General features: G+C 38.9%; 3 protein-coding genes across 4 annotated transcripts; 2 read left to right on the plus strand and 1 right to left on the minus strand.

Moving 5' to 3' along the window:
• Positions 1-3,820: 3,820 nt before the first annotated feature.
• Positions 3,821-143,360, minus strand: LOC104259212 (guanine nucleotide-binding protein G(q) subunit alpha). The gene is made up of 7 exons (XM_059834140.1): positions 143,215-143,360; positions 94,312-94,496; positions 43,461-43,615; positions 31,098-31,226; positions 29,992-30,121; positions 12,610-12,763; positions 3,821-9,237 (listed from the first exon to the last, which is right to left on the minus strand). The coding sequence occupies exons 1-7, from the start codon at positions 143,348-143,350 to the stop codon at positions 9,047-9,049; spliced, it is 1,080 nt and encodes a 359-aa protein (XP_059690123.1). The 5' UTR covers positions 143,351-143,360; the 3' UTR covers positions 3,821-9,046.
• Positions 143,361-176,719: 33,359 nt separating this feature from the next.
• On the plus strand, positions 176,720-205,253 carry CEP78 (centrosomal protein 78). Its single transcript, XM_059833317.1, has 17 exons — positions 176,720-176,782; positions 179,081-179,357; positions 179,579-179,754; positions 180,388-180,460; positions 180,998-181,101; positions 181,891-182,065; positions 183,990-184,103; positions 184,360-184,424; positions 188,868-188,976; positions 189,573-189,590; positions 190,664-190,799; positions 191,749-191,794; positions 192,999-193,142; positions 199,170-199,247; positions 201,020-201,186; positions 202,704-202,857; positions 204,413-205,253. The coding sequence occupies exons 2-17, from the start codon at positions 179,105-179,107 to the stop codon at positions 204,935-204,937; spliced, it is 2,337 nt and encodes a 778-aa protein (XP_059689300.1). The 5' UTR covers positions 176,720-176,782; positions 179,081-179,104; the 3' UTR covers positions 204,938-205,253.
• Positions 205,254-211,144: 5,891 nt separating this feature from the next.
• Positions 211,145-227,747, plus strand: PSAT1 (phosphoserine aminotransferase 1). 2 transcript variants are annotated; one of them, XM_059833641.1, is made up of 9 exons: positions 211,145-211,230; positions 213,542-213,602; positions 214,762-214,831; positions 215,900-216,105; positions 217,695-217,867; positions 218,930-219,099; positions 222,603-222,731; positions 225,283-225,420; positions 226,041-227,747. In XM_059833641.1, exons 1-9 carry the CDS (start codon positions 211,171-211,173, stop codon positions 226,144-226,146), a joined length of 1,113 nt encoding a protein of 370 aa, XP_059689624.1. In that variant the 5' UTR covers positions 211,145-211,170; the 3' UTR covers positions 226,147-227,747. The 2 variants fall into 2 exon arrangements, with proteins under 2 accessions (XP_059689624.1, XP_059689625.1); XM_059833642.1 differs by lacking the exon at positions 225,283-225,420.
• The last annotated feature ends 60,611 nt before the right edge of the window (positions 227,748-288,358 follow it).

Below are 288,358 nucleotides of genomic sequence, written 5' to 3' on the forward strand. Positions count from 1 at the left end.
GAGGCAGACAAGCAAATCAGTTTTCCTTCTACTAAAATGTATTGGGCATAGAATTATTGAAAGCAAAGACTAAAGTAGTATGAGTAGTTTGCAGAAAATGAAGTCTGCAGCAGCTAAACTTGTCTGCATTTATTTCTGGTGGCAGAGACCCGTTCTTTTGCTTGCTGTGCAACAGAAGACTAGATAAAGGTCATACTCATGGCTCTCTAACACAGCAAATCAGGACATTAAGTGCTGGAGAGTTGGGGAAAGGAATTCACCTTCTGTTTTTGTAGCCTAGTGTAAAACAACCGTTTTTTCACATTACCATTAGAATGACTGAAGAGTGAAGAATTAAAAGGATCATCCGCTAGGCTACTGAAGTCACAATAACGTTTTCCAACGCTAAGACATACCAAATAATTGAATTATGCATATTTTGCACCTCAACTTGCGAAATCAGTTTCACTTGCTTGATTGGGGATGCAAGTTTAGCCTTCCATGCCTTGCAGCATTACACTATTCCCCTCTGCTGCATTTTGGAGGTGTCATTCATATTGAGTGCTCCACAATAGTATGTATTATTCAACTGTTTAACTCCAGTGTAAGGAACTCTTAACCTGCATTACTTTGTAATTTTTGTGACAAATGTTTAAAGAAGTCTCTTAGAGATACGCTAAAAAAGTCTCTCATACCCAGTTTTTATTTTCCTATTAATCTTGAACAAGTGAACACTCACCTAAATGATTCAAGAAAGGTTCCTTAGTTTACTTAAGCCTTTCTCTGCTTATGAAATTTGTTGTGCTCATTTACACTCTAACACCATCATCTAGGATGAGTCCTATATAGTTTTCTGATTTTAAATTGAGAATTCCATTTTGCTATCTTCAGTGGAGTTGCTTTTGTTTCATATTAGCAGAAATGAAATCAGCATGTATGTATGTGAATATGTATCGAAAGAGAATTGTTTAATCCATAACCACAGAAATCTTCCACTTGTGCCATCATTTCTATACTTTTCTACAAGAGATGCAAACTATTTCTAGACCATATTAAATAATACTGAAAATCAATTAAGCTGTTTTTACAAACATTAGTTGTAACATCATTTGAACACTTCTGACATCTGGTAAAGAATCTTAATAATATGATTATGTGTGTAAGATGTATGAGCAAAACTGATTTCTTTTGTCTTAGTACCACAATAGCCTGTTGCAATTCAAGAGGAATAGCTCCATCAGCTAAATTATCGTGGTATTATTGATTTACACGTTATAAGATTATTACACAAGGGAAGTATCCAATTTGATTACGTTTATATCTGGCCTTTTGCCTCTCAATTACACTCAGGTTGCTTAACTTAGGTAAAGTCAGATAAAACAGTGAAGTTCTAAAGTACTTGAAGAAAAACCTTAATCATGGATTTTACATTGCAGTCAGTTTCTTGAGCTAAAATAAATCAGGTCCTATCAGCAACTGTGAAGGTTCTCCTGTAAGACATGCTGAGAAAAGTAGCAATCAAGATATTGATACAAAATGTTGTTCTGCCTTTCCAAAATCAGCATTTAGAATAAACCAAACATTGTACAGCATAAGATAAAAAAGTAACCTCTAGTATACAATAACTGTACTTGTGTACACAGTTAACTGACAGTCGTTAAGAGACTCCAGATACTTCATCTTGAGATAAACGGAATTTTATTTTTAGGGAGAGAGTGATGCCTTTTTATAATAAATGTATAAAAGTGCAATATCTTAAATACTTACTACATGCAAGTCATCTTTTTTTGTTAGCATCATATAAAGTAATCTTATGTAATAAGTTATCTCTGCAAGAATACATTTGAACTTATTGTTGAATTAATGTATCTCTTCAGCTGAGTGCCAATCTGATCATTGCATTAACTACCTCATACAGGACTGTAGAAGAAAAAGCAGATTTTCGGTAACATCTTGGCAAACACAGTTCTCTATTGACAATGCCAAATGACATATTAAAATGGGTATTTTGGCCCAATCTGGCCCATGTTAGCCTACTATATCCTTCAGTTGACTGTATTACTGCTATAGTGTTACAAGTTTTGTTTTCTGAAATGCCTGTCCACAAGGCTAACTGGATTTGCCCCCGATTACAGGAACTTTCTGAAGCTATTCTTACTCATAATTTGTCTTTAATTTAGCCAGTATAATCAATTCTGTAATTAGTACCAGAACTGAATCTGATATGTCAAGCAACCTTCTCTTTATGGCAAACAGGATAAAGGAAAGATACAGAAAAATAATCGGAACAAGATGGCAGGAGGAACATGAAATATTAAGCAAAAAGTGCGTTCTTCTTCAGCTGTATTACACTTCATTGATTGTTCAATTTTAGCAGACCAATTTACATATAATTCACAAGGATCAGAATGTATTCCAGAATGTACATACATAAAGCAGTACTGTAAAAACATTTTCTTTAGATGGCAGGAAGCAATTAATCAGTGTGACAGATGAGTGTGAAAGGAGAAGGAAGGAGTGCATTGGACAAGGACACAGTAAACCTTGAATGTCATGCAGAGTGACAAGGCATTTTAAATACCTCAAGATGGAAAACATTTTTATTTTTTTAAGATCTTACTGGAAATGAACAACTTTTTTTTCTTTTTTTTTTGGTGAGACAAATGAAAGCCCAATTCTTGTATTTCTCCAACCCTAACACCAAGTGTGACTTGTTGGCTTCAGTTTGACTACAGTTGGGCTTAGTCCATATATACACGAACTTGTTCTTCTTAAAGGGGAGAAGAAGAGTTTTCCTTGTCCTATCATTTCTTTTTTTTCCAGGATAAAAATGCAATCAAGACCTTTCAAAGTGAGAAGAGCAATCCTTCCAAGCCAGAACAGCTAATAGTCCATGAAGTGCATAAAATGAAGGTTTTAGATATTACACATTGTTCAGGAGTAGGTTTTAAAGGGAGGGGAGTGTTACTCCCTTTTTTCCTAACTTCTAAGCCTTTTGGCCACACAATTCTACCTCTTCCATTTAGTCAGCTTAGTGCTTGTCTGAACCATTGATTAGCCAAATCGGCTGAAACCCCTGAAAATTACACTACTAAACCAGCCAAGTAAGAAGAGCAAAAATGAGTAGGGTTTTTCACCCAGTTTATTGGCTGGCCAAGTGGCAGGGCTGACATAAGGGAGAAGGAAAACTCCACGCAGCTGAGAGCTGGGAACTGAGGAGGTCTTGGAAGGTAGTTCCTTTTGGTAGCAATGAGCTATGAGCGTCAGCTGCCTTGATACCAGATATTGATACCAGATGCGTTCCTGAGGAGCTAGCAACTGTGTATTTTGTGGTGTCTACAAATACTCTGGAACTTCTAGGTGTTCAGGACAGTATCCTACAAAGCGGTTGGCAATCAGGTGATACGATCATAGTATGTGATGTAAGGTGTTACCACAACTATGCACAATTTATCACAGTTTCTACATCTATTTCATGTATCTAAATATCACCACTTACACTGTATTTTTGTTGACGTTATCTTCACCGAGACATAAAATAAATCCTTCCCCACTGATCCCTCTCTCTCACGTCCTGCAATAGGAAGGAAAAATGAGGAACCATTCACTCAAGTCCTTGCTTAGGCAAACTGTTTGGACTCCGAGAATCTTACTTAAACTGCTGTGATCACATAATAGAGAACAAATTAATTTTTGAAACTGGCCTGAAATTCTATTTCTTCAGTAATGAAGATTTGAGATCCACTGATTGTTGATCAGATATGAGCCGGACTCCTGAAAAGCAACACGTAGGCATCTTTCCATTATTCCTATCATCACAAAGGCGAACAGAAAGATCAAACAAACAGTCTGCTCTTGCAGTACTACTGCAATCAGCCAAAATGCTTAAGAAATTCACCTCGCCGTCTACAAATTCTGCAAGCTTTCTGTTAGTGAGACATAGACTATTATTTCTTTCCCCCCATACTTCTGAGTTTCCATTGTACACAAGCGAAAAAAAAAAACCCTTTAGTAATACTGTCAAATGACTGTCTCCACTGTAACAAACCTTAAATGTTTTGAACATTCTGGCTGTAATAAAGATATTCTGGAAATTTTAATATTTAGACAATGAGGACAGAGCACGTATAATTAAAAATTAATAATGGAATACTAATCTATCCAACATTTATCATAGTAAGAAGCATTCTGGGAGAACAATAAGCCCAAATAATATTTCAGAAAAGCTAAATTTCAAGGAATGAAGATACTATAGTACGAAATTATGGCCAAAAATATTGTATTTTTAACCAGCAACATTTTTGAGGGGCAGTAACTGTACAATGTTATTTTTTTTCCAAAAAACCTATTTCTGTCCCTCAAACAACACACAAGACATGCATTTAAATGACACTTTAAGAACAGCAAATATGAACTTTATTTTTAAATACTGCAAATTTAAAAATGCATCTGACCCCTCCCTCCCCTTGGGGGAAAAAAAAAAAGAAGAAAATTGGTCAAATAAGGATTTCCTGCAGCATGGTAAATGAGGAATCCAGCAACAGACTTCAGCTTAGACTGTATTTTGAGAGCAAAGACCCCCAAACCAACAGATTTACAGTAAGACTGATCTGGCTGACTTTGTATTTTTCACACTATCTTCAAAATCTCCTTCTACTCCTTTCTTTCCTGCAGCATGGCTACTGTGAAAAAGCTTGAGTTAAATCCCCTTAACTAGCTAAACAGTGACCCTCAATGTATTGTTGACTATGTAGAAATGTTTCTGGTTTGATTGATAAAACTCAAAATGTTATGGGTAACCAAAAGCCAAAAAAGAGGAAATATCAGTAGCTCCTCTTCTCAAACTAAACGTATGGTTTTGCAAGATCTACACTAAACTAACAAACTGGACAGGGACAGGTGGCTTTAGTTGTTTAATGCATACTAAATTTTAGAATTTATGGTTTATGTCAGAAGAGGGACCGTATTTACAAAGTGAATTTCTAAAATACTGTAGTTAATTACCTACACTAGGACATTTTAATTTCCTAACTTAGGATGGTGTCTCCAAAACATATTTACTTTACTGGTCTCTTAGCTAGAGGTAGGTCATTTGTAGGCCTTGTTAATATGCTATGCATATTAACATATTAGCATTAGTTCACTAATGTAATAGCCTGCAGGATAACCATGCACAGAGCTCCAAGAATAGCAGCACATATAATAAAGTAATTGGGTAAATTTTATTTTTTCATGTGGGTTAACATGTCTTTGTTTTCTCCCTAGTATTTCATTCTTTTGTGAAGAATGTGTAACAAGGAAAGGGTCATGAGGTTGAGTTATCACAAAGTCTTCTGCACCTTAAAACAAAAGGCTGGGAGTCTAGCAGTGTCTTTATATGCAGCCCTTTTCTCCCCATTTAGAGTTTTTGCAAATCATGCAGTCAATTCTGACTGATATCCAGCATAAAAAGTCTCTTCTCCACTTTCAAACTTAAAGAAGTGATTCACAATCATGTGGCAGTATGATTAAAAATTACAGTCCATACACCTTGACAATCAAAAGAGTCTGAATTATAAAAAGTAAACTGCCCTTATAGCTGCATCATCCTATATATGTAAGGACAGTGCCAGTTGATTTGTGAAAAAGGCAAGTTTCAGGTTTCTGTAAAACACGTATTACAGCTTTCTTGTGCTAGTGAACATCTAAAATACACAGGTTCCCAAGACGTTTTCCTTCCCTCCTCCCCCATTTATGACATTCAAAGAAATCACATAATTTTGGCAAAGTTAAAAGGGTATCTGTCTTGATGTTTTTTGCCTTCAGCTTCATGTTAGAGGCACAAACTTCTGGACTCAAGCACTATAAGGCATAGTAGAAACCACCAATTAAAACAACAGCAACAACACCACCATCACCACAACGTAATATACTGCAAGTGGGAACAGCTGTGTCATTTAAAAAGGAAATGTTTTTGTAAACTGTCACACTGCAATGCTGTGTTAGGTGATTCATGTAAAGCTTGCCTTGGCATGCCAAATTTTCTTTTTTTTTTTTTTTTTCCAGAACATGCTCAAATGATCTAAACATTGCCACAGGTTCAACTTACCTAAAATATACCAGAAGCAGCCCAGTGGCATACACTCTTGAAAACTTTTGCAATCACAATATAACTATAAAACATGAGTAAACTTCTGATTTGTTTTTATACAAAACTCAGAACCACATTTCCTTTTCCCCCACCCAATATCCCATAATAAAACAACAAATTAAAAAAACCCAAACCAACCCAAACCTTTGTTAGACACCACTGTCTTTTTTTTCTTCTCTTTTTTTGGCTACAGTTCCATTTATAGCACTGAATCCAGTGTGGGCAATATATTCCCAGGTTAAAAGAAGGGATATTATCAACAGTGGAACTGTGAAAACAGCAGCTTTGTTGCATTTATAGCAAGATCAGGACCAATTTTGTAATGCTGTATGTAAGAGTCACTGCTCTGATCCCCTATTCAGAACGTCAGTGTCACTTTTTGTAACCTACATCTACCTGCTTTAGCTTTATTAAATAAAATGCTTTACCTGCTTAAAATTGTTAACAATAGTGACTTTTTGGTTGTTGTTGTTACATCTAAGGTTTCTGCAGTTTCTGAAAGACTGTTTGATTGATCTGATGTTCCGTAGTTTTTCATGGTATTTTTAGGGCAACAGCATATACCCATTAGTACTTACGTACTCTAAGTTTACTTTTCTAATAAAACTTATTAGAAAAGTGAAAGTAACCTAATGTGAATCTGCCAAATATAAATTAAATTTATATTATTCCAATCCTAGATATAATGGTGTAAATTCTAGTAAGATTGGTTTCTACACCGGTATAAAACCCTGACAAGATTTAAGCATCATTTTGAATGTGAATGGCCTCTGTCTGGGTGTCTCCAATTTACTTCTACTCAGGAATGTGCAAATGATTTTATACAGCACGATGCTAGTACCGCTCTGTACTATAGTAATTTTTTTGTTTTGTAAATAAAAAACAACAACAAATCCCTAGTCAGAAATAAACTGACAAAATTTACATTCTTCTCTCTTAAAAAAGTAAATAAAATAACATTATTTAAAATGTGAATTAGCTATAAGACATACAATACAATTACATAGATACATATCAATACAGCACATTCAATTTGCCAAAAATTAATGATTACAAAGCCAATATGGATGCTGCCATATATATATATAGATGTATGTACAATGATTATAGCATTCATAATTGCACTATACCTACAACCAGTTTTAAATTACAAGGTGTTTTAAGAGGGAGCAAAAAATAGCAACTGTTCTTATTATTGTTGTTTTGGAGTTGGGAGTGTTATGGATGAAAAACATCTCGTTAGTATTTATGGTTAACTTTGGTAATCAACTAATAAGCCATTTTTTTTTCCACCTCCCATCCACTGCTATGAGGCATCAATTTCTGTGTTAAGTGCACTCTAGTGCTACTTGGCATTGCAGATAATCAATCCAATTACATGTCTGAACTCCCAAGTTTTCTGTAGCTTGCTAGCAATCATGCACCTGGTCAAAAAACACCTTTCAACCTAAGCTGCAGAATAAAGGCTCCTCAATGTGTGCTGCATTTTTGTTGTTAAAAAATTGCACATTTAAATTTCAAGAATTATTTTCTGTTTCATTTACATTAATAAATCTTTTCTAAAGAACACTGAGAGAGGCTATTTTGCATGAAAGCCTATCAAATGTCTGTGAATCAGTTAGTTAACAAGCAACCTTATCAAGAAAGGCTCCTGAATGTGATCTCTCATCAATAGTTTGTTATACAACTAAAGGCGCCTTGATATTATTACAGAAAACAATCTCATGCCATATCTGACATGAGGAGAGATTTAAACTGTCTTTAAATTAGTAGACCACATGTGTGTGCATGGTGCACCGTGTAGCATATTCACTCACACTGTTGGTTTTGGCATTAGAAAATGGAACACTTTCTAAAAAAGGGAACATATGAGCTGAAACTGTTTGTTTATCATTTGGCAGTTGACTCAATCAGGTCAGTTCCCAACCCATCAGTTTGGCATTTCAATCAGTATCTTATGTTTCAAGAGCATTGGTTTTATAAAAAGCCAGATTTGGCAACGTTAATTTTATACAATAAAAATATTTTTTCTACTGTGGAAAAAGAACACTTAAAAAAGCTCTAACTTAAGAAAAAAACCCCACACAACTGAAAAAAACCCCACTGTTTCAGGCTGTAGCCACTGGGGAAAATGTAGTGTCTATGACATTTCTATTTGGCATTTGTGAATAAAAGAAGAGAGAAAAAAATGGCACATGGCAATTAAAAAGAGATTCTAACACATTCCATGTACATCCCAGGCCGTGTCTTAAATTATTTCATTACTGTCTTCTGTGCACCTTTCTGAACTGTGAAAATATGGTTAAATTTAATATCCGTAGACAACTGTAATTCTATTTTGCAATCCCAATGTTCTAGTCCCAAAAGTGAAGACAGAATGAAGACACCCGTGTCAAGAATTTAAAAATCACAGTATCAATACTTTTGATCCTTCAGAGAAAGTACATACTGTATAATTAGAATGACTGATGACTTAAATTCTGGTGATAGTATTTTCTTGACCAAATCACTCAACAACAAATACTTCACCCAGGAATGCAACTGGGGAAAAAAGGCCATTGTACCTTGTAAAAGAAGATAACGGGGGAGGGGAAGGAGAGAGAACGGGTTGGGGAAAGAGGAAACCAGCTTGATTTTGCTTCAATAGCAAAAAACTGCTATCTTTTGTAAATGTACGACTGAGAATTTAAAACACGTTGAGTCACAAGGTTTTGCCTAAAAAATGAGGAAATGTGCTGTGAATGTACTTCAGCATCTTTTGATTTTCCTCCATATAGTTTAAATAAAATCATAATATTAACTACAAACTCTGTGGACATTCACAGAGTCCAGGCCGGCAATAAATTAGTATTATGCAAATTGTTTTCACAGATAATACAGTCCCTCTTGTATATCTTTAATCACGCAAAGTTGGTTTTGGAGGCCTCCTAGGCACAGTTAGACCAGGTTGTACTCCTTCAGGTTTAACTGTAGGATCGTGTCCTTGACAGCAGCAAAGACGAAGCGGATATTCTCTGTGTCTGTAGCGCATGTGAAGTGGGAGTAGATAATTTTGTCACTGTCTGGATTCAGGTCTACGAACATCTTCAGGATGAACTCTCGTGCCGCTTGTGCATCCCGCTGAGGTCCTGATAATTAAGAAGAGAAAGTCAGTTTTCTTAATTCAACATCTGAACTTTAACAGAAAACAAGAAGGGGTCAGTCTGTGGTCCTCACATAAAAGAAGACAGGGAACTTTTTACTGATCAATAGTGGCTACTTTCTTCTTGGTAGGAACTATGAAAAATAAAGATGAAAAGAAATTTCAGGAGTTCATTGAGTCAGAGCTGTCATGTCAAAGCTGCTCCTGTCCTCCTGACTATCCTCTTTCTTTGGTAAGATAATGTTTAAAACAGGTGATTTATAATTGCACAGAATGAAAAATGAAAAATCAGCTATACTAATAAAGCCTTAAAAATGTTGATAGAATTGGTGAATGTTCAGTCTACACCTACTATATTTAAATTACACTTAATTTCTTTTAGCACTGCAACATTTACTAGTTTTATGAGGATTTTAATAGGTAGCGTTAACAAAGTTATATCCTGAACTGGTCTGACACTCACCAACAGAACTTAATTTACTTTAAGTGATAATAAAATACACATGCTCTCCAGCTGAAGCTGTTTGATTGCAAAAGGCTCACGTTCTAACAAATAACTTGTTTTCTAAATTATGTATTATAATGATCCTATCAGATCTAAATTAAGGTTGTAATTCTCAGAAGGATGCAGAGTCTACGTAACCAAACCGTGTGTTCAGCTTTACAGAAGACAGAAGGTAAAGTAATGACTTCCAGCCTGCAGCAGTGAGGATTCATTCATGTTCACAGCCAAAAGAGCAGTGCAGAAGCAAGAACATTAGCCACAAGCTGTTGAACTCTGTTCCATTATTCCAGTGCCGCTTCCGAAGGCCATTATTCCCTTGCTCTTCTGTTTCTGGAACATGTGTTACTACAGAACAAGCATGTTTTTGGTGCTGTCTCTTCCTCCTCCTATTCTCTTCATTAGTCCTGGTCTTGGTACATGGCAATATAAATACCAGCGCTTAGCTGTTACGTGTAGCTCTGTCCTCAGCAGTTATGTAATGTGTACTTCGGGAGTTAGCCCATGACCGCATATTTTTCAACAACTGGATAATAAACCTTATTTTTAATACTTCAAGCTTACAATTGCTAACACTTCCAATTTGGGTAACTCCATAAAAGAGCAGCAACAATGTCTCACACTACCACAAATAAATTTGCAATATTTGTGAAGACAACTCTTAGACTTTCAAAGACAATGATTTCTTAAAAATAAACCACTTACTGTTTTAAAAAACTTCCTAGAATTTTGTTAGACAGTTTCATAGTAGGTAGACACAGCACTCTTTCAAAATCTACTGCACTATTCAAAGCCTGTATCTAAATTTTCTTACCTAATCTCACCTCTACGGAGTATCAAATTTTCATTTGACTGAAGTTCAAGTATGGAAAATTGAGGTTAGAAAGAATTTTTATGACCTCGGGAATTTAGAAAAAAATTCAAGGAGTCAATGTTAAATTTAGACTGCAAATTGGTTGTGAACTAAATAATATGGAGACTTGGAAAAGAACTGCCATATAAATCAGTCAGTTTCTTGCCCACTGCTCCCTAATCAGCAGTTTTTGAAGACTGTCTCTACATGATACATTCAAGATCTATGCAAGAACTACTACATCAATATTTTTCTACTCTTTTCCTCCCAACTATGGCCCCTTTTTGTCTGTGTCCTCTCTCCCTCTCCCAGCTCTTCATTCCAGTCTGTGAGTCAGCCTTCTAGTACTAGCCATGCACAGATATCTTCATGCAATACACTGACCCCTGAGCATGTCTCAGTCCCCCTTCCAATGCTGTTACAATACACTGTATAGCAGAACTGCTTTGCTTATTTTAATCAGTCCAGTTTGCCACCCTGGCTAGCAGGTCTCATCCCTATGCTACTTTTTCCCTTGTGCAGTAAAACGGATGGGAGAAGAGATCCAGCTGAAAAATACCTAATTCTGATCCCTTCCTCAAATCTTCCCACCTCCCACATCCCCAGTGTGCTGGGACAGAACAGGGGACCACATGGTGATGTCTGCAAGCCATAGACCCCACCCTACCACCAGAAGAAATAAAATCAAACCACAACCTTGTCTATGGAGTTAAGTCCAGCAAGATCTGCAGAATTAAGAGACAAAGATTCGTAAAGACTTCCAGGTCTTGACTCCACAGCCCTACCAGTTCATAATCTTTTGTTCCCTCACCAATGGTAAAGGACAGAAGAAACAGAGTTTCACTGAGCTGAGTGGTTGAGTTTTGTCTTTTTTTTCTGGACAAGCATTTAACACAGGCTTTATCATCACTTGCATGGTGCTAACAGAGCAGACTGTAGAGTCTTCTCACCTTCAGGATGTCATCTAGGGAAATTGTCATACGAAGTAAACTTGAAAGAATGAGCATATTCCTGTTCAACTGCCAGTTCTCTTCTGCATAGCACTATGAAACTAAACTTACACTGACTCATAAATAATATGGTCTGATACTGCAGGCTGTTCACTGTTTCCTTCCCCTTAAACAGGAAACAAAATGTAAATTTTTCCTATTACTATGCTCCATATTTGAACATGAGAGATTTAATCTTTTATTCAGCTTTCAGATCTGCTATTCACTCCCTGGTGGGACAAAACAGATTTTCTTTTTTTAAAAATAGGAGCATTTAGTTCTTTAGATCTCTTATTATATGAGTTTGATTTTTCTCTGTTACCAAGGCCTCTACTCAGTTACCTCAAAATACTTAGCTTTTTACTTCAGGAGAACTTTCTCAAAGTACAGTTTTAGTAGAAACAGCTGTACAATCTACTTTTTTTTTGTTATGGACAAGCACATTAAGCGTCACATAAATAATGTAAAATTAAAATAAAGGGAAAAAAGAGGTACAATAAAAGGGTGGAAGGAGTGGTACTGGTTTCTCTGAGTGCCACAGAGAGCTCATGACACTTCCCCTCAGATATTCAGCCTTACACAAAACCAAACCTCAAAAGAAAAAGAGTATGGGAGACCATATGTAAAAATGAGGAATGCATTTTTATTTCTTTTTCGCTTTAATATTTCAGTTTAAACCCTCACACTAACTTATGAAAAAGGACAGAATACGGTTCACAGCTAGTATGACAATACTCATCTAAAAGTCAACAATTTCCAGTGAAAGGTTCTGCCATCCTAGCCACAATTAATTACAGTATAAAATGTAATCCTAGCAGTCTAAAAAAATCCCTCAAGAGTTCAATCATATTTTAAAAATTTAGATGATTAAAAATTGCAAAGCACCTTTCTTCTCTTTTTTTAAAGAGCAAAATATATCAAAGGATCTATCTGTCTAGCATTTGGACAAGGCCATTAGAACTTGTCATTACTGCAGTGCAAATAGAGCATGAGTGTTCATGTCATTATACTTACCATCATACTCCGGAAAATAATCAACTAGATGGGAGTACATAATTTTTTCCTCTAAGAGATCTTTTTTATTTAAGAACAGAATGACTGAAGAGTTCTGGAACCAAGGATATGTGATAATTGTCCTAAAGAGTGCTTTGCTTTCTTCCATTCGATTCTGGAATAAAAAAGAAAGAGGAATTTTGGTGGCCATGAAAATAATTTTAAAAATTTTTTGGAAATAAATTCATGCAATTTCACTTTATTTGGTAAAAAGATCCATTTAATGTTTTGCACCTTCCTACCAGTATGTAAGGTTCAGGTAATTAAATTACAATTAATAAGCGGTTAATTAAATACGCAGATATTTTCCTTTTGCAAATTCAACTGCTCAAGCATAAGTATTCTTTCAAACACAGGTCATGAATGTGAAAGCTGTAACAGACACATTTGTAAAGTCTGAGTATGCACAGTTATGACCAGCCAACAAACTGGTGGTTATTGAAATGCCTGTGATTCGTGATAAATACAAGTGTATCACAACAAGGCATAATAACCAGTTCAAGGTTTAAGAACATTATTTATTTAATAGGCCTTTCCCAAACTTTAAAAGCAGAGTTAGATAATTCTTCGAAACAGAACAGCTTAAAAACAGTTGCAAGTACATTTGGAACCTGAGAAAATTTCGTCAACACCAAAGGCTTATGACATAAAACCTTAAAAATCTGTAAGCTGCTAACTTTGTTTATAACATCATTGGGTTAGCCTTTAATTGCCTAACTGCTCCTGAAATGTAACTGAAGCCTACAATTCTATTTGTAACACTTTTCTCTCACTGTAAAATTATGTTATTATTTGACACAGTTCTGAAGAACTGTTAGGCTGACATGATATGGTTAATACAGAGACAGAAAAAATTGAGTTCAAAACAAAGGAATTAACTTACTATTTTTATTATTATTATTGAAAGCTGCAGCCCCCTGAAAAAAACTGTTTCATCACCAAACAGGGCTCCAGAGACCAACAACAAGGAGGTAAATCCTGCAGATTCTGCTGTTGCTGAGCCATACAACAATCTGTCACATACCTCAGACAATTTTGCAGTAAATCTATCTTTACTTGCATTAATTTGCATTTTAAAGAGACCAACATAAGCCTGAAAAATAGGAACTTAAAAAACTCACAATCAACAAGTAACAACAAAACCAAAAAACAAAGCCTAAAAAAAAATCAATTTTGTAGAAGTTGATGGTTTGGTTTCTTATGTCACCGTAAGAATCTTCAAGCAATTCATAAAACTTCACATGCTGGTGGGTGAAAGTTAATACCTGAATTTATAGGTTGGGAAACTAATGCAGAGGAGTAAAACCTTTGCTTTCTTGCAGTCAGTTCTTATGACTCACATTGATTTCAATGGTGCCAGGATTTCATTCAGAAAGGAGAAAAACTGAAATGTCAGCAGAGCTGAGCATAAACCTGAATCCTTAGACTAATTATTAATCAGACCATGTTTTTTTCTCAACATTCTGTATAGACTTCTTCTCAAAACAAGGCCTACAGAAAGGCAATGGGAACGACACAGGATAGTTTTCACTTCTGCAGTTGACGAAAAAGAGAAGGCAATGTAAACTTACAAACGACTATTTAAATTATAAATATCTACCTTAACTCATTAACACTTGGTATCTCCTAATGTGACACTCAGAAGGTGAAACAGCATCATGACTCAATTAGGAGTGTTCTTTCACAGTAAATTTATAAGCTACTGAAAACTTCTCAGTAAGTAAAGTGCACAGAAAACACAAAGAAATTAATTACTCTAGAGTAAGTGTTCCTGCTTTTCACAAAAATCCTTCAAGAGGGCTACAATATTTTCATCTATAATGCTGCTTTTTTTCCATATACGAAACACAGAACCACAAAGACAAAATAAATAAAACAGTTTGGATAAATTCATGACCCTTCCTCCAAGAAAGCTCAAGAAAACTGTGTTTTGCAAACATTGTTATTAGATCCAGAACACATTTTTGTTTTCTGTTTGAAAGGGATGCCAAACAAGGTGAAGCAGAAAAGGCATGCAGACTAAAGCTAAATTGATATCATGCCTAGAACAATTTCTGGCATCCTAGCAGCTAACACACTAACTCTGGTAAGTGCTACATATCATAAAAATACCAGGAGACATACACAATAAAGAACAAAATAGTGTGTCTTCAATGTTCTTCCTATCATAAATTTATAAATGTCTCTCAAGTCCTTGAGACTTGATTTGAGGCATCTGATTTAAACCTCTCCTTGACAAGATATCTACTAAGGATTCTACTTGACAGACAGATCGGAGATGAAGCAGGTTTCCATGACTTCAAAGATGTTCAATCAATTCAAAACCAATCCGGGATGCCAAAAAAAGATACTACTAAGAAGGCAGTGTAAAAGAGCTGCTTCAGAAAAAAAGTATCTTTTATCAAAGGAAGTAATTACAGCCTTGAGATGTTTACAGAGGTGGTCAATATGTGCAGTCTAACACAAGTGAAAGAAATGCTCAACTTCGTTAGAAAAAATACATAGTTCAGGATGCCAGTCACTGAAGTCAATACAATACTACCAGATTATCCCAGCTTCATTCACTTCACTGTATTCTTCAGTACAGTCAAAGCTTCGTTTCATACAGAAGCCACTTGCCTCCTAAAGTCATCCAGTTTGTATTGTAACTGTATTTCCAGGAAGAGCCAGGCTAAATCTGAATCTATTCCTGATTCTGGCAGAATAGGATTTAAGGAGGCAACAGCAGTAGACTTGTTGCCCTTGCTAATTTTGTACTGAAGTGTCCAGTCTTAAACAAAATTAACCGGAAGTCAGAGACTTGTGGGAAATCATAAAAAATGTACATTACATTGCTGGAGTCCACTGAAGTAGAATTACTTCTTACGGTACCAGGATCTTGCCCTGTATGGTCGCACCAGCTGAGGATACTGGGAAGGCAAGATAGTAAAGTCTTGCGCACCAAATGGTAGGTCTGAGGAACAGTAACTATCCAAGTATACGGATTATTTCAGAGTGTATATCACTACAGAACAGCCCTTACTCTGCACCTCCATCTGCAGAATGAAGCAAACAGCAGGGATTAAGACATCAGGAAGGCTGCAGACACGTTTTCTAAGGAGTTGGCAAAGGATGATAAGCTGTCCAAATCAGTTAAGAAAAAGGTCACTCTCCTGAAGATCCATAATTGACACGCATATGCATTTCTGTGATCCTTCTCAAGGAAAAGACTGTATGCTATGTTCTGCCCTTACAACAGAAGCATGGAAAAAAGGATATCACTGGTTATCTTCTCTGAACGTGTGTCACATTGCAGTGCTCCACAGACAAATATGCCTTAGCAAAATACATATGTAATAAGATGGTACTGCTAGAACTTTAAAAGGACACATCAGTCAATTCCAGGGATTCAATGCAGATTTCATAAAATTCATATATTTAGCAAGTGTCTTGCAAAGCCTCGTAAAGATACTAATTAAGAAAATTCCTTTTCAGTTCATTGCATGACATAGATAACACTACGTATATACGACTAAATGACTGCTATGGTCAATGCTTTTTCACTGGAAGAAAACCTTAATCTTAGATGCAACGATGTCATGAAGGAATTGTCCATGAGCTTGTCTGTTTTCTCTGATTGTATCAGATGGTCTAATAAAATTATTGCCTCTTCCTACAGATCTTGCTTATTTTAGCATTTGTGTTGTCCACAGGGATCCTCTGAATGAAAAATTATAGGTCTGTTATTGCAGTCATATGTCACATTAACATCATAGTTTTGACATGTAAAGAACAAACCAAGGAAATCCAAAATCCGTAACTGAATGTTAACTCGGTGTTTTTTCCCCAATTATTTTATAACCTTATTATGGACAGATGTAATATCATAGTTGAAAACTAAGGGGACTCAAAGGAGAGAAAAAAACCTAGTAAATAGACAACCTAATTTCACACTCAGGTTGGGTTTTTTTACTATTTTTTTCTGCCTCTTCTTAGCACCATGAACTGCACTTATAGTATGGACAATACTATCAAAGTGTAAAAAAAAAAGAAGAGTACTTAACATGCTCTAAAGAGAAGACAGATACTCGCTGTATATTGACCATAGGTGTATCTTCTCTTGGAGTGTAGTTGTAACATAATAAAACCTAAAGAGTTTATTTCTTCTGTTCCCTCCCTTTAACTCCCACTTTCAGGTGAGTGGTTTTTCCATAACTGAGCCCTTCCTTGGCAAGTAAATTAAAATACTTAGCAGTTGCCTGAGTTATGGGAAATCTCACTGGCTTTTTCCCTTTCCCTATCCTTAAAAGGAAGGTAGACAGGGTCTCATTAAATACATACTAAACTCTCAGCATTTTTTAAAAACTGTCCCAAAAACCAGCACTGTAAACTTGAAATTAGTGTGTATCATTATGAAAAATAAGTAGCCTCTGGCTTCTTGTTTTGAAACTATACCACATATTGAATCAAACCATTTGCTTTTCATAATTTCTGTTTTAACAGAGGAGAGTCAGAAAGTTTAAAAGAAGGCAAAGGCACAACAAAAGGAGCACAGAGATGAAATGTTACAGCTTCAGTACTAACGGAAAGTGATAGACTTCCTTGGAAAACATTGCAATCTGTACTTTGAATTTAAGGACTGTTTTTGTTAAACCTGTCATTGAAGAACTCAGCATAGTTATAATGAAGAGCAAGTGCAGTCAATGTATGTGGGGGTAGCTGATAAACATCCAACACAAGCTCTGAAGATGAACATTAAGAGAAGAGTTCATTTCTTATATTATTAACATGTAAAAAAGCTGGATTTAGCAATTCTAACTACAAATATGCATGTACTTCTGCAGAGCTACTCCTTTGCTTACCGTTAGTCTAAAGTCAAGATCTTGTTGGCAGATGCTCTGTTAGGAAAGGAGTAGCAAAGTATCATCATATGCTCTACCATTTCTAAGTAGCTCTTCCAAAGAGGCAACCTTCTACGTTCTCTGCACTAAGACATTGGGACACATATTTGGAGAAGAATTTGGCATTATTTCACCAGAAACTACTCATTATAAAATTAGAAACACTAATTTACAGTTTACTTCCAAAATCAGACTCTTCATATAACAATAATACTGCTCCTGCCTGATACACGTTCAGGGTCTGGCTACCTGGATGGCTTCCAAGTAAGGACTAGGTCTACCAGTGGTAAAAACACTACAATTAGATGACAGCAGTTACTGTTATAACCTAAGAGAACATAGAGAGCATGATTATGTACGTACACATCAGCAGGGATGCTGCTGCAGTGCTGATACCATTAAGCACCATACAACATGAATGAGTAACAACCCCACATTTAATTTGTTTAAATGTAAACAGCTGTAAGTGTTGACTGTCACACATCTTCCACTGAAACACCACTGAAATGGCAGAGTATTGACTCTGAAATGTTGGCTGGAAGGCATTGCTAGAGTTCATCTAGTTTAGTCTTTCATTCAAGTAGGACTACTGACAACATGGGAGCAGGTCAGTCATGGCTTTGTCTTGGCAAGTCTTGAAAGCCTCTACAGACAGAGATTTCAATACCTCTCTGGTTTCCCTGTCCCACTGCTAAACTAACATCCAAGGGAAAAATGTTTCATAATACACAGCCTGAACTTCCCAAGCAACAATTTGTTACATTGTCTACCTAGAAAAGTTTGGCTCCATGGCACACTTGCAACTCTTCAAGTATTTGTTGGCAAGTATTAGTGTCCTCTTCACTAGACTAAACAAGCTCAGGTCCCTCACCCTGACTTCACAGGATATGGCCTCTGGGCCCTTCGTGCTTTTCCCAACAGTTTATGTGATCATGAAATTCTGTTTATAAACCCTTTGCAATTACTTCAGAGGGAAATGGAAGGGAATTGTATTGAGGATGGTGAACAGACATTTTTATATTTTATCACTCAGATGTGCACTCTGTAGATGTTTTGCAGGAATTGAAAGATGGTCTAGAGATTTTTAAGTAGATTTTATCTGCTTGACCAGATAAAGCAATATAGGTCCTAAGTTTACCATAACAGATTAAACATTCTAACATGGCTTCACTATTTTGTTTTACAATGATTTAAGGATTAATCAAAAAATATGAAGCAATTAATTTTTTGACTAATCAATCTGTGCTTAACTTTCTGCTGTCTTTCATCTCTCTTCATCCAATGGCTAAGAGCAAATCGGCTTTTATGGATGTCATGGCAGACAAAACTATTTTTGTTCCAGAGGTAATTTCTCCAACAACACTGCTTATTATTCTCTAAAATTTCTCTTAAACAGGTTTTCTGTTGCTAATGATAGCTTGTACCATTGCACGCTCACCATTTTCCTTTATTAAACATATATGCAACATTACTGCCATATTATTAGTCAGTTTAATTAAAGAATGTTTAACAAGACAAAGTTGTTGCATTACTCACTGTTATGAAAAACATTTGTCATTAACAGAATGCACTTTTTCTACAGTACTTTTACTGGAAATAGGGATAGCATTACAAGAAGTATAGAAAAAGGCCAGCACTGGGGATCTGACCTTCTGTCAGACGCAATGTGAATGAAGCCTTGCCAAACCAAGCAAGACAGTGTGGCTCTTTGAAAGGAGGACAAAACAGTGGGGAGCAGGCAGTATTTAACAGTTTGTTCAAGCACTAAATGCAATTTTATGAGCCAGCTCTACCTCACCAAACTGCTTCCAGAAAAATCGTATTTCAACTTCAATGGAAAAGGCTGCAGAAAGAAACTTGTCAATAACTACTGTAGAGAAATGTGCACCTGGAGCTGGGTCAAGGCTTTCTCAGTAGCTGACAGCCATTCTCAGCAGTGGGGCCAACCTTCACAGCAACCCCGCTCCGACAGCAGCAACAGCTCCTTGGGCCTCCCTGGCTTTGCAGGGAGTTGGCACAAGGAAAATGAGCAGCGGGCTCCCTGTTTGCACCATCCCTCAAGATCTGCTGGCCTGGGCAACTTCCCTGCTCTGCTTATGTCTGCAGTCAGTCCCAAATTGCATAAAGACACATTGATATCACCAGCCATTACTCCATTTTCTTCATTAAGATATACAGATGCCAGCATAAAATTCTCCCATCCTCCACACAACCTGACAGTCACCAGTCCAATGTAAAAATACCATCATGAAACACAGAATAAAAAATACAGCAGACAAACTCCGCAAGTGAACAGAAATTTGTTAACTATAAACAGATCATATAATCTTGGACAAGATTATTCCAATTTCTTATTAAACACCAAGAAAACACACTGTACTTATTCACGAATTATGGAACTGTCCAGTTTTATGACTAGCAACATGTTTTTACGAAACGTAAAAATAAAACTAAATGTCTTTCTACCATGTACCTCTTACTATATAAAAGATTTTATGCTGGTAAGTTTTTGTATGATGGTTAAACATTAACACAAATATAACTAGACATACAAACCATGTTTTCTCACATTTTTATCCAAACACCAACTCTTACTCTTCCTCATTTTTTAACAGATTAAAAAAGAGTATACTTCCACTTTTTTTTTAATCCTATACTTTCAGTTTTCATGTTAAAATGATGGATTTCTAGTTTGGATTTACGTGTTGAAATTCTCTTTGCTATCTGTTCCTCTGGAAAAATATGCAATCACCCCTGCAATTACAGAAATAATAGAATTGGCATAATTTATAAGCATTTGACTCTAAGAAGTCAAATCAGCTGGTACCCAGTGAAGGGAAAGCAGCACTTCCCAGATAACAAACACAGTGCTTTGACAGAAAAGACCAAGTACAGTATTAATCTGAAACAGTACAGAAGCAGTAGCAGAGTTTCACCCATTACTGTCTTTATGGTTGTCTAGAGTGGCATCTAGCGGGCATACTGTAACTTACATATTGGAAGAAGAATGTAGTAATTAATTTTTGTCTTAAAAATTGTTAGTAATTTAAATATTGTCTGTTAACAAAACTAGGATTTCACAAATTTTGAGGGACTGAATTTTGTTGAAATGATGAGAGAAAAGGTGGTGAGGAGGTAAACAAGATGCATTTTTCAGTCAACAACTTGCACTATGTATGTAACTATGTTTATGCTGGTAACATTTATTTGAGTGAGAGAGCATTCAGAGACGATAATTGTAGAAGAGGAGGTACTGACGCAAGACAGCTTCAGAAAAAAAAGCAGGGGTTAATATTCCAGAAGTTGTTTAGTATCACAGTAATGGACTCTACTATTTTACCTGACAAAATCTTGTGCATGTGAATGTTTTTTGTGAGAAAGTCTCTATTAATTAGGAATACCTCCATTCTCCAAATAAGACTTCCAGCAATTATTTAAGCAGAAGCACTGTCTGGCTGCACAGAAAGATCTACAGTGTATTCCTTGGCTAGAAATTTAATAGAGCTGCTACATGAAAGTTGGGAAATAACAGAGGAAATCAGAAAGTCGGATGTAAGTGCAGAGTCCTCCACTATGTAAAAAAGTAAATACAGTATCAAAACTGGAAGAGCTTCAGATTTTTGCCACCAGTATGAAGTATAATCTTGTAGCTATACTGCTGTAACTAGCCATCTAAGAAAACACTGCAATGGTTGTACAACTATTTTGATGAGTAACTAAACTGCAGTAAGAGACAACTTCAAACACAGACCTCAGGAATAATTCCTTCATTTTCTTCACTGGTCTTGAATCTTTCTGCAAACTAGCCTGACAAAAAAGGCTGCTGGTAGAGGACTGGGAAGACATCTCTGTAGATGAGAACTGTATTTTTAAATCACCTGGGAGAAGAACTCTCACCTCTCCAATGACTTAAATTCGCAACACTGCACTCGCAAATATATGGCAATTTTATGTACCCAGCAGAAGGACAGATTAACCAAACGACAGCTGAAATCCATCAAATCAACATGTTCAACAACCATCAAAGCACAAAAATACTGTCCAAAAAAAAGTGGTTCAGTAAGTGGTCAAAAAACACAGCCCAAACGTTGTTGTCAAGTATTTTTTAAATAAAAAAAGGCTGTTAAATTAATTTTGATGAAATAACATGAATGCCAGAATAATTAGTTTTTCATGAGTACCTACATATTTTTCAGAAAATATTTTAAAATTAAATTGTCATTGAAAAAGGCCCTTTTCTGGACATTTTTGACACTGGTTATTGAAAAAAACTAAGTGGCAGTCATCCTTGCCAGCGATTGCTGCCAATAGCAACATTTACCAGCAGCATTTCTGGCACTGTCTGCAAGCGAGTTCGCAATCATTCAACCTCGCATTTCCACCCACTTCAACAAAAGAGAGAGAGGCTCTGGCTTTTCCGTATGCAAATGGTTCCCTGTACTGATACTTTACATTCAAAAGGCTCTTTATCCACAAACCAAGAAGAAAATACATATGCAGCATATGTGTGAACAGGTATGAACAGATACAATATATACAGCAACAAGGTTTGGCACAGGTGGTTAATGTGTTATTTTCTCTAGTTTCCAAATAAACAATGAGTTCTGGAGATTTTATTTCCCATGGAAATAACATTGTTAAATAATTATGAAGACCATTTGAGGATTTTAATTCTATCTGGGAGTTCATATTATCCCTCTGTCCTATGCTCAATTGTTCCGGATTGCTGCACGTTGATGAAAAAAACCAGACTACTAAAGTATTATGTTTATTCACGACACAGAAGAAGAGAAGTGCTCTGATCGCAACATTGTTTTCTTTCAGCCTTCATGCTAAGCCATGTAGGACCAGCCTGTGAATAAGGAACACACAGTGCTGGAAGAGAAGTGGAAGCACGCCCAGATGTGAACAGCAAGATAGTTCTGATGAAAAAAATGAAATATGTGCTTCAGATAATTGCCTCCATAAAGAGTGAAAGTATTCTGAACTCTGTGGCCTCATGCCATTTCTTATTGTTGTCCCACATCAAAAGCAAGTGCAACTGGAACACTGTACCAATTTGTCACCCATTAACAGATCGCACTGATGAACACTATGTAAGTCCCCTCTAGGCTTTGGTTACTTATCTGTTTTGGAGATGTATTTTGTCCAGATTCAAAACATGACCATGTATGCCTGCATCTACATACCTGTATACACACACACACATGACTTCACACTAAAAATACCTATCTTCAGTTTCATGTAATTATTTTCACGTAATTTTAATACATCAGACTTTAAGTGGAGTATTTTTTAACAAACCAAGCAACGTTGATCCTTTCTGCTTGGGACAACCTAAGAATAATAAAATTTTCTATCCATCAAAAGAACTGACATCCTTGCACATTGACTTTGCTTAGTACTTGAAGCACAGAAACACTGCAGAAAACCACCCTACAAAGTGCCTTCAGTTTCAATGCCCTAATTTTCTACATATCCTGCTTTGCCTTCACACAAGTGTAACTTCTGATAAAATTGCAGGACAGTTCTTCAGTGTAAATTAAGTACTGTGAAGGTAACGACATTAATTCAGATATCCACCATCAAGTAAAGTAGGGTTCCTCAGGGTTTTAAAGAAGCTATGGCAAAACCTTACAGCATGACCACAAAGATGCTCCCCAAAGAAACAAACCAAAAAAAATCTCCTTTCACTTGTGAAACTATGATTTTTCTACTTAGAATCACAGAAGAATTTATGTTGGAAAGGACCTGTGGAAGTCATCTGGTCCAACTCCTTGCTCCCAGCAGGACTAACTTTGTCATTACATAAGGTTGTTCATGGCTGTGTCCAGTCAAGCTCTGAACATCTCTCTCCAGGATGGAGATCCTACCCCTCTAAGCAACCTATTCTACTTCACTTACTTATATGTAGCTATCATCTTTCAGCCCTCGTGATCTATGAACACCAAGCTAAAGACAGTTTTACTGAAGGCCACTGTATTTACAGACTATTAAGTCACTAGGCAGTTTTAATGATCCCCTGGTGGTAACGTTCTGGACAAAGCATTTTTAAGAACAACTTCCTTCCTGGATTATTTAGCTCCACACTGCTTCCAAAAGGGACTCCACCAGTCACACATCCCTTCCTCCTTCCACCGCTCCTGTTCCACTTGCCTGAGTACCCTCTTGAATTCCTGCAAGGTTTGTGCAATGGCTTTTGGAAACGTTGCTTGAGTCACTTCCAGATCTACTGGTTCTGTTCACATCTCAAAATAAAAATGCTATGCTTTCCTACTGCTTAGTGCCACGCAAACATCTGCTACTGGTAAATGAACCTGCTATTCTACATTTCAGAAACCTAAAAGACTTGATGGGGGATCACAGCTGCACTTTGCTCTTCAGTAAGAGCCACTGCTTTAAAAGTTTATAAACTCAGGATATCTGTCAAACAACAGGCTGCTGAACACAGAATAAGAGAGCATCAAGTTAAAGCAGCAGAATTCTCAACAGTGCAAGCAGCAGTCTTCACACAACTCTGGCTGCTACACCACTGTGCATTACACAGCAGCAATGGAGCAGGTTTAGGCAGGTTTCTGGGGAACTCTTTTGTTCAGAATGGAGGAGAATGGTAATACATGCAAAAGTATTTGTTGGAAAATGTTAAAAATGACTGATCAAGACTGGCACAAAAAAGATTCAATCTGGTTATCGTATCAGGTTAGATGATGCAGATTCTTAAAGCAGACAAACCACTTGGTTCCATGTGGTAAGGAAGTGAAAGCCAGGGGACGGATGAACACAAGGCAAAAGCAAGAAACTGGGAAAATTATGGCATCATTTTTGTGGATGTCCATTGAGCAATATCGCACTTGTCAAGATCACAGAAAAGACAGATCCTAGATAACAGTTTAACATGTGTGAAAGGAGGACACACAGGAAGTAATGGCAATATTAAACACAGCTTGAAGGCATGTGACTAGGATTTCTTAAGCCAAGGAATCAATATTTCTATTATTTTCAAACTCAGAATTCTTAAGCCATTCCAGCCTGCTTCATACATTACAAACATTTTCAGCAATAACTGCAATCTGGGATCAAACCTGTAAATACGTGAATTATAAGGAGGTGCTACTTTCTATAAAACTTCAATGCTAATCGGATGAAAACTCTGATGATTAAAGGGAAGGAAAGGAAATACTGGTTTAAGAGAAATTCAGTTACACATTATTATGTTAAAACTAACAATTTTGGATGCAACTAAATCAAATAATTTATTAAGATACAGTACAAGCTTTTAAAAAAAGCTTTAAAAAAAACCAAACAAAAGCTTACAAAAAAGCTTTAACACAAGAGCGGTACTCTACAGGACAGAAATCTCCCCTTTTCTGTTTAAAAAGAACCAATAATGGTTCTTAATAAACCTCTTAAAAGAGTTGCAAATTACCTGTCTGGATAGCATATGTAAATGAATTAAACCTTAACAGTCAAATTGGTTCTATTTGCTTTGTTATTCAAGGTCAGTGAAAACCCAGCAAATAAACCACCAATGAAATACAAGTTTTTAAAGTTATATTAAGGTTACTATTTTAACAATAGAAGAGACACTTCAATGATTCTTTTATCTGTGGTTTCATTCATCAATGAAAAGAAATTGCTTAACAAGTAAAATAATGAAAAAAACATTATTTTCCTAAGGCACAAGGATACATATATAAGATATTTGTACATATGTAGCCTACATAGTCTGTATTTATAATGCTGGGCATTAGTGCAATTCTTTACTCAAAAGTCAAAGCGGAAGGAATATTAGTTGTAAATATTTGCAACATCTCTCTCCAATCCTGTTAAAACGTCACATTTACAATTGTATTTCTATTTTTTTTAAAACCAAAATGTATCAGCTCTGACCAAAATAATCTAAACTGGCATTTCCCCCCCAATTTATTTTGTGCAATGGATGTTCAGAATACTCATATTGATTTAATTCTAAAAATTATCTTTTATCAATGAATAATTTATGTTGTCCAATGCCTCTGTAGCTTTGCAGCCTCTGATGATACCTCAGGAAAGACAGTATTTGCTTTTTGATAGTTTAGAAAATTTCAAAATTTCACTCAGTCTATTAATCCATTAATTTAGCTGAACCAAGGAAATTGTATCCTATCTTTTGTGTTTTTCCTCTGGGAACACAGAAAAAGAAAGATCTCTACCTATAAAAAGCCCACATTTTCATAACTGCCATAGACCTATACAAGCTATATGAAACCATATATGCCTTAAGACTTTTAGTGTGTTATTGCAGAAGAAAAATATGTACAAGCATCAATAAATACCACCCTTTATTTTGCCATTTCCAAGTACTTAACAAGCTCTGCAAAGATAATGAAAATCTGTTTTTTATGAAACCAGATTTTACAGGTACACTGTGATGTCTCTAGTCCTTCCTTAACTGCAAGTGGTTACTGGTTCTCTTAGAAAGCTGGAACTCGTTTTTGCATTTATTGCACCAAGAACATGAGATTTTATATGTTTAGAAGAGCTACCTGTGATGTATATTTAAATGTAGCATAACCTGGAATATGGATTAATATACTTTATCTAGAAAAAATCCTTTATTTAAGAAAACAAGTTGATTTAAAAATGGAAAAAGTTCTAAGCTATGCTTTTTGATAAAACTGCAAATTTCTCCACATCTGCTGGTATAATTCAGAGCAAAAGCCTGACCTAGAGGACACAATACATCATAAATTAATTTACTAGAGAGATGACTCCTTCATTTTTTATCTGACCTCTAATTCTGTCAGACTTTTCTGAAAAAGTGAAAAGGTCAAACATCTGATAATTTCACTTATATCATGTTCTCCTTCGTCACGTCATATCAGAATGAGGGACGATTTACTTAATTTACAGTACTATTAATGTATTTAGTATATTATGTCCTCGGGATCAAATGTTGTCCTCATTTCCACCAATGAATCTAGACAGACTTACTGTTTTATTAAGGGCAGAATTTGGAACAATTAGCTCTCTCCTTTAACATGTATTTAAGAAGAGAAAGGCATTTCAAAACTGTACCTCATCTGAAATTTTTGAAAGATATGTTTAAATATATTGTCCTTACCAATTCTTCTCCTCTTGTATTTGTGCACCAAAATCAGATGCTTAGTTATGTATAATCTAGACACATAATTAAGAAAGGAGAGATGACATTGTTTCTGAGTATTGCCTATTAGAGGAATCATAGTTAAAATACAGTTGGGCAGCCATGCGTTCTTTTCTTCAGGATTAAAGCCCCCAACTCTTTAGCTGCAGATCTTTGTCATGGAAGTACAATTTCATGGATGGATCATTTAAGAGTCTTCCTACACAGGACTCTGAATAAACAGGCAGTCTGAACTCGTCTTTATTTTCTTTGTATGATGTCCCCTTACAGCGTAGCTATAATATATTCCTCAGAACTTTCAATACTTAACTCCTCCAAGGGCATGAAGACAGAAACAGTTCCCAGCTCAATTCCACATATACCCAGTAAGTAAAATCCCTTGAGAGACACTAGCAAAGCCTCTCAACTCAGTATAGCCTCATCTGATTTATAATCCAAATGTATTTCTCTTGAATAAGCTAAACAAGGGAAAAAATGGATTCACAACTGAGAGTCTATCAGGCACTACACTTTGAAATAAAAATCTAGAGTCTTAAGGGCTCTAAACCAGTTTCATAATGATGAAGGGTCATATAAACACACATGCACCGAATGGCAAATAATAATTCTTACAGATTTATGTTTACTTATGAAAAAATGTATTAACTAAAAAGAATCCCACAGATGATTAAAAAGTATGGGGTTTTTTTGTAAAAATACACTACGGGGAAAAACACTTCAGGCAATAACATGCAGTGGACTAATTAGAAAAAGAAAGTAGGCCATCTTACAAAAATCATACTGTTTAATCAGGCCATGAAAGCAATGCAAAGGGAGTAGCAGAACACTACAAGTTGTTGAGTCAGATCTTTTAATTTCATAAGAGGCACACAGATCAAAGAAGGATTAGATTCTATCATAGTATCACACTGATGGCATACATACGAAGAAAGTAGGGCATTTACACACACTCTCTCACTTTGGTGGTAAAATTTCAATACTGTTTCACAATTTAAAGTTAAGTGCAAGAAAGCATCTCTTGGCTGACTACCGAAGTCTCCAAGTTAAATTACTGTCTTCCCTACAGAGCCTGTGACACCCCCAATGAAGAACAAAAATTATTTTTGGGGGTAAATTTCTTAATTCAAGCTGTGAACTAACACATTTAAAACTTTTTCCCACATTTCTGCCACACCCACATTCAGACAAACCATGCTTTGCTTTATGCAGAATAAATGAACCCATTCTTCTCCCAAGCGTTCTGGGACTGCAATGTTTAGAGAGAGAGGGGAGGGAAAAGCAAAGGAAAAAAGCAGTGCTCTGGTATATCAACAAAATCTAGACAGACAAGCTACAGCTTGTTGAAAGCCAAAATTAAGCTGCCCAGATGGGTGCTTAGCTCTAAGACAATCTGGATCCATCCCAGAGCTAGAGTAACACAGGCCTAAGGCTGCTGGAAAGCACTACTAGGGTATGTATATTTGACTCGAAAACAAAAACTGGTTTGAATTAAAGTTATGAACATATTTTAAACTGAAAGACAAAAAGGTTCAGAAGTTTTCCAGTGCTGTTAATAAGAAACAGAAATAGTTTAGCAGCAAGGTGGAAGAACCATCATGAGACTATGAGGAGTTTTAAGCTTTTGCCTCCACAAAATGTTTCAAAAGTGAAAACTTGAAAAATCGAAACAGCTTTATGAGTAAAGTGATCTTTTTCACAATAGTTGAAAAGTAGTTATAGAAAAGGTATCACAACTTTAGGCATCAGTTCAGTCATTGAAGAGCCCAAAATATAAAGAAAATCTTCAGTCAGACATTCTATTCAGCTCACAACACATGAACCCTTTTAGCTTACGAGAACACAGAGCAAGATTATACTCCAAATGATACAGCCTACGAAGGTGTTGATCTGTCTTCTATAGTAGGGATGATCTAAGTCATGATCTGCACACTGAAGTTATCTGACAAACCACAGCAAGGGTCTGAGCAAGCCACCTAACTAGAACAGGATACACTTAATAGGGAACCAGAATCTGGAAAACCTCTTCCTGTTCCTATGAGACAGTTCCTACGAGAACTTCTCCCTATGAGAAAGACAGTATGAAAACACAGTGATAAATAGCTAACATCAGGAAGTTTGGAATTCGATTATTTTGGAAAGTTAGAATACCATGTGCAAATTATCATAACTGATTTTTTCTTTATGTGATTTCCAATAAATTTTGTTTTAAATTGTATAATTAAAACACTTAATATTTCTGTGTTGACTTTGTGGCTACAAAAAAATAATACAAACAGAAAAAGACAGAACCAGACATTTCTGGCTTAGGTTGAAATAAACCAAGTCTGACTGAGTTCTCTTTTTATCTACATGTCTAGCTCCCAAAATTACAAGAGATTAAGTTGGTGCAGATTACAACATCATTTTTGTAAATTCAGCTTGGAATGATATAGTTGATTATATAACTAACATAACAATATTTTTATTTTACAGAAAGACTATAAATGTAAAAGCTTTCAGAGCTCCCAGACTTTATTAAAAAATGAATCCTGAAGAAAGTTCAGCATACAAACATGAATGTCCAGGCACACCTGTTTTACCTTGTTATGTCAGCCACTCTCTTAAACAATTAACTCAACATGTATGCAGCCATGAAGAACAATCAAATATTTTCTTTTTTTCACCTAACTTTTGTAAGTATGTGTTAAAAGACTTGCATAGGACATTTCCAATGTGTAACTCATAAATGTTTGATGAATAACTTGAAACAGTCCCCAGGAAAGACAAAAAAATCTAAACATTAAATAATCTCTCTACTCTGTAAAACTGCATTCAGAATACTGGATACTATGTATCCATAGTACTCCACAAAGTAGAGCTTGGCCCCCTCAGCTCTACTTTCTTATTTCTGTTATTTTTTGAAATAAAATTACAATGTACATCCTATGCTTTAAGTCAATGGAATGAAGTTTAGTACTTTAGGGTCTGTTCTAGCAAATAACCTATAAATTTTTTCTTCATTTCCACAGCTTACTTTTGTGGCTCTGCTACAGAATGCTAACTGCACAGATAGCTACACTAAGAATATTTCTCTATGTTCAACTGTATTACCCTTCAACACAAAATAGGTAGGTTTCTTTGTATCCTCCATGGAGCGAATCAGCTTTGCCACATTTGAAGACTGATCCCCTCCTCCCCTTTTGATCCCTGTAGTGCTTCTCACTGCACTGAGTGCAGTTGTGCCTGACTGCTCGTAGATGCATTTGGAACACACCTGCAACTGGACAAGTGAAGTTACATTTTTTTTAAAACTGGTGCTTTTTACTGATGCATGCTTACCTCATTGTCTGACTCCACAAGCACTTGATCATATTCACTAAGAGCTACTAGAAACATGATAGATGTGACATTTTCAAAGCAATGTATCCATTTTCTTCTTTCTGATCGTTGGCCTCCTACATCCACCATTCTGCAAAATTAACATCCACATCAACTCCATTAATACCTTAACAGATAAACACACAAGGACACACACAATGACAAAATTCAATAATTTAGTTGGAAACACAGTTTGGTTTGTTTTTCTTAATGATTTTTCCCATTGATACTTAATGGAATCTGTTGTTAAGTAGACAGTTAATCATATTTGCTTTCAACTCTGATGTATTTTCTGTATTTAAACTATTGTCAGTATCAAAACCCTCAGATTTCTGAGATACGAAGGTCTTCTGAACCATGATTCGGCAATGTATGCCCTGTGTATTCAACAGAAACAGACGTCAACGTAATAGACTTGGTGGTCTGCCTTTTTCCCCCCAAATTACCAGAGTCAAAATTCCCAGCTTGTTAAAGCTGCCCCATTTTAAGAGGACAAAAAGAATACAGTAAGTAGCTACTAAAATTTTTAATAGACAAAATTAAAACTCAAATCTGCTCGCAGTGTATTCCCACTTCAAGCTGTGTCTCAGTGTAACTAAACACAGGTGTCTAACTTGCAATTGCGTGGTTATTTTTTAAACAACTGTGCTTGCACTCAAGTAGGGTGATTTCTCTCTAAAGGAGAGTAATTTCTCTCCCAAAATTAACTACACAAGTGATACTACTTTGTATCCCATAATTTACATGAATTACGAGGACACATGATTGTATTTTCAGATTATTATTCATAGTGAAACTTTGATATACTATTGAAAAGATTCATTGCAGGTTTTCTATCAGTAATAACTACCTTCAGAAGAAGACAAACCTAATTGTCTTTCATCCTCTAACATCAGCTCCTTATTATATGTGGACAATTACATGAAAATATGATAAGCAAGCTCAGATTTTAAAAAAAAGGAATAATTGCTTTTTATGGTCTTTTAACCAATATCCTATACATGGTATTACTAATGTAAAAGGAAACAAAAGAAACAAAGCAAGTGGGTGTTAAAACTTTTTTCTACCTGAAAATGACGCTTTGTAAGTCGAATGGATATTCAATGATCCCTGTTGTTGGGACTCGAACTCTGAGCACATCTTGCTGAGTTGGCAGATAGGTGGAATCTGCTATGCGGTCCAAGTCGTTAAGATAGCTACAGACAGGGAGAAACAACAGGAATGCAAGACAGTGACACCATCATCCCACTGAGGAAAAGAGAAAGGAAGACTTGGGAATGGAAATGGCCTGTGGGATAGGAAGAAGTACAACAGAAAAAAAGCATTATCGGCATAAAAGAGGGGACAAAGTATAAAAATGTGTTCCATCCTCCCTTCCTGTACACTTTCATAACGTCATGTAAATTCTACAGAAGGCTAGAATAATTATTCTGGGTTTTTTTCATACAAGTTGCTTGGCTTTCATATGTAAACTTAATAAAAATTCAAAATTTTCAATTACATTAATTCTAGGCAATTTAGAGACAATATTATAAAATGTGTGAGAAATATAAAATTGCACAGTTTTATTTGAATATATAATGTATTTCTTGATATTCATTCTGCAGTGTCTACACAGATATATGGATAGACAAACATGAATCTCCCAAGGAACAGTGAACTTCTATAGAATAGATCATTATCACTTATAAAATGATAGGAGGATAAATGGTACTGTTTGCAGATTAAATAAAAAAAAAATTAAAAAAAAAGGAAAAACCCATCCACTGACAAAAAACTCTCTGGACCTTGTTATCAGAAGGCAGCACTGATTATTTAGTGGGATCTCTGGCACCTGAAAGTCCTGCATTCACACTGAAACTTCAGATTAAGTTAATAAGCCCGCAGTACGTGAAATGCAGCCCAGTATGTTAGCAAATAACCTGAAATCACTATAAAATTACTTGTAAAGGTTCATTAACTACAACACAAAACTCTTCTGCTATTGCTTAATGGTGGGTTTCAACCGTAAAGCATCAATGTACTGGAGGTTTTAATTGATTCTCATAAAACAGATGCTTCAAAAAAGAAGTGTACCAATGTGTGTGTGATAGTCTGTTTGGGTCCAGGAGCTGGACATCTCATGAAATAGGTGCACCAGGCAACTTGGGCTCTCCCCATAGCAGATGTATGGGAGAAAGACTGCTGCAGAAAATGAAGTTCTTGGGCTTTTGGTTACTTCCCAGCACAGGAATGACCTAGAGTTAACCACCGAGACAATAAATTAACCTACAGAGGCTCTCCTTCATTCTAAGGGAGGAGAGCAATGGTCTTGTAATTTATCAAATTATGATGAAGTATCACTACGCTCTGAACATGTTCTTTTCCTTGTAGTTATCAGTGAAGGTCCTCATTTTAAATAAAATGACACAAGAAATAATTAGACGACTTCTAGATGCTCTACATGATTTCTTAATGAAATAGTGAGAGCCAGGTATTGTGAACAATGACAGAAACAAAGCAGTTTGATTACTACCTTACAGCAAAAATACAGAAGAATTAATTTGTTAAGTCTGGGAGGGAGCCAAAAACATTATCAAATCCTCCTCACTATGATTTTATTCCTAAAAGATTAATCCGAGAGTAAACATTGAATGTGAGAAATTTACTCATAGTTAGAAAGATGTATTGAACCATGTGTCTCAGATAATGCAGAAGCTACTACTCTGAAAACATTTTCTGAGAACACTGATTAGTTTCTGCCAATAAGAAAAAGGCTTGAGAGTCTGAGCACTTCATCTGCCCTCAGATGTTTTACACAAAAAGCAGAATGGACAAGCACATCATGAATTTGTTAGTGAAAATAAAAAGTGTAAGTGAACGCAATCCATAACCACCACAATAAGAAACTGACAGAGACCCTGAACTAGCTTCTTTGTCCCTCCCACCCCCAGGTTTGTGACTGTATTTTGAAAGGGTACAAAGAAGCATTGTGGGTCATTACATGCTACAGTGGTATTCATGAGAGCCAAATTTTAACTGAATAAATTGGTAGGTGGCCCATTTACACAACTGTCTTGCTGCATTCCTTTGGCAAGCTTCAGCTGTGGTCTCCAACATAACCCTGGTTACTGCTCCTCTGCACCATCAGCACGGTGGATGTTTTATTAAGATACGCTGTAATGCACATGTGGCTGGTTTTAGAAAGGCAATAATGCAAAGGGATATTATTAAATAGTTAAATCTCATTTGTGTTAATGGAAACCATTAAACAGTCAAATAAATATTTTTTTGTCCTAACACAAATCACTGATGTCATTAAGTTCCAGAAGCATTAATTTATCCTTAAACAATACTTATCTTTTCCTCATTCTCATTCAGTTCTGTGCAAGTTCTGCTCATTCAATTACTAAACAGCAACCTTATAACTTATTTCACCCGTAGCACCTTACAGAGCCTATACAGTCCATAGAAGAGTCCTTATGCATCCGTATGGCGTCCTATTTCTTTCCCTAGATTTCTTCACTTAACAGATCGAAGGATGTTGGGCTTTCTAAGAAGTGTCCTAAATTATACATTCAAAACCAGCAAGAGTACCTCACAGAAAAAAAAAAAAATCAGATAGCATGCACAAAATCCTTTAAAAAGAAATTCTTTGTGATACTGACAAATCATAACCAGAATCTACAGTCCAACAAAAGCATTTTAGAATACATCCTGCATTTTTTGTTTTAGAATAATGACATTTAGCCCCTAACACTTTTCCTTCTAAATTAGAAGTTAATAAACAAACATATTACTGTATCCATTTATTTAAATTAAAAAGTCCCAGTTCTTTGTTGCACAACCTTACTTTTAAATCTTTTATTACTGCTATTTTCATGCTGTGAGCATGCAGCAAATAGTCAGTTAAATTCTTTTTAAGTAGAAAAAAATCTTTTTAAGTTTTGATTTGTTGTTGATTTTTTTTTTAACAGAGACATCTCTGCTGAAGAATTACTTGTGCTGGAATTCAGATTTTAATGAAGTTTGTGCCTTGTTGCTCTGAAGCAAAGGAGTAGATATTTTCTGCTACTGACTGTAACAGTTCTGCAGATCAATTACATGTATATATGTAACATCACATTCTGCTATCAACTTCAAGGGGATTAAACATGTTTCTGAAAATCAGACTGAAAGCTTTGCCTGCAGCAGCAACGCAAAGTTCTCTTCAAGATACTCTAAAATCACTAAAAAATCCTTAAGTCTCCCTTAAAATTCATGTAACCTCTAAAACAAAGTAACACAATAATTAAAAAATTTATTATCTTTGGGTGAGAATGTGTATCACTGGGATTGACATGAGGGTCTTTCTTTTCCATTGTACCCACTGATTTATATCACATCTGAACATTTTTTATATATTGCAGAAATGAATCGTCTCTCTTTGGTTGGGTGCAATTTTCCTAAAATGCCAGTGGGAGCAAATCAACACATGCTCAATACATTATCATGACTTTTGTATTAATTGCATAACATTACACTTCTATGTCCATAGTACTACACAGACAAAACCCAAGACATTTTCTCTTGTCAATGCACAGCAATAGATTTTTGCATTGCATTAGGAGGGGTGGGGTGACAGTCTGATTTTTCTGAATTACTAATTTGTTGGGTTGCCTCACTATTTCAAAATGCTGAGAGGGAATATGTAAATGAATACAGATTACTATTTACAGAAAAAGAAAAGACAACTGGAATACCACTAATATTTAAAGACATATTACCAGCATACACAAATTACTATAGCTGTTCCTGTAACGTTGAAAATTTAGAATTTCATTTATTTGGTTTATTGTAGTTTAATTCACTGCCACAATAATTATATTTTCAAATCTTCCTTGTATCAAAAGGATTAGAAATTTAATTTTTTTTTCCCCACATGAAAGCTGGGGTTTAAAGAAATTCTCTGATCAACAGGGCAATGCAGCATTGTGTGCATAGGCTTTAAGCATCCTATAGCTTATTAAACTAACAATTTATTTATTTTTAAACTAATTTAGCAAGCAGCAACTTTATAAAAACATCAAAATGTGCTAGCTAATGCCAATTCTTTTCCACCTTCAACTATGCTGGCTCAAGCCTCACTCCAGCTGCACCTCTGCCCATCCCCAACTGCCAGCTCTTTTGCTTGTGCAATGGCTTGATAACACATTTCTGTCAAAATGGTTTGGAATAGTTAAGAAACACTATTGAAATTGTTCAAATTAAGCTAGTGTATTTGATGGATACAGCCTGGGGTGTGGGTAGTCCATAAGCTCCAGCAGGAAAGCAGGGTGGAGTTACTTCCTCCCCTGGCTTATCTGCAACCAGAAGAGGACTTAAGAAGCCAGGGCTGTGTGAAATGTCTCAACTCTCTGAATTCAGATGGGCTAGGAGTAAAAGAAAATGAAGAATTTCATTGATTTTTTTGTATAACTGCTTATTAAAAAACTGATTCACCATGGCTTTAAAGCACTTACCTAATGCAGCCCTAAACAAAGTACTGACAAATACATCACTCACCTGGGCAAACAAATCCTGCGCACATACAAAAAATTTAAGCACGTAAGAGATATGCACAGGGTATTTTAGGATAAGTGCCTACACACAAATACTGCGATCAGCCTTTGCAATGCAACTAACTTTTCAACGTATACTAGAAATCGCTACACATGCACTCTTGCAAACAAACCACAGGACGTCATAAACATGAACTTCCACAAAAAGAGTGTTGCTAACAGCTGTGCAAACCAGATGTTTCTTCCATTTACTAATTTCAAATTTTAAAATCATAATAACAATATGGATATTGGAAATAATCTGGCAGCTGTCCTGAGGACTAGTCCAAAAGCGGGTAACCACCAGCATTACCATGAGGAATTCAGTTGTATGGGTAGCAGCAACTGCGCAAGCCATTTAGGTCTCAACTACACGGCACTCTGAGTTTATTTTTACCACCTGCTAAGAGATGTCTTACTTTGATGAGACACAGTGTCGCTATATGGCCTCTCACCCAAACAGTACCTACTCAGCTAGGCATTATACAATGGAACAAAAAAGGGAAAATTGCATAAAAATTACTTTAAAAAAAAAGCCAAACCACATATGTCTGAGTAAATTTATAGTACAGACCAAGTTTAAAAAGCTAATTATACCTGTAATTAGTTTTGTAAAAATGAATTTCAGTGGCTGCTGAGGTAATTTTCCAGGGAGTTGCTATAGCAACAGGCAGAAGGTGCATTACCAAGGCGATGCATGTGTAATGAGCTGCTGGCAGTGGCCCTCCCTTGAGGTCAGAAGAAACTGCCACCGTCTCTCAGCACGCTTGTCATCTGCATGCTGACCAGAAGTGGAGGAAGCATTTGTTTCCCAGTCAGCACCGAGAAACAAGTACTTACTTTTAATGCACTTTACAACCCCTATGACAAGGTCCAAGCCTGCAGCCAGCTTCAGGGAAACTGCCAGGCTATGGAGGTGCTAACTATGCTCTTGAAAGAAAGCACGTTTCAAAGGTACTGTTTATCCACATTTCAAAATAAACAGCAGGAGTGGGATCATGCGAGTTGACTGACTGGCTCTGTACTTTCCTACATGCCTTTGCCATACAGAAATCAGGAAAAGAAGTGAGACTCCTAACCTTAATAAACAGACCAGAGTTGTTTTAATGAATAACCTTCTTCAAGAAGTTAAATATAACCCCCATCACCATAAACAGGTAGGTCAACATTAAGCCTTAATTCATGTCCCAGAGGTACATCACCTAATAAAGACAGTCCATCAGAATTTATTTGAATTCACTTTCAGTGAATGACATCTTGAAGCACCTTCAACATGAAGAAACACAGCGCAGGCACTTCAAACAAACACCCACCTCCAGCCATGAGCTACTATTTTCCAGCATCTTTGAGGTCAGATTTTTGTTGCAACTGATCAGGTGATAAAGTAGCATTTTCTCAGGAATAATTCCTTAAGATCAATTTCTGTAACTTTAAACTAAGTTTAGTGTCTAGCCTAACTAATCAAGAGAAGGCATTAAAGAATGGGCAAAGGCAGAAAAGCTACAGCCTTCATCTATCTATAACACTCATTTCCCTTTCTGAGATTAAAAATGAGATTGCTGTATTCATCAGTACTGCCTAATAACTCTTCCCAAACTCAGCAGGCAAAACTGATGTAGCAAGATCCTGAATTAATATTCAGTAGCACACTAATAAACCCTGTGCTTAGGAGTCTGCCTGCGAGACCTTGTGAGCACAGGAGAAGTCCCTGGGGAGCAGAGTGCCCCTGAAATGCACTCCTGAGGAGAAGGGATCTCCCTGGCACCACATCAGCAACACTCCAAGAGAAATCTCTAAAACAAAACCAAACATGTTGAGATAGAGGTAATTATTGGCACTGATAAAAGGTCAGTCTAAAACCAGTGAAGATGACTTGTTACCACTCAGCCAACAAACAACGTGACTGTTTGCTAATCTATATGGGGAGAGTAAGAGCAGAGGGGAAGAGGGAAGGAACAAACCCCAAGAAACTCTATGAAATTTGTTGTTTAACAGAAAGTTTGTTTCAGTGTAACCACAGCTACGAAAGCAAGGCTTACCAGCAACATTTCATATGCAAATGCTTTCACTCTGTTCAACCACATGTAAGACAGATACTGCATGGCTGACTTTTTCCATGTATGATGGTAAGCATAAACACTGACATCTTTTCAACCCTAAAGCTCTCAGGTTTAACACAAAAGAAAAAAGTATTTTCCTTGAAGTTAGTTCATAGGTATGACCCTCTACAAAATGCTCTCTCATACACATACAGTGGCAGTGCAAGTGAAAATAAAACCCTAACCAAAGTCTATAACTAAGGCTAATTAGGCAAACTTCTAATAAGACTTGATATGTATCTCTGTCCTTTGGAGCCTGGCTATTCTGGAATAGGGTGGGGCTACCCTCCATACTATTATTGGGGTTTGGTGTGGTTTTTTGGGGTTGGAGTTTTTTTGTTTGTTTTGCAAAACTCTGAACTGGCTGATGAGACTACCCCAAACTAGCACTAATTTTGACCATGTGCTGGAAAACAAGCTTTGAAAGGGAAAAGCCTTTTTCTGCATTTTTGAAAACGCATGCAACTTGCTTGTATTTCAACTCCACATATGCAAAATGTTGAAGTTGCTTTAGCAGAATTTTTCCTACCTCACAAGAACTGCCAGAATAAGTAACACAAGTGTTGCTGACATGCAGCAGGCACAGTAAATGGAATCAATTTGCAGTGTACAAACACGAGCTGTGAACAAAGCTAAGTGTAAACAAGTACTGGCCACGTTTTCAGAATTTCTGTAGAGGTTTGCATTTCTGAGCCTCTACACCACTGGTGAAAAGTTGAGGCACGTTTACCAGTTCCAACAACTATCTAATCTTCATCTGAAGTAAACACAGTGAACCTAAGATCTTTGCAGTGAGGTAGGAAGAAGTCTGCACTGTGTACTTTTTATGCTTATCCCACCCAAATCCTATCTAGCTCTCTCAATTTCCTACATGGCTAAAAGCCAACCTTAGCAAAGGCTAAAAAAAGCAAGTCATGAAATAAAAAAAAGCTTTTGCAAACTTTTCTTAATAGGAAATGTGGTTTAAAAATTATACAGATATTAAAAACATGTTCAGTAGTGCATGAAAAAAAGGATTCTGAAAGAAATACATGCTATATACTGCTTTATATAACCCCACTACCCTTCCTGAATTTCCCTAGTTTAGTTGCATAACCTTCCGTTTTTCCATAGGATGCACTGCTTTGGTAAGCAGCAGATTTCATGTCCCATCTTTCTTCAGACCTTCCTTTTATATTTGGGGACTATATCTAAGGTGTAAGATAGGGTTAGCATGGTTCTGCTGCAAGTACTTGATCTTAATCTTCAGACTTTCAATTTTATTTGCTGTTTTTATCTTACTGCAAACCTTACACAAGTAAGGCTGTGTAAACTGTGAATACATAAAAGCACAATCTACCATTCTGCAACACAAATTGCCCCCAAATATAGCTTTAGAACCTTCAAATGCTTTTTTACAAATGAAGGGAAGAAAGAGTCAATGAACAGTATTAAAATACTTATTAAATAATGATGTGCTTATGTATCTTACAAATTATGAGTATATGGTTTTCTCACCCCCAACAAATGACTGTTACACAGATACCACATAGATAGCTCTTTGTAATTTGCTATACCAGTGTCAGCCACATAGCAGGTCTCAATTCGAGACAATATTAGATCTTCTGAAAGGCTCACACAGACCCATGATGCCCTAAGAATGCCCTACAGCTTTATGAAACAAAAGAATGCATGTTCTGATTGCTAGAGGCAATACCAGCAAATGGAGTAAACTGCTGTAGTAAAAACTTAAGATTCATACACAGATCTTTCCCCTTGTGTGCCCCTAAGCACATCCTATTTAGCACACAGTAATTCCACTGAAATGCACCTGTTTCTGCAGTGGAACATGGAAGCAAAATGTTATTTTTAATGGACAGGTATGAAGGAATTAGTTGTTCAGCTGAAGTTATGAAAAACTTCAAACTGAGATGGAATACTGTCATACAAAAATTACTAGATGACTAAAGCACTACAATTCATGCAATGGTTTCACAAAAGGTGAAACATGAACTTTAACGAGCAGCCATCATTAGGATTCATCTCTCTCTTCCCTGTTAACAATCAGTGATATTCTGAAGATGTCCTCAGGGTCACGCTCTGGAGCTCTTACTACATGGTGAAATACTGGAATCTGCATTTCTGTACTAACTGTCCAGCTAACTCAACTGACATGATCCCAGGTGTATGCGTGGCTATATAGCTGTAGGAACTAAGTTGTTAAAGGTGATACGAAATGCAGAAACAAAAGCCTGAAGGACTCTAATGTATGAATAAGAATACCGTGGTATGTATGACTAATAAAGCGATGCATTAAATTGTAACAAAGTGGGGTATTAAATGCCCACTGGCATAGCTAACACAGCGGGGTAGGAACCTGAAGGAAAACTGTATTTAATTATCTGATGTGTTAGATAATACAGCCATGGAAGGGACACTAAACAGGTATCCTCAGTGTTTGTGTGGCAACTAGAAAGTCCTTGGTTGGAGGCACACAATGACGTAATACTTCCATTTCATGGGGCCAGAGAAAGATGAAGTGTTTCAGCAAGGTTCTAGGACACTTTCCAGTTCTAAACACTTCCTACTTCTTCTTCATGAAGTGAAAGCCCTTAGTGTCATATTGGGGAAAAATGGTGATGAATCTCCACAAATTCTAGTTGCAACCCAAATTCTGCAAGTTGTCACATAAATGTGAAATGTTACTTATGACAACTGTCTCTCTTACTGACAACAATAAGACTGTTGCCTTTCCTTTCTTCAGGCTTTCAAAAGCCATGATGTAATCAGACTGTTGACTGGTAACCTGTTTACATCTGGGTTAAGGTCTTGACACCCTCTACAGTACATACTGAATGATCTCATCTCACACAGCTATTACTTAAGGCAATCCACAGTGTGGTGTTGGTTTACATCTGTCTCACACTGTGAACAGTATCTTAAAGGGAAGTGGTTTAGTGGTAAGTAAGTGGCTAAGTCACCCTGTAATGTATATGGGAAGTGAATAATCTCAGCTAACCTGATGTACTCTTGACTTTACCACAGAGAAGTCTAGAAATTGATTTTAATAACAACATCAACACCCAACCTTTGGAGCATCCAGTGGCACGGGAAGAAAATTCAGTGTATTTGCTGAGCCTCCAAGAGGTTCAAATCAACTCCCACGATGCAGGAAATTTTCTTTCTTAGACCCTACCCTCACCTCTTTTGGTAAACACACTTCTGATGTATTCTTCCAGGGTAGTCGCAGTGGGTATAAAAACATCAGAAGTGTAGCTAACAATGACAGAACAGGACAAAAGATGACAGAAAGTGAAAGTATAGAAATATACAGGATGTATTAGAAACGAGAAACAGAATTTCGAATAAAAGGAACAGAAAATACAGAGGAAGAGATGTAGAAAGACAATGTATAATAACATTAACAAGCAAAAAAAAGCAATGCAAGGAACAGACTGAAAATACTACTACTATGAAAACACAGGGGAAAACTATTGAGAAGATGAGAGGCTCATGCAAGGGATGCAAGAAGATATTGACATATTGACACATATGCTTACAAGAGATCTGGTGGACAACAAACGATTTTGGTTGATACATCAAGTCAGAAGAAATTACTAAGACTCATGAAGTCAATAGGCACTGGGTGCTTATTTCTGTCTTACTGCCTTGTGAATCCCAGCAGTAAGTTTTAAGCATTTTGTCTTCTTGCTTTGTGACAGGGATTTAAAGCTAACAAATTCTCTTTGGGTGCTTTATTGCTAAACATACACACTGTATTTTTGAAACACTATTTCTTTGGTTTCTGCTAATTACTTTTACTGGACTTACATACCTGAAAAAACTCCAATTGCAAGCATAAATATAAAAGAGGCTCTTCCAAAGACTCATATACAGTGATTCACAATTCTAATTTAAAACAGATTTTGTAGAAATCCATAGTATGAACTACAATAAAGTCACCAAATCTGCAAAAATGGATGTTAAATTGCTAAGCATGTTGAGCTTGAAAAAGAACCAGCCAACTAGTACATTTACCTTTTGCAAGGCAAGGTACTAGCAATTTGCTTCTATAGCTACTTAACGAATTATTCCTTACTATTTTTAATGCTATGCAAAAGATCCACTATGGTGACAATTTCATTAGAACTAAGTCAAAACTATGGTGTTCAGCACAATCTGATCTGAAGTAGCATCAGATGATTATTTCCTACTTTGGAGAGTAAGTAATTCTATTTTTATCCTCTAAGGCAAGCACATGAAATACATACATTTATTTAAACTTTAAAAACAGTAACACATCTGTTGTGGAAACAAAGTTAGGACCTACAAATACAAGAAATTCAAAGTATAAGAAAAGCTCTGCTTCACCTTCTACTTATGCTTACTGCTCATTTCAGTATGGAAACAATATGAAAGTATATTGTCAGTAACTTGTCTCTGCAATTTTCTTTGGACTATTTATGCACCCTAAAGTTTTTCACTTTATGTAATATTCTATCTGTTTTCTTACCACTAAAACCAAAACACAGTATGGCATCTTTGGGGACAGTGAGAGTCCAAACAATACAAGAGATACCACTGTGCTTTGCACCACTCTGCACCAGAATATGCATACACAAATGATAAAAGTGACAGATTGGGAAGGTAACCAGCTCCACAGGACAGCAAAATGCATAGGGCAACAGGAACCCTATGTATGAGGCAAATATAGCAGAATAAAATGGTGTGGTGATAGCATCAGAGCAAATCTGAGGAGACCTATGTCATGCATCTGCAGCTCTTCAGCTGCCTAAATAGCATGAGCAAGATAATAATAAGTTTGTCTTGACTAAATCACATAAAAAGTGTTGTGCTAGATAAGAATCCTCAGACTACTGTGCAGATAAATGCCAACCCAGACCTCTCATGTCTATAGCCCTGTTCCAATGAGTTTAATGGGAGCTTCATGGTGCCTTTCTGTTCCTCTGTGCTTTCCTCAGTGAGAGGCTTCCATTCACGTACACCTGACAAATGGAGACTGGAATGATACCATCAGAATAATTTTTATAGCTAACACAAAAATTCATGTGGAGACCACAGAGGTTTTTGCCACAGCTATAATAACTAACTATGCTGTATTTTTTAATGTTGGTCAACAACAAAAGGTCATCATCCCTTACCGTCATCCATTTCTTTGACAACAGATGAGAAATTTTATCTGCTCTATACGCTACCTTACTCAAAAGTAACTGAATTTCATGGTGTCAATCTTCAGGCAGTCCTCAGATTCCAATATTAAATTCCACAGTGCTATTTTATCAGATTCCTGCCCCAAGAAACTAAAGGCATAACATTTCAGACATAGTTTAGTCACATATGCATTTTTATTATTGTTGATCTATAACAAACAGCGTTTAATTTAAAGTGCTTTTCCTGTTGCCTTCCTGGCAGCGATGTTCTTTAAAGTTTAGGCTTTGTGTCCAGCTTGCATTGGTGAGTGTATGTCAGAGACGAGTAAGGGCTTGAACAGGTATAACAAAAGAAAACAAAAACATCAGCGATTAACTATCCCTAGTTAGAATCTTACTTTAAGACTTCAAATGGTCACAGACTGTCATTCTGTGAAACAAACAGAGATATAATCCTAAACTAGATGTACTCCACACCTTAAAGTATCCTCAGGTATGTTTGCGCTGCATATGCACACAAACATGTTCACACACATACAGTATAAGAAGCTAAAAAGTAAACAATTACTTTGTTAGAAACAGAAACTTATGTATCTGGTTGTTTGTAGCCACCATGTACTTACTATTTAGTTGAATCTGATAATTGATACTCCCGTCGTCTATCATAACACTCCTGAATTCCAGGGTCATTCCATAAGCTTCTTATTGCATCTACATATGGGTTCTCAAAAGTTGACACCTTCTCTACGTCGACTTCTCGAACTAACTGTGCATGAGCCTAATTCAAGACAAACAAAACAGTAGAATTTACTTCATTTTCTATGTTTGCAGATAGCTTATACACAGTGAACATGATTAACAGGAATAATTTTTCATATTGGCCGTATCACCAACATGTATATGCAATTTGAAAAATCAAGTACCACGAGGAAGGTTGTGAAGACGGAAAAAAGAGATAGCCATTATAGGGAGAGTTCCAGAAATGAGGAATAACAGAAAAAAACTTCACTTTTTTAATGGAAAGTATATAGATCTCAACATAGATCAGCATATTATTTACCTTTCATGCTAAAAGACACTGTTAAACAGAATCCCTACCATGCATTTTACCAACTGAACCACTGATTAGCAACTGAACCTGGGACACTTGGACAACATAAAGACAGAAAAGACAGTAAAATCCCAAAATATTCAAAGATGGGTATTTAACCAAAATCTGTATTCACATCAACAAACTTAGTGATGGTGTAGGAAGGAAACAGTAATGTTGATTTACTGGGGAAGGCGTTAAAATAAACGGTGAATGAGTAAGAATCAATAAAAGTACTAAGTAAAGTATGAATGAGTGATGATATGGTGTGTTCAAGCAAAGACAAATAGTGCTAAATATGATATTATGACAGAAAGTTAATTAATAAATGTACATATGGGCCCTTATTTCAGACTATACTTACTCCAATCCAGTATTATTTAGATGAAATGGATGAAGCATTCACATGAAAATTTGTATTTAATTAAGTTAATTTTAAAGAAAGCTTTCATTTTTAATTTTTCAGGTACAATCTTATAGTACATAAAACATGCTTTTTAAATGATGACTAGTTAACCACCAAAGATTTAGACTCTGATGGTAGGTGAGAGAATGGAAAGGAGGGAGGGAATTTGTCTTTCAGAGAGATTCGTAAAACAAGTTCTTAAATGCTACCACAAACGTAACAGAAGTTACTACTAAAAAAGAAAAGCAAGATTATTAGAAATTGTCTCTAGTTTCAATTTGTACTATACATGGAGATTCTTAAGAAGTAATGTCTAAAATTTGAAGATGCTAATAGGAAATAATCCCTAAATAAATCCATCACCCTCCTAAATACTTAAAATATGGTTAAAGCCTATGGAGTCAGAACTACCAAAGAAGTACAACAGAACAATTTCTGATTTGTCCTGGAAGTATTATGTACACATTTCAGTAACAAATACATGAATGTATGTATCTGTGTAGAGTTATATACACATGCAAACTTCCACACACACAGACATAGGGAAGACAACAGATGAAAACTTGGTCAAGCAAAAAACCTGAGGGATTCAACTCTCATATCTAGTCTGCATTTGAGGTGAGGACACAAACCTATTTCCATTTTAAATTAGGTGAAGGTATACTGAAAGGAGTGTTCTTGCTATTTTTTAATAAATTTATCCTCTGTTTACACAGATACAATCACCACCCCCCTTTTTAGACAGTCCAGGAGAATGATGCTACTGCTCATTACTTAACAAAATATTATACCTGCAACTGTTGTTTACTCAAGAGGAAATCAAAACCTCCAAGTTCGATGTGAAAAATGTGTGTCTTAGAGATAAGGAGAACATATGTTCTCTGTTATCAGAACCCAAATCTCCAAAGTTCTAACAAAGGATATTTTGTTCTGGATTATGTCCACGCATCCCCAAAATGTCTGAACAAATCATGAAGGGTCCCTACCTCCTCACAGCAAATAACAAGAAATGGTACTTTACCAAACACAAACCAACGTTCTTGTGAAACAGGGTTGTTTTGGTCTTTTTAAAATTATCTTATATCTTATCAAGCTCAGTTCTGTATTCTATTGCCCTTGTGTGCTTCCAACAGAATGATGCCCCGAATATTTTCCCACAGCTTGTGACAAACTGATAAAAGAATATATTCAGATAGTGATATTTTTTTTCTTTTGTAGTTGAGCTCTGAAATTATGGCCAACTGATATCAAAATGCTAACAGAGCTAAAAGACTAACTTACTATTCAAAAGCTTTCATCTAAAATCCGTCGTAACTGAAGTATTTCTCCAACAGTTCCCTAAACATTCTCTAACAGGTGCTCAAGTATTCTACATTGGTAGACAAATTCTGAAAAGGTAATGACTTTTTTCAGCTACCTATCTAGACTCATTACTACAAAGTTGTCCAAGATCTTGCATTGTTTTATTTATCAGTTTTGTATGTTCTGTCATACAATTAATATGACTTTGCGTTATGTGACAAAACTTACAAAATAAACTATGATATAGGCCAAAAAGTTGGCATCCATCAAAAAATTGATTCAACTTTTTAAAAAGAAACAGCATTTCCTCAGTGAACACTGCTTCTGCTTCCCTGGGGTTTGCTTGGGCAGACACATGACAGCGGGTACCCTATTGATATACAGCTCTTCATATCAGTGCTGCTTCTCTTAAAAAAGTAATGCCCCTTCACATAGATTTCAAATCTTTATTAATTCTCAGCTGTGCCTTCTTGTTCCCAGAGGTACTACACTTCCCTGTAGACAACAATTTTTCTTTCTTTGAGAGTCTTTGTCAGGCAACATCTTTCACTGGCTTCTAATTTCTAGTGGCAGAGACAGAGATGAAAATACAGGATCTCATCTATTGGCTTAATTTTTCTCTCAATTGCCCTGGTACAAATCAAAAATAATTCTAGTGAAACCCTGTGAGATGGAGAAGCATAAATTTAATGCAGAAGAATAAATCATGCATGATGTGTGGTGTCACTACTGCCAATTACTGGCTTTAGTTTCCTTCCATGAATATAAATAGCAAATTCGGAACATACGTAACTTTTGATGTTAGCATTCAAACATGAAAAAAATCTAAGGACTTGTCATTAATCCAGCTTATGCAACCATAAATGTTATTGAATACTTCGTAGTCTTTACTAATCCTTTCACTTTACCCAAAAATCAACATTATCAGGGGGTACAAAAAGAAAAAAGTCAAGCTTGTTGCCCCTGAGAAAACTGTACTTTCTTAGACTTCTGTCTTTTGGGACACCAGTAATTGTTATCAAAGCATTAAAACAAACAAACAAACAAAAAAATCCCAAAACAACAGATAAAACTGAAGGATTCTGTAAGTACCACCAAATTCAAACTGGTCATTAAGATGTAACTACTAGTTCAGCTGTAATGTTCCACAAACAAAATCTAGATGGTATAGATAACTGTTCAGTCCAATACACTTTTGACATCAGCAGTCAACATTTTCCATGGCCACCCGGGAATATAAGAATACTTGCAACAACTTCCACATTATTTGCCAGAATCTTATAAACACTCATTCAACTCTTCTAAGCAAATCACATCTCTCCTAAATTCAAGAGCTGCTTCACTGATTTCTACAAGCATTTTAAAAATGATCCCAGAATAAGAAAACTGGCATTTTTGAAAACAGTATTGGATTCTGAAAGCAGGAAATCTGAGCCTGAGGAGACAACAAAATAGCTGTCATTTCTCCTTCTTCATTCCCCTCAGAACTACGGACAGTGTGAAAAACTAATTCTGAGCTTGAATAGTGTTACAGTTTTATGCTGGCCTTTCTGGCAATACTTTTTTGGCCAAAACCCATTAATAATAAGTATATTTTTTTATTACAATGACTTGTAATCTACAAGTGTGGTTCATACAAATAGCTTGCCTTATAGGGCTGTATAGCAAGATATGCTGCTTTGGAGACTCCTGGAAACCTGCAGATATTTGCAGCAGGTATAACATTCAAGGAGAGTAATACTAGTCTATTTCACTGTCTTGAAAACTAGACATCTGGGGAATGTGTTCCGTAACATGGCAGAAAGCAGCAACTTCTGACTGATAATCAGTCCAAGGTAGGAAAGTGTTTTTACATAGCAGCCCACAAAAAATAGTTTGTAAGACAACTGTAAAGAGGATATTGCTTCCCTTGAGCAACTTTAGAGCATAGAATGGACTAGGGTAAGCAGGAACGAGGTTTCGTGGTGCGCTATACCAAAGACCTGTATTTAAATTAATAAAGTGTGCTATGAATTGCTGAAACAAGGCTTGGTGCAATGCTAATCATCCTTCAGGTGCTGACAAAGGCTAGTAGGGCATCAGATTACCTAAATCAGAATTTGTCACGCTTTCCTGTTTTACATTCTTTGGAAAGAAAAAAATAGCATAAGCTTTTTGAAAAAGAATTGCACAGACATGTAACAGAATCTAAAAAAATGAGTTTGCGTGAAGAAAATTTTGTTACCGGTCATTGTCTGTAAAAAGCCTAGGATAATGGACCCTAATCCATGGCTTATGGGCAGTACAGTGAAATGATAAGGACTTAAACACATTATCTTGTGACTTAGGTTGGAAACTTAATCCATTTAAAATGCATGATTAAATGCTAGCTGTAGTACTTTTGTATATCTAAACAGTGGAATAATGAATGTCTACACATGTGAGATTTGGTTTTTTGGGTTTTTTTTAGCAGGGCTCAAAGAAAGCTTAGGAAGTAGCTGCATAAATAAGAACTTTATTTGTCCACTGCAGTCAGAGCCCTGAATTTTCTTCCTGTCTTATTTACTTTGAAGCTGCACCAGACAACGGAAGACATATACTAAGTCACCACTATAGGGCTGCATCAAGAACTTTCAAGTAAGCTTTTATCGAGGATTATATAAAAACTTCTATACAGATAACAGAAAAGGCTTCTGAGAACTTACATTTTAAAGGTCATATTATTGCTATAGTCCTTCTAGAAAAAAAACTGTTTTAATAAAACAGGAAGAGAAACACGATGAAACAACTTCTTGTCACCCTAGCAGATTCTCTTTCCAGTGTTAGAGACACGTTAGTCATGCCAAAGGAGAAGACAAGGGAGGTTAGGTGTACAATTTAAATACATAATCCATCTCTTCATATATGTACTTTGTTACAGTTATCCTACTATTCTGTCCTGAAGTTTCCGATCCTCTTTTTATAAACACAAGGTTTTGCTAGCAACAAAATAAGATTTTTCTGATATCAGGCAAAAGAGTAAAAAGTTATCTTCCTCTCTGATAACTAATTCACCCAGTGTGAATAACTGTTAGAAAGTTAGCTGAGTTAGAAAATAAAGTATACAAAAATACAGGGTCCCTTCATGAAACGCGAGATGCCCTCCTATGAGACAGAACATATGCATTGTTTATTTAGGGAAAAGAAAGCTATGGGATGGTGCACTTAAGCAGCATGGTGTAGATACTGTTTAGAAGTAAATAGATGTAAAGAGCCCAAAGCTAACACAGACTCGTTCTGCTATGGCAAATCATAGTATGGGGCAACAAAAGGGTGTGACCATTTTTCTACTTACGGCCCAGCTTTCCTATTTTCCATATATAAACTTTAGCTTGCCTGGCTATCACCGTTAAGCTGTTGCCTAACAATTGAAAGCAACATAAATATATAAACATTAACATTACTGTTACTTTGATAGAATATCCAATTCCATGTAAAGGCCAGAATTACCACTTTATTACTGTTCACCCACTCCCTCTCAAAACCCCATACCTATTGTAATACTTCCATCAACTGAAACAACTTCTTCAGCAAACACTTGTGGCAATTAACCTCTACAGAACAAAGTAAATTTTCAAAACAAAGGAGAAAATAGAAAAACATAGCGAAAAAGAGAAATGAAGCATCCATAAGCCATTCCCTCTCTACCAAAAGGACAAAGAGGCAGATGAAGTAAAATGAATCAGTCTTGCAGTGATCTTAAGGCAAGGGTTTGGATATTCATCCTAATTTTGTTCATAGTAATTCTAAGCAGAGTAATTTACAAGAAAACTCTGGTAGAAGAATTGGTAACTCCACATTTAGTAAGAGAAAAATCTTCCTGAATTCATATCTCTAAAAACAGGTATTGAGTTTTAGATTTTTGTATTATACAACATAGTATTTTAACCTAAAGATCTCAAACCACTTCACAAAGCTCCTAAGTACCACTAAGTGCAGTTGCATAAAATTGTCACAACACACAGGTCAATAATTTCCAATGGTGAAAGTGTAATCATATTAGTGTTCAATTAACAACAATTATTGCTAGATTATTATTACATTTGAGACTAAGATTCAGTCCTGTAGGAGAAAGTAATCAGTACCTTCAAATGGCAACAACTCTTCTATAAGTATTTCTAATGAGGTTACTGACAAAGTAGAAAACCTGATATGTCTACATCACAAGCCACAGGTGTGTTAAATGGCATACCATACTATGTTACCCAGGCGCCCATACACAAACACACAGTCACATGTCTTTATGTGTCCTGGAGTGAAAAAATACACTTTGTCTAAACTATCACTTCAATTTAGTGAAATGCCTCTGTGATGATTAGAAGAAAATTTTCCCTCAAGGAACAGGTTTCATACATTTAGTATAGCTTTCTACAGCCAAATAATTCAGGCCCAGTTTCCTAATGTACAAATTGTCCCTAAGAGGGTTTGGAGGAAAAATAAAAATTTATTTTGTTGCAAAACCCAGGAACCTTCTCCTATTGAACCAAAGACACTGCCTTTTCTCTTGCTAGTAAGTATTTATTCTTCCCTATTGTTTGTTTTTCAGTTTTGGTTCTTCTCTGCTCCAAGGAGGTTTTTAATTTTGCTATAATGTGCTATTTAACTGTACCATTTAATTTTAAGAGAATTGTTTTAGAATAATACATCTCCAGAACGGGTAAGAGTGTAATTCTGAGGCAGATTTATGTATTCTTATCACTCCCTTTAACCAAAACACAGTAGAATTAATACATCTTCCATCAGATAAGCTGAAGACAAGATGTTCACTGCACCTAAACACATCATATATGAAAAGTGTGGATTGCCAAGTGTTTTTAAAATCTACCCTGGTCACACAAGAATACCAAATGAAGCCACAGGACTTTCACATCCTGATATTGCCGGGGGAGGAAGGAATGGATTTAAGACTTAAGGAAAAGTATTTATTCAATTTATTTTTGCAGTAATAGGAAAATGATGGCATTCCCAAAGGTACTTGGAGATACCTAATCCTACACAATCTACTTAAAGAGGGAAACATAACTGCTGAAAAAGTGCTTGTAATTCAGCACTATTATTAAGAAAAAGGTTCACACTTTCAGGACTTCGCTCTCTGGCGCCATAGGACTGTATTAATGGTGGTTAGGATTTGCACAAGACTTCTTTCCGTCAGCGAACGGACGTTACACTACTACAAAGTACTTGCTTTCTTTAGCTATTCCTGTACATTTAAATTAAGCTGGGTTTTACTAATTTACTCAAAGTAATATTTTACTGAATTACCACAGTGGTTAAGTATGGGAACAACAGCAGTTAGCCAGATAAACTCAGGAAAAAAGCCACTTGATGCCAAATACCCATTTCATCTTTCCAGTTATAGGAGGAACTAAATCAGTCATCTTTTTTCTGTAAAGCAGTGTCTGTCTTCAGAATGAAGCATTAGCCAGATCTCTGAGGAAAAGCTTCATCAACCAAAAAGGTATGAAATAGTAACGCTGCTTTCTCTCTTCTGTAGCCTTTGCATGGAACAAGAGTGCCCACAGAGTATCCCAAAATCTTGGAAGTCAGAAGACTGGTCTGTCATCTTTTCCTATATAATTCATGACCCCACAGAAAACAGAAGGATAAAACAGCCAAAAAGCACAGCATGTTTTTCAACTGCCTGATCTATGATAAACATGCAGGGTCAGGGAAGGCACTCCGAACTGCAGATACATAAGGATGTTACAGGAAAAGACACAGAGCTTCTTTTCTCATTGTTTTGTTAGCTTATTTATTTACACGTCCCTCTCCTGTGAAAAGCAGGTACCACCTAGAGAATGGAGTAGAGGGGATAAACACCCCAAACCTCTCATGTTGCCACGGGCTACTGTTGTCCCGTTACTGAACTGAATTACAAGTCAGAAACTGCTATCAAGTCTGAAATTTCTCTCAGAAAAACTCTGCAACAGGATTTCAGACCTAGCTGACAAGTCAGATAATGAAAAACTGGATAAAACAGCAGAAACTTTAAGAAATAAGTCATCTGCTTGCTGCCAAATGCCTGTCAATGGTGGCTCTTTTGTGAAGCCCCCAAAAGACTGAACTCATTTTAATGGACTGATGGACAATGAAGGCAAAGTACAGCGAAGAACTACCTTATTGTTCTGTTATACTGTTTATTCTTATTGCTAAAAAACACTCACTGCCTAGCTTTGTTTAGGATTAGGTCACAAGACAGTGAGAAAAAGAGAACCTTATCAACACACTTAGAATAGAAAAGATACTAAAATAAATCCAATAATATCACTTTCTTTAAGCAATGTCTTTAGCTTCAGGATCATACCATATAATATAAAAAATATGACTGAAAGCTGTATTTTCAATCTCATGCATAGAGCAAGTTCAATTCTTCTGTGGCAGTTATTTTTAAAAAGATGGGACCTACCTGGACAGCATATTTAGTAAGTTAATTTCCAAGAATTACATGTGCAAACTTCCAAAATTGTAACATCCAAAAAATTATGGAAAATCTCAGAACAGAGATTTGAAATGGCTCTTGATCCAAAACGTTTATAATTTAGCTGATAGCTAAACGGCTCCCTCCCATTCTACCATGCATTTTTCTTGTATTTATATTATTATATTAAAATGCAGATGCAACTGTAAGTGTTCATAAACACAAGCCTTATATGTTCCTCCCTAAAAATCATGCCACAATTTACATTAAACATCTCTAACTTAGACTGTTTTACATTTTGTTAAAATATACTAAGACATATTTATTTCACCTACGTATTCCAAAGTCTCAACTATAGAAGGACAATGCCACCACAACTTTCAATAATCCCAATGGTTTCTGGTAGGTCGAACTTAAATTAATAAACTGAAGATGCGTATTGTAACACTTAAAGAGTGAAACTTCTACGGCTAGAAGTCAGTATGTGCTATAGTCATTTACACATAAGGCTGCCAGAGCCTCACAAAACCTGTTAGAGCAGCAGTTTCCTCACCATGGCTCCACTTGCAACACGAAGATATACACAGCTATGCAGGCACAAAGGGAGAAATAAGGGTGTATAATGGCTTCTTCATTCTTTCACAGTGAAAGGGTGAAACCTCAGTTGAGTGAACTGATAGAATGAAAGGAAATGGCCTCAAGTTGTGCCAGGGGAGGTTTAGACTGGATATTAGGAAAAATTTCTTTACTGAGAGAGTGGTCAAGCATTGGAACAGGCTGCCCAGGGAGGTGGTGGAGTCACCATCACTGGAGGTATTCAAAAAACGTGTAGACGTGGCACTTTGGGACATGGTTTAGTGGCCATGGTGGTGTTGGGTTGATGGCTGGACTTGATGATCTTAAAGGTCTTTTCCAACCTTAACGATTCTGTGATTCTGTGAAATCCATTAGAATTTCAGACTAATTTAGAGCCATTTCATCGCAAATAAGCATGCACACAGAGTTCTAATCCATAATATCACATTCGTATCATCAATATAGCAGCAATATACTATGTTGTGTACCATCCGTAAGTTTTACTATACTCCTGACATAATACATTCCAACAATTTCGGCCTCTGTCTGTCCAAATGGGATAACTTGTGAAGTGGACTCTGTAATCACCTCAGTAATGCTCTCACTGGGCTGATCAAATGTTTGCAACACAACACAAACCCTCAAATGAAAACAGTGCATACATGTTACACACCATGATTATATTACACAACTGACTTCTCATCACTAAACCATCCTTAAATGATTCGTAACAGATCTGTTACAAAGCAATACATCACCAAAAAGTAAGTACGGAATATGCAAAGGGTAGCTCTGCAAGCAAACTTTTCAACGAAGATGGGAAACTGTATGCAACTTCTGAGGAACTGATATAAAAAAATCTTACAGCTCCAGGTTGCCTAGAAGGGATGCATAATTGTAGTATGCTAGAGCATTTGTTCTCTGTCATGGAAGCCTTACTTACCAAAGTATCTCCAATGCTTTGCCCAAATCTGCTATACCAGGCAATTTATCAGGCACAGAGTGCCATTTCAGATATAGTGGCATTTCAGTATCTTCTGAATTGCACTATGTTCTCTCTGACAACAGAAGTTGAAAGAGAGGACGAAAGAGAGAAACAGAAGTTTCAACTTCACATTTTAGTTATTCATTTTCCCCTTATCTTTTTCTCTAGATCTAGTTGCTTCATTTTTAGATATAAAATAAAATATGCTCTATATAGTATCAGATCTGTTAAACAAAAATTATAGGCTCTTTTATCCTCCCTTTTAAAAGTTTAATATGCCTAACTCTTCAGGCAGACCCTCAAGATTTCCAGGGGACTTCTGGCTACTTTCTTTCTTAAGTAACATTTTTATGAGGTCAGATCATTTTAAGCATTACAACTTTGCTTCTTAATGACTGCACAGGCTGTTACACTCTTCAAATATTGCCATGGCTAGGAAAGCTGAGCTGGAAGATGACATCAATGTCCCAAAACTGAACAGTGGGTTGCAAAGACCTGTTCCAAAAAACATCATACTTAATACTTACTCCTGAGTGTGTGGCATGTTACATTTGCAACGGATTATAAGTTTGGCACTTTCACATCTCCTGCTGGTAATAAATGTAGCACCCTAGCTGAAAGTTTTACACACTGGTCCTGAAATAGGGTAGCTAGTGAATACTTTCCTGACACGTGCTGTAAAAATATGTCATGTTTGCTGTTGAGGATCCTGGAAACAGAAGCCACTTTACTCTCTAGACAACACTTTTGTTCTGCGGAGTTGGGCAAATTCTACTGCTGACTTTCAGAAACCTCTTTATGGATCAGCCAGCTGCCATGTCCTTTCCAACCGCTTTAGCAATTCACCTCCAAATAATTGATTTTGTCTTGTTGGGAGGCTAGATATTCTGGCCTGAAATTGCTTAAGATAATCTGCCTAAACATCCTACTTGATTACACTCACTTCTGCTAAAATACATTTTTTAAAATGTACATGCAATTATAATCTAATTGTGAATAATAGCTTCCACTTCTTTAATTACAGAATTCTTTATACACATTTAACTGCTTGATTAGGACTGTATTACATTAATTCAGCGTGTTCAGTTTGTTTTCCAGGCTTTGCCTAATTTTGCTTTGAAGAAAACAGAGCAATAAATAAAAGTAAAGAGAGATCCAGAGCACTGGATTGCGAAGTTACTTTACTAATAGGTTTAAAAATGAAATAGTCCAAAATGTCATGTTTTAACTTGTTTTCCAAATGTTACTTTTACTGCCAAATTTTCAAAGGTTTTCAGCACATGTCAAAATTCTGGGATTCACGTCTTGGTTCAGATAAATCCTTAAGATTCCCAACGAAGTAGTGGAAAATTATCTACTGAAGTTTTGAAATAGCTCAAAATGAATTGTAGCATTTGAGTTCTAACATCGCTAATCTGAATATAAACTAAATCCCAACTTTTTCTCTTGGACATAGCCACTAGCAACAATTTACATCCTCATGAAGTTCTCACAATTAATAACTGACAAGCCCAAGTGGGTAATATATTTTTCTAGTGATAAAACCTATTTTCAAATTTAACTCAAATCTGCAATGACAGAAACTAACAAAAACATTTCAGATTTGAACCAGTGTAAGCAAGAATTGGCAACAAGATCTTCTCTCACAACAGTTTTTGTAGCTAACATAAATTATCCAAATTACTGCTCTATCTACATAAAGATAGTATTATCAACAAATGTTTTCAAAAACACATTCAAACATGTATATACAATCACGTCTTCAGAAAAATGTCCATGTCCTAGGCTTTTTTTTTTTTTTTTTTTATCCTGAGGGCCACTTTTAATTTGAGATCTTCGAACAAATATTGTGCAGCAATCCTACAAATAGTTATTTTACACACACATAAGAAAATATACCATTGTTTCTTGAGCTAGCTAAACCAGTTCATACACACACAGCTAAAATGCAAACTACTGGATTGCTTCTTAACTCCAGTTAAAACTCCAGGTAAGTGTCACCAAAACTACTGCATCAAGCTTACATGCAGTAAATACAGAGGCGGGAGGGGTGTACTTGCATCTGAGAAACTCAAAGAACTCACTCTCGGTGTTCAGGTGATATAAACCGGGGCAGACTTAGAACTGTTTTTAACAGCAGTGAGCAGAGAACAATGCCAACCTCAGAGTCAGGGACCTATTTTCAATTTCACCATGGTTCCTCATCATGCATATGGTTCAATAGCAAGTGCCTGACAAGCTTGTAATCACGAAACAGTTGTCCAAGTATTGGACCACATGGTAACAAACCAAAAATGCTCCCTCACAATCTTTCCTGAATAGCATCTTCCACCTGCTTTGCCCGCAGAAAAATAATTTTTAAAAAAAGGATCTGGAAACCAGAAAGGGTTCAAAGAAAAAAAAAAAAAAAGAAAATTCAACTGTCAGTGTCTCTACAGTGACTTCCCAAGACGCTAGAATAAATCACTGTAATTTTTAACTAGTCCTTCTGCTACTTTACATGCATCACAGGCTTTAAGAGCTTTATAGCAGACTTCATGTCCCAGCACCTGTTTTTGAAGAATGGTGCTCAGTGACAGTACTGCAAATAATGGCAAATTTTTCCACAATAATATTTTTGCATAGTGGTATAGCTGAATTTATGGAAGAGAATGTTATGCAAACATGGACATGCTGAAATTTTCATTCCATCTTCAAGCAAAATAACTGGCTGTACTTCACAATCCTGCAACAATCCACTACTTCAGTCAACCATGACAATACAATACCAAGTGTGTCAGAAAAAAATAAATGAAAGGACAATGTTTCAGTATGTGAATTCTCACTTAAGAAGCATACAGATGCACCGAACTCCTGCTGAGCCTCACTCCTGTACAAAGCCTGAATAAGTCTTGCACTACAGATGTTTTTAAGGATCAGAGCAGTAACAGCTTTGCTTGGCTTCATGGCTTTAAATACCTAGAACTGAAAAGAATGTACGCCTCTTCACAGAGTAGAGGTTATGGCCAGTTGATTCAGGCAGTTCAGAAATACAGCCACCCCATCCACTTGCCTACACAAAGGAACTGCAGAAGTTTCACTGCATTTACGAACTAGAAAAGAACCTGTGGTGAACACAGGATGGGCACAGGGAAACAAACAGCAGGTTCTTTTTGAGCAAATCATGTCATCACATCTCTGTTTCAATTCAGAAGAGGAAGTATTACATGAAAAATAATCCTGTACAGAATTCTATTATATCAAATTTCACAATTATAATACATAAGTTTAAAAAAAAAACCACTGCAAAGAAAAGCATTTCGCCTCTATTTTTAAGCCGTACCTTCTCCTATTTTTAAGGGAGGAGAGTGCCCTCTGCTGACTAACATGTAACAGTAAAGGCAGTTACTTCAAACTGGTATTTCTAGAACTATCAGAGGACAGGGATGGTCCCTTTCAAAATAATGAATGATTCCAGCAGGAATTTTCCTCTGCAAAAATTGCAACTATCTTAAATGGTTGCATTTGTGTGCTGTCGAACCAAGAAAATTGCCTTCTAAACAATTACCTCATTTCTTGGAAGTAAACTCTGAAAACGAGCTTCAGGCTTACCCTAGGCATTGCAAAGCTACATGATACCCTATCACCTACTTCTTTCGGATGCTTTTGTTTATGTCTAGAGGAACGAATTGGCAGGACTGAAGTAAGGGGGCAAAACGTAATCTCAGATGAAAAGCTGTTATTTAGAACAGGATCACTCAAGAATGAATTTAGCCCCAAGATGTTAAAGATAGCAACCCAACATTATTTTCTTTAGAGAAACCACAGACGTATTATACCACGGTGATGAGTAACTATTTGAAACACGCCTTGAGGGAGAATTAAAAAAAGTTTTGTGCCATGTGTGACCTAAAAAAGCGATAGCTTCTTTATAACTTAGGTACAATCTTCTCGTTCCTAGAAATACACCATATTTCTGCTGGCTGAAATCAGATGCCAAGAAGAGCTTATTTAAAGAAGGACGGCAAAGCACTGCTGACTCCTCTTCCAAGGCTTCAGGCAAAATACCAGCCTCCTGAAACATGCTGCCAACTTCTATCATTAGGAAGGAAGAAGAAAAACTAATAAAACACAACATCTTTCCTATGAAGAAATCATAGAATCTAGTTTTATACAAATAAGACCTTGAAAATCTTCTTCCTTTGCTACCTGGTGTGTGCAAAATTGATTCATAGTCTGACAACCTAATTAATATGTATTTTAAATGATTAATTTTGCTTACTAACTAATCAGTATTTACAGGGAGAGGTCACAGTAGGCTTTTTAACAACCATTTGCGAAGGCTTATTTATCTGCCAAAGCACAAATGCATTATCCTCCCAAGACATTAGCCAAAATAAGACATGGTCCTTATAAATGTACCATTAGTCATCAAATGAGGGGAAACAGGTTTTTGGAGGGTTTTGTTTGTTTGCTTACTTGTAGTAGGTTTTCAGTAATGTAAATGGTTTATAAAAGCCCATGTTTTCAATAGGAGTTAAATCTATATTAAGGAAAGGAAAACTGAAGGGTTTTTTGAATTAACTTTGATTAAATTGTATGTGGAAGAAGCTTCTGGGAACTGAGTAAGACACGTAGAAAAGTGACAACACAGTCTACTGAGAAAAACTGTGTATACTCATTATTAGCATAGCAAGGTTTCCATGCTCAGTCATCTAATCCTGTGTGAGATTCTCCCGGACACAGCAAGGAGACGAAGATCGAGGGACAAAGTCAACAGCTGCATACTGACCTATCACATCCAGTCTCCTGGAGTCAACAGGTACTACTTAGCCACAAATCTCTAAATCTACCCCCTTAATATTTTTTTTTTCAGAAATGCCCAAGGCAGTTTCCCAGAAAATCTTGAAGACAAATTCATCAAGTTTATTTAGGGAAGCTGTTGGTGTAGAAAAGACAGGCTGTTTGTGTTACATTCTGCTATTCAGAAAAAACACTTATTAATAGGCCTTATCTACCATGTTCACAAGTACTATCAGAGACAGGAGACAACTTAGGACATCAGCATGCAGCTACCACACAAACATTTTGAATTGGAATTACAGTATTATCGCAAATGCTGGTATTAAGACTGAACTAGATGGTTACCAAAAATAGTCATTTTGAATTGGAATTACAGTATTATTGCAAATGCTGGTATTAAGACTGAACTAGATGGTTACCAAAAATAGTCTGTAATTAGTCTTTAAAACAGAAGGTATCATTAATTCACCTGAAGAAATGAGAAAGTATTTTGTTGAAAAAGCCAGCAAAGCACTATTGCCCTGACCAGTTACCAACTGATGTTATCATAAAGATTTCTGTTTTTTCAGTAGGCTTTAAAACTCCCTCTAATATGAAAATGACCCTAATTCCTTTCCGAACAGGGTAGGTAAGTATCTTAATTTAGACTTCTGGCCTAAAATGAACCACAAATTGGATTAAACGTGAATACTATTTAGCTTCACTGGATAATTATAGTACTTTGATTTCATGTAATCACCCCACATACAGAACACATCTCAGACCAGGAACACTTTCGTATGTTTGTAGGTAGGCCAGAACATTATTACAGAATCACAGAATCATTAAGGATGGAAAAGACCTGTAAGATCATCAAGTCCAACCATCAACCCAACACCACCTTGCCCACTAAACCATGTTATTAATCAAATTAAAGAGAACACAGCTGGAGGGGAAGAATTAGAAGAAGCTTTACACTGGTTTTTCAGCCACCCAACACTTACTTTGGAAGTGCTGATCACTAAGTCTTCTGCAAAAGCACTGCAGCCCCACAGTCACTCTAATGTGCGATGATGGTTAGTGACCTGACAGCCCATGCCACAGTCAGCAGCTGGCATTCTGTGTATTTAGGTATGCAACCACTGCTGTCATTAAACGACCTCTGCAGTCTAATATACAAAGCAGTAGGACACTTGTGTGGGATGAGACACTCTTCCTTAATCAGCATGATCACAAATCCTATTAGGAAATGTTATCAGAAGAGCGTAACATTTTAAAAGGCAGGAAAGTTGAAGAACACATGGCAAGGACGTGGCTCTGCCACCTCCTTTTTATGTTGGTGCACTTTCCTTAACACTATTATTTCGAGGCTGTAATAAGTATGTATTTTCAAACAACTGATTTAAACAACAGATTTAGTTAAGAAGGTCAACACTGAGCACATACAGGGGATCCTTAACGATGCATGCTAACCTTATAGTTATGGGATGTAGCATGGAATATCCCTTGTAATAAAGTCTGAATTTTATGATCAAAATACAATCATATATTGGTTCAGACATCAACATAATGATGTTGGAGCACCTCCTATGCTACAGAAGTACTCTCAGTTGTAATCTCTGTCATGCCATCAAAATTGTTTTTAACCAAAATCCACTGGCTGTGGGTTATAACGGATTTACAGTAGCTGAGTAATTCACTGCACTGGCGTCACACTGGTGAATTATTTTTAACTGTATAATAAAGTATTAAAAATCACTTAATGGCAAGCCTTCCTCATTATTTTTCAAAATTCAGCTTTTCACAATACAGGAAAATCTTCCTTAGTTAGGGGCTCTATGATGGAGAAAGCTATCAGTACATCCAGAGCCTCCAGTAATTCACCACCAGGAAAAGTATTTAGATTATCTAAAGGCGAATTTGGATTAGCAATCACATTTACCTTTCACAAACAGCAATAAAATCATTCCATTCTATAAGGGAAAAAAGTAAGATACCAGTTTGAGGTCAGCAAGTCTTTTGCTCTTTGTAGGTCACCCTCTTTTCAATTTAAGCAGCAAAAAGCCAGAAATGTTTGCAGTGTTTCCTCCTGAGAGTCAGCACATGACTCAAGTATAATGGAGGGAAAAAAACATAAAAGAATAAATCAGTTTGGATAAGAACAGGAGTGCACACTTCTGTGGCTGCTGCTCTGCAGAAGCCATCTCAGCCTCCCGCACCACAGTGTTATAGGTACTGCATAGTGCTGAGAGGGTGAGAAATACTGCTTACACTCTGACAAGCAGGCTATGTGCATGCCATTTGGAAAACATGTTAGTGAGGAAAAAAGTTAACTAAGTTTGTTAAAATGCAGGCTCTTGAGTAGGAAACAGAAGTTTAATTAGAAATCATATTCTGATCCCATAAAGACCAAAGGTTTGACAAGCATCATCATCAAATTAAAGCAAGCAGACATTTGTGGTTGGTGTCTCAATGCTTTCAGAGATGTCACTGTTTGTTCTTCTCCCATATAATTTATCATTTTAATGGGAATCCACAAATTCTGTCTGTAAGTCATGATATATCATACATACCGTACCACCCTGCAACTTCACTGCTGTAATTGTAAGCAAAGCCTTTGATCAAGAAAAAAAAAAAAAAAAAAAAAAAGTCATTGATTGCTATCAACCTCAAAAATGTACCCAACTGTCTTCACCTCTACGACTGACAGGATCAATGCCAATGTCTTTGGTCTGGTACTAATAGTTCCATGTTAAGAAAGAAATGAGGGGGGGGTGGGGGGGGGAAGAGAGGGAATATACAAGAAAAGAATTATCTAACTTTTAAACTGTTTAGGAGCCTCATCTCTCTGCTGAAATCTAAAGGAGAATAACTCCTGTAGTCTGTATGGAATGAGCACTGCAGAAGTCCCTATCCCTACATGAACCAGATAAATTAGGTAAACTCCATCAGGGTCTTACAAAGTTCTGGAAGTTGTGTTGTTCTCCTTGCTGGTATCAGACAATACTGGAAATCTAACCACCATATATACTTCATGAATGATGGTAAGTGGTTCGAATGGTTCTGTTGCCTAACTACAGGTTTTGTATGTTAAAAATGCTCTGCAATCCTTCTGTGAGGATTACTGTGAATTCAGTAGCCTTAATATACAACAAATCTACTTTTGTTAATACAAAGTAGAGCTACTGAGTGCATTTTCCTGTTGCACGTGCCACCAAAAAAAGAAAAAAAAGTGATGGCAACAAGAAGGAAGAGATCAGAAAGGCAATGACATCTTTAAAGATGATATCCTGTGGGCAGTGCCATCTCCTACTGTCCTAGGATTACAATTATAAAAGGAAGGCTGTATACCCTGAAACCAAGGGAAGTATTAAAAACATTCCTAGAACAGTATTTTAGAAGCATATTTAAACTGATCCTGCTATACTGGTCTCTCCACTTTTATCCAGAGATTCAGTGGCTGAGGTAAAGAATTTATTATTTAATATAAAAAGAACTGAGAAACACAGCTCTAACCATAGGGCTATAGATTTTTTATTATTATTTTTCGTGGTGAAGGCACGACCATATTGACTGTTTTCATGTACAACCCTCTCAGCACCACATTACAGATAAGTCCAGTTTCCGTATTAAATGTTCAAGTGATGTACCAACAGTACGCACACCAACACAGAAAATTGACGGCTGAACCTTGAAGACTGCTAGGGTTTCATACCCCTGAAAAAACTGAAGTCAGATGGCGTAAGTAGCCCTTTTCTCTTCATCAAGAAGCCTTGTCCAGATTAATGCTGGTCTTTCCTTCATCATGAGTAAATAAAGATGTTGGAACAAGCAACAAGCAGAACAAGTACTCTGGAAGAAACCAAATTACTCATCCAAGTGTCACAGTGGCAGCTTGCCATGAGCTTGTGAGCCATACACAAATGGCATCAAACAAAGCAGAAGACAGCTGCCCCTCATAACCTGCATAACAATGCTTAACGGTTTCTAGACAAGAGAAGAAGCTGGGCATGCCTATACATTCTACACTTTCATAATTAAATTGTGAATTGCTTTTGCAGAATACTGGGGATTGAATTTGACTGTGGACTATATTTGGTAGTCCCTGAAGTATGCTGTCTGAGTCAGTCTGCAAAAGGAAAGCTGAAACTGAAGAACCTGGTGAGGTTAATAACCACAAAAAAGAAACCAGGAAGCAGGCTGATAGATGAAAAGATAATTTATGAATGAGATGAAATCTTCCTTTTCCCAATCCTGCTTTCACTGCCTTTAGATCGCCTTTCTAAGAAGGCTGAAATCAACCCTAAAACAAAAGCAACATCACCATTACAGTTCCCGTCTTAACACTTACTTAAAACTTTGACAAAACTGCACATATTAAATCTTTACTTTTTATACTAAACAAACAGGTTTACTTAGTACTAAATAAAAACCACAAAGCTGCTTGCCAAAGAGAGGACAAATATTCCATTCAGCTGATCCTCCAGACAAAAGCATCATCAGTTTGGTTACACAGTCACATGCTAACGTCACACACAGACATACGACTACGTGAGAAACAAGTAACTCAGTATGACCTAAAAGTAATTTCAGAAACATTTTAAATAAAATTACTGTAGGAATATATTTTAATGAAAGGTAATTCAGATCTACACCAATTCTAATGAGTCACTGTGTTAATGTATACTACAGGCAACAAAGTAGGTTTTACCCCCCTGCCCAAGCTACGATATTGTGGACTGTTCTGCAAACTCAAAACAGGCTGATCTTTCTGCGTTTGTATAAGTCTTAATTTTTCATTTTCAGAAGTGACACATCATGGAAATCACTTGGTCTGAACACCATTTATCTGAATGAGGCTTGCTAGGTTTTTTGGTACAATCTGTATCATCAGCAAAGTCAGTACTGCATCAGTGACTCTGGAAGAGAAAACAAGGCTTCAGGAAGTACCGAACATAGAAGAGGAGAACGGACATAAGGAAAAGCAGAAGAGCAAGACTTAACATGGAGAATAAATGCCAGATACAGTGTATGTGCTTCACTACTTTAAAATGGTGTAGCTGGAAACACTTCAAAACTCTTAGGGCAAATGAAAACACAAAGCTACATTAGAAAACAGCAAACAGAGGAAATGGTGTGGAAGAGGACCTGAAATACATCACGGATATGAAAATACATCACGTCTCAGTATGTGCGCCAGAGTATCTCCAAAAAGCCAAAAGGAAGAGAGAAAGAAGCTCCAGTGACTTAGAGTAGGACCTTAAAGTGAACTGTATTGATTTATCAGAAATAGGCTCATCTATAGTCTAAAGAGGATTATTAGAAAAAAATAATGAAAAGGGAAAAAAGAGCCAAGCAAAAATCTTTGAGATAAAAATTGCTTTCCTTGATATCATGTAAAATGGGTGAAAGGGCATTCTCCATCTTGTAACTAGAATCTATGATTTCACTATTTCTATATAGAAAAAATCATGTCTTTAATTAAAATCTGAAATTAGTGATCACACATTTAGAATAGATCATGTTGCCTGTATCACAGTTACCCTGGAGATTAATGTCTAAGCTATCATTCATACTACTCAGCTGGTGAAAAGAAGACTTAGCTATGAAAAATTACCAAGAAAACATATGTAATTGTGTTAATGCAATGGTAGGCTGCTGGAGGAAGACAGCCTTCTGGCTATTTTAGAGCCAGACAGAAATCTTCTGAAATCAGAACTATTAAACAGGCAAACCAACAAAATTGAAAGCTGTAAAGAAAAAACCACATGAACTCATTATTCATGCACCTTTTACAACTAAATCCTTATCAATATTGTTCATATTATTCACCCACACCATGTTCCTGTTATTTTTTTCCTCAGGACAACCTTCTACTAGCCATTACTTCTTTCTTTATTTTTGTAACACATTAAACACTTAAAACTTATCCAGATATACATGAATAATTGTATATGGACAGGTCTGACTCACACTCCGTAATTTTTAACTTTTTTTTGCTGAAGGCTGTGTGGATAGGTTCATAAATTTGCCCCCCCACCCCCACCCCCCCCACCCCTTTCAGGGGAAAAAAAAAAACCAAACCCCAAACAAAAAAACAACAAAACCAAAACCAAAAAAAGAACAACTTCTCTTGTTACTGCACTGCAAAATCTACATTCTTTCACCTTCTGTTGGAACACAGTTTAAGAGCCAGACATTTAAGACTTTATTTCCTTTCAAGATGTTAAACTGTTCTGGGTGCTTTCCGAAAGCCTGGAAGCCAGCTAGCTTTTATGGTCCTGAAGACAGGTTTATCATATTAAAAAGAGAAAAGGAAAAAAAAAAGAGACTTATATGGGAATAGCCACTTTCTTTTCTCGGCATAAGAAACGGAGATTTAAATTGAGCTCATTCTTTGGCAGTATGAGAGCTTTTACTGACTCACAAGCTTTGCTGGATTCCAAAGCCACATGCATTTATCATGCAGTTCTTGAGGAACTGGGTTTGAAATAATTGCTTTGAGTTTCCCTCTGATACATTATACAGGCTGTTTTACATCACAGCTATAGCTCCAGTTAAGTGCTATGCTTGTTGCAGTTATACTCACTGATTAATTTTTATATGAATTTAGGCTATGGCTTATACAAGATATTTTACTTTTCTTTTTTTTTTTTATTTCTATGCATGCTTTTGTGAACAGTGAGAAATACAGTACTAGACCATAATTTTTAATAAATCTATTTTAAGAATAAACTAAGTGGTTCCCATATTTTTCTTCCACTTCAAAAAATCTCTTTCAGTATTACAGCACATTTTAGGTGCCACCCACTACCAAAACCAATGGCTTCTCCGTAAGTAAACACAAACACCCATGAGAATGAACTGAAGTGTAGACATAGTCATTCGGTGAATAGTCCTTTATTCAGATAAGCCTAATTCACTTTGGAAACTAGGTCTGTTCTTAAAAGTTACAGAAAAAAAAGGAAAAAGGGAGTTAAAAAAAAAAGGCTGTATTAGAATGGCGACTTGGCTTGTATCTGAACTTCCCGCCCCCAAGCTCATCTGTGAGCTCTGCCCTAGTTTGAACCCTGACTGTGGGGCATGTGAGATGTTCACAAATGACATGTGTTAATGGAGATTCTTAGTTATCATTTTCTCAATTACTTGGCCCAGGAATGAGAGATTGGAAAAGCCTTCTGGGTGATTTTTGGCCTATTGAGAACAAGGTGGACTACTGCAATTTTCAAGGTGCTAGATTTATTTCTCTAGAGAATCACATTACAATAAATGTTCATGAGTTTGTAGCTAAATTAGGTCATTTAGATTTATCACTCATGGGACTATATATACTCCTGAGTTAGATTCTCTGCAAGGAGAATCAACCAGACAGGAGGCCACAGGTAGGTGGTTTGCAAGTAGAGGGGGCCAACAGCGCAAAGCACCCCAGATTCTGTTTCACTGTCAAAAATTATGGGACGAGTGGGTAACAAGGAATATTTGGTGTACTGCGAGCCCTTGCGGCCACCTGCACTGCAGCAATCCTTGCCCACCCAACAACAATGGAGGAAGAAAGCTGCAGAAATTACTGTGTGGAACATTAATGAGCCAAACACTACGCAACATCTGTGGTGTCTGTGTCCTTCATTTGGTTTTGCTCATGAGATACCTGCTAGAAATACTGCCTTCAAATGGCATTAAAAAAACCCCACAGATTTCTTCTAGACATGTAATTGGGCTGCTTACATTGTAAAATATTTTACAGTATTTTAGTACAGACTGAAATATATTCAAAATGCGCAATCCTTAGCTGAATTCCATGGGTATTCTGATTTCCAACGTCTAAACTACAATAACATCTGAATGAAGAGATCTACCACACATCCTTTTTTGTATGCATAATATAAACTCTCTTTTTAAAGCCGATTGAGGCTAAAGACCTACTGTATAAATCAATGTCAGTTATCGTGCTTGCAAATTTTTGAGATCCATTGTTATGCCAATATTGCTCCTACTTCACTAAACAAAGAACAGTTATGTATTTATTCTACTTCTAAAATCTGAATATTTATTTTTGAAAAACTGAAATATTTAAGGAGATTTACTGTGTTTGTTGTATTAGAAGATTACAGCGTAAGTTATAGTTCAATAAAATGATTTTGGTTAGAAGCAAAATACACTTATTTAAGACAAACTTCTTGCTTTTTTTTTAATCAATATGAGTCTTAAGAATTCCAAATCTCTCTTCCAGACATTATTTATTGAAGGAAATGAAGTAGAGGTGTTCATAGTAGTTACTGGGATCTCTTAAAAAATCTGCAACTGAAACAGATCCTGCCTCTACATATGCCATGAACACCTTTTATGGTACATTATACAATAAAGAAAGAGGGAGATTAAGCGATTTGTGGCTTTCTGTAACCATTCAGCAGTATTTAAATTTGACCATATATGTGTATCTTACTAGAATACAGCTGAAAATCTAGAAAATGTAGACACTGCTGGATGAGTCGAGGATTCTCCCCACCCTTGTCTCATTTTTCTGACACTGTTTCTTTCCTTATCAGATAGCCCGACTTCGTGAGTTCCAAACATACTAAAAAATATTTTCAAGACAGGGCGTAGTAGCCCCATAATAAAACTGCAAAATGGAAGTAAAATTAACTCTGGAACTACCCTCCTAGAAAGCAAGTCTTCGGTGGCAACAGTGACTTCTTTCATCGCATGACCAGTTACATGAGACACCTAAGTCACTGTTGCCTGGTTTGGCTGGAAGAAATAGTGCTATACTGTCCATATGCAACATCTGTTACATAGGAAACATCATTAGTGTGACATATATTCTGACAATGAAAGTAAAATGCTAAGTAGAAAAATACATTTTAAAAGGGAAAGGTTTCTTTTAATTGAGAAGTTGCAATTCTATTTAAATTTCTTTGGGCAATTAAAGAAAAATACTCTTAACTTGTGCTGCAGTATTTTAGAAAATAAAAATACATTCTTTCCAAAGCTTGCTAAAGTACTAAGTTATCTTATGAACCTGTAATTGTTGAATGCAGAATCCAACTGATATGAGTCAGTGTAGACTCACTGAAATCACTGCGGATTTGTCAGGATTTTCCAACCTTCACCAGCCTCTTACTCAAAACCTTGCTTTACATCATCAAACAAGCACCGCCTTTTGATGAATATTACTCTAGGCCAGTAAATGGCAGACATATGAATGGTACAAATTCAGAATCTCTTCCGTCAAATGGATTTCAAGTGTTCACAGTCACTCTGGAGGTAAGAAATATCTACCGTGTATCTGAAGCTAAAAGTTAAAGAGAGGTCACTATATACCAAGTAAATCTTTCCATTAAAGGGGATCTACTCTGGTATTGATCTACCTAAATTCTGCTGGGTAGGAAATACAAGCCAATTAAGAGGTTGGTCTTCAACACAGTTAATATTTATGCTTGATTTCATATTAGGTCATCAAAAGGTATCACAAAAATGGATTCTGGATAACTTCATGAAATAATTAAATCAGGGTGAGATGTAAAGTTATAGTGGAAAACAAATTTTTAGCCTCATCTTGGATGGAATAGTAAGAAAACCAGTAAGAAAATACAAAAAGGGTGTATTCTTTCAACATGACTTCAGCAGAATATTGCATCACAGAAACAAAACGTTTTAAAGATGTAAAAAGGATTTTTTTCTAGGGAAAACATGAGATATGTAGAAATATGTAGAGTAAAATATATGAAACTAATTCCCTGTTAAAACAGTTGTATTAACTTCTTAAAGAGTAAGAAAAGTGTTAAGTACAATTTAAATAGTAATCAGATAAAAATATACCTGTTTTGCTATAAAATGCGGTATTTATTTTTAGAGCTAGAAGAGAATAAGCACACTGTAGTGTGGGTTTTGCTTCTCAGCACATATCTAAAGCAAGAGAAAGTAAAAAATGTTGACAACAGAAATCATCCCTACTGTTGGATCCATAAATTAAAAGGACAACAGCCACTAGACTCAGAAATAGCAAATCAACAGAGAGAAAATGTTATATGCAAATAAGGAGAAAATAATATGGTTAAAAAAACCCACTGAGAATTGAACATGCTATGTCTGCATATGCTGACTGTAATGCGCTTAGCACAGCTATGAGGACCAGATGTAAATTTAGCCTCCAGCTTATTGGAACTGTAAATGCTGAACACTAGTTCAAAACAAAATAAATTCATTCAAATTACACATCAGTTATATTTAGCAGGGCTGCAATACAGTAGTAAGAATTTAAAACCACTAAAAAAAATTATGGCTTCATGGATGGCATCGTCTTAAGAGAATACTGAACTCAAAGTTTTTCATGTATTTCAAGGTCTCCTATAGCCAATTTTTTTAAACATTATTCATCTGCAAGTTTGTCGACAAGTTATTTCTACAACCTCACATCTTTACTCATGCAGTTTAAAATCATTGGCAGAGGACATATACAGTGCTCTGAGCTAATTACATCTAAGCTTCAGTTTTCACTTGAATTTAAATTAAAATAATGAATTAAATGATCTATTCCTTTTACTACATATTTTAAGTTATTTCACTAAGAGAACAATAGGAAACAGCATGCATAGGGAGTTTTCTTTATTCTGGTCTGTTTCAGTTACGTTTTTTCCCTCAAAAAAAGGCAGACGTCCAAAGGCTAACAACACCCAGAGCTACACATCATTTTCTGTTTTAATGGTAACCAAAAATGAAACAACTTGGAATTATTGTACAGTCACTAGTATAGTAAGGCTTTACAATACTGCTTATCCAATGCATTTGGAGAAATATTAAATATAGGTAGAAAAAAGGAAAGGGGAAGGTGCTTCACTACTTCAGAAGACAAAACTGCCAGTGGATCAAGAAAAATTTACAGAACCGAGTTTTCAAACAGCCACAACTTCTTCATACATAGTAAGCAAGGACACATATTCTCAGGGGGAAGCTGAAGGAAATAACATCAATTTGGACTTCCTTACATAAGTCCTTGCATACTTCTCAGTTTATTCTACCAGTAGTTCTGTGCTCTTGCATGACTCATCTACTCACTTTGAAGAACTCTTTTACATAGGAGATGCAATTAAAGTAAGAAATGTAAACAAAGAAAAGCAGTTTTGCTATCCTAGACTATATACAACATTATGGAGAAGATCAATTAAAAAGTTCCATTGAAGGAGCTAAACTCTTCCCTACTTCCCTGCAACGCAGTAAGAAAAGTGCTCCCAATGAACTGTTTTCTCATTCCAAGGTAGATAATCAACAAGACTATCAGAAGAGAAAAATCAATTTTCAGAGAACAAGTTGTATTTCATCTTCTGATTTTGGACATTCTTGCATGCATGTCAAGCCTGGACTTTACACCAATAACACCTTAAAGTGAGGATACAACAAGTTTGACAGAAGGTTTATATTTTAAGGAAACAGAAAGCAAGGCGGGAAAAAAGGCAGAAAAGAGATGGCTTGAAAAGATCTGCTTGAGAATTTCAAGCACAAAAAGGTGCCAGTTCAGGCTAGCATTATATATAACCAGGTGTATTTCTATTTGAATTCCTTTTAGATTAATCTGTGATTGACAAGGTCTTCCCCCCATCCACCCTCCAAAATTATTTGCAAATAACACAAAATAAATTTATTAGCCTGGACAAGGGCAGAAAAAACCTCAAACCACAAAACCCAACCAAAATGACCAGGAAAGGTGCAGAATGGAATTAAATAAAGAACCAAAGACAGTAATTTCATTATAACTAAGGCTGAAACAAACTTTCCACTATCTTCACCAAAACATATGAATAGTTGCACAAATTTCCTTTTAATTTTTTTTTTCAACTGTAATCTGACAGGTGGTTGTTTGGGAGATACTGAAGGTTTCAGAAGAAATTATCTAATTATATCAACATTTCTTGTAAACATTCAGTAAACCGTTGATACAACTTAATAACATGTCTTTTGTTGTCCTTTGTGAAAATCGTACACAGCTAGTTTATGTAACCAGAATACAAAGCTTCTTGTGAAAAACAGGAAAAGAAATAACTAAAATTTCCTAGGATTCCCATGGGTTGCCTTCTTGCTTCTGCTCACTGAAAAAACCAAATCCATTTCAAGTCCTCCAGTCCCTCCTGTCTAAAAGAGTTAGGACAATCTATTCAGGAATGCACACCCCAAGAACTCTCAGGCATAAAACCCAAATGCATTAGGTAAGATTGGGAAGGGAAGACTTCTTGTACTGAAATAGTTTCCACTTAAATTATGATTCCCATAGAGTTCTCAGCATGGTAGGGGTCCTACGGCTGACATTATATTGCCTGAACAGCCCCATAGAGGACCTTCTGAATTCCACCCAGGCCCAGCGGGAAGGCTCTGATGGACAAATTGCAATCACATGTGAACGAAAAAAAAGGGAAAGCCAAAAAAAGCGAACTACAACTGTGAAGCATTAGAGACCTTCAGGAAGGAAGGCAACAGGAAGACATTTGGGGTTGGGGGGGTAAATGGGGCTGTTCTGAGAATTACCAGATGACGGTCTCAAATTGGTCTCATGATCCATGAGGGTTGTTAAAGAAAATTTCTTAATAAATTAGGGGAGAGGGGCTTTGCAGCATGGAAAGGCATGGAGCTTTTTTAAAATCTGAGTTTTTTCCAATATCTGCAAATTATCTAAAGGAAGAAATACATAGGATATAACTGATTTTTCCTGAACAATAGCAAACTTGGGAATTCAAATCTATCTTCTATTTGTTAAAAGCATACATCTTAAAAGAAGCATTAAATATACTCTCCAGAAATAGAGTGATAATGAAATACAATACAATGGTACCACTGCCCCAAGTAAAGGCAGCAAACAGAAAGCTATCTTTACTCCCTCAAGATTCTGAAATTAAACAAATGATCTGAGCAAAATTAAGTTTGTTAATGGTCTCTAACACAGTAACATTACATCAAAGTAATCTGATCCTACAACAAATCACTCCAAACAGACCATCCAACCAGGAAAAAGAAGGGTATTTAAATGTTTTCACCAAGCAGTTATGAAAACAGCCAACAGACCCATCCCCAAAACGATGAAGTTGCAGAAGTATTGTTCATCCACTGCGAATCTTCAAAACCAGAAGTAACTAGAACTAATAGTACTCAAGAATGTGTACAGCACAATTATAAAAACATGTTCAGCACAATGTTGCCATTTTCAAAGCACTGCTGCAGGTGCTGCCACAGAATTAGCTCACTTGCAGGAAAAAAAGTGTAAATTTTAAACTGCTAGTGATGTTAACTTCTTCAAATCGAAGGGAAAAAAAGGTCCATCATGTAATATCCTGGCCAATAGTTCTGTTTAATGAGAAAATAACAACAAAACCAGCATGCAGTTTCTGTATTTACAGCTTTTCCTGTAAGTACTTAAAATTTAACTAAAGCTCAGCAAAAAGACATGCGTGTGCATACGTACGAAAGTCACATAGAATCATAGAATTGTTTAGGTTGGAAAAGACCTTTAAGATCATCAAGTTCAACATGAATGGGACAGGATTCACTGGCACAAATATTATTGGTTTCCTACATTACATTTCTTGGCTGAACATGCTCTGCTGTTGAAACTGGAAGTGGTTGTTGTTTCTTTACAATTGAATTTATATTCCCCAGAAGAGATAAAAATTTTTTTTTCTTCTCCATTTAAAGCAATGTTTTATTTAAAAACATCTTAATTCTATTTCATTCAAATACTTCACTATTTTCCGATTCATGATGAAAATTGCAGGGTTTTGCACTTGGAAATACGTAGCCATTACAATGAAGTAACTGAAATTAAATTTAAATTTAAAATAAATGAAAAAACAGAGGATGCATAACAGAGTATCACTCCTTTAGTGTTTGTTGTATTGTACTGCAATTTCAGAAACTGGAAAAAAATGCTATGCATCTTAGTGCTTATTACAGTTGCTAAATGTCAATAACAAATATATTAGTGTTTTTGTACAGTATTTAGGCAAATCTCTTGACTGGATAAATAAACTATGAAGCAATTTTTTTACAGATCCAGTTGTTATTTGTTAATCCTACTGAAGGCAGACATTAAACCTGCACAGCTAAACATAACAGTAGAAAGATAAGCTTATTTAGCATATTAGGTATGATCTAAGCAACTTCTGAACATTAAAAACCTGCAACAGTTTTACAGTCCTAAGCTAAATTTTCTGAAATTATGTGGGTTTTCTTCCTGAGACTTAATGTTCTGAAACATCAATGGAAGAATAAAAACAGGTATAAATTCCTCATTACTATGAAATCCCTCAGGGAAGGGCAGAAGGGCTAGACTGAATTCATGGTTTTAACGGGGAGAAAGGAAAAAAACAAACAAACAACAAAATAAAAAAAAACCAGCCAAACCTAAAGCAATTCCTACTTGACTTTTGGTAATTGAGCAGATGAAATGACACAGAGGAACCTGTTAGAACAACCCAGTTTGGAATCAACTAACTCTGGAAGACGGTGCAGAATTGTTTTCTTAACAGAATCCTTCCTTACTGTGGAAGGATATCTTCTGGCAGCATAAGAAAAATGAGAGAGGTCTCCTGATTCCTAAACTATGTACAGGCTAACTGTTCTTGCTTTAAAGTCTCTGGAGACACATGAAGAAGTCTGCTGTCAACAAAAAAGAAACAAACAATAGCAACACATTGACAGGTGGAAAGCAGATCATTAAAGGTCTTGCAGAAGAACTAGGAGACCCTGAATGCTGAAACAAAAAAAAAAAATGTGAAGGAAAGCTGAAAAATATATCTTGTGTCTGATAAAATTTCATTTATTATTATCCTTTTCAGAACACTACTAGGAATAAATGGCTACTGTACTCTACAACTGACATAAAGAACTCCACATAAATATTGATGACGTTAGCGCTATCACCTTTTAGATCTATTTACAAAAAGAAATATTTTTAACACAAAAGTCTTTTTATATCAGTGCAGAGAAAAAACTAAGTAGCATTATATACTGGATCACATGCTGCTATAACACAAATTGCAATTATCATATTTTTACAACCTCTACTTTTCCCCTCTATTCTTCCTTTCCATTGTTTCACATATTTTCCATTGTTCCAAGTATTTCTTTTTGCATTCTCACACTCTGCCCCTGTAGCCTTCGAAGTTGTTGCAAGGTGGTGCCCAAACTTCAACAGTTTTGTGTTAGTTCCCATACTACCTATAAACACTCCAGCTTCCAAAAGTGCATGCAGCTTAGGAATAGGGAAAATAAAATACTAAATGTATGTCTAACTGATACGAGCCTGCTGTGATACACTATTACAGGATAAAAACTTACTCTTTATTTAGCACCAAACTTGAAAGAGAAAATTAGGGAGCATAAGAAATTTATCTATGTCTGTGTTGAAGATTGTTGTTTGTAATACGTTTTCCAGCTCTTCATACATTTGAACCTTAGAAATGAGGGGCTTCCAGCACTTCCCTGGGAGATTACAATCTCCCTGAACACAGCCTAATAACACAAAAAAAAAAATCCTGCACTTCCAAATTACCTTTCAAAGAAACGAAAAAAAAAAATCATTATGATCTTCACATATATTCTAACCCATCTATAGCCCAATTTTATCTAAAATTTGAGCATACACTCTACCAGAAAAAGCCTACGAACTTGGAACTATGTCTTTTTGTTTCAGGAGGTTTATTAAGATAGTTTATATATTCAGTAAGATCCTGTTCAGGCAGGCTGACTGTAACTGTGAGGGTTTATGCGTATATTATAAATCTAAGTTATCTGAGAGTAATTCTGAATATATTGGAAATTAATGAAACATAGCTCAACACATCTATGTTTTAAATCTACTAAGTGCTTATTCATGTTTTGTACCATGGTAAAGCCGAGGTACAGGAACAAGAAACTTGCTTTCCTTTCAGAGCAGCAGATCATCCACAGAAGCTTCAAATCTTGGCAGACTACAAGATGCCAACAGAGCCCCTGGCTCCAGAGGGGACATTTCCGAGGGGGACAGAGCACTGGATGTGTTTGTTGTTTTTGATTTTAAAAAAAGATTTAGCGAACCAATGCAAGGACAACACCTGCTGCATTTTTCCAGGAGTTCTTCCCCAGACTACTTCCCATGCGTAACAACTAGGAAGCATACTTGCATATGATTAAACACCCCAAGACCAACGATAAAGTCAAATGGAAATGTTGTAAGTGTTGTGAAGCTGTACATTTTCTTTGACCTGTATACATAGTTTGGATCAGTCTGCAACATGTTATTGGAATGAAACTGAAGGCTATGTGTACAAAAAACTTCTTTTTTTCCCTTGTTTTCTCACCCCTCTACTCCTTTTATTTTTGGCATTATGGAGAATCACAGATAAACTTCATTTTTGCTTTGTTAAATATAGACTCTGCTATTTGGCTGCAAATCATTGTGAGGATAAGATTAGTCCTATTACCCATGTGCATACTGAATAACAATCTAACAATCAGCAAGAGGACACAATGAATAGATTACTGTGCGTATTTCTACTCAGTACAGGGGTGGGGGAAGAGATGGGGAGATGGGACAGGGGGGAGACACGAAACGGGGATGACTTCTAGTGATACGACTGCACAAAGTTACAATATTGTACAGTACAAGCCCTCAAATTCCTGTGAGACTTCTAATTATACTCTTCAGCCTCTTTTTTTCTCTTTTTAGTTAGCATTTCAAAACATACAATAATACACACTACGCTTATTTTCATGACGCTCTGAACAGAAGGAGTGAGTTTAGTGCATGTGGTTGCTGAATTGTGTAAAAGTTTATAAATTTTGAAATCTTCTCCTGATTTTTATGCCTTACTTCCTGAACATTTACCCATAAATTCCCTAAGCACTACTACAAATCATGCATGCTGTAATATATGAAGATTTCAGTATGTAATTTTCCTGTGTAGCCCAACATACAGTTTTTTACATCAACCAGAATTTGGTCCTAACTTCATTTTCATTATTGTCTTTCTCATACAGCATACAGTGCTGAAAGCTTTCTCTATGCTTTTAACTGATATCATTCAAGATGTTGATTTTTTTTATTATAATAGTGACACATTTAGGAACAAGTTAACATAAAATTATTTTAGCACACACAATTTAGGATTGTCATGGTTTTATCCAGTCTGTTCCAAAATTACTTTAACCACAAATATTTAAAGCAGTGTGGAAAAAAAAAATATTCCCACAGAAACGTGTCTCTGAAGATACACAATCATTGACACATATTTTTAAAACAGCTTTTCAAAAGAGCTTGTAACTTTTTGTGAAAGAACTGCAAACACTGCAGTACCACATTCTCTTTTAAAAATGCACATGAATGTCTATACTAATAAAGCCAGACAATTTATAAAACTTCCCAAGACCACTATTAATCAGTGTTAGCAAAACAGGATAATCATGGAACAATATAGACTTCCAGACAAGCTAAGAAGTAAAAAATTACAGATTGCTGAAGTGAATCCCTTCAGTGCTGTGTCACACCTCACGCTCCCACAGCTCACTGCCTTCTCCTCCACATTACTGTCTCTCACATCAGCATCACAACTACCAGAGCCCAGATTCAAAACATCCTGCTTCTGATTTCTATAGGGCTCCTCGCTGCCCACTGAAATGAGGAGAGCCTGGCGTCTAGAGGCTTATTTGAATCTAAAACACAGAGCAAGCAGAGCTTATAGAAAGGCAGATGGAGTTTGTGAACTAAGGAGGTAATTGGTGAAGCATCCTTCTTGATGAAGCATCTTCTGCCTACTGCATTCGCAGTGAGTGGGAAGTGGTCAACAAAGAGAAGCAGTTTCATTGATACTAGCAATATGTTAGGCAGAGACAGTTGCACTGACTTGTTCTGTTGTAAAAGCAATTGAATCAGAGGAACAATGAAAAGGTCCCCTGCCCTCAACCCCTGCATGACTGTATCTCACCTTTTACATAACAGTGCCCATGTATTACGGTGAAAACCTGCTTGGCTTGTAACAAGGATCAGCCACTTCCATAACTCCCTTGAGCTGCTTGTTTTGGTTCTGTTTTCAAGGCTATGTCATGAATAACTTCAGCTCTAAGTGAAGTACTATTACTTTGCTTGCCTCCTCCTTTTGTATTTACAGAGATAACAAACATGACTCACATGCACATTAAAACAGTGCTGTCTTCCTGAGTTAATGGCCAGAAAGCTGAGTGGTGTCAAACACCAACAGAAGGAATTAACAAGTTTACGATCAGCCTCACCATTATTTTTTTCAGCAGTAGTCATGCAATTAATATACTATACTAATTGTATTCTGCTGCTAATGCTTAAGGGAAGTTATGAAATGCAGAACTGCTGTTTTTCTAGACTTGAGTTCTTAAGGAGGAGGAAAACCTAAAACACAGCCTGAGACAGCCATCAAGAGACACATAAACACAGAGGCTTTCAGAAATAAAGGCTCCTTCTTCTCTTCCTGCATTAAGCAGGACTGAAGAGGCCATCACCTTATAATCAGAGCTTAATATAAAGGTCAGTCCCAGAAATTCCAGCCTAGCACCTCTAGGATGTATAACAAATGACTAAGAGAATACCACCTTTCCTTCCCCAGCAGCTATTCACTGGGTGTTGCCAAGACTTTAAAAAGAAAAGTATCGCCCATTGTAGATTTGTGTTTGTGGGTTTTTTTCTCTTATAATTATTATTTTATTTAATTCTGGCTCATTAGGTTTAGTCTTCCTGCTAAGTGGAATAGGTGTGAAGAGTCTCCAAAGGCAAGAGTCAAAATGAACTGGTAGGTGAATGACTGTGACATGGAAATTACATCAACTGCCAGAAAGTGCATGACTTTGCCAGGTAACCAGCAAATCCCTCGCACTTACTTCAGCTACTGGCCGCACAGATTCACCATTTACTTTGAGCCTCAGGAGCAACAACAGAAACAACAAAAAAAGATATCAATGTACTGAAATTATACCATTTACTTATCATTATAAGATTTAATTCAATCAAGGTCTACAACAAGTTTTCATTTCACAGTTAGGAGATGGAAAAGTAATGAATGAAACAGATAAAAGAAGAACACAATTAACTAGACAGTGACTCATCAACAACACAACTATGCATTAAAGAACATTAGTTATTCCTAGTTTGCTTGCCATCAAGTATCCAAAGCTAAACCAAGGATACGAGTGTTGTTCCTGACGCAATGTGTTTCTGGGGAAGGATCCCCATAAAGACTTGCAGGCTATATAGACTTTAAAAAAAAAAAAATCCTGTTAGTAAACATCTACCTTTTTTTTTTTTTACCACTTAATTAAAAGGGAAACAATATTTGAGCAGTTACATCCTTGGAAGAGGACTAAAATTAATCATTTCAGGCAACATGATTTGAGATGCTGATTTTTTTTCCCCTCACAGGTAGTAGAAACTAGGGAAGAGAGGGGGTAAGGTAGCACAAGCATAATAACCATTCCATGGATTTATATGGTTAAGCAAAAAACGGATTAAATACAATAAGGTAAACGAAAGCCACAGCACTGTCAAAAACAACACTAATGGAGTTTCAGTTACTTACGATTGGCAATCTTTCTCTGGATATTTGTTTCCCCCTTATTTTTCGTTTTAGTGAGTAAGATACTCAGTAATATTAACAGTTCTTGTTCCTCACAGGCTTAACAAAGAAAAGCCTCAGAAATCAGGCAAACTGTGTCTTACAAAAACTGTGTTCATGCAGCTCACCAAATGACGTACTGAAGCACAGCCTGAAGCCTAATTTTAATTGGCTCCTGTATAATAAATGCAGACTATCGAAATAAACAAATCCACAAGTTTCTTGAACAGAGATTTGATTACTGACAGCACTCTGCATATCACCGACTGAGACTCAGCCTTAACACCAAGCACAAAAAAGACACATTAGTCCTCGAAAGAGGGCTTTAAGGAGTCCCATACTTTGGGAGAGGAAGACAATCAGCTAGAGACCCGCCTTTTAAACATTTCAAATATACTGAGCCCAGTTATGCAACCTTTGTTCATGCTTGTGAATTCTCACATGAATAATCTGGTGTTGGTTTGAGCAAGTGCTCATGAACATGATTAAGAGGACAACCACTGAACTCATCATAATTAATGGTGAGTCATAAATGCCCTTGGGGAAGAATTAGAAAAATAATTATGGGCCAGATCTAGTTCAATTTATACTACAAAGTTTAAAGATTTCTTTGAATACTTTTTCAATGTAGTTTTTAAAAACGTTTTTACAGGAGGACTTCCACTAGACTCCTAAAGCGTGCTTGGAAGCATGCTTGATGTCAACAGGGAGATGCCTGTGGAGTACGTAAATGGAAAGAGCACTTAAATTTTGGTTACAATTTCAACTACATCTTTCATCTTTACTGCTTTGCTGAGGAAAATGAGTAGGAAAGCCCTTTACCATCTCTGCCTAATCTGAAAGGCAGGTACTGTGGCTCCTGGATGAGTGATTCAATGTTACTTAACTGCCAGGAGTAACTCCTACAGCAGATAATCTGTATAAAATAAGAGGCAAAGGGGTTTCCATGAGAGAACGAGCTCTGGGGTAAACTACCCATTCCTGTTAACTGCATGCAAATCACATGGCAGCTGAACCCACAGGCTGCTGGTCTGGGGTGGTAGCAGGGTGTTGGTTAACAAGACCCATAAATTACGAGTAGGTAACTGCAAATTCAAGACATAAAAAATGGGTGCTTCTTGAGCCAAGGCTTTTTTACTACCAGAAGCTTAGCCTGCTTGCCTTGTGCACCCCACTCTGTCAGCACATCAAACTTAGCTAACCTATGGACTACAGTGATGTTTGTGCAAGTGTACTATCTGAAGTCACATGTCCTATCAATACATACTGCGTACCAACACTGACAAGACAGGGGGGTGGAGGAAAACACTGGTTAGCTGAGTCAGACTCTTTCTGGAGTGAAGCTGGCGGTGCAATTAAAAAGAAGTATCTTCTCAGAAGTCTCATTGCGCTTTCACTGTCCATCTACCAGGCACAAATCCCCTTCTGTTAACAGCATTCAATTAGAAGACCTGGAAGATGAGGCAAATAAGCTTTGCCTTCCTAATTGTTATCTCCGACTTGTATTCAGTTGCAAAAACCTATCCTTCTGTTTTCAAATAATTGAAACAGTGATAGTGGAAGGTTAAAAAGCGAGTAAGTGCATTAAAAAGAGAAGAGGTGGTAATGCAGGGAAAAAAATATGATGATGATGTAAAGCACTAGCATTTATTTATTACAAATTGACTATGCACAGTCCTGCAGTTTCCAAAATTAGGATTCATTTGTTACGATTTCTCACAGAAGACAGATTTGCTAACCCTAAAAAAAAGAAAGAGAGTCAGTGAAAGCAGAATAGCAGCTCAGTAATGTGTCCTCTTGTTGAATCCAGATTTAGGAACAAAAAACATTGACATCAAAAGCCCTTCCCTGTGTCTAGAAACTGCTAGTACAATTAGCAACCTATTAAAAAAAGCTTTAAAATACTGTCAGACATACTTTAGCAAAAAGTGGAGATTTTCTTTTTAGATATTTAAAAGAGCAGATGACAGAAGAGGCAGCATTAATTTCATCAGATTAAAGGAAATTTACTGCAGCTTGTCTTTTGATTCTTCAGAGAAAAACAGCGTTTGTTGAAGCTACCATCTCTTTTCCTGCTTTTTATATAGCCAATATTAAAAGTGTTTTTGAAGAAAAGTTCTTTATAAATTGCCTTACTTACAAGTTGAATTGTAGTTAAACCACTGCTGTTTCATATCCAGAATACAGAATTTCACTTCTTAAAAGTAACTTTGCCACCATGAAAAAACATCAACAACAAAAAAACCCCCCTGATAATGTGTGAAATTCCTGTTTAGAGACTAGTGAACAGAGAAAATTTCTGGACAGGCAACATTTTATACCTTCAATCTCAAAACAAAGATGAAAATATACATAATTTTTTTACCAGGAAAAAAAAGGATGTTTCTATCCTGGTTTTGGTGATAAATGATAAATATCAACCTCCATAAATAAAAAAGAAAAGAAGTCTTCAACAAACAAAACAGGTCTGAAAGAAATGAGACCTGGTAGCAAAACTTCAGTTGCTTACTTTAGCTTCAGATAGACCACTTTCTGATTTAGCTTAGGGAAATAGTTTGTTCCTTGTTTTAACCAGGGGAAGGCATATTTAATTGCCTGCAGTATCTGAGAAGCCAGTGAATAAATGTACATTAAAAATCAGCCCCCAACAGGGTCTGGTGTTGACTTACTGACATTTTCTAGAATGTTTTATTGTCGTATGTGAGGTCTGAGGTCAAAGCCAGAAAGCTAGCCAAGCAATGTATGCTCAACACACTTAATAAAGCCAGGGGAAGGGGGGGGTGGGGGTGGGGGTGGAGGGGAGAGGAAGGAAAGAAAGAGTTAAGCATAAGGTAGTGATATATCATCTTTATGTCCTCCTGACTGTTGAAGCTTTTAGCTTCAGGCACTACTCCAAGTTAAGCTAGAACATCCTCTGGGCTGACCTAACTTTTATCAGCTGCTAATGGATCTGCTGGATACTGCTCTGCTTTCCCTACTTCATCAAAGCCCACGGCAGTCTAATCACATCTCTGTACACTCACAACACAAATACTGCATGGGACTAAAAGTAAGTGTGGAGACCCTGAGGTTGGGGATGGGTAGCATATATCCAAAAACCCCACAGACAATTATCTGAACCAGCTCCCATATATGCAGCGCATGTATTTCCGTATGCCTGCACAGAGGCACAAGGCACTGAGCCACAAACACATGATCGCACTATTCACTTCTGCAGTCATACAGGTTTTGAAGCAACCCCAAACTAGTATGATTAACACTTTGGTACAATGATGTTATAAAGGGAGGAAACAGTTTTGTTTCATACAGAGGTCAAAAAGATGGAAAAAAAAGAGACAATTGCTGTGCTAAAATTCATTTGCTTCAAGTTTTCTATCTTTAAAGTAAATAACATTAATGTTAATGTAAATGCTGTGGGATCCTATCCAAGATCCATATTTAAGTTCTCAGATACGCTGTTCCAATTTACTTATTGGCAGCTATGCTAGCTATTAAAATGAAGTAAATTAAGCAAGTAAAACAAATTGAGGCATTACTATAGGATATTTAGATCAAATTACCCAGATTTAGCAAGCATATTCAACACTTCTGGGAAAACTGACTTCCTCGTGGCTCCATGAGCTAGTGAAAGCAAGAGGGATCGAAGACAGGATCCCTATAGCCTACCGCAGCTCACCCACACAGGCATGAGAACCTAGCTCAAAGAGACTGTAGCTCATGGTGATCCACAGCAGCGCATGCTGCCGCAGCTCTCCATTCATGACTCCGTGCTGTAAATCGGATGGGGGGGCATCCTGGGACAGCTCATGACAAGAGTGCTACTGCAAGCGGGGCAAGGGGTGCAGCATGCTGGAAAGGAGGGGGGAAAAGCTCTACCATTGAACAGTCTCCCAACAACAGCTTTGAGCACTCTTCCAGCACTGTTTTTCACTTTAAGGTCTAGTTACTAATACTTCAGACCTACCCATTGGTCTCTTAACAGCACAGGTCTCTGCATAGCAAGGTGCTGTAAGAAGATGAAAGACAGCACAGACTAACGCTCGGAATGGCAAGATTCCCTTGAAACACAAGAAACATTTTAAAGTGCGCAAACCTTTCCCTTATTCTATAATTGGTTGTGCTGAGAAAAAAAAATTCTATGAAGTGTAGAGGAAAATGCTTTGCTCAGTTACTGATTTTATTTATAAACGGTTACAGTGCTGGCACCCATAACATATCATAACAGTGAAGATTTATCCTCGTTACTTTCATTACATTCATCTGCTGATGCAGTGAGGCATAATTACGAAATGGAGATGAATACAGATGTCTGAATTTTGGGTGTGGTAGGGTTCTGGTTAAGCACATTTTTATTCAGCCTTTCAAAGTATCTATGAACTCCAGTTTCTAAGACAAAATTACTTCATAGTAAAAGCATGCATTACGTTTTTGCTCATCATAAGGAAGAGATAGTTACTGTCCCTTCTTTTCCTGTAGCTTACAGAAGGGATGTTTTGTATTTTGTGCCATACCGCCAGTTGCAGACCCAAAATGATGGCATTATTTTCTGTTCAGTTCCTCAGCCGCTTGGAAATACTTAGTTTTAAAAAGCACTGTAGTAAAATTCCCTGGAAGTCTGCAGCTGGCATAACGCTGTCTCTGCAAAGTGAGTGCTGGAATATGCAACTAAATCAGGAAGTCTGTACTCCAAAGCCATGTTAACCACATTTTGTCCAGCCGTATGAAGCTACGTCAAATAATGATCCCATCTGATTAATTCCGTGATCCATGCTGTTGGAGAAAACTAAGACTCTCCTGAAAAACTCACCAAATTTCGAAAAGTCTAGAAGTTCAAAAGGAACATGGGAACTGGGTAAAAAACCCAGAAGTATAACAGTTCTTGTTCATTATCGTCCTCTTACACTCTTCAGCAGAATACAATTGCACAAGATCTGATAGGGAGAATACCCAAGGTGAAAGAAAAAAAAAAAAAAAAAAGAAACAACAAACCTTAACTTGAAGAAAGAGATCTAATTGCCAAATCTAGAATGGCCAAAAAAATGGTGTTTAGAGAAAAAGCTTACTGGTACCCTATTGAGAAATAACTATGTCATGTTCAAAGAATAATGACTTAATGAGACCATCTGAACACCAGAGAAGCATTACTAAACAAAACTATCTTCAGGTTTTAACCCTTACTTTAAAAGCAGGTTCTTGACAACTCAGGCTGCATACCAACTATATCAGTCCCTTCACACACGTTTCTACCAAACCCCCTCCACGGCATATTTATTTAAATTTCCTCTCATTTTGGGAGCTTCATATGAGAAATCTAATTTTCATTCCTTTCCCAAGAGGAAAGAATTTGTAAAATCTAATTCTCCTGTAGTTTGGACCAGTAATGCAGGACACAATGAAAAATTGCATTAAAATGTTGAACAGCCAGAATTTGATTGCATTTTATGTTGGCAAGGTTTCTGTAGATGGTGTCTGTTTCAATACACCCAGACGGTTATAACATCTGCTTGGGATGCATTCATCAAAGGTTGTTTTCTACTGCATATCCTAGTCAGTAGATGATAAATCGAAAAAAGACCTACCAGATCACAGAAATGCATCACAATGCGAATTAAGAAAGTAACTATCTGAGTAGTACTGACTTCAATGAAGAAGAATTAAAAATATTGTTGTTGCAGTTTTCTTATTTGTCAGATGGGCAAAACACCACCCACATTGCTGATTCATATGGTATCACCAGAAAGCAGTACACAGGAAGCTCTACAGGAAGACCACAAAAGATGACGAGTGTCCAAAAAGGGACAGATAGGCAGAAACATAGCAGTAAGAGCATACACACACCACTGGAATCAGGAAACAATGGAGCTAGCGAGTGAGCTGCAGCTTCTCTCAATCATTAATATTAGATTGTCAAAAATCTACTTATATAAAATGTACATTTCTTTTCTGAAACAGAGATGAGGAAAAGTTATGTAATTTTTCACAGGAGGGAGTTGCTGTTTAAAACATTTGCAATGCAGTGAATGAGTACTCTGCTACAGCAGCTACAGTGCAAGTCATTCCTTATCACACAAGAAGGACATGAGCTACAAGGCTATGCTGCCATGCGCTTCTCTGATTAGGATAGCTTTATTTATAAATATTACCCTGCAGAAGAACTTTTTATTTGAAATGAGGCCTTTCACAATGAGTCTAATAATGGAGTCGCACAATTTGTTTTCCTGGTCAATGGCACTATAACTACCCACAGGTGAAACTAAAAAGATTCCAAGACTCAGCCGACAGGTGTTTAGATTCCTCTCCAAGAGTGGGAAGACTTGGGTTGCAAGCAGTAAATGAACTACAGGCAACACAGTATCATTGCACAAATTCTAAAGAACATGCTTCTAAAAACTAACAAGCCTACACAAATAGACATACCCCCTTTAAATCACAAAAGGGTCCTTAGAAACTTCTTGACCATACTTTAGAAACCACCTACATGGCCTATGCTCTCCCTTGCAGAAATACATCACTTATTCTCAGTGTGCAGGCTCCTCTGCAACCTCCAAGATCTGTCCATTCATGCATTCCTCAATTTCTTCATACATCACCTTAAACACCCTCCCTTATGAGCAAGTTTGAACCAGACACGTAACTCCAACTTTCTTTGCTAAAAATCCGCTTTATACCACATACACCACAGTACATACACACACTAGTCAAACTTTCTTTATGTCTTTTCGTGATGTCTCAGTCCAATACCAATGGCTCCTCCATCATCAAAGAACCACTTAACTTCTTTTACTGCAGAAGTTTTCAAAAGCTGCTTACAACATGGCAAGTGGTTGAAAAAACTCCAGCTTTTTCAAAACAGACAGTAAGTACTGAAGTTAATTTCTTCCCCAAATTGTTACTGCACACCTAAATTAAAAAATCCATAAAATATTTTTGAAAAATGTCACCACATTTCATTCTGTCCCATGCCCTTCTTTTTATTTGCAAACTACTGGCTGCAAGAGAATTTACAATATCTGGTATGTTTTTTCACTGTTTTGAGTAGCTTTATTTTCAATCCTTCATTTCTAGTCTTTCAACTTTTCAAAGGTCAAGGCAGTATCTAAAAGTTCAAGTGACAGAGAAAATAAAAGAAAGAAAAGGAGGAAAAAATAACTAAAGGAAACCCATAAAGTTCTAGGCTTATGAGAAAGAGTAATTAACGCTTTACTGCAAAATATTTCAGCTTTCAAGAAGTCCTTTTTCAATCCAGAGTTTGAATGAAAGCACCTTTAAAAAAATGCACAGGGTCAAAGGAATAATATAAAAATGTGTATTAAAAGTTTCTCAAAAATATTCTGTCCCAGAAATCACAGTTCTATCTGACTGTGAGGGTAAAAAAAAAAAAAAAGAAAAAAAAAGAAAAAAAAAAAAGAAAAGCCTACCTTCTAAGAGCTTGAAATTGCACAAGATTCTTCCTATTTGATTGTGATGGGTGCTCTTAAGAAGTGCGTTTAGCTTTATGAGGCTGGTACTATGAATTAATCTGGCCTTAGTTTTATTCTTAAACGGTATTTGTACATATGCTGTTATGGCTTAAGACACAGAAATGTACTTTTCCATGGAGTATCATCTTGATTGATACCCTTAGTAAAAATAAATAATCAGTTAAAAACAAAAGCAACAAAAAACCCCTCTTCCAATCAAAACTATATATTCTTTTCTGTTACTAAAAAAGTGGACTGGTAACTGATACCACCTTTGCATCTACACTCAGTTCAGAAGCAGTATTTTAGTAAACCACAGAAAAGTACTATTATAGCAGAAGAATCTCTTAAAGTTCTTACATGGGGTGCAAATCCTGTTTCTGCACAATGTAGTCAGTGTAGTCTGAGAGAATACGTGGTGAATCCTGTGGATGTAAAAACTACTGAATGTCTGTTTCATACTCAGCACATTTCTGCTTTAAATGATCCTTGAAGGAGCCTTGAGTAATGGGTGATACTGTTTCTCCAATTTCAAGCAGCGAGTTAAGCAGAAGCAGCAGTAAAGAAGAAACTATTGGGCTACCTCAAAAATAATCATAATTGACTAAACAGGCACTAATACAAGGGCATACATAAAAATCTGATTTATACTTTGTTCTAAAAGTCTTCACAAATCCACTATGACATAGGGTGGCCCTACAAATGGTACAATTAGGAAAACAAGTCTGTAGTCAGACCTTCCGAAGTCAACATGATGCTTTTCTTCTACAACATACAGAGTAAAATCTCTGTAGATTACAAATAGATACCAACTAGATAATGACACAACATTAGATACCAAACGCCGTGATAGGATTTATGAGGCTTACATAACAACTATGTAAATAGCTCTTCCTCTGTGGCACATCCCTACTATTCCTCCAGCCAGCATATTGCTGTGCTGGAGTCCAGGAGGGAGGCAGGTGTGCCCAAGGCTTCTTTATGCTCCAGTGACAGGCAGTTACCTTTTCATGCATCCTGTACAATTGGCAGCGTTTTGTTTATAGTTGAAAAAAATAGCTGGATAAAGACTGGTGACCACGTGCAAAGAATGTCTTCACACATCAAGAACACTCATCTAGCTGCTTGTACAGCCAACAATACGTACGGAGAGCTTAAGTTCTCAAACCAGCAGTCACAGTTTACCAAACAAAAAATACCTAAAAATAGAGAGCATCTCCAAACACAAACAACTCAGGACACAGTATGCATTTTGGGAATTTTCAAGTAACACCCCAAACTAGCAAAACATGTACATGCAACCTATTACTACACTGTATCTACAAATTGGCTTAGAAGGTTAACAACTAACCAGTAAGCCAAATTTTAACTCTGGCTAATAGGTCACATTACGAAAAATAGAAAGTCATCATCATGAAACAACCTTAACAAGAAAAAACCTTAATTGTACCAGCTTTTCCACAGTATCACTTGCCCTAGCTAAGTGCCCACAAACTCTCATATATGATAGGGACTAAGGAAATGGAGGGACACTTAAGAGTTAGAGAAATATTAGGAGGATTAAAAGCAACTCTTGGTAGTTAACTACCCCTCCAATACACTATTAAGCCCTCTTTTGTTATGCTTGAGACTGTTCACAGAAGTGACTTGCTCATAATAAGTAATTTTCCTACCTACCCAGTATCTTAGGTCCACCACAACATTAAACAATCTACACTCAAGATCTGTATAGTTTTTAGCCAAAGCTGAAGCACACAACCACAGCGTTGTGTTTGATTGTTACAAAAGCTATTAGAAAAAAACCTGAAACATAACACAACTAATGTCATTCTTAGATTTTCCTTTGCCCATCTTCTCTTCCAGAAGCAAAACACTGGACTCTTGCCTCATGCCTCAGCTCTATGCAATCAGCCAAAGTGAATATAAAGTCTAAGAGTGGAGCTACATGGGTCCATAGTCTGAAAACACATAGGCAGGTATTAGACTGATGAAGTGTGAATATGTAATCAACTCTTCCTGCACAGACTTTATACCTACTTTAACCAGGGAGAAAAAAAGAGCAAAATAATCTTTCAGAAAAAGTAGAGAATCAAAGGAATGATGCGAATACCTCTATCAGGCAATACATCCTACAACACAAAACCAATTATACTTGAGGAAAAAAAAAGGGTGGGGGAGTGTGTTTTGTTTTGTTTTGTTTTTTAAAACAACCCTCTTGCTTAACATTAGCCTATTTTTCTAAGCCAAAGCTGAATTTTATTATAAGACAAAGCTTTCTTGCATCTCACTTTTACCACATAGGAAGTACAAACTGAACAAGAGACAGACAAAGTCTGCAGAAGAATATGGTCCATTTTAGCTGAAGATTTCTTAACCTACTGCAGTAAACCTTATTTCAAGCAACTTTTGTGTGTTACTAGAAATGAACAATGAAGACATGAGATTTCAAGAATTTTTAGTCATTCTACATAACATAACTGGAACATAACTGGATCTGAGTTCCCCAGAAAAGTTTACTGCTGGAAGAAAGTATTTTCATAAAGTTTCAGAGGAAAATATGACAAAAATATTTCAGTCTGAAATGACTTCAGAAATAAATGCTGGATAACCTTAGCATGTCTTCTGTAGAAGTGAATGAAATAATTAGGAGGCTATTACTGTAAAACACTTTCCTCTAGGAAATACTTATATATGGTTGTGTTCATATATTTTCTGTATAGTTACATTGTATAAATACCTATACTTACATAACTGTTATTAATTATGGAGAAAATCAGAACAATTCCAAGAATACGAAATCTTGTTACCTTAAAAATAAAAAAATAAATGCCGAACTCCTGTTACAGAAGTTGCCCTGAGTATATTTCACATGCATTGTCAGACAGCATGCTCATGTGAGTATTTCCTTTCAGATACACAATATGATCTGCAAGCAAAATAACTAAGCAACAAACATATCTGAAGCAAAACATTCAGAAAGGAAACAAACAAAAAAAAATGCTAGAAGCCTGTTTTCCTATATTTGTGGTCCTTTATGCAGTGTATGAGTGATCACAAAATCTGAAAGAATCTTCCAGCATTATTACCACCCATTCATTCTCCACACTAGCAGAAACAGTAAAATGGTGGAACCGTAAAGATAAAACACGGACATCACACCCCACATGAGTGTTTTTGTATATGACTTATCACTTCCCGTTAGCAAAGGGCAGTTAATCACTTAAAATGTCGTATTTAAAAAAAACGAAGAGCTTCACTGAAAACAAAATATAAAAGGAGGAAGGAAGAAATCTTACTGCTCTGCAAAAAGAGTAGCTAAAATTTAGTTTTCAAATTTATGTTGAACTGCAGGCTAAGACAGTTTCCTCATTTCATATCAATGAAATTACCTATTATTTTACTGGGGAAAGGAAGAGTATTCATTTATCTGTATGTTTATTTTAAACAAAGATATTCTCAGCTCTTCACGGGAACATTCAACCCTGCTTATCTAGCTTACTTCTGATACACAGTCATTTTTTTCCCTACACTTGGAAAAATATCTAAAATCCACACTTCTATTGAGGTAAGGTATGATACAGTTAAGGAGAATATAATAGAGGAAAAAAACAAAATGCAAGAGACCTCTGCTCTAAACAGAGAGCAAACAAATGAGTGAACTGGTAGAGAGAGGACAGGATGTAAATTACTACATGTATGGGGTTTTGGGTTTTTTTTTTAAATTTTATTCAAATATAAAGGAGGAGAAAGAAAACAGCACAGAGTAGGACAAAATGGTAAGGCCACAGGTAAGTAGATAAAGACCTGCTGAGGTCAAATGTACGTAAGACTGGAGAAGTGCCAGAGAGAAAGGCAGGGCATGACAGGAGTAAATGACTGACAGAAGGAGACTGATAAAAAGATGAGAAAGACAGCTGGGGAGAGGCTGGGATCTAGTTAGGATTGTCAAAGTCCTCACGAAGGACTCTCTATGAAGCTTTCAGGAGGAAATTGTTCACAGCTTTACTAGAGCCCCTAAAGCTCACTGATAAACATCCTCACAGGAGGAAAGACGGCTATCAGGGAGACAGGTTTTATCCTACATTATGGCTCCTGACAAAAGAGCTATCTTCAGTTCCTGTATCTGAATACATGTTGCTAAAGGACCATGATACTTTAAATCTAACTATACTCTCTTCTATGTTGGCCGGCTCTGCAGCAATCTTTTTCTTGCCACAACAATGCATCTGGAGCTTCATGGTATTAGAAGCATTTAACTCTTCTGTAAGGCTCCTATTTATGGGGTCACCTTTCTTTGGTTTTGAGTGCCTGGAGAAGAACATCTGAGAGTACTTAAATACTAACCCAGCACTACAATACGTTAAATACTAATTATCAGTATAAATCTCTTTTTCTTGTAACCTGCTTTAAGCCCTGTGCTCCAGGTTTGAGATGCTACAGAATACTGTTTGTGCAGATGGCACTGTTTGGGTTTGTCCATCTGCTGGAAGAGCCACTTGATCTTCCCTGTTCCAAACCAATAAGCATTTCAATTCACCATCCCAAGAACATCATTCTTGCTTTTAAAAAAAAACCAAAACAACAAAACCCAAAACCATACTCACCCAGGCGGCCAGAAATCCCACACATTCTGCATCACCTAACAGTCAATAACCCTCCCAGTGTTTGCACACTCCTGCTCTGAATTCAGTCCTTCACACTCTTTGCATATCAGGTGAGGTGTCTGCAGAAGGCCCTTTCCTCCAACCTAGGTTTGTTCAGAATGAAATTTCACCACAGAGATCAAACACCCCCAACTGTTTACCGAAGATACAAATCTATGCAATCTGACTCCATACCCACTCATGTTGTCCTGCTTCTGTCTGTATTTTTATTTGTTTGCCCCAGTGGATTTGTCTGACTTAGAAGAAACAAGCTAACAAGGTAAACATGGACTTGAAGATAATGCCAGTAAGATTTTGGACTTTGAAAGCATTTCCTGTAGCTGCTTATTTTTACTGCAAAACATTCCCCAAAGGGAACAGGCATAAACACAGAAACAAGTTCAGCAGCAAACACTCTTAGAAACTTAACAGCTATGTCTAGGTCTACAATAAAACTTACTTTTATGATTTCAGCCTCTTTAAAAACTTACTTGTAGCCTGTTCTGTTACCGTTACTCACATTAGTTACCTTGTTATGAATATTTAAGAAGTCTCACAGGAAATTATGGGCATGGGATTCAAGTAAGATTTCCTGCCTGTTAACCACCACGGAGTGACACCTTCCTGATACTGTCTGCTAGAGCCGAGAGGCAACTGCGTCTTTTGGAAGTTACACTGAAAGGAAATAGTACAGGCAAACAGTGGTAGTTGGTGTTTAGCACAGTAACAGATTTACTTGTTTAGTATAGTAATAGATTTGGTAGAACTTCTTAATGACAACAGAGAAAAAAAAGCCACTGATGTATACTACCCACCTTCCTTCAGCAATATTAGACATGTAAAAAAAAAAAAAGTATAGAAAAGGGGAAATGGACACTACATTTTCTGAAGGAAATGCTTCTAAGCCACTGAAGTGAAGAACACTGGGAACATGAGAATTTAGAGGATTAAAATGAATGGTATTCTTATTTTAGTATTTGAAAGGAATGACAGAAGCATGGATACACAATTCAGCTTTCTAAAAAGACTAATTGTAAAAAACATAAACCTGTATTTTAGTTTTAAAAAAATGTGCATCTGAATATCTGTGGCTGCACATAAGTTAGTACTGTACACTCACACAATTCTGCAAAGACAGGCAATTTTGAGAATTGCTTATGCACATATCTATAAAAAAACTAAGGCTTCCCTGTATTTCATAAAATACTTCTTACTCTAAATTTCAAGAGCCGTATGAAAACTTCGCAACTTCTAGTTAAAAAATAAGTAACGGAAGTACAATAACATTTACCCAAAAGGAAACTAAAAACCAGTCCATAAGCCACTATTTCCTATGACAGACAAATTCCTAAGAGAAGAGATCACCCTCACCCATTATCTTAAACCTCAGTAGAGCTCATATTCTGAAGTTTAACACGAAAAAGAAATGTCTTTCATGTTATAATGCTCTACCATCAGTTCTGAGATATTACATTCTAAACACTAATAGTTACATTTCTCAATTAACTTTCACTACTCTGATAATGGATCTTTCAAAACAGCCTAGATTATTATAATACAGGACAATACATTTCAGTCTCTGCCTCTTTAGTTTTATTTGTGACTATGAAGCCAACACAACTCCACAAGAACTAACTTGCTAAATTTAAAACTTGCCCCTTGCTACATTGGTTATATTAAATAATCCAACCTAAATATTGTTGTGGTATTGTACACCACACAAAGATTGCAACTGCCTACTTAACTTTTTGATACGAGAACACTTCAAATTCCAGCAGCATTCAGAGATTTGAAACACTCCAATTTTAATAATTCCCAGTTAAAGGTAAGAAAATAGATACAGTAAGAGAAAAGCATTTCTACTGTAGCCCAAAGTCTATCACAGAACATGAAGAATTTGACCAAAAAAGGGTCACTTTTCTTTAGGGCCAACCACATCAATACCGGCTTGAGCTGCAGTTTTCTAAACTGTTGTGCAAAACAACTACTGTGCTAAAAATACGTTGTTACTCAAACTTTGAGATATTCTCTCCAGAGATAGGACTTCCTGATAGGAGATTAAAATATTAGGAAGTACCCTTCCTGTGTTTTCTAGACTGCTAGGCTAATAAGTTTGTTTTCAACCGCGTTTAAAAAAAAAGGAGCAGATGAACCAATTGATTGGTGTTCACTGCTTTAAAGTGAAGTGACCTTGTATACAAAGCGTGAGTGTAGTAGACCGCAATCTCCTCTACTCTGGCACGATGCTGTAGCAAGTTTGGTTTCCCCTGTATTTTCGAAGGAATTCACACAGGAATTGCCTTGAGACCCTGTCAGTTGGTGACTTCTATTAGAAACTGATGGGAATGCTTGCAAAGGAGATGAGCACAAAGATAGACTCCCACTTTCAGGGAAGTTCTTTTTCTATAGAGAAAGTGAACAGCTGTGGCCATGTGTATACAGCTATGCCATACCTAACCAATTGACTCCAGCTATATAAAAACACTATATAAATTCAGCACTCTTAACTTAAACGGTAACTACAGAACATACTCCATAGTATAACACAATGAAAAAAAATTCCTGATTTGCAGTCCAGATACTAAGGCAAAGTGACAATCAATACCAATTTTGAAGAAAAAATTATTGCGCTTTACAATCAACTAACTTTTCAGGTCAGTATGTTGTATGCTTTGTGCACAGCAAAAACATGGAGCCAAAAGGCTGACATACACATACAAACACAGTTTTAATACTAATTACACATTTGATTTTGATTTCTGCGGAATGAGGGGAAACTAGACAGCTCCAGCTCACAGTCAGACTAGAAGTTCAACAATCTCTTTTACCAATTAGGACAAGTTTTTAAAACTTTTTTATGCGCACAAAAAAACCCACCCACCATTAAAGAAGCTCAACAATATGGATATTGACAGACAGGATCCTTCTGACTTCCCACTGCATAAACGCAGGCTCCTGCAAGACTCTGGTTATTGCAACAGTACATCACCAACATGGTGATGACCATCTACAATGACTCTAGCAGATGCAAATGGAGAAACAAAGCTTCTTTAATCTGGTAATAAGTTTTATCTTTCCTACTTCTAAATTAGATGCCTTAAAACATATACAGCAGTTCAATTCTAATAAATAAACTTCATATACGTAGCCACAAAAGATTTTCATCTAAACACAAGTTTATTTCATCCTGTCTTCCCCAGTTAATGGAAGCTTACTTCTTTATTGTAAATGTCCCTGCTCTTTGATAGTTTCTGATATTTAAAAAAATATTAGAATAAAAGAACTTTTGAGTAATTCATCACAGAAAGTATTATTTTCATCCTGGATTACTAAATTATCATTAAATACTCTTTCACAAGATTGAAAGAAAGGTGAGCCCTCCACTTATGCGAGATCTTAAACTCTCTGCCTGACAAAGTTGCTGATAAAGGCTCAACAGTAAAAATCAGGGTAAGTTCTCAGGAACTGTTATCAAGCAAAGTCATACCGCTCCTGTGACAAGAAGTGTGAGATACAGCCATGTAATCCTGTGCCTTACCATGTATTCAAGTAAATATTAAGCATTTCACTCTCCTTCATGGAATGCTGAAATTTTTTTACTTATCTTTCTTTTAAAATGTAAATCTTAAAAAAAAAATTGCGAAGAAGTTAGGCTACTCAGAGATTAACCTTCCAAATATTTCAAACGTATTTTGTCCTTTTAAATTTCAGTAACAGCACCACTCTCAAAGGAATCTAACTGTTTTAAGGTCTTGCATCGAAAATTTTATTTCACAGTATGTTCATACACAAACAGGTATCCTCACCTATTTTTCTAAGAATTTTAATTTTTTCTGCATGTAAAGTTAATGGCAAACCTTAAGCAGTAAGGTTCTGCTAATGATCAGAAGAATGGCTTAACTGTGCTCTGGCCAGAGCATGGCCTGGGAAGAAAAGACAAGGGGTAACTAAAGTCACAGCCAAACAGCAGCCTGCCATTAAACCTGTGCCCTGTGACAAAGCCCCCAGACATCTTGATAAGCTCTCTTGTTAAAACCAGCACCTTTGTGTTGTCAAAGCAGCAAAAAGGGCAGAGAACTAAAGGCAGGACTGAAAGATGCCCTTTTCTTCTGAACTTGGAGCATAATTTGCGTGACGTTATTTTTTGAGACCTTCAGTGTATTTCCTAAAATAAAAAGAGGAAAAGCTACAGCTACAGAAATAAACAAAAATCTCACCTTGTTATGTTCGTACTTGTATGGAATTTTGAGGGTATCCATGGCTCTGATCATGGCCTGCATTGCTGTAAATATATTCTGGTACACCAGTTTTGTAAAGCCCCTTTTGTCTTCATCAGAGTAACCTGATCCATGAATGATTCTCATCTGCTTGATAAATGTGCTTTTGCCACTCTCTCCTGTGCCTGCAAGACAAATAAGAAGGATATGCTTTAGCCACTGGACACAAACATGACTTCTTTTGCACAATGCTGACAGCTTGTTTAATGCAGAGCTGAACAGTGTCAAGTGGTGCTTGCAACGTAACTACAAGGACCAGTTCAGTGTCAAACAGCAGCATCAGTAGCAACTGAAGTACCACTGAAATAAAACTTCCCTTTTGATCTAACAACTAAACTAATGAGTAAAACAAAACTCCAAAATACATGTACAATATATGACTGCATAGTTAAAAACCTTCCATTCTTGGAGATATAATTGTCCAAAACATCTAACTCCAGGCAATTACTATGAGACATTTTATCACAAAAATTCAGGAAGGAAGAAAAAAACCTACCTTCTTGGCCAACTTTCAGAACATTATGGTAGGCAGCATACAACCAATAGACATGTTTGTGTTTTGGTTTGGTTTTTTGTTTTAAAAAAAGCAAGTAGTGTAACAATTACAGCCCTGCAAACTTTAACCTCAGAAACATGTGATACCAGTGTTAATTAAAATTTGGCTCATATTCATTAATGGACAGTCATTCCTTCCTTCCTTTAAATTTCTTTGCGACTTTGTACTAAAAGTAGTTTGTTAATGAACATTTCTGACTATTTGTCAATTTAAACTTAAAATCTGCTTGTTGGAAGTTTCACACAGGATACATCACACAACATTTTTACTTTGCTCCAATTCAGTGAGCTCATCCTCTGTGACTAGAAGAGCTTATCTATATTACTCCTGTGTTTGCTTAAAAGGAGGAGTGGAAATTTAGAATGCACAGTTGCACAGGCACATAAACCCTGCATTCACTCAGCTACTCAGCTCTGCAGGAAACAAAACGCATGCACCAGGGTGCATTGCTCAGCACTGTGCTTTTCAGCCGTTCAGCCTGGGTTTTATTTTTATCATTTCTGCAAAGCTTTCATGCCTCATACCATAATACTCATGTCCCAGGACAAAGGCAGCGTTATGCCCCTTCGATAATGTTTTAGGTGTCTTGTCAGAGAAGTGTCTTTCTCAGCAGTGTAGTGCAAGGTTAAAGAAGCAACACTTAAGCATTTTTGAGATAGCACATCCTGCAAAAATCTAAGCTGGAAGCCTGTAAAATCTTCTCCCTTTACCATGAGCATCATTTTGAAACCTTCAGTCCCATTTCCCACACGCACAAAACAAACTTCTAACACAAGTCTTCCTTACATATACATTCCCAGAAAATCAAGTACAATGTTACATACTGACCAATTTTACTTTCTCTGGAGAGAAAGTGGTTATTATTGTAATGAAGAAGAACGTACTCTGAAGCCAAAAGCTGAGCCCAAGCCTGCTTCCACCCTCAGCCTTCATGGGGGTCCTCAGCCTGCACTGTGGTCAGGAGTGCAGCACTACGTGCGCGGGCCACCTCTGCAGGGCACTGCCTAGCCACCAGGCAGGACCTGCCCCACGCAACAGGACAAATTCATGCTAACCAGGCACGGGTCTTTGTGGAAAGGGTGAAGTAGTGCAGGCCATCCTGGGTCAATGATATCTGCCTGTCTTGCAGTTCATCAGAATCAGAGGTGCGATCTTTACACTTCTGCAATCTACCAATGGGGAGAAAACATTACTTTTCTTAAGACTGTATAAAATTACAAACCTAGTCAACTAGAACTACTGCATAGCAAAAAATACTTCAAGGTACCCTTAAGACCACCACAGTTTTTCTCTTTTTCTGAAACCTATGAAAGAGAGTCATGTATAAAGGGAAATAAAGTTCCATACCACACATTTTTTAGTAATTCTGTAATACTGTCCAGCTTTTCTGCAAGGTATGTCACACATTTAGTACAAAAATCTGTTCAACATGAACCTATAAAGCACAGAATGGTTATAAGATGCCTTTTTGACACAATTAACTCTTTCACTAAATATTCTGCTTTAACTAATGCATAAGAAAATCACTTCCCCCAAACACCTCTGAATCAGCGGAATACCAAGTGACTTCCAGTATTGGTCCTGACACGTCCCTACATGGGAATCCAGATTCCTTCAAAATCCCCAAATGCAAATTTAGCTTAGAGATAGCAAGGACATGCTTGTATTATCTACTCTGTTCTAAAACCTGAAGCTTCTAATTCTTTTAATTCTTTGTTGGGAGCATAGGTAGCAATCGATATCACACATGATAATCACACACAAGAAAACACGGTGGTAAAGCAATCTGCATCATGTTAGAGAAGAGAGTATTTCAGATTATTTACACCTTGAAAGTGAGTCTACAAAAACTGCAATATATAGGAAAACAAAATCAAAATCCAAAGAAGACTCTAAAACTTAAGCCTGCATCTTATTCAGCTTTGTGGTTCTGTAATTGAGTGTCACTGTACTAAAACTTTGTCAGCCAAAGACGAGCAACACATTATACTTCGAGATCTAAAGACATGTAGATACACACACACTATATGTATTTTTGTATATTTTAAATATACATATGTATACGGAAAAATATCTATTGTATGTACATTTTTCATGTACAACTGTATATGAAAAATATATACTGTATATACATATAAAATATGTATAACTACCCTTACATATATGAAAATGGTATCTCTCTCTCTTGTTGAAGGCCATCTCAAAGTTTCCTTATGTCTGTCCGTCCCCAGGTCAATGCTTAAAACTACTTTCTTGTGCTGGCCCACAGACTAATTTTCTGATTAAGCCAGCGGCAACAAGGAGAACATTTCTAGTCCTCCTTAACTGCACTGAGTGTCACATATGCAGAGGCAAAGTGTGAAAAGTATCCTGATGAAAAAGGAAATAATGCACAGAATGCATACATTACTAAGAAGTGAAAATGTTCATTTGCAGCACAATATACAGGAACTCAGAAAAACTTCAGACTGATAGTTCCTCTTAGATTGTTATGATGAAGGGCAAAAAGTAAATATTTTTATATTGTTGCTGACAAGAAAAGCATAAAAAGAAATTCCAAGTATAGCTTTTTTTTTAAACAGTAGCATCAAATCTTTTTGTAAAAAAAAGTCCTGTTTATGGGCAAACTGCTTAATAGTGATAGAACACCATTTACAAGCATCTCACTAGAGATTTGCTCAGATAGTTCTGCCCAAACTAAAATAATTGGAAAGAAAACAAGCAATGTTATTTACTATCAGAGAAACAGGGGAAAATTTGGCATAATGAATTACCAGGGTTAGCTAAGCTGCAATCATTACAGCATTATTCCTCATGGGGAGTGAGATTTTAACCTATCTCTGTTACAGCACTGAGTCAAACCTAGATTTGATTATTTTTGTATATTTTTTGGCTTTTAAAATCCCATGACTGGCATTATAAGAAAATCAAGATGTTGATTGATAGAACACCAACTGTGCTTTCTACAGCCTCATCCATTACAGAGCAAGTTAAGAAACACAATTTTACCTATCACCATATAAAACAAAACCAACACTGGCTAACAGGCTGAACAAGACTCTTGAGTGGGTGTGTTTCACCTGGTGAAAAGAAGAAAACTTGAAAGTGGATAAAAAAAATCTACATGTCCTGAGGGGCTCTGAATGCCTTACAGCTTCTGCTAACCGCTGCTTCTACCACCATCATCCCAGGAATACCTCTAGCTGATATAAGGAGAGAGCACAGGTAAAATGGCAATGGAGAGGATCAGCGGAATGGACCAAGGTGGGATAAAACTATACTGAGATAAATTTTCTGCTGGCTGCTGTTGCACATTTAAATTAGTCAAGATTGGATCAGTTCTCTGAAGCCAGATGAGTAGTATCTCCTTGTCTGTCAGAAGACAGTTGAAGGCCACACAACATAGCAGAATCTCAATAATAATAACAACAACAACAACAACAATAACAACAACACCCTTCCTCCTCATCTTTTATAAACAGTGACTTTCCAAAAAACCCTATGATCCTAATACAACTCTTGGGTGGTACTTTGGAGAGAAGTCAGTGGTGTGACTGAAAAAGAAAGAACTCCCTGATTCAAGCACACAGTATGGTTGGTCGTTTGACATTTTTAAATTTCTTTCCAGATTAAAAAAACAACCCAACTGATGAATGAAAATAATTAACTAACTGTCTTCTAAAAGCAGTAAAGAAATGTCTCAAATAGTGATGAATTCCCATTAAAGCACGGCATAGAGGATTATCAAAACTTGTAAGTAAGAGCTTAGCATCTTACAACCTGGCAAATCTCTGAAGACCCGCCAAAATTTTTTTTCTTCAAATGGTGATCGCAACAAACATTACCGCATCACCAAGAATTTTACAACCAGTGATCTGAAAGGCCCCCCAGCAGTATTATTTCCAAAAGCAGAACCAGGAAGGAAGTCAGGTTGCTGAAATGCAGCAGTAATCCCTTACGCGCTTGCTTGCGCACACATACACACGTATCATGCACAATTTATTGTATTATTGCTATTAGTCCTGGTGCACATCCTGCAAATATGAAACTACAAAATGTTGAAACACAACATACCTTGCCCTGTGAAACTTACAGAAAAACTTAACAAATGGTTCATTTTAAATAGGTGATAATGCAGCTACTGGCAGAATGGCTTCAAAACTCATATAGTAGCTGACAAGGAAGACATAGGAGACTAATTAAAAAATAATTGAAGACTAGAAGCCTAGGCTGACCAACTTTTCTTTCACATGGGTATGCAACACATACCTGTACTTGTTTTCGCATTTCTCTGCATTGTAACTTAAGTAAATCTGAACTATAACATCCTGAGTGATCAAATACAAGGCTGTTTTTAAACTAAAACAACAAAGATGCCATTCTCTAAGCAAAATCCACACTGGCATCTGTTAAGAAAATAAATGCTGCTAAACTACACCTGACTCTCTCTGTTTATTCCTAAGTTTGACCTATGAAAAAGCAAGAAAAACATAAGCTATATTTTATTGTTTGAAATTTCGTATTTAATTAGATAAAAAAGGACATATGTAAGAAAAAAAAAACCACTGAAATCCACTACCCTGTTAGTCACTATCCACATACATTTACTAAGAACCACTAAATCAACAGTGTGTACATTTGCAGAAGACTGGCTTTTAGCTTAGGACACGGTGGCAGAAAGAAGCCCAGAGGTACCTGGAAAGTGAAGATTCATGGGTCACTTCTATCTGCTGACCATTTTTCTACTTGCAGTATTACTATACCTCCACTGTTTCATCAAACATTTACCCAGAAAAAGCAGTCTGCTGTGCACTGCCTCACAGATTTAAAGAAAAGTGCAGAAACCAACCTCATTAGGTATTAAGTAGTGGAGCAACTCCGATTAAGAGCTAAAACAGTAATAGAGAAGTGACACATGAGAAGAAAAATATTTGATTTCAACTATAAAGTTATATTTCACTTGGAAGAGAGTTTTATGTCCTCGCTGCTACTACTAATTCAGCTATAGAGAAAACAAAAAATATGGTTTCTTTTGTTGCTGTTCCAGCGGTGGAATGCATCAGGATCACATTTCTGCTGAAACTGAGTATGGCCCTATATGAAAACATAAAAACTGTGAGGAATTCAGGCCTTGGAGTAGCCTGGCTTTGTAGGTGCCAAAATATCCAAAATGTATTACGGAATGCATGAGATCATTCCAGGAGCTGAAGCAAAGGAGCCAGTCTGTCCTACCACTTGGAACAGCAGCTTTGAGGCTTGCAGTTGAAGGCCGCTGTCGGGAGGGACATCCAGCTGGTTGAGCCTGTAGTGAAACTCCCTCAGATGGAGGCAAAGCTCCCCAGCTCACCCTATAACACCTCTGTGCAAGTTCTGGAGCACAGCTAGAATATCTCTTCTCCATCCAAAGAAGGCGGCGAGGCTAGCGAAACAATCAGGCTCCTAAACAAACAGCTCTTTCCATCTGACATGACTGAGCATCTACGCAGACAGGTTCCTCATCCTGACACCTTACGAATGGATCGTTGCCCCTACAGCCTTGACCATCACCTCTGTCAACAGTGGCCACAACCAGAGAGTTGTCCATCAACTTCAAGCCAGTACAGCTATTGCCTAGCACTCCTTTCTAACTGAGGACTCCTCGTTCTCTATCCAACTTTTTCTCCATTGCTTAAAAAATATTATCTCCATGACATATTTTATCTCTGTATCATACCTCTTGAAAGATACCTGAGTACCAACCTATACCTCCAACCATTTTATACAATTATGAATTAATTTTTGGAATTGACTGTTTTAGTCTTTGTCATAAAAACTGAGGTATAACACCAAAGAATTTAAATGACAACTCATCCAGAGACATAAGTAGAATTTCTATGAGGAAACATTAGAAGTCCTGATAATGAATATAGCAGGCATATTTGTATTTTCCATAAAATTAATAGTAGTACTGTAGAATCCTCCTTCTGTGATTATCAAACTCCCTAATTAACATTACTAGATTACACTTCACAAGAGTCACTTGATGTTAGGAACTGCTTTCGATGGTGTTTCAGTTAGACTAATGGACAAAACTATGGAACAGGAAAGCACCTGAAGTTTCAAGCAAGGCAACGATACAAGCCAGGACAGGAGCTAATGTTTCCTGACATCTGTTCCTACACCAATAGCACACGGTTTTGTATGGAGTAACTACAAAAAGCTAAGTTAGGAGAGAAATCGAGTGATGGCCTTTGAGATTTAACAAAGCACAGGTTTAAATTAAGAGCCATCAATAAAAAACCTGGAAGAGGTGTACATGCTGTTCTATTGCCAAGTGTTTGCTCCACTGACAGAATCTCTTTAATTTAACTACATAATCATCTTAATTATTTTGTTCACAGTCCACATCTACATATTGTACTTGCTTTCAAAAAGGAAGCATATAATCATTTTACCATTCACTAAATTACCTCCTCTGTATCGTTTTAGTAATTTATAAACATTTAGTTAAGATGACTATCAATATTCTATGAAAGAAAACAAAATATCATGTCATGAATGACTCATGTAACAACAAAAAAGAGCCTGGCAAGATAAGTGAAGATTCCTTCCAAAGAAAGGACGGGTAGAATTTTATGAATATAGCTCAGGAAGTGAAGAATTACATTTAATATGTAATGTGAAACATCTACATCAACCTAGAGTTAATTGTTTCAAGAACAGTCTTGAATGTCTTAGATGTTTATGAAAAACTAAGCAAGTGTTATCCATTGCAAAATACTACTAAAGCTGTTGCATCTTTTCCTTACCTAAACTAGACTATAAAAACTGTATCAACCATCTTTATCTAAGAATGATTTTTTTTTCCTCTTGTTGATTATTATATGCATAAATATCATACTGTACTAATGAACTTCTCCACAGCGGAGTATGGGAGCTGAATGCTCTCACTTCCAGACAGTCTGAATGCTTTCTAAAGCAGAGAAATCCTCTTACAAATTTAATCTGGCTGTGTTTGAGCAGATAATAAACTTTGCATGTCGCTCTAATGCAGCCACTAAACTCAAAGAAATAAAACTTACACTCATCCTCATTGTACCTGTGACACAATTAAAATCAGTCCAAGTGACTACTACAATAAAGCCTAAGCAAGACATCGAATTGCTGACAACTGGGAAGATAGAATTAAAATTTAAAATTCAGCTGATGTTCTGCAGCTTCTTAAATGAATATTAATTCAAGCTTTTTACTGAAACAGAACCTCTCAAACTCCTTTACAAGAAATCTAGTTAATCAAATATAGCTTTGTGCCAGATAATCAAAACCACACTGTATTACTATGCAGCCAGGCACAACCCATTACTGGAAGTCAGCATCTTCCTCTCTCCACCTTCAATTCTGAAAAAAAAAAACCCAAATCCAGAAACAAAAAATAACAACAACAACAACAAAACCCCCACAAACAACCCACCCCCCCAAAAAAACCCCCACCCAACAAAGCAGAAGAACCTCCTTATCATTTCAAGCTATAATCAGATAATTTTCACAATTCTAGAGCTATCTTCTTATGGTTTGCGTATAATTCAGAGGCAGGAAAGCAAGAGAAGAGATAAATTGGCTGCCTTCACAGAGGAAAAGTAACTCCTTAAGATTTCACAGAGCTTTGTAAACGGATTCAGAGGAGGACAGGACCCCACTCTGTGTGACCTTCTCCTCCCTCCTCTTGAATGGATCCCTCTGAAAAACTAGGGGCTCCCTAAAGAGAAACAACTCTTTACAGTCTGTGCTTAGCTTTCGGTTTTATATGGTTTGGAGCAACTTCAACAAATTCTGCCTAAAGAGGTCATCCGTGCAGAAAAAGTGCCACAAATGAAGTTTCACCCTCAAAAATATTTTCTTTATGCTACTCACAACTCTACCTAACCGCAAACTGTTGAAAACCAGTCCAATGCATGCTGTTTGTCCACGGAAAAAGTATGAACAAAACCAGAAGCAAACACCAGCACTAGTCAAAAACAGTACAATACAAATTCCTACCTTCCTTCCACAGAGGAAAGCCCAAATCTGTCTTTAGAAATTTCTGCATAATTAATTTCAAATGGGTTTTTATACCCACATCTGAGGGCAGAATATAGTGTTGGAAAGCAGACTCCAAGGCACAAACATATCAGAGTTCATCACTGTTCCCAAAGGTACTTCGTTTTCACCTCAGTGACAAGCCTGATAAAAAAATCCAGGTAGATAAATCAATATGCTCTTCACCCACCCCCGTATTTTCTCTTATTATTTTAATATATATCTTATTTGAGGAGGTCTTTATCATATACAACTACCTATAAGCCAACATGCATGGATTTTGTTAGCTATTTATTAATAGAAAATGGTAGTAATATGCTGACCACCCCCTGATTTCCTGTGAAAACTAACTTAACTACTGGATGAAGACTGGGATTGGGGTTAAACCTCTTAACTTTCTTTGCTATTCCACCTATGGTGCTTCACCTGTGTACGTAAAGTACTCTTGCCATTAAGTAAGCCTATCTAATAAAAGGTTTTAAAATTAAGTTGGGGGAAAAATGCAACCATGTTTAAAAAAAAAGTTTACAAGATGGTTAATATTCACATAGTATCTCAAATAAGATTTTCTTAAACGGGGGGTTGGAGAAAGAAATCACCATGTGATTGACTTAAGGCTTACTACAAAACAATGTTATCAAGATGGTTTGATGGTAAATATTTTCGATTATAGATTATCGATATTATCAATGTATTATAAAAATCTGTATTTACGTATTTTAATAGTGTTGTGTTTCCTATTGTTATATACATTTGTAAAATGAAGTAAGAGCATCTACTCTTCAAGTTGATGTTTCAGAAGGCTTTGGGTACTTCATATGAGGGAGTTCATTGTTTAAATTAATTTCAAGTCTCTTTCATTTTTTGTTACTCAGAGATTATGAACAGACAGACATAATTCCTATTCCTAGCAACTCTGAGAGACACCATTTCAGGGACAGTACAAACCACTTTGATTAATCAAAAGCAAGGAAAAATACTGTTAGCATTCAAAATCATAATATTTTTCCTTTATTTTTACCATGGGAGGGAATAAGATGCTTTTACTATTTTAAAAAATACCTACATCTTTAGAAAAAGTGATCTTCATGTCTAAGATACAGCAACAGAGTTTTTTGTTGGTGTGTCGTCGTCCCCCCCCCGCCCTGCCCCGAGCAAGGGCTATCATTCTTCTACCCGAATGAAATTGCCATCATTGTAACTGGAAAAGGAGAATCCGGATCTCTTGACATTTTCTACTATCAAACATAACTATCATGTACAAGAATGTAACTACAAAACAATAGCTGTATTTACCATGCACACAGCCTTATACTTTGCATGTTCTGCTTTTGTCAGGTGTAGTTAGAATTTTTGTGATCTATTTTCTAATTTATGTTTCAAAGAAGTACTGTAATACGCAGAGAGTATACCTGATGTGCATTTGTGTCCATTGGAAACGCCGACAAAAAACAGTGTCTTACCTAATTTGTCAATTTTTAACAACATGTTAACAACAACTAAGTGCAAAAGCATGAAAACACACTTTACAAAGGGGTTTTTTTTTAATAAGTTAGCCTATTTTATGTTTGTGAGCTCTATTTTAAAAGCCTGACATAAACTTTTGACCTACCATGCAGAAAAAGGGCTCCATCCAGGAGCTGAAAGGATACAGCAGAGCATTTTGTTTCTTAGAATGTGAAAATACTTCAAAATCAATTGTTTTGCTATACCAAAACCAGTATAAATGTATCTTTACTGAAAACAAAAGTCATTGAAATAGTAGCACTTGTTATGATGCAATATTTTTGTCAAGCAGCATTTCTGGTATTACTAAGTATCACTATCTTACATTAAAGAGTAAGAACAGCAAGTGCTTCTTGGTGTTTTGGTACATCTTTTCCTCAAAAACGGCTGGCCACTCCTTCCAGAAAAGATAGTCACTCAAACTCTGGGCTCCTTATAAAAGGCCTAAACCACCACCACCCCACACCGAGTTTAGTGCTGTGATCAGCTGTAATGACACTGAGTCCAGCCCTAGATGGAGTAGCCAGGGTGGTGGTGCATGGAAGTGAGATGGATGCTCATGAGTGGGCCTGAAACCAGGTGGGTGTGGGTTTGGATTACCACCACCTCTTCAGTCTCCCTGGGGAGGGAGGAGGAGTGTGGAGGCATCCCCTTCACACTGGCCTGAGGGAAAAGGGTTAAATATGAGACCAAAATATTTACTGTTAGACGTCATGTTTAGCTTACACCACTAAGACAGTATTGCCTTTATGGTGCTCTCAAGATGGGTCATCTTTGGAAACCAGGGAAGATACGCAATGTGTAATACATGTTGTAAGGTATATTATTTTTAAAATCATGCATTACTGCGGCAGATTCCTCACTGCAGTCAGCGCAGGGCTCTGCTTGCAAGACCTTGCACTTTGTTTGGGCTTGTTTGTTTGTAGTTGGACTGAAGCAAAAATTACTTTATTGTTTTAGTGCTAGGAGTATATTTGAGGCTTGAAAGCATCCTTCTGTCTCGGGTCTAGTGCTGGCTGAGTGAATGGACCAGGGAAACTGTCGGACAGGTATCTGCATACTGACATTTGATATATAGTTCCTTTATGTTTCTGATATAAGTTTGGTAATGATACTAGTATAAGTTTGGGTTTTTTCCTACCAGAAAACAGAACAGGGCAAGGAGCTTCAGCAGACATAACCGCTGCTGGGGGAGCAAAAAGAAGGTGAGTTGGGGGGTGAGAGGGCAAGGCCAACACAGATACCACTTTTGAATCATCAGCCGTGCGAAGGCCTGGGAAGTGCTTTCCCCCTCCCCTACAGGCACACGGCTCCTCCAGCCTGGCCTTCACCCCACGGCCATGGCCACGGCCACACAGGGCTGCGCACAGCCCAGGGCTGTTCCTCCTGACAGCCACCTTCAACGCGAAAATTTCTAGGAGGATATTAAGCAATACTGAGAGAGGGTCTGTCCCTGAAAGACCGGTCCCTTAGAATAAGCAGTGTTCCTTCATCCCTTCTCGCCCAGGACACACACAGAGCCCAGCAGAACAGACAGCCCACGATAAGGAGCTCTGGCATGGCAGCAATACAATAAAAATACATTACTCCCATTTTTATTTTCATCCTTCAAATAATCTGAGAGGTTCAAGTGTTGGGTTTGTGTTCCCCTAGTTCCTACATTTACAGTGTCACCCACAGCTTTATGTGTTTCTCAGCACACATGCACATGGGCATGGGTGTGTGCATGCACACGCACACAGAGCGAACCCCAGGCTGGCTCCAAGGCCGAGAGCCTTACAAATCCCCCCCCAGGGCAGCACATTTCCTGCAGCTTATGGCAGATTGTCCTTAACCTGAGAGTGCTTTTTAACTGCTGCTTCCCCAGGAGAAAGTCACTAGCTATTTATTTTTTGCCATCCTCAGCAAAATCTTGTCTTCTCAGCCACTGCAAGGAGCCATACACTAATTAAGCAGCTCCTCTAAAATGAAGCTAGCCCCTCTGCACACCTCTTCCCCCTGCAAGGAGAAGGGAGGCAAGGGCCGGCCAGCTCGTTAGCTGGACAGGAGCAATGCAGCTGCTGTGTTTTCATATCTCAGGAAAGACGGCCCATGTCTAATTTCAACCATTTAAAATCTTACAAGATTTGACTAATACTAATAAAAGAAAGATTGAATAAATTCATGTTTTAATTATGTTCCTTGCTTATTTTAATGTAAAGATACCTATGTCCATACTTGCATGTGCATGCACACGCACACAGTGATGAAGACTCTATAGACACAAATATACCACTGGCACTCTCTGACTTTATGAAATCAGGTCAAGGGTACTGTTACCAAAGAACAACTTTATAATTAAAAAAATTATAATTAGATTCTCCACAAAAAAAAAAAAAAAAAAAAAAAAAAATCCCTGGTTTTTATTAAGAGAAAAAATAGAAAGTAAATTGAATAGCGAAGTTTTGAGAGGACATCCTTGCTAGCCTTACACATGACACCATATATAGGTATTTTCATGCTAAGTACACGGTTACAGAAATGCAGCGTTCTTTTAAGATGCAGCATTTGCTCATGAAAACAACTGAAAAGTTGAAAAATTTTAAGCTTGGGGGAAGTGAAGGATGAAAACTACTACTGGGCCGCTAAGAACACGGTATGAGAACGTACCAGGGACAAGCGGGCAGATTTTGCTGGTCAAAGCATCCAGTCACATAGTTTTGCATTTGCATTTCTAACAGCAGAGTGTACTAGCAAGCCACGCCACTTAACGCACCGCTTCCCTACGGCTGAAGAGCGTAACCTTTTAACGTTCTGCTCCTCCAGCAGAGAAGCAGCCAGGAGGCCGCAGGTGGAGCACCGGGCTGTGACGGGGACAGCATGCACCGCTCCCAGCCCGTCAGGTGGACCCGCCGGAGCCCAGCTCCAACGCCACTGACCTGCTCAGCTGAGCTACTTCAGCAGCTCAAGGGAAAACAGTTTCCAGCTGCCTGTCAGACGAGTCAAAACTGACAGCTCCAGGACTTCTGCGTTCTCTTCAAGAGAAACTGCCGATCCTCTTTGTAATTACCTTGTTATAGGCTGAAGGTACATATTTATTTAGACCCGATTATGTAACCTTGTATATACCAGGTTATTACCTCCTCTGAAAGCTTTTAGAATTTTTTCACATTTACTGACTTTACACACATACACAAAACATCAACCAAGAATGGGTACATTAATAAATAACTGATGTCTATTTATAAAAGTAACAAAAACATAAGATAATATCAATAAGAAGACAATGGAAATTGTGGATGAGCAATATGCCTTGCTGCCTCTCAGAAGAAGTATCTGTCTGCTGGGATACTGTTACAGTATCAGAAGAAATCTTAAGAAATGCATGAACTAGATGTGTTTTGAGTTACAGCTACTGTTTTAAACAACATAAACTCTAGCCAATAACATGTACTACCGAGATGCAGCTATGTTCTTTAGAAAAAGCCACCTCCTTTCTCTCCTAGAGTCTCTTCATAGCTCTGACCTCTCCTGAAACGACATGTGGCTTCCTGTTTTAATGTAAAGTCCACATGCTGTTCATGGGCATGTAAGTTAGTACTGGCATTATCAATCCTTGTTTACCTCCGCATCTGAGAGAAAGTTCTAAATTCACTTAAGTCCCTGGGTAATTAAGTTTTCTGTGGTGCTGGGTTTTTGTTTCACAGGCATTCACATAATTATGCTTTTCAGTTGTATTTGCATCTAGTTTCACAGAGATTACACTGAATATACCTAGCCATTTTCAGTGCTATGGAGCAAGATACTCAAGAACATGCTTATGCATGTTCCTTATCTGTTCCTATTCTGATTTTGTACACCAAAAATATACAAATTTAACCGTCAAGGCAAAGAACCATAATGCAATTACAGCTCACACAGGGGTGAGGTGGTGGAGGGAAGGACTTCTAGTTTCTGTTAGCTCTTTTTTTTCTTTCTAGAGGAAACTTTTACTTCCAGGAAGTAAACATTTATTTTACATGTCATTCCTTTGCACAATAGTCAAATGAAAAGTGTTCCAGTCCAAATTTTTAGTTTATGTTTTAGGCTATTAAAATGTTATCCACACAGCTCAACATTCTTTATACATTTTTTGCATTATAATTTCAGTTCAGCTAAAAAAAACAACCGAACAACCAAGCGCACATCCAGCTGTCAGCACAAACCACAGAGTCAACCGTCTAAAGCTAAACAAGTATCTACTTCCAACAACCACAAGGGCATGATGCTGAAAGGTGATTATATTTGGCTCCTCCATATTTACTTCTACTTTTGCACCGCTCTTTTTATACCCTTGCAGTAAAAACACAGTAACAAAGAAAAACCTAGCTTATTTAGAGTTACACCAGGCCTGCAGTTGTAAGGAGGCCCCTGTGCGTGAACATGCAGAAGAAATGTCTGATCTGAAATTCAGTCAATTGTCAAGTTAAAAATTAAAAGACTTCTTCTGATAAACGGTGGTCTCTAATTACATTTTATATAGGATTGGACTGTCTGAAAATGTATTATTAAAAACTCTGGGAAATGCAAAAGAAGTTACTAAAAATGTTTTCTACATTCTCAGGCTTGCTCTAGGAGGAAAGGAGGAAGAAAGGAGGGAGGGAGGGAGGGAGGGAGGATAATAGCTTACAATGGTTTAAAAAATAGACTAGATCTTTCAGATGTATAAAAAACCAGCATGATACCACTATTGCCCTAAAGGCCTTCAATCTTGTATAATAAAAGTTCATTTTATGGAGAGTAGAAATGTTGAAAATGCTAACATTTTTCAACACAAGGAAAAGTTTTGAGACAAACACTGCTTCTTCTACTAACTTCACAAATTCTAACCAGCAGACCCCTCCATATGGCTTTCGATATCATTCTGCAGAATTTGTAAAATCACCACCAAAGACAGAGGTGTCGCTGGCAGTGACTCTGCACGCCCTTGGGAAAGGACTTCTTCTCGTGAACCTACCAGTAGCTCTCCAACCTCTCCCTGCAGGTCTCTGCACCGTGCAAGCCAGGAGAGGAGAGCTGCATATGGAAGAAACCACCCCTGCCTGTGAGATCATGGTGCGAGCCGCCAACCATCTCTCCCCAGCACAGGCACAGCTTGGCCCTTGTCGAGGGAGTACAATGAAGGAGCCCCTCTTCCACTCACAGACCAGAAACAGGCAAGACAGTTCCCTGCGAAGCTCATGGTGCAGAATTTATTTCTGGAGCATTTTATCCTCTCTCCCAAGCCTTCACACATAAGCAACATGGAGCCGTTTGGCTGCCATCACACTGGTGAGCAAGACGTGACTGAAAACAGATTAGAATGCCACTCTCATCAGCAGCGGTGGCCAACCGTCTTCCATGCTTTGTAACATTTTTGTTTCCAAGAGGGATGGGAAGCAGAAGATGATGTGATAGCCAGGTAGTTCTGAACTACGCTCCTTTTTCCTCTGGTCAGCTGACAGTTTTTGGGACACAGCTGTCTCATCTGTCATAGAAGAAATGGAAGAGAAAGCCCAGCTGCTCTAACACTATTGCCCTACAGACCTGAAAACAGCTGAAAGCCTTTGCGCATTAGTAAAAAATTAGCCACTGCACCCTCCCAGGTAAGTACACAGAAGCTGCTGAATCATGCGTGCACATCCAGTATAATCAACACCTCACACTAATTAGCAGTTACCTCCTCAAAAGTGTTTGCCACGAAGAAGATGCAGTTGATTTTCTCTTTGAATGTGATCTACAAAAATGTGTAAGCTTTCTGACATTTATGGCCAGAGGACAGAGGTTGGTCCTCTAATCCCTGGCGCATGGGAACAGTCCCATAAAAGTCAACACAAGTGTTTTGGGGATGGTCTTCAATTTATAGCTATTCAGGAAAAATGTTACGTAGTAAACAACAGTAGGTTTGGCAACTCTGGTAAAGCAACTTAGTTGACCAAACTATGCAGTTAAAGACTACTTTCTCACTGTGGCAGACAAACAATAAAACTGTAGAAATGTGTTAAGACAATGGATGCCCTGCGTTATTCTCTGACATAAAATTTAAAATGAATGTTTCTATTCAGATAAATATCAACCCTTTTTGATTGTCATCTGAGATCAGCTTTAAAATCTGATGAACAAGTTTTCTCGTGCCTTCTTCACAGCTTTCTGTACTTAACAGTTTCATCTGTTTTCTAAAGATGAAGAAAAAACACATTTTAAAGTCTTTTGCACAAGTTTTCAGAGACTAGCACTTTTGTCAGGTATCACATAGCTTTACTTCAACCTGCCAAGTAATTTTTTTTCCAACAAAATAACTTGGAAATTCAGAAAATAACACTGAGTTTCCACATTTTAATAATAAACTTCCAAAATGTGAAAATCCTAAAAAAGATATATTTCAAAGTCTTGAGTGCAAAGTTTGAGTTTGCAAGAGAAAACAAGTTTGCAAATCTGAGTTTGCAAGAGAAAACAAGAGAAAACTCACACTGTATTTGTATAAAAATACAGATTTTTACACTATGCAGCTTAGGGTCAAAATACTAAAGTTCCACTACCAGAACTATAATAAATTGTAAACCTTGTTGCAGCTAAGCAGACCCAAGGTATGTCCACGCCATTTTCAGGAACAACAACAACCGCAAAAAACCTCAAAACAAAACAAAAAACCAAAAAAACCCCACACCACCCCCCAACTTTGTAATTGTTATCTCCTCCTGTACTGATTCCACTGATATTAGTAGTAAAGAAAAGAAATAGTCACACTTCAGAAAGATTAAGTTACGGAACAGCTTAGAAAAAGAAATTAAAGAAAGCAATAATGACCTCAGGAAAGGTTAATCATAAAACCCTTTTTCTGTTATCCTTATTAAGGATTTTATTCTGCCATCCTTACTCTTTAAGTAGTCCCAACAGATTACTGCAAACTATGGCCTCATTAATATGCACGAGGGTAAAAAACGGAGAGTAGCCGTCAAGAGAGTATACTGCGATGTGTATTTTAATCATTTTAGAGGCATTCTTGAAAAATAAAGAATAAAGAGCATTACATGCTTTCAAAAAGTCTCTGCCCATCACTTAGTAACCTAAGTACCTAAATAATTTTTAACATGGGAGAGAGGAGTCTAAGAACGGAGTTACCGTGGTGTGAGCAGTTACCACACATTAGCTGCTCCACAGTGGTTTTTGCACAGGTAGCTTCAGTTATGCACAAATGTCAAGCTTTATCAAACTAATTTATTAGTCCTCTTTTATTTCAGTAAATCCTGCTGGACTCAGTAGTTAATGAGAAGATTAAACATGTTAAAATGCTGTCCTAAAATGACTTCATCTATGTTATAGCATACTGACAAATGAAGATAATTTACAGAGTTCACTCTATAATTTTCTAGTAACCACTATAATTTTAAACTAAACTATCAAATGAAAGCAGCAGAACACCATTTTCTGCTAATTCCCTATATTTACTCTAGTGCAGCTCTGTTGTTACAAGTTTATTATTAACCTGTTCTAATGCTTTTTAACTTCTATTTGAGAAACAATTCTTTGCAAGGTATTTCATTACATCATAAAACTAGGTGTACAGGTCATGATCCCATTCCTTCTCAACACAGAGGTGAAATACACATTCACCTGAACAAGAACACATTTGAGCTCAGTGTGGTTACACCTGTTGCATGTGATTTACCACTCCTCAGAACAGTTCCTCACCAATGGGTTTAAGTTATTGTTGTTAATTTTCATTACAGAAAATGGTTTACTTATTTCTAAACAATCAAAAAGAACAGGTATCAATAGCATTTTCCTGCATTACTTTTAAAGGCTATTGGTACTTAACCAATAAGTAAGCACCAATTAGAATCCATTTCAAGGCTGTTTTTCATGGGTTTTTTTTCTGTAAATTGCAGCTGTGTAATACATTTTACTGAGATTAAAAAAAAAAAAATTCCACACAACATTTTTCTACGTTTAATAAAATGTTACCTACATTGTTGCTTTGCATCTTTATGATTTTTTACAAACACAAGTCAGTATCAAGAATAGTCTCTGGGCAGACAAGCTACTCCATTCAAACAACATCTCCACACAGTGCGATTTGGGTTTATTTAGAACTCTGCTTACTGGCGCTCCACGATCATACATACTCCCTGTTGACCACATACCCTCCACGGGAAGGTGCATTAGCTGTCTTTAGTAAAACACAGGTGCTGTGACAACAATCTGGGACAAAATAAGTGCAGATGCAGTGATTTGTACTTTATACAGTATACCAGCTTCAAATCACACAAATACTTTGTCTCTCTAGATGACTGCAGGCAATCTAGTATTTGATTAACTTTGGAAGGTATGTAAAATTTGAAAAAAGTTCTACATTTTTATAGCCCTAAATACTGTGGTCTAAAGCCTAAGCCTTCTCTTCCCTTGCACAGATATTTTCTGAATTAGCAAGACTGAAATGCAACCATACCTATTTCTGTAGATGAACAGAAGACAAACTTTATGTTGGAAGGCCATCTACTACCTGGTGGTACAGGGTTTCCGGCCATGACATTTCCCTGCTGCAGCGAAGGACCTATGGCAAATAAGCAGTAAAAGCAGAACTTTCCAGAGGCTGTCATTTACCAGGTCTGTGTACAGCCCACATGCCTGACACATTTATAAAATCACTGGGCTTTCTCTACAACCACAATGCAACCGCACTGCTGGCATGCATGCAGTAAGCCTGGCACTCCCAAAAAACACTGGCTTTACTAAGCATGTGCACAGTGCCTATAGTATGTGTGTACACTACTTCTACTCTGAGCATATGAGTGGGTCCTGTAAGAACATTCATGGGCTGCAACCACTTGCATGGCAATTAGCTGACCCACTGATTATTGCTGGGCTGCCTCAGCAAGAGTCCAGATTAATATGCCCTAACACACTGAAGTACCTACACTTTGAAAAGGACAAAATTATATTCAGCACACACTGAACTGTCCTAAGCTATGTTTGCTTTGAGCTATTCCAGGCAGAACTATTATGAATTACCAATGAGAAAATACGAGGTTTCTTCGTGGCGCTGGCCTTCACCCAAGGACCTTTTACAGACATAATCCTGGGTTGAATCATACCACTGCTAAAATGTGCTCGTATTCTGAATAAGCGTAAAAGATGAGTACAAACACCAACCGCTACTGAAGCTCTACAGGTTAAAGCAAGCAGAAGGGAGAGTGGCTTCCTACGTTTTTGCTTGTGGACTACTAAACAGTATTGTGTCCCTCATGCTGGGAAATGCCAACTAGATCAAGTATGTAGGGAAGGAGATAGCCTGGAGCTTTGCTGCAACTTGGAGCTAGGACGAAGCACGAAGCCTGCAATTCACTAACTAGTCATAAATTACTCTTCACTTTGTGAACCACAAAAGCTCACTGGAAAAGGAACTGGACTGGGATCCAGGTAGTATGTTCTACTTCTGGCACCTTTTTTGACTTGTTAAGAATGTTTTGGCAACTACAATCTTTGTTTCAGGTTCCTGCCTTTATTTATTGCACTATTTTATGCAATTAGTAACATTGTGTAAAGTGTTTTAAAACCTACCAACCCAGCACTCTGCAGAAGAGCAAATGGTTTAACCGTCCCAGCTGGAATCTCGTTAGAACCTCAGTATCAATGAACCTAAATACATAACAGACTGATAAATTGTAACGAGCTCATTTTTATGTCAAATCATAGAGATCCTGTCTGAAGCATCTATAGCACCCGGTATTTTCATACTGCAACAGCAGTTCATGATTGACAGCTACTAAATCACCAACATGACCTCCTAGGACAAAGAGGCAATTCCTTTATGTCAACTACTGCTGTGGGGCAGTTGGTTCACATGCATCCTGCCAGCAATACTGTACACCTGATTTGACTTGAGACTGTACAATCACAAAGCAGACTGTTATTAAACAAAAACGTTGTCTTGGCCTTTGCCAGGAAGGATTGCTAACATAATGCTACATGAATAGGTGCATCTTTTTATGTATTTTACTGGCAATCTTCGTTAGAAGCTAATGCATCATATAATTACTCTATGATTTGTTTACTTGAACTGATCATCTTTCTAATCAAATTTATGAAGTATTTATTAATTTTCTCTGAGGCCATGAGAGACAGTCTGAGATTCTCTTTGTGTATGAAGTTGGAAAATGAAGTTAATGTTTTGTATTTCTATGTCCTATGAATTCAGCTAGCAGATTATTTAGCTCCAGGTCCAATCTCGTCTCAAGGGTTTTTACATGTTTTGCTTTCTCGTCTTCATCTTACTTAATAAACAACTATTTTTCTTCTTACCAAGAATAATACAAGATCCATGGTGGTGAACTATTGCCTAGATAAGGTCAGGAGCTTTTTGCTTTCAGTATCACATAAGATCACAACCAGGGCAGCATTTGGCTCCTGTAACATTACAGTGTAATAGCTTGCTGCCTTACAAACTCAACTGATGGACTAAGATTCATTTTTTTCCTCCTAGTTAGTGTAGATAATTTCTGAGATGTACTTCTCCAACACTTTAAACGTACTCTTACCAATCACCTGACCAAAATCTTCCCATCTCTTTATTAAATTATTCTTTTCTACTTTTATTAGTGGCCAAAAACCTTCTGAGAAATGTGTAGAAGATAATTGTACATCAAGTTAAAGGTATCTGGCTCACTTTAAGCACGAAAAAATTCAAGTCAGAGTCATTTTGGCAGACACAGAACTAACACAACAGAAAGCCACCTTCAAACCTCTCACTGTAACAACACTATTGTGCAGCTACACACACTGTGTAGGTCAAAGTTATTTTAAAGGCTGTATGAATATACTTGCACATGCAAAGAGAGGCAGAAGGAGAGCTTTCATATTTCTTGCTGACAAAAGGACAGCCTGAAAAATTGTTTGTATTTTTCCCAGCTCAATTCCTTATTTTTAAGATCAGAAACTTTTATTATCATTATCTCCTGTTTTTCTTATGCTTCTGTTGAAGAACATTGATGTGAATTGGCAGTAGTTGTAACCATTAACTGAAAGAAAAAGTCAAATCAAACAAAAAAGACTGGTAATTTAGATGTTAACAAAGATAAATAATAACCAAAGAGTTTTTACAATGCCTAATCAAAGAATAAACACTTCTCTAATCAATTAATTATGTCACAATACAAACTTTCTGCAGGGTCCAACATTGAAAGCAAAGCAAAGGACAAGTGAAATATCATTAATGGTACAGACTATTTAAAATAAAAAATACTATAAAAAGGACAATATATTCCAAGTTTTTTCATGTAATGGACTAATGACTTAAAATTATTACCGGCACCGATATACAGAAAAAGAGAGTAAGTAGCTCATGTTCTTCATGAAAATCAGATTTAATTAAAAGGTGTTTCTAAACCTGAATCAACCTATTTCAAAGGATTAATGTTTCATTATCTGTCAGCAATAACAGGGAGGGAAAATTACTGAGGTGAAATAACAGTTCCACCACTTTTGTGCAAGGTAGTAGCCAACCACCAGGGCCAAGTTTTTGTTCCACATATATAAAATGCTATTCGAAGATGCCTACAAACATAAGCCTTTTTCCAGTTTAGCTGTGGTTAGCAGCTCTGAAACTCACAGAATCAGAGAATCATTTAGGTTGGGAAAGACCTTTAAGATCATTGAGTCCAACTGTAAACTTAACCCTGCTAAGTCCACCACTAAACCATCTCCCTAAGCGTCACATCTACATGTCTTTTGAATACCTCCAGGAATGGTCACTCAACCACCTCCCTGGGCAGCCTGTTCCAATGCTTGACAACCTTTTCAGTGAAGAAATTTTTCCTAATATCCAATCTAAACCTCCCCTGGCACAACCTGAGGCCATTTCCTCTTGTCCTATAACTTGTTACCTGGGAAAAGAGACTGACACCCACCTTGCTACAACCTCCTTTCAGGTAGTTGTAGAGTGGTAAGTTGTCCCCTCAGCCTCGTTTTCTGCACGCTAAACAACTAACCTGTAGGCGTGGCAAAACTCCCACCTGAAACCACTCGCCAAAGTATCCCTCTGAGTAGACATATGCTAGTCTTTAAGCTAGGTTCAGGAGAACACTTTCAAAATGAACCTTCTTCTCTCCCTTGCTCACTGTGCTCTCCTTCATTATCCTCAAAATGTCTCCAAGTGAGAAGCTGGATTCCTTTAGAATGAAACAAGTAAAAACGGCAGTTAAGGACCACCTAATTCTAGCCACAACCAGGCATTTAGTCCCTGGGATCACACTAGACCTGGTTTCAAGCCAAAAAAAAAAAAACAACCAAAACCAAAACCCTAACCTCAGGAACATGGACATCAGGTTCTCTGCACCTACTGTTTTGCCCTACAGACCCACTCTCCCATTCACATTATTTGCTAACTTAGACATAGCCTTTGTCTCCACTCCCTCACCTACGATCACAGGGATAATAATAATTAACTACTTCCTCCCTTGCGGAGGTGACAGAGTGACTGATTAGCTACTGTGTGTGCAGCGCTCTGAAAATGTGCAGAGCTACATAACTATTCCCTCTTATTAGAAATACTTTTGTGCTGTTGTCATCCAGAAAGAGAGCAGCGTGGCAACAAGAATCAGTCCGGAACATCCTTGGTTACTCTACAGTAAAACCTTGCTCTGTTTGATTAAGCCACTCCAATCATAGCAGGTTAATTTCATAAGAGTTAATAATAATCTGACACTCCCCCTCAAAGCACATACATTGATTTCAGTTAGGATGCTGTTAAGTAGAAGTCTGCCCTTTTATACAGTAAAGCTTTATACAGTAGGCCATAAAAGGTTATTCAATATTTATCAATCAGGATCCAAAAAAAAAACCCATGAAAAATTAACTGACTCCTTAATGTCATTGCTACACACAATAGAAGCAACAAGTACCTGCCACCGTTTTTGTGCATCTCCTACTTACTCATCCTTTCTTAATAGAACCAAAGATAATGTAAGGAATTTATGGATATTTACTTTTGAGACAGCCATTTTGTTAATTACTATCTTTAATGTATCTTTTTTGGCACTGGAAGCTTAAATACAGAGTTCCTTACCTGTCAGGCTTGGCAGTACAGCAATAGTCTACTGTTAATTTGAGTTTGTGGATTCCTGAAGCTGAGGCAGAAGATGACAGGGCAATGCACATGCTATTACAAAAGCTCATCCGTTAGGTATGCAATGAGAACATACTTTCTACCTGGAAACTAGGGCTCTGAACTACGGTTTTGACTGAGGCTACTAATGTGTACTCCACCGTTCTTTGTGGGAATTTCACTGGTCAACCTCAGCGGGGCTTTAATGGATGGCTGTGAGAGATGTTCCCCTCAGATCAACAAGAGAAGAAAGAATGACTTGGAATTTAGGCCCAACTCCACAACTGCAAAAGATTTTACATCCAAGCACAATCTGTACTTCCTCAGGTTTTGACATTTAAGTTCCCCAGCTGTTTAGGATTTTGCTTCTGACTTACTCAAAAGCACACTGCTGTTGGCAAAACCAAGGAGTGGTTGCTGTGATTTCTAAGTGCCAATGGAGTCTGTAAACTAAACATCTCCTTACCCCCTGGAGGGGCTCATATCACGAGTCAGTCTACCAAAGCAAGCCTGGCATAAAGTGTGAAGACACTTTCTCTGCTTCAAAACACAACCAGAGGAGGAAATAACCCCTTCTACTAAAAACAGCTTACTGTTTAGCAAAGACATGCAGGACATGGAAAAACTTTACTTAATTTTTCTTTTTTGGCCAGTTCAGTTCAAACTCCCAAATTCAACCTCTCAAGAAAGATAACTCACTGTCAGCGTACGCTGCTGTGTATCTTCCACCCACACGTTGAAAAGCAGGAAGCATCATCAGATAAAGGGATCAAAAATGATCACATTCTCACCCTCGATCAAAAGGAGGTCTCAGCTTCCAATCCTGCCAGTTCTGCCTATTAACACACACGCTTACTCACCCATCCTATTCTGCCTGGGCTGCTAAATGAGGTCAATGGGCAAGCAAGTTAGGCACGGAAGTGATCGCTGGCGAAGGACCCAGTTCTCTCTGGGAATCCTGCAACCTCTCCGAACAGATTTTTCACCTACGTGGTGGCATGATGAGGATGAACGTATGCAGTTGGGTCTGCAAGACTGCTGAGAGCTGCAGTATGAGAAGCCAATAACTAAAGAAGGTAGATCTACTGCAAATAAATTATTGAATTTCAGTGCCTTTAAAAATATGTTTCGAGGAAAGAGTGACAGGACCTTTCATATACACATTCAAAAATATGAGTCAAAATTACTTCCAAATACCAGTATGACTGCATAGTTTAGACCAAATATAACAGCACATTCAAATATATCTCACAATAAGGTTTTTCAGAACAAATGAACTACTGGCACCACCAAAAATATCAGTACCTGACTGTATGCGATAGAAAAGAATGAAAAAGAACTTCTATAAATAGTCACTTTTTATGGAATTGTAACAAGAAGATGTTCCCAAGATATTTAAATGTGAAGCTTCGTTCAGACATTTACTGGAGTATTGGATAAGACATGAAAATCCTACTACTCCTGGGCAAGCATTTCCAGTCCAATGTAAACGAAAACCTGCCTCTTTGGTAGCTTTGGTACCCGGTCTATAAACTGGGTGATGCACTAGAGAGGGAACAGCATCATCTATGAGAGTAACATCCCCCGCCTCTCTCCTTCCCCTACTTGAAAATTTAGGTTTAGTATGACACTTTTCCAAATAGAAAAGCTATTGTATGAAGGTACGATAATGATCCACAAAGTCCTCAGTTGAAGGCAAACTCCTTATCATTTAGAAACAGAATCATGCAGTAGGATCCAAACTGTAATCATTATTTTAAGTGGATCACAGAAAAATAGCAAAGTTGGCAAGATGCAGTCATTCCCTGCTAATTTACAGCATCAAAAACACTACAAAGCAAATGAAAGAACCCAAAACTTACATCAGCCTGAATCATCATTTTGTTTGAGAAATGATGGTGACTTTGGATTCATTAATTGATCCAGGAATAAAGCTTGGTGTCATTTCCAGCATTCTTCTGAAATGTAACTCGTAGAACTGTAATTACAATGAGATTACTGGGAAGAGAAGGCGGCTCACGATACTTACTGGTACAAAGATACCATTAGCTTAAGAAAAAGAGGAAATACTCCTAGGTGACATTTATGTCACAACACAGAATTGCAATAATCTTCATTATCACAAAAACAATCTACCTTTCTTGCTAATGGACTTAAAGGGCTGCCTAAAATTTAGAACAAGATTACTGTGAAAGCAATAAACTTTGGAATTTGCATTATCAATTGGTCAAGGAGGTCTTCTGTTTCAAAAAGACTTGGGGACAGAATCATTTTCCCCCCTCTGTGAAAAGGGATTCATTAGTAAGGCAATTGAGTCAGAAGGGAAAATGGCAGGAAGGTAAAACCTTCATTTACAGCTGCAAACCTAAATATAAGAATACATTTCTAGACTTCCTCATTACAGTCTTCTCAATGAAGGAAACCTGAGATATTCCAAGGTACTTCATCACAGAGCAAGATACAATGGACAACTAACAATCTGACTATACTTGGCTGCAGGAAGAATGCACCAAAAGCTCTAAGGTTTTCTCCACTTCTATTCCAGAACAATGGTTTGTTTGTATTGTTTTCTAGGGTTTGTTTTTGGTTTTTTTTTTTTTTTAAACATACCTTATTCTGCAGGGGGAGGGGTAAGACTGAAAGACAGATCTTTGTAGCAAGCAAAGGCCTTAGTATATTTAAAGCAGGCTACTAAGAAAGGACAGACAAAAAGATAATACAGCATTCAAATGGCTTTTGCCTTCCTTTCATTTATTGGTTTTCACAAAGAAAGGAAAGAAAATAGTATAGCCCCAAACAGCTGACTCAACTGATAGCCATTACTGGAATCATCTAAGGAGAGCCTGGGAAACAACTTGCCATGCTTTTTCAGGTCAAGATGTGAAGAAATTCTACAGGTTGAGCGCTCAGAAGACTACTTAAAAAACAAAATGAAACAAAACAAAGCAAAACAAAACAATAAAAACCAAACAAAAAGAAACCTACACGGTTATGAAAAAAGGAAAAAATACAAGTCCATTTTAGAAAATAACAGCGAAGAGCCAAGTACGACTACCTGATGGCTCTCACTTGCTGATGTCCAGCCCTCCTCAAAGATTTCACTGCTTAGTTACCACAGGAGCACTGAGCAGCAGTTTTACATTAAAAGAGAGACCTACTGATGGGCCAAGGTTCCCATTACATTGCAGCCTGAGAAATGTCCCACCTCTGCCAAATTGAACTGCCTTGAATGTTTTACAATTAAGACCACACCAATACCTTCATTCTTCCATGTAGCACAGCAAATGCAGACAGAACTAAGGTGTGCGTCACAGCCTCATGCTTCAGTCTCCCAGACAAGACAGTCATCAGTAGACACCAAGGCAGCAGATGCTTTAGGGTACTACAGATGGGATACTGGAGACGTGGTGCACCACATGAGTCAGCTACAGAGTACAGGCTTACCTTCAAACACTAGCTAGGAGGGGGATTTCTAAAGAAAACAATAAAGCAGTGGGAGTAGGGCTACCTGTTACTTTGGAAATGGGTGCCTGTCTGCACCTGAGCCTGTGTCCCTCCTCACCACCCTCACAAGTCCCCTAAGAGAAGCCACCAGCCCCTCTAGCAGGCATTTGCTTGCTCCAGAGTAAAGCCCTGCCAGCTTTGGTCTCTCCCAGGAGCCAAGGCAGGAGCCAGGTGCTCTACCACTCCAGCATTTGGCCTGAGACAGGCAGTCTGTGCACTTCTTCTTCACCCCCCACCCTTTTCATCTGACCTCAGAGTAACCTCGACTGGACAGACTAGCCATTTTTAAAAGTTATTTGCACGTATTTTAGAATACACATATTTGGTGCACAGTACCTTTGTAGAGAGCCATCAGTCTTTTACATCTCTTTCTTTCATGAATGTACTCAGTGAGGATTATCCCTCATCTTTGCAAATAATCTCCTGACTTTGCAGCACACTTCTGTTAGTGATGAGTGTTGAGAGGGGAGGAGAAGAGTATTTTTTCCTTCTGTTACTTTTTTTAACATATAAATAATTTCTCTTGTGCAAAAGGAATTTGCTGGCACTAGACAGGGCATCTCTGAGCACTGCAAAAAACAACTGAGTTTGTGACCACACTCAAGTGTCCCTTATCAGGATGTTTTGGTACTGGTCTGGACTGACATGCACAGCTAGCATCATGCATGTACTTCACACATGGTGTTAGGGCATTGCCAGAGTGTGTGTACCCAAGTTGGAAAGTTTCAATCCTGCTGTGCCTGCTTAGTTTATAATGATTTGCCAAACCCCTGAAACCACAACTGCCCTACTTTGCATAATAATGCTGACATTGCTAGGGGTACTGACACTGAATCAGGCCTAGAGGCCCCTTAGCCTACAATCAACTGCTTGAAGCTACAGCCTGCCTCAGTCCTGTAGATGTTCACGGATCAGCTGAAAGCCCGCCTTATGCTATGCAACACAGCCCACAACCCAAGATAACAAGCTACTCTGCTGTCTTCCCCACCAGACAGGCTTAAGCAGCAAAGGCAGCTACTACCCCAGAAGCCTGCTAGCATACTGCCACTGGAACACCTCTGAAACGCAGAATTCAGGTTTTCACTGATTTCCCCCCTCAGGTACCGGTCACAGTGGCCTGGGGGCATCTACAAAACGATTCTTTGTACACTTGTAAGCAACTGATAAGTGACTGGCAGCATAGTGAAATGTGAATCCCATGGGATTCCCCCACACTAATTAACAGTCTGGGTAAACTGGTGACACAGCTGATCCATATCTGCAAGATGATGCTGCAGCACAATCACTGTATTTCACAGAATCACAGAACAGTTGAGGTTAGAAGGGACCTCTGGAGGTCATCTGGTACAACCCCCTGCTCAAGCAGGGCCACCTACAACAAGCTCCCCAGGACCGTGTCTAGATGTTCTTTTAATACCCTTTAAGGAGGGAGACTCCACAACGTCCCTGGGCCACCTGTGGCAGTGCTCAGTCACCCTCACAGTGAAAAAGTGTTGCCTGATGCTCAGGAGGAACCTCCTGTGTTTCAGTTTGTGCCTATTACCTCTCACCCTGTCACTGGGCACCAGTGAAAAGAGCCTGGCTCTGTCTTCTTTGCACCCTCCCTTCAGGTATTTACACAAATTGGTAAGATCCCTCCCCACGCCTTCTTGAGGCTCAACAGTCCCAGCTCTCTTGGCCTTTCCTCATAGGAGAGATGTTCAAGTCCCTTCATCACCTTAGGCACCTTTTGCTGGACTCTCTCCAGAAGCTCCATGCCTCTCTCTTTTGTACTGGGAAGTCTAAGCTCAAACTCACTGCCCACCGGGCAGAATGAGAAGAGGTTTAAGTGCTCTACTAGATGAAGAAACTTTTTTTCCAGGGCATACAGGAGCTCAGGCTGCATCTGTGTCAGTGCAGAGTCAAGTTCCAACCATGCTTCAGCTGTGTTAGCGTACATCTGAAAATTATGCAAAAACCTGCTGGTCTCCACAATTACGTAAGACAACGCAGTCCCACGAGTAAGTAGTAGTCCCATGAGCCTCAAATCCTCATCTCAGTAAGATTAAGTCTGTCATCTGAAAGCTAGGGAGAAGGTATCCTGGAAGCATCCCAGACTCTTCCAACTGCAGTTAAGTCCTGGAACATCTACTTCCTCCTTGATAACAAGGAGCACTCAGCTTCTAAGGATAGACTCAATCTCTCTGCAGAAGATGAAGAACTCCCTACAACAGGCCTCTAAAGCCAGTGTTTCTCAATGTGCAACCTGAAGCTGTTTTCTTATTCCACAGAAGTGCTAAGCAGCTGACGCCAGCATTCACCAAGCATTGACCCTTACACAAAAGCACGGTCGTATAGTCATACAGTGCTCATAAGTTGGATGAGCCACAACCACTGTTCATGCAGTACACAGGAGAAGCCTGCAGGAACCCTGAGGCGTAGACACAGACAGCTGGGATAGCTATTCCATTAGAGTGCACTCTACTCAAATGCAAGCAAGTCCCTGCAAATAGATCAAGGGGCTTGCTCAACTGTATTTAACAGAAATAATGACAGCAAAACTGTACATGTGCCTAAAGTACACCTGATGAGACAAATTAATGTGAATCTTGCAAATTATAAATACCTAAACATCCCACGCTTACTATCTTGACAGTTGGAACATCATTTCTGTTCCATACCAGAAGAAAACAGAACCTAGAGGTGAACTCCTGGACAGGTAAAGAATACATGACAGAACTTTGTTGTGGGGACTAGTCACTGGATTTCTGTGGAACATGTTGTTGCAGAGTTTAGACAGCTTTCATTGACAGAAAAGGCGGAAAAACATTCAGAAACACAGGCTGTCCAGAGATGTCAGAGTATCATTGCGCTATTGGAAGTGAAGAATGGTGGGGGTGTGTGGGAGGGTGTGTGTGTGGGGGTGTTTGTGTGATTTAGCGGAAAAATCAAAATAAGATTAAAATTAAATGAATAATCAAATTAAATGGAGAAATTAAACGGTTTGTACAAGCGTTCTATATGCTAGGTGATAAACCCAAAGAATTACTAATATACAGATGTGGATTTGAAGAGGGAGGTAATAACTGAAGCAAAGATATACACAAGTGAAAGTTCAGTGATTAGCTTTTTTTAATACTTCAGAATTGGCTTGCAGCCAGTGATCTTTAATACTTTTGGTTTAAATTCTAATGAGAAAAATTGACACAAAAGCTGGTGCCGTGGCAGATGAGTAAGTCACAGTGGGGCTCCTTAAACACTTTAATGAAAAGAGAAGGAGATGTAATCTCCCAGAGCCATATAACTGATGCTAAAAGTCTCATGCAAGTTACCTGTGTATTTCTGCAAGTTTACAAACTGTAATTTCTAAACCAGAAAAGCACCACACAGAAATGCTTCTTAAGAAAAAGAACATGTGGCAGAACTACAGTCAAAAGTAACTGTGGGAGCATGTGATTACGACTCGATACCATTTGCTATGAGTAAACACAAGAAGTCCAACACCAGTAGTAGAGCAACATTATAGGTACATTGTGTTTCATGAGAGCTACTTTAGCAAAAGCTGACAGAATTACAAGTGTAAATAACTGGATTTAGATTTAAAACAAGAAGAACTGGGAGTCATTTCAGAACATTTTATGAAATAGCCTAGACAGCCTCAATTCTACAAAACAAAGAAAAATGAAGAATAATAAAAGCAGCCTGGATAGGAAGGGAGGTCAAAGGAAAAACTTGGAATAGATAAGCTAAAAACTTGGGAAATTTCAGTAATTTTTAATAGAAAGAGTCAAACGAAGAATTCTAGGGCTCCACGTGAGACCTTGCTTTTTTTTTTGTAATCACAAACCATTTAAAACCACATTGGTCCCTCACTAAACTGCTGCAGTAGAACATTTATTAACATGGAAAAAACACACACAATTTGCAAATATTTCTGTTTTGGTTTTAGGGAAACAGACCACATTTGCAATGACAATGAAAGTTTCCACTGTAGCACCCAGTGAAGATAAATGTTACAGAGGGTTTGCTGAAGTTAGAACACTCACTCAGCAGGTCCAGACACCCCTTATAAAAGAGTTTTAGAAGGACTGGCTAGGAAGTCATCCTGCCTTGTAACTCTGGAAATATCACCCAAAAAAACCCCAAAGGTTGCAGGTCTTGGCTGGGATAGAGTTAATTTTCTTCATAGTATCTAGTATGGGGGCTATGTTTTGAATTTGTGCTCAAAACAGTGCTCATAATACAGAGATGTTTTCCTTATTGCTGAGCAGTGCTTACACAGAGTCAAGGCCTTTTCTGCTTCTCACACCGCCCCACCAGCGAGTGGGCTGGGGGTGCACAAGAAGTTGGGAGGGGACACAGCTGGGACAGCTTACCCCAACTGACCAAAGGGATATTCCAGACCATATAATGTCATGCTCAGTATAAAAACTAGGGAAAAAGCTGGCTGGGAGACCACTGCTTGGGGATAGGCTGGGCATCAGTCAGAGAGTGGTGAGCAACTGTTTTCATTTGCATCACTTGTCTTTCTTGGGGTTTATTTTTTGTTGTTGTTATTTTCCTTTTCATTACAAATTTTATCATTATTATTATTTTATTAATTTAAAGTGTTCTTATATCAACCCATGAGCTTTCTCACTTTTACTTTTCCGATTCTCCCCATGCCGCTGGGGCAGGTGGGGAGTGAGAGACCAGCTGTGTAGTTGCCAGCTGTGTAGTTGCCAGCTGGGGTTAAACCACGATAGTCTTTTTACTATTCTCCACCCCTTATTCCATACCTTTTATGTCATGATCAGGTAGCACACTATCCAATACAGTCTCATTACCTAACATCACCCTTCCCATCCTTTGATACAGTACACAGGTATCAGTCCCTTAGTCTATAGATCAACCCTGTGAAATCTTTAGAAAATGTCCATAAATAGCCACAGATGTCCACAAAATGTCCATTGAGTTCATTTAGTCCATGAGTTTGGTGGTCACTCAGGACAGGACAGGTGATGTATTGTATGGAGTTATGGGCACCACAGCCAGCTCAGGTCAGGTCACTGCTGCACTTTCACTGCTTCTTGTAAGGCTTGTCCTCCATTGGTTCAAGTGATTCCTGCTGTAGTAATTCCTGTAACATGCAACTCAAATTATGGGTTACAACAATTTAAAGATACTGCCATTACAATCTCCACCCCTGCTCCCTTTGGGACAGGTTGTAGGGTTTAACATTGCAATGAACTCCTCCTTTTGCTCCTAGCTTGGCTAGCAACAATGGGTTCCTGCTATAGCAATTCCCATAACATGCAACTCAAATAACAGATTATTTTCCCCCAGAATTAAATCGCTTTGTGGTACGCATTGAACTCCCCCATCTTCCTGCATTACCCACCAAGTGCACCCAGGTCCTTGAGCAAAAACAATCCCGCAAATAGGTTTACCCTTTCCTGAGGGAGGAATAACCCAGACTGTTCTCCCCAAGAAGTTCCTTATCTGTACTATGGGGATCTTATCTCCTTCCACGGTGTGCAGGGATTTTGATTGGGCAGGGCCAGGTCGACTGGCAGAGCCTCTAGTGTTAACTAGTCAAGTGGCTTCTGCTAAATGTGTATCCCAATGCTTGAATGTCCCAGCGCCCATTGCTTTCACTGTAGTTTTTAACAGTGCATTGTATCGGTCAATTTTTCCGGAGGCTGGTGCATGGTAGGGGATGTGATACACCTGGTCAATGCCATGCTCCTTGGCCCAGGTGTTAATGAGATTGTTTCAGAAATGAGTCCCATTGTCAGATTCAACTCCTTCAGGGGTGCTGTGTCACCACAAAACTTGCTTTTCAAGGCCCAAGATAGTGTTCTGGGCAGTGGCATGGGTCACAGGGTACATCTCAAACCATACAGTAGTTGCTTCCACCATGCTACTTACCGTAGTGGGTTAGTACTAGTGTGACAAAAATCAATCTGCCAGGCTTCCCTGTAGTGATGTTTCAGCCATCATCCTCCATACCAAAAAGGCTTTAGCTGCCTAGCTTGTTTGGTTATGGCACATGTTTGACATTCATGGATAACCTGTGCAATGGCATCAATAGTCAAATCCACCCCTCGATCACGAGCCCATTTGTATGTTGCATCCCTTCCTAACGTCCTGATGTGTCATGGGCCCATCGAGCTATAAATAGCTCACCCTTATGTTCCCAATCCAGATCCACCTCAGCCACTTCAATTCTAGCAGCCTGGTCCACCCGCTCATTGTTTTGATGTTCTTCAGTGGCATGACTCTTGGGTATGGGAGCATCTACGTGACGTACTTTTACAACCAGGTTCTCTACCTGAGCAGCAATATCTTGCCATCATTCAGCAGCCCAGATGGGCTTACCTCTGCACTGCCAGTTAGTCTGCTTCCATTGCTGTAGCCACCCCCACAGGGCATTTGCCACCATCCATGAGTCAGTATAGAGATAAAGTACTGGCCATTTTTCTCATTCAGCAATATCTAAAGCCAGCTGAATGGCTTTCACCTCTCCAAACTGACTCTGTTCACCTTGTCCTTCAGCAGTTTCTGCTACTTGTTATATAGGACTCCACACAGCAGCTTTCCACCTTTGATGTTTTCCCACAATACGACAGGATCCATCTGTAAACAGGGTATATTGCTTCTCATTTTCTGATAATTTATTATACAGGGGGCCTCTTCAGCACGAGTCACCTCCTCTGGCAACTTTCTGAAGTTTCAGCCCTCTGGCCAGTCCATGATCACTTCCAGAATTCCCAGGCGGTCAGGGTTTCCCATGCGAGCTGGTTGCATTATCAGTGCAACCCACTTACTCCATGTAGCATCAGTTGCGTGATATACAGCCCTCCCTTTGAACATCCAGCCCAGCACAGGCAATCGAGGGGCCAAAAGGAGCTGTGCTTCAGTACCAACTACTTCCGAAGCAGCTCGAATTCCTTCATATGCTGCTAGTATTTCTTTTTCAGTTGGAGTGTAACGGGCTTCAGATCCCCTATATCCCCGGCTCCAAAACCCTAGAGGTCGACCTCGAGTCTTACAGGCACTTTCTGCCAGAGGCTCCAGGTGGGGCCGTTATCCCCAGCTGAGGTGTAAAGCACATTTTTCACATCTTGTCCTGTCCGGACTGGCCCAAGTGCTACTGCACAAACTATCTGCTGTCTAATTTGTTCAAAGGCTTGCTGCTGCTCAGGGCCCCATTCAAAGTTGTTCTTCTTGCGGGTCACTTGATAGAGAGGGCTTACGATCAGACTATAACCTGGAATATGCATCCTCCAGAAACCCACAACACCTAAGAAAGCTTGTGTTTCCTTTTTGTTAGTTGGTGGAGACATAGCTGTTATTTTATTGATCACATCCACTGTGATATGATGATGCTCATCTTGCCATTTTACTCCTAAAAACTGAATTTCCTGTGCAGGCCCTTTGACCTTACTTTGTTTTATAGCAAAACCAGCTTTCAGGAGAATCTGGATTATTCTTCTCCCCTTCTCAAACACTTCCTCTGCTGTGCTGCCCCACACAATGATGTCATCAATATACTGCAGGTGTTTGGGAGCTCCACCTTGTTCCAGTGCACTCTGTACCAACCCATGACAAATGGTAGGACTATGTTTCCACCCCTGGGGCAGTCGATTCCAGGTGTACTGGATACCCCTCCATGTGAAAGCAAACTGTGGCCTGCACTCTGCTGCCAGAGGGATCGAGAAAAACACAGTGGCGATATCTATTGTTGCAGACCATTTGGCAGCCTTTGACTCCAGTTCATATTGAAGTTCTAGCATGTCTGGTATGGCAGCACTCAGCGGTGGTGTGACTTTGTTCAGGCCTCGACAGTCTGCTGTTAACCGCCACTCTCCGTTAGATTTTTGCACGGGCCATATGGGACTATTAAAGGGTGAATGAGTCTTACTGATCACTCCTTGACTTGCCAGTTGATGGATCAAGTTATGGATGGGAACCAGGGAGTCTCGATTGGTGCGATATTGCCGCTGGTGACTGCTCTCCCATAGAATCAGAAGAGGCAGCCTGTTCTTTCTCCTGCTCCCTCTTAGCAGAAGCTTCCTCGTCCCTTACTAAACGAGCTGACTTCCACTTCCGTTCTTTTTGTTGTGGGGATGACTGATACAGTGCCTGGTTTAGCCACAGTGTCTGTTGGTTTGTCTTCCCTCTCTCCTCCCTGAAGGTGCTGCGTAATATCGAGCAGTGTTTGGTAGATACTGGACAGGGCCCAGCACCATGCAGTAAGTTGTGCCTCTCTGGAGTAGCCACGGCATTTTTTTTTTTTTTTTTTTAAACATTCCACCACTTCATCAGGATCCTGTAGTTGTTTGGGAGTGAAGTTGCAGACCATTGGATGTGAGAAGTTCTCTAGATACCTGCCCATATTCTCCCACATGCCGTGCCACCCATGACCATCCTCTCACAGAGCCTAGGTCATATTCCTAAATTGCTAGGTCATATTCCTAAATTGCTTAGGCAAAACCAAAGCAGTATTTCTAATAAATACTAACAAGTATTTTAAATACCCAAGGATGTTCAAGATACTGAGAAGTTGTTGTAACGAGGGAGACAACAAGGTAGCAAGTGTGCCATTCTGTATTTCCTCCACAAAAAACCTCTCAGAGGAAGTATAATTGCTAATGGTCTCCATGAGATGGTACCCAAAGTACAGTAATGGCTTCAGTACAGAGACCAAATACCAGATTGAACTCAAGGTCCATGTTTTAATAATGAATCTCCCAGGCAAAACATCACTGATCACTACAGAGCACAGCAAACTGCAAAAGACAACACCAATCTTTAACAGGTAATGGCACTAATAATAATAATAATTTAATAATATATTTTAATTGTTATTATTATAATAAATTGTCATGAAAAGGAAAACAACAACAACAAAAAAAAATGAACCCCAAGAAAGACAAGTGATGCAAATGAAAACAGTTGCTCACCACTCTCTGACCGATGCCCAGCCTGTCCCGCAGCAGCAGTCTCCCAGCCAGCTTTCCCTCTAGTCTATACACTGAGCATGACATCATATGGTCTGGAATATCCCTTTGGTCAGTTGGGGTGAGCTGTCCCGGCTGTGTCCCCTCTCAACTTCTTGTGCACCCCCAGCCCACTCGCTGGTGGGGCGGTGCGAGAATCAGAAAAGGCCTTGACTCTGTGTAAGCACTGCTCAGCAATAAGGAAAACATCTCTGTTATTATCGGCACTGTTTTCAGCACAAATTCAAAACGTAGCCCCCATACTAGATACTATGAAGAACATTAACTCTATCCCAGCCAAAAACAGCAGAGTAAGCCAAAAATTTGGGAAATTCCACAAATTGTTAATAGAAAGAGTCAAATGAAGAACTCTAGGGCTCCACATGAGACCTTGCTCTTTTTTTTTGTAATCACAAAACATTTAAAACCACATTGGCTCCTCACTAAACTGCTGCAGTAGCACACTTAACATTTATTAACACAGAAAAAGCATACACAATTTGCAAATATTTCTGTTTTGTTTTTAGGGAAACACAGACCACACTTTCAGTGAGAATGAGTTTCCACTGTAACACCCAGTGAAGATAAATGTTACAGAGGATTTACTGAAGTTAGACCATTGTCACTCAGCAGGTCCCTTACCAAAGAGTTTTAGAAGGACTGGCTAGAAAGTCATCCTGCTTTGTAACTCAAAATATCACCCAAAAACCCCAAAGGATGGGAAAGGTGTGAGGGAAAAAGAGTGTATACTAAGAGCTACGCAGTAACAAGATTTCAGACAGTTTACTGTACCGAGTCAGTGGTTTTGAGGAACTAAGTATCTGCTAAGCAACTGATCTGGTGTCATAAACCAAACCAACATAGCATGCATTAAATAACAGTTGTTTAAACAGTAAATATTAAAATTACATAGGCGAAAGTCCTCAACAGACAGCTGTCTTCCAAACAGGATCCCAGGAATATTAATATTGGGGTAAGAAACTTAAATGTCTTCATCCATGGGATAGAATAAAAACATAGAATTATTACTGACAGTACTTGTAGGTGACACAAAAACCTATGGACTAGTAAATTAAGAAGAGGATATGATGCTGAAAAGTAATTAGAATAACCCATAAACCAGAAACAGGCGACCACTGTGCATCTGAATACTGTTAAATGTAAGCTGGTCAAACAATGAATGAACTAACCCTGAAAAGCAATTACTTAAAAGAGTATTTGAGTTATAGCAGATAGTCATCTAAACACAAATAGTTTAATGTCATGGCTCAGAAGGCTGTTGGACTCCTTGAACACACCTCAACAGTGGTATCCCAACTAGCAGAAGAGATATTTTACTCCTGCACTTGTAATAAAAAGTATATGCACATGAATGTTCAATTCCCATTGTCTGTACTTCAGAAATGATGTTGAAGAGTTGGACAGGAGTCGAAAATCCACCCTACAGTTACAGAGTTAGGATTGAACTATGAACCATCCAGACTGAGTCATGGACAGGGGATACTGCAATATTTTCTTTCTAGCCTTGAAGTTGTTAGTAAATGTAATGTTCAAGAAGATGATGAATTTAAACCATCAGTAGTGTAGTTATTTTATTTCTTATACTTCATCTAATGCCAGAAAAAAAAAATCCACAGAAACAAACAGGTTATCAGACAGGTTGCTGGCATTTTGTGGAACAGCCATGTATTTTGGTTCAAAAACATCCCATCCCCAAAAAAGAGACCCAACAAAAGAAACCCACATAAGCAAACCTGAGAGCTACTGAGCACAGTGATGCATACAGTTAATGTCACTATACCCAAACTACAGTCTAGACTGGTAAGTTGAAATATTGTTTTAAAGAAAACAGATATACTAAATCAACAAATAAACATTTGTCTTGCTTACGGCTCTGTTCTGACCACTTCCCAGAGTTTGGCTCTCTGTGCACATAAAAAACCTTGCAAAGAAATGGGAAGGTATTAGAGGATTGCGTATCACTATGCCGAAGTAGCTTGGTATCATGTAAACAAGACAAATAAAACACATAGGCATGGAAGGTGATCACCTTTCTCCAACTATGGATTATTCCAGAAAATATACTCACTCCTTGGAGATACAAACAACTAAAATATAAAGCAAAGGCATTACAAAGTACTGTCATGGTAGTTTTTTCCTTTTTTTAAGCCATTGTAACATAAGAATGTGCCCTAATGGCTTGACAAGTCATGTATATATACACTAACGTTGCATAATTACTGATAAAAAGAACACCTTCTTTTGCCTTTTTAAATAACAAAAGCAATATAACTTCTCCTTTTTTACTGGGTTTATAATATTTAATTGGAAAAATCCACAGACAAAATGCCATGTAACAATTTAAATACTATGCTCCTCACTTTACTACATGAAATTGTAGACCAAAAAAGTCTGTAAATCAAAAGATTCAGCCAAAGTACTTTCTGAGAACAATCAAATGAAAACTGCAGTAACAAAACTAACATGGTTGTAAATTTTAAAAAAAATAAGTACAGGCACAAGAATGCTGTTACCTAGAGAATGCTTGTGTCAGAAATTTCTTCAAGGGAAACAACTTAAAGGTGTACACATTAACTTCACTGCTCAATGTCAGAGGTTTGCATTTGTCATTGGGAGTACAGCCACAATTAAGCTATCAGCAAATTCTGTTCATGTTGTTTATCTGGTTTTGGTTCAAAGGCTAAAATCTTTAGAGATTATTGTAAGTCTAGTTCTTAACCCTAACTAGATTTAATAATTAATAGTAGTGGATGACTCTGTTGTACAGCCAAACACAGAACAAAACCACAGTGAATCAGAATTCATTATTATCATGTCTTGCAGATAAGAAGCAAGAATGAATGGAATTAAGCAAATAAACCCCAAGAGAACAAAAATTACTCCGGACAAAGAATGCTTCGAGAATCCTATGATCACAGATCGTATTAAAACCCAAGCTTAAATGATCACAAGCCAAGATGCTAACATTAGAATTAAATCAAACATGCTATCAGTCAATCTACTGAAATTCAGTAATTCCAATGAATCTTAGTCCTATTTAAAATGTAAAATCAAGTATTTTCTATAATGAAAGCAAATTTACTCCCAAATTGTCCATTCTGCCTTTCTATGAAATCAGCTGCTAAACCAGGAGAAACAGTCATCTAAGTGAAATTCATCTTTTCATGGACCAGAGTAAACGTTTGTTATCTCCTTTAGTTTATTTACCATTTCAATGCTGAGATAAACACAGACCATGAGGAAACTGAACACAGTAGAAAAAAATCTCATGCTATTTCTTCTCAACATTCTCTTCTCACCAAGAAAATCAGAAGTATGTTTAGCGCATTTTCAGAAGGGAAAAAAATAAATAAAGCATTGTTCCATCTAGCAATTAGGTTGGGAATAGGTATAATATCTTTAATTCCACGAAACTACTTATTACCAAAGCACTCTAATCACAGAACCACAGAATAGTTTGGTTTGGAACGGATCTTCAAAGATCATCCAGTCCAATCCCCCTGCCACATGTAGGGCCATCTTTCACTAGATCAGGTTGCTCAAAGCCCCGTCCAGCCTGACCTTCAACACTTCCAGTGATGGGTGACCTACAACTTCTCTGGGCAACTTGTTACAGTGTCTCACCACCCTCATTGTAAAAAATTTCTCCCTTATGTCCAATCTAAAACTACCCTCTTTCAGTTTAAAAGAGTTGCCCTTTGTCCTGTCACTAAAGACCCTGGTAAAAAGTCTCTCTCCATCTTTCTTCTACACCCTCTTTGTGTATTGAAAGGCTGCAGTAAGGTCTCCCCACTGCAGGCTAAACAACCCCAACTCTCTCAGCCTGTCTTCATAGGAGAGGTGCTCCAGCCCTCTGATCATTTCCGTGGCCCTCCTCTGGACCTGCTCTAACAGGTCGATGTCCTTCTTGTGCTGGGGACCCCAGAACTGGATGCAGTACTCCAGGTGGGTTCTCACAAGAGCAGAGTAGAGGGGGAGAATCACCTCCCATGACCAGCTGGTCACGCTTCTTTTGATGCGGACCAGGGTGCAACTGGCTTTCTGGTCTGCACATTGCTGGCTCACGTCCAATTTCTCATCCACCAGTACCCCCAGATCCTTCTCCATGGGCTGCTCTCAATCCATTCATACCCCAGCCTGTACTGATGTTGGGGATTGCCCCGACTCAGGGACAATGCACCCAGGATCTTGCACTTGGCCATGTTGGACTTCATGAGGTTCACACAGGCCCACTCCTCCAGCCTGTCAAGGTCGCTCTGGATGGCATCCCTACCCTCAAGCGTACCAACTGTACCACTCAGCTTGGTGTCATCTGGAAATCTGCTGAGAGCGCAACTCAATCCCACTGTCTATGTCATAACAAAGATATTAAACAGTATGATCCCTTGAGGGACACCACTCATTACTCGTTTCCACTTGGACATTGAGCTATTGACCATAACTCTTTGGATGTCGCCATCAAGCCACTTCCTTATCCATCCAACAGACCATCTATCAAACCCATATCTCTCCAATTTAGCAGTAAGAATGTTGTAGGGGACCATATCAAAAGCCTTTCAGAAGCCTAGATAGATGAAATCCATACATCTCCCTTTGTCCACTGATGCAGCTACTCCATCATAGAAGGCCACTAGAATAGTCAGGCACGATTTGTCTTTGGTAAAGTCGTGTTGGCTGTCTCTAATCACCTCCCTGTCTTCCATATGTTTTGACAAATGAGAGGATCTGTTCCACAGTCTTAAGGCTAAGGCTAAGTTATAGCTTGAGTTTGGCTTGAGTTTTAGCATTGTCAAAGATGTTTCCCCTTCTTGAGGGGTTAAAAAAAGTTTCACACATCAGAAGTGTTTCTCATGGAGGATTTACATTAAATCCTTTTGGCATGATGCCCAACACCTATAACTTCCTACATGAAAACCCCCCACAAAAATTCACCTAAAAGGAGGCTTAATGGATTAGGGGAATGGTAACAAAATAAAGGAACTTTGATCTCCAAATCTCTCTTTCAATAATGGGCCAAGTCATCAGTGTTCAAAAGTCAGTCAGATAGCTGCTTGGTGGCCTGCACTCTGAGATAAGCCACCAATCTCATCATCGTTAATGGTGACGATGTGCATACATCATAACCACCCCTAATAAAAACTGGCAGCCTCAGGACAGGAGACATTAAGTTGGCATGAAGATTGTCACCCTTTTTGAAAACACTTCTAAATGTCAGGTTCCATCAACACACAAACATGAAAAGAGGCAAAAGAGAATTTAACCAGAGTTATTTAAATACACATGTAAGATCATGTGTTTTATTCTTTGGGCTTTTTTCCCCAGCACAACCATACAGTGTGTCTCAGTTTCTAGGCTACTATTATTTCCTTTTTACAAACAAACAAAAAAAGAAGTAGAAGTAAGAAGTATTGTAAGAATTATTTTCTCTCCTAAAAGACCAACTGAATTAAAGCAAATTATGCTTGTAACAAAGGAGTATTTTGGGGGGTTGGGCTTTTTTTTTTTAAACTGTTCCTTTTTGCAAGCCATCTTTGAAAGGTTTTCACTATTAACATAAATGCTGATTTCAACACCATCTAGACAACACACTGCAAAAGGTCAAACATTAAATCATCCAAGTACCTGGATAGCTATACAAGAACCTGTTGAAGATACATGAACGACGACTTTAGCTTTCAGCATTTAATTTCAAATGCTTTTACTGCTCTGGTCCGTGAGATGAGGTGGCACATATAATGCTTAGTAAATCCAGTATCAGAGTAAAATAGATGTTCCATACTTGATCCTCACTTTTCCAAGCCTGATCAGTTCCTAAAAGCACAAGGAATGATGGCATCTTTCCCAGCCTCTATGTGTTTGAGTTTTTCTGGCCTTATAAGTTAGCAGTTGCTGCTAGAAACCTTCTGACTTTCTGGCTGACTCTATTCACCCAGAAACGTGGGCTGAAACAGCTTTTGGCATTCTTTTCCAACATTCTCTAATATAAGCAAGATAATTAACATTAACATTGAAGACTTAAAGAGTTAAAAACTTTCCTGCGATGGGATAGAACAAGGAGAGAAAAGCCACTTTCCTTAACTTACATAAATGTTCTCAGTCAGTACAAGGATTCTTGCCAAAGATTATCTTGTTTCTTTTGAGTTTGCAGCTGGTAGAGCAATGAACTAGCCAAGGACCAAGAAGCAGTATGCTAGCAGCCAGTAAGCGTACTAATGCGACATGTGACAGACATACTAATAAGACTAGGCAGTAATATATATTGTGTGCCATAAGAGCAAATACTGTGAAATCTAAAATATTCCAGTAATTTCTAAACTCTTGATTCCTGTTTACTGAGAGAATCTGTAACAAGTTTAGTTTCCATCACATCCAATTACACCAATTCCTCCAGAACAGTAAACCTGAGCTCTTACCTTGGATTTAACTCGAAGGTGGCTAAACTAACCCCATCTGGAAGAAAACCCTTCTGATCCACATTTGGTGATCCTTACCAAGATTACAGCTGTATTTTCAGTTAACTTCAAAAGAGTTAAGGACCTAACTGCATTGATCTCTTCAGAGAGAAGATTTTAACGGGGAGTGGGGTGGGGGCATGGGGTGAGGAATATAACATCTTTCAAATGCTGACTGCCCTTTCCACAATCTCCCTTGGGGAGAAACAAATCCTCCTTCAACAGACTCAGCTGGGGCTGAGTCCCAAACCATTTCGACAAGGACCACCAGGGCATTCCCCTAAATACAAAACAAATGGCATAGATAATCAATGAGGACAGGACCCTGAGTAGATATTTAATCCATCTATTTGCTCTGAGACAAAACTAGACCCAGACCCAGGCACCAGACAAAACTGTCTACTCCCATTCCTAACAGATGCTTCTTCCACATACAGAGCAAGTAAAACTAACTTACAAACAGCATAGGTCTGAGATGGAGATGTCGATACACAGCTCAGCCCTGTGAAGGCAACAGTGATACAGCCTCTATCTTTGCAATTTACTAAATCACCAAGAGTTTCCACTTTCAGAAACTTTCTGATATTCTGTTGCTTTATTCAAGCTATGCCCATGTTGCACACACCACCTCCTCTTCAGAGAAAGATGAGCTGAACCACCACGGTGGGGCTCCCTTAGACGGTATTGTTCATCTCAGTCTGGCGGATGATTCTGCCTCAGTGGATCAACAAAGGAGAAATCTTCTTTGGTGGGTTTTATTTTTGTTTCTGGAATAGCCACACCACCTTCCCAAATGCAGAATGAAATCAACAGCAGCACTTATCTGTTGGCAACTGCATCTGCACAGGGGTTCTGGGATAAAACTCTACAGTACTGTTAAACCCTAAGCATAGTATGCAAATTAAGTAGTTTGATTATTCCGTGCCATTTGTCCTTTGAAAACCCACAAAGGACAAAAATCTGTAGACAATCACCCTTCAGTTTAGTCTCTGTATCAACGTTACTTATTGGGGGAACAATGAGCTTTCAGAACATTTAAGATTCAATCTTTAATTTAGCTTGAAAAAACATTTGTACTGTTCCTGGAACTCTCCCAGTAACTTTCAAAACTTTTAACTTCTAGAACTGTGGTATCTCTTAGACTCGTGCCTTCCAGTGTTAACACATCTAACTTCTCTGCACAGCGTTAACAATACTTAAAGCCTGCTGCATGCTTCCTTCTTTGATGCTAAGAACACCACATATATGGCTTCCTAGTATTTCCTACATTCTAATTCTTCCTTGGTTTTGTACCGCTTTCCTGGTCTTCGTTCTTGCCAGTAAGAGTTTTTATAGTTAGAGTAAAAATAAAAAGGTGAATGCTGAAAAACTTCCATAATTTTATTAATAACAGCTGTTCATACATAGCAGCATTCAAACGCAAGAACAGATTTTTCCTGAGACTTATACCATTCAGCAGGGCAAGAAAAAATGCTCAGTGTTTAAAGTATTCTATTACTGCAATAAAGATAACAACCATTAATGACACATGTACCTTATAACGCTATTTCACACCTTCCTGGGATTAATTTTGCAAAGATTGTCATATTATTTAAAAAGAAATGCTTTCCCCTGTGAAATTGCCATTGCCATCATACACCAAGAAAAATAATTTGAAGCAGCTAAAAAAGCAGAATTATTATTTCTTAACTTTGCAGCAGACACTCAAATGTCCATTCTCATGAGAGTCTTCTGCTCAGCACATACTTTTCCCTCCTGCACTAATGCAATATTGTTCGCCAATGTAAGATACAAATTTGGGGTCACTTGGCTCTTTGACATGAGAATAAAATCACATTAGTCAGAATTCTTTGACTATTCAGGCCCTCAGCTAGTTCCTATAACTTCATTGGGTCCACATCACTTATAAAGAAGTAAAACCAAAACAGCAACAAACCCTTTTTAATGGCAGCAAACAAAATATCCCTTCACGATGCACTAAAAATAAATAAGTATGTTCTTAAATATGTTCTAGATATATGTTCTTCATACATTATCACACTGATATCCAGATGATTATTCGTGTTTTCCTCCAAAAAGAAGTTAATTTTATATATGGACGTATATGTCTATATAAGAAAATACAAAGGTGTTTTGCATGCAGAATGAAATTTTAGTTCCTTAGAAACAGCTTCTGCTAGATAAGAGATATTTACCAATCTAGTTACAACACACATCAAGATGTACGTTAACTATTTGTTCATTTACAGTTGCAAATATGTACTGCGGTAACTACCTAGAAGTATTTGAAAGTGTTCAGTGTGAGTAGGACAGACTGATACAAATGAAAGTTACAGGAAAACTAAGGAAGCTTGCTTGTTTCTCTAGCTGAAGAAAAAGTTAAATAAAACCAGTGTACTCCATTGTCAGCTTAATGGACCCACTTCCTCCTCAACTTATCTACAGAAAGTCTAAGTCGTTGCTAATTCACCAAGTTCTGCATGTAAATCTTTAATTCAGCTGACACACGTATAAGAAAATAAATGCATATATATCCGCACGCCCGCTGGATAGTCACATTATGTTCAAAAGTATCTTTCCACGTAAGACTGGTTGCCATTCACGCTAATTCAAATGGCTTGTCTTCCACCTGTTTCCTTTGGTAGTGCACAGAGAATACAAGGACACTCATATCAGGCAACTCTCTTCACTGACATAGCAAGTATCTCAAACATAAGAAACACCTACCCCTTAAAAAAACATGTTTTGCAATGACACAATACCAATAAATATGCCACAAAATAGCGAACACTGTCACACACCTCCAGTACTTGATTTGGCCACGGTTTTTAGATATGTAGGCATAGCTAGCCATGTAGCATGATGCTGCCAGATTATCTTCTTAGATATTCAAGGCATTTCCTACTGAGAAAATAATGTATAATATAAATATATAGAGCATACAGGCAGCCAACGCCCAGGATTGAAGATTTCTGGCTACAATCTATCATGCAGGCCCAAATGCTGCTTTCTGAGAGCATGCAAAATTTCCACGGACAGGCAAAATGATATACATAAGAACTAGACCGCATGGACCTTACTACTTAAAAACAAATATGTACATACACGCTTAAAATACAAGCATGCAGAATACCGTACATTTTGTTTGGTATATACCAACATAAAACATTAAAACACCTCTTTTTTCCAATTACAAAAACAATGTATGTGTTTTTATGGCTAACGGCAAACAATGGATGGATATTAACAACTGTAAGCTCTGGAGAACAATCATAGGGTTTTACAAAGTGTTCAGCAGTAATGAAATCCAGAAGAATCTGGAAAATACATGAGATTAAAAACAAATTCAGCGGAAGACTGAATTTGTTCCAAAGTGCCTTAAACATTACAGCCAAGTTGTGCTAGCCGAACTACTACTATGCCTTTGTAATATGCTTCAGTGCTTATTTCTGAATACTGGCTTTTCAGAATTACAATAGTAAAAAAAACCAAAAAAACTTTGTCCTGTTCTAATCTGTTCCAAAAATTAAGCAATGATGTACAACAAAGTACCTACAAGTGTTATTTTAATCACAGAAAGGATTTGTTTTTAAATTAATACTTAAAAATAACCTTAGCATGCAGTAAAAGTTTTCCACAAGTGACAGCATTTTGAACTCTTTGATCCCATTAAAAGTAAAAATACATCATCATCAATACACAAAAAGGGTATACTGAGCACAGTGTGTGTGTGTGTCACACAGTAACAGTTAGGCGCAAATGAACTCATTTTTCAAGGAAGCACTGTATCTTCCACTAGTTAAGGGGGAAAAAACCTTCTATTACGATCCAAAAATGTTAAGTTTTTTCTTTATATTTGCTACATATCTGCATTTGTACGTATGTACACCTAATTTTTAAACAAGTATAAGAAAACTATCTAGCATAGATATGCTTGTTTGTGCCTTAAAACCCTCCAAGTTAATACTACTTTTCACTTTGCACTTGCAGCAAGTCTGAAGAACATGCATGGTCAATTAACATGGCTCAGCTTAAACTGCACTAGTACTCTCCTTATGAGCCAACGGATATGCCTCAGTCCCATATTGAAAAGCCTTTAACCCACTTAGGCTTTTAAGTCCCATAATACTTTACAAAGTGGGAATGAGAAGTTAGCACTTCTGAAAAAGAGAAAAAAAATAAAATAAAACCAAACAAAACCATGTTTGCCTATGCTTACATAAAATAAATTAAGCAACACTAGTAACTTAAGTTTTGAGGGGGAAAGACATGTAATGGGACAGTAAAGGTCTACTCCATCTAAAAAAAAAAAGATTACTTTAAGCAATTGCAGATGGTTTTCATGCTACCAGCCTCACCGTCTTTAATGACTACTTTTCTATTCTAAAATGGTTTTGTCTGTCTCATAACCATGTGAATGACCCACACAAACAACACAAACTTAATAACCAAGCAACTGCCTATGCTGGGGAAGCAGTGTGAGTGAATAAAAAAAAGTGCTGCCAGATACCTAAAATAAACCCACTAATAAAAAAAGTTTTCCTCAAAATTTGTTTATAAATTGAAACTTCAATCTCTACCCAATACCAGAACTCCAACAGTGGTTCACCACTATACTGCATTTTACAAGATGAGGTCATTAAATGTTAATCCAAATAGCTGCACATGGACACAGACCTTCAGTCAAACATATGACAGAGGTTGACAAAGCAGAAGACCAAAAGTGTGTGCACAGTAACAACTTCTGTACCGGCTTCATTACCCAAGTATACAGATTCACTGTTAAGTATGAGCAGCCGAATGTTCACCCCTCTTGGTCTCTAGTACACCATGCTTACGACTTCACAAGCGTGTCAGAACACTTGGTTTGCACTGATGCTGATTAACGCAAAAACCTTTCATACAAGCACTCAAGAGAGTTTTCCTCAATGCTTTCTACAGGTCGGCTTCTCCCCTGTTCTCCTTCAAGTCACTGCATTCCATTTGGTCCAAAGCACTGCCATAATTGGACCCCGATCTACCACTACCTATCCCTACACTTCACATGGGAGGACCCTGCAAAACAGTACAAGCTCTGCATTATTGGGTGCAGAAATGGGTCTCTGAATTCCTTCTCTAGGTAGTATATATTTGTCTCGTTCAGTTAAGTTTCATACATTTTTGAAAACCTGGGAGAAGCCTTTAGCACTACGGCAAGAAAAATCAGGAAAATACAGAAACAATTTGGACCTGAGTAACAAGTCAAATATGCCAACTGCCTCTTGTGAAGTGAATGTGTATCATTAAGTAATTATACTTAAACATCTATAAAATTAAGCAAAGGCAAGCTATCTATCCCCTATTTTATCTTCTTTGTGAATCTTGAAACAGTCACAACATGCACTTCCATCAAACAAAATCAGGCCAAAATGAGACAGAACATTACTACTGGGAGTGCTGCATCTGTCTCCACCACTCCTTTCCCACATCAGTTAAGGATCCCAACGACTTTCTGCATATCCAGAAGACAAGCTGCAGGAAATAGCATATTCATATGGAAGTACTAAAATGTATTCTGACTTTTCCTTTCAGCTCTCCCTATCTCACTGAAAAGGTAGCTTACTCTCCCAGTATAAATCGCTACTATGATACACATGACCCAAGACAAAAACCTTCAGCATAAAGATCCTGCATCCACTTGGAACATTCCCACTCATTCACACACCAGGCCGTGGTGCAGACATATTTCAAGGCCTGCAAGTCCCAGGCAGAAGCTGTATTACCACAGGAGCTACGCGACATAGTAGAGCACACTGGATACGGACAGACGTATTTTAATTCAAGAGGCTTATTTTAACACAAGGCAGATTTCTATTAGAGAAACATTGCCTCTGTATACTTGCGGCTCCAAAATAACAACCTGTTTTAATGAAAGAGAAATGACACAACAGATCTTTATTTCCTGATCAGTGGGAGGACTCCGAAGGTATTAAAGATCCTACATGCTTCAGGTTACTCCTCAGCTTCACGTGTGCATCTGGGGCTTTACGGTTCCCTTTTCTGCCTAAAAACCAGCCTACAACCTCAGCACAAGCCCCGTATCCCAGTTTACCTCATAAAATAAAAATCACGAAGAAAAATGCAATCAGTGAGCCAACAACCTTCCCGAGGCTCACAGAACAATGCAGATACTAAGCCCGCCACCATCGACCTGCACAGCAACTCTCGCTGCCGGTCCCTTCCCTAATCCTCTTTCTTGCCACCGCTCTCCCACACACACGGCCGCCGACATTTGCCCCCGTCCCCCCCGCCTCGCACCCCCTCACTCACCCGTCGTCCTTCCCCTCTCCATTTTGGAAGGCCGCTCGCCCTCCACACCAAGCCCAGCCGCAGGAGCCGCAGCCGTCCGCCCCGCCGCCGGCGATGCCCGCGGGCGGGCACACACGCCCCGCCGCGGCGGGGGCACGGCCGGCGGCTCCCGGCGGCGGGGGCGGCGAGCGCCCGGGGGCAGCTCAGCCAGACCCGCCGCCGCCCCGGCCCCGCCGGAGGCTGCCTCGGCCCCGCCATGTAGCGCCGGCCGCAGGGAGCCCGGGGCGGCGGCGGTGCCGGGGCTGCGGCCCCGGCGGCACCTAGGGCGCGCGTGCCGGCGGCGGCCCGAGCCGAGGCGAGGCGGCCGGGCCGAGGCGAGCGGCGGCAGCCCGCACTCACCCAGCAGCAGCAGCTTCAGCTCCCGGCGCGCGTCCCGCTTGTCCCGGCGCAGCTGCCGCTCGATCTCGTCGTTGATCCGCCGGGCTTCCTTGGCTTCCTCGCTCAGGCAGCACGCCATGATGGACTCCAGAGTCATTCTTCCTAACTGGTTCAGGCACAACCCCCACCCCCCCTAAAATCGCAGGCAGACACACGCACCCCGCCGCACCGGCCCCGGGGGGCACAGGCGCTCTCTGCCCGGGAGCCCCCGCCGGGCGCCGCACGACAAGCACAGGCAGCTGCCTCGATGCCACACAGGAGCGAAGAGAAAGAGGCAGGGCCGCTGGCGGCGCGGATCCCCGCTCCCTGCCGCTGACACCCGCCGCTGCCAACTCCTCCTCTCCTCTAAATCATGCACCAAACAACATGGAAACATCCACCGCGGCGGCAGCACTGCTACCCAGCCGAGCCGAGCCGTGCCGCCCGCCGCCGCCGCCGCCCCTCGCCCTGCTGCTCCCCTTCCCTCGCCGCCACCCGCAGCCAACGCGGCCCCCTAGTCTCCCTGGCCGACGACACCCCCACCGCCCTCCGACGCGGCCACCCCACCCGCCGTGGAAATGCTAATGCCCGCTAAGCCCTCCCCCCCTCCGCACACACATCTCCCTGCCGCTCCCCGAGCCCTGGAGCGGGAGCCCAGCTCCTGCGGGGTGGGCGAGCCCGCCGCTGCCCGGCGACCTTGGTGCGCGCCCGGCGGGAAGAGCGTCTTCACGGCCGACCCTCCTTCCCAGCGGGGCGGCCGCTCGCCCCGCTGGCGGGGAGAGCCGTTGCCGGAGAACTGCCGCGGCTCCCCCCTGCCCTGCCAGCGAGGACGAGACAGGGGGCGAGTGGCGGAGAGCCGCCGCCGGGGAGGAAGAGGAGGAAAACAGGCAGGCAGGGGCCGGGCCGCCCGGCTTTTCAATGGCTCGGCTCCGCGGGCGTGGTGAGGCAGAAATATGGCGGACCTTTCCCTCCCGCCGCCTCTCTCGCTCTCCCCCCGCGCCGCCGCACGCCGGGGGCGAACGGCCGCGGGAGCCGCCCCCTCCCCCCCCGCGGGATGCCGCCCCCAGCCGGGCCCGGCGCCCCAAAGCCGCCCCCGCCCCTCCTGCGGCGGTGGCGGAGGGCAGCGGAGGGGAGGTGGGGGGAGAGAGACCGGGCGGTTTCTCACACCAAATGGCCGCGAGGAACGCAGCCTGCTCCGGTTCGTCCTGCCGGGCAGAGCTTTCCCTAGCGCCGGGCATTGTGTTTGCTTTCGCTTCCTTTGTTTTTAGTCGGGGACACGCATTTTTATTCCGTGCCCGTCCGAGAAGCGATGGCTTGGGTTGGCGGGGGGGGGGGGGGGGGGGGGAATGTGACAACTGACGGGAAAGGGAGGGGAGAAGTACCTTCTCCACCTTCAGCCGGAGTGGAAACGGACCGCGGGATAGGCGCACACCACCAGGCACCCGCAAGTTTTTATTCCCGCAGTCATGACACCCTGCCCGAGTGGTTCTGTCGTGTGCAGGGAAAGCGAAGACGTCGGCCGCGAGAGCGGTGAGACGCTTCCCCGCCTCACTGAAAGGAACTCATATGCTCACTGCGTTTTATATTCCGCTGTTGTCATCTCCCTTCAGCCAACGCTGGTAACTGCCCCGGCCTCGCTCGCCTCCCGCCCCAGTTCCAGTCAGGCTGTCCTCACACAGCCCCCAGTAGACCCCAGGGTGATGGCACACAATTGGACGGGACCTACAGACGCAGCTTCTAGTTTTTGCGGATTCATAAACTCCTTGCAGAATTCCCACACCTGCCCTTCGTTTGCTTGCCTCCATATTAAACTATTTGCATCTGGGAATGTTGCAAAATCTGCTGGGAAACTTGTACTAGGCTACGGAGCGGGTAGAGGGGCGCGTCGCTCTCCATCTTGTAGCTTTGGGTGTTATGTCCTTTCCAGCACCTCTTGACACCTGTTTCGCAATTCGTGTGCTCTTTCTTAAAACTCTTCGTATGTGCTGACAATATGAATTAAATAGGGTCCGCCATAAGGCGTAAGACTAGAAGGGAATTAAAAAATGAGAATAAAATAATCAGGAAAATAACAGTCAATTTTTAGAGCATGAAAAATTATTAATAAATGTGCCACACAGATTAATGCATTAATATTAAATCCAATAAAGATTTCTAAAGATTTAATTACAGGGACGGCTTACGTAAAATTGCGAGTAAGTCGTGAAAGGGAGGGAAAAAATTTCTTCATGAAATTAATTCTCAACATACCAGAGTCTTCTTTGAACAGCCGTGTCCCAGAAGGGTGAAGATGTGCGCGTGGTACAGGTCACAAGAGATACTCAATGGATGTGCAACTGTTCTGTGCCTAGAACACTGGTACACGGAGTTCAAGTCTGCAGCAACCATCTTCTGGCATCATGTCGAAAGAAAGGGTATGAATTTGCGACCTTTGGGTGAACTGTATCAAAATCCCCCCCCAAACTGTGGGCCCAGTGGTTCTGTTGAAAACTACCTACCTCAGACAATACTATAACATTCCCCAGTAGATGAAATCTGACTCAACTTTCTTAACCAACTCTTTTATATGCTCAGTGTAGAAGGCATGAACACAGCGTGTACCTCAAATGCAGAACTGTCATTTAATTTTGCATTTTTAACGAGAAAGGACACGCCAGGGACCGTAAATTGAATCTGTACGTACTGCTCCCATTGACATCATTGGATTTTAAATCTCCACTGAATAAATATTTTCAGATTTTTAATGGATGAGCCATCTAGTCCTGAATCTGGCATCAGCAGATAGCCATTACACGCTGTTTCACCCATTTGCTTTGTGACTTAGTGGAAGTCAGAAGAACCCCCCATTATGGCCAATTACATGATAATAAACCTATGAGCAAATTTCTTTCCAGCCCTCATATCTGTAATGGTTGGCTTTTGTTTTGAAACGTGAAACATCCTTTATAAATATTTTATCCTAATAAGAACTATCAGTAAATGACAGACACCATTATTGCCCATATAGATAATTATTATCCATAGATACTATCCATACTGTTACCTAATCCTGGACAGATACTTCCTGATAAGCCTCCCCTGCAGCATTAATAATCTCATACTCCTCTATCCAAGTAGTCTCCAGTGCATGGCTCATAGCAACCCGTTGCCTGTGAGACGTTTTAATGTTGCTTACTGCCACGGGAAATTCAAAGTCAGAAGTGAGACTGAGAGAGGGAGCAAAGAATCGTGTTAAACACCCTGCATCTTCAGTATTCTTCCTCAGAAGCCAGCAAAGATTGGGAAACCACTGCTCTATCATCTCCGCATCATTCTTTACACTAGTCTAACCCAGTTTTTACTTTCTTCCTTCCCTATACCTGAAGATATTTGTTGTCACTCTCCTCTGTCTTTTCTGCTTGAGATAAGTTTTCTGTGATGTCTTGACATTCCAAACAGTATCTGAACTTGGTACTGACACGACGGTAAAACAGCAGATCACATATAGCAACATCACAGGATTTTCATAGTTAGCCAGCATCCCATCTTAAGCAATGGAATATTTTGTGAGTGCTTTTCTATTGCCATTGTGCATTAGGAAGATGTTTTCACAGTGCTATGCACAAGTACATCTCAGTCTTGTTTGTGGGTACTTACAGGTAGAGACCATCAGTATGTCTGAGTAGAGCAAACTATCCTTCCCGTATGCCATCCTAATCAGCTTTTTGTTCAGGATGTGTGTGTGTGTGTTTTTAGAACGACTAACAAATTGTATCTGCTGATTCTCTACTGTTAAATGAGTAACATCCAGTATTTGCAATTTCCTTCAAGTGATAGAATCAGCTTGTTCTAGTGTGTGTTGTTTTAACAAATCACCTTCTGAAAGTTTCCCAGTGTTACATATTTCAAGGTCCTAAGGTACAGACTAATGACTAGGGAAGAGTTAAAAAACCTGTGTTCATTTGATTTATGTGAAATTTTTTAGCTTATTTCAACTATTGGCATATTGAGGTTCTTATTGATGACGTATTTCTGCAAAAGTGCAGGAATTGTTCTATATTCTTTAGTTCTTCAAATGCTCTCTTGATCCTACTCAATTTTTCTATCACCATCAGTGGAGGGATGTTCTGTAGAGAAGTACGGTATGTGTAGCATCGCTGCCGTACACATCACAGCATAATATAGCACGCTATCAAAAGCCTCAGCATTGTTGCGTGTTTTCCTTTGCGGTCTTAAGTACCGGAGACTCCTTTTTCTTTATGAGTCGCCTTTATTAACGCTTAGTCTCAGGTGTTTGCCAAAGCTTACAGAACTCCAGGGGAAGCTCTTAACTGTAGCCCCTGCCGCAGCCTCAGCTGGTGGCGGTGCAACATCCTGTCCCAGCCGGGCGATGCGAGGCGGAAAAGAGGATGCGGTGGAAGAGGAGCTATCAGGAAGGCGTCGCTCGCCAGGCATGGCCTCCTTCGTGGTGTGCGGAGCTGGACTCCGCGCAGCACGGCCGCACCCTGCCCACCTTTGTGGCTATACGGAGCATTCCGAAGAAGGAAGGTTGGTGCGCGGGTGGACGCGCGGGTGTAAGACCCGCGGCAGAGCTCACCTCTGGAGGAACGGCTGCCCCCACTGCCGCGCCCCCGCCTGCAGGCGCGGGCCCCGCCGCCGCTCAGGCAGAACCCGCCGGGCGCTGCCGACGCGCGCCTGCCGGGGCCGGGGCGCGACCGCCCGCCCCGCGGCGCAGCGGCGGCGCCCCCTGCCGGCCGGAAGGCGCGCTGCCCGGCTGTCGGCGGGCCCGCGCAGCCGCGGCCGGGAGACACGGAGGGACGGGGACAGCGGGCGGGAGGCGCTGCCCGTTTCCTGCTCCTTCGTGCTCCGGCGGGGGAATGGTGACCGTGCCCTCCGTCCCTCAGTCGGGGACCCTGGCGATGTCAGCACCGCTGCGTTTCGGCGCCTGTCCCCCGCGCGGTGAAGGCCGCAGCTGCCTGCCGTTGCGCGTTGTGCGGCACCTCTTAGGCTCTCCGGCCCCCACCGCAGCCTGGGTCTGCCCCGCCGCAAAACAGGGCGCGTCCACACGCCGCCTTCCTGTGCCACACAGCCGCTTCCAGAAACCACGCTTCGGGGATGAGAGAAAATTCTCCGTAAAATAACACCTCATGGCCTGCTCTTTCTCTGTAGGTGTCTGTGCTGACGAGCGGCAGGTTGAGCTCCGGGCTGGATGAAGTCGTGTCCAGAGCTTATTCTTCCTCCGACTGGAGAGGGCAGACAGAGGCTGAAGGGGAGGGAAGGTGCCATGGCAACTGCAGGGACAAGAGTGACACAGAGGCCCCCAGCTACGCGCTGTGGGCGAGATGGCGCCTGTCAGCAGCACACTTGGTCGGTGAGATGGCCGCCATGGGCAGCAGGCCCTGCGGGTGAGATGGCCGCCATGGGCAGCAGGCCCTGTGGGTGAGATGGCCGCCATGGGCAGCAGGCCCTGCAGCTCACAGTGCAGGCAGGTGCGACGGAAGAGGCAGAGGCAGACTTAGGCCCTCCATCACCCTGCAGTCCCCTCCCCTGCACTGCACCGCCCCACCCTCCGTCCTCTCTTCTGCCAGCCCTGGTCCTCGCCAGCTGATTTAACTTATTAACTCTGGGTGCAACTGTTTCTATTTTACAGGGCTTTTTTCCTGAGTTGGTCTGCTGTTAGTTTAAAGAATTGCATTGGCTTCCCAAAGGTTCACATGACCCTTTGAGCCTGCTCAAGGGAAATGGCCAATAGGCACAGGGTGGTCCAGACCACCCTTTTCTGTGGCAGTAAGCCGCTGGATCGGCTGCATCAGCCAGCTGTTCCCATGTGGTCTACACAGGTCTGGTGGAAAAGGATCAGAAATTCCAGCCCTGAAAAAAAAATCACTTGACATAGCCATATGACACAAATTACATCATCAGGTTGTTGGAGTATGAGTTGATACCACAGTACTACAGCAGCTCAGTAAAAAGAGATACTTAAGTGTTCAATATTAGCACTTGCTGTCTCTGTGATGACTTTCATCCTATTGTTTATGTACTATTTTTATCATGAAATGGATGCCAATTATGTATCCAGGCTATCATATTTGTATTGTTATTATTTTTTAACTACATAGATTAAAATCTCCTCCTAAAAGTTTTGGCAAAGCCTGTGATGAAGTGTTTTTCCCAGGATCTAGTCTGTGGGGTACTATTCCTCCACCTCTGTGACCTAAATTATAAATCTGTATTTTGGCAGCATAGGAATACTGCCGTTTCTGTCAAGATAACTTTTATGCTTATTTCTTATGTTCTTCACGCTCAAGAACATTTTTCTTTCAGCTTCTTGAATTAGCATTATTTTTCACAAGACAGCCTTTATTCTTCATGGGGTTTCTATTTTTGTGCAACTCCGAGATAAGTTACTCTTAACTATTTCATCATGCATACTTACTAACCTATAGAGACTTTGTATAATGTCTAGTTCATTTGCAGTCAGTAGAACATCTTGTGCTTTGCTGGGTTATGAGTGTTAATGATGTTAGATATTTGGATGATTTATCTAAGACCTCGTGCTGGTTTTGGCTGGGGTAGAGTTAATTTTCTTCATAGTAGCTAGTATGGGGCCATGGTTTGGATTTGTACTGGAAACAATGTTGATAAAGCAGGGATGATTTAGTTACTGCCTTTTCTGCTTCTCACACCACCCCACCAGCAAGTAGGCTGGGGGTGCACAAGAAGCTGGGAGTGGACACAGCCGGGACAGCTGACCCCAACTGACCAAAGGGATATTCCATACCATATGATGAGCATATAAAGCTGGGGGAAGAAGAAGGAAGGCGGGGATGTTCAGAGTGATGGCGTTTGTCTTCCCAAGTAACCATTACATGTGACGGAGCCCTGCTTTCCTGAAGATGACTGAACACCTGCCTGCTGATGGGAAGTGGTGAATTGTTGGAGTGGGAGACGGACCCGGAGTAACGATGAAGTCTCAATATGAGTATAGTCGTTCTCCCCTTTATTCAAGCTTACAGAGTATATATAGACAGATGCCAAGCACACGCGTCCGCAACAGTTGTATGATTGGCTTACAGCCTCTGTTCACACGCCAAGGCGGCGAGTGTGATTAGTACAGTGCTCTCGTGCACGCACAAGAGCACTTCTCCTCTTCACGGATGTAGTTCCTTCTTCTTGTTTACCATTCCACTGTCTCTTATCACAACAGGCTTTCAAGGACAGTTAACGGTTTCCTCTGAGCCTTCCCCCTCATCAGAGACTGGGTTGCTCACGGGAATCAGATCATGTCCCTTGTTACTAAGCCATTCCTCCACAATGAATGAACTCCTTGTTTTGCTTTGCTTGCACGTGCGGCTTTTTCTTTACCTATTAAACTGTCTTTATCTCAACCCACGAGTTTTCTCACTTTTCTGATTCTCTCTCCCATCACGCTGGGGGGAGAGTGAGTGAGCGGCTGTGTGGTGCTTAGTTGCCAGCTGGGGTTAAACTATGACAGACCTCAATCATTCTTTTCCTATTCTTTTACTCTCCTCCTACAGTCTGCTCTTGGGTATTTGCTACCTAATTCTGATTTCATTCAAGTTTCGTAGTATTGTAACTCCATCATCTTCAATGGTATTACACTGTTTTTCATCATCATATGCAGTAGTGTCAGACCCTGAGCTCCCTTTAAGATGTTCAACAAACACGCAGTAATGGTGTGAATCCTCCAGTTCGTTCAGCAAATATTTCATCATACATCCTCAGCAATAGTCTAACCATCAGAATAATCTGGTAGGCCATCATTCCCACCTTATTTCTTTCTGTGTCACAAGTCAGAGAGACAAGAGTTACACAGTACCCAGATAGAGGTAGTTCTTTTAGCATTTCACTAGAAGGTATTATTCATAATTCTTTCCATCATCCAAAGAGTGTATCAGCTGAGGTTGGCTTTTTGTAATCCAAAGTATGTCACTAGAAGAACTATGGATAACTATCTCATTGGCCATAATTTTATAATGGAAGATGAATCCAAAATCAAAGCACGCCACAATACTTTTCACAACCTTACACCAAAGTTTAGTATGTAAAGTGAAAAATTATCATATTGCATTATATAGTTTCCTCAGGTAAATTACCTGAGCAATGCCTACTCAAAAGATGGGTATGCAGTATGATTTGGGTTTTTCAAAAATATTTTTGTATTTCAGTGCAAGCAAAGTGTTCCAGCTAGGATTGAGTACTTATAGCACAGAATGCATTTTATGTAAGTAGAAAGTGAGCACCACTATAGCAACATCGGAAGTAAAAAATACTTCTATATTGTTCTGCCTGAATAATTCCATAGCAGAGTAAATAATAATTTGATACTCTTGGTGCAATTCCAGTAGACACCACACACTATCATTACAGATTCAGGTATCATTCAACACCATAAATCAAAGAGAGTCTGCCATTAGCAAAAGATTTAAAGGGACAATGCATTTTAGTTCTCTCACATTTATATGTGTATTTTCACCTGGTGGTCTTAAAAGGTAGCAAACATATAAACAAATATAAATGGAGAAAATTCAGTGTAAAAATTAATTTGTATGTGAATACAGACTAGTATTCACTGTACGTGAATTCACAGCTAGGAAACTGCAAATATCTCTTTCCACAGAACTTCCATATATAGTGTTAAGAGTATGTAAAATCATGAGTCAATGTGATATTTTTCCAGTGAATATGAATAGAAAATAAATACTCCCTTTCATGTAATAGTACTTCTTAAAATTGCCTTTTCAATATGCAATTCAAACACAAATTCACTGCAAGAATTTGGAAGCTTCAGTAATGAATCCTGTACTTTGTATATGCTTTAATCTTGTATTAATAGGAGCATCAATATCTTTTGCACATTACTACCAAATATCTTAATGAAAACCAAAAGGAAATGTCTGAGTGATAAATGACATAAGGATAAAAATTGTGGCCTGGTCAACTGCATTTTCGGATGGGCAATTAAATGATTTTTATTGCTATATATAATTTTATAAAATGATAACAGAAGTCCATCAGGAGACCATTTCCAGTCTTTTCTGTTTTAAAGTGAGTGCAGAGAAGGATCTTAAGACAACAACTAATCTATGTCTTCCTGCCAATGGAGGTGTCTTTCTATCTTCATGTGAGAATCCGCTAGAAAAACTTGTAGTACTAAGAAAAAATGGTCCTTTTTAAGTCTTGTGTAAAGCCATCACAAATACTTGAGGGAAGTATGATTTCTGTAAATGTGTTTAAAATGGTGGAGAAAACTGAGTTAGCAGATAGCAAATCCACTTGACAGCTTCCACCCCATACTTCTGCAGGATTTGAGGCACTCCGTTACATACTGAAGTAAAAATGTGGGTTGTATTGTAAGCCCTAGTTTATAACCATAGTTAGAACTTTAGTTGTGTAACTTTAGTTATAACCATAAGATAGCCAGGTACTATGTTGCCTAAGGCAGCATGGGATGATTTGTGAACTGAATTTAGGCAGAAATGGAAAAAATGCTCATGCCTGAGATGCACAGCTAATGATAGTAGCACAGTGATTGCTGTATATTGGTCAAATTCCCCTGCACTTAACATTTAATTTAGATTGTGCTGTATTCTCTTAGGGAAGCTTGGTGAATTTATAATACTATTTGAGGGAATTACAGAAATTCATCACTAGGGAGAAGGATAACATGACTCGTTTAATTTGTCTGAAGAGACAGAGAAAAGAGACTTTTCAACACTTAGAAAATGCTGCTTTGGACGTATATAGAGAGTTGTATAGAGTGCTAAGATGATTTAAATACGTATTTGGATAAAAGCCATTTATTACCCTGGTGTGGTTATAATAATGAAGCAGGCTGTCAGTGTGCTGTGTTTCTATTAGCCTGCTTCCTAATCCAGTTATATTTTGAATTGTGGCTTTGCATTATCTTACGTAGAATCTAAATAAAAATACTCTGAAATTTTGTTTTTGTTTTGCTGGTTATATATTTAAAGAGATTCCAAGAAGTTAATTTTTTACTCCAAAGTAAAGAATGTTTAATGGATCTACAAATCTGAAGAGACAGGGAAATTTTCAGAAGAATCAGGAGTCAAATTTTAGATTGGATACTGAGAACAATTCTAGCTATATTTTCAATCACATTGCATATTCAAACCTCCTGTATTTATGGGGGGAAACTTTTCCCATTAATATCTGCTTATGCTAAGAAACCAGTCATGATTCTGTGAGATTTACCAGGAAAAAAGCGTTGAGCTCCCCCTACTGTTCCACTGCAGACAGGTAACTGGAAAACCTGGATTTTGTTCTGATGAGTAAAACATCAGTCAGGTAAAAGAAAAAAATTAACAATAAAGAAGAACCATTTTTCAGTTTCTGATAATGTCCTACTAACAGTGGAGAGAACTAGAGTGTTTTAATTTGTTTTCCACGTATTTAGTATTCTCAAGTTCTTTGGCATTTATAGCATAACATGTGTGAGCATGTATACTTTGACATTAACAGTTTCCCAAGTTCCCTGTGCAAAGATAGGATTTAATGTTTGTGCATGCATACAGTTAAGCTTGTCCATGTACGTGTCCATGAAGAGACTCCCAGATGCTAAAGAAAAAAGGTAGATCTTCTTATGATGGTTCCTTCTTGCTATAAGGAATTATTCTAAGAATTAATGATGTTGATAACTATAAATTCTGAAGTTTGTGATGTTTTCTGGTCTGCGATAATAATCTGACAACATATATGTGCACATGGATGTCTGAATGACGCTGATTGCTTTATAAGCCAGTAATGCTGTTCTCTCTACAAATGCTTTGGATAGAAATCAGATGAGTTAGACTGAGCCATTGGGTTCGACTCAGACAAGGTAGATTTTATTCCTCCAAAAGGAATGCTTAGCTATGTCACACAGCTAAACAGTCGACAAGAAATTAATATGGGTATATTTTTTGTATTGCAAGGTAGAAAATCAGACAAAAAAAAAGAGAAATTTAAATAATAAACACTGATAGATACTTCCTTTGCCTTCAGGCAAGCCAGTATTTCTCTCTATATATGCAGCACTGATCTCTTTTTTCACAGATACATGGAAGAGCCAAGAAGACATACAGATAAGAAATGAAAAGGTGCTGCTGAATTGTGTGCCTGGGAGTGTACATGCTGCACTGGACACTGCTAGCCAGGGACTCTGTCTTTCTCCTCCCTTCATTCCCCTGTATGTTTTTACTAGATGCATGCTTGCATGAAATCAGAGAGACTCAGAAGCTTTGCCACACCATTATTATATTACAGGGATACCATGGGTTTCTCTGAAGAAACTCTTAACAATGTGAGTTGCATTTCCCTAGAATTGCTTATCTACATAAATATTTTCAGAAGTAGCTTGTGCTTTGGCATTAACAGGCATTGGCAGAACTATGCGACTTTTTATGTGAATCCTGATTAGCTGTTAGCCTCAGACAGGGTTCCAGGTAGGACATTATCCTGGGACTTTTTAATTTTCTGGCATTATTTACATTTTAGTTTTATTAGCTATATTCGTTAAATTTGGGAAAGGCTTTTTTGTTCTCGCTCTCTCCTCTCCGCTTTTGTTTTGTTAGTTTATTACCAAAGTAAGGGTTGAATACCCAGTCTCAGTTGTCAAAGGAGATTTTATGGGTGGAGGCAGAAGTCTGTCATGTTTCAGGATAGCTGGAAACCCGGTCTAGAAGTCAAACATGATGTTGAAATAAAAAAAAGTTAGCCAGTGATTTACTGCTGGAAAGGCAAATGCATTTTATTTGGTTGTAATGCAATTGCACTTTGTAAAGGGTACACTAGAATGTTGTCATGCCACTGTTCATATGACAGACCTTTCAAATTCAGGACCTATAGGTAAAAATGGCAACAAATATATGCACACAGAAGGAAGCTGGTGACTTTATGTCAGTGATACTGTTGTTTTTACATGTATTGTAGATGAAAAAAAACGGAATGAGCCTTTGGGTTCAGCTCAGGGTAAGATACGGTTTATTCTTCCAAAAGCTCTAGGAGGGAACTGAGGCAGATGTCGTGTTTGAACATCTGTTTGCTTAGCAAATGGATGAAATGTTACATGAATGCATCTACATCTTTTCTTACATATAAAGCCTTACTTTCTTTTCTTGGCTATTTGGTGACGCTAAACTTTGCAAGTATTTACTTAGGGCTCATTTTTAACCCAGAATACAAATAATTGTCTACAACTCCTGAAATAGAAGCCCTGTGGATATCCTGAAAACCAGAATTTGGCTCCTCATGTAGTTTCTTGCACAAGGTACCAATGGGAAGTGGTTTTCATGGGAAAAATATCCCTTCGGATCCTGGAAATCTAAATGCATCAGATCAGTGGCCTTCAATGTTCCCCTTTTAAGGCTTAGTTCAACAGTGCATTGCACACCATTTGTGTTACAGTTTTGCAGTTCTCTTGGAAAAAGCTTAAGACAGACTGTAAGAATTAATTCAGTGCCTACAAGAAACATCATACTTCATTTCTTTGCACAGAAATGGCAGTGTTGCTATTACTCTGTTTCAGGTAATTATAAATGGCTAACCTTCCCCTTCACTTCTTGATGTTCTTGAGTCAAACATGTATTCTATTTTTAATGACCTCAAATGAGCTGGCACATGGAAAAAGGGCCTAAGCATGAGTCAAAATTATCCTAAATGTGTTCCGGCATGCATACCAATTATACCAATACCAATTCAAGATTTTATGCATCATGACTAGGTTTTGGGGTGGGGTTTCTTGCTGGAAGTAACCAAACAATGGATGGAGCAACACGAAAACAGAAATATGTCATCTTACCAAAATAACATGTAAGTTGAATTTAAATTTACAATCTTTAAAGGTGCGAAAGCACCCAATATAGCACTATGTAGCACTCTGCCCGTAAGACACTGACTTTTTCTATTCATTTTTCTTCGTTTTACTAATTTCTTGACTGTTGATTTTTTTTATTAATTGTGTGCTTAGGTGTGTAAATTATGGGTAAAGACAGGAAGTAATGCAGGCAGTAATGAAGTTGCTGTGTCAGATTTTTTTTGTCTTTAAGCTGTTGTAAAGAAGATTTCTGTATGTATTTGCTTTACTGAACCAACTACTGACAACTTTGATACAAGTTAAGCCCTGTATTACAGTGTCTTTAAAAAAGCAGTATAATCTGCAGCATGGTAAAACTTAGAATCTAAGTCCAAAACTTACCTTTTTTCAACTCCATGTATCAGACGTTCTAATGAAAGACATTTTCTCTTCCTACAGGCTTTGTCTCTCTGGAGGTGCAAAGAATATAACATGTATAAGTTGTGTCATTGTTCCTTTTCTTCCAGCAACAGCAGATTCTGAGCAAACTATCAGTTCTAAGGTACACTGAAATAACAAGGTTAACTGCAGTTTTTCAAACCCAAAAAATCACTGTTGCCATTAGAAATTATTCATGAAATATAAAAACAGATGAGATAAAAATAACTTTTTAGAATATGTCATCAGTGGCATTTACTTTTTTTTTTCATTTGATAAATAAGAAGTGCCATCCAGTGTGTTAAGCAAGCCCTGTACAAAGCTTAGCAGATCAACAGCGTTCAGAAAAAATGTTTGGTGTAAATTTCAAAGAGAAAATCCTGAAGCCAAAACTTGTATTCTTTATTTTTCATTTTTTTACTTAATACCAGGCACTTAGTCAGACTCAGCTCAATCTTTTTGTAAAATTTCACCCTTTGTTTCCCTTGACTAAATAACAACTTTACCTTAATGAACGATTTAATGGTTAGACCCTAAATGTAATTAAATCAAAACAAAACAAATAAGGATTTAAAGAGATGAATGATTGGCACTCCACGTATATGTTGGATGATATTAGAAAAAGCTATAGAGACAAATGGCAAAAGGAGGTTACTTATCTATCTGTCCAGATACATGAATGAGCATAGACATTGTCTTTTGGATCAAATTTGCTTGAATAAAGATTCAGTAGTCATCGAATAAGAAGAACAGCGTTTAGTATTTTAATATAAAATATTCAAAATTATTAATTGGCATGACCTAAACTCACAGTTTTGTGGTTTTTACTGAAAGGCTAGTTATTTCATCAACACCTTCTAGAAATATGTCATAATCTTAGGCTCAAATTCAGCTAAAAACTCCACGTGACTAGAAATACTTGTCTCCATAGAAAGTCCTTTCAGAAGCTGAGCTCTAAACAGATAACATTTGTCACAGGTCAACATCAATGAAATGAAAATCCTTGTTGAGACAATTCAAATACTACTGGGTGTTCTGGAGATGAAGAAGTAATTAAACTGTCCATTTAGGCATTTAACATAATTATGGTGCGGTATTACAGGAAGTTGCAGAAGTAAAAAACAGAAGATTAAAAATGAGTTAGGGACTTCCCTTTATAATACATGAGTTGGCTTTTGTGTTGTGCTATAAAGGTGGAGAGATCTACCCACTAGTCAGTTCTTTGCATCTAACCCAACAATGAAGAAGTAATTATGTTGTAGAATCAAACAGGGAGTCAGGGGTAGAAAAATGTATTATGCAATTAGAGATTTTTTAAAAGGTTGCAAGATTTTCCTTTTATCTGAGGCAACAAATGCTAGTGTGCTAATTGTGAGTGGGTTTTGTAGCACTTGGTTCAATCATTTTTCAGCTTAAATGAGAATAAATTTCCACCAGTCCTTAAAATCAGTACTCTGAAAATAATCTAAACGTTGGTCCGAAATTTGTGGATCAAACAAGTCAGTAAATATTGGTGCATTCATACAAGTGATGAATTTACTTTATGTTCCCAGATAGCTTTCAAAAAAGTATGATTTATTATTTTTTCAGACAAGTGATTGGGGAACTCTCACATACTGCAATTTCTAATAAATTGACTATTCACTTTTTGAGGTCCTTTATGTTACTGTCGTGATAAGTAACAAAGAGTACTCTTAAGAATTAGAAGTCTGATCCATATGCTTATTCACATTACAAATACATTTCACCAAATCTAACTTTTTAATCTCATAATGGCCAGATTTGTTTATAACATAATTTTTGAGTTCAAGATCATAATCGGCACTTATGATCAAAGAACTTTTGTCTGTTTACTAGCATCTTCTTTGTTAAATAAGACTTAATTTTTCCAGAAGAAAAACTTGTTATCCTATCTTTGCACATAGCCTGAGCTTTAGTTTGGGTTCTGTGCTTTCATTATTTTAACAGCTGCAAAATACTGATGTGCTGGTTATCTCAAGCATTGTTATTATAGCCATGCTCATAAAGTTTCTGCTACACTCTTCACAGGTGACCTTAAGGGTGGTAGTGTCACACACAAAAAAAATTAGGTAAAACTATCTAGTATATCATATATATTGGTACTTATGCTTAAGTTTCTCTGTGGAGTTCAAAATTCTTCTAATGAGATCACCTTCCTTTTTTACCATTCTGACTTCTTTACTTCTGACTTACCATAGTACAGCAAACACCGCATAACACCAAATACCATCTGTTCTGCACTGAAGTAGGGGTGAGGTGAGAGCGAGCTTGTGTGGGGATCTTTCTGCATGTCAGTAAGAAAGGCCCAACAACAAATGCCTTAGTAAGATAATTGCTTCCAAAAGACAAAGAGGAGGAGTATAGATAGTGAGTAACGTCTTACACCCTTTCAGATGCTGGGCATCCCGTGTTCATGCAGCATCGGGTGGAGCCCCTATGGATTTTCCCATGGCATGCTGCGCAGAGCAGATCCTGTCTGTATGGAGAAATTCTCCCTTCTGGTCATTCAAGGTCATGTATAATTTCCTTACAAGAAAACAACTCTATCCCTAAAGGATGTTCTCATGACAATTTGTGCACTGTTGGACAAGGGCAAGGCCACGCAGGAAGAGTAACCGCAGTGCTGAGCAGCAGCTGCCTGCAGGCTCCTCCAGCACCAGGCAGGGGCTGGGCCCATCCCACGGCCGAGGGAGGCGTGTGGCACGGCACAGCACAGCCCAGTCGGAAGGCCATGCTGGCCATGCAGTGCCTGCCTGGGTCAGTTGCGGTGTACAGTGGTCTCTCCGTCAGGATCAATACATTCCACACCTTGATACTCGTATAGTTTACCTTTCCCAAACATGTATTATAATTTACAGATTATATTGATAACATATGGGCTTCTCAAGTACAAGTCCTGATAGAGCAGACATGGCCTGTTCAAGCTCACGGACTCCTCCAGCACAATGTCTTCTGCAAGGCCCCCAATACAGCATCTCCTTGCACTCTTTTCAAAGTGATTGTGTTGCTCGTTTAGTCATTTGTACCACTTAATGAAAAAATAAAGCAGCTAAAACAAAATGGTTGATTTTTGCTCCTGCTTTGTGGTCTCAGAGGGATAGCTCTCCAAGATTCATGAAGACATTTATTTTTAGGTTCAACAAGGCCAAGTGCCGGGTCCTGCACGTTGGTCACAACAACCCCAGGCAACGCTACAGGCTTGGGGACAAGTAGCTGGAAAGCTGCCCAGCAGAAAAGAACCTGGGGGTGTTGATTGACAGCCGGCTGAATATGAGCCAGCAGTGTGCCCAGGTGGCCAAGAAGGCCAATGGCATCCTGGCCTGTATCAGAAACAGTGTGGCCAGCAGGACTAGGGAAGTGATCGTGCCCCTGTACTCGGCGCTGGTGAGGCCGCACCTTGAATACTGTGTTCAGTTTTGGGCCCCTCACTACAAGAAGGACATTGAGGTGCTGGAGCGTGTCCAGAGAAGGGCGACGAAACTGGTGAGGGGTCTGGAGCACAAGTCTTATGAGGAGCGGCTGAGGGAACTGGGGTTGTTTAGCCTGGAGAAGAGGAGGCTGAGGGGAGACCTCATCGCTCTCTACAATTACCTGAAAGGGGGTTGCAGAGAGGTGGGTGTTGGTCTCTTCTCCCAAGTGGCTAGTGACAGGACTAGAGGAAATGGCCTCAAGTTGCGCCAGGGGAGGATTAGACTGGATATTAGGAAAAATTTCTTTACTGAGAGAGTGGTGAGACACTGGAATAAGCTGCCCAGGGAGGTGGTGGAGTCACCCTCACTGGAGGTGTTCAAGGAACGTGTGGACGAGGCATTGTGGGACATGGTTTAATGGGCATGGTGGTGTTGGGTTGATGGTTGGACTTGATGATCTTACAGGTCTTTTCCAACCTTAGTGACTCTGTGTTTTAACTTCAGATCATTCACAATTTATCTGTCCCCTGTATTACCTGAAGTACAATTCAATTGCAGTTTTAATTCCATTTTTCTGCTGCTAAAGTACCCAGTTAATCTTTTTCTTTTACCTTTACAAATGCTATCCCTCTCTTTCTTCCTTTTATGAATGGAAAAAACCAGCTCCACAGTCTCCACAAAAGCTTTATCAAGTCCTTCCTTGAGGCTTACATCTGATATACTCCTTAAACAGTTGACCATGCTGAGAACAGCTAGTTCTAGTAGTGAGCTGAGAGTATTGTTTGTTACTAGAATTCTGTGTTATAAACTGTACACCCTAGTTACTACAGTTTGCTTAATCTCTATTACATTCCATTTTTGTCTTCATTGCCCCGTTTGGCTACTTTGTTCATGTTGCACCATTTTATGCATTAGTACCAGGTCTGCTTTGTAATGCATGTGGATAGACAGCAATCAGCAATTTAGGAGTGAATTTCCTTTTTTCTGTAATTCTATTTAGTGTCTAGCACACTGGGATTCCAGTCCTAATTGATAGTGGTTGTAAGAGAAATACATATGAGAAGCCCTGTGTGCTAATACAGGTATTTCAACAGTACAAGGTCTTTCAATGGGTATGTTTTCTTCTCTCTGCTATGGCAAAGCACTCTCTGTATTCATGTATACAACCTCAACAGGAATATGAACTGAATTCAGGGAGAACTTCAGCCATGATGCAAATAAGAACAGAGTAACTCTTTCAGCAGTTATAAATGCATCACTGTTAGTAAAAGATCACCATCTATTAGCAGCTCCCTTATTACTAAGAAAATATAACTTGTTTGATTTAGGACATTGTTCCTTTGGGCAGCATTTAGGATCTCTTTTGCTCCTGGCTGTCCATTTTTGGATTTCCTTTTAGCATCTACCACTTTCACAACCTCTAACAAGCTCTCTCCTTTGAAGGAGCATATTCATAGATGCATTCTGTGTAATACTCTCCATTATGACCAGTTCTTAAAAACATATCTAGAGGCTTGAGTTTATTATTGAAGAATTACCGTGAAGATCAGAGAGATGAGTTTACTTTTACACACAGACTTTTGTGGCCATATGCCACCAGACAAATTTTTATGAACTTTAACTAGTCAGTGTGATACTTAGATGTAAAATTCAGCAGAATTACAAAGGCATTCAAGTGTTCTGAATTACCTTCTGATTAAAGCCTCACAGAGATTCACAGGGGTTTGTTTCATGAGACAACATTTGAAATCAAGGGTTACCTTTGCAATAAAAACAGTATTTTGAAGACTGGGAAAACAGGTTGCTCAACCAATAGTGTCTTTCCTGTTATCTGTATTAGCATGAAGAGTTTAATATTTCAGAGTTTAAGAAATGTTCAGAACATTTTTCTCTATCCAAAAAAACAGGGCCTTTAATTGATAAACTACATTAATGCAGGCCATAAACTGAATGTGTTTTTTCTCCCAAGAGCAAAGTCTAATCAATATGTCTGTTTAGAAATCCTGACTATCTACTCCTTAAGTACCAATAAATAATGAATAGCAGTACAAACTTGGTTTTAAATATTAATATGTAAATGTGTGTGAGAAGTTCAGTATAAAAAAAAAAGTACTGCATATGATACAGCAACAAGCTGCTATTCTTAATCTCACTTGCTCCATGTTTTGTGTCTCCTCTTCATAAACATAAGTATCAGCTATGATGTGAAAATTGCAAAGCACTTGGCTGTAGACTCCACTTGGCTCAAATAGATCTACATACATGCATAAAAGTGAAATTATTGTTTTAAGTGTTTTGCTAAATAAGTACAGGCTGCAAAGCTAAAATCCAAAGCAAAACAGCTTGTCTTGACTTCCTAACAGTTCATCTCATGTCTAGATATTGGAGAATTGAAATACCTGACTGCAGATCTTAAAGCTAGGTGTACTGTGAAAAGAAAATGCCAGTTGGGTAGTTTAAAAAGCAGACAGTAAAGCTTCATCTGAAAATCTCTTTCTTTTCTTAGGATAATTCTGAATATAAAAAACCAGAGATAGCGATGTAGATTTGGGTTATTTCCCAGGATGACGACTCACTGGATCACAGCGTAGGCTCCTATTGCTGTTGGGGATTCACTGTAACACCTTTCATAAATACAGGAAGCTCCAATTCATAATAAATCATTTTTGCCTCCACTGCTGGAAGTAGGTCGCAGTATCTGGCTGCTTGAATGGCCGGGGACTTCCTTTGAGGTTCCAGCGTAAATATGTTTGTTCATGGTCTGCTTACTTACCACGTAGGGGAAACAGGGATCCATCAGGACTCTGTGCTCCAGTTCCGTCTCCAGAACCTTCTTTTGGATCCATTTCTAAGGTACTTTCTCGTAACTTTTAATTTGTATTTGTTTTCTTCTAACATATTTTCTCAGTTGAAAAATAGTTATTTGGATCAATAGAATTAGCTGTCTAATATTGGACAAAGATTGGGTAAATCCCCAGTTTTGCAGCTTTCCGCTGTTCAGGAAAATTTGTGAACACGGTGAACACACTGATTTCAATAGTGCTTGCATTCTTTTTTTGGTGGTACAGGAAGGCATTCTTTTTTATAGTAAATCACAGTAGCAGCATCGAAGTGAATAATAACTTTGATCAATTTGAGTAAAAAAAGGAGTATCTCTCATTACCAGACCTCAGGAAAAAAAATATTGAACAGTTACTGTCACCTGGCTCATAAATAAGCATCATCCTGCATGTTAAAGCTTTTGATTTGCCACAAAATTGAATGCTAGTCTCTCAATTAACTTGTTTAGTAAAGCCTAAGGTTAGAAAGAAAACCTAACAGTAAAGACAGACTGGAATATGATGGAAGACTATTACTGAGCAAATATGGCTCCATGTCTTTCCTTGGGTTTCCTCAGCAGTTTTTAAAACATTCAGATCACAGCAGTTGGGTCAGTGAGCATCACAGGTAGTCTTCACAAGGAAGTCCTACTGTGACCGTGGAAGAGGCCATGTTAGCTACATATTCGGGACAACAGCCATCTCACTCAAACCACTTTTCAGGTGCTTTGATTCATTCCTGCATTACTACTCTCCCACTCTTCTCTGGATTGCGTGCTGACTGTACACGCAGTGTCCCAGCTTTGCTTTCTCTTTTGTTTTTTTTTAAAACAAAACCATCACTTGAAAAACATCTACCTTCTATTTAGTACTTGGTGCAAGATACTCTCCTCATCTTGTACTCTCTGGGTATGCACTCACTGAGTCATTAGCAGTACAATCTCTTCGAACTAACTGTGATGGCAGCTGTGTGTACCTTGTTGACAAGATCATTTTATATAAAAAAAATAGGGCTATTACTGCTATTTACGTTCTATATTGTTCATTCATTGTATTTGTAAGTTTGCTTTGCTCTTCTGACCTGGCTAGAAATACAGTGGGCAGTAGCTACTTTCTCAATTAGAATTAGCCTGTTCCTTTCAGAGAGAATTACATTGTCATTACCAATTGCTGTATATTGTCTCTGGGAAAAACTGTTCCTGCAGGTATCCATTTGCCTCTGTTATTCAGATAGTCACAGTTGTCTTTAAGAATATATGGCCAGTAAAAAAAAAAGTTTTTCACTTTGTGCTTAGTGTTCAGTTAGTGTTAGTGTCTCAGTCTTCAAGACTGAGAAGCGTGCCTGCCTTACATTATCCTTACAATCCTACATGCACATTTTCCCTTCTGTGTGCCCCTTCGCTTCTTGGGGCAGCGGCTGCGGTACGGTGTGCGGGCGGCAGTGCCCGGGCGCCGGCAGCAGGGCCGCAGGGCAGCCCCTGTGAGGAGAGGCCGGCGCTGCCCCGTGCCGGACACAGCCGGTTCCAGCCGGCTGCAACCCACACACCGCAGGGCGGGGCTGGGCCCTTCCGCCGAGATGGCGGTGCCTCAGGGAAAGCGGGTTTAGGAAAGGGTAACAAACGCCGCACAGCAGCTGTGAGAGAAGCGAGAAGAAGGTGGGAGAAGCATCCCCGCGGACACCACGGCCGGGGGTGCCTGCAGGGATGGAGCGGGGGAGGTGCGCCAGGCACCGGAGCAGAGATCCCCCGGCAGCCCGTGGTGGAGACCGTGGTGGAGCAGGCTGTCCCCCTGCAGCCCATGGGTGACCACAGTGGATCAGATGTCCACCCTGCAGCCCACGGAGGACCCCACACCGCAGCAGGTGGACATGCCCTGAGGGAAGCAGCAGCCTGTGGAGACCCCACATGGGAAAAGGCTTTTGGCAGGAGCTGCGGCCTGTGGGGGACCCATGTTGGAGCAGTCTGTTACTGAAGGACTGTACCACAGGGAAGGACTGTATCCCGTAGGAGGGCCCCCATGCCACAGCAATTGGAGGAAGGAGTGGCAGCGAGAAGGTGTTACGGACTGACTGCAACCCCCATCCCTCATGCCCCTGCACCACTTGGGGATGGAGGAGGTAGAAGAGTTGGGAGTGAAGGAGTGAGGTTGAGCCTGGGAAGAAGGGGGAGGTGAATGGGAAAGTGGGGTTTAGTTTTTGTCTTTGATTCTCACCATCGTACAGCAGCAAATTAATCTTCCCCAAGTTGAGTCTCTTTTGCCCCTTGTCCTGTTGAGGAGGAGAAAAAAGTGCGGCTGGGTGGGCATCTGGCAGCCAGCCAAGGGCAACCCACCATGTACAGCGTAGTGCATGGGGCTACATGCCACAGTAAAGCTTATGTCTTTATTAGACTTTTCAGGTGATAATGTAAATAAGCAGGCACTATACACAACAACTAAATGATTAAAACAATGGCTAAAAATTCCTGCATCACTATGTCATCATGCCTTCAAACTGCACCAGAAACAGTGTCAGCATGGTTTGTATCTACAGTGTTCCTTGCGGGTAGGGGGTCTGAATTTGCAGACTACCAGTTGGTGCTCAATAATGTAAACAAAGTGATCTGTTAATAAAGTAACATAAAAGACACTAAAGTTGTATATTCATGTAGTGAATTTATATGCAGCAGTTAATGCATGTTGAAGAACACACAGAAACACTATTCCTGTTAGGTTCTTTTCTCCACCAGTACAATGATTTATTTATGACTTCTCTAGAGAAAATTGAAATAGGGCGTTGGAGCTGCAAGCAGGAGAGAAGGGCGTGAAATGATGTTCACGAGAACAGCAGAAAAATCTGTGAGGAAACAACAATCTACTTCCAGATTGAGACATTACTGGCAGTGAAATCCAGGGAAAAAAATTTACTTGTTGATCAAAAATATTTATATAGGCAATCCTTAGGTACCATCAAACAAATACCATCTCAGAACTAGGACAGCATATTCTATACTCCTATAATTCTATACTCCTAGACTCATATTTCTATACTCCCACTCCTTCATTCCACCTCCCTCCTACTTCCACATACACTGATTGTGATGCCGGATTTTGTCCTTTAACATTTTTCAAACAATGAGCCTAAGATTGGCTGGCTGCCAGACTACTTTTTTTTCTGAGTCAGGCAAATGTTACTGTGTCTTTATGTGTCACTCTTGTGAAAATGTGTTTGTCCTTGGATACAATTCTGAAAAATGCTACTGTTTTGTGAAAATGGGATGTTTCTCTTGGTGTTTTCTAAATGCCATCAACCATATATACACTGCAGTTAATTGCTAAAGTCCCAGTCTTCCAATTTCCTATACAACTATCATTTTCAGAAAGTTCAAGCAGAATTGCAGACTCCTTAGTGAGTCATGTGAGTTTTCTTACTGTAACAGATGAAGCCTCCTTATCTATGTTGTGTTCAGTTTTTCAGTTCGGATTGTATTGAATACATGTGAAGTTCTAATAATACCAGCTTTTGTTTCTGAAAAACTTCACTCACTCCGAGGCTCTTGAACAATAATATTAAAGTTCTTCCTTAATTTTCTACTTCATCCCAACTGCTTCATCTAGCCAAGTGAATCCCAAACTGTGTTGTTTCAGGCTCTTTTAAATAGTAACACATATTAAATGGATGTCCTAAATAGTGCTGTCTGACCTCTGAAGCAGCATCCAATATAAAGTCAAAGATTCATGGTAAATAAAAAGAAGATAAATCTCCCCTGGAAGAGAAGTAGTAACGGGAAATTAATTTTTATCTGAAGAAAACCGATTCTATATTACATTAAGAAGCTTTTCTGCTGTCATTTTGTCTTTTTTCCTTCTGCAAAACCAGTACTGCTGAACTCACACAAATGGCTCTCCATGAAGTGTAGGCCAAGGATGCAGACTACGGCAGAAGAGGTATTTCCTGTTCTGTGCTCTGCTTTAAAATTAGCACTCACGGGCTTTTATTCTTTTTGACTGAGGAAGCACAGGAAAAGTGAGCACTGAAAACATGATTCTACTCAGAGTGAGAGACACACTGAGCACACAATTAAATGTTTTTATAATGCTTAACTCAAACTTACAACTGAGGAGGGAGTTCTGGGAGTCCTCACTGACACCTCTTTGAAATCACTGGCACAGTGCACATTAGCAGCTGAAAATACAACAGGATGTTGGCAATCACCAAAAGGGTGCTGAAAACAGGTCAGAGGCATCTCCTTGCAGTCGAAACCTGGGTGAGCCTGTGGGTTGTGGGTACTATGTCCATTTCTGTTTTCTGCATCTCAAGAAGGATGTAGTGGAGTTAGAGAAAGCTTAGAGAAGGGCAACTAAAACAGTCATGCGGTGGAACAGCTTCTTTGCAAGAACAAAGTAGAAGGACCAGGATTTTAGTTCGGAGAAGGTAAGCCTGATTGAAGATACGATTGTGATTTAAAAAATGAGGAAGGCGGTTGCCCAAGTGCATGCAGAACTGTTATGTATTAAATCCCACATTTGCAGAACCAAGGGACGTTTTATGAAACAACCTGGAGATTTTGTGTAAAAAATAAAAGCTCTTACATAGCAGGTATTGAACTTGGGGAACTTGCTGCCCAGAAGCTTGTAGAGGCAGACAGCAAGAGCGACTTCAGAAAACAGATTACATGAAGTACTGGGCAGCAGGTCAGTAATGGACAGCAAAAGGACAAGGTGTGAATGTCCTCCTCAACACGCCTAGTAAAACAGCTGTGGATGCTGGGAGAGTACAAGGGGAGTGGATCGCAGAACAGGGCCAGGCTTTTGCGCCTACCCAGTATTTCCTTTGGCTGCCGTAGGAGAATGAATATTGGGCTGGAGGGTCACCTGGTTGGAACAAGAAGGACATTTGTCATATTCTCAGTTTGAGGGATGAACATTTGTTGATTCTTACTAATTTCTGAACAGAAATTTTCTTTCATTCATAAGCAATAAAATATTTGCTCTCTGACAGTTCAGAAAACTCAGATGACAATTTTAGAAGTGCAGGTAGACTGAAATAAGAGTTAGGTTTTGCTTTATATGTGCTTCATTATTCTTGAAATTCTATTCTTAAAATTTTATCCTTCCGTTATTTAACCAGCCTTACCTAGTTCTGAAAATGGAGCTTAATTTGTTGAAAAATTGAGTCTAGCTCTAAATTATATAGCCTTGCTATGATTTGGTGGCAAAAAAAAATATTCTTGACAGCAGTAATGTTGCTAACTCTTTTACATTTGTCTCAAGTATATTGAAATCTAGTGTTATCATAGTTCTTATTTTTGTGTGACGCATTGCAAAAAAGTCCTTATTGTAAAGCCTGAAATCCTTTCATGTGCAACAATTTTTGTATTGTTCTTTAAGTGCTTTTAAATAGAGAATCAAACTTCACATCACACGAGAAAAATGAACTTCTTCCATTATGATTAACTAAAATTAATCATACTTCAAGTGCATTGTCTTTTTGGTAAAGGCAAATGAACTAAAATATCAAAGTTTTCAAATAATTTATACAAATGCCACAGATGATTACAGAAAAAAACAAGTAACATTTTCTATTTTAATATCATAGAATCAGAATGGTTTGGGTTGGAAGGCACTTTAAAGATTATCTAGTTCCAAGTCCCCTGCCATGGGCAGGGACACGTTCCACTATGCCAGGTTGCTCAAAGTCCCAGTCAACCTGGCCTTGAACAGTTCCAGGGGTGGGACGTACATCATCGTAAATATGTCAGTTTCTTTCCTGAAAATACTGTCTTGCAGAGTACAATGACTCGTAAGGTCTACTTTTCTCAAAGACAGGTACTAAAAAAATCATTCTTCTGTGGTATCCTTCTCTCATGAAGTGAAATTAATTTTGCATTCTGAAGATTGGAGCATTCTCTGAGTAATGTATTTGGAAGTAATACTGTCCTTGTCATTACAGAGACAATTAATTAATTATTATGTCTGTAATTTATTTAGTTTGGGTTAAAAGTATGCAAGTTCATTCTTTTATTGCTTGTATGTTGTAAAAGTTAAACTACTTTTATGTTGAGAAATAAAACTGGCTTTGTTAAATGTAAAAGGTTCTTTGGTATACTTAAACTTTTCTTTCTGGCATTACAAAATTATCAAATGTTCTTTCCTTTTCTTTTTATATTTTTGTAACTTTTGGGAAGTTAACAATTTCTTATTTGCATTTTAGAAAACTCAGTGCCTGATTCAGTGCCTTGGCTAGATGTTTATAAAGTTGAGTGAATTTCTGTGTTTTTGGTGCTTAGGGCTTGCATATTTTGGGAGCCATTCATAAGTATAATGAACTAGCAAAACATTTTTCTCAGGTGACATGTGCAAAAGGTGTTTTAGGAAGATCCTGACAAGAATATCCAGAATAAAAAATACGTTACTTAAGATCTTAATGTATAATTTAGAAGCCCAGTAAAACCAGCACAAATATTTATCTTTAATTTAAAAGAACAGTTTACCTTGAGAATTTACTTTCTTGTGGCAATTGGTAAGCTTCACCTGAAAGAACAGTTTCAAAGAAATTTCTAACTTAGGACAATTTTAATGCTTTTGAAAAAGTAGAATAAAAACATGTTCCTTCCCTTTCAGTGAATTTCACCAAAAGTTCTCAAAAAATGGCCTCCAATTCAGCTGAATTATTTGCACAAAGCTATTAGCAAAGAAGATGTAAAAACAAAATAAAAAAGGTAATAACAGAAATTGCCCACTAAAACAATATAACTTTTAATGTAATGGGATTATGTGATGGCATACTGTTGCCAAAATAGATCATAACCCAGATTTCACAGTGGATTGTCTACCCAAAAGATCCTGATCTAAAGCTTTAAATACACATTTATCTGAACTTTAAAATTTAGATGCAAATCTAGATGGATGGATCTAGAAAACTGCACAAAAACTTACTAAAATGAAATTTTAGTTCATCCTTGGGAAATTATGAATTATCTAGCGAAATATGTAGATAATATTACCTCACTACAACATAATAAAGACTCTTTCTAATAGTTTCAATAAAGTTTCAGAAGACTAGGGAATTTTTTCTAAAGAAGTTCTGAGTTTCTATGGTTTTTGCTACAAACTTTTAATAAAGGCCTTCTACATTTTAATAAAATATACATTCAAACTTTACTTCAGGTCAAAAGCAAGAATACCTTTATCCAGTTCCAAATATATTTGTTGATCTTTTAGTTCCCTCTTTTTGAAAGAAACTTGTATCTAGAAATAGGAAATGGTCTATGGATTACCCTGATAGAAAATGCCTCAAATTCAAAGACACCAGAAGAACTACGCAAGTATGCAAAAATTCTGAGTCTGAGCAAGCTTCACTTAATGTCGCATGGGGACTTGCCATTAACAGAAGATAAGAAGTCATTATATATTGAGTAAAATGTCAGAAGTGATTAAACTAGTAATGATGGAAAGCTGAACAGAAGAAATACATTTATTATTGTAGTTATGCACTACATATTTGATGAATTAATTCAATTTCATTGACTTAATCCAATGATATTTAGCTCTCTTACCCTGTACAACTAAGCACAGGCCTGGTAATGAAAGCTGTGTAAGAACCATATTCTACTTCATCCTGTGCTGCTAGCTGCCTCTGCCTGGTCTTCTTCAGGCCAAGGTGCGCAGGCATTCAGAGGGAGTATATGGCTGCTCAGCAGCAGTGCCAAGTATGGTAGCTATTTGGGTGTCTTGGTTCCTGTCTATGCCTCTTGGGAGACATTTTATCTGGAAAATTCTCTGTTCATCAGGCATTAGGATCCCCTTGCAATACCATCTTATGCATTAATATTATAAAGCTGGAATGAGGGTAGACAATATTCCTCCTTTCAACCATTTAATTCTAGGTGATTGAGTCTGTTGTAATCTGTATGTTTCACCAGCAGACACAAAGCATATCTGAAAGCTATCCTAATGAAAAACCACGTTTTCCAACCTTCTTCAGCACTGATATTCAAAATAACTATATGTTTCACAACTAGTGTATAGTAATTACCACTGTTACTATAACTTACACTGGCAGCTCAGGCTGTGCAGGTCTCTGTAGTGAATCACAACAGCATGACTAACTCCGTGCAATGAAGCCTAGGAAATGGTTCCCAACCTGAGAGAGAAATCAAGGTCAAGAACAGTTAGCTAAAAGTGCATTATTTTCTTATACATTCATTATATCATAAATTTTACCTACTTAATTATCTGTTTCAACAGAAAAAAGATGTTATTTCACACCTATTATTTTACATATTTAATTTATATTCTTATATATACAATTGTATATAATTAAACATCTACATGCTATGTATTTTATCCTATATACAATATAATATATACAGTATATATGATACCTCATTTAATATATCTCATATCATCACACAGTAAATTAATGTTGCTATTCTTGCTCATACTTTCTTTCTATATCCTCCACACTCATTATTTAGCCATTTCCTAACTTTGGGGCATTTAATTTTCTGTGTGATTTCTTCATTGTGGCTTCTGACTTTCAGAATTGATCTTAGGTAGTTTTCAGTACAACTTTTGGGGGAATAATGACTTATTTTCTAAGACTTTATTACCTAGATGGTTGATTTTGTTAAACAGCAATTTTAAAAAATAGAAAATTAGAAAAAAAAATTAAAAATGGAGACATAGAATGAGAAGGAGAGACCAAAAGAGAGAAAACGTTTTCTGTATGCATCTGACAGTGAGACAGAAAGAAACGATAAAATTATACTGCAGGCTAGAAACCTAGCTTTTGAGAACAAAAAGCAAGCCAGTGGTAGACAAAAGGAAAAGAATCCTATTTCCACTAAACATCTTCTGCTTTGCATTCAGGCTTCATCATGTGGACTTGGAGCTGCCAGCCTACTAAAATGAGTGCTAATCCGTGGAACGGATGGCATGGTTGGTGAATGCAGAGAGAAAAGAACTGAATCTGTTTGGCCTATATCCAACTCAAGATTTCTGAACCAAAAAATATTTACCCTTGCACTCTCAGCATTTTTTTTCTCCTTAGTCCATAAGTATTTTATTCTTCCATCTTGGCCAACTTTCAGGCTGTCCAAAGTGCATCTCCTACCACCGCTTCAGTCTCTGCCCACTCCGTGTTTCAAGAGCTTTTGTGCAATTGCTTATTAGCAGAAGAACTTCTTTCTTTATATCAAGTTGCATACCTGTTTGGGTCTCTCAGTGTGCCTTACTGTGAAAATTTGCAAACAATGACTCATTTTTTTTAACTTGACATGTCTTTGGACTGCTCTGAGTTAGACATTGAGATTTTGTGATTTGTTTTACACGTTTTGGGTGTGTTAAAAGTGCTATGTCCTGTTACGTTATAATGCAAATAATAAATAACACTGTGCACTTGTCATTATGCAATCATGAGCTTCCAAAAAAAATATGATAAAGCTGTCTAATGATGACACAATGAAATAACTATTTTCTCCTTGCTTTAAGCAAAAGATTTACAGGCTCTACCAATACATCTTTGCTTGAGGAACATTGCCACCTAGCAACAAAGTATCCTCTCAGGCTTCTGGACAAAAGCTCTAAAGAACTGCCCTACCAGAAGCTCCTAAAACTTTTTCAAATAGTTTTGAAAATTTTGTTTTTGTCCTTTTGCCACAGCATTCAATGCCAGCTGGCACTCTGCAGAACAGAGGAAAATGGCTAGCTATTTAGTCTTGGAAGCAGACTTTAAAAGGCTAGATACAGAAGTTTAAAAAAAAAAAAACAAAACCCCAAATATTAAGTTGTTCCTTTAACACATACGAAGCAGTAAGGGGCCATGTGGAAGAACACCATCCAAGCAGGATACCTGCCAGATGTCCGCATAAAGCCAAGAGAAAATACCTGTTGCGCACCCACTGACAGGGTAGAGTGCACAGGCCTTTTCTTCTCCCTCATGCCTCTACAAAAGCTGACATTGGTTATGGTGCAAGAGTGACAAATGCTTGTATTGTTAAATCACATTACAATTTAGAATTAGTATACATTAAACAAACAAACAAAAAAATCCAAAGAGCATATGGCCTAGAAAGGTACAGGAAGAAAATAGTGAGAGCAAGAATTAGTTCAACAAATCCAGCAAAATGACGACTAGTAAAGAAGATATAATTTGCCAGAGTGATAGAATTAGGTCTGTTTTGGGACTGTTCTGTAGAGCAGACATCTGCTATCTCACCAAGTCATTTTATATTTTTGAAGACCTAAACCAGTAACAGTAAATGTGTCTGGAAAAGCAAGTAATGGTTATAGTCGTAATTACAAAATATAGGACATTTTATACAAAAATGAGAAATCTAGCCAAAGAGAAAACATGAAACACTACAGTAAAATTTCCAAGTCTCATTTTTTAATGCTTTAATGAGACAAGTAAATAGCTTTCTTAATATTGTCAGAAGTGCTATGCAGGCAATGACTGAATATGAATAAAAGAAATACAGCACAATGGCTTACTCCAAGACCTAAGTACCCTAAAATTATGTTTTTAAAAGCATGTGATATATATTATATGCATAAAAATATTTAAATATGACTTTAACTGTGTGGATAGTTACTAAGAAACAAAAAAAAGGTCTCATTATTGCTGAGTGAGTTGGGCTTCTATATACAGCAAAAAATAAAGAAAAGCAATTAAAAAAATGCATTCTATTAGTATCTTGTCAATCACTAATGGTGTAAATTAGCCTCTTCTCTAGTGTCCTAGGTAAGTATTGTTAAGTCTCAACTGTGGCAAACTTAGGTGTTCTAATACCTTTATTTTCTGTCTTCTGTTCTTTCTACATTGAATAGATGCGACTAGTGTAACTATCTGGAAGTCTATGATCACAAAAGACTCTGGAATACTTTTGAATGACAGGAAGATAATATGGCTTTTTTACCATGTGCAAAATAAGAGAGAGTGTAGTACATACACGGTTCACATAATACTGTAGTTCAGGATGAAGTGGTCATAGCTTGCCCATATGTTTTTTCTCCTGGAAATCTAGAACAATTCTTGAATGACAATATCATATTAAATTTTTTAGCAACTGGTCAATGATCCAAACCTTTGTGTTATTTTCAAAGCACACAGTGGCCATGAAAGATGATTACTTCGGTTTGTAGGCTGTGAAAACGCTACAAATGAAAGACTGGGATGCAGAATGAGACATCAGTTGTACGTTCATCATTACACATATTACAGCTGCCTACTGCATAAAGCCTGAGTTTAGAGCCTAAACAATGATTCATACACACAGAACACTTTTGACACTTCCTCAGTATCCAGCCCTTTTGGCAGATCTGTGTCATGTGTACCAAAACCTGATTTAAAAACAAGACATAAAAAACCCCCCTTAAACTTCAGAGGACTAAATAGAATGCAAAGCAAAACCAATGAATCAAATGCTGAGGAAGGAGACGCTAAGCATTATTTTTTAAAGGAAACAAAGCTTGGTAGGGAGCAACTTGCAGCAGGTTCTCTGCAATATTATGAATTTCAGCTTTGGAGATGTCTATTTTCTGACAAGACAAATTTCCTTTTAATTATAACCTAATTACAATCTATGCAGCTTGCAGTTTTAGAGATCTAGTGTGCTTGTTTCAAGGCTATATCCAATGAAGAACATGGATAATAGTTTTGACATGCCACAAAATAACAAGACCTATGTTAACAGTCTAATCACTCTTCATCTTGCTTTTATTTCAGGCTTATTCTTGGTGCATAACACGTGACTGATCAACTGCATACAGATAAGCTTCTTGCCTCATTTACACAGCAGTGACAGTGCTACTGTGATTCAAAATTCATCTTGAAATCCCAGTCTCTACAGTTGACAACATAATTGACACTGAAACTGACAACAAAATGCAAGGCTGGAGGGTCTCCGACATACAATGTCTGCAAACACCAGGTCTGTCCCTCCTGGAATCTTCACAGATGCTTTCTATTTCTCATAGCTTAAAATGCATAGAATTCCAAGTTACTATTCTGAAATATCGTATCAAGCACATTAGATTAATTTTTCCAAAGAAAATAGGGACATGCCTAAAAATTCCACCCCTAAGTGATGTTAGAAGATGTGGTTATAATCTCACAACTTTGATTTGTATTAAAAGATGGTTTGTAGATGTCACCCTGGACACAAACAAAATCCTGACTGAGTGAAAAGGCTGTCCAGAGAAATAAGATGAGTAAAGGAATTTCAAAAAAAGTACAAAAGCTATTATGGACATATTAATCAAAGAGAAAATTTCAAATGCATGTGGACTAGCAGTGAAGTAGTCCGTACTCATTAACAAGCTACCTGTTAAAAAAGTGATTTAACTAATCAGCATAAAAAGCAAGTCTTTAAAAGTAAAGATTCTTGAGAATATTTAAATTTTATTTTGCTTGAATTTAGTCTGTGGCACTCAGAAAAGCACCAGAAACATTTTGTCATACAGTCAAGACATGAAAAACTGCTGTTGCCATTTGGCTGATGGTGGCCCTGTGTCCCTTGTCTTTTACGTTCAATTCACAAAATGTCATGATGAAAAAACTTGTATGGATGGTGACCTCAGACTTACTGAAATAATTCTTGATTTGGCACACTTGATTATAGCATTCAGGCTTCTTCAGTTGCTTCTGATGTTAGTTAAAGACTGTGTAATATTACATCTGTGTGAACATACAGTGTTCTCACAATGTTCTAGGGGCCTTAACCTGTTTAATTTCTCTGGAGTTTGCTCAGCTTTAGAGTTTAAATCCTGCTGCCTACAAGCAGACTACAAGTGTAACTTTTTAAATAATCAAATAGCTCTCAGTCATCAGTTTACAGTCATCATTTTCTTAAGCATTTGGTGTCCCTATCCGTGAATGAACTGCAAATTCTAGATCAGCACATGGACTATATTTGATTCATTTTGCCTGCAACGGCACACCTTGTAATGCTCTCCGCCAAATGTTAGTGAGAACTCTGATCTGAATTGAAGTCACGTCTGTGTAAACTAACCTAGCAAACTAATGAGAAATGGAGCTGTGAAAGAGGAATTCGTTTACTCTCTGTCCAACTGGTGAGACCAGATGACTGCAGCTACTGCTGTAATTCAAAATGTTTCCGTTTCTATACAGCTCCTCATGCGTACACTTTGCTGATAGTAAAGCTACACGGTGCGTGTAACAACGTACTGAAGGACAGTATATTTGCTTTCTTCTAGCACTGCATTTAAAGCTTTTTTTCCAGCTGTAAAATTTCTAAAACCTCTGCCGCTTTTAGATCCCTCCTGCCTAGCTCTGGTCTAAAGACACCCTACGCTCGCGTGCCTATGAGGGAGAAAGGAATGTGCTGAACTTTCCCTGCCCTCAGCAGGAGCATCTATGCGGCGGTAGGGACTAGAATAGCTAACCGTACGGGATTCCCCGGGAGCCGGTCGGCCTCGGGCGGGCGCCAGACAGGCCACCCACCCGCAAGCTGCATGGCGAGGGCTGGGGGCTGCCGGGACGGCGGAAGAGCAGCTCCTGGCCTGCGGAGGCCAGCCCGCCCCGGCGCGGGGCTGCGCTCGGATACCCGCACCTGCCTCTACAGGAGGAGGGGGAGGGAGGACGTGGGAGGAACGGCGCGCCCGGCCCCGCCGCCGGGGCTCGGCAGGAGCGGGGCGGTAGAGCCCCGAGGAGGGGCAGGCCGCTCCGCCGCCCGCCGCAGACGCCCGCAACCGCACCGGAGCCGAGGCGGCTGCCGGGACCGCCCGCCGTGGCCACTGAGCGCGCGCCGTCCCGGAGCGGGGCTGGCCGCGCGCGGGGGGCGACGATTACGGCGGTGAGGCGCACCCGCGCCCCGGGAGCGCGGCTGCTGGCACAGGGCAAGTGAGGGCAGCCGGCCGTTGGGCGCGGCCATTTTGAATGTATGAAGGCGGGAGGCTGGAGGGGTGGCAGCCAATCGGGGTGGCAGCGTGGCGCGCCACGTGTGGCGGGCGGGCCAGCGGCAGTTGGGAGCCTAGGGCAACCGTCGCGGCGCCTGTGACCGGCTCAGCGCCGTGCGGAGGCGGGTGGCTCCCGTAACGGCTTGCGGTGGCCGCGGGCTCGGGAGGAGGTGCGAGGTTACCGCCGAGGCCGGCGGCGCGCGTCAGCGAGCTTCGGGGCCGGGGCCGGGGCTGGGGCGTGGGGCAGAAGGCGGGTAACTCCTGCGCCGTCGTGTGCGTGCGGCGATGGAGGAGTGGGCAGGGGGCCGGCGGCCCAGCTAGGAGTCCGCAGGGGCTGCCTGGGGCCCCTTCCGGGAAGGTGGGACCGTCCGGGCGCGGGGGTGGGGGTGGGGCGCGTGTTTTGCGTACGGAGCGGGAGAGAACGACTGTCGCAGCTCCCGCCCGACCCGGGCCTTTCTCTCGTACCCCCGTGGCTGTTGGCGGGCAGCGCAGTCCCCAGTTCATGCTGGTTTCATGGCGAACTGCGTTGGGGAAGCGAAGCACTGAACTGGTTCCCCGAGTTGGTCGCAATGTTGAGTAGGTGAAACATAAAAAAACCCCTTTTACCCCAGTTATAACCGGCGTTGGTTATTTGCGTGTGTTAAGTGGATGCTGTCTTACGTACTTAAATGCAGTGGTCCAACAGGTCGAATAAAATGTGTTTACCCCCAGCAGACCGCCAGGTCATGCTTAATAAAGTGTATCAGCAGAGAGGAAGCATGCAGTTAAGCTTCCTGTGTGTGTCTTGCAGTTCCGGAGGTAGGGCATTGTTTCTATGGTCAGTGGTCTTCTATGGAATTTTTTTACCGCCCTATAAATTTGCCCAGATGTTTTTTGAATCGCTGTAAACTTACAGCTTCCTAAAAACTCTTAGCATGCAACTGGATTTCTCAGTTTTAGTATGTGCTTTGTTTCTTTTTTTACTTTAATTTGTCACCAGCTAGTATCATCTGATGTCTTCTTGCTTCTGTACTGAAGGTGATATTCAATAATTGTCCCCTGTGTATGTGCTCAAAGCCAGTCAAGATATTCTAGGCTTGTGTCAGATGCACTAACTTCCATGCAGAAGAGTTCTAGTTTACATGCTTGTTTCTCAGTTGGAAGTTATTGTGGGTGTGATTAGTTTGGCCCTTTTCCTTTCTACTTGCAAGTGGGTTAAACTTCAGTGCTAGGGCCAGGAGCTCCTTTCTTTATTTCAGTTAGAGGTGTGGTCTTCAGGTGTTGCAATGAAAGTTACCCTGGAAGAGATAAAAGGCTAGTATGTTGTGCATTGATACATCACCTGAAGTCAGTGGTGCTTTACAATTAATGGTCACTTTCTGAAGCTGAAGTGTTGGATTATGATTTAGCCGTTTCTGTTCCTGTGGCCTCAGTGTGGTCATTATCTAATGCTAGTAAATCAGAGCTAAAATAAAAGAAATAAAAGGGTGTAGAGGAACTATTATTAGAGTTTCTATTCCTATTATTACAGTTTCTGTCATCCAAAGACCAATAATGTGATTTTTTTTTTTTTCTAAATTATATTCTTACAAATGGCTGTCCTCACATGCTTGCACATATCCAGTAATTCTTGTCCCATGTTGACATACAGAGTGTTTGAAAAAATCGGCTGAAGCTTTCTAGCCTTTAACAGTATGAAAAAATGTTCTCAATGTGAACAATGTTTAATATCCCATGTGGGATACCTAATGCTGTCTGGAGCGATAAATAAATGGGTCCTCTAAATATACTGACAAATATTCCTATTGAGATCGTGGAATTACTTAACAGCTATGCCATAGAAGTATTTAGAGATGTTACTTGGGAGTTAGTACTGTTTTGCTACATGCGTACTAATGTGTAACAAAAACTTACGCCTGAAAAGTGCTTTCCTAAATTTAGTGGGATAAGTAGATAAGGTATGCAATAGCAAAAATACTTAGGAAAACACACATTTTATTTTGTATTATGAGAATTTAGACTTTCGATTGAAGTAGCAGAGAAGCTCACAACTAGTTCTCTATGGAATAGTCATTTGTATCCCTTGATGTTGGGTCAGGAAGTATCCAAGGCTTTCAAGATTCTGCACACCCTGACACTGCAAAATTAAATTTTAAGAGGAAAACAAGAACTTTACAGTGGTTAGCGCTTGAACATTAGTTAGGCCTTTTATGTTTTGGGTATACCTGTTTGTGTGGGAGAATAAAAATGCAGGTTTGTGGGTGTGGTTTTTTTTCACCCCGTTCTTCATTCAGCTCTGCTTACACAGAAAGTGAGCATCACAAGACATCAGTGTTTTAGCTGCCACATCAAAGACATGTAAATGCTAAACAATATGCATGAACATGTTCATATGTTTTGAGTATGCATGTTGAACTGAGACTGTGTTGTGAAATCAGTTATGCAGTGGAAAAAGTTTAACTTTTTTTTTTTCCCCTCCCTTATTTTAGAGAGACATTTATCACATAAAAGAAATGATTGAGTCAGTCAAAGTAAGAAGACAGTGCATGCTGGATTTCTACTCGCATTATGAACATCTTTGTGCTCTTCAAGGCTCTGTCCCACTAAAAGCTGTGAAGGCTAACCTGAGTCAGGGTGCTCTTGATCTAATTGTAGATCGCATCAAAGCTGCTGATTGGGCACCACTTCTGAATGCTATCAGGCATAATAAGACTCTGACTTCTCTTGGAATAAGAAGTTTCCATCAACAGGGTCTTGGAGAATCAGGTTTGTAGTGATGGCTATAAAAGATAAATATGTTGATGTATGCATGTTAGAATTTGTTGCATAAAACTTTTGTGTGACTCAATACATGGGGGGAGGAATTGTAATACCTAAGGAATTATTTCTATTTAAGAAAAGCAGCAAAAAACCAAGGTGTGATTATGATTGCTTTTAAGTCAATAGGGACTGGATTTTACTGATTTGTAATTTTTGTTGTTTACTAGGTGTTGAAAGGTATAAAACTTACTTTAGAAGGAGAATTCCAGCAATTCGATCAAAAGACTTGACTGGCCAACTATGCAAAGCTGTCAAAGGCTGTCTCGGTATATCAGATACGCTAAAAAATTTAGAACTGCAGGGTTTGCTTCTGAGGGAGAGAGATCTAATACTTTTAACAAAGGTGAGAATATATTAGTGTGCAAATAAATGGAAAATATGCTTAGAACATAAAGAAGTAGCAAATAAATTTTATAAATATTTGTCACAGATAAGGATGTTCCTCTTCTAAGATATCTCTGTGTTATCTGTCACATGAATGATTCTGCTGAGACTTTTAGTATAACCTAGTCTTGCTGAACCTGTCAAAATCACATAACTTTCCCTTGCACTGATTCATCAAGGCTTGTTAGAAAGTACTTAGCAACACCTCTGCAATGTGTTTGGGGCGTGTAACTTATGCTTGTGACTGAAACTACTGTACGTGTACGTGACAGAAGGAAAGTTGTGGGACACCAAGGAGATAAAAACAGGTCTTCAGTATGTGTTATGGGAACACTCTCCTGTTCGCTTGTGAGTGGCTTCTAAGAAAGGAGGTTGCTGCTTGCTGCCCATAGGCTAGGGCTCCTCCTGTGCTAGAGAAATGAGCCAGCTTAAACTGACCTTTAAGGTTCACTTGTTTTGACCTTCCTCTGAATGCCCTAGAGTTTCTTGTAGGGACCACAAAGAGTTCTGAGCACCTTGGGTGACTTGGTCTTTTCTCTGTTTGTATTTTTGCATTTCAAGCCAGTTAACAAACGTCGTTTTTATTCTGAAGGGCTTGGCCACAGCTTCATCTCTGGAGACTGTCTCTTTAGCCCACTGTCCAATTGGAGATGGAGGTTTAGAAAGTAAGTTCAGAATCAAAAACGTGTAAATATACTTCTCTCTTTTTTTAGTCCTTTAAATAGGTAAGTAACTTTTTAAGTATTTCCATTCCTGTTTTAAATTTGTCTATAGTGATTAAAATAACAATCTTCACTTTATTCTACGTGACTTAAAAACATTTAAAGACTTGAATTTCTTCACTTGATACTAGTAAATAGCCACACTACTTTATAACGATCTTTATACTTCTATTCAAAACAACAGTCATAATATTTGTTTGAGGTTAACTCTTTCTTGATATGTTCATGTTTACGTAAGTACACTGAAGTAAAATGTTCTAGCTTGTTCAGACAGTCTTTGCTAAACCCTTGCACTAGAAATATATAATCTTACAACACTTTAAGTGTATTTAAAATATACTGCTTATTTCAACACTAGTTCTTTGTCAAGGCTTTTGCTTATTAAAGCTGATTCAGCTTCTTAATATGGCAGTGAAAAAGGGTGTTCTGATAATCTGGCTGTGGTGTGTGGAGATAACATGCATGCTTTTTTTTCTTCAGCAATCTGTCAGAGTATAAAGAATTCAGCTACTATCAGATACGTAAACTTCACAGGATGTAGCCTTACATGGCGAGGGGCAGAACATATAGCAAATGTATTAAAGGTAATTTAATCACTTTTCTTAGAACCAAATATTCACAAGAACTTAAATACATTTGATTTTCTTTTCTTTTACTTTCAAGCTCTAAATGCATCAAAGCACTTTGTGAGCAGCGTATGTGAATACTGAAGTTAAGTATGTGAATAGTCCTTCTGAAATTTGTGACTTTGTATGACCAAAATAGCTTAGTTTACTGATGTGGGATTTAAATATGGTATTTCTTAGTAAACATCAGTTAAACAAGTAACAGTTCAGACTGATGTATTTTCTTTCAATGAAGATTAGGGCTGTGAATGTCTGACACCTGTTTTGGGGAGTGCTTCTTTCATTGTCACAAATTTTGAAAAATGTCTTAAGTTTTCTTAAGCATTGGGTAAGAATAATTGAGTTTATAGTTTAGAAGCTACTAATTAACTGATTAGTAAGCTTGTGACTAGTACAATATTCTAGTTAACATTAATATTGGTTTGCGTAAAAGCACATAATTTCCTAGTATGTATGTCCTATTCAAGATGCATTGAAAGTGTCTGTCTGCCAAAAGATGGTAATAAGATGTTTTGTAACCATATTTAATAATTTGCATTGCAAATTGGATGATCAGAACAAACATGACTTAACTGTAATGTTTAAAAATGACTTGTATTTCTTGAACTCATAAATGATATAACTGTGTTTCTTATATCAGCACTCAAGCCATTAAACATCTGTTACAAACAAAGATAACTTGTGATCTTCTTGTCATCACTAATGGCTTTGCCTTTGCACTTGGTAACACCTTCTTTCTTTGCAAAGCACCAGGCAATGAAAAGACATGGTGAAGCTTGGGCTGAAAGCCTACGTTACAGGAGACCTGACCTTGACTATATGACTGGCTTGAGGCGGATTACTTTCAACTGCAACATGCTTGTTGGAGATAGAGGAGCAAGTGCCTTTGCAGACTGTCTAGGAGAGGACCTTTGGCTAAAAGGTATTGTGAAATACTGACTCTAAGTTTTCTGCCTGCCACTGCTGTATCTTAAAAATTGTCAATTACAGCAAATGTAGCCAGAAGAGTAACTCATGATTTATCTAGGAGAGAGTACTCTTTTTTCAAAATAAATTTCTCTTCTTCTTTTGAATTGTCAGAGTGTCCGAATACTATTGTGTCATGTAGTATTGCCCTCTAGTATTTTGGAGAAGTAATTTGTTCTACAGTGTATCTGTATAAAATGACTAATGGTGGTGGTGTAAGTCACAGCATTCTGTACATGGAATCAAATACTTACCTGTTGAAATTGTTTTATAGTTTGAGCCAGGTGTACAGATAACATGCACACTGATGGCAAAGGATCAGATTAAAGAATACTTAAGCGAACTGGACATACACAAGTCGATAGGCCCTGATGGGATGCATCCACAAGTGCTGAGGGAGCTGGCTGATGTCATTCTGAGGCCACTCTCAATGATATTTGAAGGATCATGGCGATTGGGAGGGGTTCCTGAGGACTGGAGGATAGCAAATGTCACTCCTATCCTCAAGAAGGCTGGGAAGAAGGACCCGGGGAACTACAGGCCAGTCAGCCTTACTTGGATCCCTGGGAAGGTGGGGATGTGCTGCAATCCAGAGGGACCTGAACAGGCTGGAGAAATGGGCTGATGGGAACCTCATGAAATTTAACAAAAGGAAGTGCAAAGTCCTGCACCTGGGCAGGAATAATTCCATCCAGGAGAACACGCTGGGGGCTGTGTGGCTGGAAAGCAGCTTTGCAGAAAGAGTCCTGGAGGTCCTTGTGGACAACAAGCTGACCATGAGCCAGCAAAGTGCCTTTCTAGCAAAGAAGGCTAATGGTATCCTGTGCTGCATTAGGCAGAGGCTTGTGAGCAGGTTGAGGGAGGTGATTCTTGCCCTCTACTCAGTACTGGTGAGGCCAGACCTGGGCTCCCCTGTACAGGAGAGAGCTGGAGCTACTCTAGAGAGTCCAGCGAAGGGCCACTAAGATGATGAAGAGATTAGAGCAACTCTCATTTCAGGAAAGGCTGAGGGAGCTGGGACTGTTTAGCCTGGAGAAGAGAAGGCTCAGTGCAGGTCTCATCAAGGCATACAAATATCTGAAGGGAGGCTGTAAAGAGGATGGAGCCAGGCTCTTTCCAGTGGTGCCTGGTGACAGGGAAAGAGGCAGTGGGCACGGACTGGAACACTGGAGGTTCCTCGTGAACATCAGGAAACACTTTCCTACTGTGAGGGTGACCGAATACTGGCACAGGTTGCCCACAGTGGTTGTAGAGTCCTCGTCCTTAGAGGTCTTTAAGAGCTGTCTGGAGATGGTATGGGGCAAGTGACTTTAAGTGAGCTTGCTTGAGCAGGGTTGTTCAGCAAGATGACCTTGGAGGTCCCTTTCAGCCTCAACCATTCTGTGATACTGTGCATGCACAGCATGAATAAATGCCAAAGCCATGATAGTACTATTTCATGGTGACCACATAACTTACTGATGTGTGCAAGCAATGAACTTGTAGAAGAATTGACTCAGACTTTTTAGATGTAAGTTGTGTGTTTGTACATATGATGTTACCTTGGGCAGTTGAACTAATTTGTACCTGGGAATATTATGTCTACTAGGAATTGTCAAGAACAGTGACTTAACTGTGATTTTTATATTCCTTCCTTTGCAGTTGTTTAGCAGTTATTTCTTAATGTTGATCTATAATACTGATTTAAATTTCTAGTTTTATTCTCTGAAAGTAATATTCTTGTTTTTACACATGGCTGTTATTGTCACATCCTCTTTTCTCATGCTTCATGTTCTATGAAATGGAGCTTTTCAGCAGGTTGGATTAATTGTATTAGATATCAACTACAGGTTACGCCACTGACTTTTTTTTTTTTTTTTTTACCTCCTTAAACATTTTAGCACTTGATTTGCAGCAATGTGGAATATCCAATGAAGGAGCAAGGTCATTATTAGATGCTCTTCAAACTAATACAACATTAGTGGTACTTGACATAAGAAAAAATCCATTAATTGGTATGTATCTGTATCTACCTTTGTCCTCTTTGTATTGTTTTTTGTTGTTGTTTTTTTTTCTCCTCCCAGTAACTCTGGGGGGAAAAATAAATCGCTTTTAAAGAAAAAGCCTGCAATAGTATTTTTCTAAACATTTTTAAAATGGTGCAAGGGAGCAGGGTAGGTAATATGTACTGCTTATTCAGTGATCTGTTTGTTTGCATAAATACTTGTCTCATACAGCAAATTCTTAATAAGATATCTTAATTCATTCTAGATCACGTTTTGATGAAAAACATTATTGAAAGAGTTCTTATGAATGGAAATAGTGCTAATTCGGAGGTATGTGTTAGGCATTTTGGAGTGCGTTTGGGGTTTTCTTTGTAGCTGCCATTGCATATATTTTTTTAAAGGACAACTTTGTTCATAATGAATCCAAAACAGCTATTCTAGTTAAAAACAGAAGTCTGACTCTGAAGCAGTTTAAAAAACAAACAAAAAAACACTATGAAGGGAAAAACTAAAAAAACTAGCAGCAACATGATACTGTATGGGGCATTTTGTATGATTTCTTATGTAATTTAAGATGTAACATGTAATGAAAATCCATTTAATGAAAAGAAAAATGGAAATGTGTGCGTATACTTGGGCATTACCGTAGAACATTAAGTAAATATTGCTGCTGGACTGCTGGAAGGCTTTCTGCAACATGTGTCTTTCTTGTTAACATGGTAATAATAACTTTTCATTAAAAAGTAAAGCAAATCACAATTTAAAATTTAAAACTTAATTTATTTTGAAACTTATTTTTTGTTGATAATTTACACAGTTAAGATTTTTTTAAGTTACTCAAGATTATCCTGTCTGATACTAACCATCTAAGAAACCAGAGTTCAGTTTAAGTACAGTACCCCTTGCCATTTTTATCTATTTGTCCATAGAGAGTTTACAATAATGTGCATAAACTGAATATCTGGACTGTTTATGATTAATTATACTGTTTAAATACTGAGTCTTTTGTTTATAACACAGAAATCAGATTCAGTTCCCAAAGGAGACAGCAAACAAATGAGTGTACTCTTGTTCTTGTTTTCACAGAGCTGCAACAATCCCAGTTCTTGTTCTGGAACTTAATGCTTTTTTGGTTTTGAAAAGGCTTAAAAGTCAGAGCTGTGGATCTGTAGGGAGTATTTAATAAACTGAGAAGTTTATGTGTAGAATTTCTTGAGGATTAATACAGTTCCCCACTTCAATTTCTTAAAGACTTTTTTGAGAAATTGAGGTTGGTTGTGAAGGTGTACTCTTTCTTCTTGGCAGATGCAATTAGAACTTGCAAAATGTTTCAGGGATCACATGAAAATAGCATCTGCCTGGAGATGCTCAAGATTTACAGTGGGTTTGGAGCTCAGTTACAGAAGCCTGGGTATTATGAAGAGAAAAACAGTTGAATTTCTTTGAGGTAGTGTCTTGATGTGCTCTGTATTGAAAGTCAGCCATGTGGGGTTTTGTTTTGTTGTGTTGTGTGTGGGTGTTGGTGGTGTGTTGTTTTGCAGGGGGTTTTTTGTTGTTTTTTTTAAGGAGTCAAAACTCAGGGAATAAATTAGTAAATCATCAGACATATTAATGAAGTCAAATAGTTGGTCTTTAAACTCTGTTGCAGAAAGAACTGCAAGTACTGTTTCTTCATTCTGTCAATAGTCAAAATTCAGCTGTATGCTTTAAAAAAAATAACGTACAGTACAAACAATTTAAGAGTGTATTTGTGAGAATCCTAATGACATATTCTAAATTCTGGATGTAACTAACACTCTGGTTCTCTCTATTTTTAGCAAGTTTTAGCATAATACAATAATGTCAGTTATTTTTTCAGATTTTCCATGAATTTTTTTCTGGAGGATCCATTATAGACTAAGTTTACGAATTTAAAGAAGCAATATTTATTTCTTGTAGCTTAAGCTTGTCAAACAGAATACAGTCAGCCAGCATCTACATTGCTTCCTTTTGTCATCTGTGTACTGCCTACAAACCAGTGAGGTTTTAACAAGATGTGCTGGTCCATTTTTTTGTAGCGGAGAAAACATGGGTATCTATCTTTGAAATTATTTAATTTATTAGGGATTTTTTTTTTCTTTTACCTATTGTAGTTGCTAGAGATCTGGATTTCATATTGATAGAAAATGAAGAATCAATTGGACTAAGTTTAGCGTATGTGTAGAGACTTCTTGAACACAAGGTGTAAGATGTAGTTTTCTGTGTGAGGCTAATCTGTCGCTTACTCTTGCAGCAAGTGGCCTAACTCATACCATATCTCACCTACAGATAACTAACGAGTTGCATGGATGATCATCCCTAGTACTGCCGCCAGTTTCATCTATCTCTAGTTTCAGCTTTTTATCCTGCTAAAGGCTAACTTGTCATAATTCTCATGAGGAAAACTCAGTAAAGTGTCGAGTTTGTTTCTATCTGAGAAGTGGCAGAGCTACATTCTGTACCACCTCATCATGGCACCTGTTGTGTAAACTCCATGGTTTTGTTTATGCAGAAAATATATTAAGGTGCTGCTATGTTGCTTTGCAAAGAGAAGTCTGGTGGGCTTTTGAATGGCCTTGTGCTAATAAGCCATCATAACTACAAAAGATCATGCTTGGCTTCCACAAATAGCCTATAATGTACTGTCACCACTTGCTTACTGGATACCAGTTATAGCAGCCCTTCCATTCTGTTCTGCATAAAACTTATTGTTTCTCTTTGCTTTTCAATAGCATGTAGGTTCTTGCCTTTTGAGTTGAGTTTTCAAGTTTGCCAGAAGAGCTGCCTACTGCTAATTGATGCCTTTAAATTTGATGGGCAGCTAAAACAGAGGGAAGTTGTATTATCCTAGCAGCACTGTGTAGCTAGTGTAGTGGATTGTAATCATAGGTATGATTGTGTGTAATAGGTGGTGAAAGTTTGTGTAGATTTTGAGAGAGACTGAAGGGCGATGAAGCTGGTGAGGGGTCTGGAACACAAGTCTTATGAGGAGCGGCTGAGGGAACTGGGGTTGTTTAGCCTGGAGAAGAGGAGGCTGAGGGGAGACCTTATCGCTCTCTACAACTACCTGAAAGGAGGTTGCAGAGAAGTGGCTGTTGGTCTCTTCTCCCAAGTGACTAGTGACAGGACTAGAGGAAATGGCCTCAAGTTGCGCCAGGGGAGGTTCAGACTGGATATTAGGAAAAAGTTCTTTACTGAGAGAGTAGTGAAACATTGGAATAGGCTGCCCAGGGAGGTGGTAGAGTCACCCTCCCTGGAGGTATTCAAGGAGCGTGTGGATATGGCATTGTGGGATGTGGCTTGATGGGCATGGTGCTGTGTGGTGTTGGGTGGGTTGGTTTTTGGTGTGTTGTGGTTTGTTTTTTGTGGTGTTTTTTTTTGTTTGGTTTTTTTTTTTTAGGTTGGACTTGATGATCTTACAGGTCTTTTCCAACCTTAGTGATTCTGTGATTCTGTGAATAACTTAAAGGAAAAATCCACTGAAGGTGTCTATAAAACAAGTTGCTTTCATAGTCTCAGCTCAAAGACTTAGTAATTTTTCAACACTGTCTTAATATGTTTCCTGTCTTTATACTTAGATGTTGCACAACAGCAGCGGGCACCTAGACCATAGGCAGGCTACAGGGCTAGATGAACTTTAGATTTAACCTAGTATAGCTGCTCTTTTATGTGTGTGGTAAAAGAAAATTAAGATACTCTTGCTCTTAGAAGTTTACAATTTAAGTTTACTCTTTCTATTTTTTTAGTTTAAAATGAACAATTCACTAATTCACTTGTCTCAGGAGCTAGGTCCAGCTGTAGACCCAGCAAAATTTATACAAGGCTTATTTGAGTCCAAAGTTAAAAAAAAAAAAAAAAAAGGTTTTTCTTGCCAGTGATAAACTTGGTTAGTCAGAGCACAGTAATGGCATTTTAATCTTCCTTGTGCATTAGGTAGGAATAACTTTGGCATACTGTTCCTAGTACTCTGATGTGGGGTTTAGGGCTGTCTGAGATAAGATTTCTCTTAATATCAGCTGCATTTCCTTTGATGGCTGCTTCAGCGCTAGACTTCATACTAACTATAGCTTGATGCACACTGAAAAATAAGTGACAGTGTAACTTAAGAATATCTGCCTGGAATAATAAAACTTCTATTGGGGGGGGAACCTTTAAGAATAGAGCTGTTGCTATAAGGAAATGAGGTTTGAAGTACAGCAATTGCCTTTGATTATCACTATGCCTTAATTTTAGTTTGGAGGCTTTTACTGTGCGAGGAGGCATTTTCATTACAGGCAGTGAAAATGAAACTTCGTATTTTTTAAAATACTAACTTTATTAGTAATAGAAAATAATGTTAGGGAAGCTTTTATTACTCTGGAGAACTTTGGCCTAAGCCAGTCATTCCTAGCAAGCCAGCTTTCTGAGAATGAAAAGCAAAAGCCAGAGTTTCCTTTTTATAGGGTTGATGCCATTTTTTTTACTATAAAAGGAGAAGTGTTTTGCACAGTAGAAAGGAAAATATTGGATGGGATACTATAGTGGTGTTCTGGGAACACTTTCTGATAATGTAGTGCTCAGACTCACACTGAATCTGTGTTTGAATTGGGGCTTTGTGGGATTTTTGTTTTTCCTTAATTTTACAGTTTATTAAGTTTTCTGTAACTAGCAGTGTTCTCCATATATCTGAAAAAAACCCCTCTAATCTTAAATGAGCACCTCTTTAAATATCAGTTGCTAAAGCAAGTTGTCTTTCTTTAAAAAAAAATTTTCCAGTATAAGTGGCTGATGTCTCCATCTTCCAAGGATGCTTTGAAAACTAGACCAAAGAAAAGAACTATTGTCCTAGGAAGTAGTCGAAAAGGAAAAGCTACTATTCGTATCGGTAATACTGTCTTTCTTTGTCTACAAAGTAATCTTTTAATTTTAAGAGCTTTAATTATAAAATATACAACGTGTCTAGATGTCAGTGTTTTGCAGAATAATTGTCTTAAAAAAAAAAATCCATTTATTCTTAATTCAGTAATGTGTCTTCTACCATCACTGGTTTCTGTAGGAAACTTACTCTTGTTTTTAGTGCTGCTAGGTATGTGGCTGGAAAAATGATAGGATATGCTGACTTAAATATGTGGAAGTATTGCACATATTTATTCTGAGTGCGTCCTCTCCACAAGCTTTCACTTCTGGGAAGCTTGGCGGTAGTAAGTTGCTTGGCTCTTCTGATGTTGTAGCCTTTCTGTAGCAGACTGTCCTCTGCCAGAACAAACAAGCATGCGTTTTTTACTGATGTACAAAATGTTCTAGGATTTATTTTTTATTTTTAACTTCATATAAACCTATTATAAATAGTATGTTTAAAATAACATCAATATCTTAATTATTTGTAATTAAATACTGATAGCTGCGCTACACAAAATATTTTTCAATAAGTTACTAAAATTTCACTGTAATACATTTGGCTGTCTTTCATCTTTGCTCTAGTTATCTGGAAGGAGAGAGGTAAGCATAAATCAAATTGAAGTCTTTGTACAAATAAACCGTGGTGATCAGGGTGATGGAAGAAGAAAATGCCTGACTTAAATATAGTTGTGGGTTGTTTTTTTGTTTTGTTTTGTTTTGTTTTAAAGAGAGGGAGGGAGGTGAAAACTACTCTATCCTGTTTAGTTGTTGACAACAAACTGAAAATTGGAATCCCATTACCACAGTTATCCATTTCTATACCATTACAAAATCAGTTGTTCTATTAATCTCAGAGAAACAATAACCTCAGTTCTCACTAGTTTTACTGTATGAAATATTAAGTGAACAGTCTTCTGGGCTTGTTAGTTTCTGACTTTTGATGGTTGGACTTGATGATCTTACAGGTCTTTTCCAACCTTTACAGGTCTTTTCCAACCTTAGTGATTCTGTGATTCTGTGCCTTATACAGAACCTGGGATAGGGTCATCATCCACACTAGGTATTTATTCTGAATCCACTTTGAGTGAGAGTGTATGATTTAAACAACAACAGAAGACTGGACTAGTGAACATGACTTTTCATTATTATTCCTCTTAAGTGAAGATATTTCTGGTGTTCTGTAGAAGTGATCAACATGAGTACCAGCTTTAGCTTCAAGCATTTTGCCAGTTACAAAACCAACGTTCTTAACACTAAAGCCGCTAGAGGGCAATTTGAAGCCTATAGGTAGCCTTCTTGTGTACGTGGACTGTCTAAGCTCCCATTTGAGACAACGGAGTTTGGTACCTGAAATTAGTACTGTAGCTAAACGTCTTTAGCTACGAAACTTTGCTTCCTTTTTTGAATAACAGCGTGTCTTACTTAGATCAACCTAACATAACAGTTAAGTATACCAGCTTATAATTGCAAGCAGATAAGCTGCCCACCCCTCTTTTTGAGAAACAAAACAAAAGTTTTTGAACACTTCAGCAAAATTAGACTGAAAGGTAGATTTCTTACAGTCCCTTTTATTACATAGGAGATTTTACTTATGAACAGTAAGCTGTGAATTTATATGTCAATAACTAGGTATAATGAATTCTCTTTTCTCCTATTCTTGCTGTTCAATACAGGATTAATGTCTAAAAAGGCTGTAAGTCCTGGGAAAAAAAATATGTCTGTGAAAGATAGTTACTCACCAAAACCACTACCACCGGGCACAAAAGGCTTCCTTCCTTGGAGGACTGCAGAACGTGCAAAGAGATGCAGGTGAGGTTTACGTAGTAGAAGAGAAAATATTAAAGCATAAAACCTGGATCATAAATGTAGTAGAGAGCAGTGTTAGCTTTTTAAAATGTCTTGTGAAAGTTACATACAGAATTTCATATTGCATCCATAATTTTTTCTGTTTATATAGATTTTGAGGATGTTACATAAATTTTATTTCATTTAGTTTTTAAAAATAAAAGGTATAATTTGATGGCCATAGGAATATCCAGGTGTAGCAAACAGCCTTCCCCCTCCAACCAAACCCACCTTGCTTGTTTGTTCTCTTGTTACTAATGATTTATCAGACTTACCATAGCTGAACATGCAGTTTAGTTTTCTAAGCTTGTAGTATACTTGATTTGACATCCAATTTGAGGTGTTTAGGTATTTTTTCCACCTCTTGTTTCTGCTTCATCTCCACCAATGGCAACATAATTATTGTGATCGTCTAAGCCCTGCAAAGTAAAATTAAAAAAAAAAATTGTTACACATGGAAGCCGTAATACTATTATCATGCTTCCTTTTGAAACAGGTTTTTGGTTTTTTTTTTAATGTATTCCCTAAAGCTTGGCCTCTCAAAATGGAGGCTATATAAATATTTAAACAAAAAATTAATTAATGCTTGATCATAACTTTTTATTAAACTTGTTTTTCAAAATGCTGAACGCCAAATTCTCCTGTTGACTTTAGTTCATAATAATTAACTAAGATGCCTATTGAAGATATTGACATTAGCATCCAGTAATGTTGCTGTAATTCATTATTAAGTAGGAGTACTAATAGAACAAAAAGAGGATGTAATAAGTGTTAAAGGGATACAATGCAGTGTGTGGTGCTGTTTTTACTCTTACTGCTTCACCTGTCCTTGAATCCTCTGTTTGGAAATGGAAGTAGCAATGGTGACATTGTAAACTTACTTTTCTCAAAAGTGTTTTTTTTCTAACTTTAGGGGAGGGCCAGTGGATAGTACTGAAGAATTACCAGTGAAGATTCAGGTACTCTCTCTCTCATATGATGGTTTATTTAGTAGATGAATGCCTGAAAAAAGATGAAAGTTCTCAACAGAATCTTATTGTCTAAAAGTTAAGACTGGAACATACTTTTAAAGTTTCTCTTTCATGGAGGTGCAAAATAGTAGTTTACATCAGCATCTGGTTGAAACTTCTTTGACACTTAAGTTTATTTCCATTTCTGTATCACTGCCTTTTTGTTTCTTAGCCTTATGAGTAAGCTGGGTTTGAGTATGGGCACAATCCCTCCAGAGGCAATAAGGAAAATTAATAGCATTTTTCTCTGAAAGGTTCTGCTCCTCCCCTTCCTCTCTTTCCTCCTTTTGCTTTTGGACTACATACTTGTGTTTGAACCCATCTGTGAACCACTGTAGTAAACATACCATCAAGGGCAAAAAAAATCCCCTCTTTATTCCTACTCCTTTGCATCTCATTTCCATCTCCCCCCTGCCGCACCCATCAGGGAGAAGCTGGAGAAGTGTGTTAGTGTGTACTAATGAATTAAAGTGGCTCACAGAAGGGTCTGATGGTTGCTGAAGCCAGCGCACTTCTCCCCTGCTCTGCTGTAGGTTTCCCATGGGCTGCACTCGTTCAGGAAAACCTGCTCTGGCACAGGCTGTCCATGGGCTGCAGCTCCTTCAGCCTGTCCCTCTGCTCTGGCATGGGGTCTTCCCTGGGCTGGAGTGTGGGTATCAGCTCCACCATGGAGCACCTCCTCCTCCTTCTCCGAGTCTGGTGTTCCCTGTGCTCTTTCTCACTCTTTTTGTTCCCACCTCTTCTGCCTGTCTGGCATTTTTTGCCCTTTCTTAAATAGACTTTCCCCAAGACGCCACCATCTCGGCTAAGGGGCTCAGCCGTGCGCTGGGGTGGGTCACTTGGAGCCAGCTGGAACCGCCTGTGCCTGCCATGGGGCAGGCCTGGCCCCTCTGCACAGGGGCCACCCCTGCAGGCCGCTGCTACTAAATCCTTGACACATATACCTAATATATGCACACGTAGGATTTTTTTTTTAATATTGTTTTATGCAAACTTACTTAAAAATTGCATAGCTGGACAATGTATACGCATTGTAAGGGACTCTGAGAAACTATTGCATTTAAATTAAGCTTTTGGTACTACTTAATTTTTGATTTTTATTGCGCAGTGTAACGCTGTGAGCGAGTGTGTTTTTCTTTTCTGATGTAATTAGACAGGTATTCCTGTGAAAGTGACGGTAGAAAGCGCTTCTACATCTGAAACCCAAGAAACAGAAGATTTAGATGATGTTATCCACCATCCTGATTTGGCAAAATCATTAGATAAGATTAATGTAACAAAGTATCAACAATTACAGGTAAGAAGCATGTTCTTTGTCTTAAACTCCATAAAGATAAATTATATCAAATAAACCATGTTTTATTCAGAAAATTATGGTTAAGCTAATAACCAGTCATGGAGCAGGACTTCTGAACAACTTATCATTATCCTGCATTATCATAGAATCGTAGAATGGTTTGGGTTGGAAGGGACCTTAAAGATCATCTAGTTCCAACCCTCCTGCCATGGGCAGGGACACCTTCCACTAGACCACACAGGCTTCCGTTTCAAAAGAAGCGTGTCAAATATGCACTGGATTTCCAATTTCTGAATAGTTCTAATGAAGATGTGTACGCTATAAGCACATTGTCAAATCAGGGCCATAATAAGGAAGAACTTTACTTAATACACACAGCTGCCATATGTGTAACTTCTCTGTTCCACTCTTGAATCAGGGTTCACAAATCTTTTGATCAGTGTTACTGCCTGTAGTATTTCCTTCCAAGTATTTCCTTTATAAATGTAATTTAATGTTCTTTCTAAGAGCTAAAATATTGTAATGATTGTTGTGTAAAAATAATTTAAAATATAACTGAAAGTGTGTTAAAGCTCCATTTTATAATTGAGCTTGGTAACAAACTTTTTTCATTTGCTTTTTATTATTCCCTCTACTTCTTTGATAGTTCTAAAAAACTAGCAGTAGTGAGACTGACTATTGCTGCAAATGTGTTGATGGGGAATGTTCTTATAAAAGGAAGGGAAAACAAAGGGTGTTTCAGTGGCTCAGTAAAGTTGCGGAGGTAGTCTAGCGCTATTATGAAGTAATACTCTCAGGCAGAATAACTGGGTTGTTTCTGAAGTGTTAGGATTTGAATTTTGTTTGGAGAATCTGTGCTGCCTCCAAATGAATACTGCTAAAAATAAGACTTCTAGTTAATCTGGTTTTGGTGGTGGTTGTCATAGAGCACCACACTGCGTGGATGAACTGTTCATGTGTATAAATACTAAGACCATGTAGCTGTCTTTATCTAAGCAAAGTGAAGTTGAAACTTAACTTGTTGCAGATCTATATGGAATGGGAGAGTTAGGGTGGCTTAGAGTTACTATGGAAGGCAAAAGGATTGTACAAATACTGCATAACTAACTACCTGCCTTTTTTTTCAGGTGATGCATACTTTTTCTTTAGGCCTACGCTTTTTCTCTCTAGAACTTCTGTTCAGGAAGATTGTCAAGGGCTTCACATGTTGCTGCGACTTAAAGTTGTGTAGTGGCTTTCTTCTTTGTAGATGATTTCATATTACTGTTTGTGTGCAGTGTGTTGACGTGCTGTGTAGTGGCTTCAACACTCTCATCAAGAGCATTGTGTCTGGAATCATGGAATTCCATGTCACATGCGTATTGTGCCAAAAACCTCTATGCAGCAAATATGGTGCTTTCAGGAAACACTTGATGTATTTATTCTTGGTGTTTGGAGAGGGAGGAATATTACTTCCAGGACACACTGCAGAGGCAGACAGTGTTTTGTGCTTTGAGGAAGGGTTGTCATTATTGACTTGTGTTGTTAGTGTTACTTGTAGTATTGCGTATAGAGCAACTGTAAGGAAGGCATAATTTGTGATTAATTTGAGCTCCTTGGAGGTAAAACTACAAATTTTAGGAACCTACCCCAAAATTGGTTATAAATTTCCTGTGCCTGTAAAGGTCGGGGTTTTCCTGATTTTTCTGAATTTGAAAACCAAAATAACTTTATGCCATGGTTGCGTATCTGACAGCACTGCTTAAGCAGTCTCACACTGTTTCTGTGCCTCACCCGTCCTTTTCAGTACATGGATGCAAAGCACAGTTTCACGTTATGGCAGAACCCAACTAACAACTTGTTACCATTGAAATGTGAGGTCTATTTCCCCTCTGTCCCTTAGTGCTTTTCCATTTCTTACTTCAGTCTTTTTCTCTCCTGTGTCTTTTTTCCTGTTTACCTGATTATAAGGCAAGTTGATTCAACTTGCTGATGTGGAGAAAACTCATGTAGGTCAACAAGGAGAAGTGCAAAGTCCTGCACCTGGAGAAAAACAACCCCATGCACCAGTACATGCTGAGGGTAGACCATCTGGAAAGCAGCATTGCAGAAAAGTCCCTGGGTGGGTCATGGTGGACACCAAGTTGAACACAAGTCAGCAGTGTGCCCTTGCGGCAAAGAAGGTGAATGGCATTCCTAACTACATTAGGAGGAATGTTACCAGCAGGCTGAGGGAGATGATCCTTCCCCTGTATTCAGCGCTGGTGAGGCCACACCTGGAGTACTGTGTCCAGTTCTGGGCTCCCCAGTACAAGAGAGACATGGGCATACTGGATAGAGTCCAATGAAGAGCCACAAGGATGGTTAAGGGACTGGAGTATCTCTCCTATGAGGAAAGGCTGAGAGAGCTGGGAGTGTTCAGCATGGACAAGAGAAGGCTCAGGAGGGATCATTATAATATATACAAATACGTGAAGGGAGTGTGCAACAAAGAGGACAGAGCCAGGTTCTTTCAAGTGGTGCCCAGTGACAGGACAAGAGGCAATGGGCACAAACTGAAACACAGGATGTTCCTCCTGAACATCAAGAAACACTTTTTCCCTGTGAGGGTGACTGAGCACTGGCACAGGTTGCCCAGAGAGGTTGTGGTGTCTCCATCCTTAGGGATGTAAAAAAACATCTAGACACAGTCCTGTGCAGCTTGTTGTAGGTGGCCCTACTTGAGCAGGGGGTTGTACCAGGTGACCTCCAGAGGTCCCTTGCAACCTCAACCATTCTATAATATTTTTTTTGGTTGGTTTTCAGCCATCTTAATGACTCACACTGGCTTATGTGATTGGGTGCATTCCAGAAGGGGAGCACAGTAAGTGGCAGAAGTCTATGGCTGATAATGTGAGAGGGGAAGTGGAGGACCCTTTTTATCTGCATTAATTGGGCTTAGGTACTGTCACTAAATAGTTCTTACTGCAGAGCTGCTTGGGTGGGGAGCTGACTTGAGGAATTGATCTAGTTGAAAAGTAATCCAGTGTATTTGGCTGTAGCAGGCCTCGGCACAGCCTTTCAGTAAAGTGGGACAACCACCTGTGCTAGGACAATGATGGGATTGCAGAGTGGGAATAGACAGTAAGAGGTAGGAACTCCTTAAACTGCCACTGTGCCAAAAAAGCTCTCCAAACATCCCTTGATGTGACTAAATGACTAGACTTTCACTTTAGTATGGAAGTCCTTGAGAACTTCTCTGCATCCTTCTGCTCACAGAGGGGCTTTAAGCATACTACTTAGTGAAACAGTATTAGTTGTGTTTTCATTTTTTTAAAAAAAATCCCTTGCCTAACGAAAAGCTTAATTTCTGCTTAAATGAAAAATAAGAACTGATAAATATTCTTTCCTTCCACTAGAGGGAATCTGAAATGTCAGAATTGCCTCTGGTGAAGAATGTAGTTGAGGAAACTCCCAGATTTTGAAATTTTAACTAAGGATATAAATGGTGAACTTTACCCTTAATATAGTTAGCAGGGTAACTCTTTCTACACATTAATACTATGTGAACTACGTAGAAGTAGAGATTGCACTGTAACTCTTTTTTAAAAATAGGACAACAATGTAAGTAAGTAGAAAAACATGGCTAATTAGTTACTAAAGTTTTTTTATTTTTTAGCTTTTAAACTTCAGTTTTATACTTCTGTCTTGTGTTGAGTAGTCATATTACATACAGTAATTCTGAGGGCTACAGATATATTTGCCATTCAATTTCATTTTAAAGGCTGACAGTGCTGTCTTTCTGGACTACACTACTAGAAGGGTCAGTCTTGTAGCTTGGATGTACATTTAGCTCTCTCTGATGTATGTTAATTTTTTTCTGCACAAAGACTAGAGGATTGTGTAAGCTAGTAAATTTCTCTAAAGCAAATCAAAGAAAGAGTACATGTAATTTAACGGTGACAAATATGTTTGCACAGGTGCAAGACATCTTCCTTTAAATGTAGTCTTCTGATACTGCTTATGAGATGTAGCTGCAGTGTTTGTCAATTTTTTTGTGAAGTCAGCCCATAACCATCAAATATTGTGTACATCTACAGTGTGATAAATCAAGTTTAAACAAAACTACAAAACCTCCAAATTTCTGTTTAAAAAAATCTTGATAATTTAACTATTTTCTAAGCCTTTGCCCTTTGAAAATACAAACCAGCAATTTGAAGAAAAAGGTCAGTGCTGTCACCTTTAGAATTGACTAAAATCGGTCCACAACAGAAGTACTGTAGAACTAAGGTTTCTAAAGTAGAGTTGCTTGCCAAAAAAACCTACACCATAGAAACTTTAAAATACATACATACATACATACACCCACCCATACTATAAATGGAACTGTTTCAAGTCTGTGGTACCTGGACTGATCTTCAAAGCCAGGTTACAGGATTCCAGTTTACATGTCAAGTTGTGAATGGTCTCTACTCTCTGTGCTGTGCTTATGTATCTATAAAAGGATTTCTAGCTCCTGTTATTTCCACACGTTCTGAGGTAGATTGCAGGAAGATTGTAGTATTTGTTGAAGGTTCTCCTTAGAGATTTCCACCACCCCCCATGTCTGGAGGTGGTTTTGTTACAGCATGGCAGTTAGATGCTGTTAAATCTCTTCCCAAATACTGTCTTTGAAATGTGGTTTTCCTATACCTTCTGACCTCTGAGAGTCTTTCTCCTGTGTTCAGATGATAAAGATATGACTAGCTTTCTAGTTCCGGGGTTAGCTTGGTTGATGCTAGTGTAGGGACCCATAATCTTCACTCTCAGTGGTTGACACTGGGAGGGCTATATCTAGAATATTTTAGAACCGGCATCTTTGAATCAGATGCAAAAGTCCCTCGCATCCTACAAGACCTGTGAGGACCTCTTTGCATTTGTAGAGGGATTATTTTTACTATGTATTCTGTTGCACATCAGTCTTCTCAGTTGGTTGCTTGTATGAAGTGCAGTGGTATGCTCTTGAATAAGCTTTTGATAGTAAACAAAGGATTTTAGTACTATTTGGATCTTTGCTCCTCTGTAGAACTGATTGATAAGGTGTCCTATATTACGTGTATGTGCCTGTATACAAGGTGTATAGAGACATGAAGAAGCTTTGTATATTGTTATTTCATATACATTACCCTCTGAAAGATAAAGCAGCTTGATAATTTTAAGTTTTCACCTTTGGAACCAGAAGACTGTGTTAAGGCATGCAAGAACAAAAATTCCTATTTGTTCTTCCACTTCAGATGCTGTAATTAAAGATGATAATGCTCTGCTATGATATGAGAAAACGTGGTGATTGCTTATAAAATCCTGTCTACTGTTCACTGAAAATGAGAGATTCACTACTTAGAACTAGAAGTTAAAATACCAGTGTAGGCATCTCCTGAATAAGATTAGAATATATTTGTTAGATGTTTGGGTTTGGTTTTATTGTTCTTAATTCAACACTAAGCTGCTTAACTCACTCAAACAGCTCGGGATTGTGAAAAACTTACTTTTTCTCTGAAGAACTGAGTGAAACCACTTGGAAAGAGTACAGTTCTTACAGTTCAGAATTTTGTATTTCTACTGCTGTAATAAGGAATAAAATCCTGGATGAAAAATACACTCTGAAAATCTATGTATGGCTACTAAGGATTTTTTTCAGAGCCCAATTTGAGCTTTTGATGAGGTAGACATATTTAGTTAAAAATGATGTTTGACAAGGCCAAGAGCAAGAAGAGGAAGTAGAGAAGAACATACGTTCCTGATGGTAATGTCATAGGTCCAAGAAACTTGTGCTATAACCTCGTGTTATCTATTGCTATATTGCAAATCTGCTAAGTGAATCACACTTATTTCCCCTTTCCTGTGTTAATTTTTTGCATCCTAGTGTTTTGTACTGGTAGACCTCTGTCATGTATTTTTGTAGAAGATATGTTATTGCTTGGAATGCCGTGTGCTAGCTGTTAATTGGACATGTTGAGTTTTTGTATAATATTGCATGTTGATGTGACATTTTGAGATAAATTTCATGATAGTTTATCTGTGTTATGATAGTTGGAGCTGGAAGAATGCATGGAAAAATTAAAGGAAGAACAAAGAGCCAGAGTAAAGGCTGAGGAACAGATAATGGAGGTAATGATACTTAACTGTTAATCATCTTTACTTTAAAAGGAGACACCAATCAAACTATCCACTTGCTTAATTTGGAGTAATTATCAATGACCTCTAATATGATAGCTTCCAGAGTTTCAGTTCAAAGTCACATGGATCATTTACTAGCCTAAGGGCAGTGATGAAATCTGCATTTAGTAATGTGTGTTTGTCCTCCTGATCCTATTCCAGAGCCTTGAACTCTGGGTCAAGCTACTCTTTCAATGTGTTTCATTCATTTGGGCTATTACTTATGATCTGGGGCATCCTGATGTTTGTTTTTCTTGAGAAAGTGATTAAATCTGTTTGCAGTTTGCAGCAGATGTATAGTTTTTTGAGGTCTCCCACCTTCTTTATCACGACTTGCGCTGAAAAGCTGTTTGTTGCAAATGTTGTTTAATTTGGCTTATTCTGTCCCTTTGATTTTTAAGTTTTGTTTCTGCAGGCCGTAAAAATGTCAGACGGTTTTCTGCATAGCATGTTGGCCATAGCCGTCAGTAGTTGCGAAGCGCAGTTTCACATTATGACAGAACCAAACTAACAATTTGTCACAGTTAAATTGTGAGGTCTATTTCCCCTCCGTCCATTGCTGTTGACCTAAAAAGACCCTTTTGCATCAATAAGCAGAATATCTTGTAATAGAGTTGAGTGTAAGATACTGTAAATGAATGGATTTGGTTCTTAAATGTGATCTAGAGTGGAATGAAAGGGGTGGTACCCTTTGGAACTTGAGCAACAAGTGGTGTCCCACAGTACAGGGAGCAGATATCCACAAAGGACTCTGCACTCTACAAGGTTCATCCTCTGGTGCGGCTATCCCCATCCTCCTGTAATGTGAAGTGCACCAGTGGGCTCTGCTGGATATCTGTTTTTTGAATACTTAAATGCTTTTTAGGCTAAATACCCACTGCGACAAATCTTTCTCTGTCATGCTAGACTGCTTGGACCTAGCACCTTGTCTTAGGAGAAGGGATAAACTAAGTAGCAGTAATCTCTACAATTGTTCATTTTTATGCTAGTTTAACAGCTACAGTGCACTATGCAGATCTGTAATTTTTTGTCCTTCTTTCATGAAAGATTAAAGAAGGAAAGCCTGTGGTAGCAGCGATTGCATAGCTGTGATCTTAAATGAGTGTCTGAGTTAATGTTTCCCCCAAACACAAAACCCTGTATATCCTACAGTTATCATTCAACTTTTGTCATTGATTTGATTAATGTTTAATGTGAAGAAAAATCAGATCATCTTAAACTTTCAATTTTAGGATGCACAGTGCAGGGAAGAGATGGAGTTTTATGCATTCCCTTTGATAAGAGGAGTGAATACAAGGAGAGCATTGGCCTTCATTAAGGTTTTTTATTAGTAAAATAAATTCTTTGGTGTTAATGTGTCATGTCATACATGCAAAATAACATGATATGAAAGCTAATTTTTTTGCTAGCACTTGCTCTGCAACATTCTATACATACTGAAGACAGTGCTGAGCCAGCAGTTTTGTCTGCCTGCAGCAATTTCACTATGGTAGCATGGAGTTGGAGCTGTGGATAAACAAACCTGCACAGTGTAACAGTGCCCTGAATCTTTCTGGTACAGGAAGCTCTATATCACTTACGTGAGTTACTTTGGGTATTTTCTTTGTGATACTGCTCTACAGGCTTGCAAAGGTGGGATTGGTTTGTTGGGTTGTTTTTTTTAAACTGACGATACAAATTACCTTTTTCTCTTCCCCCCCCCCCCCCCCCCCCCCTCTCCATAGCTGGAAATTGAAAATGCAAGATTAAGGAATCTAAATATCTCCCTATCTGAGGTTCTTCATGCACAGTCAGTAACCAACATGATTTTGGAAGATGAAGGTGTTCTAGGCAGCATTGAGAACTCTTTCCAAAAGTTCCATGCTTTTTTAGACCTCCTTAAAGATGCTGGGTAGGTTGCCACTTTACTTAAGTCTTACTGTTTCTGCTGAGATCTTTCTTCAAAATTATCCTCCCAATGAAGTATGGTGCCTCCTCCCCCCAGATCTCTAGGACTGTACTCTCAAAGAGCAAAGGGAGAAAAATTAACTGTATGCACTTACTGCTTAGTCTTTTCTCAGTGCAAAAAACATGATCCAAGCACTGTCAGGCTGAATTCATGATTCAGTCATTGGGAAAGGCTTTCAAGAAGCCCATTCCAAAAGAGAAGAAAGCTTCTATTAAAGCATGTTTCCAAGTCTTTATTGCATCACCTGTGGCTGTTAGCATTTCCATAATATGAAAGGCTCAAAAGGCAGTTGAACTGGCTTCAGACAGTGTTATGTTGCCTTGGGCCCCCTTTTACTAGTTGAAGTACAGAAATCTAGATGCATGAATCTGGCCTCTGTACTTAAATTCTGGATTATTTATTATTACTTGAAATATTTTAGAGAGTATTGATGAAAGTTTGTCTTAAGGCTCTACCACTGTACCTGCAGTTTCTCAGAGGATGGTTCATCCTTTCCATTTGTCAAAGAGTTTCATCTTAAGTTCTCAGACCTGTTTTGTAAAGCTTATGTAGCCACGCATGGCAATCTTGTCCAGGAGAATGAAAGAATTACATGAAGATACATTGTAGTCTACTCTGCATGTTGGGAGAAGACCACAAAAGATTTTATTTGCCCTCCCTGCCTCCTGCTTCCATCCACCTCCAAACTGTAATATGTAACTTAATGTAAAGTTCACCCTGGTGCTGTGTTCTAATTTTGTGCCAATCAATTGGTAGAGTTGCCATTACTTTTAAGACTGAATTTCAAACTTTGGAGGAAGGAAAAAATGCTCTCGCACTACATAAAAAATAAATTTTTCAGATGGGTCTCACATTATTCACGATAATAGCGAGCTGCTCTGAAAGTTACAGAATCCCAATCATAAAGACTGCTCTTCTTAATAAGCTTTTGTTTAATACTGTGCTATCAATTCACGGCTGCAACTTCCCACTTCTTCTTGAGGCTTAAAACACCCAAGTGGTAGGTTTGGCCAACTTGTAAGCTGTCAGGTGAAACAACATAACTGTATTTGTGAAGCATGTAATTGGATTTGGCTGTTAGAAATCATGCTAGTTTGGGAGATGTGCCCCAATCTTCTGCTTGAATGATAGAGTTTTAATCTTTGTTCTGCCTGACAGGGAATCTGCTTGGCAGCATCCTGCTCTGAGATCAATGCTAACTGGGAGAACTTAATTTTTAGCCTCATAACACTGAGTGAAGACTGACAGTTTTGAACATGCAGGCTAATTTGTGCAAAGAGGAAAATAGCTTTAGCTACTTGTTTTCATCTTTATTAAGCTATTTTGGGCTTCTCAGAAAATAATGGAAGAACTATCTTCAAAGCTTTAAACAGATTGTGTTTCTTCCGGTTTTGAACATTTAGATCTCTCATAGGGTAAGAATTTTTTTGTGTCATTTTCTATTAAACTTTATTTTACAGACTTGGACAACTTGCTGTATTAGCTGGGATAGACCAGTCCGATTTTGGTCTTTTGGGGCATCCACAAATGAATTCTACTCTCAGTAAGCCTGCTAACATGCTAAAGGAGAAGTCTTTTGAAGAAGAAAGACAAGAACATACCCAGAATAGCAAAGTAAGTCTATAGAGGAAATGCTAGTGGCAATGTACTTGATGCTATTTAATGTACTTTTCAGCTGTTATCCCCCTCTGACTGAAAGTAATGATTACTAAATGATCTGTGAAATTATTATTGCAATCTTTTGCTGTGGCTGTTTTTATACAGATCATAATAATTCAATTATTAATGTAAGCTTTTTAAGTGATTAACATTTGGAACAGAAACCATAGTATGTTGTGGTGTTCTAAAGAAAGCATTGGTGGTAATTATGTTGTTTCTTATTCTGAAATATGAAGTTCCAATAGTGGTATGCATCCATTAAAAATGGAAAATACCACAGCTAGGTTTTTTAGAAACATTTCATAATGATGTATAGTGGTTTTAAAAAACTTAGCCTGATAATAGAGGGTAGTACAATATGCCTGTTGAAAAGCAGGTATTTTTTTAAGTTATTGCAGTGTATGTATCCAGTCCTGTTAGATTTCTACGTGGGCCATGCCATAAATTTCAGGCAACTACAAATTTGCAATATTAACACAAGGTTTTAGTTTCTACTCTGATGTCAATAATTAGAAAACCACCTGGATTTTTCAAGGGAGGTACTAAAGTTCCCTTAACCAAAAAAAAAACCCCAAAACAACAAAAAAAAAAGACCAGGCTTTACTTTTTAAGACAATTAAAAATTAAGATACTGGCAGCCTACAACCTTGTCCAAGTTGGATAAAACTGTCATGCTAAGAATCATTCTGCATTCCAGTATGTTTCTTACACCCAATGTCTTCCCTATTAAGTGTTCCAAATTCCTCAAGAACATCATAAGCTTCTAAAACATGATGGTAAAAAAGTGTTGTTTTTTTTTAATGGTATGCAGAGCAATTTCCCGTTTTGCAGTTTGAATCTGCTAAATTTATTTGGAGTAATAGAGTAATTTTCACTACAGGTTCTTTGACATCTGTTACAGTTTGGCTTGCTGCCATGTTTTTAGCTGATGGCCTCTTCTGCACTGAGACATTAACTTGCTCATGCAGTTTGTTTGAATCATTGTTTTTCTAATTCATCTACATTTAGAAGCCTGAGCTGAAAGTGGTTTTTAAGTACACATGGCAAAGGATCATGACAAAAAGCTTCACCTAACACACTATTCTCGTACTTGTCTCCTAGTATTGGTTAGTTTGGGTTCTTGTTGCAGCTAGGTATTGTGGGATAGACTATTGGGATCACACTAGTGTGAACTGTGAGCAAATGTAATGAATTGCAGGTATTTCGGAATGATAGACATCATTAGGCTTTGGCTGCTTCAGTGTAACTAACACATTTCTGTAGTATAAAGTTCAAACTAGATGTGAAGCTGTAATACACACACTCTGTCGTTACCAGCCTAGCAATCTTTGGAAACTTGCTTGCTCTGAAAGGTAGTAAAGGTTGTGTGTGATTGCTATTATCTCTGAATCTTTTTTATATTATGTAAAGACTTTATTTTGCTATGCAGATTTTAGTATATGGCAATTGCAATACTGGATTTTTTTTCTCCAGTTGCATCAGTATCTTCATTGGAATCTCTTTATTTCAGAACAGAGCTGGGGACATCCAAGTTTCTCTTCCTGGCACGTTTCAATCCCAGGTGGTTGTGAATAACACCTTCTCTGCTCTTAGAGAGATACAAGAACTTCAGACTGCTGGGCAACAGTACCAGCGAGGCTCACGGAAGGAAAATGAAGCTCAAGCAATTAACCAAAATAAAGAGGATAAGCCTCAAAATAGTACTCCAACATTCTCTGAGAGGAGAGTCAAACAAAATGAACACAGCAAAGGACAACACTCAGCAAGGCAGTTGGTTACTGGTTTGCATTCATTTTCTGATTCCAGTGTACCTATTAAAAGTAATGGTAGCAGAATATCCAGTGGTGCTTCTGGTGAAAAAAGCAAAACTTGTTCCTCAAAGAAATACATCCCTAGAGCAAATGAAACAGCAATTCCAAATGATGGAGCAAGAGGAGACCAAAGCAGACTGCAGACAATAAACCACTCTGGAACTGATACTGTAGGATCTGGCTCTGAAATACAAGAAAGTATCCAAAGTGTAACCAGCTTTTGAAATGGTTCTAAAATGTTTCAACTGTTCTTTACACTTGCAAAATTTAAAAAAAAATTTGGATGCCTCAGTATAGTTTGTGAGTTTTTTGTAAAGTAATGTAGACTTCGTGAACTTTTAAAGCATTGCTTGCTGTTTAGTATTCCTGTTTCACGTTTGCATCACTTTTCACTAGATTTTTATTTTTGGAAACGTGATGCACTGGTAGAACGGTACCCTTCAGTTTGTACTACATAAAAAGGATTCCTGGCGTATGGATTTTATTGTGTATCGCAGATCTCGTTATAGAGTGTAAACTGTTTTGAGCTAATAAAATTAATTTGAGTACAAATTTTGCTTTTCATTCATTTCCAGTATATTGCAATGGAAGTGGAAAAAATGGTTTTAGGGCAAACATCATTTCATGCCTAACAGTGTGTGGGTATGACATTCCCAAAGGTAGTGGCAGTTTCAGATTTGAAAACGAGCCCCGAAACATCTCTAAAAGAAATACTTAAATACAACCATTCTTCCTTATTGCTATGACTGCAGATCATAGAAGGACGTTGGAAGGGACCTCTAGGGGATGTCTGGTCCAACTCAATTAGGTTGCTCTCAGGACTTAGAGAAATGTGAGAACATAAGCTAAAAGAGTATTTTTGTTTTAAAATGCCTGGGGTTTGCCCACCAGCAGCTTTTTCCTGTCCTTTTGCACAGGCAACTGATTTGCAGCTTCTGAACTATGGCATGGAATAACATAGATTTTGATTTGCCTAATGTGGGAAAAATCATATTGGTTTGCACCAGAAATAATAAGAAAATGCACTTCAGTATGGCCGTGAAAAATGAAGCAGTATCTTTCTTTGTATTTGTACGCTTGCCTGACTGCCATGAGAAGGCAATCAGTCAAGAGCCTAATATAATAATCACATAATTATTAGTTTCCTTCACTAAGTACTGTTTTGTATATAAATGGGAGTTCTGTAAAATTAAACTTACTAGCAAGGGTTGTAGAGATGAGAAAGATGTTAGAACAGTTAAATTTTAGGAAAGGTGTTTTTAAGCAACATAAAATTTGCATTGGGAAGAATGAAACAACCTAAACTGTTTTAGTTTAGGATTTAAACCTAGATAATTTGGTTCAACAATGGGAGTGAATTTTGCTTTTGAATGAACCAGTCAATTTTATTTCCTTAAAATAACTTCCTTCTATGACTTTTTCACATGCACGTGCTTGTGTCAGTCCTGATTTAAAAGAAATTTCTAAAATTGCAGTAGTGAACTCTGGGAGATTGTGTAGTAGAATCTGACATACAACACTTACCTTTACGAGAAGTTCAAATGTTGAAAACTCATCACATTGTGCAGTGGTCATGAAAAGCTGTCTTTTTTAAAAACATCAAATTTAAATAGTTTGCCTTTATCTCACTATTTACAATGTTAGGTGAGATTTTGTATGATGATAATATTTTAACCTGTTTGATACGGACTTTTTTCTTCTTGGCAACATGTATTCCATTTGCAGAGTGAAGGGGGCAGAGGGTGATGGAGCAACAGGAGGTATTTTTCACATGCAGGAGTTAGGCAAGATGATTTGGGCTGAACTGGGGGGGAAAAAAAGTACTATGTAGCTTTCTTTTTATTCTGTCATGAGAGTTGTGGAACACAGATGATCTGTAGAAATTCCTGACTACAATTGCTTGACAATTATGAAGAAACTCATGAATCCTCAAAGGGAATTTTTTTACTGAGCAAATAGTATGAGATTGCCTTAGCTATTGCAATATTGCACAAGTAATTGCACAATGAAAGTACATTATTTATACAGACCTTGTCACTTCAGAATAACAGCAGGTAATATATTAATCTATGCAATTTTTTAGATATTCTCCCAAACATTTGAGGTCTGTTGCTTCAGTCATGAATCTTTGCTTGTGATTTTGATTTGATTGAACAATGACATGTAATCGGTTTCTTCAGCATTAAAATGCTATGTGTTCCCTTTTTAAAACTAAAACTCTAAAGCTAATCACTGTGAAATGGTGGATAAAATTACAAATTCAAAAGTGTTCAGATTTGTGAGATTAAGAATTACAAATCTGCTATTTGTCCTTAAAAAATAGTATAAAGGACTTAAAACAGTTTATGTATTGTATGCCTATAAGCAGGTATGGCTATAAGCAGGTGGCATAAATACCTTTTATGTTAAATTCTACTACTATTTGCTTTAAAAGTATGAATTATGTTAAAAATCATCATTTAATGCAAAATTGAGCAAGCAATATATAACTTAGGTGGCCATATTTTTTTTCAGTGGGATTAGTATTCCACCCTTTTTTTGTTTAAATCAAAAACATGAAGCATTCTCCATCTCGTCACTGGTGCTGTTGTGTAGCATTCTTACTGTAAGAATCTGGAGTGCATATTTATATATAGTTGAAAGTTGGATCTGAAGTCAGTAGAGATAATGGATGTAAGTTATCTGAGGGAGAAGTATTTTTTAAGGCTATCATGAATATTTCAAGGTTTTTACTAACTATTTAAAAATGCATTTCCAAAAAATATTTTGTATATATAAACAAAATTTTTGTATATACATTTAAGAATAAATTAATAAAAAGGAAAAAAATTGTATATACACATACATTTTAAATTACTATGAAACTGTTTTACCCTGAGTTTGGATATAAATTATTTCAACCTCTTGCTATTAGTTAATGTTTTACATATTTATTTGCCTGTGTTCTTGTTTGACATAAAAGCCTGAAATCAATAGGCCAGCTATTTGCTAGAGAACCCATTATTGTTTACTTACAAAACTCAGGCATTTTTCCCCTCTTCATTTGGGCTTCCCAAGCATTACTTTTCACACTTCATAATTGCATTATCTGGAGTGAGACCTCTGAAAAACCCTTGTCTGAACTACCTGCACCTTGTTTTAAGTCCCACCAAAACTTGCTGGTCTCACTAGTTTGCTGGACCAGACATCCCAGGTGCCTCCTGAAACAGCTGCCAGGTTGCTATGTAGTCAGAGTTATTTGTCTTTTAATAATGACGTCAGTTTGTCTGTTATTGTAGCAGACAGAGGACTCGTGTGCACTTGCTCTGCTCGAGTGAGCTGATTCTTTTCCAGCAGTAGTTGATGAAGGTTTTTCTGTCCAGCACATGAAGTCACGATGAACCCTACAAAAGTTCAATGAAAACTCTGAAACTTTATTTAACTATTACACTTTCTCGTATTTTTTTTTGTTTTGTTTTTCCAGTTACGCATCATACTAAATACAGTGCACTATGCTTTTGTGTTAATTACGCAAATCCACATTTGTCTGCGGGGATTTGTGGCAGTTGAAGGATCAGGTTCTCTGTCAAATGCTGGAAACCAGGAGCATTCCTGGAAGTCATGGCTTTGAAAACTTGTATTTTATGTTGGCTGACTATGAATATTGATATAATGAATTTATGGTTTTTGATGTAACAAAAATATTAAATCATAATTGCTCATAGCAAAATATTAAAATAGGAAAAATCTCAATTCAATAGAGACAAAACTCTGATGTAACCTTTACTATTCCTCTTCATTCTCTCCTATTGTAAAAGCATAATAATCCCTTGCATGTAGCAAAAATGGCCTATTCCGTGTCCAGGAAACTTTCTCGTTTATACATCCTTATCAATTTTATTTACTCCCCATCAAAGCACAATGTGAAATAGATTCTCTAAAGCTCTGGGTGGCAAGGCTTTCTGCACAGTTGTCCTCTGATCTCATGGGAGCTGCTATTTTTGACCCCTCTGGTCAGCATGGGACTTGCCTGAACTGAAAAAACTACAATACCTGGTATTTACTCCCCACACTCTTTGAGCCGGTACCAGCACCAGCTTGACTCGTTTCTATTTTTGTGGTCTAGTTCTTTTTGCCAGAGGTTTGAATTACACTTATAATTACAAAGTTTTAATTTACCTCGTGGTTTGTGCCACATAGTTAGGATTCAAGGTTGATCCTGCTTGGATGTCGAAGCGCTTCCCATAGTCGTGGCCAGGCTTCCTGACCTGAACCACCAACCTAAACTGTTTCTGACCGCTTCCACTACCCCTTCCTACCTAAGATACCTTCACCCCAACAGGCTGGAGTTCGAAGCTGCCTCTCCAAGCAGACGTAACTACTCTGGGTTTAATATTGGGAAAAGCCCATATGAGGAGCCCATGTCTCTTAAGCCTGTTTCTATTTGAGACTCTAGTAAAAATAATTATATTGTGGTCACATCTATGTTGTTACTGAGCATTTCAGTTGAGGCTTCTATTTAATTAGAACTAATTTTAATAATTAGAAGTAATGTAGTTCTTCTGGGTGTTGTGGTCTGAGACATACTTTAAAAATACCTTGGTATTTTGAAAAGCGTGTACTCAGCTTGTAATGTCCGTGAAGTTTGCTATTATCTCTTTAGAACTGAGGAGGGTTCTGGTGTCTTAGAGCAAGTTTGGTGGGTTTTTCTTAAGCTATAGCCATTATTGAAATGAAGGTTATCTTTGCTCTAAAGCCACTGTCTCTGTTTACAGTCTTTTAAACAAAATAACTTGCATAAGATGAAAATCTATTAACTAAATACCAGACTGGGCTGTAATCTGTAAATTCTTTTTATCGTTCTAGGTATGACCTGGCTTGACAGAAAAAGGAACAAATTCAAGCACTCTTCAAGTCTTTCTTCAGTGAAATAATTTGCAATGGAAAATGACCTTTTATATATATCTCAGTATTCACAAAATAATGGACATCCACAACTTCACTTCTGAAAAAAATGCAGATTTGGTATACAGATGATTAATGTTGATGATGAACTCGGTGAACACACACAGGACTAAAGTGGGGTCAGCATTACTGGTAACACTGGGCAGACTAAGGCCTTCAAGAGCTGTGCTTTATGCAGCTACATATGAGAATCACGAATCTTGTCCAAGATACTTGAAAATTATGGGAGTCCGTAAAGCCCATCTGTTTTCAATCATACTTAACGGCTTGTTTTGTCAAAACAGATTTACTGCTACTGCCTTTAAAATAACTTCTGCAAACTGACGGTAAGGCAGTATGTCTCTCACCAAAAGGATTAGAAGAAATTGGATGAGCTAAAGTCTTTCCTTCAGTTACAGCAGTTTAATTGTATTAACTCTATGTTTTCAATGAGTTTACAACAAGGTATCTGGGGGAAGAATGGTTCAGTATTGAGGGATATTAGCCTAGGATTTGGCAGACCTCGAGGCAAGTCCCAGCTCTGCTATCTATTCCGTGAAATTAATGAAGTTTCACTGCTTTCCTGGTTTTATTCCCTTTCTATGAAATCCAAATAGCAATTTGCCTGCAATGTGTTGTTTAGGGAAACAGCGCACAACACGCAGATACTTCTTCCGTGACAGAAGTCAGGGCTCCCGCTCCTCTACGAGGAAAGAATTTCACACGAAATATGGAAACATCTGGGTACTGTGCAACCACGTCTTTCCAGATGAAATACCACCTGACATTCACTGTAACCATGGATTGCCATTTTCAATTTCTGACGTGTTCCATGCGGATTGCTTTTGGGACAAGCGTCCCAGCGCTGCAGCAGCAACTGCACGGGGAAAAACCACAGCCGAGCTGCTGCAGGACGTCCTCTCACCCACCCACCCACCCACCCACTCACGGGTGGACGCGCCGCGAAACCTTGACAAGGCTCCCCGAGGTTTTCCAAAGGCAAGGCACGCTTAAACCCCTTTCGCCGCTTGGAGTCCTTCCCCGGAACCCACCATTTTTGTCTTCTTCGGGTGAAAAAAGCCACTCGGCCGCGGCCCAGGCCGCGCTCGCGGTTTCGCGAAGGGGGATGCCGCCGGCGGAGGCGACAGCGCCGCGCGCGCGCGGAGGCGGGACCGCCTCGCGCGCTGCAATCCGCTGGCGCTGCAAACCGCTGGCGACGCCCCGCGTGCCGCTCCCCGCGCTCCGCCCCGCCCCGCCGCCCGCCTGATCACGCCGACTCCTCGTGGCCGCGCTGCCAATAGGCGGCCGGGGCGCTGCCGGGGGGCCAATGGGCGGGGCAGGCCGGCTGCAGCCCCGCCCCCTGGGTGTGTGTGACAGGAGCCAATCGGCGGGCCGGCGGCGGAGGGTTTATACTGGTGGGGGCCGCCGGCGCGGCTGGTGGGCAGCAGCAGCAGCGGCAGTAGGAGGAGGAGCGGGAGCAGGCAGCAGCAGCAGCAGCAGCAACAGCAGCAACAGCAGCAGCGGAGGTGCCGTCATGGAGTGCGGGCGGCAGGTGGCGAACTTCGGGGCCGGGCCGGCAAAGCTGCCGCGCTCCGTGAGTAGGGGCCGGGGGCCCTTCCCAGGGCGGGCTGGGGCACTGGGGGGGTGGGTGTCCTCGTCCTGCCGGCGCTGCGGGGGGAGCCGTGCTGGCGGGGGCGGGGGGCTTTGCCTGCGCGCTGAGGGGGCTCTCGCCTGGGCTGAGGCGGTGGGGCAGCGGCGGCTGCCCGCCGGGCGTCGCGGCGCGGTCTGCCTCCCAGCCCGGCTCCCTGGGTGCTTCCGTGGGCGCCGACTGCAAAGCGAGGGCTGGGAAAGCCCCAGTAAATAGTAATAAAAAGAGTTATCCACACAGCAACGAAGCCTCCTTTCTTTTCCCTCTCCCCACCCAATTAAATGCCTTGGCAAGTTCGTTTCTGGAAGCGAACCCTAATGTGGTTTTAGGGTTGCTCTCTCAGAGCTTTTTCTGAATCTGATCATATGGTCGTTCATCAAGGGCTGTATCAGTTTTGGCATGGAGATTAAGCCCTCAGATGCACAAGGGTAGCTATGTTGGGTGTGTTATTTGTCAGCTGATAAATAACATGGTAATTCCCTGAGAAGTCTTTATTTAAAAAATGATAATGAGTATAGTGTAGACTCAACCCTCTGGAAAGTTGCATCATCAGCCATAGATTATCCAGTTACATATGGAGAGGGGGCGGTTTCTGCCAAATTGTATGCATCTGACTTTCAACTTAAGAGTTATGTGTTGTGGAAATTTTTTGTTCTCTTCTTAGTTTCCTTCAAAGTTTTCTACATTATTTGATGTGTTATTTCTTTCACAATTTTCTTTAGGTAAACAAATTTGCTGTACAGCAGCTTTTTTTTTTTTCCCCCTTCTCTCTTGTCACAGAAACGTACTTTGTAGATTATGTGCAAAAAAATTTGTTGTTCTGTCTTGAACCCTTGGCTCCAAAAGGGGCTCTTGTTAGAACAGCTGCAGTATCCAACTCTCCAACAGAGAGTACTGAGACCTGGATTTAGGGTTTGAGGAGAGCATAGCTGAACTCCTTGTTAATCTGTTTTCCCTTCTTGAAAATGCAGTACTCTGAAATGGACTGCTGTATCACCTCAGTTGTTTCACTTTGATTATGGACTGATGCTGCACATAAAGCGCTTGGACTCACTGAAGCAAGAAGGTGGACAGAGCTCTTCATGGCTATTATAAGGCATCTCATAAATGTCTATTGTAAGGCATGTGCAGGTTGTGAGATAAAGAATGCTACTAACCATTGGGTTTGATCAGGTAGTTTAACAAGCACTTTCTAATAGTTTGTGCGTTCCCTTTGACTTTTTTCCCCTCCTCTGGCATGAATAAGTTTGCCTATAAAACACGGTGGTTAAAACTTCACAATCTCTAACATAAAAAGCAGCACAGTTGTTTCTGATTGACCTCTTGGTGACCAGCTGTTACAGTTGACAGGCCATGCAGATACGATGTCAGCAAGGTAGGTTTCTTGTTCCTGCAACTGTCCAGAGCATGTAGTTTCTTGGCAGATCCTGGAGCGCATGCATACAGCATTTGTTTTGGTGGCTTATCTACTGGGGCTCTCTCTCCTCCTGCTTCCTTTAGGAGGAACTAAGAATGTTCTGCTGTCACACAAGAATTTGCTGAACTTGGAAGCTGCAGATCCAATGGTTACAATCTTATTCCACTTCACTGATACGCGAGAGCTATGGGAGAAGAAAGAAAAATGGAAGGCTGAAGCAGCAGATTACCTAGTGAGGGCTCCTAGGAGTGACCTGTGTTTTTTAGTTGTCTCAGTTTTGCTTCATTTCTTTCTTAACTTTCAATAACATAGAGAAGGCTCATCTTCAAAAAGTGTGGGACTTCATTCTGTGAAACCAGGCCTTGCCCTGCTGGGTCAGTTTGAGGTATCCAGTTCTCCAGGCTGATTTTTTTTTTTTGTGTTTTCCTCAATACCTTGGTTGTCCTATTTGTACAAGTCAAGTTAAAGAACACAGGGTGGAGGTCGGGATTTAAGATGCTTGATTAGGAAGAGTACACATGCAAACATTAAGCATTCTGTAAAAGGTTGGGAGTTCATCCAACTCCTAGAAATCATTCTGAAATCTGGAAATGTAACTATTGAAATAATAATTTAAAACATGGTCTCTACAACAAGCTTGTGATTTAATTATGCTATCTTATGAAAGCCTTCAGCTACTAGATACAACGACCTTACATTGGTGACTATACTTCTGTTAATCTCACTTGACAAGTGTCAGGTTATTGCAATATGGAGCAGCTGGCATAAGCATGTTGCATCAGTGACTCCACAAGGCGGAAAATTCCTTTAATTTATTTGTGGATTTTTTCCTTTTGTTAGGTATTATTAGAAGCACAGAAAGAATTGGTGGACTACAAAGGACTCGGTATCAGTGTTCTTGGTAAGACTTCAAAAATTCTGTGTTTTTCAGAATGTTGATGTTTAACCAAATTGTTTAATAAAAGTTTTTGATCTTGGTATTTTAGCTCCTTTTCTTTTCTAATACCTTTTTCTGGTAAGATATATGTCCAGAGAATACTTTTTCATCCTGCTTTTCTACTTTTCATCTGAAGACCATAAAATGATACCTAGCCAGATGTTTAGTGATCCAAACCAAAGGACTAGAGACAAAAAAGATAACTAATCATATGTAAAACATTAGTACTTCTGGATCTTCGGGCAGGGATGTGTGTGTATTGTGTGTGTATGTATAGGCAATATATAAATTTTTTTATATATCTATAAAATACTATATATGTATACACATACTATATACAGATATACATGTACTATATGTGTGTGTGTATATATGTATATAGATACCATATGTAGTATTTATATACTATGTGGCAAAATGCTTTAGATGAATTTGATGTATAGCATCCTTCTCATTAGGAAGGCAATACTGTCCTGTCATAAGGAGGAGGTGTCTTCTGTGCCATATGGGTAGCTGACTGGCTTTTCAGCCCAGGTTGCACAAAAATTTTATGCAAGAAGGTGGTCAGTGTTTTACTAGTCCTGTGAAACTGTTTGGTTGCTAAAAGCAGAATGTGCAGCAGTCTCTGCAGGATTGGGATTTATGTTTAAGTTGGATACTCTTACAGATGGAAGAAAGAATATGGATTTAATAAATGGAGTTAGTATTAAGTTTCTTTAACGTTTAACTGGGGTTACTGTGTGAATAAGTGGTGTTAAAAACTAAAAGAACAAAACAAACCCAGTACCTTACTCTGTATTTGCTACAGCATTAAGAGTGAGAAAAACTTACACCTTTCTAGGGAATATTTTTTCACTCAGATGTAGCAGTTCCTGGGGGTAGTAAGTTCATGTGGATGCCAAACGTGAATGGACTGGATTTGCCTGGATCTGGACAAGACTGGAGGTATAAGTCTTGTGTGGGTATTTAGGAAGGCTCAGCAAAAAAAAAAAGAATTGGAACTGGGAATGGGAGCCTTCAGGCATTTTGGGTCTGTAGTGTAAAAAGCTTAAGACAATTTTTAAATTGCATTCATGTATTACCATTTTGTTTCATGTTATTTCTTCTTTCCTTTCCACCAAAGAAATGAGCCATCGGACCTCAGATTTCACTAAAATTTTAAATACAGCTGAAAATCTCATGCGTGAATTGCTGTAAGTGAATTACTTCCTGTTTATTTTTGTTTTATGCTTGTGCTAGTTGCACTAATAATGACTAAATGTGGAGACTTTTCCTTGAAAGCACCTGGTTTTGTGGGTTTTTTGTTTAGATACTGTGTCTTATAGAGTAATAATCTTGGAGAGGTCATTGGTCTTCTGTTTGTCTGATGCTGATTTATTTCAGTGTGACAAAGGGCTTTTATTAGGTTAAGATGCTTTTTATGTGTCTACTATATACTGATTAGTTGACTTTCTTCTGAAATTTTAATTTTTGTCACCTTCATAGAATTGAGGAAGGGCAGCAACTTTCTTCAAGAAATTAAGTGGAAACAGAAATCGGTTTTGTAGTGGTATAGAGGTGATCTGTACATTACTCATCAGTCTGATTTTGCTAACATAAGCTCTATGGATGCATTTTAGAATCACTGATCAGGAGTCCTTTTCCTATTTGTAGTGTGACACATTTTTAAAAGTTTGAAATAAATATGTTGTGTGTTAGAATTAATGTTCCCACAGTAGTTAAAAATGATGGTGATTTCATGTAAAAGCTTAGATCTCAGTCACAGCCAGAATTATTGACAGAGGTTTTAATTTGAACAAGTAATTTTTGTGACTGTTTGAACAACTTTTTATGGACTTGCTCTGCAAGTACAATTTAGTGTGCAGTTGCACTTGCAAAGTGAAGGTTCTCAAAGCTAAACTCTGCTGTGAGCTCTTTGGTGTGAATAGACAAAATTACAAGTGACCATTAATTCTGCTGGAATATCTTTCAAGTTTGTACTATGATAGTAGAGCTACTCAGGAGTGTATTTGTTTAATGCTATCCAAGGTGGGGAAAGCTTGTTTTCAGCAGATTTCTATGAGTAAAATGTATAGCATTACTCTTAATACTTAAGTTGTTTCTGAAGACCAGTGCTGAGGTAAATTAATGGGATTTGGTCTAACCTCTTGGCAAAGAGTCTTCTAAAATGATGTTTTTAGATGCTGTTAAATGCATAATAATTAGTAGTATGCATCCTGTGTCTTCTGAGAATAATATAAATGGTTGTTTCTTGCATGCAGAAATATACCAGAAAACTACAAAGTTATTTTCCTCCAAGGAGGTGGATCTGGTCAATTCAGTGCAGTCCCACTTAATCTTATCGGTTTAAAGGAGGGAAGACATGCAGATTATGTGGTTACTGGAGCTTGGTCAGCGAAAGCGGCTAAAGAAGCAGAGAAGTATGCCAAAGTGAATATCGTTCATCCAAAACTAGGAACCTATACAAGTAAGTTGATGATTACATCCATCCGTGTGAATGCTTAGCTTTTTGAATCACTAAAAATTGGTCCAACTTGGCTACTGGGTTATAGAATGTTAACTAGTTACAGAGTTGACTGCCCAGCACTCAAAAGATGGCCTGCCACATCTCTCCATGTTCGTCACTGGGAGACCTGTTAGATGGCTTAATGGTCTGCACCAGAAAAGAATTGCGAAACTAGGCTGAGCAGATTCTGGAAAATAAGTGGCAAGAAACAAATGCATATCAGTAGGGAAATGGTCTGGGCTGACTGAATTTTTTTCTTTTTCTTTTTTTGTTATTGAACTGAGTTCTTAAGCTATTTTCAGGGATATTGCGAGGTATTTCAGTTTCAGGTACACTTAATGACATTTGCTCTGGAATTTAGAAGCATGTCTGGGATCTTAACCTTGTTGGCCCAGGAGATGGGAGACCTGCATTCTGTTGCCTTCTTTCAAGTGTTCCTCACCTATGTATCATAACAGGCGGTTGGCTCTGGAATAGAAGAGGCATTTTCAACTCCTTCTCTTGAAGCTTGTTACTGGACATGACATAATCTGTATGACCACAGTGTAGAAGGAAGAAAAAGGTTAACTGTGAGAGAGTCTGTTTCAAGAACATTTTAAGTGTATAATTTGTCACTGGATAAATAATTATTGGAGCAGGGACAGCTGAGTTCTGGTTTCTAGTACTGCTAGTCATGCTTACTTTTATTCCCTTTGGTCCAAATTTATAGCATTTATACTGAGAAGAGTGGCAACAGGAAAGACAAAGAATATCCCCATACGAGTTAGTGCCCTAATCACCAGTTAATACACTAACTTGGAAGATGGGTTTATATCCTCTGAGGCACATCAAGGAGTTGAACCTAAAACTTCCCAGTCTAGGGGAGCGTATTCACCATTTGGCAGCTGTAGATAGGGGAGAGGCAGTAAATGATGGTGGAGGCAATAGCAGCACTGCTTCCCCCTCATGTTTTGGAGGAGAGACGAAAGGAAGAGCAACCATTTGTTCTGTGCAAGACCTGTTCTGTGCTGTCAGGGCATGCCTCTATATTGCCTGTTGACAGAGGAAATCTTAGTTTTGTAAATCAGTTGCAAAGCTTAAATGGGAGGTAGGTAGGTAAACTTGTGTTTGGCTTGTCCAAGACTGAAATGCTTCAGGGGAATGCACAGAAACACAGCTTTGGAGAACTTTGCCAGTGAGAATTTGGATGTTTCAGTGGTTCCAAAGGCATCAGGAGGATTCTTGGACCCAGTGCCTGAATTCCTCTGAAATGCTGTTTTGGGCCCCTGGGGCAGTAGTTTGTAGTCTGGGATTGCAAACCCTTGAGGAATAAGGGCTGAAAACCAGAAGGGTGTTTGCCAGCTTAATGGTGGCTCATCACTGAATTGTGGGAGTGCGCTAGTGTATTTCCTTTGCAGATAAATTATATCTTCCTGGTAACAAGATAAGTAATACTTTATAGTGCAAAATCATTCTGGGTTTGCACTGAAGTCCCATCTTCAAGTAAAATTGCATGCCAGGAAAATTACTTGTCTCCAGTGACCTTTGGTTTTCTTTTTTGTCTGTCTCAGACATTCCTGACCCAAGCACTTGGAATCTTAATCCAGATGCATCTTATGTGTATTACTGTGCTAATGAGACTGTTCATGGTGTGGAGTTTGACTTTGTACCTGATGTCAAAGGTGCAGTCTTGGTTTGTGATATGTCATCAAACTTCCTGTCCAGACCTGTGGATGTTTCCAAGGTACAGTATTGGACACCATGGCTACACAAAGCATTTTCAAACTTGAATGTATATAATGGGGCACTTTGAAATGTCTGGATGGCCAGAGATGCTGAGCAGTGAAATTAAGGAAATAATATTTTGCTAATTGGGTATCTGACAGTGGATACAAATGTTGAAATTTGAAGTTTGAGATTTCAATGTCTATCTGTTGTCCTTTTTTTTTCAGTACAAGCATATAGAACTATGTTGAAATTGTTCATGTTAATATCTGTCCAAGATTATTTGTCTGCTGTGTGGTCTTCACTGATGCTGTAGCTGAAAAAGATATCTTCTGAATCATACTTAGTCTGTAGATAGTGTGTATGGCTATAGCAGGGTACTGTGAATCATAATTTTTGATCCTGCCTCTTGCATGGAAAATCTGTAACACCTTTTAAACTGCTAAAGCTTCCTGTGCCTCACAGTTACTGTGTCTGTTTCATGGATAATACAGAGGCAGAACATAGTTCTTGCTTATGTTTGTGAAGTGTGTTACGAATGGGAAGTGTTACTGGGTAGTAAAGTAGCATGTTTGACCTTTCTTATCTTTGTGTAGCAAAAAGGGGCAATTGTTAGTGCATTCATTTTGGCCTTTCTTGATCTGCCTCTTTGAACAGGTGGATTATACAATGCTTGTTCTGAAATACCAGATTAGCTGAAATTACTGTGATTTATGTTTGAATTTATTTTTAATAGTTTTTCTTGGAGTAGTGTGAAACGGGGACAGGCTGCCTTGAGAATTATTTGTGGCTACTAAATAAATGTTTAGCAAATTTTTTGGAAATTTGTTGTGATGATCTTCCTCAGCTGAATGAAGATACACAGTTCTGATAGTGGGATAACAGCTGTAGCTGTAAGTGCACTTTGAAATCAGAAGTTCTCTTAACTCTTCTTTGACCTACAACTTGCTCATTTTCAACATGTTCTCCAAGCTGTTCAGCTGAGTTGCATGCCTGTTGTATAATGACACTGGTGTATTAATAGGTTATAAGATCTGTTCGTGAATGCATGTAGCAAGTGCTTCTTTTCTTCTTTCTGAAGTTTGGCGTGATTTTTGCTGGTGCTCAGAAGAATGTTGGCTGTGCTGGAGTTACTGTTGTAATAGTACGTGAGGACTTGCTGGGATTTGCACTGAAAGAATGCCCCGTAGTACTGGATTACAAAACACAAGCAATGAATGGCTCTTTGTATAACACTCCACCATGCTACAGGTAACTTACCCTGCTATTTAATATCTCTTATTCAGAAAGCTACTGCACTGCCATCTGCTGCTCTTATCGGGAAGTTTCAGAAGTTGAGTATTTGCCTTCAAGTCATTGATATGTTGGAGTGTTTCACATGATTCCTGTGAAAACCTGGGAAGTGTCCAGCCGCATGAGTGTAGTAGGCTTTGATGTTGCCTAGTGGGACTCAGCCATAAAGAGCATAGTATTTTTAGAAGTAAATATCATATGTCATAATTCCATTGCAGAAGTTTCAGGATCCAATTCTGACTTATGTGAACACAACTCTAGTCAATTCAGTGGTGATGCTTCTGTCATTGCAAGTAGGTAATTTGGCACTTAGCCTTGCTTCTGGAACACTCGTTACAGATTTGATTTAACTTCTTCCTGAGGTTGTTCTCAGCATTTGAACCTCCAGATCCCTATACCTGTAAAATAATTTTTTTAAAAAGGCGTTTTAGTCATTGCTTTTCTTTATTCTCTAGTACAACTTTCCATATTTCTTTTAAGTACTGCTTCAGTATTTGACTTGGCATCCAAAAATAACATTTGTCTAGCTTCATAATCATTGCTAGCAATCAAGATCATAAAATTGCTATGTACCTGGTGATTTCATGTATGCAAGAAGCAGAACAGACTACAGCTTGCTCTTTTAAAATTACTAACTCCTAGCTTCTGGTAGCTAGCGAAATGATGCTTTGCTACTGGAATATTTAGGTGTTGAGCCAGTAGTACATACCCATTCTTAATCTGGAGCATTTTTATACCAATGTCCACTAAAATGATTTTAAAGAAAATCTTCAAACCAGGTATCCTTTTTTCTCAGAATTTTTTTTACTTACTTTGAAAAGAATGATTTCTACTTTTAAAGGTAAGATTTCCTTTTGATTCAGATAATTTGATAATGCAATCTTATATTGTTGATGTTTAATCTTGGCTCTTGTATTTTTTTTACATGCCAGAGTCTGCAAACTTAAGTTGCCTAATGATGTCCAACAGAAATCAAATGCATTGTGTAGGCATAAAGTACAGTGATTCCTGCATATAAAGCCTACCTTAATGCTTGCTTAAAGTCAGTAGAAATTTAAGTGATACTAATTGTATCTCTGAATCTGCCGATTCTCACTATGGGGTGTACTATTGCAATGATGTAGAGGCAGTTATCTTCATTTATCGAAAGAACAGTAAATTTTGTGAGCATATATTTATTCCAGACTTTACAATGCACAACTAGTTTTCCCAGAGAGTATGCATACTGTAGAGTATGTTGTACTGTAATGGTGTACTCTTGCTGTCAGCCTGTCAGCCCTAATGGCTGAGTACACCAAATATCCTTAGGGCTGGTGTCTAAGACAAGAGTTAACCTTACATTGTTTCCAGATTTTTGTCTTCTTTCTGAATGTAGCTTTGTAACATGAGCAGTATGTGTGTCTCTTTTCCCAGTGATTGATAAAGCCTCTATTTCACAACTGATTATTTTCCTGACTGCCAAGTCACACATACTGCTTTGGACACAGTGTACTTGCACATGTCAGATTTTAAATCCAGCCATTCATGTTTTCCAAGTACAAAGCTATTTCCATTTGAAAAACCAAAGTTCTACTTAATCTCAGCATTGAACACAGTGTTGTTCCTCTGGTTTGAAAGCAAAAAAAAAATTAAATTCTGCAGCTTTATTTTAGCAACTGCAAAGAACTTCTGAAAAGAAGGTGCTGCTTTAGCTGTAACTCAGTATCTGTCAGTAACATTAACAGGGTAATGGGGGAGCAAAAAATAAAGTTGAACTAACTGTCTTTCTGATCACTGTCTTGCCAGATTTCACTTCATGCTACAGACCCACATTGGAGTACACTCCAGAATCCAGAAAGTAACACAGACTGAAATGTTGGCAGGGTGCACATCTGTTTGGCTTGGCTCTAAATGCCTGTTCCAGTTCTTGTAAGGAACTGGCAAAGCTCCTTAGTTCTCTTTTTCTCTGCTCTTTTCCTTGCACTCTCTAATGGTTTGCTGGCAAACAGGCAGGAAATATTAACTGAATTTGCAAAAGCTACTTCAGCAGGATGCTAAATTGAATTAAGGTGATGCTAATGGCTTTAACCTCTTGGCACTACAGAGCTTGACTTTTCGACCCTAATCTGCTTTGCTAAAATTAACAATGAATTTGCTATAAAGATCTCATTTCCAAGCTCCGAGGGTTTATTTTGCATTTAAAATTGCTCCAGAAACATTATTTTGACTGACATGGAAAAAGGATAAAAGATTTCAGCTGGCTGGGTTTTGTGGATGACTCTAAGGCCAACTTCTTTAAACCTTGCTTGCCCAAGAAGTTCCGCTCAAGGAAGTGAGGGCAAGAGTTGAATGTGGCCCTGTATATTTGACAACGACCTAGGCTATACTTCCCTTAAATCCTTTACACTGGGGTGGTTGACAGCGTGCTGTCATAAATGTGGCAAGATCGTGCTCTCAAAGCTGTAAGGTGCTTTGTATGAAAGGCAAACTGTACCCTTGGTTATTTTGCCGGCATCCCCTGAGAAATTGAAAGTAGCAAAGTTTAAACTAGCCTCCTGCTAGATTTGTGTTAGGGAAACTTGTAGGGTAACGTGCTCTGAGCATTCCCTTGGAATTTGTAATGAAGGGATTAATAAAAGCAAACTTCTTGGAAATATGCCATAAAAACTTGTGAACCGTTTATTATGTAAAGTTTTGTAGTCGTGGGAAATGCCTGAACTTGAACAAGCTGAGTTTTGTGGCAAAAGCACAAAGGCAAAAGGCCTGGGGGATTTTTTTTATGTTGCACTTAGTAACTAGCATTGAAATACTTGGTCCCAAGCCATGTGATGCCAGTAGGCTTCCAGGTCTCTACTTAGAACTTGAATGGTAATGAATAATTAAGTGTAATACATCATTATTTGTTTTGCCAAACTTCACTGTTCACATTAGAAAAAGGTCTTTTTAGACAGAAATGGGATTATAGTTTTTATTTAACATTTGTGAGAAGTGGGATTAGATTTCTGGCATTATTAATGTACATACATTTGAGATTCACCCCTGCGTGTTTGCTAAAGTAGTTGCACAGGGTGGATGCCACTAACTTTTGCGCTAACTCCGGCTCTTTCTAGGACTTGACAGGCAGTTGTGTGGTCAATGAACCGGCAATCTTTGCAGCATGTCTGGGGACATCCTTGGGAACCCTGCAGGGCTGCAGGAAACTTGCAGGACTTGTCCTTCTGTGGTACAAAGGATTAAGTTTGGTCCAACAGATTTGTGTAACGTTTGAATTTCAGGATACTTCATCTGTGTCCAAAAAACATTGCCTGTTTAGAATTGTCATAATTTGCAAAACAGTCTAGATTCTGAGTTTTTAATCTTAAGCACTCTAAAACCAAACATAACATTTTGTTGCTGAAACATTTTGTGAATTATTAAACAGGACTAGTATTTTTTCTGTTTTTTTAGATAATCTGACTGAAAAATGTTCTTTCTTCTTGCAGTATTTATATCATGGGATTGGTACTGGAATGGATAAAGAATAATGGTGGAGCTGCAGCTATGGATAAACTTAGTTTAATCAAATCCCGAATGATTTATGATATCATAGACAAATCTAATGGATTCTATGTGTAAGTTGCTGTGCTCTTCCCCTTGGTTTCAATATTTGTTGCAGAGCTGAACATATTCATAACTTTTGAGAGTCTGACTGCAGCATATTTTTAAAGTTACCTTTTCAGTATACAGACATTTTAAGGAGTCCTACAGGAATTACTTGTGCAAACCCTTCACTTGATTACTTCCTACTGCAATGAGACTCATCCTTGGATAGTTATTTCAAGTTATCCTGTATATATCAGTTGTGGAGCATATTAATAACATATGTTCTAAACCTGATAAAAGGCAGGAGCCTAGGAGAAGAGTATACAAAAAACCAGATATGCAAGACTCTGGTTTGTATGCTTACTGAGTCTCTTGGGGAAATACAGGCCAAAACAGAGGAAGTGGTTTGTAAGAAGTTGTAGAGACCGCTTTTGCATCATATGCTTCCTACCATCTCTTTTAGTAGTCAAAGACTCTGCATTTTCTCTGTCAAGCAGAGTATTTTTATTAGCTAATTGTGCAAAGTTCTGAAACACTTTCTGAAATGGAAAGGAAGATAAGACCTAGATGTAGTCAAAATGTAATACATTTTCTTTACATACACTTTATTTTCTTCAGTTATTTATGATGATTTTCCAAAGCATATTTAACCTTATGATTTTTACATATTGTTGCAAGGTATTTTTGAGCTCACAGGACCCAAGTTTTGTATAGTTCAGAATAATTGTAATATTCTCCAAGCTCAAAAACTAGTAATTGACTATGAAACTGCAAAATATTTTCCTTCACCTTCAGTGTAAAATCAACAGTTTTGGGACCTAATTAAATTACAAGTCAAAGTTAGGATAGTGTAAATTAAATTTAGATTTTAAATTAAAGCTGGCTGCAACCTTAATTGGTGGGGATATAGTTTCAGCATAATATTTAATACATCCTGCTTATCCATTTAGTTAATGAGAACAGCTTTGCTGTTAGCATTGTCATGATCAGTATTGTGATCCTACTCTACTGAAATCCTGAGGGTTTTTCATAAACCTTGGTAAGCAAATGAAGCCTTGAAAAAACATTTTGTGACAAATAGAAATCTGTTTCTGGCAAGCTGGTCTGTAAGGCTGTGAGTGGGAAATGCAATGCAGATGGGATGGTAAATAGTCAATTAGAAAGGCAAAGCAAGCCTCACTAATTGAGCTGTACATGTCTTACTAAGCAATACAGTTACAACTGTGGATTTTTTGTTGTATCTATGACTAAAACGAAGACTTATGTGAAGCTGCCTTCCTAGCTTAAAGGTGCTACCTAATCTGTGACATGGTTCACTGGGTAAGCAGTATGACAAGCCATTTAGTGAATGCAGACTTTCTTCCACAAAGTGCTGTGCGTTATTTGGAGTTTGCTTTCCAAAGTCTGTGCACTAACTGAGTTACATTGGATTGCCTAATAGCAACTGGATCTTCTAAAAACTATAGTGTAGCTACAGTTATTCAAATATGGGCATGCTTACAAGTATAGGCCTTTTCAAAGAGTGTTTTCCTGGTTGCATCTGAAGCAGAAACTATGCATAGGCAGATATTATGATTGATCTTTTTTCCCTTCATAATGGACACACCTGTACAAAGGAACAAGGGAGGAACTAAAAAAGAATGATACCCGTTCTTTGTCAAATAGAATAGTAATAGGTATGAAATTTACATGCAGTTTGTGAGAAAACTTATTCCTAATGAGTCCCTGCAAGAATCTACTTCACAGCCATAGGAAAGAATATATCTGGAGGCCTCATATCTCCTTTGCAACTAAAGCACTAAAAAATTTTAAATCTTTTTTCCCCCCTGTTCTTACCTTCACAAAATAATTGAAGAGGAATTTTGCTTGAAATGTATCTTGAATTTTCTACTTTAGATTTAAGGGGATTTTAAGAGATTAGAGCCGTGATGCACTTCATGTGTGTTGTGGCCATCTATGCAATGCAAGATCTGTTCTAGAAATACCACTTACCTACCTGAGACGTTCATGATTCTGAATAATACTAATGCAGAAGGTGGACTGAAACCACTAACAGAAGTCTCTAATGTCCATGGAAATTTCCTTATGCTATGTTCTTGTACTTCCTTAGCTCTGTTTAGCTGAGTCAAGCTCAATTCTGGTAGCACATGTGACTAGCTGTGTAAAAATAAGTGTGTCAGCCTTTGAAGATTAAATCTTAAACACTTTCTTCTCTTTAAGTTCACTGTAACTAACCTCACTTACCCTGGGGAATGAAACTGAGACTGTGGTGGGTGGGGTGGTGGTTTTTATTATGTTTTTTTAAGTTAGGTCTGTTTACAAGCCTTCTGTGCATCCCTCTGAGGCAATTTTGAGTATGTCAGGAAGGGTTAATAAGCATTTCACTTACTGTTTCTGTTATTATTCTTGGTTAAAAAAGGAAGGTTGCTTTCTTTCACAGAAAGTAATGAACTTTTCAATTATGGAGGAATGACTTTGGTGCTAAACAGATGCAATTATTCAGTTTCTGAAATTGTATATAGCTGAAAATGTAAATTTAGCACAAAATGAATTAATCATTACATTCTCCAACTTTTCTAGATGTCCAGTGGAGAAAAAGAACCGAAGCAGAATGAATGTCCCTTTCCGTATTGGCAGTATCAAGGGTGATGAAGCGCTGGAAAAGAAATTTCTTGAGAAAGCTGTGGAACTTAACATGTTATCTCTGAAAGGGCATCGGTAAGTATTAGCCAGATGAATCCCTTCCCTGTGCAGAATAAACTGTTACTACAGTGATACAGCAGCAGGCATTGTGCATTGACTTACCAGCCTTTCTCACTCACAAGCTGTTCCTCATACTGGTTTGGTATCACTTAGGAGTAGCAGTCTAAAGATGGTAATCAGACTGCTGGTGGCTCAGCTACTGCTTAGGTGTGGAGGTGCTCGGAGAGCTTTCTCCTTAATTCTGCTTTCTTCTTCAATTTGATGAATCTGGCTCTGGGCAAATGCCAAAGAAGGTGACTCTTGAGGTCAGGTTCTGTCATTGTATAAAGCCTTTTGTTACATGGCTTGTCTACCTGGTTGCAAGAGTTCCTTCCCATGTTCAGTGGTGTTTGTGGGATTAAAAAGACAGCTGCTTGATGTCACAAGGCTACAGTATTGGAGCTGTAAATAACTGATAAATACGGAGTTCCTCTAGATTGCAGGCTTGCCTTGAAGAATTAAATGCTGCTTCTCATTCATACAACATGTGAATTTTATTCCTTTAAAGTAGGGGTAGGTTTAAATGTCTGTGAATGTTATTAGTGTCTTAGAATTTACAAAACCTATTTTTTTCTCCCCTCCCCTTTTCAATTTAGATCTGTGGGAGGAATCCGTGCCTCTTTATATAATGCGGTGACTGTAGAAGATGTTCAGAAACTTGCAAACTTCATGAGAAGCTTCATGCAGACGCATAAGTCATAAATGCATATGGGCTACAGCCATGCTGCACATCTATGACACAAAAGCTAAAGGGTTTGAAAGTTATGGTGGTACTGCACAGCTGTAGCACACAAGTTATATTTTCTTTTAGTTCCTGTAGCTAGTTTAGTTAACTGCATGGGATTGAGGCCTAATCTTGCAATGACTTGGCAGCCTTGGCTTCACTGAAGGTGAGGAGCCCCAGACTAATCACGATTGGTTCCAAAATTTGAAAAAAAATATTCTTAATGTGTAGTTAAAATATGAGTAGCATTGTAAGATGCTATGGATCTGAGTCTGTGTTTTGCTTCTAGTCACAAATGACTTCTTCTTCAGCAATGTCTTGTTTTCAGTAAATTTCAGGAGGCAAAATTTGTCGTAAGCTTTCTGTAATGTTTTACATATACTTTGTGACTGCATGGTGAAGCTAGAACTAATGTTGTGTTCTCTAAGGACACCTGGTTGGTTTATCAGATATATTCCAACAGTATACCACCAGCAGTATTTAGGAGTTAACATCTGCGTTCCGAACTTGAGGACTTTGCCTTCAGACTTGCTCCCATGCTTGAAGTACTATCATAACAGTTCCATGTAGCAATACCCACTGTGGTTAAATTCTCTGTAAGACTAGGCCTTTTTTCATATTATCATTTACTGGTTAAAAGCTAATATGCATGAGTCTGTAATTAAATCAATTTATAAGATGTTGTTTATTTCTCTATGCATTTTTGTATATTAAACATCTCTAGGTTATTAATTTTATATTCTTATTTTGGAGTGTGCATATTTGCTCCTGCCAAAAACTTGTTTTTAATTTGTTAACCTTGTGCCAAACTGGATTGCTGTATTCTACTCGATGGATCTGTGACTTTCTCTGCACTGACTTCCTAGCCCAAAGTGCAGCAGGCTTTCTTGTCTGGTACTTCTTAAATGTCTTCCCTCCCTAATTGCTCCAATATTTTCTCTGCCTTTTCATTGTTTCAGTTCTGTAGCCTTTTGTACATGGGGCTTTGCCCAACTGCAGTAAATAAAGTCTTGACTTCTCTGCCTTTTCCTGACACCTCATCATGCTTTTGGTCCAGCTTTCTCACTTGATCCTTCTGGCTTATTCCAGACTTTGATACTCTGGGCTAGAGAAGGAACTGTGGTTGTGCAAAGATCTTCAGAAAATCTTCTGTTATAGTACCCTTGCTTGAGTTACTTTTTCCTTCTCAGCGTGTGTATTTACTGCCAATGACCATATAATGACACTAGCCTCCTGTTTTAACTCATGTAGAAGCTATCTGCTGGTATCATAGTGTTTAGCATTACTGGAGCTGGTTTCAGACTGTAAACTCTTTGGTGCAGAACTGGGGTTTTTTGATTTTATTTTTTTATGTAACACCAGTGCAGTGGTAACAACTTTATAATGATAGTGATGGACTGTCCCTTTCTTGGTGGAACCCTCACAGCAAGACAGTGGATTTGTGTGAGGGTTGAGTTACATTCCTGTCTGAGATGTCATCATTTTATGACTACTGTTTTGAGTTTTTGTCAGCTTAATGTAACTCAAAGTAATGAAAAAAAAATTGTGAAAATAAAACTTAATCACAGCATGCTGTGAAGTACCAGTGTGTCTGAAGCTTTTGTTTTTGTCACTTTCAGAAGGATGAGAAGTTATGCATTATGTGTGTTTAGAATTTTAGATTCCAGTATCATCCTTTTCCCTAAAAAGCAAGCTTCCCTCACTTATGTTTTATTTCTTACTGAAAATAGTCTTTCCTACAACTAGTGTGGAAACAAGAGTATTACTATGAGAAGGTTTTGAGAACCTGTTTTGCCCTGTCAGTCATGAAGATCTAATTCAGGTTCCTTATTAAGCTTTTTAACTTTCTAAAACTCTACTTCCTCCAAATCTTGTGTACTTGTTTTCAACAGTAGCTGTGGCTTATCCCTCTTTCAAAAAGTTAGTAAACCTTTGTATTTTATAATAGCCTTACATTCCCCTTAGCAGGCACACTTCTATGTGTGGTTACAAAAAAGCTTGCACTGCTGTATGTAGCTGATTCACGAACCCAACAGGGACCCTAGGGAACCTCTTTGCTGCTTCTGAATTGTGCCTGACATATTGTCAATTAAATACTCTTTTTGCCTTTCTCAGTAAAAAAAAAAATCGTGTAAAAGCAAAATGCAGAATACATTAGCATTGACTGAATATCATGAGGGGGATACAGGAATGCTGGGAAGACTGGAGTATGTGCTGAACAAATTAGTTATTTGATTTGTTTCAGACTCATCCGTGCAACAGTTCTACCCTTCCAAGCTGTATCCCTGAAAGATGTAATCAGCATATTGAGCCATGGTGGACAGAAATCCCACTTCCCCTCACATCACATCAGTAGGAGGAATTTCAGCAAGGGCTTGCTGAGAGTCCTGGTCTGTTTCCCTTATGTCAACATGTACCAGCTGGGTTAATAATTGCAGTTTTTTGGAAGTAGGGCTTTTCTTGGTGTGATAGGAATACTCCTGAGACATTTGAAGGTGTTGGAAAAATAGAAGTAAAATACTGGTCTCATCTGAGTTTGTGCATGTAGAGAGGGAATTGTAAGATGAGCTCTTCTCAATGAACAGTGCTTCTCCTAGTGAGTTGTCTCTATTACATCTCTTAGCTTTTGTGTTTGTTTTCACAAAAGCAGTTGCTGGCATTCTTTCATTTGTAGTGTAAAAGCCCCTGGCCAATGTCTTTCCCAGGCCTGGCCTAAAAAGAAAAAGATGCTGAGGATATTGTGCACACTCTCTGTTCCACCTCTGCACAGTGAGGAGTGCTTTACCCCAGGTGAGAACAACTGTAGATCAGGAAGGTACCCTGTTCCAGGGTACTCCTGTCAGTTGTCAATGATAACGTCTTCCATGGCAGTTGTGGTACCATCTCTAAGCCTGGCACAAAAGAATTAAATAAGAATTAAGTCTGGATTGCCATATCCTTATTTAACTAGTAATTCTAGTGGAGAGGAATGATTCATATGGACAGCAGTGTGAACAGTCCTGACCCTGTGTCAGCTGACACTCTGTATTTTCATATTTTTTCCTCTTTCTGTTTAATCCTGTTTTTCTTTTCAACTTGTAACTAGCTTAATATTATTAGATGTACCCAGGGATGTTTGGATGTAAAAAGTTTAAGCCTATTCTTGCCTTTGAAGTAAATGTTTGGAATGAAACAGGAATAAAAGACATCATACACTGATGGATTAGAAGTTGTCAATGAATGCTGAAAGTATGATTAGGTCTGCATTATATTGGTATATGATTAATGTTTGCTGTATTTTATTCTCTGCATAGAAAATAAGATGAGGGTGAACCTCTTCATATTTGATAAGGATGTACCTAATTAAAAAGTGAAATGTTACAAGGTTTTACATGAAATCAGTCACTTTAATTGGAAAGAGGTATCCCTGTTCCTGTTGGTAATTGGACTCTTGATAATTTAAAACCAGGATTCATGATAGTCTGTGTTAAATTGGTCCCTTTTAGGCTAAAGAAGCTAAGAAGTTATAATTACCGATGGATTACTGAATGGTTGGAGGAGCATGATCAAAGAGATGCAAGGAGATATGTAGAAGAGCTGGTAGCTTGTGAAGATATATTTATTTTTTTAAGTAGCTAAGGAATACTTGTGTATTTGATGTGACAAAAACAAAAGCTGTACAGTTTCTGAAATCTCAGAAAATTTGAATTCAATTTCCTACCTTTGCACTATGCGTAATAGAAGCAAACATTGAGTTTTTTAGTAAATGGATTAATTTCACACGATTTCTTCATATCTTTTTTGTAAGGTGAAATTTGCTAAACTGTTATAAGAAAACTTACCATTAAACTGCTTAGAATTTATAATATAATGAACAAATCTGAGTATGATTCTTTGTTTTAGTTCCATGACATAAATTGAAGACATTTGAGAGATGTATTGCTAAAACTAGAGATGGTAGTAACAAACACTTCTTGCTGTATAACTGAATAAATATTTTTACATAGTGTGAGCAATAGTTTTTGGACTTGAAACAAACTGCATGAAACTTTCAAACTCTGGTGGTAGGTTTTGTAGCTGGGCAAACTGGAACTAAAGAGTTATAAAAGCTGGAAAACTTAGTTCTGGGCTGGCATTGCTCTGCCAGTGTAGGGTCACAGTGGCTCATAGCTTTTTTTTCCCTGCCAGGGCAGCCCCAATCATGCTGCTTTTGGACACATTTTTATTGTGAAAACAGACCTCCTGCCTTAGCACTAGGCAGGTGTTAATGCTTGGCTCAGATGTGATTGTGCTTCACCTGATGTCCCAGTACTCTTGAGTTGTGTGTTAGGTCTGGTCCCTCTATCAGGACTGAAAGAAGTCCAAGAAGGACTCCTCCTTGGTATGGCATGGAAGCTTGACTTCAATTCCCTAAACCTGGCTGGTGATGTGAAGTAGTTTGAGGTAAGACAGGACATTGCTCTGGTGGTGTGAGGGGTCCTATGGTGTGGCAAGAGAAAGGGTGATAGCAGAGCTGTGTGCTCTGCGACTTCTGTAGGAAGCACTGGGCCATGTTAGTGGTGAAGTATGTGCAAGGTAAATGCTGGGTGACAGCTGGTTATTCACGAGGAGGATATATTGCAAGGCTTTGGAATTAAGTTGTGTAAAACTAAAGGAGAGGAATAGAAACAGAAGAAAAATACTAAGAGGGTAATACAAGATAAAGTTTTTATTTTGGAGTAGCTGTTTTACCTATTGGTGTACGAGTCAGAATCACTTTAAGATGCAGCCCTCTGCCTTGCTTCCCTGCCCTCCTCATGCAGGAGGGGTACTGCTTGTTTTGTGGCTCTATTACTGCTAATGTCACCATAAGGGATGTAGCAAAAATGTGGCCAGACTGGGAAGCATGGCAGAACGCACATATGTATGTCAGTTAAATGTGAGGGTAGAACTCTCACTTTGCATGCACAGCCACACAATGTACCCCCAATGTGTAATTTACTTGATCCATATTGTAACGATAACTGCAGAGGAACAAAATTCTCCGTTCAATTACTACTTTACATCTCTGTTACAGTCGGAGAAGCAGTCCCATTGTGTTCCGAATGCCCTTTAGCACTGGTTTTAATTACAGCATTACTTTGAAAGGAAATTGCTTGTTTGACAGCACTAGCCAGAATCTTTAACTGGCTGTTGAGTGTATATTTCAGTAAGTGAAAAATAATCCACTGTATTACCAGCAAACCTCTAGCCTTTTCATGCAAAATGCACAAATTTATGTGTGTACAATAAGCCAGAATACTAATTCTATCCCTACCACATTTGGGACAGAGAAGGCAGCCACATATCTGGGATTCTGACACTAGCTCTCTGCCAAGTTCTGTTTGCTTTGATCTGTCACTACTGGTTGATAGATACTCTGAACCACACCTGAATTAAAAAACCCCTATTTTCTACACACGTGAGGCAATGCATCCCAGAAATCAGCCACAGATCCTTTGTTTTAAAAGATACCATGTAGAGGTGAATATTGGGTACCCTTGTTTTTGTGACATTTTAATTTGTCTTCTGATCATGTTGTTTCCTATGATTTTACATGTACACTAAAATGTGACTTAATTATCCAATACGGAAATAGTTCTAGAGTTCTCCCATGGATATTGCTTTCAAGATGTTAAACTCTGACCAAAAAAAAAATCTCTGTGTTGGTTGCGTATGAAACGAGGCTCTGGTGAGACCCCACCTGGAGTACTGCATCCAGCTCTGGGGTCTGCAGCACAAGACAGACATGGACTTGCTGGAGTGGGTCCAGAGGAGGGCCACAAAAATGATCAGAGGGCTGGAACACCTCTCCTATGAAGAAAGGCTGAGAGAGTTGGGGTTGTTCAGCCTGGAGAAGAGAAGGCTCTGGGGAGCCCTTATTGCGGCCTTTCAGTATATAAAGGGGGCTTATAAGAAAGATGAAGAGAGACTTTTTATGGGGACCTGTAGTGACAGGACAAGGGGTAACAGTTTTAAACCAAAAAGGGTAGGTTTAGATTGGACATTAGGAAGAAATTCTTCCCTATGAGGGTGGTGAGGTGCTGGAATAGGTTGCCCAGAGAAGTTGTGGATGCCCCATCACTGGAAGTGTTCAAGGTGAAGTTCGATGGGGCTTCAATCAACCTGATGTAGTGAAAGATGTTCCTGCCCATGGCAGGGGATATGGAATAGGATGATCTTTGAAGGTCCTTCCCAACTGAAACCACTCTATGATTCTATGATGAAACAAATCTTTTATTTTGGGGAAAGGCTAGTGTAAATCTTAGTTCAAGATTTGTACCACCAGTGAATCTGTTCTGCACATTGCAAAATGGTAGAAGTTTAGCATGATTGACAATCTATGCTGAGAAGAAGATAAATGTGTAATGGGTGCAGTTCACAGACCGGAATAGCCTTGGCTCAACAATACTGAAATAACACCTGCAAACATTGAGCCAAAATGCTGCTGAGCATTGCTAAATCCCTACTGAAGCAAAATGAACAGCATCAGAAGGCTGTTGGGCCCAGTATATTTGCTTTCAGTTCTCACTTTCATAAAAATTGTGTTTATTTAGACAATTTATTTAAGATTCTCATTCCTGATTGTAGAAAATGTGGAACTTATTTTATTAAGAATGCTCATGCAGAATGAAAGGCATTGAGGAATTTACTTAAAGGATCAGATGTCTGGGGACGTGATATGAAGCAGCACACACTTTGTGTGGCTCTCCCTGTCTCTGAAAGGGAGGACATTTTGCACAAAGGCATCTTGTTAAGAGGTTTAGTTCTGGAATAAGGCTGAGTCAGAAGTAGACAGGAAGTATATGTCTTTTTAGAATAATATAACTGCATTCACAGAGGAAGATGCTCCTAAGAGACCATAAACAATCTGGAGTGCTGATACTCATTATCCTCTGTGTTAACCCCCAGAGAATGTGAAAGGCTCCTTGTTACATCTTTTACAAAGAAAGAATAACCTTGTATTTCATTCAGATGTCTTTTATTTCACATTAAGCCAAACAAACAGGCTAGCCATTTAGAAAATGTGAGAGGCTGGGAAGTTCTGTGTGTCTCAGGAGATACGGATGGGAAAGATCCACAAGGGCAGAAGGGGATCAGCGGTTCACAGTATCGTACTTTTCCTCACTCTGTACTGAAGTGTCTTAAAGTGCTTGCTAGCTCTCTGTGTGCCAGTGTGTACAAAAGACACTGGGACAGGGTCCTATTCAGTGTAAAAGCAAATGGTCAATGCTTAGGTGTGAGTAAATCTGGAAAGTTCAACTCCAGGCAAAGATCATAAAAGGTCAGTGAGTGCATTAGCATGTTACAAAGCTTAACAAACTTGCACTTCACAGGGCAAATTGGATTCACATGAACCGGGGCATCATCAGAGATGGCTGCAGCTCTGATGGGACTTGCAAGGCCTAAATCTCCTGCTTCAGCTTACCATTCTGGCTCACAAATGGGAAAGTTTCCAGCCCCCACAGGCAGTTGGGGACAAGTTGCAGTACATCTCTGAGAAATCATGAGTTCCTGATACTGCAGCATGGAACCGTGAAAGAGAAAATGATTTCATTTAAGGATTTAAACAGCGGTGAATAGGCTGTTACATGTCTGACTGACTGTGTTCAGAGTATTTTTAGGCTGTTCTACAGATTATATACATCATGCACCTCACCTGAAAAACCTGTGATCTAAGAGAGATTATGGGATGAAATGTCCCAGGCTCCTGAGTGTGGGGGCTGCTTCGAGATTATTCTTAAAGTGACGCCTACCTTATGATTTTTTTATCTATAAGGGGTATTTCATAGCCTAAAATGAAATCTCAAAAATTCCAGTCCCTAGATTAAAATCTTTCAATAGTATTAAAAGCTCAGTTCTAGAAAGCAACGATTATTCTCTGAAAAGAATATAATTACTGTTAAAAATGTAGGCTAAAAGGGGATTTTATGACCCTCTTTCCATTACTGCTGCTCATTTAAATGGTTGGGATTACTTCTGTTTTACAATGCTAGTAAGGAAAGCTGATGTCAGATTGTTAGTTACGGCAACAAGATGTAGAGTTGGAGTAGTTAAGCCAGAGACCTCACTGGCAGTGAGCCTTGGTATGTATATTCCAGGCATATTCTCAGTCATGGCACTTCTTGAATCTCTTTCCCCATTGAAACCTTCGGTCAGCCAGGCTCACTGATTGAAGGTGATACACTATCAGTTACATTATATTGCAGGATACTCTACAGTTCATCACAGAGATGACAATGCTTCCAGAAACTGTGCAGCTGCCCTTAATGCTGCTGATGCCACTGTTTTGTCTATCGAGTGGGATACGTAAGGATTAATGAAGGGAGAGCAACTCAATCAGAACTTGGCTGGTCACCTGATTTGCGTCCCATGCTAGTCGAAAGGAGAAGGAAAAGTAATTTCCATTAGTTGAGGGACAATTAGTATGAAACACACCATAAATTCCAGCTGTGCTGCTTATAACAATATATGGTGTACTGGTTTATCATGCTGTTACAAAAATCCTATTTAATGAGAGATATTGAATACAGAGGTAGTTTGGATTCACACTGAGACAGTATTCTGGGCAAGGGAAGTTCAGGGAGTCAGAGATGGAGCTGGGAATAGCAGCAGAGACAAGGGGAGCGCAAGAATAAAAAGTGTCTGCCTTTTCAATCATTGCCTTTTAGTTGACCGAGGTTGGGCATGTTTCAGAATGTGGTCACTCAGGCCCTGTTGGGGGGAAAGCACTGTGCATCATGTAGCGGATGTTGTACTCTGTTTGCAATGTCGTTTAACAGCCACACAAACTCCCTTTGCTATGAAGGGCACAGGCAAACCACTGATTCCAGTAGCGGGTGTCTGCTTTTGTAACCCACTCGGAAAGTGATACTTGTAGAGAAAATGTCCCATGGATGGGATTGTTCTACTTTCCGTGTATCTATCTACTGCTAAATAACAAAACCATTCACAGGGAAACACATTTTCAAAGCTCCTCTGAAGTCACTTCTACCACCCCACAAAACAGGGGTGATTGCAACTGAAATGGTTACAGCACCAGCACCAAGCTTGCCTGAAACTTTTTAGAGCCCACGTTCACTAGCCTGTACTTCTGCTAAAATTTGTAGGCAGACATTTTCCTTCCTATTTAACTGCCTCAAGCTGATCTTCCAGGAAAAAAAAATCTGGGGAAATCGTTCAGCCATTTCTAAGTTCCAGAAAGAAGGTAGATCTGTTGGCAACGAGGAAGAAGAGATGACCAGAGTAACTTAACTGGCAAGTTCCCATATTCTGGAGCAGCAGTTTGAAGAGTCCTTGCAATGAAGTACTCGAGCTCCCTTCCTGAACTTGGCTGTTTATAAATCCTTCCGAAATCACACCTGCACATGTTTAGTAGGCAGCTGTTTTCCCACTGCCCCCTCCAGGGCTCATGTAGCAGTAGGCTGAGACCCCTCCTGTAAGAAACCTGGTCTGCAGAAGACTGTAGCCCTGCTGCCTTAGTGGTGGGACTTCTGGCAAGAGATGCAGAGAAAATGACCTGATTATTCTTTTGCATTTAAAAGGGACTGAAGAATGCATTTTTACTTTTGCTTTCCTCTTTCTTTCTTAATCTGTGACAATTAGGGATAAGCTAGTCAGGCCTGAAGGGCAGATGGCTCAGCTTGCCAGCTGAGGGCTTTTTATGGCTGAGGCTGCCATTGTTTTGTGGAGAGGTGGATGAGACTCCGTGTCCTACATCTAAACTGCGATGCCCATCTTGTGCCCTTCCACCTGGGCAATAGTTGACAATATACTCTGGAATCACCCAAACTCTTGAAACTAAGCATATGGGCATTGGTGTATGTGATATCCATAACCAGTGAAGCAAGGCTTTGGAAAAGGCAGTGTCTTTTATTGCCCTCACTGAAAGTGATTTCAGTCCCTTCCTTATAACAGATCAGCCCCCCGTGGCAGCCTGCACTGTGGTGCTTCTGTTACCCACAGCTGCACCGCTTCTATCATTTGATTTAAGGGGAGTGTTTAATTCTCCAGATCTGATTTTCCTGAGGTGGTGTTGAGTACTGCTTGAAGTGTAACTGAGTGAATGGCTGTGGACTTTACTACTGGCACAGATTTTTCTGCTGCACTGTATTCTCCAATATGCTGCAAGATAACAACTTAGTTTTCTAAAATAACATTTAAAAGCTTGATTCTATCAGCAAATGAGCTAGTTCAGGGGATTCTTTAATTGGTCATTAATGCAGTGTTTAGTGATAGAAAGTAAAGGCTGTCTGCCACACAGTTATACTATGCCTCTGTTAATAGTCCATAAAGGCATATTTGTAATATTTTATTTTTTAAACTGTACACCTCACAGAATCACAGAATCATTAAGGTCGGAAAAGACCTGTAAGATCATCAAGTCCAACCATCAACCCAACACCACCACGCCTATTTAAACCATGTCCCGCAGTGCCATATCCACACGTTTCTTGAACACCTCCAGTGAGGGTGACTCCACCACCTCCCTGGGCAGCCTGTTCCAGTGCTTCACCGCTCTCTCAGGAAAGAATTTTTTCCTAATATCCAGTCTAAACTTCCCCTGGTGCAACTTGAGGTCATTTCTTCCTGTCCTGTTGCTAGTCACTTGGGAGAAGAGACCAACACCCACCTCTCTGCAACCCCCTTTCAGGTAATTGTAGAGAGCGATGAGGTCTCCCCTCAGCCTCCTCTTCTCCAGGCTAAACAACCCCAGCTCCCTCAGCCACTCTTCAGAAGACTTGTGCTCCAGACCCCTCACCAGCTTTGTCGCCCTTCTCTGGACACCCTCCAGCACCTCAATGTCCTTCTTGTAGTGAGGGGCCCAAAACTGAACACAGTATTTGATGTGCGGTCTCACCAGCACTGAGTACAGAGGCACGATCACCTCCCTGCTCCTGCTGGACACACTATTTCTGATGCAGGCCAGGATGCCATTGGCCTTCTTGGCCACCTGGGCACACTGCTGGCTCATATTCAGCTGGCTGTCAACCAGCACTCCCAGGTCCTTTTCTGCGGGTCAGCTTTCCAGCCACTCGTCCCCAAGCCTGTAGCAGTGCATGAGGTTGTTGTGACCCAAGTGTAGGACTCTGCACTTGGCCTTGTTGAACCTCATCCAATTGGCCTGGGCCCATCCATCCAGCCTGTCCAGATCCCTCTGCAGAGCCTTCCTACCCTCAAGCAGATCAACACTCCCACCCAACTTGGTGTCATCTGCAAACTTGCTGAGGGAGCACTCGATCCCCTCGTCCAGATCGTCGATAAATACATTAAACAAGACCGGCCCCAAAACAGAGCCCTGGGGGACTCCGCTTGTGACCGGCTGCCAACTGGATTTGACTCCATTCACCATGACTCTCTGGGCTCGGCCATCCAGACAGTTTTTTACCCAGTGAAGAGTGCACCTGTCTAAGCCACAAGTCGCCAGCTTCTCCAGGAGAATACTGTGGGAGACAGTGTCAAAGGCTTTACTAAAGTCCACTAACCTCTTTTTGGTTTGGGAATAAGAGGATGTAAATTGAATTTATCTGACTCTTGGAACTCGAACCCAGTTATCTCCTCATCCAACACATGGTACCTATGAGGCTGAGGGATCAGATTAATCTGTTTTGATCCTGTTTCACTTAAAAAATAAAGGTCCCATTAACAAGTATGTGTAAGGTAACTGTACAAAGTAGGGCTTTTGGCATGTAGTGTGCCTTTCTAAAACCTATGAACAGAGCTACAGGCTACTGAGTTTACCATAATGCCAGTCTGTCAGGTCCCAGACAGGAGTAGGGAGCTCAGGTGCCAAGAGCAGATAGCGAGGCACTGGGCTGCTCCTGGGGATGTCTCCCCTCAAGCAGAGGCGAACCCCGCAACCTCAGGTTATCCTTATGTTCTGCAGGCTTGCGCCATGAGAGAAATATCAGACGCCTGCATTGCAGGTGCATGGAGTGACAGTGTATTTTTTTGGGAGTGCGGGAGGCATAAGATGGGGCTGAATGAGTGTTACGTTCAGACAGTGGGATCAGAAAAATTGGGGTGCAGTTTTGTCCTAAGGGGTGCTCTGTAGGTGCCCACTTTGTACCATGTTCCTTCCCATGTTAGGCTCTGGTTTCCAAGTCATCCTAACATCTACCTGTAATCCAAATACAGGACCTTCATTGCTAGTGATGTTTAATATACATTTGTTGCCCAGAAAAGGACTACTAATCAGCCAAAAAGCAGAATGAAGTCAGAAAATTTACTTGTTGGCACTGCACTTAGTGCTGAGAGGACCTGCAAAAGTGAACAGAGGTGGAGCTTACGTTGACAGGGAGCATCTGGTGCAAGGCCAGAGTCACCTTCAAAGCCGTGAGGTGTACAGGGAGTCAGCACAGGGAACATAACCTTGCCATTTTAGCCTAAATTCTCTATTTTATGAATGGATCCCTTGTTCTACCTCTCAGTTATGTCTCTCTTTCCTTGTAAGCTTTGTAGGACACAGGGACTCATCTTTTATTTGCTTTTACGATGGCTGGTACTCCTTGGCTTCTGAATAAATGATGGCCACTCCTAGCAGGCTATGGCTTTCACTGTCACTTGGAGAAGGCACTCAGGATTTAGTCAGGTTGAAATAAAGACTGAAGATTTTAAGATGATGTGTTGGAGTAGGAATGCTGAAGCAGCTGCTCTGTTGCTGTTACAAGGCTCTGGTTTGGGCTCAGAGTCCCTTTTTTTCTTTCCCACTGCTGGAATGGTTGAAATAAGCAACTACTGCAGACAACAACCCAGCCCTCAATTTCACTTTCACGTACTACTCAAGGGATGTCTGTCTGATTTTCTTTGAAAAGGCTACTAATTCCTTTCTCTGCTGTCAATGTGAAATGATGTCACTTGATTGCTGAAGACACAGAGCCACAAATTTCATGTCTGATGGCTTTTATTAGAAGGAGAGCTCCCTAGAAAGTGGTGCTGCTTGGTAGGGCTAATTTAAAGTGCTTTTTCTCTCACAGATTGATGTAACTGTTGTAGAGTGTTTGGGGTGCAGCTGTTGCTGATGTTGTGGAAGAACCTCCAATTCCCAGGCAGAAATCGGGGAGTGGGCTGGCTCTTCTGGAGAATCTGTATGTGCACTATGGTCCCTAAAGAGCGTGGTACCTGCCTCGGGAAATCACCTGTTGTATATCACAGTAATATAATGAAATAAAAATGTTTAGGGATTTGCCATCAGCTGCAGTCTTTTGCATTATTATTCTGTATCTCACCCTTTAAGAAATGAGTTTCTGAGCCGAAGAGAATACTGACACAGTAAGGAAAGAATAATGCAAGGCTGAAACTGGACTTAAATAAAATACTGTACTTCAAAGCACTCTATGCCTTTTAGAAATATTATATTTATTTTTAATGACTCTACTCATCATAATAGCTAAAAATAAGCAACCATTGGAAGACTTATCTTTTTTCCCCTGGTTATACAGTCCTCTGTCACTTGCTACCGTTGATTTCTAATTCACTCCTGCAGCATGCTGTAGCCAATGATATTGAAGTGCTCTATAAATATTAATTAAACATTCCAATAAATTATCCTGATGGTTCACAATTTTTTGATTGTGCCTGTTGCAACACCTCTTATAATGACATGGATACTTGTGTATATGTACATTCTTGTATGAATCCTTAACCATAACCAAACTAGAGGTTATCTCTACACCAAATATTTTCATTTCTTCCTTCAACATCCAAGTGCTTTTTAGAAGCTTCATTATGTTCAAGGAGCAATTAAAAGACACAATATATCCCTAGATATTTATATTTAGAATATAAAAATATCAACATGAAATGTAAAAATTGTAATGCAGCTATAGTAAATGTTTTCAGAATTGCAATACGCATGTTTATACAACACTCTTAAATTTAAAAGATCACCAGTCTGAATTATTGAGTACAGCATCAGGGAAGTGGCCTGACAGAACTGGAAGTATTTGGATGCTAGAGCGGCTTAGGGAGTGGGTGGTACATTTAAAAAGAATCACTGTTTTCTCCTACTTCCAATGAATTTAAGATAATTTTCTGCATTTCCTGGCTTTTTAAAATGATGCAGAATTTTGGAGACTTGTTGAATACAAAGGCAATAATGGCATTTGGAATTCATGGTGAGACTTGGTCACATTTCAGGCCTGTGATCTTAGTAGAGTTTTGTTACTGCTGACCATCCATGACTATATAACATACTGGTTGAGTTTCTACAGTGCTTTTATTGATTTCCTTGTCCTGGTAAGAATTTGGCTTTTACATTTCTTGCTACTGTATTTTACTCTGGGTTAGTGTCTACTTCATATCTTTCTGTTTAGAAAATCTGAGACCTAACTACGAAGTGTAATAGCCAAGAAGTTCTCAAGTATGTAGTCCCAAAACCTCCCTTCCTGAAATCTCCCCTTCAGAGAAACTAAATTTTAAATTTTTGTGTTGTGTAACATTTCTCTTGTTTCTAAAGTGCTAAATAATTAGAGAAAATCCATCTTAAGACTTCTTTAAGTCTCCTCATTCCATGGCGTGTTCCAACCATAATACCAACTACACCTGGTCTTTACATTAAACTGCTTTGTTAGCACTATAAAGCAGAGATTTTAGTCTTTTTACAGCAAATCTCTATGTGCATTTATGATGTCATAGTTAAGAATTAGTACACATACAGAACCGTATTCATTTATTTACCTTAAAAAATTTGCAAGTATGTGCATATACAATTACGTTTTTTATACATATGCCTTAATATTAGCACTCAGACATTACAGTGAGAGGAACAACACGAGGGCAGAGAAGGAATTAGTTTATTTTGAATATGTGAACATAGGTTTTGCTGCACACCGAAGAATCACCTTTGCTGAGAAGCACTTTGACTGGTGTCATGGAGTTAATAAATACACATATCGCCATGCACTTAAGAATTTGCAGCAATGTGTTGTGAATACTATTAAAAAAAACACATTAAAATTTTAAATATCAGAGAACTGTCTTTGTGAACCGGAAAATAAGTCAGAATATCACCAAAATTCCAGGAAGACAATCTGAATGGAGAAGGCTGGTTAGGAACTGGATTGTAGTTTGGGCAATAAACCCTGTTTATGATAGTCTTCCAGTCATTAACTGTCTCCGCTGCCAGAGGAAACTGGGACTATTAACTTCCTCTGACTGAACCAGAGGGGGAAAGCAATAATTTCTTTTACAAGCAGAAGGAAAGGTTCTGCTCAATAAAGAGCAATTCAACATTTCCTATAAAAAAGAATGCTCAGGAGCTCATGCCACTGTCTACAGACATGTGGCCATCAAACCCTTCTTTTGGCTCTTTGAAGAATATTCCATACTATTTGTGTATTTATTACATCTCTGCAATCACAAACTTGACAGAAGCCAAATTTTCTTGGGGTGAATGGTTCAGCTGGATGACTAGTGATCTAATGAATTTCCTTCTCATCCCAGACAGGTAATCTCTGATATGTTTTCAGAGATGAGAGCTAAAGCTGAGCTCTTGTATGCTAATCTTGCTTCGTATAACTAAGGAAAACTTTTTAATTATTCAGATAATTCTCTCTTTCTAACTTTATAATTAATTTAGATTTTTTTTTTTTTTTCCTCAGTAAGATATTTGTTACACTACTATCTTGGATCAGTGACCTGTTCAGGAAATTATACTGTATCATTATGCGCTATATAAAAAAATATTTGTTTCAATCTCCTTAGGTTGCAAAAATATTCTGGTGCTATTATGTCTCTCAGAAGATTTAAATCTTGCAATCCTTGTCTGGATCATAGCATTCTGTGTGCCACAAAAAGAAAAGAAAGAGTGGTCCTTTTTGCATGGAGTTCAAAATTGGACTGCAGTGGAAGATGCAAAAATAGTAGACGTGGCTTCTAGCTGTAAGAAGAATGGCCCAGGAAGAGAATGACTTCATTATCATAATATACTGGTAGCATTTAGCCATATGAGTAATTTTCTTTCAAGGAAAAGGGTAATAAATTATTGCCAATTACTCCTTCAATTTATCATTATCAGCATATAAGAGTCATATCACTTTAGCGGTTCATAAAAATGTGGTATTTCACAGGGTTTTATTAGTGTATAGATTGCTTTACAAAACAGCTTTCAGAAGAGGGAGGCTGCATCATTCCGCTGCTTCCCATCCATCACCAGCTGGCTATCAAAGGATACAGGAGTAAAACAAACAATGAAAATTACTGCCCACATGCTGGTCCTCTTTCTACTGTGGTGTCTGCAGTAATTGAAAGCTTGGCTTGTCTAACTGCAGCTGAATTCATGCAGCATCTAATGCCAAAGAAAGCACCAATATTACTGCCATTTCAAAACTAATTTTCAGTAATGTCCCTACTGGAGACTATTGTGTTGTGGGCTAAGTACTTCAACACTTAAGCAAAATCTTCACTGAAGGTCGAAGAGAATCTGACTTGACTCTACATTTTGGCCCAAGATCATTCTATCACATTGCATTAGAAAGAGTATGTGACAGAAGTGTGGGAGCTCTTCCTCGCCCCACAGACAAATCACCCCATCAGTATCTGTCTTCTTGTGACTTGCCTATCATTCAACGCCCTCAGGATGGGTTACAAATCCTACTTACATCTCATTGTGGTTACATTTGCTATCTGAATAAAAGAAGGTGTAGAAGGAGGAAAGCAGAGTTAGGGAGACAGAAAATACTCAAATGCAGGTATAGCAAAGAGGATAACTGCTGAAGAAGCTGTGTGAAGCAACTTCATTCTAGCTCTACTATACTGCCTTTCTCTTTAGCTATGTAAAAAAAGGTTATTATAAGGAATACTTCCATGTTCTCTCTATCCCCCTGCTGGAGGGATTTTCAAAGTCAAAAAACTATCAACAACACTATTTCATTTCTCCTTTAAACAGAAATGGTGAGAACAAAACGTGGTGATGGGTTACAACTTCAGAGAGCTGTATGCCATCCTGCTGAAGTCAATGGAGGTAGAAGTTTATGGAAAACCAGTTCACAGATGGCTGAATAAGAGAGAATTCCTGTAACGGAAAATATGGAAGGGTTTGAGAACTGCTAATATTTTCTATTAGAGCAACTGACAGTTAGAAAAAGAAGAAAAATTATGACCCCTCCATTGTGTCAAAAACATAAACATCAGGTAGCATTTTAGGGTACAATCCTCAACAGGTTAATAATGATTTAATGTTGTCCAAGTCACTCACAATAATAGTAAGAATATATAAATTGTTTTAGACAATTATTGGCTATGCAATATCAAATTATTTGCAGACTGATGGCTAAATTAAAAGATTCTTTGCCTAAAGATCTTGTTGTTCAATTCCTACTTAGTTTACCAAACCAAAGCAAGGATTAGCTGGAAAAAATTCTTGTGACCTTTTGGGGAGGCAGGAAATGGGAAAAGAAATGATAGCAAATATATTCAAGTTCCAAAAAAGGGCTACAAAAGAGATTCTTTTCGTTAAAAAAGGGTATTTTGTTATGCTTTAAATACTGCTAGGATTGGATCATCTACCTCAGCTTATTGAAAGGAATCTGCCAGGCCTGACTTTCAGGTGTATGTGGCTAAAGCATAGATGAGAAAAGGATTTGGCCTAAGGTCTTCATTCTCCTTTGGGAAAGGTACAGATAGCTAGCAGCAAAGAGAAATGGAAGATTACAAGCCATTGCTGTTGGGATGGGCTTATAGCAAGTAAGAGACATGTAACTCAACAGCTGAAATGTTGTGGGTTTATTCCAGACTTCCATTTGGTTAAAATGATGGCCATAGCTTTATTTTTCCCCCCAAATGAATGCATAGTAGCAGTCCGTGTGTGTCATATTTTTTGTTGGAAATATTGGGAACATTCTTCTACAAATTTCTAAGAGTTCATACAAAACTCTTATGTTTTGTTTATCTATATTCTTTGGAAACACTTTTTCTCTTATCATGGAGGTTCAAATGTTTATGTGTCAGGTGCTGTGCCTTCCAAGGAATGTGACTTGATTTATTTGTTTCCGTACAGAGAAAGAGAAAGGCTCTGCTCTACAGATTCCCTTAAAAAGGGGAACACATTCAGTGCTAGAAAACTTAAAAATACACCAACAAACTGCATACTAGGTGTTTCACAAAGACAGTTGTCTTGGCCATTGCAAATACGAGAAAAAGGAAAATAAATGAAAAATAAAAGGGTAGATTTTACACGATGTGTTTGAGGGTCTTTCCCATGTACTAATATCTTTCTTTTAAAGGTGTCTCACACTACTTAATGAGTTGAGGCATAGATGTGTATGTGCATCAAAAACGTATGATATATCCACCTTAGCTCCATATATTCCCTTTGGAAATAAAAACAGGCAACTTTACAAAGATACTGCGGAATTTAATAATTGATTAGTTTAAGATTTAATGGTATGTTTCATCTCTGCATTAATCATTTCTCCCCCTTCTGAGGTTAATGCTTTTAAAAGTCATTGCTTGATGAGATCATGTAAATTCAGCAGTCTGTCAGTTAAAAGAAATATTTAGAGGTCTTGGATAAGTTTTTGCAAAATACTATATTTCAGGTTACCAAGAAATGTTAGATGCAGTATTTTAGCAGGGGAAAAAATCAATCATGAATCACACAGGGACTGCATTGATTTTGTTCAGTCTAGTTTGCAATTTTTTCTGACTGGCTTTTATTAGATGTGAACTACCCCTTATCTAGGAAATATTTACTTTATCTGAAAAATATGCAGGTTGCTTTGCATATGACTTGAAAAAAAGAGTTTAAAGCAGTTCCTGTAAATATTTGAAAGAGATCTTCATTCACGTTTCTCTCAGATTTATGTTAACTATAGGCTGTGAACACAGGAGGGAGACAAAGACTTGGTTAAAATGACAGAGTTAGAAAAGAGATCAGATGTCTTCTTCCCCCACTGGAACTGTTTAAAAACTAAGCTTCAGAAAAGAAATGGTTAGAATGAATACAGCTGGTGTTTTACACGTATTACATATGATTAAAAATGATATTTTTATCACATGCAGTATTGCCTTCTAAATTGCCACCTAACATTACTCAGGGAGAAACAGTTACCCCTTTTTCCTTTTCCTTTACTAATTGTGGCTAGTGCAATAATTTCTTAGCCTGTTTCTGGAAGTGGTTTTATGGACAGTCTTGCCTTGCTGCCTGTGCCTATAGCTGACATTGAAGTGTTTTTGCCAGTAGAAAAATTACATTCAGTCATATGAAAGTTTTGTTGTCTTTTACTGCAGATTGCACCACTGATGTTTGGAGTAAGATGCACTTATTTTTAATTCTCTTGTTTTTTAAATATACACCATTTGGCACGTGCTTACAGTGTTTTGCAGTGCTTTCTCTCGTTTGAGAACTCTTCGCAAAAAGACATGACAGAGATTGATTTTTAAAACCATTTTCTTCCAAAATTTCTCGGCATAAAAAATTAGCAAACCATGACTACACCATCTTTACAGTCTTTTGTAGTTCGCAGTGAAAGCAGAGCTGTGAGAACCTGCTGGCTGGTTGACAGCTGAGAGACTGAAGCCCTCTTTCCCTACAGCAGAAGTACAACAATGTGCTTGGCCTTGCCAATGTGAGTCAACCATAGCTCTGAAGACGCATCTCCAGAATTCATTTTCCTTGTACACTTGGGGTCTCTCTGCTGAGATTGAAAATCTGCTCATTTTTCTGATTGCTGATACAGTTTCCTGCTTGCTGAGAGGTGAACTGAGGCTGCCTACACTGGCCATCAAAGAGCCAGAGGATGGATTTTGCATTGCAGCCATATAGTAAACAAAATAAAACTATCTAAAATGCACACTATCTGACTTAAAGATGGTGGAAAAGAGCTGGATATGATAAGGCAACAAATTGATAATGTGGACAAACTTCTGAGCAGTAGGACTAGTTAGCCATGCGGGTTTTACCAAGTTGGGTACCCTGTCATTGTGACACTGCTTTTGTGTTTTATACCTGCTTACAACATATTAAAATGAAAATACCAATTAATCCTTAGCTTTTGGTAGACTAAAAATGTGCAAAAGTAATTCCATGTGACTTGGAATTAATACTTTAAAGTGCAATTAGGTTCAGGGGATGATGAGTTGAGTAAATTGGTCAGTACTACTCTGTAAACTAGATATCAATCCAATTCTGGATTGACATAGTGATAGAAGTGGATGGTTTCATATCCTTCTCTCAGACTCAGAATCACCCAGCCTCCTTCATGCAATTATGAACTGTAACTAGGTAAACAACATTTCCAAACTGCATCAAAGAGCTGTCTTACTTCCACATGTAATTCATAGTAACAAGAAATATATGGAAATAAAATAAAGGAATACTGTATTGGACATTTAAAACCTCATAAAACATGGCTAACTTTGATGCTATTAAAAAGAACATGCAAACCAGCTGTTTAATGGAAATATGTGTTTAGACTACACATATGCAGCAGCAGGAATTATTCCTCAAATAAGAACAATTTTGGTTGTAAATTGATAGGCACAAACCAGGTGGGTCTGTTGAGCTATTTAGTAACTATTGTTGCTGGAACACTGCATAGCCAGAGTTTTAAAACTGGTACCAAAAGGAGCTCTTAGGCAGTCTGGGAAGAGCCATGTGGGCTGTGTGGCAGAGGCAGTGCTCTCCTCTCTACTGTCCCTTTTGTAAAATGATGTGACTGCCATGCCAGCTTTGCAATAAATCTTTGCTGGTAGTAGCTTTCTGGCATAGCACAAGCTGCCGGAGTTGTAGTCAGCTGGGTAGTTCTGAGCAGCTCAAAAAACCTAGCCATTGACAAGCAGGCAGAGCTAGAAGAAGACGGTTGCACCAGTGGGAAATTTTAAGAAAACGTAATTGCAGACACAGGTAGGGGCTGTTGGTATGCTCTTCAGTGCAACTCTTGTAACTACGATGACATGGCCTTCCTTCCTAGCTCTGTGTTTATGTGGCCACTAATCCCATAGCCCTGAAGCAGAAAAGAAGGTTTTACTAAATCAGGCTAAATTTATTTCAGGAACATGAACTTAGAGAATGGAAAAGGAATGTATGGAGGTTCAGTTTTAGGTTCTGTGTTCTGGATGTATGATGTGCGTTAAAGGTCTGTAGAGTGGAATGTGCTCCTTCTTTCAGGTGGAAAAAGAGAATCCTGTCTGTAAACTCATTTTAATTTGTTCTAAAGCTCAGTTAAGTACATGCATTTGTAATTTTTTTTTAACGGGGAAGCTGGGGATGGAGTATAGCAGCTTATTCACTGGCAGTAACTTTGAAACATAGCTTAAAAACTTGGCATCAAAATTATATTTGAGCTCTCAGGCTTGAGAGACTCTTCTTCAGACATGAAGCTACCAGCCTGATGTATTATAAATTCTTGCGCAGGAACTGTGCGTATGGCATGGTTCATCATCTTTGGAAGCTGGCAGGGATGGCCTCAGACTCTTTCTCTTTGTTCTTTAAGCAGTTGTCAAGACAGTCGTGGGGATTCCAGCTGTATAATTCTCTTAAGACTTTCATCCTATTTCCCCACCCAAGAAAATGAATAGTATTCAAAGGCTGAGATGGCAGAAGTGAAAATATTAAATGAAGATCGGTGCTGTTGGAGGAGATGGTGGGACTAGATGGCTCAGAAGATGGATAAGAGGGCTGTTTCATAGTGATCAGGATCAGAACTGCTCCCAAAAGACAACTGTACTGCTCCCAGAGGATCTGGCCTGAGACAGAAGGAAATTTCTCTCACTAGGTGCGACGGCTCTGAGCTATAGCTGAGAAACAGCACCTGAGAAATGTTAAGAAAACTCACTTTGGATAATGCTAGCACTTCAGTTCACAGTGCTTTCTCCTTTTACTGATGCTTAAGTCTCTGTTTCTCATCCCTACCAGTATCCCCTGGTGCCTCGTGGAGGCACGCTCACTCTGCGCTGCTGGGGTACCCTGGCTGCCTGCAGTTCGTCTGGGTGACGGATGATTCAAGCATGTGCTGGAGGTATCCACCTGGACCGGATTATTGCCTCATAAAAATGGGAATGAAATGAAAAGTCTGTGAATGGATTTCACACTGAAGATGAGTGTTAATGATTGTCAAGACCACTGTCACTATTCAGAGTGAATTAAGATTTCGTCTTAGGGCAGCACGACTAATCACGTAGAGTGAAGAAGGGATCAAGAATACTGCTTTCTGCATCACAGCAGACATGCTTCATAATAATAAGCAGAGAGACATCAAGGCTGTCACATCAATATCAATGATTCCATCATGCAAACCCTGTCAGCAATATGGCATTATTTAAAAAATATAATACTCCACACAGAGACTGCAACACTAAATAAGCTCGAGAAAATAATAAAAACAAATGCTCAGAGAGATAAAGAAGAAGAGCAGATCACATGTTTTAGCATTGATTCAGTAGTTTTTAGGTTTCAGCTCCCCGGAAAATGAAGAAAAATTTACTGGTGTAAAACTTCAAATAGATAGAGACTTAAAGAGAAAAGACATGTGAGGACTGCATCTTTCAAGAAGAAATGAAAATGGGCACTGTTCTGGGAAAACGACAGGAAAGGCTGAGGCTCATTTATGGTACCCAGCTGGCAAAACTGAATGGCTATAGGTCTGCTTGTTCATTTGGGCCTGATCTCACTCCCATTTATGATAACGGCTGAACTTCTGTGGACTGTGAAGGAGCTTCTCACAGCCCTCGATTCTGGAATATTTGGTGGGCAAAACAACACAAATGATGACAGAAAGGTCATGTCTCTCAGAAGGGCAGGAATATCAGAGCCAGATAGTTCTTCTCCCTGTGGTTTAAGTGCTGAGGGGGAAATGTTATTAATTTACCTTATTTAGTTACTACATTGTTCATGTTTTCTTTGTATCACCTTCTGCATATATTTTCCTGTTCAGTGTCAATGGAAGAGGGAAGGCAAAATTAAATGAAGACAAAAAAGCTATGCACCTACTTTTTAAAAATGAGCTTTGTGTGCTTGTGCACAGAGAAATAAGCAATTTTGCAGGTACTGAATGTTACCTGATACTCCTTGGAAGTACTCATTTTTCTGTGCAGATGGCAGAGTTGCACTGTGAGCCCATTTTAACAGATTGGCATGTCTTTAATACAACAGAGTGGGAATTTATTTAAAACTTCAAGTTACTTATTAGTGATGTTATCAGATAAAATCATAGAATCATTTAGGTTGGAAAAGACCTTTAAGATCATCAAGTCCAACTGTAAACCTAACCCTGCTAAGTCCACCACTAAACCATGTCCCTAAGTGCCTCATCCACACGTCTTTTAAAAACCTCCAGGGACAATGACTCCACCACCTCCCTGGGCAGCCTGTTCCAGTGTCTGACAGCCCTTTCAGTGAAGAAATTTTTCCTAATATCCAGTCTAAACCTCCCCTGGCACAACTTAAGGCCATTTCCTCTTGTCCTATCACTTGTCATTTGGGAGAAGCACCCACCTCTGTGCAACCTCCTTTCAGGTAACTGTAGAGAGCACTAAGGTCTCCCCTCAGCCTCCTCTTCTCCACACTGAACAACCCCAGCTCTCTCAACTGCTCCTCATAAGACTTGTGCTCCAGACCCCTCACCAGCTTCATCGCCCTTCTCTGGACACGCTCCAGCACCTCAATGTTTTCCTGTAGTGGATTAGCATTATCTATACCACACAGCAGCCTATACCCTACTGTGTAAGTAAGTGGATGACTTTTATTACACTTCTACAGATATAACTTTCACAATGTTTATAATTAAAATATTTTGAAATATTAATTAAGTTTCTGTATGAATTACAATTATTATTTCATAAACTTGCTAGCCAATTTTTTTATTTCAACCCTTTATACCATGCATTTCCTTTAGACTAAACATGACTGAAATAAAAAGCTAGAACACAAGGAAAAGATAGACTCAGTAGAACTGCTCTAAACAAGATAAAAACGGAAAAAGGAGCTCTGCAATTACGATTGACAAGTTGGTTTAATATCCAGTGAAAGAAGAATTCAATTCTAGAGCAGCTGGATTAATTAAGTAATATGGCAAAACAAACCATGGGTTATTATAATTTTCAGTATGCCTCAGGACTAAGGGAAGCTTGAGGGCTTAGAGTTCAACTTCTCTCCACAGAAAAAGTGCTGATATCTGTAATTATCTTGGGTGTCAAGCTATAAAATGTATCTTATATACATAAGTGTATCTATATGATACATCTTATCCAAAATGTAAATAAGTTTGATTTTATCTCAGATATATTATATATCTTATCATATGAATATCGTATATCTATTTCTGTATATGTATAATACATAGATATATAGATTGCTGTGATTAGAGAATGCAGGCTAAAAAAAAGAGGGAAAAATCCCAACCTCTAATATGATCAGAAATAAAATGATCTGAGGAAGGAAACCAGTAAGTGGTCTTGAGGAAGTGTGTGAAACAAATGATGTGACCCAATTTGCTTTCACTGGAAATCTGCTGTTGCCTGGGGCTTTATAAAAATCAATCAGACAGGTGAAAATGGAAAGCGAATGACCACTGGATGGTTTAGCAAATTTGTAAAAGTTTCATAGAAAACCTGGAGACCCTGAAAATGATTCTGAATAAGTTCACACACCAACTGCAAAAAGACACACAGATCACATCCTAGAAAATGACACTTGTGTAAGTTACCCTTACGTACACGAGTAGACCAACAGACTGTTTTAAAAAACCCCTGAAGCCCTGGATGTCAGGGGAAGAGTTCTTACTGCTGTGCAGCATGAGGAATGGTACAAAAGACACAAAGTAGTGATAGTCTATGGAAGATGTGAAGAACTCACTTGTCACTGTGGAAATTAGGTATGGTGAAGCTTTGTTAATTACATGGCCATATTCTTCCCCTGATTACAGGTAGTGGTTGGTCTTGCTCGATCTATTGGGTTTGATCTGAATGACTGATGAAGGATTGACAATACATGAAGACCAGTGGATTGGCATTAATTTCTGTTGACTGATGACTGGGGAAAGCAGAAGGGTCAGAAACAGTGTGATGGAGGTTTGACAAGGATGCGGCTGCTGATGTGATGGGAATTCTGACAGTGAGTGTCTGGGAAACACTCACACAGAGAAACTCTTGGGGCAAACCTGTAGGCAATCTTTGCTTGTGTACACAGACCTGGGCACAAGTGACAATATTGTTCTTCCTGTCCAAACTGGGGACTGTCCAATATCGTCTTGTGTTGGACAATGAACTGTGGATCTGCTTGGACTTAGGATGCATTTGGGAGCAGGTGGGACACAAGTAGTCAGGTGAGGGCTGAGTCCCAAAGGAGAGTGAAGAGAGGAAGAAGGCCAGTTGCTATTACTTTGGAAAGACACTCCTTGACAGAAGCCGTAAAGGTGAAGACAGAGTGGACCTGTTGCAAGGTAAGTTCAGGTAAACTGATAAGTGACATTGAGAAAACCTTTCAGCAAAACGTAGACAAAAGTGTTCAAGGACAGGATTTCAACCACTGACTTTTTGTAAGACCAAACTAAAAACAGACCTTAGAAGAAACTACAATATCTGGGCAGCATGAAATGAAGTCTAATAGCAGCCAGCCACAGACAGATGATTTGAGCAAAACTGGCAAAAACATGTATTCTCTTTCAGAACAATAAAAACAAATACACCACTGACTACTAATAGAGATAGGAACCTCTGTGAAATGTTGACATTTATCAAATATTCTGCAATAGAAAATGAGTTTAGCTTGACAAGTATCATGTTCCAGGCCTGAAAGCATAAGAAATGAGTAGAGACAAAGAGACAGTTCCTGTATTTTGAAAAGAAAGTTGTACTGAACAGTGAAGAAGGTAATCAGTCAAAGCAATCAAGGAAAGCATCAGAGAAAGCAGTATCAGGTTATGCCTAGGAGCTTGTGAGTAAAACCAGCTAGAGTCAGAAATAAAGTTATCATGAAAGACTAAAAATAGTAATTCTGCTGATAAATATGACATAAATTACAAAGCAAACCTTAATTGTTCCATGTTTGTGACTGTTTCTTACCATACAGCAGTGAAATAAGTTGTTCACTGCCTTAGTATGTTAAAAGAATGTAGTTTTGTAGTAAATTACTACACTGGGTCAGTCCTGATGTCATGAAAACTAGTAGCAAAGCTGTGGGAGAAGGTTATTTAGAGATAGGTTTGAATTTGTGAAAGGAAGCACTAAATCTCAGAGAACCACCACAACCTGGACTCTGCCACAGGCAATAAATAAGCAAAAAATTGTATCTGAAAGAGAGGCAAATATAAACAACATTCCAGTCATTACACTGTAATAGAAAAACACAAATAGTATATCTGTACTGCATAACAGGAATTGTGTTCTGTATAATGAAGTTACATTCAACAAGTAATCTACATATTCAGTCCTAGCTTGATATACATAACTACTCAGCATATATGAAAAAACACTTGCAAATTCAAGGCAAACAACATACTGCAAATTCTGTTTTCAAATTTAGAAACTCAGTAAAGAACTATATGCACTTGCATATTTTAAGCATTTTACATTTTTAATTCTTCTCAAAATAAATGTACCTACATATGCAGTGTAAAACACATATGAAGATATGAAGATGGCAGGACATCTTTCTTTTGGATATTAAATACTAAAAATGCCAAATGTTCACAGATATTGGCAGAAGACTCTATTATACTGGTGCTTATCAACAGAAATCAATTTAAAATAATCTTTGAAGGCAAGCTTTCATGAACAAGCTGCTCCACAAATCAAGTCAACAATTTCAGTGTTACTCTCTTCACTGTGTAGTCTCACTTAAGGAAGTCTTGCTGAACACACACTCTTCCCTAAGAGAGACTGTAAGGATAAGACTATCACACTCCTTTCTAAAGCAGTCTGAGAGCACTGCATGGTTACAACTCTGTCAGGGATGAATGAACACCAAGGTGATTATTGAATGTTTCTCTTTGGCTACTGCAACCTTAATTCCTTTTAAAATTTTATATTGTTTAACATTGATGATTACCATTATGAACAGCAACAATAATAATGTGCATGCACTTTCTTTTTTAAAACACAGATGTATGCTGTGATCTGTAGCTTCTCTATGGTGCCAGTGTGTATGAAAAGTTATGTGCCTCATTAAGTATTTTATTTCTTTATCTGCTTAGTACTTTGCTAATAGAATCCAATATACATACATCTTTGAACAGTTTATCTTCTACACAGAGTTCACCCAGGAAATTATTCCCACATATATTGGTTAAAATATTAAGTAACATATAACCAGTGACCAGAAAAGGAGAATACCTTATTATAAGTTTGTGGTTTAAATATCATGTCAGATTATAAGCAGTACCATAGGCCAAGATTACTTTGGACAAATTTCTGAATGGTTGTAATTGCTGTCTACATATGCCTTATTTAGGCATTTTTATAGAGGTATTTAATTACAATGCCAGATTTATTGTGTTCTAGCCTAGAAGAAGTGCTCAGATTGGTCAGATTCCTCTATTTGGCTTTTTCTGAAAAATACAACTGAAAAACTGATGAAGGGTTATAAAATCCTAGTATGCTTTGGCATGGAGGAACTTTACAAATAAATGCATTTACTGTTACTGGATTACTACTTCAAAGTCAGCGCAATTTCAGAATAGGCACTAGAAAGCAGTCAAATGTCACAAAACATACAGTATGGAACAAACAGTGTGTTTGATTATCTGTATCTGTCCCATCCTCTCCAGTGCAGGTTTCAGGAATTTATGCAATTTATACACAGAGTATATTGCTGATTTGCTACAATACTTCTACACTTACAGAAAAGCTAAGATGTTAGTCAGATATCACTTGTTTTTAAAGTAAAACATGCCGGTGAAAACTTGTTGACCCAAATCAGAAACCCTTCAACACCTCATCAATGAAGAAAGCAGTATACAGCTTGCATGTGAACTCTGGTGTTGGGAAGTTTTTTGAAGAGCTTCATGTTCCAGAGCTCTAGGAGCACCTTGGAAACAAGAGAAATTACAGCTATGTCACTATGATCATTGGGAGCAAACACATCACCAAATCCATGCAGCTGAAGTTGTGTCTGAAACATGATGTTTGTCAAAAATTAAAATGAAATGAAGAAGATTTGGAGGTGTTATGTTATGCTTGGCTTCCATTTTCCTACCTTGAAGATTGTTGGACCAATAGAAGAAATTGTCCCCTGCCTGAAAGGTGGGGATAGGGATGAATTATACCCATTGGGCCAAATTACCAGTACACCTGAGATGAGATGAACAGAGAAAGGCAAAATGAACTGAAATTCATTAGAAAACCTACGTCATTACTTTAATACTGCTTTACAATCTACCTTCTTAAGGTCTTGGATCTCCAACTGCCTGTGACAAGCACAGGCACAGACACAGAAATAATAGAAGCAGCTTGTATTTCCTAACATTTTTGCTTCCTCTAAATGTGGAAATCTGGCAGCTGTGAGCATCTAAGATGTTTATCCTAGTACTTACTTTTTTCCAATGTGTATGGCTGAGGAACACCAGTATTCTGGGGCTCTGGAGTTTGTTCTCCTCCCCTAGAAATCAGGTTCGAGTTCTGTTCAGCTGTAGGTGACAGTTAAGCTTATCAGGTCTCAGCCTTTCAGTGGTGAAAGAAGTGGTGACTATTTTGTGTGTGGGGGTAGAGATCAATTTTAAACGTTCAACCAATACATTTAGATGTCAGTTTGGATTGTGAAACCTTTGGCAAGAGTTCTGATCATGGCAGCTGGGCAAAAAAAGTTCTGTACCGCTGACTGCATGTAGCATATATTTGGCTTATTTGAGTAGCAGTATACAAACTGATGTATGTTCACTAATCTGCTCCAGTACGTCACAAACATTTTCATCTTAACATAAGGCCCAGGAAAAACATCACTGCTTTCCAAAAATCAAATTTGGTATGAGATGAGATTGATTTTCTTTGCTTTTATTAAACAAGTTAATGCATCATGTGAATTAAAAACCCAGCCTCTCCACAGGAAAATATCTGTATTAAAGATTTTGTCTAAAGGATTTAATGAAGTCATTTTAGTAGGTATTCGTTCAGGGAGAAGACTAATGTTTACCATGTGTGAAAGAAGAACTTTGTGATAAGAAAATTCTATCAGATACTTTATTAATTAATGAAGGCTTCTAGAAATTTCAGCAGAGGTCATGAGATCAGTCCATATAGGATAAAGGTTCCTCTCCAACACAGTGTCTCATGTTTGCATATTTATGCCAGCTTAATATTCTTCCTCCATCTTCTATCACCATCCAAATTTTGAACAACAAGGATTTTTAAAGCCACTCCTGAAGTAAGCTGCACTAAATTATTCAGATTGTTTTCTAAACCTCTTTAGAAAATTCATAGGACACCTCACAATTTCTGGCCACACACCCCACACCCCTCCATTAGAGGGGAGAAGCCATTAGAAGGGAGAAATGTGCTAAAAGTGACAGGAGAGAAAGTCTGCGTGCAAACACTTGTCTTCAATAATTAGCAAGTAATGGGAAAGAAATCATCACATATGTACAAGTGGCAGACCAACTTCATGCCTCAGCAGTATGCTTGTTTGCTATGGTTGAGCATGCAAGTTCATTTTCAAAGCAGTAATTCCAACAGTGTAAAGGGAGATCTGTTTGTTTGCTTCCTCCCCCCTCCAAAGACAGAGCATTAGTTAAAAAAACAAATGAAGGAAAATTCCCCAAAGAACCTTGGCAGGGAACAAGAAAAACATCCATTGTAAACAGCGGGTGGGTCTTCTGACAGGCTTTGTTTGCAAATGATAACAATTACAGGTAATTTTTCATTTCAATTGGAAGAACAGGTATAAAAAAAAAAGGGAGAGTGAGAGAAACAGAGAGCGAGAGAGATTTCCCAAGTGCCTTATTCCCTCCCAGGTCTACAACCTAACAGGAGTGTAGAGAGCTCGGTAGTTTCTTCTCATTCCATTAAGTGAGATCTAATTGTGTCTCTTCTGTCTGTTGGCAGATGCGGTTTCTACATAACAACAGCCCAGAGACAGAGCTGCCTGATTAATGCCTCCAGCTGTCATATGCCCCATTATCTGTGCATTTGCATAACTTAATGGTTTAGGACAGGGGAGAGAGGATGCTTAATTTAATGTTTAGCAGGCCCTTGATAGCTGAATAATTTAAGAACTGTCAAGGGAGGTCAGTCCTACTGCGATTCAGCAAGACAGCTATGATTTCTGAATATCATTAAAATCCTTACTTAGGATAATTTGAAAAAAAGAGAAGGGAGGGGGTGTGGAAGAACAACAATGCTGAAAGGAGGCCCTGCTTTTCTGTTAACCATTCCTTCCCTGAGGACTAGGAGAAAGACTTGGGGAAAAAACATCAATTCATAACGTGGCTGAAAGAGAAAGGGTTAACTGTACGCTTTCTCTTCCCCATCCCCAGTCTTCTTCTCATAGCTAAAGGGTGGAAATGCAGAATTTACTTAAATTCAACTAACAGCCCAACATGCTTTGAACAGGAAACACTCTCGGTTTCATTAGATGCTAATGAATATTATTAAGCTAATCTGCCATTTTGTTTCTAATTATGTGTCAGAAAGCACCACAGTGGCAGCTGAGGCAACTGCCAGGGTGCATTTATTTATCTTTCCATCCTGTGTTTACTGACCGTCTATAGCACAGAGTGATTAAGGTAAAATAAAAAGGGATAAAAAAAAGAGAAAAAAAAAAAGATTTTTTCTGCAGGTTGATTACTGCTGTTCTTTTCCAAGTTCATCAATTTCTGCATGCTATTTGACTGTGTTTTAAGAACCGATAAAATGGAGTTATTTAGGCCTCCCTGTGAGGCATTCTGTCATAATATGAAAATGGATGAAAGAAGTGTTTTGTGACTGGACTGACCCTACCTATTTGGTAGCCAAATTAAGGACTTGCTCAATGACTCATGGAGCTGTGCTCTGTTATTTCTGTTGAGTTCATTGCACTCATCTGGCCCTGTCCTCCACTTTTCCAAAACAGAGCTCTGTGCTTCCTGAGATCTGGCACTTTGAAGACTATATGGTTAAGATTTAAACAACTTCAAAACACAACTGACCAATGTTTCTGCTAAGAGCAGTAGTTGGTAAGTTCAGCATTACTCGGTGGAACGACATTATTTACACGGAAAGCATACGAAGTTATTTCACTGGATGAGGCAAGTCTGCTTCTTTGCTTGTGGTAAGCAGGCTGACTTTCTAGCCAGTGCTTTCCCCTTAAGCACTTCTTGCATACATTCCTAGGCGACCAGTTCTTTTCTGGCTTTATCCCCTTTCTTCGGTTGCTTTCTGTTCTGCCTTGCTCAGCTTCAGTTCACCTGGTTCTAACAAGAACCCCCATGATCTTCCTTGGGTTCATTGTGCGGGCCCTCCTTGCAGTTGGCTTTTAGGCAATAACTTCTGTTGGTTTAGCTATCCAATTCCATAAAAGGTCTGAACAGCTTATTTCATTTCTGATTTAATTTTCATCATGTAGGGGCAATTGCAAAATGTGCTGATGATAAAGAAATAATCTGTGAAACTACCAGTACCTTAATAAACTTAGGTCAGCGTGTGTGTACACACAGTCCATATACACCTGTACACAGAAATGTATGTACACAGAACTTTGTGACTTACCTCAATTTTTTTTTTTCATGTTCTAGATCAACAGCTTAAAACAACATCTGACGTTGGAGCACCTAGTTTTCCTCTGAGATTCAGAAAAAAGTGTAGGGAAAATTTAGTTAGATGATTATACTGAGTTGAAGGAGAGCAATTGCTATGCCTGGCTGGCAGTTGCCCAAGATTTTATACGGGATTGCATACCTCCTGTCTATGTCCTGTTGAAATCTCCTTCTAAGCCTTTTTTTTCCTTCACATTTTATAAATGGAAGCTCAACAATTGTCAGCTGAATTAATTATTCAACTGGTTTAGTCTGTAAATAACAACCTGCATCCTCACCTTGCAGTTCTTACACTTGACAAAGACATTTGGTGGTGTGGCGTAGTAGAGCTGTAACAGCATGGAAAGAAAAAGAAATCTGTTCCTCTCTTACTGGGCTGTTTTGTCCTTTTTATGATCTTTCCCTGAAGTATGCAGTACTCACCAGAACAGGACATAGGACTCAATAGCATGTTTGTAAGGTCTTGTGTGGCCATTTTCATATGCGGAACTGATCCATGTTAGCAGTCATGGATAGCTCTGGTTTGTACTCCCGAGGAAACAGGAGATGATGCTGGATTTTTCTGTTTAGCTACATTACTGTTTCTTGCTTGCAGAAAGTAGTATTTTTTACTCACTGATATAATTTTTAATGTTTGTTTGATTTTCTTTCCAGTTGCTTTGTTTTAAAAGGGGAAATTGAGAAAAAAACATGCATTGTCAAGCTCAGTTTCTAAGAGGTAGATTTCCATCAGGTTCGTTTTTGGCCATTGCCTTTTTTTTGCTTCCTAGTAGGGAATTGATTAGAAGCAGTGTGAAGCCAAAGTAGAAACTGGGATCTTTTATTTGGTGGAAACATGTAGTTCCAGGTTAGAGACCTCACTTCTAGGCACTGTTGGCTTTAGAATCATATTGCTCAGTTTTTTCAGAGACAAATTTAATATTAATGCTGGAAACCCGTAATGCCAAGATTGTCCATTCTTAGCCTTTTACTACCAGAACAAGAATAAGGAACAAAATGGGAAGGGGAAAAAATCCTTACGCATGCTAACATAAATCATCACAGTTGTTCCAATCAGCACATATGGTACGATAACATTGCCCACTGCTTTGAGACCCTCTAATGGAAGACCATATGGGCTACTGCTGCATCAAAACACAATAGGCCTGTGTTTAGGACTGCACAGTGACCTGGATTCAGAACTTCTTTGCCTTTATTGCTTTTGTGTGTCTGCATCAACATTTTTTCTTCCAACACAGTTTTTTTTTCCTGATTCCTTTGTTCAGTGACAGATTCCTATGGATAGAGGAAGACAAATGTGTGCCTGTGGTTTTTGTATTTCCTGTGATTGCCTATGCATATTTTGGGACATTTCCAGATTTCAGAAATAGTAAGAGAACATTACAACTGGATCACTTTTTTAGAATAAATTCATATAGAGAAAAAGTATTTTCTGTTTTCTGGTGCATATTTTTTGAATAACAAAAATGATTTGTTTGGAATCATGGAAATTAGGGTACCATCCTGAGAGCTGACAATGGTTCACAGACAGTGCCTTGCAAAAGTCACCCTGTCCTATGGCTACACTGAAAGAGCTGCAATGCAAAATGTTGTTAAAACTGTAGTATTAGAGTGTTAAAAGTTTTATTTCTCTAATGGCTTACACACCGTTACTGAAGTGGGCACAACAAGTATCCCTGGATCTAAACACTCCATCACACTGATACTTGGTAATAAGCATACTTGCTATAGGTAGAACGTACTTCCTTGCTTTTCCACACTCTCTGGTCCCTAAAAATAATCAGTCACAACCTCTTTTTTTCAGGGAAAACGTGCAAATCCTCCATGGATTCTACACTGTTTTCCTTCAAAAGATTCTCTTTGTCTTCAATCATGTGTTCTGGCCAGATCTTCTTACCATTTTACTGTACGCCTTGGCTGACTTCAGGGCCCCTGAAATCCATTTGACTTAGAGCCCTCCAGCAAGTTATGGCTCTTTAGCCCAGGCCTCAGCTGGAGCACAGTGGGTGAGATCCTCCATTTCCTGTTCACTCCTCAAAACAGAACAGCAGCAGATAGGTGGTGGCCTCTCCTGGACCATACTGTAGCGTGCAGGTGACCAGCAGCTGTGGCTTTGTATGATGATACTCCTCCTCCATTATCTGTTATGCATGGATCAAGGATAATGTTCTTGATCTGCTCAGCTTTTTGAAATATAACAAAAGTATAGTCACCAAGGGCTATGCATTCACCAAGGATCTTCCAAGCCCAGTGTAAGGCAGAAGCCAGCAGATGGATATGGAGGACAGATGGGGTAAGGGTTATTAACACAATGATAAAGAGTGCTTGGCTGGAGAACGGCTTCCCTTTCTGTTCCCAAAGTGGACAGGTTTTCTCTGGCAGCTGGGACTACCTGATGGGAATAAGTACAGGCAGAGGAGGGCAGATGTTCTTCATGTTAGTGAGCAGGGAAATAGGGCATAAAGCTCCCTTCAAGTGATAGCTCTAAGGTTTAAATTGATTTTTCCCTTGCAGATAGGGGCTTTGAGAAGTACCAGGCTCAAATGGCAGTGGATGTATATGGAAGCATAGGGGGCTTAAATGGATTGTGGAAGGGCTCAGACCATGGCAGAAGGATGCATGGGTGCAGTGAGGCAGAAAAGTCAGGTATAACTTACTAACAATATGAGCATATTTCTGTCAGTATTTTATAACCAGTATCACGGAGCAAGGGTACAAGTTTAGCAATCTAGCTATGCAATAAAATCATCATCATTCCAGCATCAGGTAACTGTTTATTTTGTAACTGCTTCTTCTGTCAGTAGTATTGCTTTGATGCTCACGCAGCATGAATTTGAAACGAATTGTATTACCTGGCACTACTTTACAGTACAATAAGTAGCAAGTTAAGTAGCCAACACAGCCCTGAGCTCTTGGTTATTTTTAGGTAGAGAAAAGGCAGGGATAAATACTTTTGGTAAATACCTTTAATTGCTCGAGCTCTCAACAATTTTTCTTTTTTTTAACTTTCCTTTTAAGACTTCTTTCTTCAGTGCTCTGTCACACCTATCAAGCTTCCTTACCCATATCTGTTTTTCAAGCTTTGAACCAATTCAGATAAACCCCATAACTATGTCAAATTCTTGATTCTGAAACATGGGCCTGAAAATTCTGTGAAAGCTGGCAAAATGCCAAGTAATTGCTAATATACACCAATTCAGGAGCAGAAAGGAACAGGGAAGCTTCTTGTTTCTTCTCTATCCTTCTGAAGTAGATGGGATTCTTCCAAATCTCAAAATTAAGTTTGGTTTTAGGGAAAGGTTCCAGTCAGCGCTTGTTCTTCTAAATGAATTTCAAAACATAAGTCCTGTGATAAATGCCTGATCTCCTGCAAACAGATTCAAAAACCACTTTTCTGATTCTGTCTTTCTCTGTCACATAGAAAACACCGAGAATTCTCACATTCATATTCTCCCACTCACACATTTAGTGGAAAACAATGCAAATGTTCTTTTGCTGCACTAGATGTCACCTAGATGAAAATTTAAAAATAAAATATCCTCTTCCCTCTGTTTCCAGAGGCGATTAGGATGACAAGTTAATCAAGACTTCATCTGAGCCCTGCATTTTTCTATTCATCATATCACAGCTCTTCTAATGTAGCTGTCCAGTCCACTCAAAGCAGGCTTTTTAAAAGGGCTGGATATGTTGCAGATTTACTTTGCTGAAAAATTCCTTATCCTTTTCCTTAACTAGCCACATATGAAGCAAAACCCAGAAAGACTGCAGGTGTCCCAGAGAGGTGGCTATTAGGAGGATAGCTGGAATGACCTCAGTGCCCTGAACTGAAACCTAAGGAGACCCAGAGAGAGCTCTTGGCAGAGTGTCACGCTTCCCCATGACCTGGGGAAATCACTTACGCTCCCTTCTGCTCAAGGGTGCTCATTTGCAAAAGAATAATTTCTCTTTGCTTTAAGGGTGCTGCACCACTAACGACAGTGAGTGTTCAGCTTCTGAGCTGATGAAAGGCAGTCAGATATATGCTGGTCATCCTTAACCTGCTCTGTGCCTTTTGGGGTCCAGTGTGTAAAGAATATAATTTTCCTATACCACCTACCATGCTACATATAATTTACAAGACCTAAATGAGTATCTGGAGAATCATATCACGTGATGGGGCTGACAGTCACAAAGAACAGAGGTGGTTAAAGATAGTCTTTCAAGAGACAGAACAATTGGGTTCAAAGCCCTGGGTATTTGAAAGCTACCCATGAGTTCAGAAGAGAGGCCAGTTGCAATCTCCTGCTGCCTCGGCCGTACCCTGGGCTGCTCTGCCGTCTGAATGTGGGCAGGGAGTGGTATTTCGTATGTATTCAACTGTTGTTTTTCTTTTGTTACCATCTTCTGTAGCTGGTATATAATGAAAGGACATCTATTTAAAAGCATTATGTTTCCCTTCTGAGGTTTTCATGAGAAATGCACAGATTGTGGCAAATTTTCTACTCTCTGTAATACGACATTTTACTTTTAAATGGACTCTAATGTTAATAAAGTCTTTATAAACCCTAGCAGTATAACAATAGTGATAGAGCTTGTCTTTTTGCTCAGCCATCAGAATAAAGAAAATGTGTCCAAAATAATTTTTTTAAGAAACTCTAGCAGAAATCTCTTACAAATGTTAAATGAAAGGGATGCTATGAAAACTGGGTTAAAATAAGTGCTGCTCAGCTCAGCTTGAGGTGGAAGTCTCTCTGGTCAAGTCACTGTTTCTCTGTCTTTGGTTTTGTGGGTTAAAGCCCATCAGGAATACAATTATGTCTTAAATCTTCTGATCTGTATTATGACGAATAGATTTTCCGTTACCAAGAGATCAGAACAATTGAATATATTAAAATTTAACTCAACTTTTGATACCTATTTTTACTGTTGACTTCAGAGTTTCTTTTGAGTGGCATATGTGGGAATCTAAGAAAATGGAAACGGAAACCAAGAAAATCCATGTGTGAACTAAAGGGCCAGCCTGTGAAGCGACCCAATTTCTCTGTTCTGGTCAACAGCCTACAGGAAGAGGTCTTAAAAGAAAAAAATTATGAGTTTTTGTCTTTACACAAATACATATTGTGATGAAACTCCATGAGCTGTGAAAGGTCCGAATAATTTGTTTTTACTGACCATGTACAAAGCTAGCTACATATCTGCATTCCTGAACTGGCAGGTTCTGATAACTTTTAATAAAGGTGCAAATTATTTCTTCAGCAGTATCTACTTGAACACTATTTCATTCGATGTCTATGTAAAATGAGCTAGCAGACATGAGGCAGTTCTGGTCCCTACAAAAATGACACTGTCAGAAAAGGGAATAGTTTGCAAGATGATCATGGGATCAACAGAACAGGCAAAGTGTGAATAAGCATGGAGACTGAATATTAGTTTGTCCTAGAGCTGGTCTCACTTTGCCAAGCTGAGGCAGGGGGACAGTACACAGTTTGGGGAAGGCTGTATTTTTGTTTTGTTTTATTTCTTGACTGATGAGTTGTTAAAAAAATGCTATAGAGTCTTGACCTATGTCAAGCCAGCAATTTTCACCAGCACTACTAGACACTAAAAAAAAACCAGTGCTGAATAGCACCTGTAATATTTCAGTTGTCTCCTGAGAAGAATGTGTTAGGTGCTAATTGTCCTGGAAACCCAGTGATCTATTTTTCACTGTGAATTTGTTTATCATTTGTGCCCTTACTGAATTTTTGAGACACAGTTCAATAAAAAATGAAACTGTTGCCCTGTCACCTCCGTCAACAGAGCACTCTGTCAGCTATTGAAGTTCAGCCTAGGATCTCGCTTTGAAGACATTAAAAAGTATTACTGCAGGCAGAGCTCTTTTGTTCAGTCGAACAAAGTAGCCCTCCTTTTACCTGCCATCAAAATCGGGACTATGAACACACTTCTGATAGGAGGTGGAAAAATTCTTGGCTTATGCTAACAAGTCTGAATGAAAAGCTCTGGGGTTAAGGTATCCAGTGTGGTGCAGAAATGATGGACTTGCAAGTAATTGTACAGCACCAAATCAAGGCCAAGAGTTAAGCCAAATTCTTTCACTGTGGGGATGCTTTACAGCTTCCCCCTAATACGTAGCTTTCCAAAGCACATGAGATGAAAAAGCATTGCAATTTTGCTTCATCTGCAGAGAAAGAGGGTCTTGAGTGATCTGTATGTAGGTCTAACTGCAAGAAAAGTGTCAGACTGAAAATGCTCCTGGCATAAGGGATTATACTGCTTTATACTTTCCTATACTGTGCTGCTTATTCCCATTTTTATTTGGCCAGTAGATTCAAAAACCATTTCACGTGAACATATGTAGTGACCAGCAAATACGCAGTAGAGTGGGACATAAGGACACACTTGTCCTTTTCTTACTCCTCCCTGACTGTATGCTTATAGTCACCACTGGAAACAGGACACTAGGCCAGACAGACCCTTGGTTTAAACCAGTATTCACTTCTCCTCTACAGGCATGTGTATCTATTAAAAGGGTGAAAAACCACTGAGACTAGTGAATATATTCAGTGTTTCATTTAAATTTTTCTGTGGCATTCATGCCAACTACTAATTAACACTCATTAGTGGTAACTCCCCTCAACCTCCTTCTAACAAGGCACTATGCATGCATCAGCTCTGCTTTTTGTTTATAAATAGCTTGTCTGAAACAAAGCAATTTAAAAGCTCGTCCTCGCTTTTATGAATAGAAAAGATATGTGTTCTTATTCACATCAGCCGGTCAAACATGGTTGTTTCAGAGCCTGATCCAAAGTCCATAGAAAGACTCCTGCTGGGTTAAACGTATTTTAGATCAAGCTCTTAGCAAAGGCAGCACTTTAATAAATCACAGCCTTGCAACCTCTTTGACAGGCTGCATACCTTTGTGGTTCTCTATGGCCTGCTAGCTTTAGGGTTTTCTTTGTCTTTTTAAGGATTTTATTCTACCCAAGCAACCCTGACTTATATTCTCTACAGCCCCACTGAACATAAATGGACTTTTACAGACTGTAAGTCAGAACTGACTCTGATTCTCTGATGTTGCCTTTTTCTGATCCAAGGTTCACTGTCATGCTAGCTTGTCTCTTCCCTCCCCCTCCCTCTTCCTTCAAAATTTCATTCCTCTCTTATTTCTGTGTTTCCAGAGCTCTGGCCCCATCACTCAGCTGCTAAAGCTCTGTCTCTCTCTATTGGGCTGCCTTCTTCCTCTCAACTGCCAGATCTTTTCTTGCTCCCAGCAATCTTCTTTCCCTCCTCAAGTGCCATAATGTATTTGCTGCTATTTAATGAGATGCCAAGATGGGTGAACTGACACTCTCACTCTGTCTCCCAGCATCCTTAAATGGATAGCATGATAAATGCAAGCCAAAACTCAGCATTTTCTGCTGAGGAATCTGAAACTCCGAATAGACGTGCCTTCCCAATTCTCAAAAATAGATAGTGCCATGTCCCCTGACAGTAACTCGACAAAACTCCATTGATTTCAGCAAAGTTACTTTGACTTATGGCAACTGAAGGTGTACCCCATAGTATAAATGGAGCTTGTGTTTCACATAAATCACAAGAAAGTAGTTAGATGTATGGCAAATTAAATTAAATATCTGATGTCAAATTACTGCAGGTTCCTGAATTAGTGCGGCTTAATATCAAATCGTAAATTTGCATCTGAGGTCAAATTAAAATTACCATTATCTAATGGAAATAGCTCTGTACTATATCTTCAGTGACGGTCATGAGTTTAATAATCTAACAAACCACTGGATGTCTCTGCTGTGCCATACAAGTCCAGCTAAAAAATAGATATCTGGCACAAAATCCTACTTAAAAAAGAAGGCAATTTGAACACGGTAATATTTGAAATGATGGGACAGAGATTCGAGATGGATCTCTCACTGTATATGCTATGAAATGCATAAGTTACCTACACAGTACAGTAAAATTCAATTCATTCTTTCAAATAAGGAAGTTCCTTTTCTTTTTATTATTTAGGTGGTACCTGTTCTTCCCAGGTGTAGGAAACCACAAATCTCTAGTAGAGTGAATTTTGTTTGCTTTTGTTTCTTTAACTCAGCTGAATGGCATTGAGATTTAAATTTTAGTCTTCCTGCTTCCAACGCCCTCCTAATGCGCTGTTCCTTTGCTGTCCCTCTCCATGGACCGAGGATGACAGAGATACTCCTCTGCAAATTCTAAATGTTAATAAAGTAACAAAAGGCTACCTGAGGACCAAGGCAATTTAGAACAGGAAAGATAAAATCTTACGGACAGGAATACCTAGGGGTGTCCAATGTATTACATGGGCTGTGTGCTTATACGTGTAGGGGAAAGGGGATGAGCCCTCCGATAGATACCAGCTGGGTTTAGTCACCATGGCTACACATGATTTGTTCTAGCTGTCCCTTCAAGCTGTTTTTCCAGTGAGAAGGACTGTAGGGCTGTGAGGTTTCTGTGGAGCTGGCATCACACTGCTCCTGAGACAGGCTGTCAGCAACACATCCAGGCACCTGATGAGGAGGCTACAGGCGTTTCCTCGTTCAGACACTGGGTACAAGAAAATAAGGCTTGTTTTATTTGCTTGGCATCCTGGGCCACCACCGCCTCTTTTGGGGGGCTGTTTGTGTTCGGTATCAGGATGCATTAGTTTGTTAAAGGATTCTGAAAGTGCTTTGTGACTTGTGTTGTGCAGAGTGGATAATCTGTACATTCCCTTGGATTAAATATCTCCTATATGACCCAAGTTGTTCCTCCTGTTTTGAACTGAAGTTAAAAAATGAAGAAGCAAAATTAATAATAAACAAGAACACCGTACAATTTTCAATTTATCACAAAGCTACCCATCCGTCAGAGTAGTTATAAGTCATTACCGGTATGGATGCTTTTGCTTGATTGCAGTCCCTCACACAGTCACTTCCAGTTCTGAAGAGGAATCAGGATGTGAAAAATGGATGCATGGTTTGAGAACTGGGAGTTGTGACTCAGCCAAATGTTTCTTTGTCGTGCCATTAATGACAATTCACTGGCATCTCTAGTATGGCCGCTGGGTATTCACGCAGAAGAGATGCCATGTGTGATGCTAGAAGGCGGTGATGGAAAATTATTGTGTTAGGCTAACAAAGCGGGAATTTAAAGAGTGTCATCAAATACTCACAAATTACTCTAATCTGGGATAGGTAATAAATGGGGGCTAGATACTCTTACCTCAGTCTTAATGAAATTGACTGTAGTTGGTACTTGGTTTGGTTTTGTTTTGTTTTTAAATCTATAAAAATCTTGACATGGAAAAGGCTAATGTCTGTAATGACAGTGATTAAATTTTACTTCATCCCAGAACTTTGGTCTGAGCAGAGCAGTTGAGTTTTAAAAAGACTGCTCGAATCTCCTGTATCTATAATAAATTCCTGCCTAGCAAAGTTTAAATATGTAGCTTCAGGGAACAAAGGCAGCCACTAAAAGGTAGATAAATCATCAGCTTTTATTCAAAGGAACCTTTTCACCTATTCAGTAGCATGAATCTTGCAAGACAAAAACAATATTTTGAATTTTATAGTGCCTTTCATCCGAAGCATTTTGCAAAAAAATGAATAAATTAGTTTCCCCTCATGGTACAGTGTTTGCAAATGTTGGTATTTCAGATTCAAGGTGGAGTAGGTCGAGACAAAGTGAGGAACAGTGGTTTCTCCAAAGCCTGACACAGGTAACCTGCGCTAAGAGTCAGGAATAGTACCTGGATTATCATAAGACAAATGTCCTGCTTACTGGATTTGGGAAATGAAGTCACACAGAGGACAAACATGTGAAGAAACCGGTCTACTGGTCATAGCAGAGGATGGAAAATCACCAGCTGACTGCAGGTGTTTCTGCATTGAGAGTAGAATAGCAGTAAATAGATGTTAACTTTGTTGATAAGCATACTCCTTTGCTCACGGCTTGAGCCAGGTCAGATTTGTAACTATAAGCATGGCAGTGCCATATCTCATTGGGGATTTAGCTCTTAGTCTCCCTGTCAGTTTGAGACCCATAGAATGGGAATAAATGTGTGCTCTTATCTTGCAGAGCCCCTGCAAGGATGAATACACGGCTGTTAATGGATTTCAGGTACTTAGTTGAATCTGCAGCAATAAGCACTATATGCGTTTTGCCAGAATATCTTACCTACTTTGCCCAGGTTCCCACATACTTTGACTCACATTGTGCATATCAGACACAAAGACATAATCAAGTTTGCAGTTTCACTTGGGGAGACTATTTGCTACCCCAGTAAATTTTCTGACACACAGTCTGCATGTCTTCTTGATTCTATTTCCACACATGTCATTATACCTTATGCATTGCTCCAAATAACTCCTTTTATTGCCATTGTTTTTATACCTTTCAAATATTTGATATATCCTGTTATGTCTCCCCACCATGCACTGGGTTGTCACTTAGCCAAGCTATTATGCAGAATTAGCTCCTGTAATCTTGCCTCATTATTCACCTGTGGACCTCTAATTTTTTTTGTGCTCTAGTGTAAACTTCCTCGTTTGTCAATATCTTTTGCGCTGCGGATTGAACACAGCACACTGAATGTGCATATACAAGCTCTACAAGGGAAAGACAAGTCCATTCCAGTTTCCTCACGTGACACCCAAATCCAAGTGCTTTGATTCTTTGCGCTGCTTTATAACATCACGAAGTCTGCATTGCCACCTCCTGTCCCTTCTCCATCCTGCTCAATGAACTCAGAGCATTTCTGCCTGGAGAGTGTATCTCCCACCACCCTAATGAATGCTTATTTCTCTTTACTAGCATTCACCAGACCCACTGGGCTATCCTCAGCAAATTACTAAAGAAACCTCCTTTCTCCCCACCCTCTGGTTGCTGAGCTGTTGTCCAGCCTGAACAGCTTTCAACAGCTGTTTCAGACCATCCATCTGACACTTTTTCATTTGCGCTGTTGTGCTGAATGGTAACGATTCATCCTGCTATTCCTCCTATGGAAGTATCTCCCCTGTATGCCCATAGCCTCTTAATCCATCAGGCTCGGCCTCTCTGTCTTGGAGAAACCCATGCTCCGTCTACCAGGCTCTCCAGCTGCAGTGGGATGACTTGCTTCTGTTGTCCTCAGACATCTGCGTGACTAAGGGGAAAGCGCAGGGTGCAATGCAGCCTGCACCTCTTCCCTCCACGCCAAGGGAAGTTGTGTACTGAATGGTGGTGGTCCTCATGCCCCCCGAGCCAGCAGGCTTTCGGCATGGCCCCCATGCGCCCTGCAACTCCCCTGCACAGGCCGGGGGGGCAGAATGCCTCCCTTTAGGTTTGTCACAGGCACTGATGATGATGAGAGCCTGCTTGGAGTCAAACTGGACTAATAGCATTGCCAGTGCCTTGAAAGAAGGAGGGGGAGAAGGAGTGGAGCTGCCTGCCAGATCGGAGGCTGCAGGAGGACCGCAATTTCTACAGCTCTTCTGGAAGGCTTTTAATGGTCTGTTTCATGGCCTCATTAAGCGAACAATGTCAGGGCTTTAAAAAGAGCCCTCTGTGATTCTTGCACTGGGCTGGTACTGTATGTCACAACAGATATATACATAAAAGTAAAGGAGCACAGAACTGCGCTGTATGGTTGGACCCCAAAGGAAAGAGCTAGAACATTTCTTCTTTCACCCTCTACTCTTGAATCCTTGCAATAATTAGCCAAAGTAAAATGAATATTAGCTTATGCTTAACTGCCTTTCCAGCATGTTACCCTGCATTGACCCAGTAGTGCTAAACCAATTATTTTTTGAACTTTTTGGCTTTAAATAATCCTCTGCTCTAAAACTCCCTCTACCCCTCAGCTACTTAACCACAGGCCCGACTGCCCTAAATCCTTTTCTTATACTTTGTAGCTTTTTAAGCAAGCCCCCTCTTTAAGTAGACATAATCCCTTCTCTGTAGAAAACATGAAAGACCTTGAACAAATCAAGATTTCTCCATGGAGAATTCAGCTAATCCTGCGCTTAGCTCCTAACAAGGAAATCCATCTCGCCACCAAGCACCCCATTACTAGAACTAATGCCTGACTTGAATAACAAGCAAATTATTGTGCTTTAATTGTAGCACTTCTCCGTCACATGGAGAAGTCGGGGAGGAACGTGACTGGGCTCCTCCAGGAAAGACAAGTCACGCCTTTTTGTTGTTGTTCAGGTTGCTGTGATTTAAAAGCAGACTAAATTAACTATTAATATGGACTGCACATGCTTCAGATTAGATGAAACAGCTGCACTGTAGCTCTGTAGCACACTTTATTATAAAACGAGTGCTGTTACACTGGATTACCATTCTCCTTTACTTTGTCTTTTGACTGTTGCGGAATTCACATGCTGGGGCTTGAAGGGGTATAATTGTGCCCTTGGGGGGAGGGAGGCATCAGCCATTTGGCCACAGAAAATTGTGTTAGTGTTAAATCAGAGTAAAAGCAAACTAATCCACAGCACAGGTGCATGGTCAGCACTTTTTCCCAGAAGGGCTCCCCACAGCACAAGCTGGTTACTGCCGTGATGGTAGAAGGGAATAAAACCACGTTGTGGGAAAATAACCGTATGTATCAAAGAGAAATAGAAGGTGCCCTTCTGGCTCTCGGGTAGTGGTGTTAGCACTGATGTAAGCTGTGCGCTGGGTACCATCACAAAATGGAAGCAGGAAGACACCTGGCACAGATCCTGGGTACGAGGGGGTACACCGACCTCAGGGGCCACTGGTGTTGGGATAGTCGTTGCATTTATTCCTTGGGTCTCTGGTGGTCCAGCAGCCACATCTAAATTGGAAATGAGCAGTACTGTGGGAAGCAGGCTGCGTGCGCCTCATTGCGTGCGCTTAATGAGCATGCTCGGGGGGCGGGGGGGGGGGGGGGGGCACATGGCTTTTTCCCCAGCTTGCATGGGTTTGGTGAGAGGTATCCATTGCATTCAATCAATGGCTGTAGAGGCAGACACGGAGCCAGGAGCCAGTGTGTGAGGAGTGAGCCCTGAATAGGAAATACTCCTCCTGACCGATGTGCTCGTGTAAAGCCATGCTGCCTCTGATTTAGTCTCTTAATCAGCTCCATGGCATGGAAGAACTGTGTGCTCCTTCTGCTGATTCAGAGAGTTTTGTGAAGCTCCTCTGGATGCCCTGATGTTGTGTGGGACTACAGGTGATTCCCCAGCTTTTTCTGGATTAAGAAGAACAAATTCATTTGGAAGATGTCTGGAGAGACTCCTGGATTAAGCAAGTAAAGATCTTTGATGCTGTTTGGCAAAGTGGAGAGAATTAACTGGGAGAACTGTAACTCATTTCTATGCCTGATAAAAGCATACGTGTATTACTAGACGACAGTGATTGTAACAAGACAAGAGAAAATGCTGTCTATTCCACTGCGATGAGAAATTAGGATGAAATACCTTTTTTATTCAGACATGGTTTATCATCCTATGTGGACAGCATAGGATGCATGTTTATTCTCTTGGTTTATAATGTGCTTTTCTAAGTAAGATTTTTTCCTCTCTGTACGATACAACTTAGCTGTGGCTGCTGCTGAATTCATTTCTCTAGATTCTGAAAAATAACACTGAGGGATGGGTGGGATGGGGGAGACAAGCAGCAGCATTACATGGATTTAATGAGACATTAGGCAAATATTGAGCAAGATTTTAATTACAGCAGTTATGGCAAATTTTCCTGCTCTGGGAGATGTCAAAAATCCTCCTATATTTAGTAACCTGAATACAAGAACCTCATTGCCTACTCTCTCCACCTCAGCCTGCACGCAAAGTGCAGACTAGGAGAGTTAATGGGTTGTAGTTTAAGGGGAGTTCCACTAGATGATGGTATAAATCTTCATAATGAGCAAGACCAAAGTGGGAAGCTTAAACAGGAGTCCAGGTAAAGCAAAATGCCACACAACCAGAGGCAGTGGCAGCCCCTAATCTTCCCCTTACTGCATTAGAGTGAGGGTCCCAACAATTGCACCAGCCACACGAACACCGGCAACATCCAGCAGCATCGCAGTTAGCTGTGGCACCACGCAGGCAAACTGAATGGAGAGGCTGAGTTACTTGATTTAAAATCAAGTAACAATTTGCTTAATTTATTTTGCAAATTAGACTGGGCTAACATCAATTCATTTTTAAATGACATTATAAATGAGAGTAATTGTGTAATTATCAGCAAATTAATTACAGAGCAGAAGATCCATTTACATGAATCTGAAGTAAAAAATTAAAGCTGGGTCTTATATTCCCCCAGCTGACAGATGTCAGGATGTTGTTGGGGCACAAGTCTCAGTCTGTCTGCCCCAGGAGGAGAAAAGAAACAGCTTTTTTTACAGCTACGAAGCATCTTCTGTAGCTCTTTCAGACTGGCACCGGAGGCCTCGAATTGAAGTTTCATGGAGACGTTCTCAGGCAGGAGGAATATTCCCTGGTGAGGTATCAATTAGGAAGAAGGGCATATGAGGAAGACAATGTCATCAAGAAAATCTGCTGGAGAGAACAACCTTTGAAATGTGTCAGCAATGGAGAAATGCTAGCCTTAGTCTCTGGAGAGAGTATAAAAGAATATGCCACTGCTGGATGCCAGTGAGAAGAATACTAGTACCAAGGCTCTCCACTTTCACTTGGGGTCTGGTGCACCTCTCCCAGAACATGACTGCACCATTCAGCCTGAGGAATGTGAAACCCAGGTTTCATTTCCATTTCCATTTCATTGTACTGCCTCTGGCTGGGATGGAGTTCATTTTCTTCAGAGCAGCCTATGAAGTGCTCTGGTTTGGATTTGTGCCGGAAACAGTCCTGATAACACACCAATGTTTTGGCTATTGGTGAACGATGCCTGCACAGTGCAAAGGCTTTCTCTGTTTCTTACAGCCCCCTCACCCCCCGAAGTGAGTAGGCTGAGGGTGGGCAGGGGGGAAACCGCCAGGACCGCTGACCCCAACTCGTCAAAGAGATATCCCATGCCTCGTGACACCGTGCTCAGCAATAAAAGCTCAAGGGCAGGAGGAGGAAGGGGGGACATTTGGGGTTATGGTGTTTGTCTTCCCAGGCCAGTGTTTGGCGTCCTGAGGCCCTGCTCTCCAGGGAGCGGCTGGACATCTGCCTGACCATGGGATGCGGTGGGTTAAGTCCTTGCTTTGCTTTGCCTGCAAGTGTAGCTTTTGCTTCTCCTATTAGACTGTTTGTGCCTTCATTCACGAGTCTTCTCGCCTTCCTTCTATTTTGTCCCCACCCCGCAGGAGAGGGGAGTGAGGGAGCAGCTGTGGAGTGCTTGGCTGCTGGCTGGAGTCAATCTACCACATTCATGTAGTGGATTTATTATCCTGTAATTAATTAACTGATAATTGCACAAGTGTTTATATTTACACTATGAATACAACCCACAAAAACCTCCACAAAGATGTCAAAGAGTAAGTTAGTGATGAAAAAGGTAACAGAGCTCAAGAATACAGATCCACAATGTCCTGGTCTAACCAGTGTGAAGGTGTTCCTGTAGTAGCTCTGCTCTGTAAATCAGTGTATTACAAAAAGAAATGCAGAATTTTGAATGCTAGGACTTGAAGTACTTGCTGCCATAGAAATTCTACATACCTATAAGCGCTTACCTGTTCAAAGGTAGAATTATATGCTCATAAGACAGTCGCTGAAAACATCACAGTACTAATAGATATCAGTTCAACGGTCTTAAGGCAAAATATTGAAAATCAGAGCTCAGTTTATGTAGTTTATGTAGACAACTCTCACACACACTTTTGTCAGAGGAGAGCTGGGAAAAAAGGACCATAGTTAGGAAAGATTTGACTCTGCCATACATCATCTACTTAGCTTTTCATTTCAGCTGTAGGTGCTTTTGAAAATGGTGGCCTTGATGATTCTTTTTACCTGCATAGCTTTATAAAACTGTCTTGTTACATCCTGCGGGGATATAACTTCTAGAAGCCAGGAGCCAGCCAGAATCAGCTGTTATTGTACGTGGAGCTGCTTGTTGTACAGGACTGATTGGTTATAAATTGGACATTGAGTAGCACAGGCCTCTGTAAGGCATCTCAGTAATTACGGAGCAATTTGCATCCTTTCACAGCTGTGCTCAGGAAAGCCGTGAATCTGTAAGCCCAGCTTGATGTGCAGAGGTGTGCACAGAGGCTGTGAAGGGGCATGAGCAAAATTAAGTGCTGAATTTGGGCTCCTTCTCTCTGGCAGCAGTGATTCAAAGCCTGTAAGATGTCATGGCCCTCCCTTGCTTTGTGCATATGAAAACTGTTAGCTGCAGTAGAAGACTGTGGTTTCTGGAGGGAGCTGGGCTGAATCTTAGTAGTTGCTGTACTAATGCTCTATTGGACCTTGGCTACATGGTAGGAGCAACTTGGTTGCTTCTGCAGCATGCCTGTACTTGTGAGAACCATGGGAAAGAGTCACAGCTCGGCCCCTTCCCCTCTTCCTCCTTTCCCCTGTATACTAAGTGATGACCCTTCACTGCTGCCAAACTTCAGCTTTGAAAGGGTCACCATGAGCCTGGAGCCCCAGGCAATCGCTCTGGCTGCTCCCCTTGAAAATCAGCTGTCTCACAACCACTTTGTTCTCATTAATGCAAGGCTGCATTTCTTTCACACACTGACCTGCTGATGGCTTCTTACTTCGATTTGTTGAACTTAGCAGTCGCACACTCTATCTCTGTGCTTTATGTAATTAAGCCCCAAACCAACGAGGGACGCGGTCGCTGCCCTGTGTTTAATGCGCTGCCAGACCCCCGGCAGACCAAGCAGCAGCACAACTCACGTGAGGGCACGTGCTAGCACTTCAGTCCGAGTCAGAGCACACGGGATGGAGTGTTTGCTGGCTGTAGGAAGACAGGCAACGGCAGCTCTGTTGTAAAGCCTGCATGCACAGTATTAACCCACCAGAAAACTTTGGACAAATGTGAAGCAGTGGTGTGAGTTCATACTGGCTGGCTCCTTTGCATCATGTGGCTGCAATGTTTCTGATGTGGTGCTCGCCAGACTTCCTCTGTTGTCAAACCATGACCTGCAGAGAGAGGATCGTTAGTTTGACCTCAGTGGCATAAAAACAGAACTAAAAGCTTTTTACACATCTTTTGCCAACTAATGGATCTTTATTTCCCCATCCCCCAACAACAATAATCCTTCTAGTATTTCCACAGAGGATGCATTATGGTAATTTCTGTGGTTTTCCCTTCCTCCATTTACTGTAGGATTGCAAAACCAGTGCCAGCAGTTCACTGTGTATGGGGTTTTAATGCTTAGTAGTTCATAGATTTTTACAAGCGCAGGCAGCAGTCTAAAATAAAGAGAGAGGAAATCTCATGACTTGACATCTGAAATATTCCCAGACTTCAAAGAAGTTTCAGCTGGCCAAGCAGCCTCATTTCAATAACTCAGAAGGAAGTTGTTAGGAAACCTGGGAGTGGATGAGTTCCCACTAGGGATAGGATGATGGAGAGCATGAAAGAAAATAAATCCCTCCTGGTGGAACTGGGGTTGCGATGTCAAGGAGCTAGAGTCCTAAAGGGGCCAGTGTGAACTTTAGACTGAAGTATACATGGGATGTATTTGGCCTCAGCCAACTGAAATAATAAAGCAACAGTCAGGGTTGGGAGATAAGAAAGAATAACCTTTGAAGCTGCTGAGAATGTTGCTGATGTATTTTTTTTTTTTTTTTTCTTGGAGGGCGGGGGTGGAGTCCTTTATCAATTGCATGTCATGCAAGGGAAGAAGGTTTCATTGTCTGTGCTTCATGAGAAGACAGCAACTGCCTTCTGGGCAGAAACAAAGTATGCCTGGATGCCTGGTCCCATAGGGAATGTGACAACTCAGCACTAGACACAGGTGGGCTGGGTTTGGCAGAAATGCTAGTGGCACTGCGACTTACCCTCGTTCTCCTGGGGATGACTGCCTTCCAGAGCACACACAGGTGGGGCAAAGGATGGTGCAGAAGAGTGGCAAATGACAGCTTTTCCTCCCTTTTGGAGGGCAACAGAGGTGTGTTTCTGTGTAGCAGTGAGAGGTGTAGCCGAATGCTCTCTTTCAAACTCTTCTGCTTGTTAATGAAAATATATAATGCATTACAGTTGTGCACTGTGCAATTGGACAGCGATGCTGCTTACTCTTTCCTGCTAGAGATACTCTCTCAATTACTTTATGGAGCCTCTTAAGTGAACTATTCTCAGTTCATGCGATACAACAGGTTAACTGTACACCATTAAACATTTTCCCTGGGGAGGGACTCTACGGAAAACCTTATCGAGGGACTCTTCCATAAAATGGAGCAATTGTCTGAAACAAGTGAGTCATTGCAGAAGGCTCCTGGTGGTGGCTCTGGTAGCGGTAGTCATGATAAGGGAGACAAAGCTAGTTAAACCATCTTCCAAGAGTGTGAAAAACTGAAGGCTGTCAAGGAAATTGGAAGTAAGCAGGGACAGCCACAGCTTCACTGTTTTATAGTCCAACAGAAATGCCAGTAACTTGAGAGCTCGAGTAGATTATCTCGCTGTTGCAATTTACTCTCAGGCTTGGCTTTTCTATACATGTGCCTTTCTCTGGTGCTAATGCAGTTAACGCCTGTATACCAGCCTGACTAGAGCTACAGCTGCCTTCCCACCTACCCGCTCAGTAGCTCAAGGTCATCTAGGAATCAGGGGTTCTGGATTTATAAAGGTCTTTGGTAAAGCAGCACATTGGTAAAGCAGCACATTGTTATAGTAGGGGGTTAAGACATCAAACCTCAGGAGGGATTCAGTCCTTTGAAATGACATGTAGCTTCTAGATCTGCTTGAGTTTCTCTCCAGTAACAACTGGGGGATTTATCGACAGTATATTTTATAGCATTTTGTACAGCTACAGATTGCTTTATTTCTTTGCATAAATAACAAAGATCTCCTGTACATTTCTTTTTTCTTCTTTTAAGCTGCAAGAATTGCAGGAGATTTGAAATTTCTGCAGTAGATATACTTGCTATAAATGTGTATTGTAGATTGGGAATAATAGGGACTAACTTTTTATAGACCTCTCTCATTAAAAGTCACCTTCAGAAAACACTGCTGTTCCTTGCTTATAATCAAATGACATCTCATAACCACCTAACCATTTTTAATATCCCCTAGACTCTATTGCATTATGCCAAGGCTCAGACACTGTCTAGCTAGTCAAGGAAAAGAGTATACCATCATATTTAAAAGCAGTTATTGGGACAGGTTTTACAGGCAGTGGGCTAAGACAATTCAGAAACAATTGCTTATGTGATAGTTTGAGGATTTGTCCCTGTCAAACAGTTAATATTGCTTTAATACATGAAGTAGGCTGTATAAGACAGCAATAATGAAAAATGTCAGGAAAGACAATATCAATTGTTATTCAACATCCACATCAAAGATTACTTTTTTGTCAGTAGCTTTCAGAAAATGTATTTTCCATCAGATCTGATTGCGTTCCTCTTTGAAGTGCTCCATCCTCCCGGTAGATTTAATGTGACATCTAGGCACTTTTTAGTCCCTGGGCCTCTGAGGCGATTCAAAGAGGCACAACAAGCCATCACAGGTTTATCCTCAAAGGCCGACACTGTCTGTCTGATTTATTGTAACTTTAAGAATCATCTCCAGCAAAGCATGAGCCTTTCTACCCATCCGCAGCCTCAGACTTTTATCAATTCATTTGTATGCAGCCCGTACATTCTGGAACTGAGAGCCCTATAGCCACTCATGGAAAATGCATTACCTGCTACTAATCCTTTTTATCTTTAAAGTCTGTATTTTTTATGTATAAGTCATTTTGGGTTATCATAAAATATACATAATTCTCTCCCCAAAAAAGACAAAATGAAAAGAGAATATATAATAAGTTATGAGCTTGCTGTGTCCTTATCACCAAGGATTCTAAATAAACAGCTCTCTCTATGTAAATACTGAGGGATATAAAACTGTGATTACTTTCAATAGGGAATAGGAATGCTTCCATTTTTGTTCCTCATTTCAAAGTGAAACAGTGAGATGAATCATTTTAAACGTGTTTGGGAGCACCTTTATTTTCTATTTCGTTGCTTTGGGGGCCTGACAGTTGTAGGGGTTGCCTGTCAAACTTCTTCTGTCATATACTACAGATATCCAGAAGCATTTTGCTTCAAATTCATGGTCAACCATAAGTTAATGACATCTGTTTTCTTTTTTGTTGGTTAATGCAGGATGTATTCAAAGCACCTGCAATATCTCATGGCATATTGTGAAAAATGGTGATATGGCTGGGAGGACGATACAGTTCTGGAAGCAGGGCTTTCTCTGCAGGTTTGGAGTCAGCTCACTGCAAGTTCTCTGCATTATTTTCCTAAAATATGCTGCTCTGTGAATAGTCCTGCCAATAACTTCACTAGATAGATGAACCATTCAAACTTTTATCATTTTGGATGCAATATTAATCACAGATGAAACTTTTTTAAAATTAAACCTTGCTTTCATCTGTTCATGTCAGTCCTGTGTCTCACATGCATACTGCATATCATAAGCCAAGATTATGGAAAGTAATAGTATATGGTAGGCACATCAATCCATATTTAGAGACTTCTGTGTATGTATATATCTGTACACACATGCATACACACATATACATATCCCCACCCAAACGTCTTTGTGTGTACGCATGTATGCGTGTGTACAAAATTTGTTTCATCGTGTATATTTAAAAGCAGGTTTTGGCACAGGTTTTACAAGCAGTGGGCTAAGACAGCTTGATTGACAGTAGTGAAAGGTTGCATGTTCTTGTAGCTGATATGGCCCCAAACCATAAAAATGTTTAAATGTCCAACTTTAACTGAAACCATTGGGATTTAGGTACTTAGCAGGAACTAGAAATCTGTACTTTTTTGCAGGTACGGTTCTGTAAGTCCCTAGGGGCTTACTGTTTTGGTGAGTCTGTTCTCCTGTCCAAACTCATTCTGTGCCTCTGAGGAAAAATTAGTGTTTAATATTATACACATACTAACAGATATTACATTAACTAATTAAATTAGCTGAGTTACACCGAGATATAATATAATGGAGAATAGAGCTAGGTCTATTTGTTAGATGATATGCAAGAAAAACACAGGGAATGTAAATTCAGATCTATTTTTCATATTTGTAGAAAATTCTAATGAATATGTTCCCAATCTAATGGACAAAATACTAAATTATTAAAGCAGTGAATAAGGACAGTTGTATAATACTGATAAAACAGTGCTGCAAGCAAAATGGCTGTGTATATAACCAGAAATTACTTTTGGTGACAAACTACCTGTTTTTCTTAAAAAGTTACATGGCTAACGCCCATAAAACTCAAGGCATAGGATGAAAAGTAAGTAATACTATGTAAGACACTAGTGTGAGAGACTTAATGATGGATATCTTTGCATACTTTGCATACTGTATGAAAAGACTTCATGGGACCATTCACAACCTACTGGAGGAAGTTTGTCCCTTTGCATGTTTAGGATTGAGTTTTCCTTGAAAGCTGTTGGACTTGTGGGACTGAACCCAGCAACAGAAAGCCAGCCTTTCAGGAAATCACTGATTTACTGCCAAGTGCATAATAGGAAACGTTGGGTCAAGTCCTGCTTTTTTTTCCTGAGAAGTCTCTGCAGAACAGCATTCCCCATTAAACAGTTATTCTTTGCCAGCCATTCCCTCCATCAGGACTTGATTTCTAAATTTTATCACAATGTAGTATCTGGTGAGAAAGGATTACATTTGAGGGCTCCTTTTTTGTCTTTAAAGAGTGCTGCAGAACAGAAATATATGACTAGGAAAAGGATAGTACTGCTTTTTTTCCAGAAGACGTGCTTCTTTTTAAACATAAATACTGTGTACTGTCACAGCCCATTTATTTCTCTAAGTCTGGTTTGTCCTCTGAGTTTGATTTTGCTCTTTAATAAATTAATCCCCAATTTTTTCCTGCCCAGACTGAGAAGAGCAACTTCTGGGCAAATTAACCATTCCCTCTTGTTACCAAAATGATGAATTATAAATAGCTATTCAACTAAAATAAGCATATTTATCACTGAAATCTGGACTTCCAGGATGTAGCATACCTCTCTTAATGGGATAATTTGCTGGCCTGTTTTTTCTTATCTGTAGTGCTGTTTTAATGATGACCTTACCTCTGGGTTGTGTCCAGACCCTTAAGGTGCACAGTGGCTCCAAGCAAAGAAACCTACTTTGCTATGCAGAATGTTACCATGGGGGAACACAAATGGCGGTGATTTACTATAGCGGGAGTTCTAGGGCACACAGAAGTAGGAGGTATTCCTGTTACTCACTAGCCCCAAGTGTTTTCTTTGCCACAGAAAGATAATTAAAATTCTGGTCCGCCTGCCACTGAGATAAATGGAAAGACTGTTACCCTCACTGGATACCGGATTGAGCCATAAGAGGGCAAACATATGTTCAGCTGGAGAGTGCGTACGTAACAGAAAGCTACTTCTCTTTTTTAAACACCTCCCAGATGCAGATGAACCACTGTGTTTATGCTCATGACACTAAAGGCCCTTCTAGAAGTACACTAGGTGGGAGCAGCAGATTGGTAACTGCAAATTAGCACAGCCAAAGCCGGTGTTCCCTGTACAAGTTAATTGTGGGCAAAGTAACTTGTCATAGCAAGTTTCTGCCACTGCCTTATTAATGAACCTTGGCATTCCCTTAGAGGGATCTTCTGCAAGGGTGAGAGAATAGTTCAGGTTTTGTATCTTGCTTTGGCTTAGATTTTATGTCTTGTCACCTGTGCTTTGATTTTCCCCCTTCACATTACTGCAGGCAGATCTGAATTACTTTTAGTAATAAGAAGAAATTAATTTTGTAAAGGTATAATTTGTTTAGGAAGTGCTGTCACTAATCTTGTAACAAGACATACCTGATTTTTCTCATACCAGGCACTGGCTACTGGTTTGTCTGAAAGAGGATATATACAGACACCTCTATATTTTAATGGGCAAAGTAATAATTTTAGGATTGGGAATTAGGATGGGATGGTGGAAACTCTAAAATCTTGGGCTCTGGTTAGGGGAGGATTTCCTAGGCATATGCCTGCTGACAGATAATCTAGGAAGTGTGGGTAGGCTCGGGTGGCTGTGCAATTTAATGACTGCTTAATTACACTAAGGTTGACCTGGCTTTTGGGGCAGGGTCAGCAGGTCACAAATACACGTCAGAAACATTAAAATTCCCAGGCGCCTTTGGTGTGAAATTTCTGTGCTAACTACTGAAAAGCAAGATGCAGGAAGTCAGCCATCAGACCTAGCAGGGAGAAAGAGGTTTTGTTCCCAAAAATCTATTCTCTCTCAGTTCCTCTAAGACTGTCTTTAAGGATGTCAGCATCTACTGTGGTCTTTGTGTAACACGGACATTATATATCCCTTCTCCCTACCCTCCTAACTCGAATGAGTTCAGAAAATATCATTCCTTGTAACCAAAAAATAGCAATTATTACCTGTCCTGGACCACAGTAAGAGAGTAAGTATTTTTTTACTTTTTTGGTATTTTATTCTTGATGTTTTTTCTCAAAATCAGAAAATGCCAAATTACGATTAAAAACAACTAAAAAGAAAATACCACAATGTGTTTGCAGATTTTTGTGCATGTTCTCCTAGCCACCTATATTATTTAGTTTATGTGATAAATGTTTCTGTAACCTCTATCAAAGAAGTGAATCAAAAGAAAAATATACCAGCAGGTCTAAGGGTTATTATTTAAGACAGTGTGATGTTTTAATGGGATTTTCTGACATTTTCAGAATCTAACACATACCCTTTGTGTGACCAGGACTGATCTTCAGTGATCTACATTCACTTCTTATCAATGCTGCCTAGTTGCTAAACTGCCACTGAGCAGAGATTGCAACATTTTGCACAATTTGTAGTCTTATCTGGGAGACAGATTGCAGCAGGATCCACGGTACTATGAAGAACCAACATTCCTCTGCAAGTAGCCTCTTCTGCTTGCAGTAGTGATCCTGCATTACTTGCAAATTCTTTTTGCCTGCAAGTTCTGGGAGCCAGGAAAGCTTGTTCCAGCTTGGGAAAGCAGATGCCCTCTCTGAAGAAGGCCACATTTTGTCAGGCCTGGGGAAAGAAACATACTAAGGAGATGGAAAATCTCTGTGTAGCAAGAAGGACAAAATAATTTCACAGCCCTTTATATCCCTATCAGCTTTAAGGTGTTGATTTAAAGGAAGCTCCCGGTTAACCTTAGGAAGACCTGGGCTCAGATCTATCCAAAGGTTTTTACCAGTCCAAACTCACATATTTCCAAGTTGCCCAAGTCTGGAGTGACACAGGCAAAGAGACCCAGGCTGCCTGTGCTGGCAGGACTATTTGTGAAAAATTGAGTTCAGGTCTTAGACTCCGAAGAGATAAGAATGTAAGAATACAAAACAAGGAGACTTTTGAAAACCTAATACAAAAAGCGATAATCTCAGTGATTACTTAGATTTCTGTATAACTGATGTAATAAAAAGGGATGTTTGTTGTTGGAACTTTTAAAAATCTTACATGCTTGGACCTACACGGTATTTCTGGACAGAGCTCTGAGGGAGGGACAATGCAAAAACTGCTCAAGAGTTAAGTTAAGCAGGCTAGGAAGCACTGGGGCTTGCATGGTCCTTTGTGGACAGCTGTGAGAGTTGTCCTTTCCAAGGCACAGGAGCTGCCCTTTGACATTTGGACAGGGTTGGTCAAATGCATGGGACTTCCAGGTAAAACCCTATTTTCAGAGATTGACACCTTATAGCTATATTGTTCTATATACCATGTGGGTTTTGTATGCCCTTAACAAGAAGAGACCCTCAGGTAACTGATAAAGGTGTGCTTCTAGTGATTTTGCACTGCTGGAAAGGCACAACTCTGAATCTGACTCTAACACATGCTGCGCAGCAGTGGCGGTGCTGAGATTACTAAATTCAGCTGTTTATTTTCCTTTAATGTGTGTGGCAGGCAGCTAACAACGTATTCCTACACAAACAAAAGCCTGTACTAACTATTTGGTAATTGGATGGAGAAGCTCTGTTGAATATCAGTTTAGGCAAGAAAACGCAGGGGTGAGAGAGGAGGGCTAGAATATCAGAGCCCAAGGATGCTTCAGAAGAGTGAACAAAGATGGGGCTGCTGGCTTGAGAGAAATTTTGGGAGTTAAATATATGGCTAGAAGAACCATGGGAATGTGAGGAAAGAAGCAACGTCGTTTAATGTCTCCTGCACCAGCAAAGAAGGACTTTTTACTTGTAAATGAGCTGCATTCTATCAAATTACCAATCACTCCTCTTAAGATAAAATCAAGCCTACAAGGCTCTGATTTTGGCTTACTCCTCCAGCAAAAGGGGTTGAAAATAGTAACTAAATAGTGACAGAGTAACTCTCCGATTCGTCAACAACAGAAACATTCAGGTAAGGAAAAAAAAAGTATTGCATGGAGGCACCATCAGAAATACACCCCAGGCTGACTTAGCAGTCCTGGGCTGGGTTTGTATGTACTGTGAATGGAAAACTCTTGTAGATGAGAAGAAATGCTGTAGTCAGCCTGTGTATTTAATACTCAATGGCCTTTGCAGAATTGCTGTGAAATGCCTGACCTGAGCTGGAAGTTGATGATTTCCTGCATGTTCTCCCTACCCTGTTTTTCCTATTTACACTTTTGTCTAATGGCTTTTTTCAGGAGAAAGCAATTTTGAGCCAGAGAAAAGAATTCCTCCCCTTGGAGACACTCAGAAGGTGACAGCTTAGGTAAACATAGTATCATTTATTCTTCCAAATGAAAACTGATTGTGAATTTCTTTTTCCCAAGATGAAATGTGGATTTCTTCCTTGAGCATCTTGGTTTTATGAACTAGGGCTAAATATTTTGAATTTCTTCTTACATTTTTAGCATCAGCTGGTTATTTTTTACCAAACATGCTCATAATTTTTAAGATATTTGCTTCTGACAAGTGAAGTTTTAATAAAGTGCTATTTTTTCAAAATATCCCAAGTCCAATTTATCGTAGGATGGTATAATAAAGACAAATATTAAACCAATAATGAAAAGCTATGTAAACGGGAATGTTTAAGCTCTATTGTATGCAGGGAAGTACATTAAGGCAGATCTAAGAGACACTTTAATGGATTTAACATTAACAATCAGACCTGGACTTAGTATAAATCAAATACCACTGCATTTCAACCTAATGTACACCCATTCATTCATTAGCAGTGTTCAATGCAGATTATAAATATTAGTGAAGAAGCCTCCAGCTCTTGAAGAATCTTTCCACAGACCCAGCAATAATTGAACAATAACGATGACAGTCTTATTTTTATGAATCACTATAACTTATTGATTTGCACTTGGGACTTGAGAGACCTTTCTCAGCCAGTATGCAACAGGAAATGGTGAGAAGCTGTTAAAATGCAAAGGAGAGAGAGAGAAAAAGAAGGAGAAGAGAAGCAGTGGGAAGGTGATGGAAGTAACATTTGGTATCAGATAATTGCAGACATAATCAAGATGTAATGAGAGGGTTCCCTAACTTGCCAACAAGGTGATACAAGGTAAATTAATTACCCTGCCTCACATATGTGTTCATGCATACACATGCCTTTGAGAAGAAAGGAAATTATAGTATATCTTTATTTTGCTTTCCAGAACAAAAAGAGAGGAAACACATGTAAATATTTTATGAATTGCATACTCATGAGGGTATAAACACAGGAGGAAGATGGACTTTGCTGCTGCCAGTGATATACAGCTTCGAAAACACATAAGCAGTGTAAGGTCCTGGAAATATGTAATCTATTACTATGAAAAAGAGCAGAACTCTCCTATCTTCTTTTTGTAAAAGATGCACTGGCATTTGTTAGGGAGCTTTTTCCTATCTTGTATCTCAAAGTAGTAGAAAATTTAATACCCTGTACAGGTATGAAGGTAATACTGGCATATATCTCTGTTTTGAAGTAGGAGGTGTATGTGTGTTATTGCTAGCTTTTCTTCTTTCTTGGTTTTGGAACACAGAAAAGATCTGATTTCACAAACATAAAAGAAAAACTGGAATTGATTAACCATTTATTTTACTACACTAAGATTGTGCTGGTACTTATGCAGCCTCAGATAGCGAGGATGCCACCAAATATTAAGTTCACTTGGACACTGTGGTCTTTTTCTATAACTGTTTATTTAAAAAGTAAATTTACATAATTCGTGTTAGGAATTCTCTATGCTAGCATTTAATGGTGTAACAATTACTTTCTTTTGCAAGACTCTTCCTCCCTTTAATGATCTAAAATTTGCATAGCTTATCTCAGCCTAATTTGCTGAAATGGGTTTCATCAAGGCCAGATTCTGAATGAGATTCAGCTGTGTGAGTTTTGACATTCAGAAGTTCACCATAAAGCTCCAGGCTGATAGAAGTCTAGAGAATTTCATTAATAGGCATAATTGAATTACAGCGATTTTTTTGGATTCAGGTGTCCTGCTGGGAACCCTAAAATATTTAAGCTTGTAACATAATTCAATGAAACATAGATGTTTAGGAGTCTTTAGCTATGAGTAAAAATGTCAAAAGTATTATTTTTATATGTTTCCTAATTGTTTTATATTACATAAGCATAAACCCACATGTTGCTAAGTGCAATTACAACTTGAATATGAATTACAGCCATATTGATTAGGTTAATGCAGATTGCAAGACAGTTATTATATATTACCATACAAAATGTTCATACCGTAAATACGCTGAAAAAGAATGATGGTCAAGATATCTCAGCTGTGGGCACTCTGTGAGTGGTTTTCAGTTTAAGGCTCTGTGAGATAACAGAGAGAATTAACCCTAGGTGAGATTACCCTCCCCCAAACGAAATGAAACACCTGGTGAAACCAGAGCAGCAGAAATCTTGTGAAGTTCTTTTAATAGGGCACCTGGGAAGCATCCTCTCAGGTCAGAAGGTTTGAAGGACTAAAAAGTTAATAGGGTAAAGTAACCTGGAGGTTTGCTATGTGGGAAGATGCCAACAGCTGTGCAGGTACAGCAACCACTAATCTTATTTGCCCTCTTTTAGTAGCTTTAGGACTTTTGCTGGCTAAATCCTTAGGCATCTACCCGTAACAGCAAGAAGAGGAACTTTATTCTGTATCAAGTGTCATTCCACCCTCTCTGAAACTGTCAGGAAGAGATCTCTATGCTGAGCAGCTGAGACACAGCAGCCTACCCTTGTTGTGCAGTAACTGCTTATGTAGAGATGCCCCCACTTGCACATATTGGGAATAACACCTCAAATCTCATTTAAAGCATCTGCATTCTATTGCTTACAATCCTAACAGTTTCATTGTGGTTAAATACTATTACCTGGATGAGGTGAATCTGACAGTAACAAAGAAAGCAATTTTAGGTCAAATTTATTTGCAGAATGAACATGGTTGCTTGTGGAAGCCATGTTACAAAATATGTTTACAGGAACAACACAAAGGCTGTGGACTATGTGGACATAGAAGCAGAACTGCAGCACTTTTGATAAATTCCTCCTATAGGATATGTGAGATGCCTTCCCTCATGCTAGAAATTGGGATAAACTAAATAATTAACCATGGTACTTTCTCCACATTTCATGTGAGCTGTTCTAGGACATGAATAGAAAGATGAAATGTGGGAAAATTTGCCCAGCCTTTCCTTTTTCTATGTCCAGTGCCAAGAACTTGATTTGCCTAATTAATGACTTTTCTCAGCAAAAATTCCACCATACTAAGGCATTTGAATCAAAAAAGTATTCAGAAAGGGTCTAATAAAGCAGTCCACAAGAGATGTTTTTGACTGTGAGCAAAAGATAGGCGTTCACAGTTCCACTATGTAAAGAGGGGTGATAAAAGAGATGCAAAATAATATATTGGAACCATAATGATTACCTTTGATTTGATTTAGGTGATTTCTATAGTATTAGGAATCTCCACTGAAAAGAAACAGTATACGTGTGTGTGGGGTTGACTCCAGCCAGCAGCCAAGCACTCCACAGCTGCTCCCTCACTCCCCTCTCCTGCGGGGTGGGGACAAAATAGAAGGAAGGCGAGAAGACTCGTGAATGAAGGCACAAACAGTCTAATAGGAGAAGCAAAAGCTACACTTGCAGGCAAAGCAAAGCAAGGACTTAATCCACCGCATCCCATGGTCAGGCAGATGTCCAGCCGCTCCCTGGAGAGCAGGGCCTCAGGACGCCAAACACTGGCCTGGGAAGACAAACACCATAACCCCAAATGTCCCCCCTTCCTCCTCCTGCCCTTGAGCTTTTATTGCTGAGCACGGTGTCACGAGGCATGGGATATCTCTTTGACGAGTTGGGGTCAGCGGTCCTGGCGGTTTCCCCCCTGCCCACCCTCAGCCTACTCACTTCGGGGGGTGAGGGGGCTGTAAGAAACAGAGAAAGCCTTTGCGCTGTGCAGGCATCGTTCACCAATAGCCAAAACATTGGTGTGTTATCAGGACTGTTTCCGGCACAAATCCAAACCAGAGCACTTCATAGGCTGCTCTGAAGAAAATGAACTCCATCCCAGCCAGAGGCAGTACAATGAAATGGAAATGGAAATGAAACCTGGGTTTCACATTCCTCAGGCTGAATGGTGCAGTCATGTTCTGGGAGAGATGCACCAGACCCCAAGTGAAAGTGGAGAGCCTTGGTACTAGTATTCTTCTCACTGGCATCCAGCAGTGGCATATACTTTTTAAGAATGTTTTTTTAAGTGGACGGCTCCTTTTGCAAAGTATTTGTGTTCCAACTTTTTTGGAGTTAGGAGTAAGAAGTTGATGTTTTGAAATGCACTGAACTGTCATTATCAGCTGCTCACAACACTTTGTTACAATACTTCAGTTCACAGACAATGTATTGCACTGTACTATCACTACTGCAGTTTTCAATTGCTTCAGTCAACACTAGTGTCTAAAGTTGCAAACACAAAAAAGCAACAGGTATAATTCCATCTGCAAACCATGGTAGACAGGAGATAGTCACTGATCAACCAGCTCTATCACACTATTGGCATTATGCATTAAGGCTGTACGATAATTAAATCTTTTATTGAATGCAGGCAGTTAAAAATCATGATAACCAGAAGATTGATCACTGCACAATGACAGGGAGGCTGTTCCCTTGGAGGGTAAAAATCAGAAGATATTTCTGAATCTGAAGTGTAATAGAGAGAAATCCTCAACTGCTGGGTAATAGAGATGAAAAAGGTATATGGCTTGGAAAACAAGCCAGCCTGTATGAAACACGGCGTGTGCTGGTTTTGGCTGGGATATAGTTAATTTTCCTCATAGTAGCTAGTATGGGGCCATGGTTTGGATTTCTGCTGAAAACAGTGTTGATACACAGGGATGTTTTAGTTACTGCTGAGCAGTGCTTACATAGTCAAGGCCTTTTCTGCTTCTCACACCATCCCACCAGCGAGTAGGCTGGGGGTGCACAAGAAGTTGGGAGGGGACACAGCCGGGACAGCTGTCCCCAACTGACCAAAGGGATATTCCATACCATATGACATCATGATC

The sequence above is a fragment of the Gavia stellata genome, chromosome Z, assembly GCF_030936135.1.
Source record: "Gavia stellata isolate bGavSte3 chromosome Z, bGavSte3.hap2, whole genome shotgun sequence".
In the NCBI taxonomy this organism is placed as follows: Eukaryota; Metazoa; Chordata; class Aves; order Gaviiformes; family Gaviidae; genus Gavia; species Gavia stellata.

Excerpts from the sequence above, each read along its gene's own strand:
- CEP78 (XM_059833317.1), top strand. The coding sequence starts at position 179,105 with ATGATTGAGTCAGTCAAAGTAAGAAGACAGTGCATGCTGGATTTCTAC. Across the intron at positions 180,461-180,997 it reads TGGAGATGGAGGTTTAGAAA|CAATCTGTCAGAGTATAAAG; the intron begins GTAAGTTCAGAA and ends TTTTTTCTTCAG. Across the intron at positions 181,102-181,890 it reads ATATAGCAAATGTATTAAAG|CACCAGGCAATGAAAAGACA; the intron begins GTAATTTAATCA and ends TTCTTTGCAAAG.
- PSAT1 (XM_059833641.1), top strand. The coding sequence starts at position 211,171 with ATGGAGTGCGGGCGGCAGGTGGCGAACTTCGGGGCCGGGCCGGCAAAG. Across the intron at positions 214,832-215,899 it reads AATCTCATGCGTGAATTGCT|AAATATACCAGAAAACTACA; the intron begins GTAAGTGAATTA and ends TCTTGCATGCAG. Across the intron at positions 216,106-217,694 it reads AAAACTAGGAACCTATACAA|ACATTCCTGACCCAAGCACT; the intron begins GTAAGTTGATGA and ends TGTCTGTCTCAG.
- LOC104259212 (XM_059834140.1), bottom strand. The coding sequence starts at position 143,350 with ATGACTCTGGAGTCCATCATGGCGTGCTGCCTGAGCGAGGAAGCCAAG. Across the intron at positions 43,616-94,311 it reads ACAAGTACGAACATAACAAG|GCTCATGCACAGTTAGTTCG; the intron begins GTGAGATTTTTG and ends GTCTTGAATTAG. Across the intron at positions 12,764-29,991 it reads TTGTGGAGTCAGACAATGAG|AATCGAATGGAAGAAAGCAA; the intron begins GTAAGCATGCAT and ends TTTTTATTCCAG.